The sequence below is a fragment of the Opisthocomus hoazin genome, chromosome 4 (genome assembly GCF_030867145.1).
Source record: "Opisthocomus hoazin isolate bOpiHoa1 chromosome 4, bOpiHoa1.hap1, whole genome shotgun sequence".
NCBI classification, from domain to species: Eukaryota; Metazoa; Chordata; class Aves; order Opisthocomiformes; family Opisthocomidae; genus Opisthocomus; species Opisthocomus hoazin.
In genome coordinates this window covers 77,752,309-78,012,098 of record NC_134417.1, presented here as the reverse complement: position 1 = coordinate 78,012,098, position 259,790 = coordinate 77,752,309, and the positions used below count along the sequence as shown (strand labels likewise).

General features: G+C 42.6%; 1 protein-coding gene across 2 annotated transcripts; it reads right to left on the bottom strand.

The window, feature by feature from the left end:
* Positions 1-71,290: 71,290 nt before the first annotated feature.
* Positions 71,291-196,572, bottom strand: ZEB1 (zinc finger E-box binding homeobox 1). 2 transcript variants are annotated; one of them, XM_075419653.1, is made up of 9 exons: positions 196,461-196,572; positions 96,933-97,133; positions 91,623-91,685; positions 89,808-89,969; positions 86,171-86,373; positions 80,776-80,881; positions 77,440-79,250; positions 75,680-75,860; positions 71,291-73,782 (listed from the first exon to the last, which is right to left on the bottom strand). In XM_075419653.1, exons 1-9 carry the CDS (start codon positions 196,516-196,518, stop codon positions 73,223-73,225), a joined length of 3,345 nt encoding a protein of 1,114 aa, XP_075275768.1. In that variant the 5' UTR covers positions 196,519-196,572; the 3' UTR covers positions 71,291-73,222. The 2 variants fall into 2 exon arrangements, with proteins under 2 accessions (XP_075275768.1, XP_075275769.1); XM_075419654.1 differs by lacking the exon at positions 196,461-196,572 and adding an exon at positions 195,602-195,713.
* Positions 196,573-259,790: the final 63,218 nt, after the last annotated feature.

Genomic DNA, 259,790 nt, shown 5'->3' with positions numbered 1-259,790 from the left:
ACTATTTGTATTAGGTGAAACATAATTATGTTTATATTTTCCTCAGTTTAGGCTTTAAATTGGATTTGTTTCTGGTTTAAAACCAATTTAAAAACTGAATATAAACTTTTGCAGCCCTAACCACTCAAAGATACTGGAGGTCCAATATTATGAATTGGTGCCAGCTGAAATTTTGTTCCAGCAGCAGGGCTGTGTTCTGCTCTATAGTTGAGCTACGCAGCGTTAGTACCAAGCAGCTCTTGGCTGTGCGTGATCTATACTTGTTATGACTTTCTTCAGTTTAGAGTAGGAGAGAGAAGTGGGTAAAAAAAACACCAGACAAATACACACAGTCATTTAATGTAAACAAATTCTTGTAAATTGGAGTTGCGTGTAAATAAAGCTTCCTGCGTGCAAGTGGATAGGTCACGCTTACTGCCCAGGCCCAGACTTTGCTCCCCACCTTCCCAGAAAGCCAGGATAAATTCCCTTTGTCTTGAACCCAGCAAGTGAATCCTCAGCTCGCGGAGTGAGAGAGAAGGGAGTTTGCAGGTAATACCGTATTAGTTTATTTCTACATGGAGCCCTGATGTTTTCCCCTTAAAGGGAACAGCTTTATTTAGCCCTGAAGTAACGATATTTTTGGAATCAATTGGTTAATTCATAAGCCATAACGTAAACCAAGCACAGTGGGGCATTCTGCTGGGCAGAGGGGGAGGTACAGCATGTCTAATGAGGCTGCCTGCGACTGCTGGCGAGAGGAGAGCTCCTCGGAAGAATCTTAATTAGCCTCCACAATTGCGAAGTCTGGTGGGCAAGCAGCTGGTAGGACTGGATCAGACCTTTACAAAAGTAGCCCTATGTGATTGTGGGACTTAAATGAACATTCCCCGCCTCCCACCCCAGCATTCTTGTAAACAGAGCACTTGTAAAACAAGATCACACTGTGTAACAAACCAACATGAAAGGCATTCGGATGCGAGTTGGCCTCTTGGTCCTTTTTATTGCCTTGAGAATTAACGGCAGCTCTAATACTAGAGTTTCCTACCACTTCCCCAAATGGATTCCAGTTTGTTAAGGTACTGGGCTACTGCTTGGTTTCAAAAGAAATCAGCGTTGCGTTCGGCAAACTGGGAACTGTTACAGGTTCATCAGGTTTATTTCTCATAGAACCTTGTCTTGCAGCTTGCTGCACTGGAATGTGGTTGGCTGGGGAAGGGGAGAGCAGGTCCTTGTGGGAATGAAGAGGTGCAAAACACTGAAGGCAACCAGACAAAGCAGATGTGAGGGGCAAGCGAGGTAGCAAAGAAACAGTCACTTAGAAAATCTGCAGGAATCCAGGCCAGAGACGGTTGGGTTTTTTCTTTATTTTCTCTTTTTCTTCTTTTCCCACCTCATGCAGTACAGATGGAAGCCTGGCTATGTTTTGTAAGGGTGAGGTGCTCTGTAAACAGGTGGAGTTCAAGTGGCATTGCAAAATGGCAGTGCCCAGTCCCCACCTTTCTCTGGACTTTTCCAGAGCGACTTCTGTGTGTCAGCTCCCAGTGATGAGCTTGTAGCCAGGTTCACTTGACACAAACACTTGAGTGCTAACGGGAGTCAAGAACTATGTTCCTTCAACGTAATTGTGAGTGCACAACCAGCATCTGTGCGATGCAAAAATGAATTTGTTCTCAGTTTGGCAGCAGTATTCTGGTGGCACCAAGTTCTCCATCCAAGATCTGAGCCTTGTGGTGCCGGATCCTGAAGAGCACGGGTAGCCCTGTCTGTTACAATCTCGGCACACCAGAAAAAAGAAAAGTATGAAGCTGAAAAGTGGGAGTATGCAGAAAAAAATAAAACCCCGAATTAAACTGTCTTCACAACCAGTTTAGATTTGCGTGTATGGTACAAACCTGCTCAGAACAGTGTGTTAATTTGTAGTGTGAAAGACAGCTGTCCTCTAAAGAAATAAATACCATAATTAAAAGCTGTCATTTTGTAGATCAGGCATAGGAAGAGAAATGTTTAACATCGGCCAGCTTGTCTAGTTCCTCGTGTGCTGCAGCCGCAGGGCTGGGCTCAAACCGCTGGCGGTGGTGCCTGCCCGCCGCTGTGGCGGGGCTCTCTGCCTGTTCCGTACCAAGAGGGTGATGCTGAGCTGGTGGTGGCTCGCTGGCTTCCTGCATGCGAGTGCTCTGCCTAGCTGCTCCCTCCAGTAAAAGGAGCTACCTAACCTAGAAACAGAACTGAAACCCGCCTTTTTTCCAAGAAAATCATTCTTCTCATCAGCCTGGGCTGGGCAGTGCCGCTGCCAGGGTCGCCTGACCGCTGCGGGGATGCTCTGCCCCAGAAGACCCAGTGCATCGTCTGTGGGTGCCGGCCTTGGCAAAGCCCTGCCGACACACACGCATGACCTGCTCAGCTTCACAGCTTGCTTCTGTGAAGAAAAACAGATGTGTCTGTGCAAGAGGTAGAGCCTCTCCTCTCGCACTGCCTGATAGCATTATGTACAACAAAGGATGCCACCATATTTCCCGCTGTGAAATGACCGTTTCATAGCTGAAGTGCTGTTCTCGCTGATATGCTAGTCCTGCTCAAAGTTTTCTCTTGAAGTTTTAAAGATAAGATTTCTTTTCCTGTTAATCTCTCCTTGTCCTGCATCCACCCACCTGCTATTCCTGCTGCCCTGAAAGTCAATCCGACTTGGACCGTTTGCTTCCTTATTTGTACAACAGCCCGGAGCCCGGGGGCTGGAATGTGCCGTGCTCTGCCCGGCGCGCTGCTTCGCCTACCGAGGCCGGGGCACGGGCTGCTCTGCCACAGACACGGCATTAAAAAGCAGTCCTTGGTGTTAATGCTAAATGCTCATGTAACTGGAAACTAACAAAAAAACAAGCACAGACTAGAAGAATAATAAATCGGTCCTTTCCAGGTAGTGGTTACAGCAGGCTGTGTGCTGCTCCCCTGTCTCCCAGAGTGCCTGTTCTTCTCCTGGATAGCAGGAATGTACATAAGCTAAGCAATTAGGTATTATATTTGGCGTAAGACTGAGGGAAAGCAATGTGATTCCATGCAGCCAGTGAATCACCATCCCTATCGCCTGTGTAGGCTGAGCTGTGAGCCAGCTGTCAAGAGCACTGCACGATCTTCAGGTTTGCATTGAAACACTGCAGCTGTAGGCCAGGATCATACTTGTCGCCTTATTTTGCCTGAGCTTCCCAGCCTGACCCATTCAAATGCATGAAAATAAATAACTTTCTGTCCATCTTTCCTATTCATGGAGTACAGCAGCTCTGTGCAGCAAGCCAAGTGCTCAGGGTGTCCATGGGTACAGCTTCTTCCCCTGTATATATACAATTTAGTTAAGAGGGGGAGAAGACAGTTTATTGTAAACATTGAACAGTGGGTGGCATCATTAGCTCTTAAAAATCATAACTAACTCCCCAGGTGGTTTTCCTAATGCGTTCTGGGCTTTCTTTGCATCCCTGAGATGAAAAGAAAGCCTGAGCACGTGAGGGCAGGATGCAGCGCAATGAGACGTTGAGTGCTGCTGTTGCTGGAAAGCCAAAATCCATTTTGCCAGCATCAGTCTCAGACGGCAGAAGTGATGCCTGTGCTGTGCGAGGCAGAGGTGGGGACCAGCACCTTTCCTTCCTTCCTGCTGCCTTTCTAATTTGCTAGGTCATGAGCTAAGGCTTGTGGCACATTGCAGGTCTGATAGAACAATTATAATGGTCCTCTCTGATTTTAAAGAATCTATGAATGAAGCTGCCATGTAGACTTCCATTTAGCCACTGGCTTCCTTGTTCCGACTTGGCTATTCATGCCGTGTATCAAATGGAAGGGCTTCTCCTGGCCAAACCTTCGTTCCCATTTCACTCCTAAAGTGATGCAGCTCAACTGAGCAAACTGTCTCATCATTCACGGCAGCACTCGCAGCCACACTGTGCTGGAGCATTCCTGGGGACTGGGGTGGCTCTGGTGGTACCAGGTATTGCCACTGTCCCCCCGAGTGACCACGAGTTCAGTAAAGTCCTGCTAAAGTTACTCTTTCTATACCGCAGCCTGAAATACAAGAGTTGTGGCCACAAAGGCTTCCCTCTTTAAAATGCTCCACACCAGATACCAAGAAATCCTCAAAGCCATGAGCCACTGCCCGGTGGTGTAAATGCTTGGTTACTGCCGCTCTGCCACCGTGCAGCAGAGCCAGGCACAAAGAGGCCCCAGAAGTCCCCCCCGGCACGGCCCTGCTGTGGGATGTGGACCCGGCATCACAGCCTCTCCCCAGCCTGGCTAAGGAGGCTGCTCTGGAAAAAAACAGGCAGAATGAGCTAGCAGGCAGCCTGCCAGAGAGCTGGGAGCTTCTGCCCATCCCTCCTCTTGCCCATCCTTGCTGCCCATCCCTCCTGCCCGTCCCTCCTGCCCATCCCTCCTGCACATCCTTGCTGCCCATCCATCCCTGCCCTGACACGGCCAGCACGCAGCACTCCCCAGCCGTAGGCAGGGGCACCAAAGGCAGCTGCAGGCACGGAAGCCAGGGCTGGGAGCCACAGAGCCGTGTTTCTCCCAGGCCCAGCAGCAGTGTGGGCTGCTCTTAAAGACCTCCAGTGATGGAGAGGGTAGAGTCTCCCAGGCAGTCTTACCTAGTGTATAATTCTCATCCCACTCAGAAACTTTTTGCTCATCTAAGGAGCTCTTGCTGCAGATTACTTTCGTCTTTTTCTTACTTTGTCCTTATCCACTGCTTTTATCCCATTCTGCAATGTGTATGGTGAGCTATTTTTGCTTGCCTCTCTACGCACACAATAGCAGTCCATGAAACTATAAAAGGTTGCAGCGTCTCACCTCCCTTCTCTAGACTAAGCAAACTCAATCCTCTTAATCTTTCCTTGGATGTTACACAGCCGGCTGGTTCGAGCATGGGGCAGGGAAGTGTGAGTTCACATGTGCCTCAAGAAGACGCCTTCAGCTCTCACCTATTAAATAAAAATAAGTTGCAGGATATTCTTCACTTCCCTTTCACCTATTGATACCCACCCTCCAGGCCACCCCCAGCCTTTGCTTTATGGGCTTGTCCAACCCTACTGGTGTGTCCTGGAGACTCCCACTGTTAGCTGACACAGAAGCTCTGGTCCGGGTGTCCCTGAATCCACCCCTGAATCCCTGATTTCCAGCCACTTCTGGGACTAGAGACCTAATCACCCCAAGAGCTATGCAGCAATCAGGGCATGTTCTACTTCCCGAAGCAATTAGCCAGCACTTGCACACCTATGCCCTATTTTAGATATAGCAGAGTGGCTTCAGGGCAAGTGCTGTAGCTACCTTGCCCAAGCACTCCCTGCAGGCTGGAGGTCTGTGCCTGTCCTGGTGGGGCTTTGAAGGAGAATGGGGTACAAATCAGCCTGCTTGACATCTGTACGGAGATGTCCTTGAAAGGAGCAAAAGCTCAGGTTAAGAGCTGATATATCAAAAAATCAAGGCTCTGATCATGAGGAAACAAGATTAAAGAAAAAATAAGGTACTAGTAGATTCAGCCTAGTCTAGCAGATTTGTCTGACAAATTAAAAGGACGTACCTCTGTATTAGTATTTCACCTGAGCTGGTGATCAGCACTACACCTGTGTCACTGGGAAGCACATGGCAAAGCCTGAATTTCCTTTTGTGTCCAGGCACCCATGAAAAGGCTGCACACTACTGAAAATCTGCAATTTCAACCCTGAAAAGGAAAATACTGTAAAGTCATGGAGTGGTAGTTTGGGGGCTAGTAATGATTTCCCCCCAGTGCATTGCTGTGTGGAAGATGTGCCCAAGTCCCCTTCCTGACAGATAGCTCAAGGTCTGCAAAGCAGAGCTTCTGATTCTCTTTTTATTCAAACAAAGTGTTCCACAGTCAAGCCACAAAACTCTGGGTAAAGTTGGAAGAGCTGGAAATTCTAACCCAGGGCAGAGCAGATGGCGGAGTCACGGTGATTGAGTTACTGCTCCTTTGATACTACCATCTGGGTCCCCCTCCCACCTGCCCTGCAAATAAACCCTGGCAAAGTTTTTGTCCCCACTGCAAGCCCTATCCCCCACCAAGCTGGCCGACAGCGTCCTGCAGCATTGCACAGAGTCACTTTTTATAGCTAAAGCACTGAAAACAGAGGGAAGACATAATTAGGAGGACTCCAGTCCTCTTTTTGCAGCCTTAACCCTGCTCCTGTTCAACCTGGCAGAACAGTGTCATGACCTTCTCCTGGGATAACACACTCAGTTCTGTCAGACTCTTTCCTAGGGAGGTGAAATATCTAACAAATTCTGGCCCCAGTTACCCATTAAGCACCAATCGCTTCAGAATTGCCTTGACCTGATCGCATCGGTCATCCTTGGTCCTGGTCATTGTCCTCATTATCTCTCCTCTGCAGAGCACACTCGAGAATGACACCAGGCTGCAGAAATCCCCCCTTCTCACCCCGCTCCGTGAGCTGTGCGTGGGACACAGCTGCACGTGGGCAGGAGGACCCCGGCACCTCGCCGAGCTGGCCATGGCGACCTGTGGCAAGGCTCCCACCTGGGTGACCGCGGCTCGCCCCACCATGGCCTCCCTGCTTGGGACACGAGCAGGAGGCAACAGCCCGGCCTGAGGATCCTCAGGCTGCAGCATGCCTTGGAGAAGACAGGCCATGCTCACCAGCCTGGGGACAGGCAGGTTCTCCAGGGAAATTCTGGCCAAGTCGCCTCAGACCTCACACTCCTTTTCTGTTCACTTGACTGTCTTGCAAGGGCTTGGCTACCAGCAGCATTAAGGTCACAGCTCAGTCTATTAAAAATACCCATCCAATTATCTGCTGGGACGTGTTTATTCTTTACTTTTCCAGCTGCAAGTGGTTCTGGAAGGCACAGGACTGCTCATCTCAATGAAGCCAGACGGTCTGGGCGTAGGGTCTTTTTATTCTCACTTGCTTTCTCCCAAAGAGTGCCGTGCGAGGGCTCTGATCTCCCTTTTAAAGGCGTCTCGTAGTCTTCCCTTTGAGAGTGCTGCGAGGTCTCCACCATGCAGCAATCTGTTCGCACCGTAATTATTCTCCGTGAAGACCTCAGAGACTGCGAGGCTCCTGCCATTTCTCATTGCCTGGAGAGGGGTAATTTTTCATTGCTTTCCGGAGGACTCTCGCACTTTGCAATAGTAATGGAGCATCCAGCTACACCGTGCTGCAGCCTACAGTTTATTTTTGTCTCTTGATGGACGTAAGCTGACGGACTTCCAGCTAAGATCGGGAAAATGGGGAGGTGTGAGCAAAGCTGTTAAGCATATTGTTGTAGAAGCTCATAGCAAACCGCAGAGTCTTTCATGGTGGATGTAACATGGTTTTGAAATTGTACAATAAGAAGATGCGCTTTACCAAATACTAAGTTTTAAGTAAAAAGTAGCAGGAGAGAAGGGATCTCAAGTTACCCTGGAATAAATAAACTCTCCAATACAATCAGCAATATCACATCTGCCTCTCAATTTCTCTGTCTCCAGCCACAGATCTAGAGGCCAGATCCCTGCTGCAGCTGGTATGTGATTGTGTCAGCTGAGCTGCTGATGGAGGAAAGACATCACTTCATCTCTGGGATACACACTAAGAAAAACAGAGCCTAGAAACCATACTTTGGCAGGATCTGCACATCTCCAGCTAGTTATTGCATTTTTTCACGTAGTCTGTTTAAAAGAAAGTAATTGTAACAGAAACTGCTCTTGCAAGCAGCTGGTAAACAAAGCAGAAAGGGTTGAAAATTTAGTTTGGATTTGAAATGCTGTTGCATGAATTAAGTGTTTTAAAATACTTCTAAAATCTAACATCTAATTTAACTTACCAAAAGAGATGAGCAATAACCTACAAGCCCCAAAAATAAAAACATCTGAGTTTTGCAAACCTTCCCAGTGATTTGCCAAAGAAGAAGTATTTCACTTTCAAGCTCTTAAAGGGAATTAGCTCTGAGATGAAAGTGTGAGCAAAACCTAAATTTTCTTTTCATTTTTTTTTCTGGTAGCATTCCCAGCAGTGCTGAAGAAACGCCGGGGGGGCTGGGCTGCCTTCTCCCCCTGACAAAGAGCTCAGGGGGGCTGGGGGGTACGAACAGGGCTTGGGGACACTGCCCTGAGCAGGGCAAATCCCTGCTCCCGCGCTAGCCGAAAGCCTCTCTGTCCTGCAATCACTTCTCCCCAGTCTTAGACAAACTGCACTTCGGTCAGAGCGTAAGTCAGTCGATTTTCTTCAGCACAGTCTAGGGCAAAGATGAGTATGATGCTGCTTTGCTCCAGACAGGGGCTTTTTTCTTCGTTTTAAACCCAACCCTAAAATTCAAATTAGCCTCCAGCTCAAAGCCTTTACCACCAGGGCATGAATGCTAAATAGCCTGCTCCCAGTCCAATCTGTTCACTGCCTGGCTAATGATTATTCTCCATAGAAACCCTACCAGAGTCAGTTATTATTCTCTCCTCATGCACTTGTATCTCTCTTGTATTTATGTAAGATTAAGTAGCCCTGTTAGGTTTTTACCTCTCTGATTGGAGCTTATTTTAACCTCAATTAAGCCATCAGCCCAGCTTTCTGAAGGCATAGCAATAGCAGAGCCATTATCATTCTCTCCACCTTTTGTATGAAAATGATGTTGAGGATTGGTTGCTTTGGGGGTTGCTCTGTGGCAGGTAACCAGCGCCGGGAGTCGGGGAGGATAAATGGTGCCAGACTCCCAGAGGTGCTGTGGCACTGTGTAATTATTGTTCCAGACAGCTGAAAGCAGCAGGGTTTCTGGTTCCCCTGCTTAGTTTCAGTCTGCCATGATTGCTGGCACAGAAAGATGCTGATTATAAGTAAACATTAATTATGCCCTGCTACCCCACTGCTAGCATCGCTGGGCTTGCAAGCAACAGAAGCACAGCGCTGCGCTTGGCTCCCGCTACTGAAAAACCATCTATACAGAATTCAGCGTTCAGATTTTCACCTCGCATGGTCAGAGGGTATTGCTCCTAGACATCATCCTCATGCTTACCTAGAGTTATGGCGCTTATTGTACCACTGCTTATGCGCTGTACTTCAATACTCTTGCTAAAATAATGACTAAAATACTCATTCTTTGAAGAAGATGAGCTCAGGTGATGTGGCAAGCCATTCTGTTGTCTGCTCTGGAGCAGAGGAATCATTTTAGTGTCATTAAAGGAAAGAAAAACAAACAAGGCAAATAAAACTTATCAATCATCCTGTAAGTCAAGGTAATTTTTTTCAGATTATGTGCGTTTTTAAAACGGCAGCCTATACCTTCCTCTTTTTTTATGTGGCTTTGAGATTTCTTTTTTCTTTGTTAAAGGAGGCTTGAAAATGCAGAGCTCACAGCGTGGCAGATGGTAAACACTGCTCCTCGAGCCGCGTGGACAGTTACAAAGCGATTTCCGTGGCACTCGAAATGCAGCCTCCAACGCTGATGGAATTTCACTGCTCCGTGATTGCACCGCACTGCAGTGAAATAGGTTCAATTTGATTATCTGGCTATTCCATTTCGCCTATATTTACAACCTGCCTGACCTCTGGGGGAAGGGGAGGACAGGCAGCCAATCACGCCGGAGACATTTCAAAAGGTCAAAGCAATACAGCGTTTGCCACTATAATTCACAGCCTCTACAGTTTGGAGGCTCTGCTCTCATGACAAAAATTGGCAGAAGAACATCACTAATGTGAAATATTTGTCCCTTTCCAGAGCAAACATGGAAAACAAAGAATGTTTTAAAAATTCGCCCCTTTCTCCTCTTGGCACACAGTGATGTGCACGCACATAAAAGCAACGCACGGACAACACCACCTTTTTTTAGAAGTTGCCCTTGGCTGGTGCCGGAAGGTTTCTGTGGGACTGGCTACCTGGGAGCTGCCCTCCTCGTACGCAGTAGCGGCTCTGATGTTAGCACGTTGACAGCCCCACGGGGATGCTTTTGAGCGCGCTGCTGCTGCCGCCGCTCCCAGATGGGTCTTACGCTCCGCACCTCGACCCTGCCATCCCTGAGGCCACGCTGTCCCTCCTTCCTCGCACCAGCGGCTCGGGGGGTTCAGGGGGAGAAAGTGCTTTGCCAACTTTAATTAAGCTTTACATGCAGTCCTCCTATTCTGAAGTAGAGATTCTTAAAGGTCATAAACAACCACCACCCATTCCAACTGGTTAGCTAATAATATAGTATGAAGATTCCAAAGCATTTCTTTAAAAATCCTGGATACTTAAAAGGCCCCAGGAGTCAGCAAGGAAAAAGAGCAGCTTCAGGCTCCTGCAAGTTAGCGCAGCTACTCAGCTCTGATTTTTCCATCCCTCCCAAGCCTGGCTCCTGCGTGTGGGTAGCCATGCAATCTGGATCCACATTTTGCACTTCTTGTGTGTTTGTATTTAAACACTCTTTAGCCTTAAATCTCCACTGAAATTAGGCTTGCCAGAGCTCCTGGGGCCGCAGGTGCTGTGAGTTATAACAGTTTCATTTTGAAAACTAGACTGGTTTTTGTTTGTTTTGACGTGAACACTTTGTATGACATCTCCTGAGAACTCCCGTCTATCATCTTATGTGTTATTGGATTAATGCAGGAGAGAGCGGAGTCTGAAAGGCAGCTCTAAGACCGACTTCTTAGCATCTTTTATCTTTGCAGGGAAGATCTATTTGAAAGGCAGCCTAACAGAGCAAACCTGCTTGAAATAAGGTACTGCATCAGCTCCACGAGTCAGCATGGATTAGAAATATGAAGTGGTCCTTACAGGGAGGCATTTCATTTAGAAGCTGCATCAAGTTCGGAAAGGACCACTTGAGGCTCGTGCCGCCTCTCACCGCAGCTGCCACCAGCTCCTGGTCCTCTTCTTTGTCCCTGACAGAGGTCTCTGAGGACACCCTGCCACTGCGCAGAGCCAAGTAGATGAGGCTTCTGTCTGGGACAGGGGCGAGCACCGGCTTGACTAGTGCTGCTCAGACTGTTCCAGGCAGAAAATATTTTGTTCCCATAGCTCCCTCCGCTCCAGTCAGCAGCACACCACACCACCACCTCCTGCCCAGTCGTACCAGGGGTATTTGGGGAGAGACAGAAATAACAGCAGTTTTCAGGGAGGGGAAGAAGAGGACGTAAGACCTCTGTGCCATTAAATGTGATAAGCCAAAAGAGCAAGGAATTAAAAAGGAGTGTGCCAGAGAGACAGCCCATGCCGGCGAAGCATGTTCGAGTCTCACACGCAGAGCGTCTGCCCTGCAACCCAGCTCACCCTCACGGAAGGGAGCACCCAGCTGGGGCCAAGGAGCAGCTCTCTGGTTAGAAGGCGGCTGAAAGCACCTTCTGCTTATGCACAGGGCTTGAAATGAGATTGCACCAGAGGAGGTAAATGCTGCTTTAACGTCGCAGTGCCTGGCAGCAGCTGGGTGTGCGGCAGGAGCCAGACACAGTTAGGGGAGGTGCTCAGAGGTGTTTCAGCCAAGCTCAACCGTTGACATGGGTTTGTTTCTTTCATACATGGAAAAGGCTACAATTTGCCTTCACCTTTAGTTCTTTTAAATCATTCTAATTTTTTTCTGTCTCATTTCTTTTCCCTCACTCTTCTTTTGTGTTTCCCATCCTTAGAAAGTATCACTCACCTCCCCTCACCCCTTTCCTAAAGCACTGCAGTGTTTATAACTATAAACAGTTCAGGCGGTCCAAAATTCTTTAGTACAAGGACATTTTCCAGTGTATTATAAAAACCATCAAAAGTGGAAAGGTTTGGCAATGTTTACTAAGTGGTATTTCTGCTGTGGTTCACAACCTTTGAGAGGAGCCGTCACAAGACCTGCCCAGAGAAGCCTCAGCAGGAGCTTAGAGGAAGGCCCTGAGGTGACAGACCCCTTGCTGGGGACCGTTAGCACATCTGCTGTTCGCGGCAGAAATTTAGAAACCTGCTGAGGGGTCACCCTCGTGTTAGTGATGGGCCTTTGCCATCTCTACGCGGCCTGACCAAATTTGGCCAATTTTTGAAAACTCTCAGAACTGCACACAGGCAATAAATGTCGGCTGGAGCATGCCAGCGAAAATATCTCTGTACGGAATGTGCCCCAGCTGAGGGGCAGCGAGCAACCGACCGAGCTTGCCATACCTCCCCTCGGGGGGCACAGGCAGCGTGGGGGAAAGGCTGGGGGTGCCAGCCCAGGGAAGAGGGGGCTGAGGGCAGGGGCAGCAGCAGTGCTCGGCTGGGGAGGAAACTGTATGCTCCAGAGCACCTTCAGTCCTCGGTCGTGCTCGCTGCTGCCTGGGGTGAGTGGGTGATTGTACAGAAGAGACATTATCGTGCAGTCAGCAAGCCTGGACTTGTCAGCAAGGGACCAAATTAAAGTTGATTTAGCAACCTTAATTTTAGAGTTCCTTTTCCTTTAGTGCTTCACAACCCTGTTCGAAGCTGTGTGAATAGACAAGATAAAGATTCCCACTGTAACTGAGCCACCCAAGAAGTTAATAGTCACTGTATCTAGAGGTAAGGTATGCAAAAGTTAAGGCTTCTGTGAGAAACAGGCTCATGGGACCAAAAATGCCAGAGGTGTGTCTTTATTGTTCATCAAAATAATTGTTTAATTATTTATAACCCCACACTGCATTGCCGAGATTTACACACCTGTTCAAATAACAGAGTTGCTTAACGGAGCAGAATGACGTCTTTATAGAAAAAGCTTGTGTAATTGGCATAGCCTCATCTTGCCTGGGCTCTACAATAGATTGTCTAGAATATTAAATTACCGGGACGCGGAGTAAAAAGGAGATAAGCCCAGCAGGCTAAGTGGGTGGGGAATGCCGAGAAGGGTGAGAGAGCATCTGCAGAAGCAAGCTTCTCCCTGCAAGCAGTCTGGAAATCAAGCTCAGCAAAAACCTTTGTAAAAGTGAAGCAAGGGACAAAAATAGCAAGGCAAGAGAAAAAAAAAAAAAGAAACCAAAACAAAAATAACCGCACCAGGAAACGAATGTATCTCCAATGCACGATGAGAGAGTAACTCAGGAAATGTTTCTGCAGATAAGACAGCTCAGTACAGAAAGCCCAACCCTTCCACCCCCCAAGTCGTGCATTGGTCATGGGAGGATTGCATTTACCGTGATGTCAGCCGCAGCTAACCAAAGTGTAGGAAGGGCGCTGTGCTGCTTTTACAGCTTGCAGAGACCATGGCTGCTGCAGAAACTGGCCTGCAAACAAGGGTCAAAATGCACAAAACTCTGCTAAAGCTGTCATCTGAAATGTCAGGGATGTGCGTGTTGAGTGGAGCCGGTGAAAGGCTGCTGCGGAGCGGCTGGCTGAGGGGAGGTGGCAGCTGGGACCCGGCCGGGCCAGGTGAAGAAATGCCCATAAGAAACATAAACAAATGTTAGACAATTAACAGAAGGTTACTTATAGAATGCCTACAAAGGAAAAAAAATATCTTGTTGTGCTTCTTGCTAGCAAGCTTCCTTTCCTAATTTATTTAATTCCAACAGTGAGCAGAAGGAAAATCTTTACGAAGGAGAAGAAACGTCTAACCCAGCACAGAGTCCTCTAGGCCGTTTGCAGCTCTCCAAACAACTACAGCTACACAGCCTTGACATTCCTGATCTTTTACAACAAACTGGGCATTGAAACAAGATTTTCAATGTTTGCTTTCTTCATGTTACAAAAATTAGATAGGAACAAAATATTGGAGGCCGTGCTGAAACACACAGACCCAGAGGGCCCTGCGTCTAACCCCGGACTGGCATGTTTAACTCGAGCTGCTCTGGAAATGCCAGCCACACCATTGACGGCCATCATGAAGCTTTCCTGCCACAGCTGTAACTCTGGCAGCAGGTCAGGGAAGAGCCACAGAAGCGTTACAGAAGCCCTGTGGTCCAAACGGGTAGTCAGTGCCACCAGCCCTCGAAGGCACCGGCATGTGTGGCTTCGGAGTCCCTGGAGCTTTGCCCTGCTGCAAGCAGAGTCAGAATCACACAGAATCACTGAAGGGCTGAGATTGGAAGGGACATCTGGAGTCATCTGGTCCACCCCCCCACTCAAGCAGGGACACCTAGAGCAGGCTGTCCAGGACCATGTCCAGGCGGTTTTTGAATATCTCCAAGGATGGAGACTCCACCACCTCCCTGGGCAACCTGTACCGGTACTTGGTCACTCTCACAGTGAAAAAGTGTTTCCTGATGTTCAGAGGGAACCTCCTGTGTTTCTCAGAGGGAATCTCCTGTGTTTCAGTTTGTGCCCATTGCCTCTGGTCCTGTCACTGGGCACCACTGAAAAATACTTGTCCCTGTCTTCTTTGCACTCTCCCTTCAGGTATTTATGTACATTGATAAGATCCTCTCTGCGTCTTCTCCAGGCTGAACAGTCCCAGCTCCCTCAGCCTTTCATCATGGGAGAGATGCTTCAGTCCCTTAATCATCTTTGTGGCCCTTTGCTGGACTCTCTCCAGCATGTCCATGTCTGTCTGGTGCTAAGGAACCCAGAACTGGACACGGAACTCCAGGCGTGGCCTCACCAGTGCTGAGGAGAGGGGAAGGATCACCTCCCTCGACCTGCTGGCAATGCTTTGTCTTATGCAGCCGAGGACACTATTCTCCTTTGCCACAAGAGCATGTTGCTGGCTCATGTTCAACTTGGAGAGCACCAGAACCCCCAGGTCTTTCTATGGCACACTGCTTTCCAGCGGGATGGCCCCCAGAATTTACTGATGCATGAGGTTGTTCCTCCCCAGATGCAGGGTTTTACACTTCTCCTCGTTGAACTTCATGACACCCCAGGATGGCCTGAACTAAACCCATAGACTTGGATAACCTGACCTGAAGACCCAAATCTGGCATGTCGTCTCTCTACCTGCTACTCCTCAGAAATGCAATCTAGGAGGGTTGCTCTGTACTCAGGTCAGACCCTACATAAAACACAGCAGTGTTTGAATGTCCCCTTTCCCGCCAGAGAAGCACTTCATGGCAGTATCAGTACTGCTTGTACCTCCCTCCCCTTCCCTTCAGCTTCACCATCAGAGCACTCATGCAGTGCGGCTGAGCCCAGTGTTCAACTCCTTGCCTGTCTCAGAAGGTACCAGAGGGCCCCATACTGTGGATGCTCTCCACTCGCTGATTGTGGCATGGCCACAGCCGCAGGGACTGCATTCATCCTCTGTCATGCGCCACATAGCCCAGCATCTCTGCTTGCTCCTCATCTCTCCTCTAGATAACCATGGAGCTCTTCCTCTGGGATTGGGGCACCCTGATAAGACAGCACAGCCACACTGCTGGGCTGGGACAGACCAGAGCTGAGGAGAGCAACAGTGGCCAGCCAAGATGCGGTGAATTATCCTTCAAGCCCCACTTCTTCAGCTGGTGCTACTCCTAGCAGGAGCACAGCTCTGAAGCCATCCTGTCTTTCTCTGGCCAGGTCTGGAAAGAAAAGCCTTTTCTCTCAGCCCATCCTCGGTGACCACTTCAGGAAAAAGTCTGGGCAATGAACCCCGTAAAAGGCAAGACCCGTGGCCCTAAGCAATACATCTCCCGGGTGCCAGGTCATGCAATCCCCCCCCCTTGGATTATCCTTTTCTGTGGAGACCACACGCCCATCATAGGGAAAGCAGAGCTTAAAAAGGGCTTTAACACTACAGATGGCTAATGGCTGGGTGCTACAGAAAACCTTTTTCAGCACTCAGGCTTTAGGTTGTTGCAAAGAAGCAGAAGCAGAGGGGAGTAAAACCCAACTTGCCAGGGCTTCCTTGGTGGCTGGCAGGCAGTGAGTCTCCAGCCTCCCCCCTTCCCATCACAGGTTTACTGACTACTGGAACCATGGCTGTATCCATTGCCAAAACAAAACGAACATTTGTGCCCAAATTGTTAACAGATGTTGGGAACATCTCAGAAAATACATAAAGCCCTAAACTGGTCTTTCACTGAGAGATTAATATTACAATGTCATCCCGGCACAGCGCCACTCACAGTAATCTGCCAAGCCAAAGAAAGTAATTAACAAAGCTAAGACTGTGCTGTAAGTCCAAATAAGGGAAGAGGAAAATGGGAGTTTATCTTAAGCTGTCCTTAGCTCACCTTGCTGTGTCTAGACGTGGCAGATTGTCAGAGAACTGTCTAAGCACCTTGGGAGAGTGGGTATGCAGCAGACCAAGTTCTTCAGCTCCCAGCTGAGCAAGACGTGACTGACGCTTGCAGACTGGAGCTCACTGGAAACCTCAGCAAAGCACAGTTGGATTTTAAGCCTGCATTTTTCAGTCTCCTAATGTATAGGGGCACAGGGCGACTTTGAAAACAAAACCAACCTAACAAGTCTTATGCAGCAAGGTGTGAGGCTTTTGCGACTGTCACTGCCACTTCTGGGCATTTTGGAAGGGTCTGAAGAAGGTCTTGGTAGAGAGATATCCACAGAGATCTTCCTTTTAGCTGATTTATGAAAGGAAGACAGTTACGTGTCAGCATAAGGGCAATACAAAACCCAAGAAATTTTTCATTGGCTGTGATCTAACACTGCAAATCCCCCACATGTGCACAAAACCTGCCCTCGAGGAGAGATCACGTTGTGCAAGAGGAGGAAGACAGGTTGTGGATTCAACAGTTTTGATAGGAAATGGCTGCTAAGAGTGAGTTACTCACTCACTCTACTGCTTAGCTAAGACAAGTTTAGTCTCCTCCTATATTCTGGTGCTCATTGAAACTACGTTGGTACAAAAGCATTCACTGGAGACACAGGGCTTTAAAGAAAGGCTTTGACAGGCTTTGCCTTAGAAATTAGTACCTAAAATGCAGCAATAGGAGATCGAGGTGAACAAGGGTTGGCTACAAAGAAGGAAAAAGGCAAAAGCCAAATGAAGTGGGGAAGGGTCAATAAGTGTGAGCAGTGAGCGAAGCAGACTATAGCAATTACATCGTCAGTTTGCTCTAATGCCAGTACTGTATTTTGAAAACACAGTGTTTTCTGTTCCCTGCGGCATAACCCACAAAGTTGCAGGCTTGCTGTGCCGTAAGCCTTCAAGTGAACATGCTGTATGTTTATATCATTAAAGAAATGAGGCCACTTCATTCATGGTATTTAAGGCTATATATTTCAAGATCTAAACAGGTTTTGAGTGACAAGGCTTAGTAAGGTTATTCCATAATTATTTACTGTGAAATACCTCTAAAGCTTCTGACTGACTGACTGCTGCTGCAGACACATACTGGCATAGCCAGACCACTCACTACAGCAAATTCACCCTCCTGCAAGTCTCTGTGTTCGCACACATCCTTACACTCACCCCATCCCTATCTGAGATCAGAGATGCCGCCATGTCCTGGTTCACAGCACAGCAGGAGCTGAAACTGGAAGTGACATGTTTAGAGAGTGGTCATGTAGCACTAGCGCAGGCTTCATGAGTTTCCACTCACCTTGATATTAAGCAGGTGTTAAACAGTAGGCAACTTTATAAGTTTCTTTTAACTGGAAACTGTCTTGAAAGCAATGAAAACCTCACAGAGGAGGTTTTATGAAATGTCAGAGGGAAACATCTGTTATATGAAAACCTAATAGGAGGAAAGCACTCCAGTTAGAAATTTCTCTTTTGCACGTTTTTCCCGTGCTGGGAAGTGCTCCTCCGGGAATCTCACTCTCGGCTGCCTCCAGCTTTGCTGGTTGAAGGCTTGCTTGCAAGCGCAGTAGGATCTGGAGCTGCTAGAGGTTCAGGCAGTACCCAAGCCACCAGAGGCCAGACGGGGAGAGCCAGCTCAGCATCACACACTCTTTCCAGGCACACGAGGCCATGCAACAGCTTAGCACCCTTTTGCCTCTTCAATTTGCAGCACTTCCAGCAAAGCCTGACTTAGGAAGCACCACCGGTGTTCATCAAATTGTGTTGCTTAGTACAAAAAAAGTTCATTTCAGGGCCTGTCCTTTAACTGAATTTTACTGAGGGCATCAAGGAGGACTTTAAATACAGGGAATAACAAGTAGGAATGAATGATGAGCGCTTACAATATAGACAGATTTATCGTATTTCTCCTCAGCATCTACTATTGATGGTCAGCCATAGGCAACTGGGCAACTCACACAGGGATTCTCCTAAGGGATAAATTTGAGATGATAGCTCCTGTAAAGCCGTCATTTCAGTTGTAGGTGCAGCCCTGGCTGCTCTGCTGGGGCTTAGTGAGGGAAAATGACACTTTTCAGAGCATTCTGCAACTGGTGTTTCAACCTCTCCTGACATCCTCTCCTTTGCTGCCCCAACCTCAGGCACAAGGATGCTGTGGGTCCTCGCTTTCTCACAACCTCAGCAACTCTTGACAAGGGCAGTTCAGTGGTGATGCAGTGGGTCCTAGGAGAGAGCAAAGGGGTTGCTTTTCTGTCTAGACCTGGGGCTCAGAGTATGACCTGGGTCTGATGACACCTCGATATTATTCACAAGCAAAACCAGGAGATCTGAAGTAGATCAGCAAGACAAGACATATTCAGATCCTTGTTTCTACAGTCATTTCTTTGTTCTTCAGCTTAGCCTGAGAGCTGAGTGGCTGGTGTGCTCCCACATAAGGGGAGAGAGGTTAGCAAGAGGAACAGCAAAGTTTTTCCTCTCTATCCCGTGAGAAGGTAATGACCAAAGCAGAAAACAAACCCGGTCCTGGGGCAGTTCTGTTAGCTCTGTTCCGCTTAGGGCAAACTCTCAGACCCAATGACACAGGTTGTTTACTGTTGCACTGTCAGCTTTAAACTGCTCAGTGTGACTGTGTTGGGTAGAATAAATAGCTTTTGTTTCACTGCTCTGCTGTCTTTTGCTTCAGCATGTACTGGTTTATTGGATTAAAACACACAGATTAAGTGGATAAGCTAATCAACAAACAGTCATCGAACTCCACAAGGCTGGAGCAGATGGCGGTGCGGTGCATACTGCCAGCTCAGCATCCACACCTGGGAGCATCAGTCCTCTCAGTGCATGCCACTGTTGGTGTGGAGATGGGTTTGCCCTCGCCGGCACCACACTCCTGGGTGGGCACCACTGCACATGCCCAGATGAGAAGCCACATCCTGTTCACCTGGACTCATCTTCTTCTAGGTTTGTGTGGTTCCCCTTGGTCTGTGTTTGCACCTGCATTGAGATCTCCTGGTATAATTTTAGACTCCAATCAAATACTTGCAATGTCTGTCCTGGCAAAAGCCTCAGGTGAACTCAGCCCAGGGCTTGTGACACAAAACTCTATAAATAGGACATGCAGGCATTCGTTAGTCGCACATTTTCATGGGGCCCTATTTAGCCAACAACAGACGATTGGCACAGGACGGCGCTTGCGTATGAGGCAAACCTTTACCAGGCATCCCTGCACCGATTTACTTGCACACAAAGGCCATGTGGTAGCGTGCGGGCTGCTGGCAGGATCAGGGGTGCTGGGTGGCACTCGTTTTTAGAAGTCCCCAACCTTTAAACAAAAAAAACAGAAAAGAAACACTGCAGTTTTTTGGGGGGAATGGAAAGAGTGACACATGGACACACATAGGCAGTTTCTTGCCCAGGCGTGGGCTCAGCCAGATATGGCCTTTTTGCTCTGAGCAATCTCCAGAGACACCACGCTTGAATTGTTCCAGCTCTTTGCACAGGCTGTTTGTTGCTGTGTTACATCCCCATGGTATTTGCTATAAGCTGGGCTCCTAAAAGGCTTAGCGTGAAGTCCCTTTTAAGAAAGTTATTTGACATTCAGCTGCTGCTCCGTTCCAGGGAAGGTTACCTTGGATAGGCTGTAAAGTTATGATGTAAACGCATGTATCTTTACATTACAGAGCTAACTCAGCCCTGCCTGGGGACCCATCACTGACCCTGCTGGGAAAACCCAGCAAATACCTCTGCAACCCTCCTACAAAGTTCTCTGTTCTCCCTGGCAAAAAAAGACTGCTGTTTTGGCAGACCATCGAACCCCATGCCTCAGGCTTCACAGCCAGTGCAGTGCCACAGCCACCTCCTTGCTGCAAGATGCGGGATCACAGCCATCCTAACCACTTTTTCACACGGCCATCGCAGTCACTCCCTCCTCCCCTCCACCTGCTCCCTCGCAGTCCTATTTCCCATGTCCTCCCCTGAACCGCTGTGGTTAGTGATACCGTTGCGTGTCCACCCATAAGCAGTCTGCGTGCTGGTTGTAAAAGAAGCAATTCTGATGCACAGCCACCAGCTCACAAGGCAGGCAGGGGCCTTGAGCACAGTGGATTAGCTTCATGCGTTACAAAACAAGAATAACCATGCCATTTTCTTTACTCTTCTAAAAATTCAGAGTGGAGCAGGAAACCTGACCTCCATAATTACCATAATTCTCCAAGGCAGAAATCATGATATAAAAAGTAGACAGCTTCTCACCCAAAGGCACACTTCTAACCTCCTATGAACACATGAAGGTGATGCAAATTGCCCACATTTTATCTGCAAAGGATCTATTGGGCTGAGAAGGTACAGGTTGATCCAGCTGGGCACGGGTTCTAAAAGCAAATAATGCATCCTGAAACACTATTTCAACATGTATTCCTATTAGAAATCTGGCCAAACAAAAATTCTAGGTACACCAATGGACAACAGCTTCACCTCTAAGGGAATCCAAGACTGCACTTTCCAGAGCTACAGCCGCTGCTGCACAGACTTGAAAGCCCCAACCCATTCCTACCTGTGCTGTAAAGCCACTTTCCCCAGCCTCCGGCCCCTTTGTCTCCTTTCAATTGCCTTGATTTGGCGGACTGAAACATATGGGCACTTACTGCAGGAGCCTTTTCCTTTCCAAAAACCCCAGGTCTTGAGTGAAGTCAGGAGCTTTGTGTGAATGGCCTAACTAATTAAGAACCTTTTTTTTAAGGACATATTTTTTAGGCTATACTGACATCTGCAGGTGCACCATAATCAATTTTGGAAATTAGACATGCTATGGTTGAAAAATCAGCCTCCAGAGCTGCAAAGAAAATGATGATTGAGCTACTCTGAAGGGAGTAGAGGAGCAGCACCAGTTCCCACGAGAGGGTGCTACGCAGTTCAGCGGCTAAGCTCTGCTACCAAACCCGATGCTGTAAGCGCAGACTTAACTGCTCCTTGCTCACGAAACTGTTCTCAGGCCTGTAAATCACATCAGGCCAACATAGTAAAGCACCTGCAAGCTACAGCTCCTCAGGATTAGAAGAAAGTTGTATTTAGGTATATTTTTGCTGGTATTCAAACCTGGGTTGGCCACTCTCAGCCTTAATTTATTTGTAAACTAAAGCCAGAGAAATCTATATTGGGAAAAAATGCAGAAGACTGTAGGGGAGAATGACGGTCAAATGAACTTGGGTAATTGTTGCTTGAACTTAGAAACATCCACTGAAATTATATTCAGCCAGAATATAATGTGCTTTGTTCCCAATTTTCTACAGTTCCGCTCTTACAGTGAAGAAGTATTACATTTCTGCTTGCTTGCAAAACTGCAGCAAGATGTCATGTGTTCTTCCAAATCAATGATTCAGAGTCTCTTGCCTTTAATGAAGCTGTACACACAATACCCACGAGAGATGCAACTTAAAGCAGTTGAAGGACAGAGTGCAGCCCAGGCACCAAGACAGGTGGGCATTTCTACGGCCTGACGCATGCCTGGAAGTTACAGAACTGAAAGAAACTGGCTGAAGTATGGCAGGAGTACAGTATAACCGTTTTGCAAAGGTGAGTTTTTCTTAGATAATTTCTTCATAATGTAAAAACACACACTAAATTATCCTCATTTTCCTTCCGAAGATTTTTCTGACTTCTAAAACTATTCTATTTCCAAAATAAGGCTTTCTGCTTTATCTCATCCTCAGAGTATTTCAAGACATGAGGACCTGGACAGCCACTGAGTTATTTCTAGGTATTCTTGAAGTGTTAAAGAAGAACAAACCCATGAAAACAACACACAGTCCTTTTAGTTTAAACAGAGAGACTTCCAGTATCCAAGCTGTGATTCATTTGTCTCACAGCAGATTAAAATTCAGGCTCTTTGCCCACTGCCTAATGGGCCTCAGCAGACGCGCAGGCACACCTGAGCGCAGGAGCCCCAAAGGAGGGTGCTGCAGGGAGACGATCTGCACATTCTCCCCCACAAAGCACCCTTGTGCACTCTGTGCTCAGCACCTCTGCCGCTGACCCCACTGGACACCTTGCAGCTCATCTCAGAGGCAGCGAGGACTGATCCTGGAAGCTGTTACTTTTTAACATGAGATTCACATGGTTTACTACCCAGTTACAAGAGGAATTACGTGCCGTGAAAATGAACCCCGTCAGTCGACACACACAACAGCAGGAGAAAGCCGGGGATTAAGACACCCCTCTCTCTTACCTCAAAGGCCAGACTCGGCTCACTTTGTCTTTCCAGATATTCCCACTGAAGTTGAAGAAGCTACTGTAGCAAGTACAGAGAAGGGAGTTGGACCGTGGGTGTGCCAGCGTTAGAAGGTCTTTCCCCCTCCTCAACCAAGATACTATATCTGAGCATTGTCTCAGTGACCGTGCTGGTGCAGAGCTGCCTTTGACTGCATCGTTTCTGAGACCTGATCAATCGGTGGGTGCATGGAGCAGAAAAGGTACTGTCTCTCCTGTGAGCAGAGTGGGGAAGGACTCCGGCAGCCCCTTCTTGTGCTGAGGACAAAGTGCCCCAACCACAGTGCACAAGAGGAGGTAAGTCAGCTAATACAGCTGTCCTCTGCACCGTGCCTGGAAAGGGCACCCCAGAGTCAGATTCATGTCTTGGAACAGCTCTCAAAAAAGTTGCAACAGAGCTTGAAAATGACCCCAGTGTGTGTTGGTGCAGAGTGCTGGCCAGCAACAGATCAGGAGCGTATGAGCACGAGCAATGAACTCCTACCAACACTATGCACTCCATACACGTCTCTCAGGGCTAGATTCACAAAAAAGGGTCTCGAAGACCTCAGCTGTCAACTAGTACCCATCTCCCTGAGTTATGTGCCTAAGCTCTCTGCACACTGTATGACTGCGGGGAGTCAAGCACCTATGACTACGGAGTGATGAAAAACAAACTGCAGGGTGAGGAGTTGCTCTTGCACAGCGATTTGGAAACAGGACGGGTCTGTATTGTGCACCTCCTGGAGTATCCAGAATAAGATACAGAAGTCCTGCAGTAAAAACAGTGGCTTTTCTCCAGCTGAGATTCACAGCCTTGGAGCTACAGAATCTATATCCCTCCAAGCACAGATGTCTGCACCCTTTTGTAAATCCTGTAACAGCTGATTCTCTGATAAGGCAGGAGGCAGACATACAGCTCTCCTCTGCCCCAGTGGCTTCGGACACGCTGCTCCCAGCCCCCGGTGTTCTTGCAGTGAGGGTCCAAGGTGGAGGCAATGTGGCTTTTCCAGCCCCGCCAGCAGGAGTCGCTCCTTTTGCAGCACAAGAACAGGATAAGTCTAGAGAGCTGGAGGCAAAGCGGATCAAAGAAACATTGACTCACCTGTGCTGGCAGAGAGGCTTCCAAACATCCTGTAGAGAAGATGGAGGCTGAAACGCCTTGAATATCAACAGATCTTCATTGCCTTCTCTCAGTTTATATTGGGCATCCAGGTGGACAGAGATCTTGCCCTAAGTGTGAGCTGTGAGCAGGTCAGCAGCCCCACAGGATGTCCCAGAAGTCCTCAGCAGCACAGTATCTCCCAGGAGTTCATTACATGCCATAGCTTTGCCGCGTGGGTGCTTGTATGCTTGAGGTCAAATTCAACAATACAACAAGCACACCCCCAAACCAAGAAAACTAGCCATGAACCCAACATTTCCATTACAGCTTTATACATCTAGGGAGCAAACAAATCTCCCCATCTCTTCGTTTTCACAAGAGAGGCCCTGGGGCAGGTAAGCTCTGCATTACACCTGCCATACATGTTGTGCAGCACAGCTGACAGCTGCAAACATGAAAGAGCCATGAAACGGATGAGGAGGAGAGGATGGGTGCAGTTCTTGTACTGCCCAGCAATAGCAAAGACCTTGGAAAGCGGTCTACAGGAGAAGGACACAAGGGCCAACTACTCACTTCTCTTTATCAAGAGGGTTGTAGTACAAATCACCTAACAGATGGAAGCAAGGTCATAAAAGTCATGGCCATAAAACCCACGGTGAGCCTTCCTCTTCTTCTGTTATGAAGACCGGGCATTTAATAAAACAGGGAAAATTCACTGTGTGCAAGACCCGCTGAACTCTCTGTGCTGAGGACCTTGCTCATTTGCTGATATAACACAGCTTTGGTTCTGCAAAGAGCAACATGAGAGCAGGTAAAAACCTCATCCAAGCCCTACTTGCTGAAAGTGATGAGGATATGAGAAAGGAAAACAAGCCTGAGTCAGGACCCAGAATATATGTCTTGGTTTGTTTTCTGTGATGGTCTAAATCTGAAGTCTAATCTGAGAGCTTCTGAAATGCATGGAATTCAAATTCAGGTCAAGGCTTCACATGTGAATCTATTCCAAGTAAAACAAAAAAGGATGAAGTCCTCTGCTGTCTGAAGATTAGTCACCTTTATCTGCCAAAGTGTCTGTTACCAAGCCTGAGTTTAGCACAATGAAAAAAAAATAAGAAGAGGCAGTGGATTGCATTTATCTGATTTTTAAGCAATGATTAAATAGTCTAGAACTGAAAATAGCACCTATGAGGAAACAAGACACTAGCCCAGCTCTGAAATTGAGAGTTTTCCAAACTATTAAAAAAACCCCATGTAACACATTGTCAAAACATGCTACAGGTAAACAAGCATACAACAGGTGAAAAAATGTGGCTGCAAGCGGTGTGATGACAGTTCTGTTTGCACAATACATTAATTTCAAGGTACTTGAGCATCTGTTATATATTTAGTTCCTTTCTGCTAAAGACAATAAAGCAAGTGAGCATCACTTACACCTAAAAGACCATATGTTTGTGAGATGCTGGGAGGTGCACTCAGCAGAGAGAGAGAGAGAGATGCTTTCACTTCAGGGGAAAGCAAAGCAGACAGAAATTCTTCTTTGCACAAACTGCTCTTTATTATCATAAAATTACTAATGCAAATGATTTAAATTCATGTACACAGAATACAGCACCTGGGCTAAATGTCTCCTCGTCCTTCCTCCCAAGACATTAAAGAAGAGTCTTGCTTTGGCTTCTGTGGACAAATTGAGTATAAAAAAGAAAGTTAAAAGGGGCTGCTTTCTTCTATCCTTTTTACTACATCCTCTCCTAAATTGTCAGGAGGGGAAACTGAAAATGAAAAGGTGGCTCCTAGGCAGGTTTCTGCTACTAAGGAGAATGTCCCAGGTGCTTCGCTTAAAGCCTCTGCTGGAGACAGGAAAGGAATAGGCAACTTTGTTTAACACATTGCTGTTTTATGACGTTCCCATTCCCAGAAACACGATGATGGCTGCTTTTTCTCCCACTGTTTGAGGCACATTCTCATGCTTTGAGGAAATAACATACTGAGGAAAGTGGTGACTCCACTTCTTTCAGCATGCGTGAGGCCATAACGGCAGCACTGTACCCAGTTTCATACCTTCAAGTACAAGACAGACATTGATATACTGGCTCATGCCCAACCAAGATGTTTGGTGGCTGGTGCACATGATGCACCAGAAGAGGCTGAGAGGGCTGGGCTTGCCCAGCCTGGTGAGGGTCGGCTGTCAGGGCTCCTACAACTACCTAGTGGGAGGGAATAGGGAAGATGGAGCCAGACTCTTCTTGGTGGTGCACAGCAAGAGGCAATGAACACAAGCTGGAACACTAGAAATTCCAGTTAGCTTGTAAGTTGGAAGTTCTCTGCTGTGAGTGGGGTTTGGGTGAGATCTTGTCCCGAAGTCCCTTCCAATTTATATAATTCTGTGATTCTACAATAGGGAGGAACAACCACCATGTTCTGGTGGTTCCATGGAGGAACAACCCACCTTCTTCATACTTCAGATTTGGGTGGAAAGGCAAATAATGGGAGAGAAACCATATGAAAGAGAAGACACATTTTTATTTGACTACTTGGTTTCCAGGACAATTCAGCTAGAAGGGCCCAAGTAAAGAAATTTCCCTGTTTGTAACTGCAGCAATGTGAAGTTCACCCTGCTCAAATGGTGAATGTGTCCACTCTTTACTGACCACTGCACTGCTAAGCCAGTCAGACCTCAGCCAGGAGAGAGGTTATAAATGTAGAAATTAAATCTAGCTGTGTGCGCTAACTGGACAAACTATATGGTATTAGTGTAGGTGCAAAAGTAGAGGTTCGGAGGAGTTTCACTGCAGCTGAGGAAGTTGGTCAAGTCGTAACAGCAAAATATTGCTAGCGGTGAAGATCCCCAGGCTGCTTGCTGAAAGGGTTTTGAAGTGTTTAGAAAACAAGTAAGATGACACTTTTCTTCTCCAGGTCTTAGGAATTCAAGTGCTAAGCTACAAATTATGGTTGTGCTACAAAGACAAAAAAATTATCTCTGAAAGACATTGAGAGGGGACTATGTTTATATGTGTGTACTGAAGTACAGAAGTGCAAGTGTTATGGTGTAACCTTGCATGATAAGTATGTGTAATGGTAACAAAGGTGAAATTCTGTATGAAAAAAAGGCAATGGATTTACTCCTTGAACAGGTTTTGTTTAAAAATAAAGCACTGGTATTCCAAATAGTACTTAAAGTGTATTTTTGATCTATTAAACATGTGTTTATTAAGGAAACAGACGGTATTCTTTCATTGAGGTTAGTGGGGACCATTGACACCTTCAGTCAATAACTGATCCAGGTAAAGTTTTCTGGAAGGACAGAACCAAAGCCTGCATTTCAGCAAAGGGTTAGACAGAGATCTCCAGTAAAGGAGAGCTGGATGGCAACACATTAAGCAAACCTGCCAGCATTTTAAGGCTGGCAATTTGAGGGTGCCCTTTTAGCATCCACAGGCTTCTGGGGACAAGAAGTGGTCAGGCCTGGGAGCTGTTTCTCTGGGCCAAAGGGCTAGTCCCTGCCTGGGGCTCTTTGCTTCCCCCTGTACCAGTGCTCCCAGCAAGGCAGCACTGGCGTCAGGGCGAGCAGCCCTGGGGGGACGCACAGGGAATGGAAGATCTGGCAGGAGATGCACAGGCTCCTCAGCCCGGGGCTCCCCGCGCCGCCTTTGGAGAGCCTGCCCAGGAGGGGACGACACCGACATCAGCAAACATGTCAGTGCTGCCATCATTCATCCATATGCTTTTTAAAATAAAGGATATGAACCCAAATAAAACCAGGGAAAGTATATATAAATAGCAGGAAACACTGGAGACTTGGAGTAGCATCTTTCCTGTGCTGGGGGGTTTCCTTCTGCATAAACACAACAATAAATAACAAGTGCTTTAACTAACAGCTATAAATAGCATCTTGTGTGCACACTCAAATGATTTATATGCTTGCCATGGAGTGATTGGGCTGGAATGAGTTGCAGCCTGTTCCTCTTCCTACATGGCAGGAGTTCTCCCATTACCTAAGCTTCTTTGTTTTTACACTTTTTATTCCAGGGCTTCACACATGGCTTGTTTGCTGCTCAGTTCCTTCCCGTGTCCAGCTTCCCTCCCTGCCAGCGTTTCCAGTGACGGAGATGACACCTGATGGTGAGCTGATCAATGGCTGGTTTCCTTCCTCTGAACTCACCCTGTCCCACACACACTACAGCCCATCGGCTTCCCAGATGTTCCCACTTGTTTTGTTTTCGTTGGATATTTGAAAACATTTCAAATCCACCAGCAGCTGGATGAAAATAATTCAGGCCTCAAGCAACTGTGCTGACTTTAATCGTACGCATCCTGTTGAAGAGGGGACACACACGCATAGACACTGTATACACTCTTTTCACACATGTGCATGTATATATATTTTGTCATGCAAATAACATGTTTCTTCTATTGGTTACTCTTGGTATAAAACAGTATCTTTTGAGACAGAAAATATCGCATAGCACTGACAAGAAGATTGTATTATTTGTATTGTTATGGCAAAGGCACTGATGGACATTTCCCTTTGGAAAACGCGTAGCACCTGAGATTTCTCCTTACGTTCATGAACATACAAAAGTGAGCCTTGATTGCATGAATTGCTAATTGAGAAGATTCAGTATAACTCCCCTTGCAATCCTGACTTCATAGCTGTAGAACTGCATTTGCCTTCTTTAAAGATTTCCTGCCACCTCAACCAAACAGAGGCCAGAAAAAGGGAACTACCTTCATAAAATACACCATTGTCCCAGAACGGGGATTCACAGGCTTTTTTAATCTGATGTGCCAGCTCTCAGCCTTTTGAACTACAGCTCCACAGACGAATGCCATCTCCTCTGCAGCCCACATGTTGCTGGAAGTGGTCCAATGACATATAGGGACTGAGAGCCTGTTACAAGGAGAAATCAGCATTGCTTCTGCCGAAGACAGGAAATGAGCCAAATGAGAGCTTGTGATGTACAGACGAAGTCAAGCCTGTGCTTGCTTAGCCCACTGCTCCGTCAGCCTTAGCAACTCCCACAGGCAACCGCAGAGTCGCAACAATTGACTGAGAACTGTTGGCCTAGGAGAAGTCATCTGCTGCTTTGATGTTTCTTGCGAGGAGATATGGAGGCAGACCTCCTAGTTTATCCCAGACCTGTGAAGATTCACATTTCTCAAGCAGCATTAACAGTTGCAGAGAGGATGTGCCTGTGCTGAGGCTCCCCAGAGCTGCGGGGTGCTGCAGAAGGGCTGCAGGCACTCCCCGATTGTTTGCTGCATCTGGATTATGCACATGGTTGCTTCCAGTGCCCACAAAATTTTGAAGAATGCAGAGAAAACATCTCAGACAATTGTTTATTTCTATTAAAAAAGGAAAAGAAAGAGACTCTCACAGTGGAGAGCATCAATTCATGGCCAAGCACGTGTCTTTGGGACTGGAAGAAGTGGTGCCTCCACCAAAGGAGATGAAAGCTGGTATGTCCTGCCAGGCTGGGCCATGACACCACGTCCTGCTTCTGCCTTACCACAAATGACAGGACAGCCTCTCCCGGAGTCGAGTTCAGCAGAATTAGGGTCTCAACCTCTTTGTGCAGCTGTCAGTAGAGGGCAATGTAATTACAAACAACTGACCTGCTCCAGGTCCCCACCCAGCAGAAGGCACAGACCTTACCTAGTATTTTATATTGCCATGTGTGACCTAACAGTGTATCCTGCTGTTATGTGCCGTGTTTAACATACCAGTAACACTATGTCATGCAGCTGATACTAGAATTAAGGTCTAAGGTATTTGTTTATGAAGGCAGGTTCCCTTGCGATCACTGCTGTTTGTAGCAGGGGGAAAGGAGGGGACACAGCACTGGAATGGATTTCCAGTGGGCGTTTGTTTACTGTACTTTCGATGTACTGGTTTATCAGCCCAGGGAATAAGTTATAGCTTCCCAGCCTGCCTGTCTGGTTACAAATTCCAGTCTGTTCCTCCAAGATGAATATAGAGAGCAGCTGGCTGAAGCTAAATGAATAATACTGCCTCACGAAACAATAGTGCTGGGCTCAACATGTTGCACAGACATCTATTTTGAGTTTGGATATTTAAAGACTAAGGAGGCATGACAGGCACATTTATGGGGCAGCAATTACCATCCTGCAGACTGTGCCTTGGATGTGAACAGATTAACACCTTCCTCCCTGCGTGTGTCAAATACTCTAGTAAAGAGTTCACCTCTACAGAGAAGGTGTCTGTGAAGAGTTGACAAGTCCTTCCACTTCTTGCACACCAAGCATTTGCACGTTGGATAACCTAAGGTAGAAAGTTTCTATGCTACAATCAATCCTGTCTAGAATAAAGTGATGAAATGTAATGCTGCTATTTTACTCCATCCTGTAACTTTTGTCGGTGTGAAAAGCTAGAAAAGTCTAGCAGGCCTGTATGGCTTATAATTTTCTGATTTCAGGGCAAACTCTTATCTCTGGAAGAATGAAAGCTCTGCTGAGAACATGCTTAGCACATAAGGTGCCTCAGTACTTAGCAGTGATTATTGCTCTTCGAAAGCTAGTGGACAATGGAGATTCTTTTCTGTTTTTCAAAGCAATCAGAGGTAGGATGTAAACAGATATAAAGGTTGCTTCTGTAGCTAGTTCATCTCTTTCTGTTTCACCATCTGAATACAACTATGAATTCCTGCATATACCTGTATTCCAGAAGGAGACTGGATTCCTATTTTAGGCAGAACCTGCGAGCCTCTCTCCATTTCAGACAAAGCTGAACATGTGCAGAAGAGTGATTCGTGCAACTTTGTGGCCTGAGCCTGCAAGTATGTACTGAAAAGCATGGCTTTCAGGACGCTGTCGCAACAGCTTGAACCGGTCTCATGCAGAGCAGTGCTAGGATGAGGCCTTAAAATTTACTTGTTTTAGAACTCAGTGCCATAGAACTGGATACAAGCAGTCATAGGAACTTTCCAGAGGTATAAGCCCATGGTAGCTTCAAGTACTTGGAAGCTCCAAACTTTGACTTTCTTTCAGCAGGAAGGAAAAATACTCTCCTTTAAATTGTGCTTAAGGGAAAAATTCAAGCTTTCTTAACAAGCTTGCTGGCCACTGACCCTGGGGTTAGAGAAAGCTCCCAATCATAGAAGGAAGTGACACTATAACCCAGGTTTAGGGACTGAGATATAAATGAACACAGGATAAGAAAGGTCCTGGTCCAGGTTTCAGCTAATTAGTAATGTGGACTAGCCTGCAGATGCCATGTGCACTGATGCATTAGTAGTTTCACGACAAGCAACTCAAAATACCTAGTAATAGACATTGAGATGGGTTAAAAAAGAATGGTAGGAAGTATTTTCTGTCTTTTTCTGCAATTTTGAAACCAGCACAATTCTCACATTTCGTCATGTAGTTCTGCATGCAGCAAACAACTACAACAGTGAAAACAAGCAGTGGACAGAAAATCCCAGTGAAAAATATAATATGGCACACATGACTTTTGTCTGAAGAAGGGACATGATAAAAATGCTTTGATTTCACCAATAATGTCCATATTAACGAAGATGAGCATGTGATTAAATGCTTTGCAATACTAACAGTATTTAGCTGAGGCTTTTGGAAAGCTTAAAACATAAGTTTATAATCATTTTGTAAGAAACAAAAAGATTCAGATTCAGGTTGCAATTTCCAGAAACAGTAAAACTAACATTGCAGCTGTATTAAACATTCACAACTATATTTGTGTCATAAGTCTTACAGCAGATAACTGAGGATCGTATTCCCACAATCCAATGCTGCACACCTCTTTACCTGGTTCATCCCTCTAAGGTCTCAGTAAAGACTGAAAGGCTTCTTTAGTGGGCAAATTAAAGAACTTCACTGGAGCACAGGCTTGAGGACACCAACTGGCCAGTTTAGCCTGGACAGTGCTTCAAGGCCGTAGACTAATTTAGGTCAGAAGGGACCTCTGGACGTCATCTTGCCAACCTGATGCTCAGAAGAGGGCCAACTACAGCAAGTTGCTCAGGGTTTTGACCAGATGAGTTTTGAATATCTACAAGGATGGTGACTCTACAACCTCTCTAGGAAACCTGCTTCAGTGTCAGGACCTTTCCATGCCCCACTGATGAAAAAGGTTTTCCAACTATCTAGTTGGAATTTCCCATGTTCCAGCTGGTGTCTCTTGCCTATCCCTCTGCACCACTGAAGAATCTGGCTCCATCTGCCCTTCTGGGGAGCATCCTCCTGAAGCCTTCCCTTCTCCGTGCTGAACAAACACAGCTCTCAGCCTCTCCTCATGCATCAGCTGCTCCAACTCCCTTGCCATCTCTGTGGCCTCGTCTGGACTCATTCCAGTTTGTTGATGTACTGTAGAGTCCAAAAGTGGACACAGTGCTCCAGATGCAGTCTCATATCCCTCTGCCTACTGCCTCCGCTTAAGCTCATACAGCTCAGCGTGCAGCCAGCTGCCTTTGCTGCAAGGGCACACTGCTGTCTCAAGTCCCACATGTGGTCCACCGGGACTTCCACCGCCTCTTCTGCCAAACTGCTGTCTGTCTACCTGGCCCCTGCCTGTTCTGCTGCATGAGGTTGTTCCATCCCAGGTACAGGACTCTGTGTTTGCCTTTGTTGAGTTTCATGAGGTTTTTCTAAGTCAACTTCCCCAGCTTAAGCTACCCCTGTACAGTGGCAGCTCTCCCTCCAGTGTATCAATTATCCCCTCCATGTTGGACTGCAGCCTATAGATATAGGAAATAATTAGTACAACGAAGTGCATCCAAACCCCCTGAACAAGCCATGCTTGAGGTCTTCTCTGCACAAGAGGCTGTGGCAGCAGTCATGGACAGCCCTCCTGGGAGCCAGCTGTGGGGACAGATGTTCAGCACATGGCAGTGCCGAGTCCACTGGTGTGAACCCTCCTGCCGCTCGCAGACAATCTTTCTTGGTGCCTGGCGTGTTTCAGATAATCAGAAGCCTAGGACTGCAGTGACTGAATGTCTAGGGCATGTGTCCTGCTCTGTCCGAAGGATTTATTGTTGCAACAATGTAATATTAGGACAGTAAGCAGGAGACAAAATGTCATCATGTTTGTTATCAATCCTTTTGCCATCATCCTGCACTGCTAGATTTTTAACAGCCAAGAGCATGGGAAGTGACTGAGAATCTCTACTTGAGCCAACAGTTTCTCCAGATTTCAGCAGTATCCCACTTTTCATCTTGATTTTAGGGTGCTTTTGCTGGGACCAGCTCTGTCCTCTGCTGACAAGGTTGCAGCTGATCCAAATCCGACAGGCTAAATGCTGTGTTCTTATCTGTGACGATGTTTTACTGCTCTGGAAACTTTGCCAGAGTCATGTCTCCAATTTGAATCTGATCTAATAAAAGTCACAGTGTCTAGACAGTGAAGCAAACTGCGTGGGGAACGCGCCGAGTCCAAGCTCCGCTCGCGGTGTCGCACAGCTCCTGGCCGTGGCCTCCTGCCCGGGCGGTTGGAGATGGCTCTTTGTGTCCGGTGGAAGGTACCAAGCCCTATTCTGTGCCAGGGAGAGCCCTCAAGCAAGAACAAACCATTTCTCCTTACCTCATGCAAGTGTTATTCAGCACAAAAGGTTACGCCGTTTCCCAGGGACGCGATTACAAAGCTGAGGAGACATGCTCGCGCTGCCTATTAATAAACTCTCAGTTAGTTAGACAACTCTCCTCTCTGCATGCTGAGCTTTGGCGGTGCTGGCCACGCAGGGCTCCCAGCTTTGCCCTGCAGTGTGCACAGTGGTCCCTGACTCCAGGCTAAATAGGCTCCCACCTGCTGCAAGACCCCAGGAAGCACTTGGCGTTGCTCTACTTATAAATAGCATACACCTAATCCAACTGCTAAATTAAATTAGACTTAAAACATTCACGTAGTCTACACCTGGCTCCCTGCTAATGGCAGCTAACAGCTACATTAGCCAATGCTCTTTTTCCCTACCAAAGCTCTCCTCTCCAAGGCAGCTCTGGCACAGCTGCTCATCCGGAGCGAGAGGTGCCAAGGGGGCCACCCCTGAAGCCTGTTGCCCTTTCTTTCCACTTCAGAGAGTTCCTAAGTTTGCTATTTTTACATCATGCATGGCGTACCAGCTCCTCTTGTTTTTAAGGATTAAAAAAAAGAGAAAAAAAGGACAAGTCTTGCATTTCCAGAGATGCTGAGAGAGCATGTACTGGGCATCTCTAAAAACACAAACCAGTATTTATTCAAGGTGTCTAATAGGTCTTTACCTAAAATCTTTCATTTTCTCAGTGACACACTGAGCACAGAGACTGATGATGTGGCCTTGCTGTTTAAGGATTGCTGCATAATTGTTTCCATATAATAGTACTATAAAAGGTGTTGTATTTTTAGCACCTAGCTTTGACCTAGAAGGCAACTTGCCCTGCTAGACTTCTGAGGAACTGCTGCAGGAGGAAACAGCTACTGCTGCACATGCAGTTCAAGAAGCAGAGCCTGTATCTGAGCAAGTTATGCCTAGCCCAGGCTGCTGTGGCTGCTTTTACCAAGCTGGATAGCCCAGAAATTTGCAGGGCAATCAAACCTGTTAGCAGGTGTGAACACTGAACTGCCTGGGCCAAAGCCTAACAAAACCATCTCCTCAAAACAGGAAGAAAACTCTGAAACTTCTGGATAATTCATTTTGCGTTTAAAAAAGGAAACATTTTTCATTTTTGTTTTAACTTACGCTTATCAGAATGGTAAGGACAGGTAATTCAGAAAAAAAAGCCTTGATGTCTGGCCTGAGGAAAGTATTTGGGGGTTCACTGTTTTGTAACAGTTTTGGATGCCAGATAAAAAAAATCCACTATTCATACAGGTCTTTTCAGAGTCTCTCAGCCTGCATGTCCCATATAGCAGGGTTTAGGCTTTGAGAAGTACCAAATATAAAATATTTGATGCAATTTTGAGGTGGGGGGGAGGAGAAAAAGACTAAAGTAAATATTTATAATTCAGGTTCTGTTTAACCCATGTTAAAAAAAAAGTCTTTGAAAGCCACTGTGGAGGCAGCATTTAATGTGTTTAACTCAGAACTGTATCTCCTGGCAAGCTGGAACTGAGCGAGAGTCATTAAAACCAGCCTTCACAAGCTCTATAAAGCCCTTGTACAGTTCCTTTCTGCTAGTAGTTATGAGCCTTGTTCTCAGTGGTGTGGAAGCTGTGCCAAAAACTGTACCCCTGTAAACAGGACTTTTAACTGGATCACCCTGGAAATGATAAAGTAGCAGTAAAACTCAGGGCACCCGAGGAAACAACAGGCAGAGTTATGAATAACAGGTATAAAATATTAATCATTTGCAAATTGCCTATTATTTGCTGAGTATTGCATAAAAACAGAGACGCTGCCTGTTCTGATGAGCATACGGACCTCGGCTTTTTAGCCAGTAGCATGTAGCCAGACTGCTGTGGCTGAAGGGCAAACCACTGCTTTCGTGGGCAATTCTCACCAGCAGACCTACTCATTAAAAGCTGCTGCCTAAACAGCAGAGCCACCCAGTAGGAAGGATGAAAGGGAAACTAGGATTTTGAAAACGGTGTTTCTATTCCTTGCTTTACCACAGAGACTGCCGGCAAGCCGAAGGGTCATGTTCCCCATCTTTAAAAGACTGGTGACAGCACTTTTCTGCCCTGCAAGGATGGTGAAGATTTGTACATTTAAGACTGTGAGAGTCTCTGACACTAAAAAGAGAGAAGCATCGTAGACAGATACAGAGTAGACAGGATGCCCTGGAAAGCCCCGAGTGAGGAATGTGGCTCAGTATTTGCAAATTACAGTTGACACTCTTTTTAGGACTTAATATTTTCTGGCAATGATAACGCTCTCAAAAGAACAGACCTACAAATCTTGCACTAGAGGAGATGTCATATTTCTGATGCTTTGGTCCGTTACACATATTTTTGGAACTCAAAAAACCTCTAAATCCTCCAAATCTAGATTGAACGCCCTATCTGTGTTGTAACATAAATATGCATAGCTGAAACCCTGGTTATGACTGTCAATACTAACTAGAGAACCCTAATGTGCTTAAAATTAAGCCCACTTAATTTGCAGAAAGTTATTCAGGTACTGTCAATCAGGCTGGGAAGTTGAAGACTATTTAAGTTTGTTGATTAAGTACTTAACATTACAGGTTAATGAAAAATTGTCTGTCCTACTTTTCTTGCAGTTATATGATGACCTGTATAAATATTGGAGTTCTGTCTCATTCCTTCCACTGCAATCAGATCCACATCACCCCAAATAAGCGTGGACTAGAGGAGGTGCCAATGTACTTTCCCATGCCAGGCTACCCATAAGCAACTCCCTTGTGCTGCTCATTTGCTCCCACCGATGCGATGTTCACTTGTTGTGCGTGTGAGACCCAAATAAGACAGGAGGAAGAGGCAGAAAGTCCACTAAGCTGTTCCTCTTTCCAGACCTGTAGTGAGGTCTTCTTGCTTGAGAAGGGAGAAGGACGGTGCCAGCAAAGGCATGGATGGGAACAGGCTCACTCTTCCAAGAGCCTGGGTTTTATCACAGCTCCAAAGTGCTATGAGTCAAGGTGAAACTGGCACCCCTAGGTCCCTCTCTGCCCAAAACAGCTTCCACCTGAGAAAACCCTGACTCTGTCATCATTTTGCACAAGAAAGCGGGAAGGTGAAACTCTCTCCCCTCTAGAAGCTGTGGATTTGTGTGCTGGACAGCGGGTCAACATCACAGAGCAGAACAGCGTTTGCACTGCCAGTGCCACAGCTTTCACGGTGAGGCTTTGATTTCTTTTTTCCTGAAGTCATAGACTCTGGAACAAGGGTTTACAGGATGCTTTCAGCATAAAACAGACAAAAATACACGCAAAACCTCCCCACCAACTTCCTAACCCATCTTCTCACAGAGAAATGCCAGAAAAGATGACTAAATGCAGTGTAAAAGACTTAAAATTGAGAAGGTGTCCCGTTCTTGTGGGCTATTGTAAAATCTTGTGATTTTAGGCAGATGGACCCGTTGAATATTGTGGCTGCCAGCACTGCTTTGTTGACCCCCCATGTAGGCCAGGGTGATTCTGTACTTCTAGACTTAGAGGTGGAAGTGGCCCAGACAACAAAGCAGAACTAAAATAGACCCCATACCATGAATAATGCATGGCCCCTGGTACTCCAGGAGTCCAAATCTGTCCCTCCAGCCACTGTGTTAGCCATGCTGTGCTACAAAGCTCCTATGCAGGTGTGTGTCTGTCTTGTAAACCTCTTTTAGGGAAGAGGAAGCTGAAGACCTTGGATGCCCTCTGTCCTCACAGGTCTCACTTGATGTGTTTGAGGCCAAGCACAGTTCACATTTACCTCCCCTTGTTGTTGTTTAAAGAGATTTAAAAATCCAGTGAGGGGGTTAAAACTCATTAACTGTTTGGAGCAGAGATCACCCAGTGACAGTGTCCTCCACCTCCACATATGGTTGCAGAACCCACCTCATCTCCTTCAGCTACTGACACGCCATCCCCATAGCTGATGCAATTACCTACTTTTGTGTGTGACACCAGGGAAGAGTATCATTGATTTCTTGCTTCTTTTAATGGAGTTTAGCAGCCAGAAAGGAGGTAGAACAAATGCTGCATCATCAGCTAGCTCCTACAAATAAGCACCAAGTGGTCCTCAAACCGTAACTGGGAAAGCAGCTGATAAAGATGACATATACTGACATGTATGTAGACTCAATGTGATGGAGGAGTTCCTGGTACTGGTCAAGGATTGGGATTTTTGGGGTTAGCTATGCAAACCTGTATATTTACCGAGTCAGTTTCTCTACAGTTAAGGAAATCAGGTTACCACATGTCTATTTGACTACTGGACTGTAAGGATGCAGCGGGTCATTAAAATTATATATTCTTACAACACGATACTCACATTTATAAAAGGTCTAAAAATCTAAGTCTTGTAACAATGGCACATGCAGTATGTGCCTTTGGGTTGGTTTAGCCCTAAATGTACACGTGAACAGAACCAATAGGTTGTTTAGTTTAGCCTTAAAGAAAAATGCTTGTGACTTATTTCTAAGTGTTTATTCTAGTATGTGTTCACTTCCCTGGGAGATGGTTTTTAAACTGTATTCCTGGGGTAGCTGGGATATTGGTAAATATTCATTGGCAAAAACATCCCCACATGACTGGAGTTCACTCCCAGCAGGCATTAAATTGGAACAGAGGAACAAAGGAGATGCCAGACTTGATCAGACCACTGGTCTGTCAAGCTTGGTACCCTGCCTCTGGCAGTGGCCCATTATTTATGCTTCAGACAAAAGCAAAAAAATGAAATAATAATAATGCACCTGTCTGGAAGTGCATCCCAGATACTTAGCTCAGATGTACTACTTCCTCTTAAGTAGCTAGAACTGGAGTAACAGAGAATAAAATAACTTTATATGGTATTGCAGGGAATGATTGTATTCACTTAACTTTTGCTGCACTTTATTGATCATCTAATTATGAGAGACCTCACTTTAATATTTATGCAGCTTCTGAGTTTCCCTGACACTGTTGAAAAGGAGCTCTGGCTTCTCAGGCGTAATTCTGGTGGGTAAGTGTCTCAGAAATCAATCAGATTTGACTCTGGCAGTTTGACACACAAAAACTGCCTTTCACTTACAGCTCGACCGCCCAAGTCCAGGAGAGCTGGGCAGTGTCCTGAAGTCAGCGCCTCGGGTGGCCTTTGCAGAAATTGTTTGATTCCAACAACTGGGTTACGCTTTTATTATTGTAGTTTATCCTGTATTAAGGCTTCTCCATGCTATCCTGCTCAGGACCAACTGCAGTGGCCCATGTACAAGCCTATCTGTGATCTGACACTCCCTGCCCTCAGAGACTTTATGGTCCAGAAGAGAAATTGTGGCAAGTGAATGAAACTGGCAAGCCAGGAGGGAAGATGGACGGTGGAGTAATATATTCATCAGGAGAAAATTAACAGGTTTCTCCCACACTGGTACAATGACAGATCCGATCTGTTCATTGAGAATGCGGCTTTATTGGCAATGTCAGCAGAAAAGCTGAGTTTTCGGTGACATGGGAACTGAATGATGCTCTCAGCCGAGACGTGTTGCCCTCTGGGGCAAGTCTGGGGCACGTTGATGAAGAAGGTGCTCAGCACCAAGGCTTGGGTGGCAAATAAAGGCTCTTAGAGAACCTTAGAGGCCTCCAATGCTGTGTTCTTCATGGGCAACACACGAATAATACAATTATGACGTGTCTTTGTGTGCTCTTGTGCAGGTCAAGTCTTTTCAGGTCTGTGAGCAAGCAGAGCACCTATGTTTCCGGGTGAGGTAAAAGGATTTTTAGACAAGTTTTCTTTGAATTTTGAATCCCCCTGCCTCAGGCCAGTCTCAAGCACTGCAGCTAAGAAACCTTTCATCCCCACTGCCCTATATTACACAAGGGATATGTGTCATGAGGTCCCTGCTTTTGACCCTGCTAAATTGTAACCACGTACGTTGTGTGCCAGTGGTGTGTGAAAAGTGATGCTCATAGAAGACGGGTGCAGCGAACGCCACTGGCAATAAATGACTGACTGCTGAGGAGGGTGGGCATGGTAAAAGGGACCGGTGCTTTGATCTTAAAAGCTGTTCTGAGCACGTCCAGTCTGTATGGAAAACTCAGTCAAGAATGGACATCTGTGTTTTCGGTCTGTTGACTTGTATTTGACAGCTTGGGTTCTGGCAGCCTGAAAAGATTAAAAAAAAAAAATGCAGCCCAGACGGGGCTAACCTTGCGCTAACACAGATAGCAGCGAGGGGATTAGCGATGGAAGGGCGGCTGAGATGCCAGGCACAGCGGTAGCAGTGGACCCAAAGCTCTGCAAACAGCCCAGTGCTCACTTTTCCTCAGCTGGTAGCCATTTCTTTGAGGATTTGAGCCTGCTGGCCACTGAGTGAGGGTTTGCAAAGAGCCTGTGCAGAAAACATTTCCATCTGTGTTTCTGCATGCAGCTGCTGGAGGAGAGGAGCATGGCCTGGGAGTCCAGCAATGCTCTGCACCCCCCATCTTCCTTGAGCATGCCCTGGGCTGAGGGGCTTCACTGCCTGCTTCAAGCTCTTCCCAGTGCTTTTAGAGCTGATAGAACTCTTCCCTTGCCTCTAGGGAGAGTTCACTTGCTGAAGGTAATTAAAAAGAGGAGCTCACATATCTGACCACCATGGGGTATAAAACTGGATGAGAAGAAAAAATATTGAGCCTCCAATGAGCAACATAAATGTCCATGTCTGTACCTGTGGTCTTATTTCCTAGTAAATTTTTTTGTTTCTTTGCCTTAAGAAAGAAATTAAGAATTTTGTCTGATGGAGTCTATAACAGGACAGCAGATTTAGAGGAAGGCTTGTCAACGTTTTGCTGCTAGCGGGCTGAATGCCAAGAGAGATAGATGCAGGCAACATTCACGCCAAGACATTTATTAACCCTTGCTGCTGTTAGGACTGTGTCAAACCAAAATACCCTTCATCACACTGAAACATCTAATGGTGATATGCTGATGATAATGATATGCTAATGACAAAAGATTTTGCAGGCATTCTCCTTCCCCCAGCAGCAAGAACCAAGAAGGTGAGACCTCTGTGTTGGTTGTGGAAATGCGCATATCCTGGTAAAGAGGTACTTCTGTGCTCTGAGATAGGAGCTCAGAGTACTGCCGAATGTCATTCTGAAATATGATGATTTGGTGGAAGGGGCACATGTTGTAACACTCAGCAGTGTCGTCTTCTGCAATGACGGCGGGAGCCAGCTGGAAGGCAAGGGTCTGCAGGCTGTTCTGCTCCAGAAACTCACCCTGTAGCTGATCGGCAGCGCTAGCTGAACCTTCCAGACCTCTGAGAGCCTGTGACCATTCCAACTCAGGGTCATTTAGCAATAACACATGACAGAGAGGGCATTTCTTACAAGCTAACGTGTGACTGCAGATGTTTTGGGGCTGAAAAATAATCCAGTCAGTAAAGAGCAGTAAGAAATGCCAGCCTGACTGTTCATGAGAAGCAAACTGTTTGTTTAAAGTTGTGACTGGTGGAAGAGTAGGATTACACTCCCAACATCTGTAATGCTTATAATGAAGTAAGGAATAGAAAAGCACCATAAAAGCCCAGTTCTAGTCTCCGGCAAGGACAGAAACACTGAATATTCGGAGTTGCTTTTTGTTACTCCCCTAGAACAGCATGTGCAGGCCTTATGGAGTGTCCAAGCTGCCATGAGGCTTGTTCGAGGGAGTCGTGCGTGTCTGAGCAGACATATGGTGAGGTGAAGAACCAGGCAGTGCAGGTTGGCGCAGACGTTGCCAGCTCGCTTTCTGCTGCTGCTGGGCAATTAGGCACATCAGGAACTCGGTGATTTTTTTTTTCTCTCTCCATGTTTGTAAGTGAAAAGACATAAAATGTCTGCAGGGCTCACACACACGTTCCCAGCCATTGTCTTCCTCTGTGTCCCCCGACTCAGCAGTCACCAGAAAGCAAGACAAAAATAACACTGTTTGAGCTGAATGTATCTCTGTGCAGAGGGATCGTGTAATGCCCTCCGCAGTATTCAAGCCTTGCCTTGGGACTGCATATGGCTCATGGGTGCAGCCGCCGCACAAAGAGGGCTGTTGTATTGAACAAGTTCCTCCAGCACAATAAAAGTCTCTGCCATAAGAATAAAGCTCCTTTGTGCCCGGAGCAGAGCATTTCCAGCCTGCGGCAGTGGAAGGAACACCCCTAGAAACCGCGCAGCATCAGGCCTTCGCCATCGTGCTTTCCCAGCGCAAGGCGCCGTTCTCTGACGCTGCCTGCTCGCAGGGGAACACATGGAGCCATTGATCTCAGAGAAACAAGAGGCCTTCTCCTGCCTCTCCCCCCGGGCCACGGACGAGCTGAGCGAGGCCCTTCGTAGCCACGCTGCTGCGGGAGGGAACTTGGAGGGTGCAGAGCTGAGACCTCGCTGCTGCAAGACTGTCTCTGAAAGAGAAAGGGTGAAGGGGCTGGGAACCGCTGCCGTTGCATATCCAGGACACCCTGGGACCTGCTGGCAAGGATGCCAGGCATGGCCGGGACACCAGGAGCTTGTAACCCCCTCTCCTGAGCCCTGCAGCGCCAGGGTTGCAATGCACATGATGGCCAGAGAGTCAGAAAGCCCCAAATGGGCGTCTCTACCCTCTGCAGAGATGCCTGTGCTCCAACGCTCTGCTGAAGGGTCCAGACCCAGCCGGTGAGTGGAGGTAGCCCCTGCTGCCGCTCCTTCCCAAATGAAAAGCACTCTGTAAAGGCACGAGCGCTTGTGAGGCCTGTGCTCGAAACCACATCTAAAACCAGACTGTGTCAACAGAATATCTAACCAGACATCGACTACCTCTAAAACCACATGCAAGGCCTGACTTTAAGCTGAATCTGCCAAATGTGGATGGCAAAATGGCTGGTGCGACCACATTTCCTGCTGTCCCCTGGCCCGGGGTGCTGCGGTGTCGTGAAGCAGAGCATTCATCCCCGGCAGCACCGGCCAGGGAACGGAGCAGCCTCCTTGGTTTGGGGAAGGGTGCTGGAGATGGGAAAGCCAGGCTGAAGAGAGCTCTTGGCCTGCTGCGATCGCTCCTGTTGGCGCAGCGTGAGACTCAGCCCAGCCTCCTCTCCCGGGCTGAGGAACGGGCTGCCGGCTCCCGGGCTCCTCCGATGGCGACTGCCAGGGCTTGGTCCGTGAGCGGCGGCGGCTCCACACCGCTGGAACGCCTGGGGAATACACAACCCACCTTAAAACCCACCCTGGCTCCAGAGCAACCGAGTGCCGGGACAAGGGGGACCGATTAGAGGGACTCGTGGAGAGCGGGAGAGGCTGCAATACTATTCACTCGCTGTCACTTCAAAAAGGTTTTCTTTTCTGCGTGTTTAATATGCAAATATTTAATAGGGTGTATTAGAGCATAACAGCCATAACTTGAAACCTTTCAGTCAAGATTAAACAGGTGCGGAGTCTTTCTTTTCAGGGCCCGGCACATCTGCGAGCCTGCGCTCCCCGGTACGTGATAACAGGATGCTGCTGGGGCCTTTTCCGCATCCCTCCCCCACGACGCCTCGCCCGCTCCTGCAAAGACCCTTTTCTTGTCTTTCTGCAAGAGACTGTCCTCACTGTTCAAAAGGAGCAGGAAAAAAGAATCTTGATTTATTAGCTCTGGCGTAGAGGGCAAGGTTTTGACCTCAGGTGTGAATCGGAGAAAAATATTATTTTCCTGACAGCCAGCCCTCTCGGACTGAATTAAAACTGCTGTTGTGAGGAAATGGATTAAAGCCATTTTGGCTTTTATGACAATATCAAGGCTATTACTTTACAGAGCATCTAGGATGTATACTTGCCCCAAGGTGCTTTATAATCATCGGTTTAAAGGGAGAGAATTTGCCTGCGGAGATGAATCAATGGGTGTATTTTATGAAACATTGATGACTGCTTTTGTAGATGTAAATTTGGGGGTACGTGCCTGCATCTCTCCGTGCTGTCCTGCAGCTGCAACTTAAGCTCTTCTGCTGTTAGTGAGGATCATAATCCAGCAGCACAGTTTTGCTGGAGGAGCTTTACATCATCTTCTAATGTAAACAATATTGTAAGAGAGCCCGACAGCCCCACAGGATTTTCATTGAGCGATGATTGATGTGGAAAGGGATGGAACTGCAGTGATTCTGCATCAGTCACAGCTCTCGCTTGGCTCTAAAACTGACCCTGTTAGCACAGTCTGACTTGGATCATTTGTCTCAGAAGTACCAAGGGATTTTAAAACAGCTGTGGATTCAACCATTTCAAATGGGAACATATTTTCGGTTTGTGGTAAGAACAACATAAACCGTATGTGTTTCAGAACTCGGGCCTCAGCATTCCTGGCTTGTTTTGTCAGCGTGTCTTTGCTCCCCTCGGCAGCACATGCGGCTCCACGATGGCGTTTTTTTTATTTATTTTGTTTTTCTGCTTCAGGTCTTCCCCCCTTCTTCTTTCCTCCTGCCCCCAAAGAAAGACAGACAGAAAGAAAATGTATGATCTTTGCTTTTTACAGCGAGGCAAGGTTTCAGCTGCGGGAATGCTTAAGCAAAGGAAGTGTTTGTTTTTCAGCCTTTGAAGTGTCCCCCCTCTGGTGTGTTTTCTCCTAAATGCTGTTGATTGTAAAAATGTCCACTGGTACATGCAAGTACCAGACGTCATGGCAGAGCCCTGTGCAGCAACTGCGCACTGCCAGCACTCTCTCTGTGTCCAGATGGGTATCCCATTTCACTAATGCAAAATTACGCTGATTTTCTGCTCCTCTCCCCAGCCCTTTCCATCACTCCTCCCCTTCTCCGTCGGCAGGTTCCTTCCCCACTGACATCTGTTCCAAGGAATGATGAACTGAGCCTTAGAGCAATTACCACAGTTTGCATTTCCACCAGCTTGCAGCATGTGTATTGAAAACACCAGCACTGAAAGTCAACAGGGTGTAAAAGGTAACAGAGTCTTCCACCTCAAAGCTAATGACGTTTTGCCATGTGAACAAGAGCTGTGGATCTTCATTTGCTGGCTCCTTTCTCATTTGTACAATTTTCAGCCATTGCTTAATGAAGCCCGCCTGGTTCCCATGATGTGATATTATATTATCTCAATGCTCATGTTAAAGGTCTTCTATTTCACCCCAAGCACCTGTGGCTGCTCAGCAAGGAGCAAAGCCCTAATGTGCCAACTTGGATTCAGATTTTGCAGCAGGAAAAGTCTGATTTTGGAAACGTTGCTCCGCGTTCCTTGCAGCCGAGCGCAGCAGGGGTTGGGGAGCCGGCAGGCTGCTCAGGGTGCCTGCTGTCCGAGGCACGCTCTGTGCTACAGCCAGCGGCTGGGGATTAATATCACAGAGAGACTGAGAGCCGAGTTATTTCCTCAATCCATTCACATAATGGATGTGAATGTCAAGATGCCGCCATCTGAAGTATGAGCACCTTGGAACAAACCAAAAAATTACTGGCAGTGTCAGCTTTCAGGAATGCTTTTCAGAGGTGGTGGAAAGCTGCACACACAGCACTGACTTTCTTCAGCATCTTCCCTTCTGAATAAAGGGTGACCTCAGGCCCTCTCCTCTTGCTCTGCAGGCAGTCACGCACAGATCTCTTACAAATGAAGCCCTGCGCACACTTACTACAACGTGAACAGCTTTTCGGCAGGCAGTTTCTTGGGCACGCGCCCTGCTCAGAGTGGATTTGTGGCTCCAGTGCGTGCAGACTCTGCCAAAGGATTGTGAACAGACCAGAGCATCTACAAACCCTCTTGGAGGTTTTATCCCCCTCTTTGCTGCAGACTGCCCGGAGCTTGTGTCGGACATGAGACACGGGCTGGTTTGGCAGTGTCCCCTGTACCAGCACCACATCCAGGACAAACCTGAAGCTGGAGCAGGGTTTAGTACTAACCAGGAGATGGCTGTAAGCACCCTGCTGTGTAGCTGTGCTCATGAGCTGCCTCGCTGGAGGTTTAAGTACTGACCATATCATCACCATCACCGCGGCTGGTCAGAATAACTCACTCTGACAGTGAGCTCTGATTACACTGGAGAGCCGTTTACTCTCTGTTAAAATACTTCTCTCTGATCTGGGGACACAGGTAGAGAAAGCTGCATTGCTCACATCTCGGCCTTGGATGTCCAGCAAGCCTCAGCCCCCAGGGCTGTATAACTGCTATATGGCATTTCTAGGAATTTTCCATTTGTATTTTCCCTAGAAAAAAGCTACTGACTTTGCAGTGGGTCAGTGTGTAGGAGACGGCTGTTCCCTGTTTGGAAGGATCCCAGCCCAGACCCTGTAAGAGCTTTGTAATAGGGCCGTGGAGGACAGAAAGGGACTTTTCCCAAGAGTTCCTGTATTTGGTGCCTAAACTGCACAGTGACAGATGTCTTGGAAATGAAATAGCCTGGCTCTTGCATCAAAAGAGCTGTGAAAAGAATTATTTTCTCCAAAATAGGCACTCCTGCCCAAAAGTGCAGCCCCAAAATTTTGTTGGTAGAGAACCCTCAAAGCCTGGAGATCACTCTTTCCCTGCCCCAAGTCAGGTGCAAGATCACCAATACCAAAAATAGTAGATGCAAAATAAGTATTAGATCCTTGGATCAGACTCTGCCATGGCCTGTCAGGGTATCTCAAGGGCTGAACGGTATTTCTAGCCTCCCGCCCCATGTCACCAACTTTCCCATCATGTAATGAAGTTACATTTCTAGGAGGAGTGCCCTGGCATTCAGACCTGATTGCCTGAGTTCAATTTAGATTATTCCATCAAGGTAATAACGAGATCTGGGATCACAATCTGCTGGAATAATTTAGTAAGCCATGCAAGGTCACTATTGCTTCTTACAAATATGGCTTACACATAATTTACCTGACGGTAACTTGACCTGGAAGAGAGAGGTTTATCTTCTTGGCATGCTGTGTCTGGGTAGCTTGACAATCTCTACATAAATTTGAGATCTTTCATTCTCCAGCTGGTTGTTATTACTTATAATCTCTTAATGCAAGAAGTATTTCTTCCAGAGGTCCCTTTCCTTGCCTTTCTTACTTTTTTTTTTTAAAAAAAAAGGATTTATTGCATGTTATTTTGTCTTAGGATCTCAGGCCCACACCCTTGCAGCCATGACATTTGATCAAAAGCCTTTGTTCTGGTTTAGGTCCCTCTTCACTTCTAAATGTTCCACTGTATTGTAACATACTATTTTCAGGAAACATTGATTAAAGGACCTATGTTGAAATGATTTCCTTGTGGATGTATCCTGCCGCATTGCCTAGCATCCCTTTTGTGGGCAGATTACAAGCAGAACGGGGGAATTACAGGATTACAGTAGAAATGGGGAAAAATTGCAGCAGGGGTTCCTGAGGGAGGCCTGATGCTGGCGTCTCTTGGGGTAGTTACTGTGCAGCTCTTACACATCCCGCTCCTTCCTTCTCTGGGTGTCTGAGACCGGCAGTGGGTTGCTCTTTGCCCATACCGTTCAAGTACATGGCCCTTCTCCATGTCTTGGGGCACCTTCCCTATCTGTTGTCCCCTTCCTCGGTGCCAGCAGGGATGAAGCGGCTCCTCGTCACCATCTCAGCCGCCTGCCAGCTGTTTCCTTCTGCTTGTCTGAGGTGCTGTCCCTTCTCCCACACCTACTGCTGCTGTTAGCGGAAGCACCGGGGGATTTCTGCTGCCCTTTGAACCTCTCTGGCTGCTGGAGCATGAAACACCCCCTCAGCATTTCCATGTTCTAGAAAGGGCAGTTTCACTTCTCTTTCGGGTTTTCGGGTTTTTTGAGCCCAGGAGGGCAGCCCACCGCAGGCTCTGCTTCCTGCTCCCTTACCAGCAAGAGCCAGCGCTGAAGAGCTGCCCCGTCCTCATGACCAAGCGCTGTGGGAAGCCCTGCGCTGCCTTCACCACTGTAAGGGGAGCAAGGAGAGACAAAGCCCAGCTAGAAGTGAGTTGTGCCTCTGGTGTCTGCCCATCGCTGGCACGACCCAGGGTGAACTGGCTGACGAGTCCCACTGTCTTGGTCACCGACGGTCCCACGAGCCGGTGATGGCCACCGGAGGCGCGGCCCATGGCAGGGCACACGCAGGGTGAGTCCCCAGGAACCGGGATGCTGGGGAGCACTGTGGGGTCAGCCTGCCCTGCTGCACAGGCGCAGCCCCAGAGAGCTGCAAGGCGGCAGACCCTTTGTGTCCGGGCTCTGCTTCGCTTCCAGAATAGAAGGCTGGTGCCCTGACATAGCCAGCATCAGCACTGGGCTTAGAGGATGGGCACCAAAACACAGACACTGTAGAAGGCAAGAAGAAACTCTCTGGAAATGGTGCTGCTCATTTGGCAGAAAATATCAGCCTTCAATAAAATATTTTGCAATGCAAACCCCCTTTACAGTTTGATACAGCCATTATAGTTGTTGTCAGGGTCTATGCAATTTCTCTCAACAATCTTTTATCTTTCATGTTATGGTTATCTGGACGCCAATCATTACCAGTATCTCCTTCCCATTATCATTGTACCTCATTTCAGCAACGTGACAAGTAGCAGCAGCATCAGAAATGCCAATTTTAAAGAGTGACTAAATGCTCACCCACACTTTTAAATTGGGACAGCTGAGAAAGGGCTTTATGTAAGATGATGCAGAGCATTAGAGCCATCCCCATCAGGTTGGTCTTTTTTTTTTCTCCTCCCTCTCCTCAAGATGTTGCAATTTTAGCTTGTATTTGCTTTTCTTCCAGCTCATGACTCCACTTCTGACTGGAAGGCACAGCCTCGGAGCAGGGCTCGGCTGATGTCTGTAGCATTAGCGCAAGGCTGTCAGGGAGCAGACAGCATGTGATCAGGGGAGGCTAAACCAGCACGCTGTCATTCAGATAATCGGTTTCCCTATTTTTGGCTTTGCTTCGAGTTCCAGGTTCTGCAGCTCCTCGTCTTGGAGGTGCGGGTGCAGGGCCACAACATCCTGCCGCAGCAGGCAGCTGGTTCCCGGGACCACACAGAAACAGCACGTGCATGAGGCAGGGCGTCAGCTCTGGAAGCAGAACCAGCAAGGGGACTGGGCTGGAAATACCCCAAAGAACAAGCATTTTGACTAGTCCTATTGCAGAAACTGAAGGATTTCCTGCTTTTCCAGCAGTGAGGAGCGCTCGGCACTGTGCGAGGGAGCTGCTCCATCCCCGCTGGCTCCTCTCACACTGCTTTTTCTTTTACTGTGCATTTCTTAGCAACTCTCCCAACTGGCTGTCATCTCTAGCTCGTCCTCCTACCACTTAGTCAAGTGCCTGTGGTGGATAGGAGGTGGAGGTGGGTGCTCCTGGGGAATCTATCCAGCAACCTTCGAACTATGCAGAACTGTACACCTTCAGCAAAATTTTAATCTGCCCTTGGAAATTGTAGGTTATTTTTTATTGAAAGAGAGATTTAATTGAAAATTCAAGGCTATGTCTCCTGTTGGGCTATTACTTATGATAAGTGTAATCACTTAAAGTGAATTTTACTTTTAAATTACAGGGCAGTGTCATAAGAAAGGAGCATAATTTCATTCCTGTAAGAGAGTTGCCCACACACATCTGAGAGCGATGCTCTTCCTGCACAGCCTGCCAGAGGCTGGTGTCTGAAATGCGTAAACCTACAAGAGGCAGAAAGCAGAAATGAAACTGCTGCTTGCCAACCTGCACTGCACAAAGTGCTAAGAAAAAAGGGTTGCTTTATCCAAAATGCCCATTTAAGCTTCATCTCTCCTGGCAAATATTACCAAAACACCTATTTCAGGCTATTCTGCCATTGCAGATAATATAGCTGATGACAAAAAGGAGTGGGAATAAAGCTGCTCTCGTTTGATGTTCCGTAGGTGGCTCTAGAAGAAGCAGCTGCTGCTCCATTCCCACAGGTCCATCGTAAAAGCTTTAACAAGGCAACAAACGGTGGGAGCCCTGCGCCACAAAGTCGGTTGCAGGTGGCCTCTCCCTGCTGCAGCCAGAGAGCCCGCAGTGCCAGCAGACAGTCAGGACACAACATCTGCCTAAAGTTCACAGCTTCTTTGGCTCAAACCCTCAGCCTAAAGCCCTTGCTCAAAGATCTCCCCAACCCATCTCCCTTCCTCATCCCCTCTCCCTGCTGGCCTCAGCCTGCTTCTGGCACAGGCCTAGTTCCCTTTTTCTTCATCTTTCCTTCACAATTTCTGTAATTTCCTTTCTGTCTCCTGTGCATCTTTCTTGCTATATGTGCCCTGCCAGAGTTTTTCCCCACAGCATCCCTTCCCTATTCCTCTATCCCGTCTCCAAATTTCTCTGCCGCAGGGAAATGGCACTTGCTGCAGCTGGGCTGCTTCATGCCCTCCCTGTTGGCTCTGCCCAACTTCTGCTGGGTCTTCCCTCTCACATTGCTCTGTGACATCCCGCATCAAAGTCCAGCCCCATCACTGCCCCCCTGTATCTGCCTTTCCTTCAGGGAATCCTCCTGCTTCCTGGAGGCAATACTAGACGCAAGAGGACCCAAGACAAAGTGGAGGTTTGGGTGTCCCTCCTCTATCAGCAGATGGGAAGCAACTTCTTAGCTTTACCTGTAAGGAACCAGCTATCGTCTTCACGCATGGACAATGGCCCAGGCTGAAATGTAGCAGAAATGGCTTTCTCTCCTGACTGCTTCTCCCTCCTGCTCTCTTCAGCTGTGCTCTCTGCCTGTGGCTTCTCATAGTCTTCCCCACCAGCCCTTTCCCAGCTGTATGGTTTGCCGGTAACAGCACCAATTGCACCTCCATCTCTCAGTCACAGTCATGCTGTGCCATGTGTCCTCTGCACCTGCCCGGCATCACCCCATGCCTGATATGCACACGTTTGCCTCCTGTTGTGGCTCTTTGGCTCAGAGCAGCCACCCATCCAGGTGGTAGGATACTGGCAGGAAAACGGGGGGAAGGAGCTGACCCTCCATCCCCACCTGGCCCTCTCTCTGCCGGGCTTTCCATTCCTTTTTCCCCACCTTCCCTCACTCCACCACAGATTTTGTGTGTTAACGTGCCCTCGTTTGATTTTGCAGCCCGCGTTGAGAGGTTCAGTCCTCTTCTTGATCTGGACTGACTTTATTTTCCCAGGAATTTTTGCTACCTTTCTAGAAACCTTTCCAGGTCTCTGCAGCTTGTGCTTTTCTGTCTGCCTCTGCCTCCCAAAGGACTCCCCCCATATTCCCTGCCCCCCCCCCATCCCTTTTGTGTCTTATGCTCAAAAGCATATTTAGATTAGAAGAACTGTGGAAGCTTGTGCTTTTTAAGTTTCAGCAGTGCTCTGGTCTTGGCAGATTTCAGTGATGTTGTAACAGATTAATCTATTGCCCGGGAAACTAAAGCACCCCACCTGCCCTGCCCTTGGCGGTGACACACACTTGGACTCGGCCACATCTGATGTAATTATTCCTGCAATATGTCTCTGTGGGCTTATCATTTATCCCATGTAAGATCTACTCTTACCTTTTTATTTCTGACACTGACTATGTCTCTCCTGCCATGCCCTGTCCCTTACCCTTGTGTCAGCAGATCATTCCAGTTCATTTCTTCACAAAAAATATAGTTCTTCATAAGTCTCTGCCATCATGCCTATTTTTCCAGTCAAAAGAAAACAGAAATGAAATGAAACTGAATTACTTTGGGTGTTTTCCTCTGCATACTTTTAATGTCCTCCTGAAGAGCACTTCAAAAAAGTTACAGAAGCGATGACTAACACAATGCAGTCATGCAATTAGTACCATGCTCATTTAATAATCGTCTTACGAAACAAATTGCCGTTATGTCAAGAAAATTTCTCAAAACCCCAAAACACTAACTGTCCTGACATCAAGATATCAGTTCATCTTTCCTCTTCTGTCATTCGTTGCCATATCACCTGGGCTATATGCAGCAAGTCTGCGTGCAAGCCCTTTGCTTCTTCAGAAGTTATGGTTTGCCATAACATTCATGAAGAACAAGCCAGTCCAGGGGCTTTTCTCCAGTGATATTTGGTGTTGAAGTTTTCAGAGGCATGTCTGAGCTTCACTTGCATGAAATAAGACAAATCTTTCCTATCTCTACTTGGCAATGAAGTTATATGCTTAAGGAGAAGGATTGCCTCTTGTGTGGTTTTCCAGTCCCTAGCATAACTACAGGTACAAATCTTATTGATACCGGTACATAGACTCTGTGCTTTTGGTTTGACTGTTGAAAAAAACACTAAAGCCTTATCTGAGTGGAAAGATTACTCTTGACCCCGTGGTTTCGGGTGCTGTCTGTCCTTTCATCTTACTCCATTTCCCCGCACAGCGCAAGCTGGAGGGGAGACGGGCATGCTCTGCTGTGCCTGCAGCACAGTAAAAATATTTTTAATTCACCTTTCACCAGCACGGTTGTGAGGAGTCAGCTGAAGCTGTGTCAGGAATCACAATGATTTTGTATGCCATGACTCTGGAGGAGAAACACATGCTGCAGCAAGTATAGGGTCTGAAATAATAGACACTAGGGGGAAATAAAAGCATGTCAGTGGGCGGACTCTTAACCCTACACAGCCAAATCCTGAGAGGTCCTAAGCTCTCACAAGAAACTCCTGTTGGCTTCAAGAGAACTTCAGGTGCTCACGTCCCTCAGGATTTGGTTGCAGGGCTTTTGCTTAATGAAAAGGTTTCCACTGACTGGGTGGAGAGCAAAAAGTTTTAGAGGACAACAAAATTATTTCCCTGGATTTGTGGAGCAGGCAGCATGGATCAGGGTTAAAAACAGCAATACCTGCTCCCCTGGAAATGGTGGTCATGCCTTCTGGTGCTGAGAATACCTTGCTGACGCTCTGCAGCAAAACACTGCATGAAATGGGGAACAAAAAGAGCTGCTGTCAGAAGGGCTCGTAGGTAGCAGATGCCTGCATGGCTCTCTGGAGGGAGGAAAAAAAAATCTCTTAATTCAGATGGTTTTGGATGCCTGACTCTTCAACAAACCTCATCTTGTACAAAACAAAACTTATATTTGAACAAAAGAGACTTCTTTGTTTCCACGTGGTGTGGAGGGGGTCCCATACGACTCTTCCCAGGGATGCAAAACCATTGCTAACAAAGCAGCATTTCAGAGCTCATGCATCCAACAAAGGGCTAATCTTTACCATAAGACTGTCTTAATATTATTGTTATTATTTAAAGACACTGAACAGAAGTGCACTATCTCGGAGTATTATTTTCAGTAGTTCCAACAATGTCTGCAGCACACCTGCTCTCCGTGGTCATTTCAAGCCAGCTCCTGCTCTGTTGTTATTGGCTCCACACCAAGAGCCAGCAAAGCAAGAAGTTTTTCACTTAAGACCAAACTTACTGTTCTCCTGTCAGCTTCGCTGTAATGTATTACTTCACCATGTCCTTTGACCTCTTGTATTTCTTTGTAGAGAAATATAATTAATCGTGAGCCACAGTTTAGCTCTTGGGGTTCAAAACAGTTTCACGTGTTTACTCAAAACATTAACTTTCTTCCTTCTTTTTTAATTTCCAGGCGGAAAAGGTGATGAGGGTTAAACAAAGCATCACTCCTTCCAAGAGCTCCAAACTCCAGCAGGGCTGGAAGAAGCTGATGGGAGGGAGGAGGGCAGGAGGGGTGGACAAGGGGGTTTCTCAGCCCAACCCCAGCAGCCAGAGCTGTGCCTGGGAGCTCTGGTGCAGGAAGGAGCCAGGGACACCTCTACTGCACAAATAGCGCCAGCCTCCGAGCAATCAAAACAAAAAGATGATGTTCTAGAAAAAACACAAACCAAATTACGGTCATCTAGTACATAAGTGCCTAGGCTCTTAAGGGGGTATGGGTACAACGCTGCAGCCCTGCAAGAAGCTCTCACCATGCAGGATGGACAGCGTGGTCCGAGATCCCACTGAGAGAGCCATGGGGGACCAGCCATGGTGTGCAGCACCAGGCAGCCCCGGGGAGCTCATGGTTCGGGTGCACAATGGCAGCAAACCTGCTGCCTGGGGTTCAGTGCACAGCCTTTGCCTTCTGGCTCCAGAGGGTTGCGAGACCAAGCTTGCAATGCAATAACCTTAACTTTATACCATGCAATTAGTCTGTAAACGGTCATCATGGGTTTCTGTGCTGGCCTGGGGAGCTGGCAGCCAGCAGCTGGGGCAGTCGAGGGCTGCTGCATCCGAGCTGCTGACTTTCCTTCTCTTAGCACCATAGGGGTGTAGATGATGGGGGATTTCGGTGGATCTTTCTGTGTTTTCAGGGACTGTAATAAACTACTTCTGCCAACAGCAACGTCATGAGTTGCCCTTCTCATGTGGGCTCCCTCGTGGGGAGAGCTCAGCTAACACAGTGACATGTCCCAGGGAGCCAGGCCAACACCAGTATCTTTGCTTCTCACTGAGAAATCAGGACTCAGAGGAGGTGTTAATATGACCTGCAACTTTCCGTATTTACACATGAATTCATGAGGATTTGTCACACAAATGATGACAAACCTCAATGCTGGAAGGTCTTTACTCGTCACACTGATAGCACCTCTGCAGCAAACTTACGATACTGTATGAAATCCTGCTTCATTTGTGGATTATTGTCAGAAGACCCAAGGTGTTTCTAGAAACCCTGAAGGACCCAGTTAAGCCACTTTTCCCATCCTCTTTCTGCTGCAGGACATGCTTACAGCCCATCTGAGGGCAGCTGCTGCAAATCCAACATGTGGGTGTTGTTAATCCCACAGGAATTTTCTTAGGAAATGGAGGGGGAAGGAAAGCTGCATATAGATACCAGAATAAACAAAAAAACCCTCATAAAGCTTCAGCACATTTCTATTATTCAGGGACCCAGAGCCATCCAGCACCATAAGCAACCACTAACTGGAGAGAGAGATATTCAGTAATAATGAGAGATGCACGTGGGGTTATACTTTCAAGGGACTGTGAAGTTTCCAGTCCTTATGAACTTAACAGTAGTGTCCTAGCTGACACTCCACAGAAAGCCCTGATACCCCTTTGCGGGCCCAGTCAGCACCTTTGAAGTCAATGACTACGTTGCCATGGTAAGAGCTCTGAAGAGCCATGTTGGCCCCTATATTGCTGAAAGACCATCTATTTTGTACCATTCAGGTTCTTTGAAATACCACCACTCCCCAGGCTTACAGCACCCAACACATCTGCCATCAGGCCGCTTTGCTTTTTGCTTACTGCTTTTCTCAAGCAAGTTCTCCTTTAAGTTCATTTATTTATTGCTTTTAATAGAAAAAAATCTGGCTCCATAATAAACTCCATGATTAACTTTGCAGGAATGTTATACAAACAGCCCTGCTGGGATTGAAGCAGCAACCAGCCACTGCAGATCTGTGTTTCTGCATCCTCTTACTTTAATTCCTTTTCCTCAATGCAGTGCTGAAAACACTTTTGCATGGAAACTAGTGGGATTCCTAGATCTAGATCAAGAAAGGTGCAAAACTAGTTGGAAAACAGGCTGTGGGTTGTTTTTTTTAAAATCAACATTTCATTGTCATATTGGGAGTGGTGTCCCAACAAGGTTTGTCACAAATCTGGCACAGAGTAGTCAAAGGCAGCAGCCAAAAGCTACTATAAAATCCAAAGCTGGCATGTAACGTCACGCACCAGCTAAGAAAACATGAATCTCACAGCACAAATCTGATCTAATTTTGATATATTTGACAGCTGGATGCCAGAAAGTTCTTTGCAGCTTACTTAATGGAATGATGGAGTACCAAAATGGTAGGGCGATGCCTTGCCCAGGCCTGGCATAGTGACCTCAGCCTAAAGTCTATGGCGCAAACCAGATGTTCAATGTTAATGCATGGCGCTTCCCACAAGGAGGATGTAGTAACCTGTACGAGATTGCAAGCCCAAGGATGGTCTTGCCCTTGATCATGTTCTACGCACATAATGAGGAGAAGAGTGCTCAGTCCTGGGCACTAGGTTAGATCCCACTGCACCATGGCTGCTGCTCACCACCTACCTCACCGCCCCAGTAATCTGAATGGCAAACCCAGTACTGAACCGAGCTTTGAGGCCACCTCACGCCTGGCCCTTAGCAGGAGTGAAATAAAAACCAGTTCTGGAGTAACTCGTTGTAGCCAGGGCCCAGGAGGAGCAGCTCAGGAGGCAGCAAACAATCTGTGCAACATTTTTATCTGAAAATTGTCTGCTAAGCGTCCAAATCATTATGATCTCTAATAAGGAAGGGAAACTAATAGTAATTTTTCTGAAGCGTTATGGTCTTTTGGGTAGACTAATTTTCCTTGCCTCTCAAGCACAAGTCCATACAGACAATGCAGATTGGCTACTCTGTTAGTACCCAGACTAAGATAAATGATCATCTTGTCCATGAGTCATCTGTACCATTTCCCATAGGAAGACAAGGTTTGAATTCAAATTGACCCTGAAAAGCACAAAGGAACAGACAAAAACCAAATGGAAGACAGCAAATACACTTGAGGGAAATGCCTAATCCAAAAGCCCCCAACAAACAAGCTCAGCCTGTGGCACCTCCCAGGCAGCAGTGTGCAGAGAGGGACCCACAGCCTTTGGAGATCCAGAAACTGAGGGAGACCTTGGTCTTGTCTGTGCACAACATAAGAAAAAATCAAATGTCATCCTGGGACACACCTGTAAGAGTGTTTTATGGAAGACACAGAAGAAATTATCGTGCTCTGCTTGGCACTGGTGCAATCTCAGCTGCAGATTGGTGTCCAGTTCTCGGCACCATGCTTTCAGGAAAATGGAAGTTGGACAAGGTCCAAATAAGCTCATATGAAAGAGGAAAGGTTTAGAAAATGTAGCCCAAGGAAAAAGGCTGATGAAGTGGCCATCTTCTGTGTGGAAATGGGAAGATGTGGGAAACCTAACAACACTTCACTGTCAGACAGAAACCTGATTTCTTTCTGCCAGTTATAAACTGATGATGTGAAGTGTGATGTCTTCCGCTCTCTGCTTTCATTTGATGGGCTTGGTACAGCAGGACTGCTTTTGCACCTCTTAGAGCATTTTCTGGCCTTCAATATGTCCTTAGAGGAACCAGAACTTCCTCAGACCAAAGTCCCTCAAGATTCCCCTCAGGGTCCAGTTTTGTGGCTGGCATTCATCACGACTAACTGCTTTTGAACACGTCCGGCTGTCTGGGAGATGGTACTGCTCAGTCCTGTCTTAGTCCTACAATTAGGCTGAGACAAGGTCTGGGATATGATGGTTCTTACTGCACAGCATCTGTCTGCCTAGTGACTTCTCACGGCAGAAGCAAGGGATGCCATCCAGAGGAACCTGGACAAGCTTGAGAAGTGGGCCTGTGTGAACCTCATGAGGTTCAACAAGGCCAAGTGCAAGGTCCTGCACCTGGGTTGGGGCAACCCCCGGTATCAATACAGGCTGGGGGATGAAGGGATTGAGAGCAGCCCTGTGGAGAAGGACTTGGGGGTACTGGGGGATGAAAAGCTGGACATGAGCCACCAATGTGCGCTCACAGCCCATAAGGCCAGTTGCATCCTGGGCTGCATCAAAAGCAACGTGGCCAGCAGGTCGAGGGAGGGGATTCTGCCCCTCTGCTCTGCTCTGGTGAGACCTCACCTGGAGTCCTGAGTCCAGCGCTGAAGCCCCCAGCACAAGAAGGACATGGAGCTGTTGAAGCAGGTCCAGAGGAGGCCAGAGAAATGATCAGAGGGCTGGAGCACCTCTCCTGTGAGGAAAGGCTGAGAGAGTTGGGGCTGTTCAGCCTGGAGAAGAGAAGGCTGCGGGGAGACCTTATTGCAGCCTTTCAGTACCTAAAGGGGCCTGCAGGAAAGAAAGGGAAAATCTTTTTAGCAAGGCCTGTTGTGACAGGACAAGGGATAATGGCTTTAAACAAATGGAGGGTAGATTTAGACTAGATATAAGGAAGAAATTTTTTACAATGAGTGTAGTGAAACACTGGCACAGGTTGCTGAGGGAGGTAGTGGAGGCCCCATCCCTAGAAGCATTCAAGGCCAGGGTAGACAGGGCTCTGGAGCAACCTGGTGTAGTTGAAGGTGTCCCTGCTCACTGCAGGAGGGTTGGGCTAGATGACCTCTAAAGGTCCCTTCCAACCCAAAGCATTCTATGATTCTATGATTCTCACTCCAGGAAACAGAACCTGGACACACAGGGCTTGAGTTATGTCCAACACGGGCATCTCCAGTGGTGCACCTGCCAGGGCTGGCAGGTACAACAGAGGATCTACAGAATACCTGCATGTTTCAGGACCAGCAGTTGGACTCAGGTGGCAATTCCTAGCGGAAAATTGCATCTAGCCTGTGTTCAAGCAGGTGAATTGTGCCTGCTGCCCAAGCAGAGGAAGAAGCATCGGAACAGCAGTCTGTTTATTAAATCACACATAACAGGGGCACCCAGGGCATGGATAAAGAATTACACCGTGCTGCAGTGACTCTACTGGGCAGGAGATGGGCTTTCTGTCCACCCTACAACAGAGGCTCCCAAACTGAAGCATGAGACATCCACAAGCACAACTTGTCCAAGGACCAAGTGCAATGCAGTGCCCGGCAGGGCTGGCAGCGGGGTGCACATGTGAAAGCCAAGGAAGGCAGCAGGACAAGGGGCACGGCTAGGATAGGGGCTGTTTCCCCAGCATGATACTCCAGCCACCCATCCGTGCAGGCACTGCCTCCCCTTCCGTTGCTGGAGCCGTTACTCCCAGAACCTCCCTCCTCTTACCCAGGGTGTGGAGCTGGCACAGACCGACATCGACCCCAGATCCTGTTTCTGGGCCACACTGACCAAGAGTGCAATCATGCACACTTCCTTCCACATTTATGCAAAAAGCATCCACCCCACATGTATTTCCACTGTATTTGAGGCCTTGTGTAGTCTTGGCAGAAGTGGATGGATTTTGCCCAGAATACACAATTTAGTGCTAATTATCTCTTCCTGCTGGGCTTTAAAGCACAGAGCTTTCAGATCAAGAACAACAGCTACAAGAGCTAATGGATTGCTATGTTACCAGGAAGCAAAGCCTTTGCAGAGCACGGAGGATCCTGCCCTGCTGCAGGTCCTGGGGAAACTCCGCAACAACTGGAGGATGGAATTCGTGAACTCTTCAGAGAAGGAGAGAGCCAGCATCATAATTACCTTCTGCTGGTGCTGCTGGGGGGAACTCCCCCACACAAAAGAGCATCTTACCCCTCCCAAGGCATAGCAAATTGTGTTGTAAAAGTAAGAGAAGAAAACTCCCCTCGTTGGATCAGTGAGAGGCTGTAGGACAGAAAAGGAAGGAAAACTATAGCTGAGATTCATCCCTTTCCATGTCACATACAGTAAAAGCCCACACTTTCTGCTCTCCTTTGGGGTTAGTGTATATTGGACATGGATTAAACTGCTGCTTTCCAAACCTCACTTCTCACGTGCGTTTGTACCACATCTAGGATGGCCTATGGGCCTCTCTGCTAAGGCTTCACTGACAAACCACTTCTTTTTTGGTGATACTCCCTGAGGTGAGAAAGAGCTTTGCACCACTCTGCTGGCAATTCAGCTGCAGGTAATGAATTAACAGCATGTGGGAGTCACACTTGGAGCCAATAATAATTTAATTCACCTGCACTGGCACTTAACAATCCAGCAATAACCATTGCAGAGCTGCTCTCTGCACAGCTAATTAGGGATCTTTACAGACATACACGTGGTGATCATTTGATTCTAACACAGACGTGTTACCTGAAGCAGAGTCCAAAGAACCTCCTTATACAGTGAGTAACTTGGCTGGTGGTGGCCACATCTTAGCTTCTCTTTCAAATGCAGTCTTTTAGGTGTAGATGCTCACCTACTTGAATATCCTTAGAAGTGTAAGAAATACAATATTGAAATATAGAGCAGATGCTTCAGTACCTTGGACTAGATCCGTTATTAACACAGGACTAACTTTACACCCTTCTGAAAGACACTTTCTCACTTGCTCATACGGTGCACAGATGTAGGCTGCTGACAGCAATCTCCAAGGCAATGTGGGCAACTTCCAGATTTTCAGCTACCCTGTGCCTCCGTCTCTTGTGAAAGCTTCTGGACAAGTTATTCTCCTTTGGGTGTCTGTACTTCTCACGCTGAAATATAGAATCATTGAATCACAGGTTGGAAAAGACCTCTAAGATCACCGAGTCCAACCACCCACCCAACACCACCACGCCTACTGAACCATATCCTGAAGTGCCACATCTACACCTTTTTTTAAACACCTCCAGGGATGGGGACTCAATCACCTCCCTGGGCAGCCTATCTCAATGCCTGACCACTATATCCTCATTATTGCTGTATTTTGGCTCCCTCTTGAAACACTGCTAGATGAATGGAACACAGAGCACTGGAGGTGAGGGATGGTGTTCATCCCCGGCAGCATTACTGCAGGCCACTGAGATAATCCTGTGACCTGCCAGCCAGTGTGCAGAGGCTCTAGTAGCAGCTTGTCTACACAGCTTGTTATTACCAGTGGCAAAGTTCTTCATGGTGTGGAATCACAACTACCAGCACCAAAAAGTAAAAGGCTGTAAGGAGTGAGGATCCTTCTTCCTGAGGCAGTTGAGGAAACAGCTGTACAAAGCCTGATGCCCCTTTGCCGAGAGAGCTGCAAGCATCCTCCATCACGTTCAGATACAGTTTCCTCTCTCTAGAACAAGTTGTCCAGCAGCAGTTTTCTGGAAAACACAAGAAGAAAAAAAGAGAAATACCAGGTTGATTCTATGCAAGATTTCCTTCTGTGAAATGCAGGTAAATAATTCTGCTGCTTTATGACTGGTGATTTTAATGTGAGGCATTGCACAACAGGCTTAAATTACGCTGCAGTATGACTGCCTCCAGTTTTCTCAGCTGTAATGTTTCTTCTTAGCTCATTGCACATCAGAGAAGGTTCACTATGAAGAACAAAAGCTTTTCAGGGCTGCAATCTCTTTCCACATGAGCCCTTCTCTCCCAACCGCAGTAATACGCGTGTGAAGTGCACATTGAAGTGATTCTTCATAATGTTTTGTCTCATAACATTTGAAAATGAAGTAAGCTTTTCACTTTTACATAAATATTGAGCTAATTGCATTAATAAACATAAATCAAAATTGTACATTTTGGCAAACAAAAGGCAGAATGTATTCTTCCTATCCTGCATGTGGACAGCCCTGGTTTCCAGCATGAGCGGGTCTGTGAGGGACCAGTATGGACAGCCAGTGCAAGGGACATCAAAGCATCTGGACACCCTGTCCCCAAGTCCCCAGGAGCCCTAGCCTGGGGCCTGGAGAGGCCCATCTCTCCCGTCTGCCTGCCCAGTTAGCCTGGCCCTACTTCTTGCACATTATCAGCAGAGTTTGCCACGCTCCTTTTCTGTCCAGATGGTCTCTAGTTTAGTACTGTCCCAAGAGACAGGAGAGACTTGACCTCAGCAAACCTGCTGCCCACCTTGTCCAGTGGAAAAAGGAGCTGTGGCAACCCTCACCTTGGAAAGAAAAGCATTGATTTGCCGCTTCTTACATAATACTGAGAACATTCCACCAACACCTTCCCCACCCATCACCTCCAAGGGCAAGACATGTCTTCTCTCCCTTACTACTTTTTTTTTTTTTTTAAAAAAAAATAACTCAGTTGAAAAACTGAGAGGCAAGTCCCTACAAGGAAAACCGAGCTTTTGCAAAAAGTGATAAGCAGCTTGAAACAGATCTTGCTTGGGGAGTCAAGCAGGGTTGTTAGACAGTAAACTGAGCAGGTCCAGAGACATACGTATGCTTTTGTGCTGTGTCTTCAAGCCCTATGCCCTGGGTGCACTGCAACCACGGGAGAGTTGCATCACGCGTGTGGGATTTGACATGCTGCAGCAAAAGTGCAGGAAAGCCATGGCCTGTCTTCCCTTCAGATAAGGCTTGGGATTTGAGCAGTAAGTACAGGACAGCCCATATTGCACAGAGCATCTGGTGACAATGCCAGGTGACCTCCATACTGCAGGTGATGTTCCAACCCATCTGCACAGCTACAGCTTCGCTCTCCTACAGCTCCTACGCTTCGCTGGCTAGGCATTACTGAAATTAGATTCCACAGCATGCCTGTGGATAATGATTTATACTCATCTTTCCTCTAAAGATAGGGAAACTGGAGCAGAGACTAGATTTTTTTCCTGCTGTAAAGACATTTCAATTGTCTGCATCCCTGAATGTGATGTTTGTGATCCAGCACTTCTGCCTCCCACCCTGCTTATTGCTGCACTGGCACCTGGCTGTCCCCCCAGGCAGCTCTGCCACCTGGCTGTGACAGAAAGGGACAACGTAAGGTAAGAAGACCCACTTGGACTCCCACAAAAATGTTGTTTGTTGTTTTTTTAGGTAAGGCAGCACACCGCTCGCCTAGGGGCAGGGGGAACGAGGCCGATCTTTGGGAATTTTTTGGAAGCTTTGCTGACCATCAGCCAGATAGCTATAAAAAAACTTATGTGGGGTCAGGTCTGAAAACACTGCAGGACGATCCTCTTCACTGGAGAGATATCTTGTGGAGACTGGGTGAAAATCAGCGAGGCAATGGACATCGATGCATTTCTTTTTTGTTTTCATGGCTGATAGAAACAGCTGGTTCATGTATTTGCTGACATGATGTAGATAGCAAAAGCTAGATCTAAGTGCCTGTAGCAGCCCTTGGCCCCTCCGGCAGGCTCCCAGAGGTCCCTGCTGTCCAGGCCCAACCTTCCCACCCAAGGCAAGAAGGTGTAGGACACCTAGTTTTTGGGAGATCCCAAATTCTCCCGAGGAGCCTGACCTGCTGGCGGTGCCCAGAGCCCAGCTCATGCGTACTGATGATTTCTGCCCCTTGTGAAACACAGGTGCAGTCGATGTTTTCTTCTGCAGCTTGTGTGGAAGAGACACCTGTCCCTTATGTAGCGGCTTGGAGCGAGAGCACTCACCAAGGATGTTGTCCTGTGCTCAGGTTGGGGCTTGTCATCTTCTACTCCATCACAGTGGCTGAACATGCATGGACCAGTCCTTGGGACACAGCAATCAGCACAGGGGCATCTTCTCCACCAAGGGACTGCTCTTCCCATGGGATCAGAGACAGGTTCCCTCTGGTGCCTCTGCTTGTTTGTATGACTCTTACCTCCTTTCTCCATCTTGTCCTTTCAACAAGTCCTGAAATACTAAAGAGGAAAAGAGGAAAACATCCTCCGTAAAAGGAAAAGGAGTGCCCCAGCCTCGCCCTGAAATAGCCTGTGTCCACTTGGTTACAGTTTTCAGTCACAGAGGTGATGAAGGGTGGATTAAATAGGATGTTTGGTTCCTCCTCCTGACATGAATACTTTTACCTTTTGGATGCAGGCAGGGTGAGGTCTGCAGCAGCACAGCGAGCCCTGCCCAGTGCAGGTCCAGGAAAATGCAAATTCTGAGGGAGAAACCTGTGTTTTGGAGCGTGCGTGGACAGAGAGACCTGAGTGCATCCCCGAGCCAAGGCAGTGCCAGCTGATTTGCTCCCCATTTTGGTGCACCTGATTTTCCATTCACACTGTGCAGCTTCCCAACAGAGATCCCTGGTCTTTCTTCCAGGGTCAGCCCTCAAGTCCTTCCTTCTGTCTAGCCTGTAGTCTCAGCGTGATGACATCCTGCTGCCAGCAGCTCATTTGTAAGCAACAGAAAAACCAACCCATTCTAATTTTGAATATGTTAAATGACTAATAGAGCTAATTGTGCCCTCTGCTCTTGTAACAGCTTGAAAGTGAAAAAGAGATGTTGACTCAATAGGGCAAAGGACATTTTCTAGCTCTTACAATAACTCAGCAGCCCTGACCAAAGCAGCCCTGTGCCTTTGCAGAGACGGTGCCGCGCTACCAGTAGCCCACTCTTGCTGGGGTCGTGCTCACCTTTATAATTCACTTCAGTTTTTGGCCACCAGTACATCATTCTTGGCTTCACTCTGGTACCTACCAGAACATGCAGAAACCCTGTGATGGATAAAGCAAACCCAGAATAGCAGAATACCTGTGATCCAGCCCCCACTTCTTTTTTTTACCAGAAGCGGCAGCACACAGAGCGCAGGCAGAAGAGCAGGAGAGTGGATAAGCGCTATTTTAAGTCAACCAGCACAGGAGGTGGTTCTTAGCTCAAAACCAAAATGACCTGCTTGTATCATACAATAAATGAAGTTTTTAGCAACGGCTGGAAGTCAATGCAGCCACATACACAGGCAACAAAGAAATTTGTTTACATGACACTGGTTACACTGCATTTCAGGGTAACAAATGTCAGCGCAGTACTAAGAGCAGAACAAAGCCAGAAGTTTGGGTTGCTCTTTGGCAAACCAGATTTAAATTAAAGTGGAGAACATTTCAGAAGGGCAAAATCAAAGGCAAAGAGAAGCTGATGAATCTTCTCAGTAAGGATAAAACACCTTTAAAAAGCATTTCAGCTAGATCCGCTACCAGGACCAAACTGCTCCACCTGAACTAGCTCGCTCTCTCAGCAGCTCCATCCCGAAGCACGGCCCTCAGAAGCACGGGCCAGGCGCTGCGTCCTCGGGAGGCAGGGATGCCCGGGGCAGCTGAGGCTGTAGCGCAGCACGTGCTCGGTGCCTGCTTTACACCAGCGCAAAAGGAGCAACCCCGCGCCCCAGCCTTCCTTTCTCTTGCTCTGGCAAAAGCTTTGGTGTTACTCAGTGAACTGATCCAGCTGAAAAATAACCCAGGAAAACTGGCTGGTTTCTTGTTAACTGGGTCTGTCCTGATAGGGCTGCACCAGCCTGGGAGAGGGCAGGGGACGAGAGGAGGCCGGATTCTCCCTTCCAGCAGCAGCACTTGTTAATACTGACTGCAATGGTTGTTGAATTGCAGGATCGGTGTTTGGAAATACAGTTCTCAGGAGGTTTAAACATCTGCTTCTGGCATTCCCAGGATTCCACCAGCATCAACGTGCTGACTAATCCAGGAGAGCCCACAGACTGGGTCTTCCCTCACCTGTATCGCTTGGGGACCGTGGTGAAACAGGCTTAAACCGTTTGCACTGAGCTGTGCACTGGTGTGGGAGTAACAGGATAATCCATGATTATGTCCATGTTACAGCACTCATGAGGGACATGTGAAACTTGCGCTCAGCTTTTCCATCGAAATGAGGAGGTTCAAAGGCAGCATGCTCCATTCTGACCCTCCTGGAAGACAAAGATTCTATTACTGGGTTAGTTCTACTTTGCATGAAAGAATTTTGTATTTGTTTGGCTGGAGAGTGAACATATAAACATGACTCTTAGCCTGTGATGGAGATGAGGGTGTCAGTCCTGTTGGCAGTGTCCCATGTGAATAACAGCCAGACACTGTAGTTACGACCATAATTCAAGTCTCCTTTTTAAAGGGAGTGCAATAGTAAACTACTAATTAGAAATTCATACTTGCTTTTGTGTATTTTTTCTGTTCTCTTTTGTTTACTTAAATGGGAATGGTATTTTCAAGGGTACTTAGTTTATTGTTGCCATTTTTTAACTGAGAAATACATCATTATCCAAAACTCAGAGTGCCCCAGATATTATACAGCAGCATTCTCCCACCCTTTGCCACTGCCAGGCATTCAGCAGAGCATCTCTGTGTGCTGCAGGACACTGATAGTAATGTCCACTTTTTTGGAGAGCAAAGGCTCCGCTTTCTACAAGAAGAGCTGGGCCCTGCACGCCCTCAGCAAACTCCACATCAGGTAACACCACATGTCTAAACACCTGAGTAGAAAGGTGGGCAAAACGCTCTTCAGCAGCTACGGAAGACAGCTCGTTTCGTAGAATTACAGGAAAGTTCGTTTGTGAAATACAAAGGTATTAACCATGAGAAATCCCACAGAAATTTTTGTTTCGAAGGAAGTATATGACTAGGCTATGGTGAATTAGGGGCAATGGTCTGGCTGATTGCATGAGGCAGTTTTGCCATGACAATGAAGCTAGGCTGCCTCCTGTTCTGGCGTTCTCAAGTGCTTGCGTTTCCAGTCACCGGAGCATGGCCACAACACGAGGAGAACCTTATTTACCTGCAGCTGTCACAAGGGGTGCACACGTGTCCAGGTGGAATGAACCTACAGAGCAAAACTGAGAGCCGCTGGGTAGAAACTAGGTAGCAGGAAGAGCAGAGGGTGGACTTGGACAACACTTTTCAACACACAGTTTAAAAAATGAGGAACATAAATTGTCTTTGACCTATACTTGGTTCTGGTCATGAAATATTTGCATTTTTTTGGCATCAGATTCTCCAGCTATTTTCAATTAGTTTTAGATACAGTGAGCTGAACAGATTCAGATTTCACTGAACCAAATACATTTCCATTATTAGAGAGCAAGCAATGCAGTAGTGCCCTTCTTAAACAGAGATGGCGGGGCCACAGTTAGGAACAAGAAATGCTCTAATAAACTACAGTAAAGCAAGAGTTAATTTTTTGTTTTCCTTAACATTAAAAACCATCTAACTTCTAACTGCAAGGGCGAAAAGGCAGATCCCACAATGGTTTTACTTATATAAGGTGAGCAATTTCTGTAAAGCAGGATTATTCATACATGGAACAATTTGCAGCATTGAGGTGGTTTTTCCCCTCCCCTTCTCTCCCCCAGGGGTTACAGCTGGAGTCCCCACTGGGGAGCCATCAGGACCCAGACAACGTGTCCCTGACAGGTGGCCTTCACAAAAAAACCTACGAGGAGCAAGATGACATATTGGGCCAGCAGGAAATGTAGGCAATCAGCAAAGCTTTCATTTTTTCCCCTCGTTAAGGCTGAATTTGAACTCCCCCCAGACTGACAGCACACTCACCACTTCGCTTGTAGCAGCAATCCCTCCATCAGCCCATGCAGGGAGTAACGGGGCACAAAGATTATGGGTTTCTGAAAACAGCTCTGGAAGTAAATTGCTAGTGGCAATCAACCATTTAGCCAAGTGTCCCACCAGCCCTTTTTTGGCATCTGCTGGTCCTGAATAAGATGCTTTTATTGCATTCAAAGTCTGAGACTTCTCCGCCTGAGCTGAAGAACTGGCCTCTTGACTGCAGTGTAACAGGATAAGCTTGTCAAGTGTTGTAGCTGCTCAAGGGTGAGCTCCACTGTGCTGCTGAAAATCACAGAAATGCTCCATTTGCCACATTCCTTCAGAACAAACTGCATGCTAAAGTAAAAGGCAGATGGCTTGGTCACGGTGGAGACCCCTCAGCTCTGTTCCCAACTCTACCTGAATAGCCCTGTGCAAGCTATATTATCATTCCTCAGTTAATATTTTATGTCCCCCCCCCCCCCCCCCAAGCCAGGGAAACTGCTCTCATAATCAGGATTGGGAAAGATGCAGAAATTGTGATAAGATCACAAGAGCAAAAGCTAGAATTCCTTGTTCCTTGGTTTACAGAGTGACTCTCACTAAGCTTCAGGATGTTTTAAGAGCACTAGACACAACAAATTGTCTTGGAGACCAGAATGTCAGTACGAAGAACCCTAATTAAAAGAGATTCTAAAGACAACGTCATGTTTTGAGGAACATGAGGCACTGCTCTCAAGACTTTATAATTTATAGGCTGAGGGGTGGCTGTTCCCCTGCCTTGGGTGATGCAGGCTAGCAGCTCCTCCACAAATAGTTGCTGGCTCCTGCCAGAGGAATTCTTCAGAACTATCTAAATGGGGAAAAAAGCTGTCAAAAAAAGGTCAGCTTAGTCAACTTGTCTTGATTGAAGCCCCTGTTATCTCTGCAACCACAGATGAGATCATTTGACCTGGCCCGGCAGCAGCAGCAGCTTGCGGCAGGGCGCTGTGGGCAGCAAACCCAGCTCCGCTGTCAGGAGGGTGAAACCTGCCTGGCTCCGCCACTCACGGCTTGCAAGGACTCACGAGGAGGCATGGACAGGGGAGACAGCTGCTCTGGTCCTGGTTTGGAGGAGACCAGTGACAGCATCACGTCCAGCCTGCGCAAGAAAAATCGAGGACTGCTACCCACATAAACGTTTTCCCATTATTGGGTGTATTTGATTGTGTGTGGCAGGGAATTCCAAGCACCCATTTTGTGTCTAGTGACATGGCCTTTCAAAGCTGTTGGAAGTCTTTGTTATTTTCAGAATTTTGCATGATTTGCTAATGAACTTCTTTCTTGAACGATTTGGTCCAACGGATTTTATTCTTGCACACTAAGAGAGCAAAATGCTCCCTCTAGATCTTTGCAGTAGCTTACCTGCCAGTACAAATGTAGACAGTTTCACAGAATTCCAGGGTTCCACTGATATTCATCAACAGTCACGCAGGATTTGGCCTGAAGTGAGAGCTCCTGAACAGTAAGGGAAAGAAACAGGACCCAGTCATACAAAGAGCTGTCAGACCCGTGGTCTGTCTTTGGGACCAGGTTATGCTAAAAGCGAGGAGACTTTCCAGGTAAAAGAGCAACAGAAACTCATGAGGAATAACACAAAGTTAGTGTAGGCATCTTTCTGATTTTTCAGGGTTTAACTCATTTATCCCCTTAATTCCCGAGTGAACACACAACGCAAATCTTGTGATTATTACACAAACTCTAGTCTACACAAGGATGAGCAAAACCCAGGGACAGTCCCCGGTACAGAAAGGTTAAAATCTCACAGCAGCATCAGAGAACTTGAGACTCACCAGAAAACCAAAGGAAAGACTAAAATGGAATTCTCAATATATTTATTTTAAAGATTACATCCCATTGTCCTCATAATTTTTAAAGATCTTTTGGCAGATCTGCTAGTGTAGAGGTTTGGCTTTTGAGAACTTTACCTACTTGCAGATTAATACTAGGTGACTTTCACATGTGGCATACTACTAGGACAAACTTTGCCAAGAAAGCGCTCCTGACACCAGCACATTTCATGTTTATTCCCAACTATCAGCTTATTTTCCAATTACAGTTAAAAAGAACAGCAGATTTTTTTTTTTGTGAAACAATGAAATATATGGTAATATATTGTTTCCCCTAGAGACAACCTACGTACAATGTGTATGATAGGCATAATACACACAACTAAGAAGACTGTGTGACAGATTAGTGACCAGAGGTCATGAAAGAGCAGAGGAATAAAGCAAAAATTGTAAATATTTGATCACTTTTAAGAGTTAATTTGATCACCATAACCCTTTTGTATTATTTTTTCCTGAAAATCAGATGTGCAGATATCATTAGAACTGCCCAAGCAAAACATTAACAATAAATGATAAAATACAGACTTGACAGATATTCTAATATTGAATTTCCATTACGAAATTTAGAGATTGGGGCACAATCAATTATGACAATCAAACAAGCTATTCTGCCAAGGAAATAGAAAAAAAAACCTCTTTTGTGTTTATGTACCAGAATGTAAAGTGCAAAACATACAACAAAACCTCCATCCAAGAAAAGAATTCTCTGCAGACTTACACCCTGGTAGTAAATAAATTCACAAGAACACCCTTTCAGGAGGTGCTCAGGACAGCACATATTAAGCTCTTTCCTGTCTCCTCCTCCTCTGCTCAGAAGCCATCCTCTATCTTCACCACAGCCTCCATAAGCAAAATGGACTTTTCTCATCCTCAGATCACTGCCTTCACCTATAATGGTCTTCCGCACACTTGGAAGTATTTTAATTTCTCGGCTATAGACTTCTATGTTGGTTTGAAGTGCATATGCCTGATCTTTCATCATTTTGATCATGAAAGCCCCAATGTAGCATTTTGCTGTGGCAAAACTTGTGCCTTTAGGAACATCATATTTTCTGTCTTGTAAATGGCTTTGCTTTCAAATCGCCACTCAGGCTGCCGGCCACCACCATCCCAGGCACACTTTGCCAGCACAAACATCAGTCAAGTGCTGCTTCTACAGACACTGACTATGGATTTACCAGCAATAATTGCCTTAGAAAAATTTTACTCAAGAGTCTGAACACAACACCTGTTGCCAGCTTGAGAAACTTTTTCTCAATCTGTCTGAAGAACAGTGCCTTTTAGGGTAAATATATTGCTTATATTGGTTGATATGCCATGGTGCATTCTTCTTCTATTCTAAGATCTAAGGAAGCTATTGAAACACACTGGCACTCTGAGGTTAGCTAAACTAACAAAACCTCCTGATTTCTTTTTTTAGTATCCATTAATTTATCTGATTATTTGTAATTCAGTACAGTTAAAAACTTTCAAGCTCACACATACAGCATTGCTGGGCATTGCTGTTACCAATTACACATATGGGTAGGCTGCTCCAGAAGACCAGCAAGCAGACAGTGAGACGGTTGAGAATGCCACCAGAATCACCACTGGGATGCCATACAAATACTACTAAAAGAGGAGAAAGCAGTTACTTCTCTTCAACTTATCTTCTACATTTCTCTGTAGCCTTAAGACCTTCTTTCTCCTCCTGTCTCCTCAGGATCTCAGAAGGGTATTCCCCATCCCAGGGCATGAAAGTTACTATTTACTACTTCTGTAACATTCTTCCTACAATTATTCTGTATAATATTTCTCCTAGTCTCAAATTACTTGATAGAAGAGGACATACCACTGCCATAATCTTGCAGCTGGAACGGATTTTGAAACATAGCATTTCACTATATTCTGGAGTCATGAAATGGGTCATTAGCAGAACCAAAACCAGACATCAGGCTCAGGTCAGCGCTCTGTCCCATGCTGCCTTCAAAGGACACTTTTCTTTTTGTCATTCTGGACTGGTGACCGCCCACCATCCCTGGATTGCTCAGCTAAGACAAGCTCTGCACAGTGAGCACAAGAAGCAGGCACAGACAACAGCCTGGGCACGCAGGGCAACTGATGTGCTTTTCATCTTCTGACCAAAGAAGAGGTCACAGAACAGTGAAATTTTAATAAAACTACATTCCATTTTTACTGCTCTTTTCCAATGGTATTGATTTTTAGAAGACAGAACGTGAAGTCTTTACAGTTTTGCTTTCACTTTTATTCACGTGTGAAACTTATTCTCCTTGAAACTGCTTTGCTATTACCTTAGACAGAAGGTCCACGTGGCTGCAGCTGGACTGTTCCTGGTACCGCGATAGAGGGACTCTGTCACAGCTGCCTGGGCTTCTCGACACCGCACAGCTGTCTGCTCTGCAGGCATCCCACTAACACGGCTGCAACACAGCCTGCGGCTCCTCAGCAGCTCTTGGTTCCAGCTGATTTTACGCCGCTAAATGAAGATGCATCACAGTTTTCGCGTTTTTCAAATGGGTAATAAACGACGTTATAAGACCACAAACATCAGAGGCATCTCTGAGCTTACCAGATGCAACATTCAATACACCAATCAATTCTGAAGGTAAAATGTTAGTAACGGTTTCATAGTCCAAGTAATGAATATAAATTTTATCTCCCAAACTGATGACATTTCCCGAATCCAAATTGCTTGGACTTTGCTCTCTATCCAAGCATAGTTTTCTCTTGCTTCATTTAAGGTTCTGCAAATGGAAGTTACTGGCCTTTCATGTGCAGCTGTCGCATCAGTAACCTTGAATTTATTTAAACTCTTTGTTCTGTCACTAAAGGCAGCAACATTTTCCCATTTCAACAAATATCTCACTGGTTTTATTACTATAGGCAAGTACCTGGAATATAAAAAATGTGAAAAATCTTAAAATAGTTTCAAAAAAGGTGTGTTTCATTACCTAGAACAGAGCAGAGACAGTTTTACCTGCAAGAAATCTTGAACTACCTGATCAATCCTGTTATGATAATAATTACAAGGCAACACTACTGATGCAATATAAATGGCTATTTTTTTCAAACCCACTTTCTCATGTTTACCTCAGTCATACTACTGAGTTAGGAGCTTACTCCACTTAAAAGTGCAATATTTGATGTACTGTACAGCAAAATACAGACAAAGTAAAACAATTACTACATGGGATAAATATTTTGTATTAATGTTGAGTTAATAAGATTGAGAATTATTCAAAACTTGGATACGTGAATATAAAAACCTTACATGACGTTTGTGTAAAAAACCAAAAATTAACAACTGAAATCCCCTTTTAGGGATCATTAAAGAACAGAACTTTGCTTAAAGAATAGTCTCTAAACTTTGCTTAAACTGCAAAACATTGTAAACATGCATATGTTATACAACTTTCAAGCCTTCATACTTACATTACTGAAAGAATACATATCTGTAATGTTGGTGCCATATCTTTGGAAAGTTCAACAGCAACATATACATCAACCTTTTGACTAGCTCAGTGCTAAATCAAGAAAACAGCTATAGACTTACTTCCCTTTTCTTACTGAAAGAGAGCATTAAACTTATATTAAGTAGATACAAGAGAAAAAAAAATCACAAAACCACATGGTTCGTTTTGAAAACTCAGTTGTTCTGCTAACGCTGGTAAATCAATTAACTCCTGTAGCAATCCTGTTGCCTGCACACAGTCAACCCTTCCTCTCACTTATGTGCTCCTTACATACAACTGAAACCGAGAATGAATGCCGAAGGAGGAACCATGTCCGAACAACATCTCATAGAAATAATTCAAAACCATTTTCTAAATTACCAGAATAATGACAGCAAATCAGACTTGTTGACGCATTTTATTGTGAGATGGGGAGTCTGGTAAAAAACTAGAAAATGACCATGATGTAACAAGGAACTTAAAAATGAAGTTTCAGATTTGTAACATACATACATGAATACAGGAACAAATTGGCACAAAAATGTTAAACATTGTTCCCAACACTGTTTATAAGATTATTCTAATTTGGCTTACTAAGGAAATGAGAGTTTATGGTTAGACTAATCTCTTAATAAAACTGCAGAGCATCATGCTATTAGTCACACGGTGAATTTCAAAATTTAAGAGCTTTATATTAAAAACTGGGTAAAGGTAAAATGAATTGATTGCAATTGTAAAATTAATACATTCCCATTTTAATTCTTCTGTTCTACAGTCCAAGGCAAGTATAAATGTTAACATAACACTGTTAAATCAAATCTCAATGCAAGAGAACCGATTGCATCTCTACTTTAAATCTTATCAACTTTCCAAATTTTCATACTAAAATATATTATTGTATTAATACAAACTACAGTATTATACACTACACTGTGTAATAAATAAAGAAATATAAAAATAAGACACATAAATATAAAAGTTTTCTAAAACTAAAAAGGTACATATGTCAGTAAGAAGGGTATTAATACTGCCAGGTTTGAAGACATACAGTACAAAATGTTGCACAGATCTATAAACTAAAAGAAATAAAATAATACTGATAGGTAAAAATCAGCTAACATTGTTAATAAATGGGGTCCATAATAACTAACATTTGAAAATACTTATGAGCCAGATAACATGTCATGTATGTGTCTGAAATTAAAGTAAACCAATAAAGCAATAAAGCAGATTAGAAAATTTCCCTTGTAATTATTGTAGAGAAATTCTGCAAGTCAGGTATTAACCCAAAACACCACCAAATAATTAAATAATGAAATATACCAGTGTTCTTCCTTCTCTGATGGCTGAGTGTTTTTTTCCCCATGATTAGTTTCGAAGTTTGATACAAATCAACAAATGCTAGTTATTGTAGGCCACACATTGGATAAAGGCTGCTCAGAGCCTTTATAATACTGATAAATGGCACTTACAGCACACAGGTCTTGCATAAGGCCAAAGGAGATACAAAGCTTCATATCATATCCTTCATATTGTTACTACATACTCCAAACACAATTACAAACACTGATATTGACGACTTTGCTGTCCTTACCAGTATTAACACTGTTAGTCCCTGCAATCAGAACTCAACGACAATCTTCTCAACTACATTTTTAATCACATGAGTAAGAAACTTCAGTTCTTCTATCATCTGCTTTCTTAAGGCTAACAATACACTTTAAATGATAGTATGCTCTACTACAACATCTAATGTCATAAACTGCTACCTTCTAGGTTGAATTTACAAAGGTAGCCAAGCGCTGTTTGCAACTGCATTACAGGTTTCTGCAAAAGGGAATTTTGTAGTGCAGAAGTTCTCACATTTTAAAACAAAAGAAAATACTGAAGTGGATTTAGGAAATGTTTTACCATTAAAAAAAAATAATCATATAAATCTCTCCCAATTGTACAGCTTGAAAATTAATCAACTTAAGAATGAAAATTAATACTGATAAAACAAACAATGCCAGATGCTTGTCTAATAAATCAGGTTTCCTATAACCTGTTAAATCTTTGCTTCCAGAGTCACTGTATTTTTCTAATCTGCTTCATGTTATAAACTTGTTCCTAGCTTTGAAAACTGTGTGAAAAATTACTAAGTTTGAGGTTCAGGCACACCTGGATTTCTTTTTTTTTTCTTTTACTTTTTTTATATATATATTTTTTACACAGTAGTGAACAGAAATCACAGTATGCAGGCTACTGCGTTTCCATGAAAAGCATGTATAATATAGAACGAACTTCATTACCAATCTTTTTTTCCTTATAGAAAAAACTATCATTTAAGCTTTATTCGTTTCTTTCTTCCGACACCTGCCCATTATTCTGTATAACTTCTGGTTCTGCACTGCTTGCTTGACTTACAGCTTCATTGTTCTTGTTACCTTCAGTTTTCCCTTCTTCTTCTTCTTCTTCTTCTTCTTCATCATCATCATCATCCTCTACTTCTTGTAGTTTCCTACATTCTTTTTCTTCCTGAAGTCCTTCTATCTCTTTTTCTTCCTCCTCCTCTTCCTCTTTTTCACTGTCTTCCTCTTCTTCCCTGGTTAGACTCTCTCTCTCATCCGAGTCGATCTGTGACGGAGATGCCCTGGCACCAGCATGCTCGTTACTGAGGACCTCCTGGCCTGCCTCCTCCTGCTCCGTGCTGTCACGCTCTTCTGCCTCTCTTTTGCAGTAGGAGTAGCGATGATTCATGTGTTGGGAGTAAGACCCTGAGTGTGAAAACCGCTTTCCACACTTGTCACATTGGTAGGGTTTTTCCCCAGAATGCAGTCGCATGTGTTCAATCAAATGGTGTTTGTGTTTAAACGCTTTTTTACAGATTCCACACTCGTGAGGTCTTTTACCTACAAAATAAAGCACAAACAGTTGGACATCTTGTAGCTGAAGTTTTAAAAGTGTATACTGTTGTCTTCATCGTAAAATACTGCGGTTACCAACAGTTGATAATTTTATTTGACAAGACATTCTACTTCATATATTCTCAGCCTGAGTTTCTCACCTGAACCCAAAGGGTGCAACACTACTCTGTCACAATTACAAGGGCAATTTCTAAGTTCCTTAGGAAAACTGAACGTAGAAGGACAAACAGATTCTCAGACCTAACTTTCAGCACAAAAAAAGTGCAAATTTAAGTAAATTAGCAAAGGAGACATTTTTCTCGTAGTAAACATTATTTCAACTCAAAACCATTTTAATTTTTCTGTATTGGTGGAAATTCTAAATCTACTAAACTTTTATGTTGTTTTTGTGTACCAAGTTCTTCTTCCATGACATAGGTAAAAGGAAAATCAATCTAAAATTTAGGTTGGCACAGGTAAGTGCCTCACGTACAGAACTTGCTGACTAAACATATATTAACAAGAAATATCTGCTTTGTTTCACTTGTTTCTCTTTCTGCCCTGTTTTCAGCTTTCTACTTTGTTGCCTTGTTTTTAGAGTCTCTCATAAACACAGCATGAGCCTAGCAAAGTTATTTTGATTTCAGTACTCCAAGCTGTTACACAAAACAACTTTGCACGGTCTCAGCCCAGACATAAAAAATACAGGCAATAAGACAGCAGTTTTCTGGTCACGCTACGCAGATGATCAGCACCTCCGTGTCAACTTCTGTCAAACAAGCAGCGAGGTGGGTGTCAGTCTCTTTTCCCAGGTAACAAGTGATAGGACGAGAGGAAACAGCCTTAAGTTGCGCCAGGGAAGGTTTAGATGGGATATCAAGAAACATTTTTTCATTGAAAGGGTTATCAAGCATTGGAACAGGCTGCCCAGGGAGGTGGTTGAGTCACCATCCCTGGAGCTATTTAATAGACCTGGAGATACAGTGCTCAGGGACGTGGTTTAGTGGTGGGCCTTTTTGCAACCTAAATGATTCCGTGATTCTGAACACTGCATATAATTTAAAAGTAGAATGGAAAGAACAACTGTGTTACAAAAAGGAGCAGTTAAAAGAGTCTCAGGACAGGAAAAACATGAAAATAGATGTCTTAACAAACACAATTTGAGAAACTTGATCAAGTGGCAATGACAGAAGGGAATTTTTCATCTTTTTAATTCTGTGAGATGAAATCAAAACATTAATATGCAGAAATATAATATAGGCAGCTAACCAATAAAAAAAAAATTTTAAGCCATCACAGAAGAAATAAGAGAGCAATAATTACTAAAAAAAAGACTAAAGATACCAGAACTGGAGCCAAGAGGAACAACTATGAGAAATCAGAAACAAAAATCAAAGCCAATAAGATGCTCTTTTGGGGTTATATTATGTGTAATGAATGGCTGTTAACTTCAGATAATTACAAATGTGGCTCAATTTGAAAATCCTTCATGCTAGATAGTTTACACTAAAGGCAGTGTATCTATCATACACATACACGATCCTACTTTCTTAATTTATCATTTTAATTTTGAAATTTTCTTAATTTATAACCAGGGAAGGTAAATTAGAATACATCCTTCATTACAGGCTGTGGCTTGCAGATGATTGTCTCTGAGCCACACAGAAGACACCCCCCCCCCTTTTTCTATTCAGGGTTTAGGTTTTACAGATTTAAAGAAACATAGAATTGTAGCTCTGTCAAACAAATATACAAAACATAGGTTTCTAAAGAGACTGAGCACAGACAATAAGAAGGACTATTACACTTCCTTACACTTTCTGAGAACTGGATTCCAGTTGAGATTACCAGTTACATACTGCCAATGAAATCATGATCTGAAACTGCTTTTCCTAGTACATACCTGTGTGTTCATACTTGTGTCTCAATAACGAGCTGCTCTTCTGGAATATTTTGTCACATAAATCACATGCATACATCCCATTTTCTGTCTTTCTCATCTTTTTCTTTGGAGGTGTTGAATCAGAATCATTTTGATCTTCTACATTCGATACGCCTTCTGAGCTAGTGTCTTGCCTTTCATCCTTAAGAAAAATTACAAAAAAGGCTGAGTTCAATAAAAAAATGCACCGATGCAGCACATCATTTCTAAAGTGTAAGCTGAAGCTGCACTGTTATTTTCATTCAATTCCATAAACAGTCAAATAAAATTGTTGAGACTTAAGAGAGCCAAAAAAATCTTTCACTGCATCGCTCTGCTTTGCAGTCCCTGCCACCACACAGCTGCACGGTCCTCACCGGGACTGACTTTATAATCACATCCCAGTTGCACTGTTGGCCAAGTCTAAGATACACTGGCACATCATGTTTTAGGGCCCGTAAAATAAACGCAATGTTAGGAAGGAAAAGAAAATAACAGACCTACAAAGTACCTCAGTAAGTTGGAAAGGCAAATTTGACACCTTAACTGCTTTTTTTCAACTAATGTCTGTCACGCACATTTTGCTACCTCATGGATTTTATGGAAGTTAACACCGTATTTTCTGATGAAATTTTCACAAAAAACTATTTAAGTTAGCATCTGAATTTGCATATCTGACTACCCTCTTCCTCCTAAAACAACCACAAATACTACCTAACCCAAAACTGGGGGGATTTCAAATGTTTTATTCGTAAAAAGTTTTTTAAAGTCATAACTGTAGTCTATTTCTAAGCATTCCAAGCCCTGAAGCTCACCTGTAAGAAGCACAGTATCTTCTACCGATACCGGCAGTATCACTACATGCAGAATTACTTTTATCGTATATCATCAAATCAGAATATAAAAACGTATGTATTAGCTACCTCAAATGCTGTCTGTCTCATGAACTTTAACTCATAAGCAACCTTGTAACTCCTCAAGGCTCCTCAGTCTCTGGCTACACAGAAGCCTGCATAACAAGCTGAGCAGCCAGTTTCTAAGATTTAAATAGAAACACTCGGTCTTTATGCAAGCCACTTGTCTGCCGTGCTCTGCCCCTACCTCAGCGTGCACAGGTGTTTTCTCAGCAGGATGGACTCTGATTAGATCTCATCTGTATGTACCCAGGGAGCAACAGGGCAGGATACAGGAATGGCAGATGAAGATAAATACCTGCCCGAATTTCAACTGAGAATACATCTGCATTTTGTTTCAAGTGCCATTACGGCATAGGATGAATTCAGCTACTCCCCAAGCCAAGAAAGCAGAGCAGCATGAAGGGGGTAGCCAAAATTCCAAACAGTTTATTTTCTGGATGTGGGGAAAGAGGAGGTACAGAGCCAGCAAGAAACACAAGCCATGGCCTTATTCTGTTTTCTGATCAGGAGAATTAAACTGTATTTAAAATACTGAGCACTAACGTCCTAGAAGACACTTCTGAATGACCGAACATAGTGAAGAACTGACTTGTCCACACACAGAACTATATAATTTCTGTCAGTCTGGACTCGGGCTGCCTGAGCTAGCTAGCTTTGCAGAGGAGTTAACATAACATCTAGTACCCATTAACAATCAAGCCAAATAAATCCGATAATTTATATTTACATTTTATTTAATTTATCTTGACATTTTTCTGCTAGTTCAGCATGGATACAGAATGAGTATGTCGTACACAACATACAGGAATACAGGGACCGAAGTACCTGATTTCCGTTGGCCTGCGTCTGTTTCGGTGGTGTTTCTTGTACTGCAGGACTAACTGTAGCAGAGTATGTATAAGCCACCTGTGGAATCAAAATGGTTTGCTTATTGGCAGCGAGAGCTCTCAAGCATGGAACACTGTTCTGGTCAGCAATGGCAACAATTGTAGGTAACTGGGCAGTGACTGTAGGTATAGCAATATTTATGGGATTGGCACTTGGTGGGATTACATTTACAATAGGATCAGAGTCTGTAATACTGTTGTCCTTCTGCGGTTCTTTTTTTGCACAAGTTAAGTTCAAAGGTTCTTCTTGGACAGAATAAACACTATTCTGGTAAACACTAGTTATGGTAGATCTTTCCAATAGTTCTCCATGTTGCTTTGGTAGTGAAAGGTCAAGAGGTTCAATCTGTGGCTCTTCTTGTACACCCTCTACTGTGTACGTGTAACCCTGTGAATTTCTTGATGAAGAAAGGTTTAGTGGCGAAGGGGATGGCGTGCTACTGCGTGAACCATTCAGAGTTGATCCCCCTGGTAAAGTCTGAGATTTTGTTGTATTGACAGGATTTTGTGAACTATCTGTGCTGTTCTGGCGTTCGTTCACATTCGTAGTTGCTGCTTGATCATCATTATCTGTGGGACTGCTTAATTTAACTTGCTCAGGAGAAGATGGCCCAGAAGACTGCACAGATATCTGTCCAGCTTGCATTTTTTCAAACCACTTTTTTACCACATCCAGGGGTAGGTTTACTGAATCAGCTATTTTTGAAAGCTCTTCTGCGCTCGGTTGTGCATTTAATGCGTAATACGCTTTTAGGAGCGATAAAAGGTTCTTTAAAGGTGGCTGACCAGGAGATAAGTTGTTGTCCCCACTTTCTGATGGGACAGGGGAGTTGGGCTTCTCAGCTTCTGTTCCACTGGGCTGAGGAAGCTGAGGAGGATTTTTCGTTTCATAGTGCTTTAATTCTTGAAGTGCATTAAGATCCCCTGGACAATCATCACAAAGAAGACAAGTGCTATCGTTGGTCTCTCCTTCAAAGTTCTTATCTTTCTCAGACTTCACTGTAAGATCTTCTGGTAATTTTTCATTTTTGCAACTATTTGTAGGAACAGAGTTTTCTTTTTTTAGATTTTGTGGAACAACCTGAAGTTGACTTGGCTGCTCCAAGCTGTAGTTGATGATAATTTTGGTTGTCCCATCTTGGTCAACCAAAGGAAGACTGATAGCTGAAATGAGGGAATGGCCAGCTTGTTGTATAGATGCATTGCTGATTGTTTCTTGTTCTTTGGATGCAAGATTAGCATGATTGTTTTCCAATACTTGCCTTATTACATTACCATCCACTGCCACTTTAAGTACATTTTGAATGTCACTTAAGTTGATGCTTATGGGAGACACCAGACCTACTGTTGGTAGAACAACAGCTTGCACCACACCCTGAGGAGAACTGGTTGCCTGCAATGGGCTACCACCACTAAAAACCCCATTCTGCAAAGGGGCTGAACAATTAATTCCTGAAGCAACCACTATGGGCTTGAATTCATAATCCACAGGTTCAGTTTTAATTTGGTTAACAGGAAGTTGCTCTTGCAAGGGTTTATTTTCTATCTTTTGTCGTATCTGTGGCCTTGCTGGGCTACCTGGTGATGCAGAAAGGGAAGGGGAGGAGCACTGAGACGTCTTGAGCCCTGACCGAGCTCGACCATTCACGGGCATCAAACCAATACACTTCTTACTGCTTATGTGTGAACTGTAAGAACCAGAATGGGAAAAACGTTTCTTGCAGTTTGGGCACTCATATGGCTTCTCTCCTAATGATAAAAAAAAAAAAAAAAAGAAAAAAGGCATATGCAGCAGTTTACTAGATTACAGAGTAAATTCATCAGGAAATAGTAACTAGAGAAGAATATATCAAAATAACCTGTCAAAGAGTCCTAGGGAGAAAAAATAAACCTTATTTGAATAGTAAGAGTAATGACGTCATCTATAGCTCTGATCCTAGGCTCCTTTAATAAGTTTGTGATCCACTAGTAGACATAGGATGGAGTCCACATGATCATGATACATTCCAGTATTTCCCAGTAACTGTCTACATATCATATAAATGAGTCTATACAATACTTGCAGATTTCATTAAACTCCATTCAAGTAGTACCACTATGAACTTCAGAAGCTGCATAAACTACTTCAGAATGGAAAAAAATTAGAATATGATTAACCAAAGAAAAAATAGAAATGCTATAAATGCAAGTCATAATTATTTAAGGAGTCATGCACATTTTATTGTGGCAAACTCAAATACTATACATATATATATATATATATGTTCCTACAAGACCCATCAGCTGGATAAAACCAGGAAAAATTTAAGTAAAGGGAAATAAGATACATGCAGAAGACTGATGTATGTTTGCCTTCAGAGACGAATGTCAGGTTAAATTGCCAGGAAGATGCACACCACTATGCAATCATTACACCCATCGCTAGAGCTGGATTTTCAGGGGATCTGTGCTACAGAGGAAAAGGAAAGAGCCGAAATAGCTGGCTTGCTTCAGACTGAAAAGCACTTTGACTGAGGCCTTCTCACTCACTGGCACAGTGCCTCTGAAAATAAAAATATGTTTGCTGAAGAAGGACTTCTAAGTGAGATGCTCTTAATTGCTGTTATCGTGGCTGAGCAACTAGTAAGAAAGGAAAAGATGGCCTAAACCCTTGTTTTCAGACTTTATGTCAATGGGTAAATTTGAGCTGAAGAGAGAAACTGAGAATTTCTTTTGAGTGACCACATTTTAGTTATAATTATATACTAACATATAACATTATATATTAAATTTCTTACAGATTGGAACTTTTCCTATAAATTTAAACTTTGTGACAATATATCATAATTCCAGACCCACGTCCTGAGTCTATGCTAATATTTTAACATGATATTTTAACAAAATCACAGCCACCGACAGTAGGAAGCACAGTTAATATGTCCCGATTATTATAAATTAAGATTTTCTAGCAAGGCTCCTAACATGCTGAGTGGTCTGCAAACATTGAGGAAAAATAGACAAATGAAAAAGGACCAGAAGGATGCCCCATTTCTTCTGCCACAAGTGAAGTTTTCCTTAACTGTCAGAACTTAAGCTGCAACTGTAAACCCTCGAGTTATCCTACGCATTTTCTGCACACTGCTGAAGGCTGCAGTCAGTGCTTACAGAGTCCCAGAGGAAGAAAAAGGAAAACCCTAGTATTCGAAACTTAGACTTACAAGACTGATATCACATCAAAGTTATAAAGAGTAGAAATGGCAACATTAATACGTAATTCAGTGCTTGGTTCATTTACCACTGTGAATTCGTAGGTGCTCCTTTAGGTGATGTTTATATTTAAAAGCTTTTCCACACTCGGTGCACTTGAATTTTCGATTACCACTGGACTGCGTCACATGTCTCTGTAAGAAAGAATTCATAATTATTGCATACGACAGCATGTTGGAAAAACACCTTGTATTTTCACATTGTAACAGAGAAAATGTAATACAAAACTGAAAAGAATCAATCATAATTTTAAGAGACTGAAGGTGGTATGCGTTATGCATGAAAAAGAAACAAATTAGAAGTCAGGATAAAACTGAGTCATGTGTATCTTCTGAATAAATCTGGTACAGTATAAAAAAAAAGGAAAAAAAACCAAAACAAACCAAAACCAAACCCCAAATATATTTGCCCCTTCTCCTAACTTCAGGTGAAGCTCGCACTGACATGTTATGTGAGTAAGAAGTTCCAGGATGCAGGCTAATTCTACTTGTGAAAGCAAAAAAACCAAGAAAAACCCCAAGCCCGCCACGCACAGAGTATGTCACGCAGGACAGAGCAACATTCAAGCACATAAAAGCCTGTTTAAAGTTTAATCAGTTGACTTGATTTTTCCATTTACATGCTTCCAGCGCTTACTGTTGGCCTTGGATTCCTCTATGTAATGATGCCACAGGATTGCTCAAGAGAAGATGGCTCAGTGACAACAAAGGCTCTCTCAGTCACAATTAATTCTCAAAATAAATGCAAAAAACTAAATTAAAATAAATAACAATATTGAGGGATTTCCCAAGTACACAACATCAAACCTCTTCACTATTTGCATTGCAGCTCTGTGGTTATTTTTGTTCTATTTTGCCTTGTGAGAGCACTTATTGTTAAGCTCCAAATTATTTTTAATTTACCTTTATTGTTATACTAGTTTAAGAAAAGCAAAAGCTAAGAAAGGCATGCAAACACATGTAGTATATTTGTGATATGTATATGCAAAATATGTGATTTTATTACATATAAATCTCTCCATGTGTATTTTTAAAGTCAAAAATTGCATGCATCTTAGAAGTTGGAGCAGCTTAATTACCAACATGAAATGGAGGAATTAGAAATTTTTCCAGTCAAACAAATCATTCATTTAAAAAACCAGCATCTCCTTTTTAAGCAGAGCTCATTTTGCAAAAAAGATAGTCTACCACCATTTGGATGCAGCTGCAGTTTTTCTGGTCACCGGGGCAAGTATTTTCATAAACTCATTAATAGAGCTATTCACAGACTCCGGGGAAACAGCCTGCCTCCGGGCAGCTACCACCAACTGGCTGGCGCGCGGTAACTTCCTCCAGTGCGGAGTGGTGGCGGGGAGCTCCCACACCTGATGCTGGTCCTGCGCGGCCGGCAGTGCTGGGAGCAGGCTGAGGCTGCTCCCCGCGCTCAGACATGGCAGCGGGGACCTGAGGGCTGTGCTGGAGAAGTGGCGATGGATAAAAAGGCAGGATGACGTTCCCCTTCCGATTCGTGCCCTTAGAGTGGAAGAACCCGCAGCCGTGCAGTCTGCTGGATGGAAGTCTGAGCGCTCTGCTATGAGAGATACTGTCCAAATTACCAACCTTCCCTGTTCTGCACCCTGCCCTCCTTTATAGTACACAGATGCTAACAGGAGACAAGCTTAAACAAGATAATCTAAATTGCTTCCAAGCACCCCAATTCTACAGTTCCCCTGGGACAAGCGTTCGGTTAAGGTGCAGTTTTCACCTCTCAGCAGATACTGCTGCCGTGCTCCTCGGGATGGGCTCCTTGCCGCCTCCTCCCAGGCTCTGCAGTCAGGTCTCCACTCTGACTTGTCCTCATTAGCACTTGACCCTTATTCCCTGGTTTGTCAGCTGTCTTTTGCTAGCCCACATGGCTTCTCAGCTCTGTTTAACTGATGCCCTTGAAGATGATGCTCTAGATGATTGTGCCTGATTCACCGCATTTCACTTTCATGATCCAACTTCCCTGAGTCTAGAGGACCATGTCAGGATTTACTTAAGCCTGCAGAGAATCAGTTACTACTGTTTGACTTGAGATTATACAAGTTAAAGGATCTTAGCATGTATACAGCTACTGCAAATGCTGGACTACATCAATACTGAATATTAGTGCATGTATTCAATCTGTCAGAAATGTTTCTGCACCAGTCTTTAAAATTCAATGCTTTGCTTCCAAGGCATGGAAGCCCACATTTCTCTTATCAAATTTTTAATGAGTTTTCCTGTTTTCTTGGTCATAGTTATAAGCTGATTAGAACTTTCTGCTAAGCAGTGTTTCCATCTGTTTTGCCTTACCTTCTTATATTCGCAGTTCTTTATTCAGCTTTCTTGCTGTCTGTCCTATAGTTTTTTTTTTCATAATCTGAGACATCCTCAGAGTCACTCTCCAGGTTCTTCTTTAAAACTAATTGAGAAACCATAACCGCTCTCTAAAATACCACCTTTGATACCCTTTCACCTTCATTTTCTCAGATTCAAATTGTTTTCCCCCTTTCAGTACTGTTAAATCCTCTTTTTTGTGCCTCTGATGTGTGTTCTATTTTTTAATGCACTGTACATAACTGCTGGTTTTTGCCCATTGAAGAATTAACCGCAGCATTCAAAGAATACTCCTTTGCATTCCTTTCAGGACTGAAAGAAGAAACATCAGCATCAAGGTCTGTAACCAGCCACTAACGCATCCCCGCATCAAATATTCCCTGTGCTTAGGACTAAAGACCACTCTTTTCATAACAGAGAACTGAAACTAATTAATGGGAATTAAACAGGAACTACAGGTACATCAGTGTTTTTTCACAGGCGGTTTGACCGTGGTCTTCAAGAACTTCCACTTGTCAGCAGTGTCCATGGCAATATGAATTTTAACAGACTACCTAAGGGCGCGCTGTAAATTGTTGACAAGAAAAATAAAACAAACATGTTGAAGTACGGTTAAGGGCTTCTTATCTTTTGTGGTGCTTCACAGGTCCCTGGAGGCGTTCAAAAAACATGTAGACGTGGCACTTCAGGATATGGTTTAGCAGGCATGGTGGTGTTGGGTTGATGGTTGGACTTGATGATCTTAGAGGTGTTTTCCAGCCTTAATGATTCTACGCAGCATTGCCTCCTACGCGCCATTAAGCAGCGTAGGAGCAGCCAGGGGAGCCGTGCAGGATGCCATGGTCGGGGAGCAGGGACGGACGAAGCAGGAGGTGTGGGATGGCCCGCAGCTCTCTGCTCACCGCCGGAGCAGAAGGAGCCGCAGTCTGGCATATTGCCCCATCCTCAGAGGGAGGCACAGTGTGCGCACACCTCTTCCACTGCCTTCACCACACTAGAAATTATCTTTGCTTATAGCTTCCTTGTACAGAACGATTATAAAATTGTCACATGCTGGATATTAACCAGCTAACAAAGTTCTCCAAGTAATTTACTTCCAGGTGAAGTCTTTTAAGAATAAGACATTAAGTTTTGAAGATGCAGCTGTTTAAGATCTACACCCAGGAGGTCTATACTTTACTATGGAAAAAAATTAACTTTCCACTACACAAATGATGTAATCATTTACACGCACATGAAGCCAATTTTGAAGACATGACAACACTGTGACATTAACATAGGCAAATATATTTTTCAAATTTACCAGATATCTAAAGTATTGCAGTTTTGATTTTGGCTATGGCTCTAGAGAAAAACCACACTTGAACGGGTGTAATATTGAGTTCCAGATACTTCACAGAAACAACATTTATCAAATACCATTGTGCCTTCAAAAGTATAAGCCCATTAAAATATATCAGCAGGAATAAAACTTAAGTTTTTCTTGGTAGTAATTCTTCTGGGGCTGTTTACTCGCTTGATATTTTTTCTCTTTTCATTCAAACTTCATGCAAATATAGGCAAGGCTTCTAGCCCTTCCAACTACTTTATTCTTCTGCTTTTAAGTTTCTAGTTGGGAAAACTGAAAATAAATGTGGTAGCTCACAAAAAAGCATTATACAAAAAGCATTCATAGATTTTATAGTTAGAAATACATGACATATATAAGATGATAGTAACTTTTAAGTGGAATCCAAGCCAATAACAGAGCAAGACAGAAATTAATTGTTCATGGGAAATACATTTGAATAAACACGGACTGCTGTGTCAGAATATGCTGGCGAGGTTATTCCAAACCCTGTGACACAGTAAAATCCCTGCAGCAGGATAGCCAATACTTGCAACAATTTTTCCTATTTAATTTAGCAACAAATGTAAACACTTGGGTTTAAAAATATATAATAAATTTTTAAGCCTATTAAATACTTGGACTTGGCGATACTTTGCACAATGGATGTTAACAGGCAATGTGTGAAAAAGCATCTCCTTTACTCTATGTTACAGCCTTTCAGCTTAATGAAAATTCCGTTGGCTTGGAGCTGCAAGAAATAATGAAGTACCTTTCCCTTTACGTTCCTTTCACTGTTCAACATTTTGCATCTTTCTTTGATGTTCTTGCTTTCTTTCTGGAGAGGATCAATCTTTTTAGTCTTTCCTCAGAAGGAAACATCTCCATGCCCCTCTCTCTCTAACCTGGCAGTGGCAAATCTGTATCTTCTTTTCTTGGATAATTCCTGACTGTTTCACTGAGTTTCAGTTGGTTCCTAAGCCTCAGAGTGCCTCTGATAAGCTATGGAAGCATGTAATTGGGGATGGATGACAGGAAATCACAGGGATAAAAGCAGAAAATAAAAAGAGGGAGAGGGGAACGGAATCTCAGCACTTTCCATAGTGACGAGATGGCTAACTCATGGAAGGCATTTCAAGGAACTGTGCCCTCAAGTCAGCCCACGAACCACTGAAAACAAACTGAGAATATATTTAACTCTTTTTGTTCCTTTATTTAGTATTGAAACTTTTTAATTTCCGAACAAATTCATTGTATAGTGTTTGATAGCATGGTTTGCATTTAAAAACTGCATCTCACAGTTCAAGCAAATGAATGAACACAATGGTTTATTTCTTAAGGGCAAAAATGGGTACAAGACATTTTGAATTAGCCAAACAAGATTTCTGAAAGGAAAATTTAAGTGTTTCACTAAAGATTTGAGACTAGATTTGAGTCACAATTTTTATGTAATGCTAGCCAACAAACAGAGAAAAATTAATTACCTATAAATACAGTAAAGCACTTGTAAAAACTAAAATTTAAACCCAACCACACTGCCTAGATAAATGAAAGCACAGGAATTCTGATGTCATCCTTTGACAGCTATGGAAAAAGTCTGAATTCAGCAGCAAGTTTAGGTGCATGTTCCAGGACGGGGACTTCAGCATGTAGATAATCTGGTGTGGACAGCTTACTTGCTCTGTACATTTTTGCTCACGTAACAAATCACAGCTTGTTACATAGGACGGTAACACCTTAATTTAAACACCACTTACTTGATCTCTTCCTGATTTGTGAGATGTCATGTGGCGGTCGAGCTGTGTTCTGTATGCAAACGTGTAACTGCACAAGGAGCAACTAAAGTTATCTTCATTTTTTTCATGGCGATATTTAATGTGTTCCTTCAGAGAGGTAAAACGCTTGTACCCTCGATCACAATATGGGCAAGTAAGCAGCTGGGAAAATGCATCGGGCGTTCCTACACAGGAAAGACAATACACCATATTTAAACAAATGCAAGCTCCAAACTTGTTAATATCAACAAACAGATGTAGATCTGGTTAGCTCAATCACAGACAAGCCTCAAATCCTGTTTACAAATGTAAGTCTATCACTGAAACATTTTTAATGGTCATCCTGTTTTCAGCTCCTAAGGAATAAACAATATTTGCAAACTGTAGAAAGTATTTTTTTCTTTCTCTTTACCTAACAAGTAAGTGAAAAAAGAACTGAAAAAAAAATTATTAGAAACGTGGTTTATAATTCTTATACCTGGACCTGTTGAAGCGGGTCCAGAGGAGGCCACAAAATGATCAGAAGGCTGGAACACCTCTCCTGTGAGGAAAGGCTGAGAGCATTGGGGCTGTTCAGCCTGGAGAAGAGAAGGCTCCGGGGAGACCTTATTGTGGCCTTTCAGTACTTAAAGGGGGCCTACAGGAAAGACTGGGACAACCTTCTTAGCAGGGCCAGTTGTGATAGGACAAGGAGTAATGGCTTTAACTAAGGGAGGGTAGATTCAGAGTGGATACAAGGAAGAAATTTTTTACCATAACGGTGGTGAAACACTGGCACAGGTTGCCCAGAGAGGTGGTGGATGCCCCATCCCTGGAAATGTTCAAGGCCAGATTGGACAGGGCTCTGAGCAACCTGGTCTGGTTGAAGCTGTCCCTGCTCACTGCAGGAGGGTTGGGCTAGATGACCTTGAAAGGTCCCTTCCAACCCAAAGCATTCTATGATTCTATGACACACAGACATGTACCTGTCAGCAGGACATACTGCCTGCAGGACAGAAAGGAGAGAAAACATACTCTCTGAGTGACAGAAAAGAGAGAGATCAAATGTGAGGCCATAAATATGATTCTAATGTGATCTATGGAATTCTGCTGTCTTTCACAAAGTTACTTGTGTATCAGTACAGGACAAAGTGAAATCAAACTGCAGCTGAATATTAATTTCACAAGTCTATTCCTGAGAATTTACCACTTACGAAGTTTTAACTCCCTCTCTTCTTATCAGCATATATTTATCCCCTGTGTACAGTAACTTATTCTATCCTAAAAAAAAAAAAATTTTAAAGGATTTGGAATAAATTTTTCTTTATAGATTGATAAAAGTGTGTTTAAATGAACGTAGGATTTGTTGTATTTGATCAAACTATGAATTTATAAGGTGTGACCCTCCAATGACCACGCTACTCTTCCATGCTTCAAGGGAAATGGGAAGCATATTTTGCAAGGATGCACCTATCCACTGTGCCGAGTGAGAGCAGGAGAGGAAGGTGGATGGTCTTTACTGATTATCATTTTATGCTCTGAAGCACAAAGGGCAAGTTTCTACGCACTGTCATTTTAAGTTGCAGAACTATAAGCATTATTAATACTCATAAAATTAATCAGTACTTTAGAAAGTACTTCTGAATTCTTTACCTTCATGACCTCTTCCAGCAGTTATCACCATAGATTGATTATATGGTCTATAAAAGTAGCAACTTGTTCTGTTTGTGTGGAATTCACTGACTTCATTTTCACTGAACATGCCATTGTTCTTGCAACAGTGGAAAAGGAAGGCTCAGACCAGTTTTCACTATTACTAAAAACACCACCTTCTCTGTCACATAGGTTCTTTTACACTTGTTATCGTAACAGGCAAGGTAACCCCCGTATTGCACCAGCTTTTAAGTTGTTCTACCCCATTCTGCTTTTCCTGGATTAGCCGGGCTGTCCAAAAATGAACCAGTCCCCACATGTGCAGTCACACTCTGCTTCCCTTCAATTCTCTTTCTTCCACCTACAATTCAATTCACCTGACATAAGGAATACTCCATTTCAGCACAAATGCAACGTTGGAAGCACATTACATTAATTCTGTTTCCATTGGAGCAAATGGCAAAACAGCAACGGTTTCCCAAATGCCACTAAAGGCTCTCAGTCTCTGTCACTCCTCTTGTCCAGTCCCCCAGTTTGGAAGCATGGATCTTCAGCAAATATCACTATAACTTTTGCATTTTCTGTTCCAAATGATTAAAACACTAAACATTAATGTTCAGCATTGTGGTTTTCATCATAATCCCTTGTGAACTTACTGGGCTATGTCCAATTTAAATTATTAAAACAAATGTGTATTTTTAATGATTACATGGAAATCACATTGCAAGCCTATAAAACTAACCTGACAATCTGCAGCACTGCAACCACCGATTAACATCTTTAATTAAACTGTAATTTTTAAGACTTTACTGTTGAGCATACATCTTGACTTTGCAAAACTTGTAAACCACAAAATACTAGTAATTCAGGTCCTATTTCTGTATATAATTAGGTATGCACACAGTTTACATTTCTCAAATATTTTAATTTACTTGTTTTTTTGCTAAAATCTCTAATAACATGAAATCTCTGAAAGAGCAGAACAAAATTGTGAGTATTGCCCCTTTCATTGATCTTCCTTAGACACCAGCACAGTAATACAGCTACCAGGACATTTTTTGTTCAATTATGTACATTTTTTTAAATGACTGGAATACAACAACTCCTGGTACTTTCTGTAGTGTTACTTTCTTTTGGGAATCTTAAATACTCTAATAAAGGAACACAATCTGGTTGAAACTGCAGTTTTCACAGGTTATGAAAGCAGAACACTTCAGAAAGCAGCGCAGAATGCAAAAACAATCTGAACAGGTTTTTCCTTCAAACATTTCAGGATGCAGATGCCTTCAGTGTTTCATGATAAAGAAATGAACAAAGTATGACTTGTCATCTCACTCAGAAGAATCTTTCTGCTTTCGTTATGAAATAATATTTTCAAAGTCTATTGCAAAGTCCATATTTCTTAATGGGCTTCCATGAAGAAAAATAACAATGGGTCATTATTTTATCCCACATAAACATTTTTGTATAAACAATGTTTCTTTTTTCTACACTGCTGTCTTTTCAGGAAAAAATCCTAAACCTGTCAGACTTGCTACTTGATAAAAGAACTTCTAGCTAATAGATTATTTTGGGGGTTTTGTTTAGAAATACATTTTAAAAAAACGTTGTAACTCATCCTGCATTATTTTTACATGAAACTACACTCTCTTGCTTCAGTCCCATTATAATTAATACATGTGTGTTCTGTTCTTTCATACAATGTTACTGAATAGCTTTATGAGAGCTTGAATTTTTGTTTCTAGTTATTGGAGGTTATCATTTAGGTACCCACAAAACCAAACCCCAGTGCACGTCTTGTTTCACAAAATCTAGCAGTAATGTTTTTTGCATGATGATTCCATCCTCTTGTAATTATTTAACTAGGATTTTTTTTTTCCTAAAGCTACATGTGTATGCATTGTTGTCTTCTGCAATACAACAGAACTTTTAGGCCAAGTAGTTTGTACAATTTATTTTGTAGGAACTGAACTGGTGGCATATTTACCATTTTCATCCTGACCACTAGCTTCTGGCGTGCCTTGTCTCTGGTCCTCCTCAGGTGCTTCAGGGTAAATGACAGCTGTATCTTCTTGTTGAAGAAATTCTTCAACATTAGGGTCATGGTTTTGCTCATTTTCTGCATCAGAATCACATTCATCTTCTTTTACTGTGAGTGAAAAACAAGATACGAAATGACAAGTTTAAAAAGAACATAAATGAGATTCAGTAATTCAAATCGCCAAATCTCTCTCTATCCAAGGATTTCAAAACTCTTTACAAATACTAGTACAGGTCAACCTCTTGATGATGCAGGCATATGCCAAGTTTTAAAACAGAGAAACAGTGGCATAATTACATTTCAAAAAACCACTAAAATCGCAGTTTGCCTCTTCAACGCAGTGCATTTTGTATCATTTTAGATTTAGCTGTTCCCCTCAACTTCCCCCAAAATCTTAAATGCAACATTAATTATGATTTAACCTTTGTAGTTTGAAGGCCAGCTTAATATATTGACTCGTATGTTTGCAAAAGTAAATTCATTAACTTCAAGACATAATTCTTAATGTTATTTAAAACCTGTTCATTAGCGCAAGCCAGAAGGTATTGAAACTCTGAATAACAAACTGGCTAGCTAAAATGCAGCAAACTTGAACTTTGAGGGGCTTCTTCTCCAGTGCTGGAAATGTCTTGTCAAAAAGGGTTCAGATCCAGTTAACATCCTTTAACACTTAAGAAAATAATCAATGATCAACTGTACTTCAAAGTTCACAAATAATAAATTAAATATTTTACTTAATGTTTGTACGATAAGTATTTGCTATCAAGTGTTTACCTAAATACATTGTTCATAAAGTTTACTGCTACGATGGTGGAACATTCTGTGAGAGCTCTGCCTGTGGCACAGAAAACCATGACAGATCTCCTCCCCTATAAATAATATGAGCTATATTTTTAATAGGAAGGAGAAGTTTTACAATTCATCTCTCAGTGTGAAGTCACATACTCAATTTATGATTTGACACAAACTTTTTATGACATGAGACAGTCTTTCTCACATATAGGCTGTAATGTAATAACAATAATAACATAGTTCCTCGTACTTGTTCGGGAACGCCTGACTTCATAGCAGCTAAAAAGAATGTGTGACTCTACAGTTTTAAACATATCAATATTTAGGGTTGGTTTTTCTTTTTTAAATAAGGCTTACCCTGATAATATCTAACCATTCAGTGTTAAGGGTATTAAAAAAAAATGTGCAAAAAACTCTTAAAAAGCTGGTTATATGTTAAATTTTTTGTGAACCAGAGAAATAACAAAGCACCTCTTTCTGTTTGATTCTGAAACTGAAGGACACATTTTATTTTGCCTTCTGTGTAATCAGTACAGAGGAGCTGATAAGAAGGTACAGTATTAGCTGCAGTTTATTTTTGTATATTCATTATTAGTTTAAAATACTATCTATTGACCTGTAGTTGTATTCTATACAACTACACATAAGCTCAGCGCTACTCCTTGTTTCGCTCTCGCTCCCAGGGTCGTTAGCAGACGTGGCGCTGTGTGGTGTGGCGGCCAGCCCTCGTGAGAGAGGACCGCTCTGCGCCATGGGGCACCTCCACCGCTGGGCCCGGGACACCCCAAGGGAGCCCGGGCTGGTCTTCCTCAGCTAAAGCACTCTTTACAAGTTAAGACTTCTAGTGCGGAAGAGCAAAGCAGTTTATAAAGAGAGGCTGGAGAACGTCAAAGATTTCAGAAGGATGCTCACCTAGCCAAAATTCAACAGCACTTTATGAATAAGGGACTCAGATTAACAAAGAACTACCTGTACATCCAACTTCATCTGTCTGAGCTTCAGGCCCCAGGATTTCCTTTGTTTCTTTTCCAGCTGAAATAGTACGTCACAAAAAGAAGAATGAATATTTAAAAAAAAACCCAGAGCAACAAAAAAAAAGCCACACACCATTTCCATATTGTTTAGAAGAATTGCATTTCAACACAATGTTCTTTCAAAAATATAGATTGCACCTCATTTCAGCAGTGTGTAATCAGTTGAATGACAAAGATATTCATGGTTAAAGAAAAAATCTTAAAAGGAAGCAATACTAAAGACTAACCATTATTTGAAGGAAGGTAAAGACAGGGAGGGTGTGTGTCTCCAGCAAATACAGTGTCAGCTATTTAAGTAGCCCTATCTACAAATGCAGCTATCAGATACACTGGAATATTATTACTGGAAATCAGAGTATCACAAAACAAACACATTTACATTATTTTCTCTGATTAGCAGTTTTCAGAAATGATTGATAATTTGCTGGTAATGTCTGCAAACAGCTCCCTAATGTGTTCTCTTTCTTGTAAATTGTCTGGAAACCACTTACAGGCTGCGATCGCTTAAACAAGCAAGGATTTCAAACACATGCTCTCCCCTTCAGGTGAAATCCCTCATGTATCAATTCCAGCATCCAGTAGAAAGGAGCCTGCAGGAACCAGATGTCCGCAGAACTAACCCTGTGGATCCCACCTGCCTCTGAAGCTCCACCAGCTCCTGCCGAGCTGCAGCATTCAAGGATGTGACATGGAAGTTTTACCTCACTACAGGCTGGTGGTTCAAATCAATAAATGGTCCAATCCACTCCTAATTTATGTTCCTTGGGTAGCCTGGACCGGGAAGTTCCTACTGGAAAGGCCACTGCTGCCATTTCTGTCAGTAACTGGCTTACAGCAGGAGCGCGTAGGAAAGCTATGTTGGTTGTCTTGCTCCTGTATCAGTAGCATGCTAGGATAATATATGTAAAATTAAAGCGTTATTTCATAGTTCTGTTATGGAAACCTTAGCTGCTTCAGAGCTACACTGCAACAAAAGACTCTTACATGGTACTGGAGGTCAGACTACACAACTGCTACGATCTGAAATGACAACTGTCATACGTTGGTTTACCTCACTTCATTCTACTTCGGTGCAGGGCAAAATCCTTTGATCTGGCTAGTCAAAACCCCAGAACATTCCGTCTTTTTAATTACAGGAGAAACCAATTTCTCCTTTATATGGAAGATGATAAATTCTAGGACAACTTTAAGTTTTCAGATAAATGGCTTCCTCAAAGGAAAAGACTGTTAATTCTGTCTACCTTGATAAAATCCCACAAACCCAAAATATGTGTAAGCTATATCTGCAGATAGTCACAAACAAGAAATTCGGTTAAAAGGAAACTGCAACACTTAAATCTTACTTTAATTGCCATCTAAAAACCCCTCCAAAACAGCCCATATTTTATTGGTCAATACTGGATTGTGAACTAATTATATTTTTGGCTCATGACACCAAAGACTTGGTTCAGAATTTGTAAGATGGATGACTGTATGCAATGCAAATTTAAATCCAAAATCTAATTTCTGAAAAACAGTCATGATGCAAACCCACTATTTTCCTTTAAAAAGGGTTTGTGATTTTTTTCCATTAGGAAATAGGCTTTGTGGAAGAGGAGGAATATCACTAAGTTATTACTCATAGAGATTTAAATTATAGTGTAGCAAATTCCACTGGCGTCAGTACAAATAAAAGCTATGCTTCCCAAGGGAATGTCAAGGAACTTATGGCATTATAGATTAATCTCAGTGAAGTTAAAAACCCTCTCAATTCTAATAATCATACCCTCTGTTTGGTACTGTCTCTTCCCAATATCTGAAAGTGGTGTATAAGACAGGGAGGAGTCCTTTCCCACAGGGGGTGATCTTCCTTAATGCTGTAGGAATAATTATTTGAAAAAATTTAAGTAGAGCTCCATCTTTATAGCTATGTACGGTCCACAGAGGAAGGCAACTTTGCAGTTGTGCCCTCAGAAGCCCATTTACTGTGCTGCAAACACAGCTGCTGAGAAGCCATGGAAAGGGATGTGACGATGGGGAACAGAGCTTAAGACACTGTTCCACCAAGTAGAAGTCACAGCTCTGAATTCTAGAAGAAATCTGAGCTACCTGCTGAATGACTGCTTAAACACAGGTCTCCAGAAATAGCATCTGGGGCATGAATATCCATCTTGGCATTACATCTGGACATACTATGTAATTGTAAGACATCTTCTTGGACTTCTGCATCCCATCATTGCTTATGAGAAGCTGCTTGGAGATATTGTGGGACTTCCTAGGGTTAAATGCTAATGATTTTCAGATCAGAGGCAACAGTGTGTACTAGCAGTGAACATGTATGACACAATCACTGTGTCACAGGCTCACTGCAAAGATCTCTGCATGGGTAAGATAACTGATCAAATTTAAACCACTAGCGGAATGGAAATTTTGGTTGTAGGCAGAAAGACAAACTTCACTAAAATTTCCACCACAGTCTTATCTTGAGAAGGGAATAAATTCCAAAGCTCATCAAAAGAGTTTCTAATTTAAATTCTTTAGAGCTAGCTTTCTGATATGCATGTAGCAAGTGCTATTTACAGCTTACAGTATTGCCTGGTTGTTTGCTTCTATGAGAAAAAACTTGATCAAAAAGATGCCACACTTTTTTAGGCTTCCTCCCAAATGAAATTAAGACAAAATAGCACAGCAACCTTCCTCAGCAACCCACCACACTGAAAGAACACAATCCATCTTACAGCTCCTAGGCTCAACCTAAAATTTTATGGGTTAAAGGAATTTTTGAGTTGCAGGAAGAGCTTAAACATAAACCATAACTTCACTAATTTTTAAAGGTTATTTCAAGGTCTGGACAATTTTTTAAGATTTCCAATTTTTCAAAGATATCTGAATTCCAGGTCTGAGACATCCGGATTTGCTAAATACTTCTAATATATCATAATGCTTTTTAAGTGTGTTAATATAAGAAGTCAGTAAGTTCAACCTTTGCTTTTATAAAAAAAAAATGGTACTATAGGTTTTACTTCATACTAAAGCAAAAAAAAGATCATATTACAGAATCATTGCACACATGAACTCTGGCACACTGCCGACAACTTGTGCAGGATACACGTGGTTCACTTTTTCAAACCCGTATGACTGTTTCAGTTAAACCTCTTGAGATACACACCTTATATTTAAAACACCTGTTGTGAAGGTCTTTTAGAAATTCAGTTAGAATGACTGGAAACGGAAGGAAACTAATCTGATAAAGAAATGTTACGTGTGTTGTTTCTATTCTTGGGCATTCGTGAACAGAATAAATATGTAAAAAACTCATTCTGTTAAGTCCAGCTAAATCCTGGAAATTTCAATACTACTTTACTGATGAAATACAATTTACTAAAACTGCTGTAGTGTATGTTTTCTAAAAATAATCACCAGTCCTGAAGATAGTATTAGTGCTGCACGGACACCTATCCCCATACTTCTCCCTGTACGAAAGAGATCATGTATTCAGTACCCCACTCTTCAGAGTTCTAATGTTCAACCAAGACTGATAATATGATTTTCAGCTCACACCTTTCCTTCTAGGAAAGCTATAAAAAAATAAATAATACTTTGCCATCACAAAAAAAAACTCCATAAAACCTAATGTAGCCTTCATTCTTCTCATGTAGTCATTGCCAGAAATACAAACAATTTATTTAAAAAAAACCCCTTACTATCCAATAAAAACCCCTCCAGACTGCTATAAAAGAGGCTTCATAATACATAATTTTTATAGAAGAAATTTATGGTAGTTTGAGCAAGCCTGTATAGCAATTGTTTAATCTTTTGTCTGTCTAAACACTGATGAAAACCTGTCTTCGTCAGCAACGACCAAGGCAGAGAAAACATTGCCCACATTGTGATTCTACAGTCACAGCAGAATTGGTTCAAATGCTTCATTCTAACAAACAGATTATAAAATGTTAAAAATGGTACAAGTCAAAAAAGTTGCCATCACATGTCTAGAGCTCTGGAAAGCCCCAGAAGGTTGTCTGAGGCAAGACGCTGTGTCATGACTACCTGTAGGTCCATCTCCAGGCCACGGCCAGTCCAAGGGGTCTCGACCCAGCACCTCTGTGAGCCAGTGCTCTTCTTCACTCCCTGTTCTGGGCTTCCTACACCTATACTTGAAGGGTTCAAGAAACAGTCTACATACAGCCCTTTTTTATGTAACTGCAATTCCGGATAAATACAGCCTGCAGCAGAGCAAAGATATTATAGGAGAACTAAGAAAACTACTTACCTAATAATTTAGCTCCAAAATACTCATTTCCCTGCACAGCATACCTTGGCAATAGCAGCTACGTAAAAACAGGCTGAGCTGATGCTATTCTTTGAACTCTCAGCTGCTCTCAGCTGGATTGCAGTGAGGAACCATATGACTGCTTTCTGTTTGTTTAGATGTAAGGTCATGCAATTTGTGTTAAACCACCAATTTTAACAAGGCGGATGGTAAAGAATTGCGGCTGGACTTCAGACACAAAGAGGGATATGCTGGAAAAAAATTCTGTATCTTTCAGGGGATTAAGGCCAAACTCCGCAATAAATTCTACTAATTTATGTATTTATCCCAATCTGGCTCAAACGTAAGCATGCTGTGTGGTGTTATGAAACTCAGCATCTGATTCCACAGTAAAAAAGGCCCATTCCCCAATTGCTTCAAATTTTCAGCTTCTAAAGCTGCTGCATAATATGTACAATATTTACCTCCTTCTAGTGTTTTCAAAATACAGATTCATTCCGAGTAAGATAGCCAATTCTAAAACTGATAATCTAAAAATTATTTTTTCTGGCTATATTCTGCAAAGGAAAAGGTGTAAGCAGCTCACAGGCAGAAATTTACATCTGAATATTATTTTGTTTCATGTTGTTGGCTTACTGCTTACTCCCCAAGCTGCACAAACCCTGAACCTTACTGGGAGCTAAGGTAGAGCCTCGCCATGCAAAAAGACTTGGAAAAACTAAAAGCAAGTAACTAGTCTCTGATCACCCTTGAGAATGCTGTGTCCACAGATTTGAAGCTCCTGTTTAACAATGCAAGTGGAATGAATGCACCTCCGAATCTACCTCAAATATTAAATAAAGAACATAAAACATATCACAATAAATATGTTAGAAAACCTCTTTTTGACTGTGATTATTACATTACTTCAGTAACAAATCGACCAAAAAACATTCTACGAAATCTTTTTAGAAACCTCTCTCTGCACAGCATCATCAGGGAAAAAGAACATACCTTCATCTTCCCAGCAACTGTTCGTACTCCCTTCTCTTTCACTGTTTTCTGGTAATACTGCATGGTCTGTTGGCAAGTCATCTTCGGGCACACTAGCATCACAGTCTGCGGCATCAGTTACACTTTCTTCTTCCACTATGTGCAATTTATCTTCATCATCTGAATCTGAGTTTGCTTCTACCACGTTATTATAGTTGGTGACTGTGAACAGACAAAAAGCAAAACTCTGGTCAATATACTCTTAATTTAAAGCATGGAGGTCCAAAGCTTTCAGTACTGTTCCAGATGCTATATCTGAGGCACCTCTGTGGAGTCACGTCATTATTTCTTCTTTTCATATGGGGATGGCAGTGGCTTGTGAGCAACCTGGACACAATGGAAGCACACAAGGAGACATCTGACAGCTTCTGGGCTTCCACCACTGCTAGGAACCATGGTACCTCTCACTTCTGCACACCCAGAGTAAGGCTGCACAATAAAAGGCAGCGGACAACTCCAGAGTTGTCTTCTGGGGCACAATGAAGCATTAGACTTCCAACTGGATCACTCCATATTGGATACCTGTATTACTGTATGTTTCCTTTAAGAATATTATGGCCTGGTCAACAGTCTGTGAAACACTAAATACTGATCAGCAACATTTTGTTACAGACAGAGGTGTGTGATGAGGAGAGGCTGTATGTATATAGCAATCAGTGGGGTACAGCAGGAAGAAAACTGCAGGGAAGCAACTGGCACCGAAGATCAAGTGATCTTCGCTCTGGAGAAGGCAGCTCCATCGCTCTTGCCCGGTCCCATGGAGCAAGCCCTTGTCGGCAGCTATGCACAGCAGCTCTGCTCACCCAGCCCATCTTTTCGCCGGCTCTTCCTGCAACTGATGCCACCCCCATGCTCCGGGTATCCAAATCAAGGAGCAGGAAATGGGAACAATAAGGAGATTTGATTCAGAAGGGCTAAAGTACTCCTGATCCAAGTGAAAACGCTCTTGCATTTACACTCAAAGATCACACTAAAGACTCCACAGCATGAATATGAAAGGAAAAGTCTCAGAGGTAGCTTAGAGAAGAAATCTTGCATCGTATTTTCCCCAGCTGCCACGCAAAGGTAATAACTCTACTTTTTCAGCCTGGAGAACATATTGGGAGAGTCTTGTGGACAAAGCACTACATGATGATATATACGTTTCTGTCCTATGGGAGCAGATTATTATTATTATAGTCTTCATTTGTAAGCACAAAAGATCAGTTATGGCCATTTCAATTTAAACTGTATGGATTACGCATTAAGAAAAAAATTACTTTCACAATCTGTTGAAATGTCTTGTTACTCACACTGAAGTTAAACTATTAAACATTTATATCTATATGTGTATTACTTCTTCACTGCCAAGTTTAAAGTTCTTACTGAAATGCTTCAAAACACAGTTTAAGAAAGAAAATAAATTTATCGATGAATAAACTAACAAGACATGTCTTGGCTGCAGTACTCCTTCAGTGGTTATCCGAATTATACCTGGGAGGCACATAATCACACTACTTGACGATACCTGCATCCCATCACTGTTAGCACATGAGAAGCCAGACTGATTCTTTCATGTGAAATCCTGCCTACTAAGTTAGACAAATAGCAAACTAGACTCCTGCTCTTCTGAAGTTAGCTTACTTTTTTTTTAAAGTAGATATTCTAGCCATTTAAAAATGTGTTTAATCAGGGAAATGAGTAACATTATGAACCGATCAGGCTACTATCTCATTTCCTTCCAATTCAGGAGAAAAATGTCTCATCCAGAACACGCATAAGCATGACAAAAGAGCCTTTTGAATTTAAAACAAACATTTCATATTTCCATGTTTCACACACAGTGTTATTTGAAAAATGTAGTAATACCCCACTATTCATGGTATTGACCTCCTCTAAGGCAACAAATCTAGGCATATTGCCTAAATACTAGTATCTGGTGCACTTCAATTGATAAATTGATATTCACTTTATATTCAGTAACTGATTTTGCAAAGTAAAATAGCTACTGTAAGGGATGCTAATGTTGTGTGAAAGAGAAGACACACATGTATTCCCTCACCAAAGCAGAAGAGAGTTATGTATTTATTTGCCTGAGAAATGGTAAATGCAGCTTTAAAAAAAGTGTAAGAACAGACACAAACCCAAAGGAAGTGGAAAAATTATTTTAGCCTGTTGTCTTAACTGAGTTTTACGATGATGCTTAGATGTAGAGGGTTATTAATATAAAACATCAACACATTTACCTTTGCCACACAGAAGGGAGATCAATAAGATTAAAAAATTTATAGGCATAAGTTCAGATATCAGTAATGTAGATAATGAATACTCAATTTTTTAAAAGTATCCTGTTTAGTTTGGGAAGTTAATTGGAATCTCTTACATTAAATTTAGAGCGGTTTTTATGGAAAACAAAAATATACGCAGAAAATTTGTCCTGAAGAATTACACTTCTGGAGAAAAAATGTCTTTTCCTCATTGTATATTTTTTGATTTTAAATATAAACTATTCATTATGGCTCTATTTACCTTGAAACATTTTCATACATTCTCACTGCACTCAGTCCTGTGCTCCCTCCACAAAACTTAAGAACACCTCCATAAAAAGCGAGAAACAAATGGTCTTTGGGATTTCAGTTCTTTCCGCCAAAGATCAGTTGTCAACAAGGCAACAGCGTAAAATCATGAAGAAATCTGGCTCTAACATTCTTGTTTTCCTCTTACAAAGAGCTGTAGGGGAAACAGACTGCCAAACCTGCACCTAAAAGGGCCCGGCACGTTTGGGATGGCCAGGCAACCTGCACCCCAAACGCAGCAGAAAGTCGAGCGCTTCAAACGACGGAAACATCCATACGACAGTACGCAACTCTAGCAAAATGATTACATGCTGTTTTCCCTCTGTAGGATCCTTACCTCACCTACTGCAGTGACAGAAAATACGCAGTGAACACTCAGTCTTACGGAGTGAACTGAGTGTTCATTGGGTTCTGCCTCATTTCTTCAGACTGCAAAGTGACTGCTCATTCTTTTCATCCCCATCAGACAGCAGCATTCCCAAAGCCTCACTTACAGGTGTTAGCCAAAATAGCATTCCTCATTATACATCCTATATCATATATTACATATTATACATATTTAGATACATTATAACTATATATTATACAATTATATTATTAAATATTATATGTATTTCGCTACACGGTATTCAGCAGGAATGCTTCAAAATATATAATTAACAGAACTGTAGTAGGGTGATGGCATCTCCATCTTACAGAGAAGAAACCAACTACTTACAAACCAGAGGATTCTTTCGACAATCATGGCATTGCCATGTCAGTGCAAGGCATTTTGGGCCTTACTTCTCAGAGGACTTTGCATTTTTACAGCATTTTATATATTCAAAGCACACTTGTGTTCATTCCAAATGCAGCTGTGCTCCGATCCCAGGTACCTTGGCTTGAGTGCCACAGCAACTAGAAACACAGAGTTCACCTCCAAAATAAGTGACCTTCCAGATCCACATAAAAACTCCTTGAAAGAGAGAGAATAAAACCAAGTCTTTCAGCGGAGCCTTCAAATGCCTTAGAGAGAGCGCTTTTGATTCCTGCAGCCCTCTACTTAAATTACCACGGTTTTCAGCAATTAAGGCAAAGGTTCTGGAGACAACAGCTTCCTTTAACAAACACCCCTGACTCATTCTCCGGGCACCATTCCTCCTGTGAAAAAATTATGTGATCACATAATTAAAGATCTTATCGTTATGCATACATGCAAGGGACAAATTAAAACAGTTTGAGCAATCTTCATTCTGACATTTTCCAACTTATTTTGAATGCTCGACTTCGAAATCAAACACTTGACTTTGAAAGAAGGTATTAATATTCTTTAATAGAACAATGGTTGAAAAACAATCAAACCTTATAATTTACTGTATTTTTAGCTAATTAAAATTAAAATCCCATTACATGGTGCCATAATGATGCCTGCATTGGGTGCAAAGCTTAGCTTTAGCAATGCAGATCTGTTCCTGGTGCCCTACGAGACTAAGGGATGGCAGTAGCAGCCTGCTGTCTCCATTTGCTTCAGACATGTTTTGGCAACATCTTTCACAGCTCTCTGAAGACATTAAAACCCCCTAGAACTACAGCACCCAGCATCCAACTCCAGGGGTAACCGTCCTCCCCCTCTCCCTTCTCCAGTTCTCTCCTAGAGCCAAATTTAGACCCTCCCTATCTGCACATCATTTTGGGTGTTTTCTCCTCTCGTCCTTGATGTTTCCTGAGAATAGCCACCACTGAAAGAAGAGGACAACAAGCTCACGAGCCTCGCTTGATGCCTGGCATCACAGTAACTGATGAAGTTGGGAGGAATTTAATTATATCTTTTTGGATAGAGATGGAAATATACTCAATACAAAAGCAATATGTAAAGACTACCGCTTACAACCTCTGAAAGAAATTCAATTGAATATACACAAATGATGACTTCAAGGGGCTTCTAATTTGGCCAAACATTCCATGCAGAAACCAAAAACCACATGTAAAACCTCACTTAGAGGAACAGTTCGAGCTCTCCAATGAAGTAACTACAAATATTTCAAACTTCAGTAATATTTACTTTTAGTTAATGTCATTTAAAAGTAGTGACTACCCTAAACAAAATAATTCAGCCTGGATCACAGAGAACTGGCACAAACAGCAATCACTGTCTGCAGGATGAGACACCGTGCCGTGAGAAGCGAGGATGGCTGGCGAGGTGACATCGCCCTCGGCCACCATGGCCCCAGGGACAGCCATCGGCAGCAGGGGATAAGCAGCAGGCCACTGCAGGGAATCTTGCCTTCAATTATAAAAGCTCAGTTTGACTCAGACCATGAACCATGGCTGTAAGCCTCCAAAAAACAGGTCACCAGACAAGCACATACCAGGTATAACAGACATACGGGCCTATTCTGTCCACCGTATAGTATGTAACCTTAGCATAAAAAGTACATTATTATATTAAACAGTTTCATTACTAATTTCAGCTTTACTTTCACAGATCAATGGAAAAGAAGGCCCCTTTTTCAACATCTGTATTACAAATGACACTGAAGACTAAATATTTATTCAATAAATATACTTTTTATATCATTACTATATATCTTCTGAATTAAAGATGAAATATTCATTGAAAAACAATACATGAAAAATACATCTTATGAACCATAATTACTTCTTTTCTTGTTGATCACTTTCTTGCCACAGTATCTTGATTCTTAAAGAATAAATGAGTATCTCTAGTTGGAAGCTTTCATTGCTCTGAGGGTAGATGACTGTAAAATGAATTGCAGAAAATAAGCTTTGCTTTCTGGATTTTTACAGTCCTAAAGGCAGAGAAGATGTATGATATTGCACAATTCTAATTAAAAAAGAAATATGCTCAAATGGAATTAGCGATTAAAGAGCTAAAACAGAGAAATACATTATTTTGCTGGTTGAATACAGCTAGGAAACCATGATACACGTCTAGTCATATTCAAACATGCTATTTAAAAGGAAAAGAATCTTGAGTTCTCTGATTTAAAACCAATGAACCCAGGAAATTCAAGGTGAACACTAATACTGCGGTGATGAAAGACTATAGGACTCTCTGTTTCCATAACATATACTATAATCGGAGAGTCCCCAAAGAGGGGAGTGACCCGGGCAGCAACAGAAGGAAAGCTTCTCACAAAGCTGGCAGCAGGTACCCGCTCACCGCTCCCCCACCCAGATCTGCCCTCAGAATCGTCAGATGACATGAAAGATGACATTCCCAACAGGAAGAATGACCCAATCAAGTTCATATCACTCAAATTCTGATAGGAATTTACTCATTTCAACAACAAAGAGAAAGTATGCGGTGGAGTATGTATTGGAATAATTTGAGTTCAGCTGGCAACACCCCAGAACTGCACTAAAAAGAGGACAGGCTTCAACCAAACTAATCCATAATCTCTAATATGTATTACCAAGATTTGGAAGCGTACAGAGGGAAGGATGCTTTGAACCTGACCTGTTACAACCTTTTCTTCAATACTTGCCAGTGGTCACTGTCTTTTACGTAGAGTCTGGTCCAACATTCTTACTACCTGTCTCTTTGATACTGTTCCATACTTTAGCCAAAATTCTACCTACTCCCACTGGAAAAAAAACAAAACAACCACCCTTTTAGGAATTTGTGAGTTAACACAAACACCTTTGAATTTTTTAATATATTGGACACATGTAACCAACACATTTGAGCTGTGTGGGTTCAGTATCTCAACACTGAAAAGGCTGGCAATCTAGAACAGGTGTGACAGATTCTGATCTTTTAGAAATCCTACTCCTAAAAGCTCTTCCAAGTTCTAATAAAAAAAATTTGAAAGCTTATTCATGAATACTGTTAGAAAAGAAACCTCTGATTCTACAAAATTGGAACAACTCCTGTGTTCTATGAAGTGCATTCCTGGTTCCTGCATTTCTGCTCTGACAGTCTGCAATCAGCTCTTGGAAACCATTTACTTTCTGTCAGCCCAACTGAAAATCTGCACCTATACATTATTCTGCTCTAGTCTTAATATTTAAGCAAAATATATTGCAAAGGCAGAAACCTGATAATTTAGCATGCAGTATTTTGTGTTTAGATTTTGGGATATTCTATTAATTTTATTACTACTCCTGAATGAAATGTCATACTTGTGCTTCTCCAGTGATTAGCTGCCCAGTATCTTTAGTAGAAGTTAGACCTTTATGTTCTTTTCACATTTTTCCTCTCAATTTAATACATACATTTGAAATTAATAAGTAACTTCCACACAATAATACATACAGAACCATGTTACCATCTGAAGTAGAAACATAGGGAAGAGCTTAAGAAAAGAGAGGGCATGTGTTGATGCTTCTCCTGAAATTCTCCGCCTGTTCCTAGCTCCTGGAATTCCTAAATGAGACGTGTGGTCATCATACCAATAGTCTCATTTTCTGTGAATTTGTCTGGTTACTTTTCGAATTCACGAAAAAGTGTCCCCTACATCCTCCCCACCTGTGACCTCTCGGCTGTGCATGATTTCATACGCTTCACTGCGCAGCCCTCCCTTCCAACATGAGAAGTCCTCATCCACTTGTTACTCACGCAGAAGTTGTTCCATTGATCATTTTTGCTGCACCTCTATGGACCACCTCCTGCTCTGCTGCATCACTGTGTTTACTGGGGGAGAGATGCCAAACCAGAACTACACAGAGTATTCAGAATGCACAACACATCACGGATCAGAACAGCAGCATAACCACGTGCTGTTTTCTTCTCTATCCCTTTTCTAATAAAGCAAATCATATTCTAAGACTTATCTTGACCACTACAAGTAATTAAACTGACACCACTACAGGTTTATTTTCTGTAACCTAGAAGTGCTGTTCCTGAATGGTAACAATCAGCTCAGAACCCATCATGGGACCCTGCTCCTCCCTCCACATGTTGCTTTATTTTTATCTACCTAGAGTTTTATCTGCCTTACTACTGCTTAGCTATTTGGAAACACCGTCATTGTTTCCCGAACAAGTACAAGCAACCCTTAGTGAAAATATTTGCTGCTTCCCAGCCATGTCACGGCCTCCATCAGGCAGCAGGATGACTTCCCGTAGTACGACAGCCAGCAGCTCTGCATAGCACAGTGGAGGCAGCAGAACACATTACGTTAGGCAGCATGTTGAACTCCGTAAAAATACACTACAATGAGATCTTGTTATATGGAAAGTGTGAGGAAACTGTATTACAGTCTTAATTAAATCATTCAAGAAAAAAAAAAGAGAACAAAACCCTGCCAGAGATTAGTTTCTGAAATAATCCATTATAAATTTAATTTAAAAACTTACTTGTAGTTTTCAGAAAAGTAATTCTGCTTTTAAGAACAGTATACATGCTATAACTGTGGAGAATAGAACTATATTTTACATATAAAAGGTTGACTCACTGTTTATTTAGATATATATACATGGCTGTGTCATACAGGAAAAGGGGAACTGGATTCAGTCCTTCCTCTGCCTGAAGGGATCAGACTTACATCTCCCACGTGTTTATATAAATATATGAATAGCTGTAAAAATGTTAGTCTAAATATTTACATGTATCAAGCACATTTCTGATAATTTTTTTAACTAATAAAAATCTCTTTCAAAATATTTTTACACCTCTTAACTGAATACTAATGTCCAGTCAAATGCAGCCTGACACACATATTGATTGACTATTCCAACACAATAAAAACCATAAAATTCAAGAATCTTAGTACTTAAAATAAGTGCTTTGCAAGTGGACTGCATACTAAAATGTGCTCTCAACACTGTACCAAAAGTGAGACTGAATGTTTAGCTTGCCTTACACAACACACATTGAAATCAATGGTGTAAATACGATTTTTCTGCTCGTCAATTTTAAATCATGGTATTAAAATTAAGCAGTACTTGACATTAAAAACAAACTGACCCTCAGTGTTGAATTTCTCTATTGGTAAGACAAAGTCTGGAACAAAGCCTGATGATCTAAGTCAGGACCAGTTCCCCAGCATTAGGGTAATGGCTACAGCTCTGGCACTAGACTCTGAGATGACATAAGTGATACCTGCAGCAAATCTGGCAAATATTCCAGCCTCAGTGATTAGATACTTTGCTGCTTGCTTTTGTTCATCTGATCATTAGTTTGCTTTAGGGTTAACTTAGTCCCATATGCATAATTATATTGGAACAGGACGGTGCGGTAGTGTACTATTTAGAAACCCAGAAGCAGAAGCAGCTCCAGGTTTCCCAGTGGGGCAGACAAAGGTGAACAAAGGCAGACAGCAGAGAGCAGCTGGGGAATCTGCTGCTTTGGCTGCTCCCAGCAGGCAGCTGCTTTAGCCAGCTACCTGCTTTGCCTATGACTGAGTTCTGGGCAGAAGAATGTATGTATTCCTTTCATCCCTCTCAAACTACTCAAACTACGTACCTGAGACATTAGATTTTACTTCTGTACCATTTCTGGGATGCTGAGCCCAACACCATGTCAGGAGAGGGATCCAAAAAGAAGTCCCACTGATTGTAAAGGATTTGTAAGAGCCATGGGTTCTGACAGCAAGGACAGTGAGCTCGTACCCACACCAGCAGGCAGCGTGGTGGAAGACAAACAGAAATATATGGTGAAACTGATTGCATTGAGGACCTAATGCTCACATGCTGTCTTTCAGAGCAATCTCTTAATAAAACTCTCTCTAGCCTGGTCTTCTGGAGTACATTTTCATTAATGGCTGCAACACGCTTAAGAGTGCTACCAGAGCCTATCTTCTCAGTTCATATGAAGAAAAGCCATGTTCCCTAGTCAAAGCACAGTGAATGAAGATAATCAGGAAGCTCACTTCAAAAACACCATCCTGATCCGAATTAAGGCACTGAAGTATGCACACCTGTAGCCAAACACCTGTGATAGGGACATGCACTTCTGGCATGCAGAGCGTGTCTGCAGTATGCAGTACGTATAGCCCAGTAAAAGAGAGACCACCACTACCTCCTCCCTTTGGGTTGTTTCTTGAATGAAAACCTTCCACACTTTGGAAATATCTTAAGATCATAGGCATGGTTGTGCCCATCCGCAGTTCCGATAGCCAAGTATCGCCTAGTAAGATGACCTGACCACAGCAACCATCTGTGTTTAGGTAACTCCTGAGACTGCAGATGACAAGCTCAAATGAGGACATTGGTTTCACACTTACTAGAAAGGATCACCAAAACTGCACAGGCAGACCCCTCAACAACAGGCCTTAGTACAGATGACCTTTGTCTCACCAAGTGGGAGCTCTTAAGGTAGCCCACATACTTTATAGCTTTAATCATCCATCACCAGAGCAACACAATCACAGTAGTTGTACACTGGGATACTATATAAGCCTTTCCTACAAACACTAGTCTCCAAATGCGTGCCCTTTTGAATAGCTTTCTAGATGCCCTAACGCAGCCTTAATGCTACATGTTAAACATTTACAGAACTTCTAAGGGTGGGAAACAACTTCAAACTCAACTCCAGCGCTCTATGAGAATGTATTTGCATGTAGAATTGACACAAGTCCAGAGACAAGAAGCAGAGAGTACACAGAAAAGTATTTCAAGTATTTAGTCTTGGTACAATAAAAATTTTAAAATACAGGAAAATATATGTTTATGCATATATACATACATATACATACTTACATATACATTTTCAGGTTTGATAACCTAAGATTAGATTTGGAAATGTATACCTGTACCATCATATAAAAATAATATAATTTTGAAGCATTTGTCTTATTGGGGTTACTTCAGAAAAGTAACTTCAATGTCATTTTCAGCACGCCACTTTGAGAGTCTTCATTACTTTGCAACTCTTCTGTGCTAAAAGTGGAATCTGTGCAGTTTTGCAAAATGAACACTGTCAGTCTTTCAGTGAGACAAAGGGACTTGCAATAGTAATTTCTCTATTGGATTTGCAAATGATGGTCCTTTTTCTAACGAAAAAGCTAACCATTCTCTGAATATTCTCTCCTCCCAGTCTCTGGATTGATGTAAATTCTACATGCAAATATAAAAATTCTCACTGGCAGCATGAAAAATGGTATTATTACAAGGTGCTTATAGGTTCGGAAATACTAAAAATGGTCCCAAAAGAAAAAAAATTAACATTCAGAAACAAGACAGCCGAAGGTATATGAGAAAATTAACTGTACCCTATGCCTGTTATCACTTTTGTACAAGCCAAGGCTGGAGAGCTTTCTACAAGTGAGAACTTCACTCCATCTGTGTAATTCCACGTCAACTGCTGCTGACAGGAAGCTTTACAAAAACTTCAAGTAAGTTTAATACTTTAAGGAAGTATTTACAAAAACTTAAGAGTAGTGAACAGAAAGAACCATATCCCATCCCAGCATTTTTTTTTTTAAATCCAGTGGAAAAAAATAATTTCAGTATTTCATTGCAGCTTTAAACTTCTGTCAGGGGAGAGGCCATACCTTGGCTCATTTTTCTTTCTTGCAGCTCCCCCATTTTATATGCTGTCCCTCAGGCAGCTTGCTAAAATGCAGAAAAGTGTTCACTCATTATAGGTGACAAAACCTCTCCTATGCACCATGGAAGTTTTTACAAGTATTTATATTTGTGAATGCATGTCGACAAAATAATGCACAGGCAGGAACTTCTGACTAAATCTCCTGCTCTCAGCCCATTTTTCTCTTTCTAAATAACACACAATTTTCCCATAAAATTATACTGACATAAATATCCAATAGATAAAATCCCAATGTTTATGATCTTTTAAAAAATCTGAATTGTCAGAGAACATACTGCGGGGACCAGTTCTGGGTAGGCAGCAATGACCTATTCATACTCTGCTCCAAATTAAGGAGGCAAAAAGTAGAAACCTTTCCCTCATGCCCTGTTTAATCCCAGGTAAGTCTGCGTTTCTGTCACCAGTATTAGTTTTACAGTCTATCATTTTACTCAGAAGACTGGAAAAACTAATCTACACATCCGACTGGTGTCCCTCAGAGCCGAGTGCAGTCTGACGGCCACAGCAGTTTACTGCCTCTGAGACAACGGAGCGTGGTGACCGCCAAAATTAAGCATGAGTTGTATAAATATCTGAGAAGCCTTCATCTTTTAGTACCTCCAATTACTGAACCACTGGAAACAGCACACTAAACTGAGGAGAGGCTGAGAGGAAGAAGTATTTCCATGGGTTACATAGTCTGTTTTACTCTTCAAAAATTATCTATTATCTGGTGACTGTACCACTCTGTTGTACGTTCAAAATGCTCTACTTGCATGACAACCACATTGTTTCTACACAGTTCCTGCTCCAGATGCTTGACATTTTTATCCATTATAAAACTTCTCACATGTAAAAAAAAAAGCTACAAGAAGTACTTAAAAGGCAAGATCACTAACTACTTTCTCAGAGACAGATTTCTAAAAATAGATAATTTATTACTACAGCAAAATTTAACACTTGCAACACAGACAATGTCATCAAGTTTAAGATGAGCCACAGAAAACTGTCTCATCATTAATTGGTACTAGGTACCGATGGGTACCAATCATTTGGGAGAATGTGGTCAGTAAGAGGAATCTATTTGATTGCAGCAAGATGGAAGTACTCACTGGAAGATATATACAGGCATAAAGCACACACACCACAGCAGCATGCTTCGGAATTAAATACAAGCTCCCTCATACTGACCAACTTGCTAAAAAATTGCAATAACTGTAGCATAAATTGAATACAACTGTAACAAAGTTACTTTAGATTTATCCTCATTAAAGGCTTAATCTGATTTACAATTTGATAATTACCTTAATCCGTACTCAAAAACTTGACAGACACATTTTAGTGTAGGACACAAACTCAGGCTAGTATGAATTATCAATTGTAACCAAAATCACTCCATGATGCTAACTCAATCACTGTGTGAAATAATTCCACTCCTGTGGCACTCTTGCATGGATATCAGTTACAGAGCATCCACTCGTGCCTGAATTGGCCTGAATCTTTTGTCATTAATTCAGGTATCATTAGGCCAGCTTAATTCTTCAGGAAGATACAGCTGACATGTTTATAGGAAGGTATATTACATACTTCACAATACTGGTGATTTTATATAACATCATCACCTAGGTTTACATACAGCAAATATTTATTTCACGGATAATAAAGACTGTAATACTGGAGTATCAGCTTGACTTACAAAGTTTTGAGATCCTCTTAGATAAAAGGCAGAGGAATGATACTCTTAAGTGCCACATTTTATACACAAGAATAGCCAATTACAGCAAATTTTTCTTGCCCCCAAAGTTTTATGACTATCATAACGTGCCATTAGAGAATTCTTCAGCATTAAGAAAATTATGTACACGGTAGAGATATCACTGTAATGAATCACATACCTTATGAAGCCCTGACATTTATCTTTACTCATTCCTAAATTAACAGAACAATAAATTATGCAATTTTGAACAGATGTTGCATACTCTAAATTAATAAACTATCCAAATTGTTTAGAAAGCATAATTTTATTTTAATTTCATTATTTCACAACATTTTTTTCTTAACCTCTAAATAATTTCTTAAATATACCTCTTGAAATAGAGCTAGTGTCTCAAACGCATAATGGTCAGCTATTTAGTATGACTATAGGCTTCAATACTCCAGTATTCATATTCACAGAATCACAGAATCACAGAATGGTAGGGGTTGGAAGGGACCTCTGTGGGTCATCTAGTCCAACCCTCCTGCCGAAGCAGGGTCACCCACAGCAGGCTGCACAGGACCTTGTCCAGGTGGATCTTGAATACCTCCAGAGAAGGAGACTCCACAACCTCCCTTGGCAGCCTGTTCCAGTGCTCTGTCACCCTCAGCTGTCCCTTCTTATGACACAGGAGAAGGGACTTTTTTTTTTTTTTTTAATTTGGTTTAAGTTGACCAGCTACATTTTGGCTTCACTCTGATTTCACGTAATAACAGAAGAGCATTTTTAATGATGTTCTAGGTTTCAGTTTTCAAAGTATGGGTCCTGACTCTTGGACTCAGGGAAACTTATTTGTAGAAATTATATGTTACTATCACAACACACTGTTATTTCAAACATTCCTAATTCACTTTTCCTGAAAACACAGATTACAAAGAGATGCTACAATACCAAAATGTAGACAAACAGTTTTAGTATGTAATTTGGATGATCTGGTTTGCTTCACGTAGCTTTGGATCTTGAATAACACGAGTTTACTACACACACTCCTATATGACTTGTGCATCATTTTTTGCACTTATATTCACAGCTAATCAACCAAAACACTGGCAGTAGAAAACTACTGTCTGGGAGTGGTACCAAGTCTCTCCAATTTTTAATTATGTCCTATATTTTTACAATATTCATTTTTACATTACAGATTTTTCACACTACTGATTTTCAATTCTTTTAAAATATTAAATCACTGACCATTTATATAATTTATTTGTGTGAAGTGGGAAATAAAGCTCTACCTGAATTCTAAGTGTGGCTTGTTCATTTTGCAAGATAATGAACAGCTATCATTCTCAGAAACCTACTGCAGTGTAACAGCACGAATAAAGAGACAGTAAAAAAATATGCAATGGATTTACAGTGTTTTACTGGATTTTAAGGGTAGACATTCCCTGCTGCTCAGTTTAAACAGGTGGACACATGAGATTATGAAAGGTCTCACTTCTCCTGTCTAAATGGAAATACAAAGTTTAAGCAATAGTTGAATTTTCAAAAGATGCCTTCGATAAGGATAACGTACTTTGTTAAAATGACAGTGGGAATTTATATGCAAGTGAGTTTTTACACATTTAAATAAAGCTTTGTATATTTATACAAATCACTATGAAACCTAATAGATATTTCTGACATTATATTAAGGAAATAAACATGTTTTGTCACACTAACCTCTCTGCTTCAAAAGGCTGTGAATGTGGTCCACAGCACATTTCAGCAAGATCTTATTTTTCTCTGAAGATCAAGTCATTTATGATAGATGCTTCCAAAGGCAAGGTTGTTAACTTCTTCAAAACTGCAATCTGGATTTGCACTGTTCCATTCCTGAACACAGGTTGTTCACATACAGCTACTGAATCTCCCTGCAAAGGCCATTATACCCAGATTTTTGGACTGAGAACTGGACAAACCAGCTCTTCAGCCTCCCCCCCCCATTGAAGCATAACCTTCATCTAGCCATTACGGTATTCCACAGACATAGTTAGCACGTGCTTCACAAGAAGTCAGGTTCACGAAGAAGGTATGAGAAGAGAATGCTCCCAGCTCCCAGGACTGCACAGCCGTGCTGTGACACTAGAGCTGCTCCCACCAGAGAGAGATGAGATTCAAACCAGCATTGAGAAAGTGATGCAAGAATGGAGAGGAAAACATACAAGAGCCTCTTGTTGAAATACAGACACACAAATACATGCTAACAAAAGAAATACTAAATTTAGGAACCAGTCTAAATGAAAAAAAAAATCTTATTCACTTCTCAATATAAACTATTTAGAAGAATTAGCAAACTACTAGATGTCCTAGCAAACTATTTCAGACTGTTTTCCCTAAAAAGTGAAGTAACACCTTGAGAAACCACCACTGCTAGCCTTGAAGATTTACAGCTATCTATCAAAACAGTCTAACGGATAAGAAAGTACCTTGCAAAGATGGGAACTTCAGAGCAGATATAACATGATGAGATGATATTATCGATCTTACAATCTTAAAACTAATTGACTACTGAAAATAATGAGTGTATGCACGATCCCTAGTAAAGCATTTTTTTTGACTCGTCTAATTCAAGACGTAGATACTGACAAAAACACGCGGCAGGAGAGCACGCAGCTCTGCTTAAACACTGCAGTCACTCGAGCACCTGCCTGGACTCCTCATCACCGCTTCCTGCGGCCACATCAGGTGTACCCCTCCCCAGCTCCTAACAGCTATATGCACCTACAGAGGGCATAAAACACATCTGCACATAGACTTTCACGATCCGTCAATGAATATGAGCGTGAAATGTGACAAGTTCAATTCTTTGAGCCGAAGCCCAACAGAAGTGAAGATGAGGAGAGCCGACCCTGGTGGCGGCACGCACCCCGTACGGCTCCCACCCTTCCTTGCTTCCCTGCCCCAGCATTCAGTCACTTCCCGAACAGATCCCTTGCCTTCAAGCCTTCTATTACACTCGCTCCAGTTCACTCTCACATTTCTGAACCCTACCAGCAACTGAAATGCCTATCAATGACTGAAAATTTGTCTATTAATCAATGATTTAGGGACAAAGTCTCAGTCTCCCTCAAGAGAGGCGTGGACTTCACAAACCAACTCAGCGAAGGAAGAAGGGGTTATAATGGTCACAAGGGCAAGGATTTCCAATGTTTTTATCTAATTTTACCTAATTTAAAGAACTTATCTAGTTTAAAGAAGCAACTGCCAAGAAAGCATTTTTCCAGTCAGAAGAGAAATAGGTTTCCTTACTGACCAAAACTACAGAAATTGGTTCTGTAATGTGACTGAGTTTCAGAAGGAGCCGTTCTGTCCATTGTCCTCTGCTGGGCCTCTGGTGAAGCTCCCCCAGCTGCTTTGCTTCAATTCAGCCTCACATTTGTTTCTTTAAAAACTCCAAAGTGAATTACTCCTTAAGCTATTTCAGATTTTCCTGACACACACAAAAAAATCTCAAACCCAGCAAAAATATTTCTAATTTTTCATTAGTTTGTTGATGCCCTTTTTTTAATATAAAAGGGAGACCGAAGATTATCTATAATTAATATTTGGAGGGGCAAATGAAGTGTTGGCACAAAACAGCAGATGTGAGAAACAAGAGCTTTTTGACATTCTTCAATTAATGTAACATTCCTGTAATACCAGCTGAATGAATAGTAGCTAATCAGCTAATGCTAAAACCTTTCTCAAATATTCGTAATTACTTTTTATAGTATGCAGACACATGATACACTGAATTTCCAAGAAAGCGGGCACTCACGTTTGTACAAGATGAACACATGGCACAGTAAAGTTTTGTAAAAGGTTCTCAATAAAAAAATACTTTTTAAAAAAGAGTCCAGCAAATGAGGATGATTTAAAATATCAGTCTATAAAAGACAACTGTGAGATTTTTAACTATGATACTAGAATTTACCGTACAGCAGTTATGTTCCAAGACTTATTAATGGTGATGAATAACTGTATTCAATTTAGTCAAACACCTCCAAATTCTCACTGTCTACACAGGGATGAAGTTAAACATTTTGAGACTTTAATTTAAAAGAGATTATCTGTTCCATTTGACATTGGAATTCATATGTAAGGTGAATGAACAGTGATAAAGAAGAATCTAACAAAGGATCAGCTACAGGGTAGCTTAAATAAAGAGACCAGTTTCCAAAAAAAGAGGAGAAAATATCCAATCCTGTATTTATTCATGTAAATGACCTGACATGCATTACAAACATTCTGAAATTTAATTTTGCCAGCCTTCTGTAAATGAATGGAAAAGATAGTAAGAAGGTAACAGAGACATGCCTGATCTCCGATGAGTACTGAGGAGGACAGTAAGAAACATCTGTCAGTCACTTCAAGACAGAGACTTTCTCTTTGTCAAAGCTACTATAAAACCAGCTGAGCACTTAGAAACCACAATGGGAGTGTCTGGCTTAAAAATAAAAAAGTTTTGTTTAGGAGGCAAACGAGTTTCAACCTCATTGTATCTGGTCTCTTATGAAGAGACAGAACTTCTAAAAAGGGAGAAAAAACTTTCAAATGTCTTGTGAATTGTTTTTTACTGCTTCACAGCCAGTCTCTTCGAAATCTTCCAAGAGCTAACTGGTTAAACTCACAAGCCAGAAAGATACTGAAGATAGCAAAGGCACAGTGTTACCTGTAGCTATTTCTATTGCAGTTTTCAGTTTTTAAGAATCTTATTTGCTCTGTCAGATCAGTCCATCTGCAATTCACTGACATGCTACAAAAATGAATAACAGCAATAACAATAACGCTAACAAACACAGAACATTGTAACCTAGTTACTCCATTTGTGAATCTTAATAATGGAGAGTTGGCTGTGAATCTCAGATATTAAACATCTCTAGGCTTACAACCCTTTATTTCCTAAGGGAAAAAGAACAAGGAAGCACGGAATTTGAAGAAGAATAAAGCATTAAAGTGTGATCAGACCTGACTTTTGCATCTTCTGAAATGAGAAATATGTTTTCCAATCTCTGATATTTTTTCTAAAATACCCACACCCATTTTTAAGATCTATCTAATCTTTTGTTCCTCCTAGAAATAGCTGAGATGTCTTTACAGTTACAAGTGTAACTAAAATGATCATGATGTCTTAAAATGATCAGGATCAGGGAAGTGGCTAAGTCAAGCCCTTATTACTTCTAGAGGGCAACTCAGTTTTTTGAAGATCATGATGCCACGAGAGAAAGGGAGGCGTAGGGCAGTGTACTGAGGATTACGACACAAGCACAGTCAGTGAGCAGAAGGCTGCCAAGAAGTCATCACTGAATAGGAAACTAATATGCTCATGAGAGACAAACAGCCAAAATGAGGGTGGAAGGATGAGATGAGCAATGTTTAAAAGGAAAACACCCACAATTCTGCATGGTAGCCTGACCGAAATAGCACTTCTGGGAAAGGCAGGAGCACAGGGAAAAAGATCTGTTTCCAGCGAGCTGAGCATTGTATGGAAAGACCCTGCATCTAACAGTCGTCCTAACCTTCCTTCCCAGAAGAGAGTACAACACCCAAAGGTGTTACAGCCAGTATGAAGTGCTGCCTGGTAAAAATTCTAATGAAATAGTTTAAAATATTATCGTATATACCAGTAATAACCAAATACATCCATACTGCTCTTGGGATCCAAAGTCAAATCGCCAACTTTCCTCAACTCCTAGACTGATAAGAAAGAGAAATACTAGGATGAACCTTTGTGGTTAAAGACACGGTGTAGCTGGAGATATCTGTTGTGGACTTGTGAAAACTGAGACACACCTATGAAATCTCTTCCCACAATTTTGTGTTTTGTTGTTTGGTTTTGGTGGGTTTTTTTTGCGGGGGGGTTGATATTTTTTTTTTAAGCCTAGCATGAGACATATGAGGTGAAATAAATATTCCTGCACGAAAACATAAGTCAGTAAATTCACCCCTGCCTTCAGAACACCCAACTTTTTGCAAGCTGATATAAATGACATTTTGGTTGTTTTTGGAGGACAAGGAAACTAGAGATAAAGAGCAAAAAATTAAGAACAGACTCACAAGGCTTCATGTTACAGTTTAAATACTACATGACTTAAAAAACTCTTCAGTGTAAAAGTGAAAATCAACTTTGTTTTATTAGCTAAATTTAGATCAATTAGTAATCACTGTACTCTAATAGGAAGCAACTAGTTTTGGCCACTGCAGGTAATCACTGTGCTCCGGAAACCAGCAGCTGTAAAAGGCACTGGAACAATACATCATCTGGCTCACTTATGAGGCCTGTTGATTAAAAAACTCAAGGCCACACAAGTATTCAGTAAGGAAGGGAAAAAGAGGGAGTGGAGTGGGTAATTAAACTTTTCCAACCTCAACGTTACTACACAGTGCAGAGAAACACATGTGAACATTCCCCACATTGTGTTCAGGCCAGGTTGCTTCTCTGGCTTATTACGGTGTTGTATCACCACTCGTATCAATGACTTTAAGCCATTAAAAACTGTAAAAGGAACCAAGCCTCCTTTAACACAGAAATGATTTAAACTCTCTGTGACTAGAAGTTTTGAACAATGACACGTGACTTTTGAGACACAAAACTTTCAGGCTGGCCAGGATGAAAAATTTAAGATAATTCCAGTCAACAGTTAGTCAAACCGTAATGTGCCTGCTGATCGCCAATAAATAGTGTACTGAAAGGACAGCAGTACTGCATTCCCACGTAACACAGAAGTGATGTTAAACATACAAGAGGAGGTCAGAAAAGTTTGGAACTTTGAAGAAACGAAAAAAATAAGACATGAGAGTATACATTAAAGCCTATCCTATGATGTTCAGCTCAACAGCAAGTTCACGTAGTATTTTTTTAGATGAAAAAGTACAATCTTACAGCATTTTTATGAGAATAAGCCATAAACAAACAATGTAGATGCAATATAAAGCATTTTAAATACTTAGAAAAACTTATGTAGTTCTAGAATTTTGTTTGGTTGTTTGTTTTTAAATGAAATTCTGTTTTGCAAAGCCACATATTCTTTTCTTCAAGCCGTATGATGTTCAGATTCCTTTCTTCAGGAGAATTCTGAGGCATTTTGACAGACCTACAATGGAAACAACACTACAAACCAGCCATCTCCTGAGTGGAATGTCACGTTCATTTTGGGCCAGCTAAAGCAGAGCAGTGTTTTGAGGAAGCCAAGTGAAGAGTGTTGTTATCAGCTAGAATGGCTGAAAGAATATATCGTCATAATTTGAACACACCTAGGAAATAGCATCCCTGCTCTGTAAAAAGCACGATCTAGTTTTTAAGAAGGCAGATTAATTTTACAATATATTTATTTAAATAATATCTAGATCTTATAGTAGTCCACTAACTCAGTGCACTTGGAACACTAATTCTGCACTCTCTCATTTTAGTGCCTTATGGGGTAAAACCTGTGAAATTACGAGCTAACAGATATAGAGAGTTATGCTGTATGAGAGGATTTTCTTAGTAGCCACTCCTTAAGAATTATTACAGGATCTAGGAAAATGATAAATTATTTTTATAACTCTATTGTGATTTGTACCATTAAGCACCAAAGTGCAGAAATATCAGTAAAATGTTCTCAGTAATAAGACAATGTGAAAATATGCAAGGATGAACTTCTGCACCACATATTAAACACTTTGAATAAACAGTTCTGATGTGCACAGTAAGATTTAAAGTATCTTCAGGTCACCGCTAAAAGAAAACTCTGTAATGAAGAAAAATGACTACCAGTTTTTGGTTGCAAGAAACTCAAGACGCATATGCAAGTCCTTGCAAAGTTCCGACATACCCTCTCCAAAGTAATTTCAAATGTCTTGCATTTTACACTGTCACCATGGGGTGTACAGACCTACAAGGAACTACTCATCCCGACAAGCCAAGACACAAAAGTGAACGGGGGTGTTAATTACTGTTCACCTTTAAAATGGGTCCACTAGGTCAAATGAGATACTAGTGACAACAGAGCATAAACTGTAAAGTTATTTGTGCTTACCAGCTGTATGGATGAACGCTGATTATTATCTGATTATCAATCTTATCTACAAGCTCACTGATATAAATGTATGTTGTTACAAAAACCTGCATTATTTCAACGTGATTTGCAACTAAGTCACCGTCCTTTTTTCCTTGATTCTTATTTTTGAATAGCAACAAAAAAAGCACCTGATCACCTTCCTGGAGTTAGAAATATTTTGAATCCTAATCTAACATCAAAAAAACATCAGAGACCACTCTAGAAAGTATTACTCTCATTAGAAAGACAGATGTCCGACTGCTGGACCAAATTTGTTTGGAGCTACTATTTCTATTCAGGAAGAACAACATCTGATTTTTCCAAGTAAAAATGTATTTGTTCACTCTTATTTTAACAATACACTATAGACAGATCATTAGACACAGGGTAAGCAATTAATTAACCGTATGCAGTTGAAGAAATAATTTTTTTTTTAAATGATAAAAATGTCGGCCACATATACCTGTTCTGTATACTTGTCAAAATGCAGCTTTCCCTCAGAAAAATGAGGTACAACTGAGCAGCATAAACGTTCTAACAGCGGTTTAGCAAACAAGGAGCTGTCAACTTCCAATAAGCTATTATTCACACCTCTTTAATCACTGCCACAGAGTCGATTATAAATAGCCTCATACATTTTTAAATAAGGTCATTCTGAAATGAAACAACAAAGAGGGTAGTAAATATTCCTGTACATAAGCAATTTAAATTCTACAGCACAACAGAACTGTGCATTCTCAAATATTCAGTTTAAAGAAAGCCAACAAAACCGTTTATTAACTGGTGCAAACAGTGTCAGATGTGTAATCTCTGTGAGATCAATAAAGCAGCCCAATTATGTGATAGTCTACAAACAGATCTGAAAGAAATGAAACTATTAGGACCTGCTCATAAAATCCAGCTCTACCAGCATTATTTACAAATATACAGTAATACAAATTAAGTTAATACAATACATGCTTTGCATGAGTAAATCTACTACGCAAGGATTTTACACGAATATGAAACAGCTCCTCTGTGCTCTCCTGGAAACAGAACACAAATAAATAACTTACGTAGAATCCTGATTCGTACGAGACCCCGTTTTCTACTTTTCTTGACATTTTAAATAATTAAAATGATTACATAAACACAAACCAGAAAAGAACTGCACAAGTAGGAACAAGTTCTTATTTTTTTCCCCTCTACCCCAATTTTTCTCAGGTTCCAGAATATTTGATAAAAAGATATGACAAAATAATGCTAATATCAAATCTTTACAAATTAGCTTAAGGAAAAAAGACAGAACTTAGAAATATTTACAACTGTGCAGAATTTTTCTCAGAAACATTACAATAATTGCAGATGTTCACTTGACAGCAATTTAAAGAACTTAATTTAGCATTACCAGAAAAAGAAATGATGAGAAGAAAAAAGTAACCAAATAGTTCCCATCTCACTGACCCCCCTACTGAGTTGTTACTGGGATAAGTACTGGAACGCTCCTTCCTATTACTGGTTTTGTTCTTCTAACTTGGTACTCCTCTTTATCTACATAGATAGACACTTACCCGCGGTTTTTCAAAATCACAAAAGAAATGCCTACTGATACCTTGTGCTGTATCCACCCAAGTAGCAACAGTCCTTGCTCCATTGTGGACTCTTCATTCCAGAAAACGGGTTCCATGATTAGCGGACCCCAGTACCTGCCCCCTTCCCCCCCCCCCCCCCAAGGTATTTAACCCTGTTACAATTTAAGTCTCTCTTATTTCTTAGATTTAGCTCAAAGACATTTCGAGCGTGAGGTGAAGTTTATTTAGTTTGAAGGCTGCTGGGCATCTGATTCTCAAAAAACTAACATTTCACATGAGCAGCAAACACACCTCAATCTTCCTGGCTAGAATTATACCTTAGTATTACAAAGTCATGTTTCAGTATTCGTGCCTCTGGACAGAAACAGGAGACACGAGTTCAACCCGCCTATGCTCCGAGCTGGCCATGCCCAGGAGCTGTATCCCCATGGCACCGTGCCCTTGCTGTGCCTTCGCTCCTTTTCATGTTCTCACCATAAAGTGAGAGTGACCTCCCAGGTAAACGGCTTTCAGATAAACTAAGAACTGCCTAATTATCCAAACCTTTACCTAAACCCACAGAAATAAGTGTAAAGGATCCACTGACGTTTGTTCTCAGTCTTTTCCCACATTCAGGCAGTACTGCTGCTCTACACAGCTATACCTTCTGACTGGATTCCCATGTCCTAAATAAAGCATATTACAGCAGCTTATGCAGTGAAGGGATAAAATTGCAGCTGACCACAGCAAGATCTACATAAAAGCAAGGTGTGACTTCAAGGAGCAAACTTTGCTATTTCAGTTCCCAGATAACACAGAAGAAAAGGTTCGGATGCCAAGAGGCATCTCAGAACACGCTCATATCCGCATTAGGCATGTTACTTTTTCCTCTATCTCAGTGTCATCTCCCTCACAACAGCCCCTACTGAATACTTGGAAAAGGAAAGACACCAAGAAGCAGCTGGGAAATAGCTTACACGACAGAACACCCCTCAGCCTTCACACCACTAAAATCTGGTTCATGCCCCAAGGCTTGAAAACTTTGTTTTCTTAGGCATACGACCTCCATCTACCTTAAGTTCCATGATTTGTTTCTAATACCTAGGAAAGTATTCCAAACAGCTATAAGTTTTATTAACTGCCTTTTTTATTTTACCTCGGTCAAGGAAATAGACAAATGACTGAACAGAAACTCATTTTCTTCCCCCCAAAATATGCACTATCTTATATGCTTTAAGTGCATCATCTTCTGTTCTATATTTATTGATAAAGCACCCCTGACTTTTCCATTTGTCCTGCAGAAGGCAGTTTTCTATACTCCCATCCTAACAACTTTTGGTAATGACAAAGCCTCTTACACGCTGTTTACAATATGTTCACAGCCAAGGTTTTCTTGAAGAAACACAGAGTCAACTATACATGATTTCTTACTTGTATTTTGGGAGAGGGTGTTTCAAGCTCTTCTTAATCTTGGAAGGACATCTTCACTGAACTATCTGCAGCGAAACAGAAACCTTTCTTCTCATTCGATACAGAACTAGGTTTATAACCTGGTAATTGTGAGAAGCCTAGTGTGCAGCAGTTTCTGTGGTTGCTGTGAGTCTCACAGTAGTTTGCCTTCAGCTGCTTCACAACCTTGAAGAAGCTATGGAGGAATATTAAGTTCTGATAAACAAAAGAAAGAACTGCGACTCATTTCCCGCCACAGTGAGAAGAACATAGCTCAGATCCACAAAGTACAACCAAGTGGAGAGGTGACAAGTCTGAACTGTGAAGATGTTTCAGGACAAAGCTACTCAGCACTATTGTCAGAGATCAAGAAAGCTGCAGTCCCATTAGTGACACTCCACCAGAAAGTATGAAAGGATCATGCAAGTGAAACTGGTCAAATCCCATGACCTTTGGGTACCAATATCAATGCTCCAATATCAAAGAAAGCAAGTGCACCCCAAAGTAGAAAAGGGCCTAGAGCAAGATGAGTCCCAAAACCAATGAAAAGCAGTAAAGACATAAAACATAATAAAATTATACCTGTTATTTGTATTCATTAATATCTGAGGTGACGTCTATGAAGAATAAAAAAGAAAATTACAGTATGAGTTTTATAAATTATATATCTACATGCACACACAGATACACATATATAAATAACCACAATTATTTATGAAGTGCCTAACATCCTTGAAAAGCATTGCAACCTAGTTGACAGTCAGGTAACCTACAGGGGACACAATATTTTTGTAAATCCTGCTAGGAGGATGACACCCCCCCCCGCTGTGTTTGTACTTTAACCATCTGAGCTGAGAACAGAAGCAGGAGTGGAAGAGGGAGCTATGAAACAGAAAAGATACAACTCAGCTAAGAACCAAGTGTGAAAAAGAAACCCAACTCTTACTTGATAGAAGTATATTACTCAATATGTTAGGAACACAGTAAGTGGAGAAGAATGTGATTCCTGTGCACAGGAGCACAATGCGTATGAATTGTAAATGAGAATGAAAACCAATACTTACACAGTAAAAACTTCAAGAACAAGAAGGTGGGCAGCCCACACGGGATAAAATCTCACCTAACACAATTCAAGTTTTGAGAAAACATTCCAAAGATGATCTTGGGGCTCACGCAAACAGGAATCTGCACATGAACATGAGTTCACTGCAATAGGAACACTGCCCAAAAGCACTGTCCTCCTTTTATCATACTCTAATAGAACTATTTCAACTATGTAAACCAACGCTACTAAATTACCCTAACCTATTCAAGACAAACTTAAAACCCAAACAAGCTGGTCTGCCGACCTGCTTATGAAAAGCCCTGCTCCATTTCTCACTTCTTATCCTCCTTGCTTCAAACACTTCCCAGTCATCTTACCTGCTGACAGCACAGTTCAAGCCAAGCTGTTGTTATCATCAGTAACACACTCCTATGCCTTTCTAATACTTACCTACATTATTATAACTCATTTGGTACAGTTTAATAGATATACTAATGCAAATTACATGGAATTACATAGTTTAAGGACAGGTATATGTCCCCCAGTCATGATGCAATGCCTGGATCGAGATGCAGTATGTCATCAATTACACCTTAACATGCTCTATTGGATATGGCATGTGAGGAATCAGTAGCAAACAACATCTACAATTATGTTTTGTTATTTTATTTTCCTCTTCAGTAGCTATGCAAATGAAGAATTTCACACTTCTTTTTTTTTTTTTTTATAGAATGTATTTGCTGCTTTCAATGGATGTCTTGTGTATTCTGACAGCCGTCCACTTCAGGAGAGGTGGGCTGCCCCACGGAAGTGCTTATTTCTCTCCAAGACTAAGTGGAATGAATGTAGCATGACTAGCTCAGATTTCAGCAATACTAAATGCTGACAACTAATTAGCCCAGGTGACTCTTGCCCAGTATGACAAGGCACCTCAGGAAGAACCCACCTGGGAGAAGATATCTGGCAATCACCTGAAAGGAAACAGACACTGCTAGGGTTAAGGTGTACTTGAATCTCCACCCAGGAGTTAGCAGGGAAACTGTGTATCAGCAAACTGAGATAACCTCCCTTGCACAAGATCCATTCAGCTTTCAGTTTTACCCCTGGTTTTCTCTAATATTCTAATTTAAATATACTTGGGAAGAGATGTCCGAACTTCCCTAATAGTGCAGAAATTGTGAGTGCCACCTGCAGAAAGTATGAGGGGGGGACAGCATCACAGGAGAGCAATCCTGGCCAAGTTTAACTCATTAGGAGCTACTACGTAAGGCTGACAGCATTGCCATCACTGAACGAGCCTCGCAGACAACGAAGGCATGCTGTATACCGCACAGAAGCGCCTACCTTTGTATGCAGACTCTTCTGCGAGCAGAAGCCAAATCCATCTGCCCCTGTTCCAGCTTGACCTGACAGAAGCCAACGTCAACCCAAAACCCTCGCAGGTGTCGCAGCACTGTGCCAAGCCCAAGCAAATCCGTCCCGCTATTTAGCCTGGCTTATTGGTGCAGGCGTGCTACCACAGACATATAGATTACCTATTTCAAACTAATTCAGAGCAGTAGTGCAGACAAATTGGAATCCAAAATAATAATATGTGACTGAGAATAAGCTTAAGGGGAAAAAAGAAAAAGGCAGAAAGATCAGCTAGGAGCTCCTAAAGCTTGCAAACAGCAGCCTCTCTCTTGCCGCAGGTGCCACGCTCTGGGCAGAGAACTCTCTCGGTAAGCCAAGCTTCGCCACTGCAAACCCTTTTCAGACAAATGTACAGCCTGAAAGAGATGAAACCACTGTCAAGGGAGTGTTCAGTCCTATTTCTTTCAAAAAACTATTGCCAGTGGAGGAGGAAGCTGAATTTTGTCCAGTGTTTCTGCCCCCATCATTGCTCATGAGCATATTAATACTTGGGTTGTCCCTAACCCAGTCACCAACGGCTAGAAAAAAAAACAGTGGGTAAAGCAACCAAAGGTCTAAAACATATTTAAATTTGTAAGAAGGTTTGAGCATCCTAACAGGAGTGTAATACAGGACATCACCTTTCTCATGTTTCTTCACTGTTGTTGCAGAACTAGGAATGAAGACTTTTTTAAAATTATTTAGAAATTATGACACTGATCAGAAATAACATTTTATAAAGCCATTTTCCTCAATTTGATGAGATCACACAGATACAAGTTTTACAATCCTATTACACCTACTCAAATTGTAAAAGTGCTCTTCAGAAACACAGGCCTTGTTTTTAATTTCTAGCTAGAGTAAAAGCAGAAAATAGATGTGTGGAAGTTTTAATTTAGGTGAGCCTTTAGTCCACATATGATCTGCGAGATCTCTGTTAAACAGACTTGCATGGACCTGTGACTGTAATTTAGTTTTCCCCACGTGTGTAGAATGTTTTTTTCATCAGTGGTCGTTGCTGTGCAACATTTCTCTTCAGGCAGCCTGTAGTGCTTTCTTGCTGCATTTTGCATCAGTGATTCCAGGAGTACGTGCACATAGCGACAGCTGCCGATGTGCCCAAACAGAAACACACGGTGTGGTACAGCTGCAGAAATAACTAGTGCAGCACCAAAGGAAAGGGACCACCTTAGTCACAATTTCTTGTTTTCTAAAGTTTAACTTGCTTGCTTTCAGTGTTCCCTACCACAAGTAACCAAGTAGTGCTCAAACTCCTTCCGGATTTGGAGTATGCTGCTTTCGTTGCTTTCGCGTCTACGTCTACACTGCTGATGTCAGATGGTGTACCAGGTACAACGGATGCTTTATGAAATCCCTGGAGAAACGAATCAGGATAACCAAATGATACCTTTATTGTACGGTAACTTTAACTTTCTGCTAGGTACAACAAAACAAGAAGGTGGCACCTAATCTTCAGTTCTGAATTTTGCTCTTCTGCCCTGAGCCCTGGCTCATCCGGGCTACTCGGGAGCCATCCCGCATAGCCGGCCGTGCTGAGGACACAGCCCATGCTCAGCTGCCCTGTCACACAGAGTACGTCTTCTCTCAGCTTACCAGCAGAGAATTTCCAAGCGAATTTATAGTTCACCCTGCTGAACAAAGGAATTAAAACGAAGATAAAAGGATCAGTGACAGAACGGCGTAATGTGGTTCTTGCCAATAATCTGAAAAGATGAGCCAATTGTCAGGAAGTGTCTGTGGGAAGGTCCATTTTGCTTTCTAAAGTAATGCTGAATTAGCTACACATTGGTGCAGCTGGTAGCTCTGTTGAAAAGGAATATGCCAGAACAGTTTTTCCTACTCTGTATCTTAGAAGTTATGTATACCCAGGTCCATATTTCAATCATCCTCAATGCCCAAGATGAAAATACATTAAAAGGGTGATTTCTATACCTGTATTAATTTTTTAAACTCATTATTAACCTAATATACTGAAGACAGACTACAAAAAGATTACTAGTAGGAAGTATCAGTGAATTAATACAATAATCTTGAATTTAATGTACAGCTTCTGCGAGAAAAAACTGAACAATGTCAGCAAGTGTTTTAAGATCCATACAACCTGATTGCATGAGCAACACAAAACATTCCACTGTTAAGAATAAAAAAAGAACTACAATATTGAAAGTAGTTCCTTTAGAAGAAGGCTCACCTCTACACCTACGCCAGAGCTTCAACTAACCTATCAAAAAAATATTTCTGTTCACTGAACCTCATAAAATATTTCACACAGTAAACCTGATCACAACTCTTAAATAACCCACTACAGTTGGAATTACTTCATATGAGCAGAATTTCACAGGTTCCCTCTGTGTTAGGCTTGCAAGGCATAATGATAAACCGCCTTTATTTTCAGAACATAGAAAAGCATGTTTCAGAGAAAGAAAACTTTTTTCATCTTTGGTTCTTTTTTACAATTATTCTAAAATACAAAGGGGGTCTCTCTTGACTAGCAGCAAAGAAAAACATACATTTACAAGATAAGCGGTCATGAGTCTCTAAAGACTCTTCCCAGCTGGTAAGGGAGAACTTCACACAAGGGAGGTGAGGGGTGCTGAGACAGCACACGCAGTTCCCCGGCCCTCTGCCAGCTTTACGATGGGTCAGAGCCCGGGGCTCTGGCTTACCTGGGCTCCTGGCCGCTGGCTGACCACACCAGGACAAGAAGTGTGAGGGGGAAGGAGACAGTTTCCCAGTTAAGTGAAGGGCTCGAGAAATCCCAGGACAGGTGGAGGTGGCAGTGTCAGGACGGGCTTAGATGAAAAAAAATGTCTGGAATCCACATCTGTGTGCGTATTTATGTTTACTTTATTAATTAGCAGCTTAGAGTTTGTTTCGTACACATTTGGTGGCCTTGTCTACTTAGCCTAAAAATTGTTCTGAAGACTATCCTTTTATTTCCTCTAGTGGAATGTTTTTGGGAAGTACTTACATGGCAACTCCTCCTCCTCCACGTTAGTTAACCAAAATCTATGTACAGAAAAACCTCATTTAAAATGTTCTCTAAAAGCAAATTTGAAATAGTCATATTTAAGCAAACGACAAACAGACAGGTTTGAAGGTGAGAAAAAAAATTCTCATAACACAAAGTCAACTTTAAACTTGAAACTAAAAATTGACCTTAGAGATTAGAAAAGAGGAAGTGGAAAGGTAAAGGGAAAGTTATTTTTCCATGGTACCATGTGAAATTAAAGGTTTTATTTAAGAAATATTATACATTATCTTCAGCTCTTAAAAAACAATTATTTTCTAATTTAACCTCAGAAAGTTTCTAAAAACAGATTAATGATAAGTAATGCCACCAAATAAATTCTTCCTCCAGAATCCATGACAAGCAGTTACCAGATCAGCAGCCAGAAACGTGCCATCTGCAAGCTGTGCAATTAGATTATTTCCAGTAATGTATTATCCTCTATACCCCAACCATTAGATCTTTCTTGTTTCATCGAACTCTGAATAGTATCTCAATAACACATTACAGTCACAATTCAGCATCAGCTCCATGATTCAGCGCATCTCGGCAGGAGCAGCTGAACGTTGCGCACTGCACGCCCTCTCCTTGCTGGGCAACCCACCTACTGAATACACAACACGTGTGCACGCACGCGCCTGTAAATTTAGAAAACAAATCATGATAGCACTTACAACTTTGACATCACAAGTAAGAGACCATAAGAAATATGTGAATTTTCAATAGGAGGGAAAAGAAAACTCTCCACACTACTTCTCTTTAGGTGTGATAGCAATTTCAAAGCAAAAAGGAAATCACGACTGTCAGTCTTTACGGCTCTTGCTAGGAGCAACTGTGCATTTGGTAATACAGAAGTCATTTCAACACTGAAAAAAGTTTTCTGCAATGAGTAAAGGAGAAACAGAAATGGTAAAGTATTAGCATGTGCATGACTAAAATAAGAAAATGGAACATTTTGTCAAGGACATCTTTATGCTTCAAGCAGAACAGGAGAGCAACCAGGTATTCCTACTTGTGCATATCTTCAAAAATGCAGTATTTATATGAATGTCTTCTAATGCTCACCATTTTTAGTTACATTAGAAGACACAATCACGAGCTTCAAAGAAATTAATGTTACAGAAATCTTACACCTTCTGTTTAATTGTTAAATCATGAGAGACATTTTGTTAATGTATAGACTAATTTCAGTTGTCCTACCACATTTGAATGCAATATCCTTAAGATTACTTCATGATATAATCTGACATCAGATGGGAGGATAAAACAAGTAAACACTTGCATATTGAAACAGTGGGACTTAGCCCACTGAAATGTTTGGTTCAAGTACACTGAAATAGCGTGTGGCTCTTGACATGACAGTACAACCTCACATCAGCATATGTGGGAAAAATTAAGGTTTCAACCATATCATTTGATTCCAACAAAAAGATCTAAGTGACAGGCGTAAAAGCTAGAGTGGTCACCAGTTAAGGATTTCGCTGATAAGAGAAGCAAGTTGGCTCTAATGAAGTCAAACAGTAAAAAACCAAAATGCTGGCTGACTGCAGGTCGTACCCCTCTATATGCACACCACCGTTACGACAGCAAACCATAACAGACTCGAGAAACCCTCCTAAAGCAATAGTTTCTTCTACCATTTATGGTTAACAACTTAAAGCTAACCTATAAAGCATTACAAAACAGGCTTAAAAAATAATGTTGCATCAGATACTTGAGAGGGAAATTGTTTGATCATCCAACCAACCATACTGTGAAGCACCAGATGATGGAGTTCATTGGAGCGGTGGGTGGACATTCACCGGACGGCAAGAACAGAAGGGTTTTCTTGTGGCACTGTTCTGGCACTTCCCTCACCCTCTTCCATGGGTCTGCCAGCCTCCCACAGATAACGGAGTAGGCAGTATGCTGGGATGAAGAAAGTAAAATGCTCTTTACTTCTGCTTCTTCCAGGCCTCTGGCTGAGTATCTTTTCCAAGACATTAAGTGGCTCTCAGCAGCAAGATGGGTATCACCTTCAAGTGCAAGCAGCTGATGATCCTTAAGGTCCCTTCCAACCCTTACCATTCTATGATTCAATGAAATCTATGCTGTCCTGTCCACTGATCCTCTGTCCAATTTTTTAATTATGTTAAGAATCTATTACATTCAAAAAACCCTGTTTAACAGCCTTTGCTGAGCCAACAAAATTGCTACAAATACATGAGTCCTCATCTTTGGAACGAAGAGAGAGCTCCACCTCAGAACAGAGAAGAAACTGCACGCCAGCTCCAAGGAGCAGCTGAGAGAAGTGCTCCTGGACTTTTCAGCTTTACTAATATTCTGTTTTCAAAACAGCAAGACATAATTCTTACATTGTTCCTTTTCACGTACAAAGCTATTTTAACACTTTCTGGTTTATTATAGCACTGCATTAATGTCCTAGATATTTATTAAAAGCAAAATCCTGTAAGCAGTTGCTGTGTCGTGGCTGTCAGGTACGCAAGCTGTACCTCAGAAAGACATGAAGAGGTCTGAAATTTCAGAAGCTAAAAGTAGTTGGCAGCTTAAAGCAAAATGAAAATTAATGGTACTAAACAATTTTTAGTGAAGAAAACCGTCATATCTGGAGACATGTATTCTAATTTTGATACTGTACTAAAGTCCCAATTTTAAAAGACACATGACCAGGCATAACTGCTAGCTGTGAGATGAAAAGCAGAAAATCATGCATGTGAAAGGAAAAGAAAGCTGAAGCAGCTCTAAGTTTTGCTTCCTTAAATAATTTTTCTTTGGGTCAGTGCTTCATTTCCCTGCTTAAGATGTCTTTAGAAGTTAATTTTTTGAGCTTTTTTGCAGGACAGATTAAACTACTGATTTCAATAAAAGAAAACTATGTTGCTACAAGTGTACAGTTTCTGGGGTGTATAGGATGGAAACAGGACGCTTAGAAGGAGTAAAGCCATTAGTTTTTATTTTACAGATCAAAAACATATTTTTAAGAATTCTGCTAGCAGTATCTAGGAAAATGTAGTGATGAGCTTGAATTCATAATGAAGGCATCCGCATTGTCCTCAAAAGTTTAGGATCTACAAATTGAACGTTGAAAGCCACTGGCAGATACCCTCTGCATGGCATGTGATACATCAGTGTTCCTCACTAATATGCAGTTGAAGAGATTAATCTGAAAAGCATCGAGACTTGCAGCAGAGATAAGAGCAGACTCAGTATATAAAATAACTCAGCATAGATTACATAAAAAACATAATCTGGAGTTAAATAAAGACGACTGCACAGCTGAGGGAAAAATAATGGCTCCTTCGGCAATGCCAGGCTGAGTCCCTAAGACGTTTTATTACGGAGTTTTCACTTATGTGACCACCTGCTATTTTTCCAGGACTTCTGTCTCATTCAGCATACAAGACAGGCAATGCTCTCTCACTAGCCAGGCAGGCAGATTTAAGTTGCACAGGTATCACTCAGTGATCACACACTCAATCCAAAATTTCTTGCATTCCTTTTTTGTATCCATGTACTTAAATATCTTCACAACAACACTGACAATAGGAAGACTTGGCCCCACATGACAGAGAAAGTAAGATCAGATTTAAAAAAAATTTAAAAAAACCCACAAAACAAAGCGCTCAATACTTTGGAAGTTCAGTCTGAAGTACTTAAGTCCAAGTTTTTAAAAGTATTTATCATTTTGACAGCCATGTATACGCGGAGATGAGAATCTCAAGAGTGTAGCCGCTCCAGTGAACACCAAGTGCTTCTGCTGAAGTGACCCGAGCAGCAGCTATGCAGCCAGAGCAACCTCTGCTTGCGGACCACTGAACGAGCAACAGACGTGACGGAAAATACACAGCTATAATTACAGACCATCGTAACCACTACTGTTCCAAGTACGGAGTGGCCGTGCTTCACGTTTTACATATGCTGTCCTCCTTCAGCTGGTGACTGGGCTGACCTCTTGGATCTTGCCTGCTCTGCGCAATGACAGCCATAACTCCACGCTCAGACAGGATCTCCCACTTGCACCTTTCCTTTCTCCTCAACACTGCGCACAACATTAGCAAATTTATTTTGGCTCTCGAGTTTCCAGTCAGAGACCTGAAATAACCTTGCACTGACATCTTCAAAGGATACTATTAATTAAATTCTCAAGAGAGATGTGAATGAAAGCAGAAGTTTGAAAGACAAAGGTCTACCTGTACAGGATTTTCTGGTAGCTTAAAAGCCTCTGCAAACATTTCTGCTCCTCCTGTCCACCCAAGCTCAGCCGATACCAGCCCTGGCAAGGAGCCACAGCCTGCTCCTTGATTGTGTCCTCCATGCCTTCCTTCCCCTCCACTTAGTTTCCTCTTTACAGTTCCTTTTCATTCTAACCCACAGAATTCAAACAGGTTAACGCAATATCAAAGTAATGTCAGAGCCATGCAGAACCTAATGCTCAATTGAAAAAATACTATGCCAAGCCTTTTCTCAAGTGCATGCATCATCAGGCTGAAACAAGATTTTGCAGGCAGTTTTCTGGCCATTTTTAAAACATTTTTTATTTTTTTTCGTTGTAGACGATATCATAAGATTATAAAGAGTTAAAGAAACCACGTTAAATGGAACCACATTCATCTCTGAGGGTCAGCAGCAAAATCTTGCTGAGTAGAGTGGTTTTTCAGGTATAGATTTGATTTGAGAGATACTAATAACACCTAAAAATGATCATTTTGGGGGCTCCTGTAATTATAAGAATTATCATGATTAGTAGCATAAAATTTCTATCATTTAACTATTTAAGACGGAACATATCTTATTTAACTACTCTCTGATGATCAGTAAATCTCAACAACAATACACATTCATAAACTGCACTCAAGGACCCTGAATTTCAAATACGGCATCATCAAGGGTACATCACTAGCCATATTAGAACCTTCTTTCCTGACCCTGAATCTGCCATCCTTTTGCAACATAGATACCTTTTTTCAGTTAAAAAGCAAATGAAAATTCTTAATCAAACCTTACAGAACATTGCTTTCAGAGCTTAAAGACAAATAATTTGCTCAAATTTCACTTCATCGAACTTTGTGAAGTCATTCCACAGCAAAAAGGAATTTTTTATGCCCAGTAAGGTGGAAATGTAGCACAAACCCCACTGTGAATACTGAAGTTTTTGCAAAGCAAAAAGCAAACAAAAAAATAAAATTTTTGCTTTTATAAGGTAAAGTGTCACCCAGGTGCTGCATGTATTTAACACATATTTTAAACTATTAGTCAGATGCTCTATGATTAAATCTCAGAGTCTGGAACTGCTGTCATGAGGCAGATGTTTAAGAATTGAAAGGAAAAGAACAGATGAGGGCAGTATAGATTTTTGTCAATTAATACTTTAGAAGATAAGGAAATATTTATAGCTATTTTTAGCCACTGCTTCCTGCTGTTTTCCAGACTTGTAATGTTTAAATCAAAGTGCCACTTGCAGGGTAAAGCTGCAACTATGACAACTTGCACAACCTGAAGCTGTTCCAAGGAAAGGGGAAAAAAAAAGCCCAAACAGGATCCTTTCAGCTCCTCTTGCCTATGTGCTCTGTGCCATATCAGCTTATTTTAGTCAGGAAGGATCTCAAAGGGTCACGCTTTTAGTGCTGTAATGTAAAACTAAACTCTGAAGAACAGGGGAAAGAGAGCATAGATTTCTACAGGTTAAAGAGGAGCAAACAGAAAGGAAGAAATAAGCAGTGTTAAGAAAAAAATAAATTAGCAAAATTTCCTAGCAGAACAGATGAAGTTGACTAGTCACCACACTACTTAGCTAAAAATGCTCTATATTTTGTCTAAGCAAGTGCATTAAAATATATTCCATTTCAGTTTTACAGGTGCACCTGATACAAAACAGCATGAAACTGATAAACAGGCAAAATCAAATAATCGATTTCCTCATGACTGTTTGTTACTCCAGTTGTCGCATCCAATTCCAGCTCATGTGTCATGCTAGGAAATCCTATGTTACTACCATCAGGACAAGTTTATTCCCCCCCCGATTCACTGAAACCAGAAAGACAGAAAATACATTGGGTTTTGTACAGCCTTAACAGAGAGGCAGAAAAATGCAGAAAAGGAACAATTCTTAAATATCAAAGACACAAGATAGGAAATTTTGCCAAAGTATTTTCTATGTAATGGCACGCTACTAGTTTTTTTTATGTGTCACAGAAGGAGGGTTTTACTTGTCGAAATCAAGTATTTAAAGCACCATAATTATAAAAAAATTACATACACACATACAAATATCTGTGTGTTTTTATGGGATAAAACTAAAAATCAGTGCACTGAAATGCTAAACTAGTTTTACACATAGTGAAACCTGAGTAAAAGCAAGTGTAATTCCAGTAAAGGGATATAGAAACAACCACATCAAATGCCTTTCGAGTATTTGTATGGGCTGTTGGTAAAAAGCAAAACTATGTTAATGACGTTTCTAAAACAAAAGGTTAAACATGGAAATCACCTTTCATACTCCCACATTAACAAAGAAAATTAAAATCTTTGCAAGCATCCACATATTCAGTGCTTAATTTGTTGAGAATGTTTTCAGTGCATTTCATAATAGCTGTTTCACGTTTACAGAGCTCTAACTCAAAACAGATGTAAAAATCACTGCTTATTTTAACACACTAAACAAAACAATTACGAAATGTGTGACAGTTCAGGTAGAAATATCACTTGTTATCCATTAAAAACAAAGTAAGTGGCATTTCAGATAATTTACTACTACACAAAATGGTTGTTATTACTGTTGGTTTGCCACTACAAAATCTCTCCCTATGAGCAAAACCCAACAATTTAGAAAAAGCAGAGTGAAATGTAGAGAAAACCAGAAGATCTAAATAGAAAGGCAACACCTTTACACAGTGGTGATGAGAAAACTTTGTAGAGTGACATAATACACCATACTAGATCACACAGAAGATATTCCATAGAACAGAGATGTATAAATCCTTCTAGCTTGACTTTTAAAGTTTGCATAGATTTTGATTCTCCAGGAATTTACTGGAGCCACACACTGCCGAATTTGCATGGCTTGCTGTTCTTTTCTCATGCTGTTCCCTTAGCATCTGCTATCAGTCCCTGTCTTTCACATTTTTCTCCATTTATCGTTGGGTATTAGCCTCATCCTAGCAAAACCAGACAGCTCAACTGTTGTAGAGGAACAATAAATTAAATAATTTACAGGGTTTGGAGGCTGAAAGATGAACTGGAAGGAGATGCCAAGTAGAGCAGCCCTGCGTACACTCACTGATCCTTGAAGATGTCCAAGGAGATGGTAGATGACGCCCAGTTGTGCTCTACCCAGAAATGCGAGTCCAGGAGGACCTGCCTGAGACAGAAGATTCCAAGACGTAAGGCAGCCCTCAACTTCTGCAGCAGAGGGAGATGCCATGGGTGGGCTAGACAAGCAGCATGGGGAACCACCACTAAATACAGTCCACAAGTTCTGTAGCCCTGGTGCTACCTGCCAGAACCAGCAAATGGCATGGTATGGGGGCCTTCAGGCCTGCAGGCAGAGATGGGGATTGAGCAGCAGGTTCTCACCAAGGTTTCCCCCCATTCTCTCAATGAGCAAGGAGGATCCAATCATTCTGAGAAGCTTTCAAGGTCTGAAGTGGTTTTGGTGGAAGACTGGCAGCTCAGAATAGTCTTGGAAAAGATCTTTGGATATGAGGGTTAAGAGCTGCTGGTCGTATTGGAGCCCTCACACATGAGAGAGGACAGCCCACGCCAGAATGTTCCAAGCAGGAAAGCCTCCACCACACAGGAATTTCTGTGAAGCCTGGAAGTAGAAGGTATGAACCTGAATGCAGAAGCAGACCAGGTCCTGTTCCCACCCTCTGGACCTCAAAACCCATACACAGAACCAGTGCAGGATACTCACTAGCTAGATCCTTAGTCTGACTCAGTGCAGACAGACCTTATTAATCAGATTTGATGACTGAGCTACAGAAAGAGGCAACTGCTTTGATGAGTAATCTTTATCTTAGAAGACACTAAAAATCTGAGTCCTAGACCAGACTTCACTAGTTTGGCTCTGGCTGAATTGCACCTGGCTGAATTGCACTCTCACCAATAGGAGTGCAAGAGCAAAGGGACAGCTGAGGTCAAGTGGCAGGAGAGAGGCTTTAATTATCTTCTTGTCATGGCTGAGGGACAGCTCCCTCTTCTAACAGACCAGTGGGGGACCAAGGCCTTCGTTGTTATTCCAAGAGAGCTGTTTAAAGTTCTGCAGGATAGAATGAAATTTAAAGATTGATCAATACTCAAGTTGCTATTAGAACACTGTATTTTCACTTGCTTATAAAAGTAACATCAGCCAACTTTGTCAGAGTTTTGAAACATAATCTAGTTTGAGGCAAATACTCAACATGGAGCTTACTTGTCATAAACCAGTTCCAACCATTTCAAGGAACTTGGATACAGGAGAAATTTTTAAACCTGAGCAAAATGCACGTGCACACACACAGAAACCTCATCTCTGAGCATGGTGGCACCTCTACATTTAGTAGAAGGAACCTGATATGTTTAACAATGTGTAATTTATAGGTTAGGAATTTGCCTTTTACTGTTTTTGTCCGCCAGAGTTGGCATAAAATATGTCTTCAAGGCACTGTGGGAATAGGAAATTTGTACATCCTAATGACATAAAAAAAGCTGAGATCCACAATGCTACATAGCAAGTCTCAGTGGTTTTTTTCAACTTTATCAGCTAAGATTTCTAAAAACTGTGGACACCCCTCAATGTTGTCAGGGGTCTCCATGGTCTATTTTCCCCACTGTAAAAGTTTCCAAATTACAGCACCCACACAGTTTTCTATAGCACACAGACACAGCCCCGACAACTGAGTATCTTTTGTGTGTCAACATTATCTGGAAAAGCACTGCCACAGTGGCACTAGAAAAAGTTTTGGAACTTTACCAAGAAAAAATTTTTACAATCCACCCTTAAGAAACAGGACTTCAAGGACACAGCTGGGTTTTTTTAGAAAGGGATTTTCCCCACAATTTTAGCCCTTTGGTTAGGTAAGCACCGAAAATGCAGTCCAGAAGCCAGAAAGTTTCTCCTGTGCTTTCATCTACTCTGTGCTGACATCTAGGCAACACAGAAAGGAAAATGTGACTAGAATGCAAAGGGCATGAATGAAGTGAGGAAAAGGAAAAAAGTAGATTGTAACAGATCTGGTGAGTGGGAAGCTGCAGGAAGCTGGCAAGGGAGGGTCTGAACCTACTTGGCAAGGCCAGTGGGAACTGGAGGGAGGATCAGTGGAAAGCCAAATCATTTGGGCAAAGAGGATGGAAGACAGAAGAGGCAATTGACTGAAAGTCAGTAAGAAAAATGGTAGAGAAAGAACTAACAAGCAGTCGGCTGAAGAGTGAGAACGGGGATGCTAAGAAAGTGGGAAAATCCTGGAAACAGAAGGAAAGGCACAAGACATGGACAAATCACCAGAGCTGGGAAACTCTGAGAATGCAGGGGAAGGGACATGGAGACACTATCCACTGGTGCTGGAAGGCAGCAGGAAGAAGACAGATTCATGTAGCTCTTTTCCAGTTCTCCTGACAGACATAGGTGAGGTGGGGGCACAAGAAGAAGGAACAGATCAAAAGGGGGAGAAAAAATTTTGAAAAGTCATAATAAAAAAAAGAGGTCCAATGAAGGAAATAAAGAATGGTAGTCAGAAAATGGGAAACGAGAGAAGGACACCAGGTAAGCTTCCATGAAGTTACTCGTATAGGCTGAACAAAGAGAGTGCGACCGATACAGGAACCCTGAAAAATGCAGCTGGGTTATCGTGAAGAAGACTAAGGCAAGCACCCAAAGATGGAGCAGGAGTAAGGGGGGTGAAAGTAAGAGAGAAAGGAGAAATTTTCATTCTCAGAGCTGCAGGAAAAGAAGCAGAAGTGTCTATACTTTCTAGAAAGACTGCTCCAAAGCTGCTACTGGAATGCCTAACTCCTAAGCGTTATCTTTCTTCTCTGTTAGCAAACACTATAGAGTTTGCTAGCAAAACATTCCTCCTCCTGTTCTAGGGGGGCCAACGTAACTAGTAGCAAGAGCCTAAGCGGTATCATTTCTCGCAGAATTTCAGGGTTCACAACCTGCTGATGAACTGCACACAGGCAGGCAGAACAAAAGTGAAAAGGTGCCAGCTGAGGCTCCACTTCTCCCACCCCACGTGAAAATAAAGTAATATAAAACTATCATTTACGTGGTCCTTCCCACCAAAACTGTATTACTGTTCAGCGTAGAGGATGTACCTCCTTTGGGAAAGAACGAGGATCTGTACGTGACTTGAGCATCTTCAGCTCATTTACTGCAGAATTTGCAACGTTGTGAATGACACAAGGGTTGCAGTAAGACAGTCTCTTCGCTGATGTAACCGCATGCTATTCCTGTCTTTGTCATGGAGTCTCTGTTAACACCAAGCAGGCCATTCAGATCAAATTTCTTAGGTCTTATTAATTATGCTACTTTCTCTGTTTTTCAGATATCCAACTTAATTTGATTCTGAAGCGAACAGCTACTAAATAATCAGCTGCCACTACAGTCAGTGGGAACTGTTCTTGGTCTTACACAGCACTTCTGTGTGTAAATCACAAGTTCAGCAGGTTTCACAGAATCACAGAATAGTACGGGTTGGAAGGGACCTCTGTGGGTCATCTAGTCCAACCCCCCCGCCAAAGCAGGGTCACCTACAGCAGGCTGCACAGGACCGCGTCCAGGCGGGTCTTGAATATCTCCAGAGAAGGAGACTCCACAACCTCCCTGGGCAGCCTGTTCCAGGGCTCCGTCACCCTCAGAGGGAAGAAGTTCTTCCTCGTGTTCAGACGGAACTTCCTGTGCTTCAGTTTGTGCCCATTGCCCCTTGTCCTGTCACTGGGCACCAGTGAAAAGAGCTTGGCCCCATCCTCCTGACACCCACCCTTCAGATATTTGTAAGCATATATTAGGTCCCCTCGCAGCCTTCTCTTCTTCAGGCTGAACAAGCCCAGCTCCCTCAGCCTTTCCTCAGAGGAGAGATGCTCCAGTCCCCTCACCATCCTTGTAGCCCTCCGCTGGACTCTCTCCAGTAGCTCTTCATCTTTCTTGAACTGGGGAGCCCAGAACTGGACACAGTACTCTAGATGAGGCCTCACTAGGGCAGAGTAGAGGGGAAGGAGAACCTCCCTCGACCTGCTGGCCACACTCTTCTTGATGCACCCCAGGATCCCATTGGCCTTCTTGGCAGCCAGGGCACACTGCTGGCTCATGGTTAACCTGTCGTTCACTAGGACACCCAGGTCTCTCTCTGCAGAGCTGCTCTCCAGCAGGTCCACCCCAAGCCTGTACTGGTGCATGAGGTTGTTCCTCCCCAGGTGCAGGACCCTGCATTTGCCTTCGTTGAACTTCATCAGGTTCCTCTCTGCCCAACTTTCCAGCCTGTCCAGGTCATGCTGAATGGCAGCACAGCCTTCTGGTGTGTCTACCACACCTCCCAGTTTGGTGTCATCAGCAAACTTGCTGAGGGTACATTCTAACTCTTCATCCAGGTCGTTGATGAAGAAGTTGAACAAGGCTGGGCCCAGTACTGGCCCCTGGGGGACACCACTTGTTACCAGCCTCCAATTAGACTCAGCGCTGCTGATGACAGCCCTCTGAGTTCTGCCATTCAGCCAGTTCTCAATCCACCTCACTGACCACTCATCCAGCCCACACTTCCTGAGCTTCCCTAGGAGGATGTTATGGGAGACTGTGTCGAAAGCCTTGCTGACATCTAGGTAGACGTCTATCCACGGCTATCCCTTCATCTACCCAGCCAAGTTTACGCACTGAAGTATTTCAGAATGCAAAAAGTCACCCAAAATTGATGGAAAACCTTTTCTCTACAATCCCACCTCAAAGGAGTACTGTGAAAAGAGACAATTGTGAAGTCTTATGAACACCCATTTAGTAATCATTTTTATTTCAGAGTATCATTGAACATTATACTGTAAGACACAAACACATGGAACAATAAGGCAGAAAATCATTGTGACTAGCCTTGTGTTAAATATCTACCATATGTAGACATTGAAACTAGAGTTCTGTGGAAAAAATGCGACTGATCAGGAAATTAATGGCAATTATCCATACACATTCACGCACACACATTCACTGAAGAATACACGCATCTGTGTTTGGAGGAGAAAGACAGAACAGAGGGGGAAAGTAGTGACATACAAATTAATTGTGTAGTTTGTCATTTTTTTTACCTCTGAATGCTCACTTGAAGCCAAAAAAAATGTTTAAGACGTAAGGGCATGTAGATCAAGAAGGACAGGAATTCAGAGGGGTCTCGCTTTAAGAGATCTCATTTCTCTTTAACAGAACGTGGGTCTCAAGTCCTAGAATACAATCTCCAGGTAGTCCATTTGGTGTCGTGCTTCTTTCAAAGCAAATCACATTTGACAAGATTTGGATATCATCAATTAACTAAACCCAAAGTGGTAAACTATGTTCACAGCCCACTTAAAACATTAAAAGCTTCTTTTGCTGTTAAAGTTTAATAAGTAAAATTACCAGGAAAGAGCCACCGATTTTTAAAAGCAATCCATTTCTGGTCGGATGCGTTTGTTTCTTGGTTAGAATACCCACAGATCTGTCAGTGGCCAAGAAGAAACTAATGCTACACAGGGAACAGGTCATCTTGTCTACCTCTGTACCGTGAATAAAGAACGGGTGGTGGTGACTCACTTTGAGTCATGACTAAGGATGAATCTCCCCGCAAAATATAGCAACCCTTTGTCCAAAATAAACTTCAACACCTGTCAATCATTTATAGAGAATAAATATAAACTAACAGAATTGCTGACACATTCTCTCCTTCGCTACATGCATTCTCTTGAGCTGTATTGGAAAAGCTTGGTCTTAAAGGTTTGAACTAGGATAAAAAAGAAACCCAGAGAAAAACTGGAATCCAACATGTAGTGCATATTTAGAGTGGGTGTGCTGCATTTGCAACAAAAATTTCCATTCCTGCAGTTGAAGACTGAACAGAGAATATATTTTAAACTATATTTTAAAAGAAGTCTTTTCATATAAGAGGTAACGGAAAACAGAACCCTGATTAACAGAATGCTTCATATTGGTCTTGAAAAAGAAAGAATTTACAGCAACTAGATGGGCTCTCTGGAGTCTGCAGCACTCTGGTTCAGACGAAGAGTTGCTAAAAATCCACTGTTCCCATTTTTAATGTTACGTGTAGTCTCAAAGGGAAAACTGATTTGACAGTGAATTAATCTGTTCTTTTCGTTCTTCTTACAAGAGAAGTAATTCTGTGGTAGCAGCAACCGTGTAAAGCAACTATATTGCAGGATTTTCCTCCCCTCTTGCATTACACTTGCCTCTTAGATTCTAAGTTTTCCTTTTATTGTTCTTTCCTGTTCTGCACTGTTTATTTATCACACTCATTTTAAATTAGATTATGCTTGCTACAGAGTTGATAAAATGTTGTTGGTATTTTCCCTTTATGTAATTTGGTAAATATGATACTAATATATAATGAACTACAAAAACCTTTGCAGTGTGCCAGAATCAAAATTTTGGTTTAGTTTCACGGTGTGTTATGGTTTCCATATCCTTGGAGATGGAGACTAGTCACAACTGCAGTAATCAGAACCATTTGACCCAAATAAATGCTTAAAACAAATCAAGACTCTAAGAGAAGTCAGGAGTTCTCCTATCAGAATTTCTACCACGTTTCACTCCAGTTCCCTCTCTCCAATTCTCACTTTCTGTGCTTATGAAATTTTTCTTAACACTGGCAACAGCTATACAGTTTATGTCATCTGATTTTGTACTTTTGAAAAATGGATCTTACATATTTGAACTCAGAATCAGCTGTTAGAATGCAGTAGTATTTAGTTCCAAAACTGAGAGCAAAACCAACTTCATTGAAATGGCAATTTTGCTCGGGTTTTGGTCCAACTGTTTTCCAATTCTACTTTCTACTTTTGTCTATATCTATACTCTATTCACCATTTCGAATTTTTAGATTGTCATTCCACCTCTTTTGAACTGTGATTCTACTCATACGCTTCTTGCTTAAAACAGTGCCTAATTTGTAAGAAGCAAACAATCACACCATTTTAATAGTACTATATTTAATATTTATATTCTTGATGTAGTTGCTACAGCACTTAACTCTTATGGCATGAACATCTGCTAAGAAATATGTTATTTATCATGTTAGATTTTAGTCTCTCTGAAAGATGCGACAACTACCTGTTCCTTTGATGCATGCATTTGGAATCACAGATCAGCTACTTGTCCTTCACAGTAGGACAAATACTCTGCTTCAGTATTAGAGTTTTTAAATACACTGAATTTCCTTTGTCCTTTTCACCTTTCTAGCATAAAAGCTCTCTGCAACTCCATTTCACCCTCGCTTCTACGAGTACCTTCTATGAAGTTACTCTTTTTACCATCCACTCGCTTTTTCAGACCATTTATAACACTCGCAGTGTATTGAAAGTCACAGATCCCAGAAGGAACACTCGCACAAATGCAGAACACTGTTTTATCACCACTCCCTTTTTTCTGGTACCCTCAATTTCCAACGAATTTCTCTATCCAAAGACCTTCCTCATCTTACTGCAGACTAGGATTTAAGAGCCTGTAACAAGGGTTTGGGTTAACCACGTCACCTGCATCCCCCTTGTCCACCTGCTCTGTGACTCCTTTGGAGAAGGCAGGACATGCCACCAAGCCTGCTAGTCTGGAGCTCTCCGGACGCGCCTGGAGCCGTACCTGCCTTGCCAACTGTCCCACACCAAAGCAGTCCCGGGCACTGTGTTATATGCCGCAGACAGCTCAGCCATTTCATTCTCATGTCATTCGTGAGGAAGACTACATTTGATCTGAGGGTTTGTTACTCATTCTGCTCACCACCACCACCCCTCCCCCCCCAAACTCTTCACCACCTGTTTCAAGGCAGTTTCCTTTTGCAAAGGAGCAGAGCTGGACTGAAGTGAACTTGCCCAACCTCCTACGTTGTGAATACAGTTACCCAAAAGCATCGCTTTTTTGTTCTGTGACCTTCTTTTCTTCAAGTGCCACTTCTATACATCAACCAGTTTCTAGTATTACAGCAAGCTTCTTGTTTCTGATGCCTGAAAACCAGGCTTTAGTAGTTTTCAGGCACCTTGTAAATTGTTCCCCAAACTCTTGTTTTGGCCTTCTCTTTTGTGTTTTTAGATTAAGCCTGCCAGAACCTAACATACTTCCTATTCCCTATGCTGGGCACCATTTCAACTTTGTGAGAGAAGGTGATCTTCCTCCTGTAGTTCCATTTATTGCACCATCTAATCATACGAACTCTCTTGATCTTTCACAAAAGTCAACCAGTTGCAGGTTATGTGGTGATTTCAAGGCTTGAAGAAAAAATCACACCACTTGCAGCTGCCTCTTTTGCTTTCTTTTTAAGGTTAAGGAATACTCTTAAAGATCTCCCAGTTGGGGGGGATTCAACACAACTACAAAGAACTTGTTTCAGACAGTTACAACATCCCTGCAGGAATGAAGTAGTCTCATCGCTGTTAGAACAATCCCTCAATAGCAGCATTTCCAGTACCTGAACTTGGGTTCAGCACATAGTTTAGGACAAGTCAAAAGCAGTTTTCCTTGCAAGCTCCCCAACAATCTGGTCCATGGTATTTTTGCTGTCTGATGAGAGAGTCAAATTGTGTATGGGGACACTGACAACTTCTTGCACAAACCTTTCACCTTCTCCAAACAGAGGACCAAGCATGTCTGTGGTCTTTCTGGAATCTGACAGTCTTACATTGTAATTTAAAGGCAACTCCAGATCCTTCAAATTATATTATCTACAAATAAAATCACCATGCGCAGTGATTTTATTGTGACCTAGAGGGGACAACAGAGTTCAACTGGGGACGATGTTATTGTATGTGCATATATTTACATATTAATACCAGTGCATGACAGCAGCCTGAGCTGAAAGCTCTATCACCCCCCTTCAGCAACCACAGCTTTTTTTTTTGCACTTCTGCAGCTCACTTGTGTGCTGCATTCCCCACTGTAAGTACCCAATTAAATACATAATAATTTTTCCCCACTGTAAACTGTGCTAAAAGATTTTTCAGTTTGTGAGAACTCAGGAATGTGTGCATCAAACATTCTTCCTGAAAACAAATTGTTTTGGTTTAAGTTTGGGCATTAATAAAATTAATTTATTCTTTTATTTAGTAAGAGCACAGAAAATGTATGGATAACATGACTTGGACGTTAAATCATGTCTCCTATTGAGATACACAACTGGAATCAGCTTTCATATTAGAAATAACTATGGGAAGGTCCATCTACATTCAATGTTATCCAGGTACAGTACTGACTGATGCAAAGTCACGATGACTGAAACAGAGTTTTTGGAAGTGATAAGCTCCTTATACCAACACTTGCATTATCATATATACAGTTAAGTGATTTCAAGATCAATACTTTGCAAACACGTTTAACTGGAATCCTGTTAAGTGTCAGGTTGCATTGTCAAAAGAAGTATAAGGTCATGTCACATAGCAGAGATGATACACAAGTCTCCATGTACAGATGAAAAAAAAAATCCTTAGGGACAGCTGTATAGAACAAAAATTGTTACCAATAGCCATAGTCATAAAACAAGAATTATTTTTACTAATATAGCCTGCCAGCTATTCTTAAAAAAAGTTTAATGAGTAAGTGAAAAAATTTGTCATCTACTATAATTTTTGCAGAACTTAATTTTCAGACTTTGTTATTCATATGTATTTAATCATTTCCTTTGGTTTCTTCAAGTCATGAGTCAAAAATTTGGTAAAATTTGAAGGGATTATTTGCATCCAAAAAACAAAACCAAAAAACGCCACCCAAATCAAAGCAATTTCAAGGCAAATCGACACTGCAATCACAGAATCACAGAATGTTCGGGGTTGGAAGGGACCTCTGTGGGTCATCTAGTCCAACCCCCCTGCCAAAGCAGGGTCACCTACAGCAGGCTGCACAGGACCGCGTCCAGGCGGGTCTTGAATATCTCCAGAGAAGGAGACTCCACAACCTCCCTGGGCAGCCTGTTCCAGTGCTCCGTCACCCTCAGAGGGAAGAAGTTCTTCCTCATGTTCAGCTGGAACTTCCTGTGCTTCAGTTTGTGCCCATTGCCCCTTGTCCTGTCACTGGGCACCACTGAAAAGAGCTTGGCCCCATCCTCCTGACACCCACCCTTGAGATATTTGTAAGCATATATTAGGTCCCCTCACAGCCTTCTAGGAAACAAGTTAGGAGAACATTATTCTCTTAGATTTTTCAAGTTGCCTTGATACTCCCAAGTTGCATTGCTTTTTTCCTCCCACTTCTGAACTGCGTATTCTCATTTAGGGCATTTCCAAATTTCATATTGATTAAAAGAAAATTCCATTAGACTTACAGTTCAGTCACTAAATAATGAAGCTGATTCTGCTTGATGATAAACACTGGTAATTAGACCAGCTTCAACTGAAATCATAGATGCTCTCCAGTCATGAAAATGAAAGAATAGCTTTAGAGACAAAAAAAGGTTAAAGAAAAGTTTGAAAGTTGACCAAAGTTCATCTGTTCTGTTGTATGTCTTTATTTGCTTTTACAGGATCTTGCCATTAACATAGCTTTTTCTCTTCCTATCAGGATACAGAATTTTTTGTTTTGTTCTAGAGTAATGTTTTAATCTGAATTTACTATGCATTCTTCAAACATGATATGGAAGAGTTCACCAACCACTGCAGTGAGGAAACAGACAGACTGCCAAAGGCTGGCTCACTGGAAATTACTAAGCCTCAGGCAGAGGGGTGGGAGTGGGAAGGACAAGATCCATCTGTGATGGGGGAAAATCTCAGTGGTGAGTTAGCAGGGTGCACCATTCTGACACAGCAAAGCAGTATCAGCACAAGCAGACAACAGAGAACGTTTGGCCAGATCCACGGTCTTGCCACAAGTCCTGTACTAAACTATCTTCTGGTCTTTCTGCACAAGTAATCATACGATAACAGCTCTGAGGTTTTGAATGTAGGCCATGGGACATTTGATCTGGTACTAAGAACACGCGAAGTCACTTATTACACACATCCTCTCAAAAACGAAACCACAAAAAACCCCAAACCCCCAAAACTACAAGACTGGATCCGATTCATGCATGCAAGAGGGTTACTTAGAGCTTGCAGTTCGGGACAGAAGACTGAAAGCCTATTGTTAATTTCTGATAGGCTTAAGGATAGAATTTAGCACTACTGAAAAATAGACAAGAATATGAACTGAAATTTAGCATACAGGAATAAGTGTTACAGGCAGCTTATGTTTACTGCACTGTGTTTCAGGGGTGAAGTAACCAGGAGACAGCTGAGTTATAGGACAAAAATTGACATCTTCTGTCTACAAAAAGTCAGAAGAACTCCTCTTACTCACAAATAGGCAATAAATATGTATTTTAAAATAATTCCATCTGATTAACATAGTATGATCATACTCTATTATCTTGCTTTTTATAAATATAAAATATCCTAAATAGTTTGGCACTGAATCTTTGCTCATGCAGAGGTTCTTATTCACAGATGTTTCAAACCTTCCTTGAAACTTTCGTCTCCAGTTCAGAGTAATAGGTCAGTTCTTTGTAATTTAATCTTTTTTTAAAGTTGATTTTGACACTTACATTTCAATTTCATTTACTAGCCATATACTTGCATACAGTCATATCAGAAAATTCATACAATATATGCTTCAGCTGTATCGTACTACTCTGTACTGTTCATTACAGTGCATGTTTTGATACCTATATCTAACTACTTAAATATCTAGAGAGACGTATTTAGTAATACTTCTTTACCTACTGCCATGAACACCTAGCCTCTTTGATAATGGTTTATTGAATGCTGTTGGTTCCTACCAAAACACCTGGAAGCCATCAATATGCCACAGCTGTGCAAAATTAATTTTCATCTTTAATCTGCAAGCAAGAAGGAAATAAGAAAACGGGCTTAAAATCAAAACTGTTAGTTCTCAGGATTTGATCTGGATTAATTCGAAGGAGGAGGAGTGATCCTTTTTGAGGCGCTGGGGTTTTTCCCTTTCAACTTGCAAGGAAGGAATACCAAGATCTTTTGCTTTCGCAGTATTGAAAGTAGTAACTGGAAATTTTATAAAACCATTTTATGAAGATTTAAAAACAAGGTAATTAAAGAAAAGTATTTTACAACCAGAGGTTAGGAACAGTTTCATAAAGGGCACAGGAAGGGAAAGGGTAGGAAATAAAGTAAGAAGTGCTTCAAAAAAATTATTTGGCCAAGGCGATGAAAAAAACCATCTAGATGCTGCAGTGGCATCTGCATCTTCATAAGTGCGTAACAGGATTTCTACCGGGCTACCATACTTTACAGGTAAAGAATGGTAAGTCCCTTCTTCTGCCTGACCTTTCTGATTTCCTTTCAATTGCCATGTTTAACTTTCTAGAGCCTCTGCACAAATGTGTGTGTGGAGGAAGTATGTAGGTCACAGAAACACACTGATGTGTAACTTCAGTACTCAAATACTTTGAAGTACTAAACTTTTTTTACTTGCCTTTATTAACAAAAATGTAGGACTAATTTAATTAGAATAAATTTTTTTCATGTTCATATTACACACAGGTATCAACACTTAAAATATGAGTACTATGCATATACAAGCTTTTCTCAAAGGACTATTTATTTGGTATCTGTAACACAAACCAAGCAAGTATTTGTAGAAAAAACAGAATACACAAAGTATTTTAAAGCAAACTGTGTCTACAGAGTTCTATGTGCAGAATCCAAAACTGCAATATTCATAAGTTCTATAGAAATTCAGAGAAAGCATATAGACACCACCCGTGACTTCTCAGTTATAACATGGCAATTACTACTCATGGCAGCAGAACGTCTGCATACCACCTCCATAAGGTATCAACCTCAACAGCTTAGCTCTTGAAACTGTATAATACAAATAATGTCATGCGCATTACCAGGAGGCTGAACTCTTAGAAAAAAAAAAAAAAGAAGGCTTTTTACTTTTAACATTTTAATATTAAAGCTCAGCCAGGGCCTGATCAGCTTGAATGCTTTTCCGATGTGACTATTACAGGTTGCTTAATTACCTAGGATAAACAACATCTGCTTAAAGAATTGCCTTACTTAATAAATACCACTGCTGCTTAAGTTTATAATTCCCAGTTCTTCACCATTTCACACTGCTCACATACTCAAAACCATAAAACAGTCCCATCACTGAAGTTCTCAAATACCCAGTGTAAAAGATCCAGGCTGCTAGTTTAAAGTAACAGATGAGACAAGCATTTACTTTTAAATCACATTTTAGTATTAGGCAGAAAACTAGCAAATCTTAAAAAAAAAAAAAGCAAAGAATTTGCTCAGCATGCAATTAGAAAGGCCAACATAAGAAAGAGACTTTCTCAAGGGTGGCATCAGAGTCCCAGAAAGCAGTGCCCCAACACAGATACAAGCACATGCAACAGGAAAGTTCACTATCTCCCTGCATAGGCTGCGGAAAGACTTGCATAAATATTTCCATACAATTCTCTAAGCAGGTCAAGACAGTTATGTACAATTACTCTTTGAAACAGCTTGAAACTTCCTGAAGAATCAGAATTGAATTTTTTAAGCACCTTAAAACAATGAACACAACTTGCACCCAAACCAAACTAAAAACTACAAATCTGAAAGTAAGCTACAAAATGTTTAAGGTAGTTACATACAAGTAAGCTGCTGACTGACAAATTCCCAAAAGCCACACAAGCACCAGAACTTCTTCAGTGGAAGATCAGCACATAAACAACTCTACAGCTCTGAATCTGATCAAAAGAGGAAAGTTATCTCTCCCCCTGCACTGTAACCTGTACTTTACTAATGACTTACTATAGTGATAAGTGGAAAGACTATAGCATTTGAAGGTTAAAAATACTGTTTACCTAAAAAACCCCTCCACCTGAGAACTGATGTAGGAGATCTTCCTGCAATGCTTTCCATGCTGAAGCTTTCGTCCTTGCAGAGATGGCTTAGGCATCTAGCAGCATAAATTTTGTCTTTAAAAACCAGTTTTCTAACACCTCCCCCCCCCGCCCCCAAAAAGCACAATCCATGTCAAGACGTAAAAATGAAGAGCTACCAGGTTTGTCTGTGAGAGTGTGTGTGTTTGGAGCAAGGGGGACTGAGGAGGAGAGGAGCATGAGAGATGTTATTTTAACATCAATCTGGAGAATACCACGTCAAACTTGAATTGGACAAAAAGATCTAAACATCAGTAAAAAGAAGAACAGTCTTCCCTTAAAATGGATGAAGTAGAGAACCAGTGTCATGCTTCAGAAGTTCTTCGGTTGCAAGGGACATTGCTTGGTGTTTATTGCAGTTTCAGTTATTCTTCCCAAGCCCTGCATAAGGGGTTATTGCCTGGATCAAGTTTGTTGCCACCAATTAACACATGTAAGAAAATGGATTATTGAACTGTGAAGACCTGTATCTATTGAGTAAAATAAAAACAAACTGGGATTTTCTCACAGATAAAAAGATTTTGAACACTAGATACCACAGCAAGTAATAGGGGGAGTGGCAGACATGCAGTAACAAACTACTTCTGAGTACAGGATGGATTCTTGTCGCAGAATGTTCCTGTTATTTGAAAATGAAGATGCTCATCATACAAAGTTAAGACTGGCAAAGAACCATTCAAATTACATCCCAAAACGTTGTTCCTTCACGTCAGTTTATCCTTCAGTGATTTTCCTGTCTCAGAGAGTACAGAGAACAAGAACTATGCTCTCGCTATAGCTCCAGGAGAAACTCTGGTTCACAATCACCAACAGCTTAGCTTTGCACTGAATGCCAGTGCCCTCAGCTTCTTACACCACCTACTCACTGCAGAAGCTTAGTACATATGCAAGACATCCTAAAATGACAAGTTTTCTGAGTTTTATTTTACTTACTCAAGGTTAGACATGTCTTTTACTAAAAAAGAAAAAAAGAGCAGCAAAAAGACTTATTTTGGGGGTAAATGTATGCATATGGAGGATTAAATAAATAAATAAATCTGTGTAGTGCAACCTGCATCCGTACAAAAGGCAAATCACAGGCTCCGTATCTCCTAGCCCACCCCCCACAAAACGTGCCTTCGGTAGTCTTCTTCCTGAAAGACTGATGGCAGGGAGGAGGCTTCCAAAAAAGGGATTCTGCCTGTACTCGTTCATTTAAACACTGCTGAAAGCTTCCCTGCATACTTCTTCTATAAAATGCCAAGTGAGATTGTATTGATTTATCATACTTCTGTCTAGAAATCACAAGACCATTAACTAATTGTGTATAACAGATAATTTTGAGAAGTTGTATCCAGAAAGAGAGGGCAAAAAGCTATCGCTTTACGGCTTCTTTTCAGGCAGCTGTGTATTATGAAATAGTATTTAGAGAAAATTCATATCCATTATAAGACATTACAGATGAAGTGAACAAAAGGGAGAAACAAGAGGTAATTAAAAAAAATTTGCATTGACAGTTTGGAGCAGAAAGACCTCCCCTGACTCTCTGACAAGTGCATGATCTCCGAGCAGACAATCCAGGCAAAACCAGAATTCTCTTCATCAGAAAATCAGTAAAGAATCTGATTTACACTGGTTGCTCACAGTCCTGTGCCATCTTGTGTCCGTCCCGTTGCCCCCCTCTGCTCCCATTTTCTAGCTTAATTGACACATACGGCCTTCTGGCAATTCTGTTTATTACATTTGTACATGAACTTTATAAATTTTAAATCTTCACATGTTCAGTAATATCACTCTATCCGTGCATTCGCTTACTTTGTTTTCACTCCTACGGAGGATAAGCCTATCTCCCAAACCCTGAATCCATGAAAGATAGGTAAGAAACTTTTTTAAGCAACAGTTTCATTTGAAGTTTTGTTACAAATACATTAGCCTTTATAAGAGCATATGTATATATACATATATATATATGTATGTACACATATACATGTACATATTTTTAAACCGGCAAGCATATGGAGCTCGTTTAGGCTGCAAGTTACTCTGTGAGGAAAGGTCAAATGACTTGTTGCACATACTTTGCTATGATCCAAAACTGCAGACTTAACAGAACGTTCATCCGGGTTTTTTGTACTTCTTCAGTGTAGCACTAGAAAGCTAGGAGACGACAGAGAAAGTGCAAGCTCATCGTTCAGAAGTTACACATGTTCTCCAAAACAGAACCTGTGGTGAAGCAGGTATATCACTCCTCCTCACATGTTTATAGAGTAACTATTTCTGGCTGCACAGTCAGAACCCACTGAATGTTTAATGTCCTTAAGGCAAGCTGCATGGCGTAATGGCAGTAACACAAGAGAAGGTCCATCCACACTGACTAGGGCACTGCTGCCACTGACACACTGTCCCTAGCCCAGAAATACTTATTTGGAGTTGGAAGATGTAGCTAGAACACCACAAATAGAAGGAAGAAAGAGAAAGTTCAGGACCTGTATCATCTAACAATGATCCTGGTCTTTTTTCTGACTGTTGTCTCTAGCCAAATTATCCAGAATTTTAATCTGAAATTATCCTGGTTCCAAGCCTTCTATAAACCCCAAAAATTACCAAGTAAAGATGATGGGGGCAGGGAGGAAAGAAAAGCCCTCAACAACAATCTTAACACGAAAAACACTCATGAAATTATGGTTCTAAATGTAGCCTGTTTGGTTTACTGCTTGGCTTAAAGTGTTCAATATGCAATATGGAAAGCCATCAGGATCACAAAACATGGAAGTTACCTTTCTGACCCACTTCTGTGTAACTTTGCATTACATAATGGCACAAGGGCAACAAAAGGAGTCAAGCCTTCTCTTTCACAAGGACTCTGGCTCATTTCGTATTTGTCAGCAGGCTCAATAAATATCCGAAACAGGATTGGAAAGCTATGCTAACAGTTTGACATTCTTACCCACCCTTTTGTCCCTCCCAAACAGAGGAGATTGGCAGGGTTTATTGTTGCTCTGCACAGTAGAGTAACAGGAATTAATGGCATCATTGCGCTGGACTTGGAACAACTTTATTTCAACACACTTTTTAACATCAGTATGACAACAGCATTGCAGAGTCTCTTTACTTAGCATACAAAACTTTAGCCAAATATTCTCATTTATTACCATTACTTATTTTCCACTATGAACCATTAAAGCCACAGATATACAATATAAACTTTTGCCTCTCAACTAACAGTGAATTTAGAACATACTTTACAAGATTATGCATTTTAAATACTTCCACGTGCCAAACATGAATGCAGTAACTTCATCCAAGCCTGTTCCACAGAAGGATGAATGGTTTGCTACAAGTGTTCACAAGTTCAACTCAAAATATGTAGGTTTTGAAAACTCACTGTCTTGGTGGCAGTCTGAATTTCAGATCATCTAGAGCAACGTATGTTCAAGGTGTACATTTGATCCATTTTCAGACAATGACAACCAGTTATAAACAAATAAAATCCCACAAGCAGAAATGCATCAGCCTTCTCCTATGCAAGTCCTTGCAGCAACAGGCAGATTACAAGGCAAAACCTACGAGCTGCTGTGCCAGGTTGTGCAGGGCAGAAGGCATGATGCAGCAGTTTCCATTAGCACCAACACTTGCACACCTCTTGCAAGAGCAGAGCCTCTTTAAATAGTTTCAAAAGCCATTCTGCAGCTTGTTCAGCAACTGAGGTACGTCCAGCTTCCTCTCCTCCTTCCTCTTGCTGCTGTTCTACACGCTGACAAGGGAGATGCAAGCAAAAAAATGGAAGCTAGTACATGGGATGGTAGTTTACACTGAGAAACACAGTTCATAGTTTGAAAAGAAAATTTGAAATCCCTCATAGTACTAAACAGGCTGTGAATATACATAGCGCAGACTTACATCACTAATTCAGAGCATTATTCAGCTGTGGTCTTCAACTGTGTTCCATAAGGAGGGAGAAAGTTTACGGAAGTCAGAGAACGACGTTTTCATTTGGCCCAGTAGCTTTACATGTTACACACTATGCATTTGTACTAGTAACACACTGAAGAGAAAAAGCAGTCAACATATAAACCCACATTAGACTGCTATATTGGATTAACTGCTTGTGCCCCTTAAAATGAAGCATGGGAACTTACAGACACACAGAACAAGAGCCATTTCTTCAGTTTTCTTTCAATCTCTTGTTCATTCTTAACCAAATCCCCCCCCCCTTTTTTTTTAAAGCTATTTAATTGTAAGCACTTTTTCTTCTTTAAACTTACCTTTCACACGTTCTTCTAAAAATCTGTTTTGTTTAGTGCAGCTGCTAATTAGTAACTAGGCAGTATCTGGAAATGTTACCAGTGAGCAGTAACTTAGTTGAGAGAAACACAAACATGGGCGAGGAAGGATTACAACAGAGACAGTTGAAGGGTAAAGAGCAAGAACGACTTAAAATTCATAAGAACAAAGAACTCCCACCAAAACCAAACCCCATGGAATTTAACACAGGAGTACCTTCATAAGGTGTGAGACTGCAAACTATTATACTAATATGAAATGCTCGTAAAGCTTAAGTATCTACTTCGCGCTGTTCTTTATCATAAATCAATCTGCCTCACAGAACATAAAACATGCAAAACTTGAGATTTAGTCAAACTTCAACTGTTTATGCTTTTCTGCTATGGTGGGAGCTAGTCATGTTTTTTTACAAACTGTTTTGAATAATTTCAATTTGTTATCCATTCAAGTAAGAGAAGTGCAACGGCCCTTGCTTGTATAGCGAGTACAAGGGCTCAAGAAGGATACTGAAATGTCTCTTCTGCATGGCACTTTAACTTTTGCCCTGAAATACAAAAACTTTTTGTAGCTCGTGATACGTTATTCAGGAATGTAATTTGCAACTGCTATCTGAGATGAATATGTAGTTCTACAGTTCTGTCTGCAAGGACAACTGTCTTTTTAAGAGATAAAATTCCTACAACAGGCTGCAGGAGACACACTGTTCTCATCATGATGCTCTTCATTTTAAATGACTGCAAAAAGACCTTAAAAGTAGCACTTTTCAAGAGGATAAGTGGAGAAAGCTAAATAGTTAGGGGTACAGGTGTAGGCTACCTAAACCAAGAAGATGCCCAGGTAAATGAGGAAAGGCAACAAACGTTACATATGCAAGCCTGTAATAAAACACTGCCCCCTCCCCCTTCAAAAAATATGAGCAGGCTCCCAAATAGAATGTATATTTAGCTTTAGTCAACAAATTTAGAAATATAGACACCAACCACCAATAAATACCACCACTTGAAGTTCAAAATCCCATTCTGAATTGATTAGATGTTGCAAGGATCATCTTTTATCCTGTTAATTCCCAACATCCCCATGAACAATGCAACTTAGTTAAATACGTGGGTGACCATACCAGGTTAAATACTAATGCCCCTGCATACTAACAGCAGTATCACAGACAGTGTTTGACAAATATTAACTGGTATGAGGAGATTTTTACAGGGAATTCAGCATTGTTTTACGGAAACGCTCTCCCTTTCGATCTTAAAAAAACCAAATGCCCCAACCCCCCAAAACACCACTACAAAATACACATTAAAATTGAAATTAATGTATTTAAACTTAGAAGAGAGACTTATAGAAGGCTGCTGTTTAAATAAAGAAAACATAAAGGTCAAATATCCGTCTGAATTTCAGTATCTAAATTTAAGTATTAACCTTCATTCTACTCTCTCATTCCTGCATCTCATCTAAATTAGGAGCCACAGATCATCACTATTTAAAATGGAGCTACCAAGTCCAAAACCAGTTAATTCAGACTGCAAAACACATGCTCTTCTGTGCTAACTAAATACCACAGGAACTCTTCTGCTGGCATTTACACACAACCCTACCAGTTGCCAGACCTCTCAGTTGAGCACCCAGGACAAAGCAGTCACAGATCAAGGCCATCTCCACACGTAACCACAACTGTGGTCCAACACCATCACACTTCTACAACTCACAACTGAAACTTGTCTCACTTTCAGTGTGGTGTAAACACACACCACTCTGCCAACAAGGGTCTAGGGTCATTATCAACAAAATATTTTCAGAAAAAGGGGCCGTTATTGATGCCCTTGGACCACTGGAAGGGTGAGCCAGGCTAACAGGAGGCAGTATTAGCCTTGCTGGGAGGCTTTTTTGTCAACAGAACCCCTGCAACACAATGACAGTCTTGTCAATATTGCTTAAAGTCAGGCCTTCCTCTCTCCAAATTTTCCTTAAGGTACATCACAAGATATAGGGGAATGCTATTTCAACTTTAATGGGGAGCCTATCTTCCTAGAACACAATGATCCCCTAATACATTATGACACAGACTAGTGTAATTAGTCCAGCAACCTCCTTGCCCTCTCAGAAGAGGGGACATGCCTCATTTGTCCTGCTTCCCAGCTCCGCTCCCATCCTAGATGGGTAATCACTTACATGCTCTCTCTGCCTCTTCAGTTCATAAAATGACCCCTTACACTGTAGAAACTACTACTTTGGCTGCTTTTCACCCACAAGTTCAAAAGCAGGCTACCAAGCACAACTGCAGCTTCAGTGAACAGAAGACCAGCTGGTAGAAAAAACAAGAATTAGTTTCAAATGTTCCTTGAGCACTGTTAATATTAACTTCATTCACGAGCTGGAGTCTTAAGGCCAAGCAGAAACTGGTGGACACGATGGCCCGGGGAATCTCCATGGACACACGTGCTAGGAGCACGTAAAGTGAGCACAGTTCTGCTGTGAGACTACATCGCCTCCTGCAGAAGCATTTTTCTCTCACATATTGAAGTGCCTTAGGATGGTGCTCGACAACTTGACAAACACACACTATTACAGCCTGAAGAACTTGGATAAGCTAAGTATTTCTTTTAACTTTCTGAACAACTACACTGCCTAGCTTTCAGTGACCTTTACATGTACTTAAAGCTTTATAGCTGACAGACTTGATAGCACAAGTATCTAAAATTACTTGCCATTATTATTTCAATAGTTTGTCTATTTGGGTATGCTGTCATTATTTGTCATCCTGAGACAGAGGTTATTAATACAGACACAAAAATGTTCATACATTTCTGCATGTGCCTATTTTCATATTGCTCAAGCCAGAGCATTTCTGCACGTGGTCTCGCTATGAAGGTCTAGACTTAAAATCTTGGCAGGTGTTATTTAGATGTATTGATACCATAAAAGCCTTAATTATATGGACAAAAGCTGCCTTTCAAATTTACTTTGTTCAGAAAATACTGTAACATGTAGCACCATAAATTATTATTTTGCTAATATAAACTGAAGTCGATTTAGAAGCATCTGCAGTTATTAACACTGCTTCTAGTTATGCTCCCAGTGCACAGTTCTCCATCAAGAGTATTGTCCATGTTACACAATACTTCACAAAACGTCTGCAAAACAAAGGAACTCACTCGAGCTCAGTATTTACTCAAACCATGAACATAAGTTGTTTTGACTTCTCTTCTGAAACTGCGTTCACGGAGTTAGTCGATTTGTGTTCTGATAACTTGTGTCCTTGTTATATCAGGCATCTCTAGAGTGTCACAGCTGGATTTAGTACTAGTAAAAACTATCATTCAAATTCTTACTTTGTGTTTCATTTGGTAAATAACATGGTTCAAGGGCTTCAACTTTCATTTTTTAAGTAAACAAAATAAACTAAGAACAGTTTTGGCAAAAAGCTTAAAATAATTATAATCAATTTTCAAATTGGCTCTGCTTGAGGGATTGCTCTCAACAGCTCCAATCCATCACCACCCTTAAATAAACAGCAAAGTTTAATTTCCCCACCACTTTATGGCAGCTGGAGTTGAACTTAACAGCACATTTATTGTCGGCAGTTAGCATTTTCTCTACAGCCTGAGAAGATTTTACCATCTCTTGCATATGCTTCCTTGAGTAGATTAAAGTTATAACACATCCTACAGCTTTTCTCTGAACTTTCAACTAGGACATCCATACACTGAGAAGGAATCAAGGTAGCCTAGAAAGCGTAGTTCACCAAAACCAAGTTCTGACTTCTGATTCTGTATTTACCAAAAAGGAACCTAAACCGAGGTCAGAAATTCAAAAAATCATCAGGAGCTAAATACTGCTAAGAAGATTCTAACAATTTCCAGGACTCTTGATAGGAAGTCATCTGGTCCATACTACCTCTTAAAACAGCAATTACAACATTTGTTACGATAATAACCCATGGAACAAGCAGTACAGCAAAAGCAGTGAGCTACTTCTGAGGATACTAACCGAAATGCAAATCAATGTGAAGAGACTAACGATAAATGAAACATCTTTGGATCAAGTCTTTTAAGAGCTCTCCATACAATTCTGGGGAAAGTCTTTAAATTTGGCCTTAAACAGACACATGGAACTTTCTCAATCATCTACTCTACTGCAAGGAGCTGGTGACTATCCTTGTTTACCAACGAAACCAGTGATTCCACATTAGCCTATGGAGTACTTTTAAAGATTATATAAAATGGCAGACAAAAGCAGCAAGTATTGTCCTTGGATGTTGCTGACAATACTCAGAGGCTGCAAATTACCTAAACAGCTCTAAGTTACAGAGTTATATCCAAAGGCACAGTAAGTGGGAGATGCTCTACAAAAAGTGTTGGTCAAATTAAAAAAAAAAACAACAAAAAAACAACAAACCCAAACAAACAAAAAATCCCCAAACCAAACACATACTCTCCATTCACCATTAAGCAACCTTAAAGTCAGTGTCTACCATTATCCTGGAAAATTATTCATTCAGAAGATGATTACCAGAGCTAGATAGCACCAAAAACTGAACACATCTAATCCATCTGAATCTGATGACAGAACAGGAGTCAAAGACACCAGGGAAAAATGAAGATGAGATTTATTCTTTTCCTCCATAGGAATAGATTCTTCCTCACAGCTGTTCTTTGTGGGTAGGAAGGAAGAGCAAGTGTGTAATTTGTGAGGAAAGAGTGAGGGTTTATTACAAGGAGGACACACACCAAACCTCCAAATCCTTCAAACTAGACAGCTCCAGCAAGGTTAAAAGAAGTCACCTGTTTCACTTTGTCAGCAAGTTCTTTACCGACACTCACACATTGGCGGAGAAAGAAGAAAAAAAAAAAAAGGTGGAAAAAATACTAGCAGAAACAGTAGCGAGATTCAGTGTGGAAATATTGAAGCGGTTCTCTAGAGAACGTCAGGCTTCCTTTGAGCTAGCTAAGTTGAGCTCAACTTCTGCACCTGGTGAAATCTCTTGAAGAAAACTGTCATATGAGATAGGCATTCATTTCTTCAACCAGGCTGATCAAGGTTATTAAAGAAAGATAGGTTGGTTACGATTACTTTAAAAGAACGTTTATCCTTCAATAGCCTGATGCAGGATTATATGAGAAAAGAAAAAACTCCTCATGATTTGACCATGCATTACATTTGATGCTTTCACAAAACTCCGGTCGTGGTATGCTTCGTCCTTTAACTTACCAGTTTTCATTGTTCAGTGTCAAGTAAGCCACTAACTATCCTTTTTCAACATAAAAAAAATGGAACTATCTTATTTTTTTCAACTTAGGAACAAAGGTAACGTAAACGAAGATTTTCTGAGACATGGTCATTTCTTTCATATATCCTCAAGATGCAAAGGCTGCTCTGCTTAACACATTTGAAACAGCCTCTGTAAAATTAAACTCGTTTAAGTAAGCCACTGTAAATGTAAACTCGGGTGTAAATGGTTGTCTAGCTGAACTGAGATAGGCTTCTAACCAAGGCAGAGGCTAACAAGCAATAGAAGTGTTATCCTCCACCCTCAGCAGCTGCTGAGGAGCAGCAATAACCTCACCAACTCAAATGATTACAGGTAGCTCAGGGAAGCACAGAGATTAAAGCAATACCACCCCTTCCTAAACATACATACACACACGCAAAAACATTCACATATAACCCCACCAGTTGCAGGCCCATACATCAAGGCAGATAACACAAATCCCCCTCAGGCTAGCATCGTTCAGTCCCAGAACCACCTGATGGACACAGTAGCATGTGAGGAACACCACTAAGAACTCCAGGAAGAGAACTACTAAGTCTCATTTTAGTCTGCCACAGAAGACTGGGTTCTTCAGTGCACCTGGAACCAACCTTTCTAAACAGGCTGAAAGCTGCTTTAACAAGTATTGGAGCACTGCACACTCTACAGATCTTACATCTTGTGCAATGAAAGTGATTAACATAATGCGTATTTCCATTACTTACTGAAAACATTTGTATAATCCAATTACGCAGTTCAACCATGCTGCATGAGCAGTATGCTGATCACTTTAAATGTTTTACACATAGAATCATAGAAAGTTTTGGGTTGGAAGGGACCCCTAGAGGTCATCTAGTCCAACCCCCCTGCAGCGAGCAGGGACACCACTAACTAGATCAGGTTGCTCAGAGCCCTGTCCAACCTGGTCTGGAATGTTTCCAGGGATGGGGCCTCCACTACCTCTCTGGGCAACCCATTCCAGTGTTTCACAACCCTCCTTGTAAAGAATTTCTTCCTTATATCTAGCCTAAACCTACCCTGTTGTAGTTTAAAACCATTACCCCTCGTCCTGTCACTGTTGTCTCTACTGAAACACCTTCCATAGCTATGTGGAAGTTCTGGACAGATGGGAGCAATGCACCTGTGCCCCTTTAATTCCACAAAGACCATTCAACATATATACACACACTGCACAGAGAACTCCCATTCTCAGCATACATTAGTGTATCCGCACAATTTGTGGGCACATGCTACCTTATGTTGTACAGAAAACAGATGAAGGACAAAACTCTGTTCTATTTTTCTAAATTGAATCCTAAAACTTACAGATCCAGAACCCTAAGTTCAATATTTAAGAGAAAAATGACTATCAGTTTAAATTCTGTAGTTGGTGCACGAAGAGGTGTCTAGACAAAACACTGTGTATCTTATATTGAAATACACACCTTATGATTAAATATCGATGAGTTTTTAGATTCAGAAAATAATATCAGCTTTCTTCTGCTGAGAAAATCAAGTAGAAACAAAACCAAATTAAGAACACTTAACTCCTTGTCTCAAGATGCTGGTCTCTGTCCACCAGACAGAAGTTCCTAAGCTAAATTTCTTCCTCTAATAAGTTCATTTAGATAAATTCCATGAGATGAAGATGTAGTCAACATGCAAAAAGACAGAAGCTTAATTGTTTCTGGATTCCCTATTCATGACTTCCTGTGAAACTTTAAACAAGGCCATTTCTTCAGGAAATGGTGCAACAACTCAACACGTGCAAAAGCGGTTCTGGACACATCCCATCCCCGTCAGAGGCATCGCTGTTCTAAAGTAAAAAGCTTTCAGCAAGGTGTGAGAAGTCAACGATACCACTAAAGGTTTCTAACAGAAAATGGATACAACAGTGGCAGGCAAAAAAAGCCTAACAAATAGCCTCACAAATCCCATTTTATATAAAAGTCAGAAATACTTTGGGACTTCACTACACACACACCCCCACCCCTTTTTTTTTTTTTCCCCTCTGTCGTAGTCAGACAACACTCTCCACTTCTCGTAAGCCTGTGTCATAGTTTCTAGATCTCGGATGATAAAAACATGTACTAAAGACCATGAATTAAAGGAGCAAATCTCAACTTCCTCAAGGTGTGATGCTACCTTAAATTTACCTTTATAACCTGAGGACATTAAACTTCAGAGTTTATCACACAGTGAAGACAGGGAAAAAACACTGTTTTAAAAAGCTTCCTACTACTCTCTTGGGGTAACCCAAATAACAGGCTAATGTCTAACAGAAATCATCTCCCTGTAACAATATTCAAACAGTCTCATATATAGTTTCCTCCAGCACGCCTTGCTCCCATATTCTTAGATGCTTTGCATGGTTTTGCTCATAGGGATATAAAGAGGACATTATTCCCCAGCACACGTGAAGAAGCACATTTTTCTTGAGTCTGGACCTCTAGGCTTCTAGATCTCGTGTGATTTACTCCAAGATGCAAGGCCTTGTTCTCTCCTAGGGAATAGTGCAAAGGCATCAACATGAAGTCTATCACAAGCTGAACAGAAGGATTACAATAGTGAAGAGTCACAAGGGGTATAAATATCCCATATACTTAATTTTCCCATCATGATTTGTTTTGCTATACAAGGATCCTCAGTGCAACGGAAAATACAAAAGCCCTTTGTGCAGAGGGCAAGTGTAGCTGAAATGGTGCCAAAAAGACTGACATGCTTTTTGCTCCATCTGCCTGCTAAAGACCACGTGAGCAATCAGCCAGCTGTCTCTACTGTTGATCTCTAATATACAGAAGTTCCTGAAAGACACACAGAAGTCCCCAAACCCCTACATACACGCAAAAACACAGCCAAGAAAACGTAGTGCTGTTCTCCAGAAGAGACTGGGAGACAGCAGAATCAACAGGAAGATTGCAAGGAACTCCAAGCAACTATTTTTTTTGCGTAGCGAGGACAAGAGGGAGCCTTACATCATGCTACAGCAGCAAGTAGCGGTCACAGCAGTAACTCAGGGTTTGACTGGTGGCAGTACTCTTACAATCAAGAAGATTCAGCATAACTCTAGCATGACATTAGGAAAACAATACATGCAAGCCACTGTCTTAAAAAGCAATTATCTCACAGGCTTTTGGTAAATGCTGCCACTTTATCAGCAAACCCTAAAACAAACAAAAAAAAAAAAATACAGGAGTTGGGAGGAGGGGAGATGCCCAGAACAAAACCGCTGCTGCCCCCTTTTCCTTTTGCAATACAACAGGGCATTAAATAGGATAAAGCCTAAACAGACATAAACGCAAAGGAAATCTTACAAACGCATTTAGTCCTAGCTCTGTAAAACCATATTAGTCCACACTGTTTTCATCTGCATATATGAAAGATATACTTAGCCACTGGAGGGCTCTTAAATCTGAAGGTGTACATATCTGTGCCCTACTCCGAGTATTTTTACTTATCTTTTCAGACTTGAGAAGCACAAATTGTGACCCTTCAGCATTTACTTAACGCTACTCTTACACTTTGATATCAAACTTCTATACATGCTTTACTTCAGTATTATCCCCTACCCCTCAAAAAATTTCATTAGTTCTATATTGTGGTATTAGGATTTGTTGGTTTTTTTAAATAAGATAGGAGTAGAAGATCCAGAGTGCTGAATGATAAGGAAGCTGGAACTATGTCTCAAGACTTGGGGGGGGAGGTGGGGGGGAAGCTTTTATTTTTTCCAAACTTACATTCAGTTCTTGGCAGAGGAACATTTAAAAGGGAACACCAAGATATAACCCAGTCTGTTTTCTTCATCCCCTCAGGTCCTTATTTTTCAGCTGTAGTGGCTTCAGACTCTTTCTTTGCCACCCAGTTACTGGAAATCAGATTTCTTCTTGGCAGTGTGCGCCACAATTGCATGTTCCAACACACAAGGCAGTGCCAGATTGCCCTCTATACTAGCGATTAGAACTGCCTCTCCAATATTTAATATAGACAGATAGCTTGGGAAAGCTTTACAAGAAGTTCTATTACAAATTGCATGTTCTAAACAGACATTGAGAGAGGGAAAAGATGACTTAAGACCTCCTCGATGTTGACACCAAAACTAATTTTCAGGCATTCATTAGACAAAGGATTGCCCAAAAGGAAAGAATTACATTTTTAGATACAGAAACTGAAAATATCTATTTTGATACTGCTCCTGAAATGTTATGCATGACTTGTAAAACTGATCAGTATAATAAATAAGAAGCCAACATACAAGTTTAAAAAAAACCCAACAAAACAAACCACCAAATCAAACTAACAAAAAACCAGAATCCCATTAACTGTGACTTCAAGTTTGGTAGTAATACATCATTTACTTTTTGCTACAAGTTAAATTTCTTTATACCACCAAATGTGATGAAAATCTTCTCTCAACTGAAGAACAGCATACCCTAACTAGCAGCCTGATTTAAAGTACTTCATACTTTTTTCCTCCTCCTTTTTTTTTTTTTTTTTTTTTAAGTTCTCAGCTTAACAGCAGGGGTTTTTTTGGGGGGAGGGACACTCAGTTAGGATCCACCTATCAAATAATTTAGAAGTAAATAAAAAACTTCAGAAGACTTAACTTCCATAGGAGAGTTGTTAAATAGTTAAAGAGGTGAATTCTAATCACGTGTTTAAATCCGTCAACTGCAACTTTCTCAGATTCATGACTTTGGAACAAGTACGGGTAACTAACCTCTTTTCATAGGAATCATGTTATTAATGCAGAAGTATGGAAAGTCTATATAACATTGAGTTGTTCACAGTTTAAGCCTTCCAACTTTGGAGTACGGATGAGAATTTTATTTGTACATGAATTGCAAAGCAGCACTGTATATGCCTCTGCCCCAAAACTTAGAATCATAGCACAGTTTGGGCTGGAAAGGACCTTTAAAGGTCAGACTTCCACATATGCTGCTATTGCCATCCCTCCCATGACAGAACATAATAAAGTATTTTACTGTGATTGGCTGCAACTGAGAAAAAAACACGAATAAAGTAAGTGAAAAAAGTAGAGGGTGTTGGTTTCATACTTCTAACGCAGAGGAATTTTTTCTGAAGTGGACTAAAGTCTAACTAAAGGAGTTTAGTTCTTGCTGAAGGGTTGTTGGTTTTTTTTTGTTCAAAGTCAAAACTCACAAGTTGCTTCCAGTAAGCATGGCGTGTTAATTAGTTTTAAACAGGTCATAAAGGAGTCATAGTTCACATACAAAGCAATTTAACCATTCACTAAAATCCTATTCAATAGGCAATGAAGCTTAACAAACTGCTTCTTCCAGAGGTCTTGCAAAGACAAGTACTAAACACTCCTGAAGTGAAAATGTACTCATTGACCTCTGTTAGCAAAACACATCCAACATGGAACTTGCAGCCAAAGTGATTTCCCCCCTTTGGCCGCCTCCCCAGCAAATGGAGCATTAAAAATCACTGTCAGAAAACTTGAGTGAATTTTTCCACAAGTTGCCCAACCATAAAAATGTATTTTCAGGAGGAGGAGGAAGCCATTATTAACAGTTAACGTTTACAAAATGTTACTGTAAGTCTATGTGTATTAGGCCAGTCTCAAATCGGTACAAGTCGCATAATGTCTCCCTCCCACAAATGACAGGAAGCAAATGGATGGAAGATGAAAAGATGGAAGTACAGAAGACACACATGGAGAGACTCCCTTGAACGTAATAGCCAGTTCTTAAATTTTTGAATCATACAAATCCAGTTGCTTTAGTACAGCTGACTATAAGCGTTAGTTGTGTTAAATCTCAAATTTGTCCGCTTGCTGAAAATCTGATGTTTTATTCTGTTACATAACGCTTCCTTCACACAAAGCTAAGTTCCAGAATCTTATATGTTTATGTAATACAGAGCTTACAATCCTCCTCCACAACCGTCCCCCACATTTCACATTAAATTAAGATGAAACCAGTGCACCTCACCCCTCATCCCAAAGGACAGTCTGCTATGCCTCCTTGCACGCCTGCTTCCCTGGGCACCCCTCTCACTGCAGCCCACCCCCCCAGAATGGGTGCAGCAGCTCCAAAACACCACCCGAGGCCACTCCTGGCCGAGTCTACCCCAAACACTGGAAAATATTCCTATTTTTCTTATTCACCCATGCTATGAGCAGCTGATGAGAAGGCCCACTATGGATGGTAGTGGATGAACTCACAACAAACCAACAGCTACACAGAAACACCTTCAGCCCAGGTAAGTGCAAGGCAAATGGTTGCAAAATGCACATAATAAATGTTTTTCAGAACATGGCTCCTTCTTGCAGTGCTTTTCTGGTTACACCCTAATAAAGTCACCCCCCTTCGCTGCTCTTTGACTAACACTATGGCAAACAAGGCTGTCAGCAGAACACTGATACTTCAGTGAAGCCTACAGCCTGTCAAGACAGTGTTTATTGACAGTTACATACACATTTTCCTTTAGGGTTTTTACGTTCCAAAAATGCCTGGGATCATTTCTTCCACACATCATGGAAGCAGGACGTCTTTACAAGAGACTTAAGAGCATGAATTTGCTTGGCTGGAGTTCATCTTACTATTAGCTGAAAATGAATGACAGTATTCATGTATTAAACTGTGAGGTTTACTAGGGAAAAATACGAAACCAAGTCGGACCAAGAAGCAGAAAACATCTTCCAACGCTTTCAGTTCTTGCTCAGGGTTGCTCTTCCACATTCAGGCTTTATAGTGTGTGTTCAAACACGTCATGAGCCCCTTCAGTTGTATGGGAGTGTTTTCATTCTGCTTTTATCAGGTACTATTCCCTCAGAAAAAGCACCACATCAACCACCTGCACTTAAAGTACCATTTCTGATAATTCTTCCTGTTTTTCTCAAGCTCCTCTAAAAAAAAAAAAAAAAAATACTTAGAACTGATTTTCTCCCCTTGAGCTAAAGCACAGCCTTAAGTCACGTCAGCTCTCCTGTGACTACACCAGTTCCCAGAAGCCCGAAGCTTCAGGCCTGGGACATCTCAACTCCACAAACTCCCTTATATTGCTGTGTCTGCCAGCTGCTCTTCTCTTTTCATATACAAAATAATCTTTAAGCAGCATATGGCCTTGGCTATGTGTCTATGTTCTGGCAGGTTCAGGCTAAAAGGGTTACAGGCCATTTGTCAAGCCGTATCACATTTCCTCCACGCCCTTCCTCTCGTGAGTAACCCAACGCCACTCACAGCTAAAGCGAGGTGCAGAAGTGCGGCCATGATCGAGCGAAGGCTATTATTTGAACCTAGCAAACTAGGCTGGCGCGCATATAGTGAATCATGGCTATCGAAATAAAGCCCATGACACAGCAGAAGTTAAACTGGTGAGAAATTAATGGTTAATCAGGCTTGAGGAGAAAAGCTTGGTTCTTCAAACCACGCTTTTACTGGTGTACAGCCCTCAGTCCTTGCGCTCGGCTGGTGGGTTAGACAGCCGCCGTACACCAGCACGAAAGCGATGTCGTGCTGTGCCATCCTTCAGGCTCATGGGCAAGGAGGCCCTCGCTCTGCACACTCAACAATCTTGTTTCACTCTGTGCAGCGCAGGATTTGTAACTGAAAGGCTTTGACACTATAATACAACCAGCAAAGTGAGGACCCACACAGTCCACTTCAGAAAAGGACAGTTCTAATAACTTATTGGCTTATCTTAGTGTCTCCAAACGCATTACAGGAAAATCAGAGTTTTGTCAATATGAACTCCTGTGTGATTTAGGGAACTTTTACTGCCATTGCTGTATCAGTCACCCGTCACGCTGCCACACCTCCTACCAACACCGCCGAAAGCACGGTAACCAGGACGAATTTTCAGTCCAGTACTCTCTTGGCCTTGGTGTCCTACTTTCTCTGAAGTACAGCAGTGCTTTGGGACAAGGTATCCATGGATGGCTGGAAAGTCAACTTCATTACCCCCACCCACAGCTTCACAGACAAGATTTCTGTACTTCACAATTAAATCCATCTACTAAGCCAAACTTTTCCCCCTCTAAAGAGTGTATTTAAAGTGAGTTAATTGCACATAACAGCAGAAGTCTCTTTTCTTATTCAAACCAAACACAACAAATCTTTGTATTAATAAAACAGGGATGACAATCGTGAGAGATCACACCAAAAGCTTTACCAAGTGAATCTTTCTGTTTCACGCAGGTCCGCGAACAGGTACTTTCCAATAAGTACTTCAGTATGAGGATTAGGACTTTTTCCACCTCTACGCCAGGCACCTTTGTAGAAAACCAATAAATTACTTCTTAGTATATTTAATTATGGTTGAGGAAAGTCTGTGGATGCTTCCATACTCGGGAAAAGGCCAATAAGTTTAAGATCTTGAAATGTACAGGTATTGCAACACTACAGGAATGAGGAAATCCATCTTGTTTACTTAATGCCTCTGAATGTGATCATTCCTAGATGACCTACAGGAACACTGACTGAACGATTAGTTACAACACACAGTGCAAGAATACACTGTATAAATCTGCTTAGCTGTCTACACAGGTAAATATGAAATAACTGTTTTCATAAAGCAACTTGTGAACTGGTGGCTGTGTTTCAAAGCTTTTTGTCCAAGTACAGTGGTGGCCTAATGCTTGACAAACAGCAAACACACTTTTGTTTTTAAAACCTTCAGAACACACACCTGTCTGAGAACATACAGCATACAGCAATATACCTGCTGAATAATGACACATATCAGCATGCAGCAATTGATTCTAGTTTTACAACCTATTCTACCTGCTGGGTCCTTATTTCTTACATCAAGTGACTATGTAACACTACTCTCACAACAAGAAGATATCACAGTGTCTACCTTCCTCATCTTGCTGAAAGTTAGTTTTGAGATGCCCTACAAGAGGGGGTTCCTCTCCTGGCAGAAGACGAAGCGGTTACCTGTAGAAAATACTCTCACCTTGGGACATGCTACTCTTGGAATTGCTTACCCTATTTCTAGTGGAAAGGTTTGAGCCTAAACAACCGAAGCAAATTACAAAGCTTGGCTTCTGAAGATATTTCTGTGCAGAAAGTTTGTCGCAAATTAAGTATGCCATTAAAAGCATTCAGAGCACAATAAAATAACCACAGGAATGCCCACTTGAGATAAGGCTAAGTATCATTCTTACACCTCAAGAAGTTAAGAGTTCAACAGCTAAAGCAGACATAACTTCACTTCCTTGCAGTTCTCTCTCTCCCCCCTCCACTAACAATCATAACAGTAGAGTAAGTTGGGGGAACAGCAAAAAACATCTAAGAGGCCACCCATGTCCAGATTAGTATTGTCTGGAAAATATAGTCCTTCGGTGGTTTTTGTGTACGTCGAAGATGCATCCATACAAACACTACAGAAGTGCCAAAACGTAACCAGATCAGCTGCTCAGGATTGCAACCAGCACTGCAGCAGCCCTCTCTACTGAGACTATTGATAGCACAGTATCATAGAAGACAATTACTGATTTTGCCTGTCTCACTCCAGGGCTAGACTGGAAGGGATGAAGACAGCACAACATGATTATATAGTGCAATAACACAGGAGCATCACAATATTGCAAGAAGTTTGTGCATTTTAAACATAATTTATCACCAAGCTGCACTACAATCCCCAAAAAGCTGCTAACTCAACAAGGTAATAGCTTTTAGGTTTGGATCACTGAAAGTACAGCAGCAAAGTCATGGTCTCCAGTTCAAAACACAACCAAGTTCTTCATTTACAGCTCATCTCCATGGATTACAGTGGAAACCTTTAATAGTGCCTCTTGCCATACCTAATATATTTTGTTGGCTGTGCTATTTATTAATATAACAATAGCATGTGGCAACCTGGAATCAGAAATAGCAAAACTAGTATCAGTGACATTTATTTCTAAATGTGAATACCTAGATTCTGAAACCCTGAGTTACTGAATTGGAGTCTGAACAGCTTCTTACCACCAGCTAAATGGCACACATTTTGCCTGGAAATGAGCTGCAAAACAGATTGTCAGGCATCTTTGCATTAGGTTGCTTCGGGGTTTGTCTCAACTATCCCAACCACATTTTAAACTGGGGTGGCTTTTTTTGGAGCTCAAAGCTATAGAAATACTCTTTACGGGACTTTTCCCAAACTCCTACACATTGTAAGCTTGGGGCAAAACCTGCATTTGTTCCATGCTTTTCATACTGGTTACACAGGGGTCTGGATCTATGGGAGCACCAGCAGTTTTAGGATAAGAAATTCTGATCTGAATAGAACTTATTCCTCCTTTTTTCTCTCCCTTAACATTCACTAACTTTCCAAACCATGCCTGAGAATTACCTGCTTTCTACACTGAAAAACTGTTACAGCTCAGGGTATCAAAAACATTGCTAAGCATTTAAAAGAAATTCTTTATGGGTTGTTTTCAGAAGTTACTCCTCAGGAAATGCTTTGAACCTGCCCCAAAACTGTTCGACTCATTTAAAGCTGCTTTACTTGATTAAACAGCTCTGCTAAAGTAAGTGCAGACCATATAGGTTTTAAATGGTCCTTTACCACATAACTGCTGTTTAGTGGTTCAGAATAGCCACTGGAAAACAGCAACCAGCTGTCCAAGACTCCAGTAGGCACCACAGCAGGGTCTTTCTTCACCAAAAATTGCTTGACATACCTCGTAGGAAATCACTGACAGATACGATGAAGTCGTTAGCAATTAACCCAGTCACAGGACAAGAGATGCCTATCAGTTACCAAGACTGTCGTTATTTATTTTTTATCTTGATTCTATGGCAGCAGTAACTTGCTGCTGTTACTTGGCAGCAAGGAAACTACTAAAATACTGAAGTTGTAAGCAACAGGTTTGCTTTTTACTTCAAAAACAACATACATTTTCCTGACCTGTTCAAAGTAATGAGAAGATACTTAACTAGTTCAAAGAAACTCCCACTGTATTTAATACAGATATGCCTGCCCCTAGCCCTCCACACACAAATAAAATATAATTCTACATGATTATTACAGGACTGTTCCAGTTGACTACTGACCTTACCAAAAACACTACAGCTTCTGATCGCCTTCCTAAACCAAAACCAAGACTGAATTTCATATTTGGGTATTTGGTGTATTTATCACATTGAGCAATTTGTACAGCTCTTCTGCACTTGCATAGATGGCCAAAGCTTTTTCCTGCTTCACCAGAAATTAGGTTTAGACCACTGCTAGAGCTCAACACCCCAGTTAGGTTGCAGAGGGAGGGTGGAAGCCTGGGGAAAAGAGGAAAGAATGGGAAAAAACCTCACACAGTTCAGAACCGGTAAGGTCCACTAAAGCCCCAAATCCGAAAAGCATCCACCTTTCATTATCTTTGCAATATAAATGGAAAACACTAAAAGAACATAGCAAGAATGCAAGAACTGGGAAGGGAAATGGAAAAAAAAAAGACACAATAAATTATTTAGTTACCTCAAGAGAACATTTGGGATGAAATGGACGCTGTCTGATCTAAACTTGAGTTCTTCTAGCATAGATCTGGGATTGTTTTTTTACCTGCACCTGATCAGCATCTCAGTGCTGAAGTTCTACCAACAAAGACTGCTAGCATTGATTCAGTTCAACTACTATTACACACTACTGCAGCAAGAATACACCAGAACAATCACATCCTCTAAAGAAAGCAATAAGTCTAACCAATTTACAAAAACCAAAACATTTTCCTGTCACGTATATCCCTACACTTGGGACAGAATAAATATATTAAAATCCCAACAACATTCAGAACTTGAAGATATTTTTGGTTTATACTATTGAAAGCACAAATTTTTATCTGAGAAGGTAAAAGAACACCCTCCGCAAACCACAAAAAAAAAAAAAAAAAATCAAGTAAGATACACTTACAAAGATTCCAACTTTAAACAAGATGCAGTCGTGGAAATCCTACAGCACATATTGTGTGCGCTAGACTAGACCTTAAGAAAATCTGTTTGTTTCAAGAGTTTAACAAGTTAAGAAAGAACCAGATTTCCCAAACCAAAGTAACTATAACTCTGCTGCTTGCGGCAAAGTAATTTGTGGAGGTGCAATCAACAACTGAGATTGTAACTCTTCACTGACTTCTGCAAAGCGCTCCATTCTGCGCTGAACAGAATTGCATTGCGTGTGGATACTCCTCATCAGGTAACTCTTCCTCCTGTTCTGTTTCATTTATAAGAGGTTGTTATTAAGTGAAGTTATGAAATATTACTTGTTCATATCCAGTAAAGCAGATGTTGGTTGATCCGTGGGGAGTAATCTCATCTGGTATTACCGTCACCAAGTCGAGTCCCCCAGACAACTCCTGCTCAATACAGAGAGCAGACAGGCTCCTGGGGCTGGCAGCCTTTCAGAGCTGATCCCGGCCAATGCCAGCACCATGTGTCAGCTATGCAGCCAAGGGTCAGGCTGGGCTTCCAGAAGGCCAAGCACCTTAGGTACGCTGAAGCACAGGGTACATAACCAAAGAGCACACACACTCAGCAGGAAACCACCTCAGAGGAAAAGCAAACACGCTGCGTCTGCTGTGCTGCAGGTTATGTCCATTATACACCGGCTACCAACTGCACTAGCAAGAGCTTACAGAAGAGTGCACTGAAGAGAGGAACAAGAAAAAGATGACTATTTCACATCTTCATCATCACTTTGCAAAACATTTGGCAACCACCAAGCTGCAGGGATGCTGGCTACCAGCATAGTTCCTTTCTCCTTACTGATCTATGTGAAGCACAGCAGCTGCTTTTCTTCCCTTCTGGAAGATGCAATATCTAACGGATAGGGGGAGGGGCATGGTGGTATTTGCTTTAAAATCAAAAGTACTAGACCTGCACAGTGCTATAAAAAGTGAGATTGCAGCCTCTCTTGGTAATGGCAGAGGTTTAAGGTGCATTGGCACATGAGCAAGGATCAAACAATCACTTTCATCACTTATTCCACTCAATAAACAGCAGAAAAGATGATCTGCAGCATCAGCAGCACATGCTTTCCCCTTCCCTCCAGCCAAAAGCATGTCATGTTTAAATCTGGCTTTAAAAAAATACTCAGACCGGGGGGGGGGGAATATCTTCCAATAGATGTTAGCAGCCGACAGCAACTAATACATTGCACAGTGGGACTATCTATTTTTCTTCCCAATACAACAATCTGGTTGAAAGAAATCTGGGATACCAGGTGTAAACCAAGAGCACTTCCAGCTTACTGTGGGCAGTCCTCTGTACATGTGACTGAGTGAATCTGGCAGCATCCAGCCCCCACAGAAAGTATCGCCAGCTGCATTATTCAAAAACTCAGAGGTCTGATAACTGAAGAGATAAATAATGCAAATAATCTACAGTTCCACCTGAGTAGAAATTTTACTTGCTGTTCTCCTGATACAACCCAAGGAATCCAGACATCCTCCTACAAACCTTTAGACATCACACCCAACTCAACAGTGGGAGTGGTACAAGAATCAGCTACTAATTCACTTCAAGTTGCCTGTTGGTACAAATAACAGGCTCTTAATATCTTCCAGATTTCCCCAGCACTATCTGTGAAAAGCCATCACAGATACCAATGCTATTCACCAACTCTTTCACAGCAATGTATTTTTGCCACAGGAGAGGGATGCAGGCATACTTGTTATAAGCAAAGACATAGCGTAGAAGATACACAGTCAAGTTACCATCTAAAAGACTATTTAAGAAAAAGGCTGCATATATTCTCTGTACTCCGAGATGCATTGCCTGCATGTTATCTTAACTAAACTGCATCTGAGTAAGTTTTTCTTTTCTTAAGCAACTAGTATTTGGAAAAGTTTCTCAGAACACAAATACTGGTAATTTTGTATCCAGACTGTAATTCATTCACAGATGTGTAAAGAATTGTGTTCCCCCCACCCCTGGTTAAAAAACAGATACCAGGATGATGATCTACTGCGATATTTTGATCACATCACAGAAGTCTCACCCACCAATGCAAGAAGTCTACAGTTTCTGGTTAGTCTGGAACCTACTATTTACAAAGGCTGCTTAAGTCCACTTAAGAAATGCACTTACAGATACCACAAGCCAACTTACAGTAAATTCCCCAATTTTGACTGTCTTAAGATCTGGCACATAGAAGTAAAAGCTATGCTAAAAGTAACTACTGAAAAGCAATATGTGTATCTACCTTTGTCTGCTAGAACTACCCAACTTCAGCTTTCACATCTTCCTTCTTTTGAGCTACTAGACTTACCACAACACTTCCTACCCCTCTTCAAGGTCAACTCAAACTATGCTTCTTTATTCTCAGCACTAATAGTTTTACTGCAATTTTGTAATGTACATTGTTTTTGGTGGTGGTTTTGTTGTTTGTTTTGTTTTTTTCATGAACACAGACACCATCTTTCCTGTATATTAACAGCAGTGAGCAACTACAATCTGAAGAATTTCCTAGTGTTTTCTGTAATTACCCTCTAACTGAAGCTAGCTATTCAAGACTGAAATCCCCAAAAGGTCAATATGAAAAGTTAGCGAGTGAAGATTGCTTCCGAGTTCATAATCTCACTAACTTACTGCTGTATATTAGACAAATTATTTTCAGGCCACTAATTTCTTTTATATTATATTCCACAAGTTTAGCTACCAAGCATATTGATTTGAATTCTTCAAAAGGGTATTTGGAACAGCTACAAATATGTTTTTGACAAAAAAAAAACCCCAAACAAACAACAACAAAAAAACCCACTTTTCCTAAACACTTCTTTAAATTTATGCTAACATAAAAAGATTGAAAGAGGACATCACATAGACCATTTTCACTCAAGTATCACATTATCTGACTACTGAAGGAATGTGGTGCCTTTTAGTAAATCTTCTTGTATAGCTAAGATGTTGTTTTCTACAGAAATAGATTAATATAATGCTTATTCCATGAAATCCAACCAGTTCTTTTCAGTGGCAATTTGGAGAAATTAATATAAAACTTCTAATGTAGTTATGCACATAGACTTCGGTCGTCTGTAATTTTAAATTACCTAACAATTCTCAAGTGAAAGCCATGCCACAAGAAACAGATACAAATTGCTTTTTCAAAGTAGCCAGATACTACTCTGATACAGTTATGGGAAGGAAGAGAAGGAAGCACAAAGATACTTGTCAGGCTGCATACGTTTGTATCTGCTGAACAAAAACACTGGGAAAAAAAAACACCACAGTGTGAAGTTTGAGAGAGAGGGGAGTTACATTCCCCTCAGTCTCATCCTGAGATGCTTCACACAATCCCATCACTTGACCTCAGAATCCGAGATTTTACAAGACATGGTTATAAGCTGAATTCCTAGAGGATACCTACTGTGTGTTTCACCAGTTCACTAATTGATTGCAATGGTGCAAACCTACTCCTGTTGTAACATAAGTCTTCACAAATAAAGCCAAAAAGACTGTAAAAAGACACTGTGCAGTATGAACATTGAAAGAAGGAATAATTTCAGCTGAAGCTTTGCACAATGTGTGAGACTTAACTAAAGCCACCTATTTGTTTAAGCACCATTCTTCAGTTTTGTGTCTGTGTCCCCCCTCCCAGTCACCTCACTAATGAAGTACGGAATGTATCCTGTGGTTAGTGACCACTCTCAGTATTGAGAACATAGCAAAATCCAAGCTGTCTGTATATGCAGAGACACACTCACTGGCTATGAAGAAACCTTTAAAATGGAAGTATTAATATAATAATACAAGGAAAGAACAAGGGAGTAAGAAAAGACACTTCTGTGTCTAAGTTGCTCAGCTACACAATTGACTCTTCTCCTTCATCTGAAACAACTACCAACTACTCTAACCACATTGAACTCAATGGCATTGCACCGAAAAAATTGCTGCTATTAAAATACATATAGATAATCTTAGTTCTTCATAGTGACATCTCACACTTCAAAGCCGCTTTTCCCATTACCAAATCCTCCTGCTCCAACATCCCACACATCAGTTTCACTTCTGATCATCAATTCAGTAAAAAAGCACTATTTAAGTAGTCAACAGCAATCAACATGTTAACAGCTGGTGGTGACCAACTCTGATAGCACATGCAATTGAATAAGAGAAAACAGAACAATTTCATTGCTGTTCCCTAACAAGACTTCAAGATAGCATTCTGAGTGCAAGCAGCTCACTCGTTTCCTGCTGTGAGATAGCAGAAACCTCACTTGAGTCAGATGGGTCCAGCCACAGCTCAACACCAAGATGTTCCGACGGCAGGTGCGTGGGGCAGGAGGAAGGCAGGAGGCCTGCTTCCCAGCTGAACTGAAATACCAGTCTACGAGTCCCAGAGAACCAAAAGATAGTTAAGACCAGAGAATGCTTTAGAGAAAGCATTGAGACAGGTATCATATTCAAGGTGCAGCTTTAAGCACTCAGAATGTCAACTATGATTATCATTTTCAAAAGAAAGTAACACAGAAGAGAACTCACAATCGGAATTTTAATAGCAAAAAAACCCCCACCGACCTGGTTTTCAACTGTCAGAAATTAAAACAACCTCAGGGTGAGATACAGCTCATGGATAACAAAACCTAGATTTAGGAATTTATACATCAACTAGCTGCCTAAGGTCGTGCTATAATCACCGGCAGCTAAAGAACTATTCTGCTCATCCTAAAGCGGATACTTATGTTCAGGCAGCTCAACAGCTCTTCAGATCCACAGACTAGGTCTCTGCAGACTGTAGTGACAGCACAGGCAATGAGCTCACACCCTGGCATCTAAATTTAGGTGCTCTGGTCTGTGAGCCAACCCTACAGTGCACACAGCCAAAGTACGCAGGAATGCCGATAGGCCAAACATACACATAAGCAACTGCTGGGAGAGTAGTCCTTAAAGAAACCCTTTTCCAAACAACCACCCTCCTGAGAAAATGCGAGTCACTATAACAAAAAAGCCTGCTAATAGTGCACAAGTGGAATTCCTGAACTACGTTCCATACAAGTTTTAGTCTGCATGAAAAGCAAATGGTTTCTAGATATACACAAGGAGAGAGAGATTCTGCCCTACAAAAGTCGTCTTCAAAAATAGCAACACATGAATGATTTCCAGCACACAGCTGGTCAGGGAAAATATCCCTCATTCATGCACTGTATGAGCAGGGAAGGGCTGACAAGGATTTCCCTTTTTAATAAGCAAGCATTGTAGTTGTGCCACATTTTTCACCAGCTGCTATATATATGTATGTAGTGCTGGACTTACAAACTAGAAAACTAAATAAATAAAACTTGAGCAAAAGAAAATAACCTATTATTTAAAAAAAAAAAAACCTCTACACCACAGAAGCCAAGAGAATTTGAGTTAGGGCATGCTCAGACACTACAATATGACAACAAAGTACCACTTCCCTGAATTGCTGTAAATTGACCACTTGTTCTTAATCTGTCTCAATTATGAGATAAAATAAATACAGAGGATAATCTCTGCATCCTACGCCTTCCATAGATCCACTTGTTGGCAGAACCAAGGACCACATCAATTGCTTGCCCAGAGAATAACACTGGAACCACGCGTTCGACAATTATGCAAGCTAACATCCCTCTCTCTCTCTCAGTCCCTCAATATCACACAGTCGCAGAAAAGCACAGAAGAGCAAAAGCACCGGCTACTTCCTTGACCGTTGAGATGCTAACAGTTGGCCTACCGAGGTGTTCATCTGCACCCAGCTAGAGGATGATTGACACCTCTTTCTACAACTCATTCGTTCTTTCTCCTTTGGATGGCCTTCCAGCTTGACCAGGAATGATTTTCAGCCAAGGACCAAGATGTAAAAGCACAGATTCAAGCCAGAGTTACAGGGAGATTTGAATGAAATATTGCTGTAAATAACATGACATCGATTCTGCATTATTCTGTCTTCTTGAAGTCTCACAAAAGCTGTCATTTCCACACTTAGTAACTAAGATGTCATCATGACCACCAGAGCTAACACTTTCCCTAAACCTTTGCTTAACAGAATTTTATTTCCTTCATCTAATACCTTGTCAAGTCATTCCCAGTAGTAACCTTTCTGCTATTTCACCTGAGCACATGAATTTGTAATTATTTTGATCACCCTGTATTCCCTCTTAGCTACTGGGACAGGATTGGCTCCAAGAAAAAAAAAACAACCTGACCAACAAATAAAAACCCCAGAAAATAATTCCACAATACTAGCAGTGCAGAGCTGCCAGCTTGCTTAAGTCTTTAGTGGTTACTACTTAAATAGGATCAAAGTCAGTTTTATATGACCAGGTAAGGTAACTTTAAGTTTTCCTTTTAGAATGAAGTATTCTACAACATAATTAAATTACAGTATCTAATTAATGCTCAAAGGACAAAAAACCTTGGGACTGTCAGTAGTCAGATATGCAACACCACTGTCCCCAGACAGAGGGAAACCACTTCTTTCGCATTTTAAGGTAAGGCCATTCACATGTTCAATACACATTCTTTAAGAGCTCAGAACTACAGCGGGGCATGGTGGCTTACTCCAAACGTAGATTTCAGTACAGTTGGAAGGAACACTTTACACCAGTGGGCTCCAGGCCTCAGAAGGCAGGCTTCCCAAATCAGCAAGGAGATTCTGCAGTGTGGCAAGTGGCAGGGACAGATGAGCCGCAGGACTCCCACATGGCAGGCTTCTGGTCAGCTATTCCACCTGGAACCATCCTTTGAATACACTTCTGCCCGTGCCTTTACCGTCTAAACTATTCCAAGTGAGACAGGCTTTAAGGCACATTAGAGTTCATTCATTCCCCCAGACACTTGTGTTTAGGACAGTAAGAGCATGTAAGATCAGACATGTTAAGTTTACATTCCTGAATTGTCAGCTGTTGGCGTTACTGGAGTATATAGCTGCCTCTTTAAACTAAGCTGCATTTGTGATCAGCTGTGAAGTTAGATCAGCAGCACACAGATAGATTGTTCTGCTGTTTCCGTGATGGATTTTTAGCATTGTGTAAGTTCTAAAAACAAGACCGCTGTGACCTCCCTAATATTCCTATCACTTAGGAGAAATGCTGCTTAATAGCAGGTTTGACTGGCTGTTCCCTGCTCTGCCACTAATTTACTCCCCTGCTTCATCTCTCTATTGCATGTCTTCCCACCTGAAGCTGGCAGAAGGAGAACAGTTATTTGCACCTTCTTGGAAGACCCTAAGAGCAGCTAGGCATGTACTGCTTTGCAACTAGGAACAAAACAGCAGGTTTGCTTCCTTCAGCTGTGCCCCTCCAGTTCAGCCTTTTCACTCCACAGCTGGTAGAGCTGCTTCTCCAAATCCCACCTTCACACCACTAGAAGTTAAAAAAAACCCAAGAGAACACAGTAGGTTTGGCAGCCAACAGAGTAGCCATGGGAGCATTAGCTACTAGAAAACCTCCCTTAACATCTCAAGACTGAAACAGCCTTTAAAACGAGAACATAAAGAAAAAAGAAACTCTTACATAGCATGTAGTTTCATAGCCTGACAGAAGTGGAGGGAGGCAGAAATAAGAGAAGAAAAGCTGCCATTATACGACAGTATAAGTGGCATTTTAAGAAATAGAGGTTTGATTTACCAAATAAAAACAACTTGATACTGCAAAAGTGAACATTTGACTGCTGCCTTTTAGTTCTGATTAATACAAGCAAAGGATTTTCTGGTATTATTTACAGGTACCCAAGATTAGCAGATGAGAGCTCAAACAGCTCTGAAAAACATCTATCAGTTTCACTCAACCACGGTGGAATTGTTCAGAGTTTTGCTATACTGTGAAACAGTAAACACTGTGGCATGTATTTGTAGGTGGATATTCTAGATAAAACTTACTAGTTTACAGCCTGCAAGACTAAGAGTTTCAAGATGCAAGTTCTTGCTGTCGTTAATGTTATGCAATTAAACTGAGCATGCAACAAAGACACTGCAGGCGGATATGTAGGCTTCTGGATGCAGGTTGGTGACACTCAGGTATGTAAGTGCAATATCCAGAGAAGCAGAGTATGGCAGGTTGCAATGGGAAGCGGGAGGGGGAACCCACCCAAAAAAACCCCACCTTGCTGCTCAGCCTGTCTGAGATTCTGAGCAAAATTATCTTGGCAGTGCTGAACAAAGGCAATAAGCTTATTCTTTCAAGCAGCAAGAGATGATGAGGACACTAGGTACCCCAGAATTGCTCTCCTTGAGCAGTTTTGGTACCATTATGCAGACTGGAGGCTGAAAGCGTCCCTCTCCAACACACGCAAAACTTGAAAGGATGCAGCTAACAAGGAATGAAAGCCACTACTGAAACCCTATCAGACTGCTTCCTAACCCCAAATACCTCTCCTGCCCTCCTGCCAGTGGCTACCGCCACCATAGCACAGGCAGCTAATGCGGGCATAGGTCCAGGCCTCTGCTACCTCATTTTAAAATTACTCCTCTGGGCTGCAGCCCGTTAGTTCCAGCCCGTGTGCTGGGCTGTGACCTGGAAGGCAGAGAACTCCCTCAGTTCCTTCTACAACAGAAGCAGGAACCTGCTCGGAGTGTTCATGTCCAGCCGCTCCTCCTCAGCCACCCCAGCTCACCTGGGTCAGCACGAGAAGCAGAGCCCTGCTCTCCCCATAGCACACATTCTCCTCTCCCCCGAGGTTCACTGAAATAACTCAATTCTCCTTTAAAAAAACCAACCCCCCAAACCATCCAGCTCACCAGCAAGTCTTCATGTGAAAGTGTCTTAAATCTGAAAACTGGGTGCCGAGTGAAGTGTATTTGTTCTCAAGCAGAATGAACAGGTTTTTAAGCACTTACCCACTAATCTATGAAAAGCGAAAGTAAACAGCGAAACACGTGGAAGAAGCTGAAGGGAACTGCAGATTTAGCACAGAGAACATCAAGTTTCAAAGTTTAGTTTAAAAAATAAAAAAGTACGTTCATGCTTTCAGAATGACTCTCAGTAGGTTTAATTAAAAGAAAAAAAAAGATTCATCTCCTTGTTGCTTAGTGTTGCTTTTAATCTCTGAAGTCAATGGCAGCAAATGACTTGTTTCTTAGTTTGGAAGCCCTTAAAAACCAGCAAGACGCCCTCTTTACTTAAAAATAAACTTTTTAAAGTTTGATTAAAAAGTAAACAGAAAAACCCCAAAGAAGTGCACACGTAAGGTGGAAAATACCGGCTGAAGCACCGGGCCCGCGAGGTGCGGGGGGCTCAGGCAGACGTGTTAAGCTGCTTCGGGCAAAGCCTCAGAAGGTGCAGGGTAAACCTACACAAGCTGAAAACCCACAAGTCGGAGAGAAATTTCCCACAAGCCTCGTGTGAAAGTCTGCCTCCTTCTACTCAAGTCTTTGAATAGTGCTTTTCTTCTGAAACAAAGTGTATGAGGTACAGCGAACAAACTGTAAAGGTAACTAGGCCTTTTGTCATATCGTTCCTCCACCCACTTGTACTTTACCGCACAATAGCTCGTTTACAGATTCAGACCACTCCAGCTCCACACAGAAACAATCCTGTATTGTGAAGTGAATCTACCACAGGAGTAAAATCTAAAAATACTGCAAAAAGTCTGTAACAATTTTTTAGTAGAACTCTGCGGTTCTTCCCTTAGAGACAAAGGCTTTCCCAATTTGAATGGGTAATAACAGACTTAGTCACTCCTTACTTGAGTATGACTAATAGCCTGCAAAAGCAAAAAATACATATGTATCATACAGTATATGAAGCTGTTCCTCTCTTAAGATGAAAAGCTGACTTGCTGTGAAGCAAAAGTAGTTGTAGTATGAAAATCCATGTTATCTCCCCTCCCATCTCCACTGGGGAGGACAAAGCCCTAGGTAACACCGACCCACTTCTGCCTGCACTACCCAAGACAAGCTATACGTGTTTGTTTACATCAGCGGATAGGTGCAGCAGCTACAAAATAGAGACGGGTAGAACAAACAGCAGCTCACATGGATCAACCAGCCAACTGCCTAGTCAGCCGTACATTAACGCAAGTAAATCACAGGAGACGAGTTAGGCTGTTGGGAAAGTCTGGAAGAAAAGACGGATAGCCTACCTACACTCTACTTGCACTTTCACCTCGTAGAGAATAGTTACTCCATCCCCCACAAGCCACTATAATAGAATAAAGATAAACGCAGGGATTATGCCAAGTTGACCCCAAGCTTTGTTCTTTCCCTCCAAGCACATTCAGTGAAAAGGTCTAAACACACATCTGATTTGACAAGCATTCAGATTCACAAAGAACATGGTGAAAGTGAAATCATACTTGGGGCATTCATGGGTCCCTATGTCAAAGGTCATTCAGCAGTGTTTCAGCTGCTGCTTGCTAGGATTTAAAATGAGCTAGTTTAAACTCCCATCGCCACAGACACCAACATATAGTTTGTGCCAGCCAAGCACATTTCATAGCATGTTTTAGCAAAATTTAGCTCAGACATACTATAATTTCTGGACAAACATTTAATCCTCACAACTGGCACTGTCTCATCCAGAAAAGATGAATAATTTTTCATTTTAGTCAGATTCTTGATGTCAGCCCACACACTTCATCTGCAGAATATTGAATTATTATTAGAGAGAAGGTCCGAACAAAGCATATATATGCCTTCCCCCTTTAAAAAAAAACACAGTTTTTTCCACCCAACTAAAGGTTGATCAGTTGATTCAAACAGAAAAAAAGAGTCATGTTTAAATCACTCAGCTAAACCAGAGAGCTCAAAAAAGCTTTATTAAGTAACTTTTCATTGATTTTCTCAGTTTATCAAATATTAGTCAAGTCCTCCAACCTTTATTAAGGATGTTTAAAGAAAGCGCATAAGAAACTAACTTGAAACAGTAGCAGGCTGGGCCGCTTCAGGGCTACGAAAAGTGGGGGAGCAGCAACTGAAAATGTGCTGAGAAATAACAACAATACGGGAAAACAAATGTATTCGTCCACAGCCTTTGTGAAGCTCGCTCTCAGCTATGGGCAGCGCAGTGGTAAGCCCAGCTGTCAATTCAGCAAGCTGCAAGACTGTCACTCCAAAACAGGTCACAGTTCAGCAAACAAGTTGTTATTTTTTTTTCTGCAAATGAAGAGGTCTGCTGACTAAAAGCAGCATTTTTGAGGCAATGTTTTCCTAGGAACAACTATACGCCTTTTTGTACTACATATAATATAGCGTGTTGCCACCAATAGACTACTTCACTGGAGAAAATCTCAAACCTCACTTTATTACAGGAGATGGTTTCACATAAGGATGCTGGCTTGCCACAGCTGGGCAAGCAGACATGTTTCTGTCACTTTGTTAGCAGCCCAGACTTCCCCAAAGTTGAACTGCACGGCATCAACATCTCTTACTGCTACCCCTAGCTCCTACGCAGAGGCATTCTGAGTGCATCCCCCAAAAAGCAGCCTCTGTTCCTTGAGGTTTCCACCAAAGGCATGCCATTTGGTAATGACAGACACAGGACCCCCAAATGGCTGCTTCTCAAGAAGTAGCAAGACGGCCCATGTTCAGTGGGACCATGCGCCATTAGCTGACAAATTAGCTGCATTACATGCTCTCATCTCATACACTCAGACATCAGTTTAAATAACCTCTGGGCAGAAGATAGCCTTAATACTTTTGACAAATGGGAAAAAACCTCTCAAGAAAGCACAAACTGTGCTTGTTCTTTTTGACTAAGGAAAAGGCCCTCTCCGACCTCCAGATGCCCAATATGACTTCTTCATCTGTACCCTTCCCCCATGAGTAACTAAGAATCCAATAGAAGATCGAGATCATCTCAAAGACTGAATATTTTGTTCCAGAGCCTTTGTGCCTAAATGGAAACCCACATGAGCGTCCTGCTTGCAGAAATGGAGAAAAACATCAGAAATAAGGACGTGCTTTTAAAGGGCTTGGGACAGGAGAGCTGACTAAAAAACCCTTGTTCTTCCTCACATGATACTACAAGGATGACACCACAGACATCACAAGGCCAGGCATGCCCCGCTTCTCTCCAGAGCCTTTCTGTGCCCAGCAGGAACAAAGCACATTGCTTTCCTAATGACTGGCAGGTCGTGTTCAGCATAGTATGGAAATCCCTCCTATTCTATCATGCTGCGTAAGCAAACAGATTTGTCATGCTGGTGCAGTTGCTTACTAGTTTTAGAACATTCTGAGTTTTGTAGATGGCTGTGATAGCTAACAGTTTAGAAATCTGTGAGGTACAAAGGAACAAGATTCAATTGAAAAAAAAAAAAGAAAAAAAAAAGACATCAGAGGTATTGATTAGATATCACCAATAGCATCCAAGGCAGTAACATCAACATGCTTTTGGTTGTGTGGTTTTCCAGAATACCCTTATAAATCAAAAGGAAATCTAAGGGCAACACACGTGAATGAATCTGAAAGATTTTGAACACATGCTTCCTCCAAAACAGAGCTTGACACTCCTTGTTCTCACACACTACAGGCTGATCTGCTGAGAATTACATTTCAGTCTTTGCAAGTTACCCAAATTAAAGAGTTCCTGGGTGTAACAGACAGTGCCCACTGAAGTGCTCTTCAACAGCCACATAGGTTTTGCAGAACTGCATGAATTGCCCCAAGAAATCTAAATCACCTATTATTACAGCAGAGATAATCATAAGCCTTATTTAAGGCAAAAAACACCATCATAGCTTTTTTAGTAGTGGTTTTTCCCCTTCTCTAAAATAGTCTTGCTTGGAAGAGAAGGAGGGTGAAGAATGGTGATGAAAATACACTGTAGCTCCGCGTATCTTAAAGTCTTAAAGTTCTTTGACACCTAGATGAGCAGAATTCACTACCTCATCCAGGAGGGAAAGCAACATTGTACTGATGCCTTTAACTTCTCACAAAAGCTACTCGATTCTAGGATAAAGAAAAAACATCAGGCTTTTTAACATATGTCTCTGAAGCACATCTCAGAGACTCTTCTTTCTATCCACAGGAAAGAAATCCCACAACAGTGGAGTCACCAGGATTCACACAGGGCCTACACCACACAGAAAAGATGGCAACAAACAGTATCTCCGTCAGATAACACAACTACATACTCTTAATTCTTCTACTGCAGAAACACACCTCTGTTCTACCTATGGAAAACAGCAGACAAATAAAACTGAGGTAACTATAATGTTCTGGGCTGAACTAGCGAGCAACAGCAAATTACTGTAAAATCTATGAGCTTCCACATGTTAACATGACTGCATTTGTCAAAGCTTAAGGCAAGGGTTGGCCATCAGGATTCACTAAAGCAAAACCAGGTGAAGGATACAAGAAGGCATCTTACTTTGTGTCAAGCACTGCACCTTCGTTTGTACAAGCCCTTCTGTAATTTCATAGTTTATACATTAAATACTCTACAGAGGAGACATTAAGATCTTGCCTCCTCCTCCTCACTACAATCAGTAAACAAAAGGCATCTGGCCCACAGTAAGTTTTAAAATACTTTGTACTTCAAGTTAAATCTAATAATAAATATTCTGAACTGGTTACCTTTTTAAACCTGAAAATATGGATATCCAAGTTAGAGATTTCTCCCTCATGCGACCTCAGGCACTCCACAGCTCTGTGGCTAGTGGCCATAATAATTGTGTCCTAAACTCAGGATTCCAACTCGGCTACACCAGTACTTGCCAACAAGAAACGACAAAGTGATCTTAAGTATCAACCCAAAAGCTGTTAAAATTGAAACAATCCCGTTTATTAGCACTAGGACTATATTTTACTAGTGTATTTTTAAACTGAATGTCAGTGACACTAGTTAACCAAATGTTTATTTTCCAACTAACAGGTACAAGACCCAGTTAAAGTTCTCAAGAATTCCTGGTTACAGTGAATTTGTCCAAGGGGGCTTTCGGAAATGGTGTACAGCTTGGTCAGACAGACTGACATGCCATATCACTAGCCCCTGATTAAGAGCAATCATGCAACTTTAGGAAGCAAGAACAGGAAGTTTTTCCCCAACCCCCACCATCATATACACCATCACAAGACTTCTTTAATGAATGTCTGGAATAATTCAGCACACATCCTTTCATACCTGCAAACTTTCCTCATGCATGGTATTTGAACCAGCTATTCCACCGCTGTACCCTAAATACCACAGAAAACAGCAAAAAAACATACCTGCCAAAAGAATAATTTTTCTCTATTACCTAAATACCTTTAAGATAACAAAAACCATATTTCCTACATTTGCTTCTGGTTAAGTGGAGTTGAGCTTTCAATTGTTTTACCACTCTGCCTTTGGTATTCTGCAACTTCCCAAATCTGTCCTGAAAACCAGCCATGGCACAACACTGTAGCCACGTCAGACCAGTTTGCTCTTAGGCAGCAGTAATTTTCTCAGTATGAGATGTCCTTATAACAAATTCAAAATCACATAACAGTTAAGTTCTAGATTTTTTATTCATATTAATAAATGCAAGTTCCCTAAGCTGCATTTATGTGCAACATACTGCTTTCAGTACTGCCAATTAAGTCACAGATGTTGAAAGATTTGTAAAATACATAGCTAACTCCTTCCCCCATAAGAGAGTTCACTTTCTTATTTTTACTCAACTGTCTTTACATTACCTGTCAGCGACTACCTCTCTTTCCACCTGCGACTGCAGAAACTAGGGGCTTCCTACTGTAAGCCACAGCAGTCACACGGGGCACGGAAAGAGGAAAGGAGAAAAACCCCACACATCCTCTCCTAATAAACTAGCCTGGAACGTATTTTAGTTGTCACCATCTACAGACTACCCACTGTTTGAGATAGTTAACTAAGCTTTTGTTTTATCACCATCTTCCTTCATAACTGGCTATGGTCTTCAGCACCATAAAAAGCTCATATGATCATAGAAATAATTCTGAACTGCAAAATAAAAATGCATGTGAAGTGAGTTAATACTGCTGTCAAGGGAGCAGCATCTGTGGAGCTCTGTGGCATAATCAGTCACAAAATCACTGCCAGTTGTTTCCTTTTTCTTTGGGGGGGAGGAAGGGAGAGAAAGAAGCACACATGAAGTACTCATTTTGAGGAAGGGTTTTCCCTTAAGAAAAATCAATTCAAGAGACCGTGGAAGAGTTGGTGTGTAAAGCGCAGCTAACAGATCTTCAAGGGACACAGTCCATGTAACAGATGGAATACATGTCCAGAACAGCCACAGTGAGACCTGCCAGCAGCTGACAGAATGAGAAAAATAACACAAACATTACTCAAACCGTATTCCCATTTTATTTATTATAAGTTCTAATTCGTACATTTTGCTGCTAAAGCAGAGATATCCAGAGCCCACTTAGGTTGTATCCACAGCGACATGTTGAACAGACTCCAGCAAGAGGAACAGACTAAAACAAGTCTCCGTCAAGACATTTCTTTAAAATTAAGCATTTTAGGACAAGTTTTGCATGCTTTAACAATTCCTCCATATTCTATACAGCAAATTGTTTTTATGCTGACTTGCCAGTTATTTTGGAAGCCCACATTTATCAGAAGCTGTCTTCATTTCCCAAGCAGATGCAATCCAGGAAGATCCTCCATTTAGCATGAATGAAAGCAGCACACCTTTTTTGGAAGGGGAGAAGGAGGAACACCTTTTAGAGCTTGCATGCCATAAAACAAACAAAATTCTTCTTGAAAGCTGTAATTGGAAGTTTGGAGGGCAAGAACAACCACTACTGCTTACAGACACAGTAAACTGTATTCCTTTTTTTTTTTTAAACACCAGATTCTTATAGTGCGTAAGTATAGCTGTCAAAAACCTTGATGGGAATCCCTTAGTTATTTTTCCTGCTACTGTGCCTCTGCTTGATCCAACTCACTAAAACTTTATACTTTATATCCTCCTCCAACATCTGGATTCCCCCTGTCTCAGTCAGCCATGTTTCTGGCCCAATTTCTTCCAAATCTGTATTAGTGCATCTTCCGAAAGACTTAATAAACCAAAAACACTTCTGCAGCACAGATTACATAATCCTGTAACTAACCAAAACACTAGAAACAGAAAATGTAAAAGAAAAAAAAAAAAATACACTTGCATGGTGAAAATGAAACTGAGCCATCATGCTATTACTCCCTTCCTTCCCCTTCACATATACAGCAATCAGGAACAGCAACTACTACATCATCCATTTAGCTCATCGGTATTTTCCCGCGAGAAAGACCTTCAACACTATGCCATAAAGCACCTAGAAATACTTTTGACAGTTGAAAAAATTAAGTTTATTTTACACCCATTAACATGATCATAAACCAAAGGCTACTCTCTCCATTTCCCCAATACAGATATCCTCCATGGCAGGCTTGTCATTTTTTGCTTTATAATGGAGTCATTTTATTGTATGCAAGAAGCCTCAGGCATTCTGTGCAGCCCATTACTCTTTGCTGCCCACATTCAGATGGCTAATCTGCTATCAGCCAGAAGCTTGACAGACAAAAGCAAAAGGCAGGGAAACAGCACACATGGTTGCACACGCGCACACACACTTCAGCTAAAGTGTTCAACAGTAGACCCAAGAACCAACAAGGCACACATTTGATTGCAGTCCTACTTAATGCTTCTGTGGTTGAAGGAAAGCATACGAGTTCTTTAAAGTTAGAAAGGCTGGGGACACATTTAAAAAAAAAAAAAAAGCTTAATTAGGATGCTTATTAAGATACATTGAGGCACAAACCTGGAAGGCTTTACTCAGTAAGCGAGCATCCTGGAACTTGAAAAGTCAAACATCTTTCTGTTCTGAGGATTTGCTATATGGGACCTTCAGACTGCTTTAAAAATACTGGCAAAAGTTTGAAAGATGAAATAAGGGCTAAATATAAGCAATTGTAAACTATTAGAACAAGACATTTGGCAAGTTTTCAATTTCAGCACTTCTGTTTTCTTACCTGGTCAGAAAAGAACTCTGTTTTTCTTAAAAATTGTGTATGCTTTCCTTGATATCCCAAACTATTGTGACAATGCATACGCAAAAATAAATGCAGTGCAATAATTTGTATATCATACTGCATAACAAGGAGGTTTTTATTTTTCTTTTTTTAATGAGGTTGGGGTAATAAAATGGAGAAGGCTTGCCACTTCATATTAAAATAAAGAAAATGTCTGTATTTGCTGGAGTTCTTAACTACCTCACTTTGTTTCTGAAGGAAAGCATCTCAGCAGAGTCACAGCCAATACTAGCAAAAGTACTTTTTGAGCATCAGATCTACAGGCAACAGTTTGCATGAAATACCTTGTAAGAATTTTCTGTCAGGATTATAAACCTCTGTTGTGTGTCATGATTTTCATTCAACTAAGTCTATTTGTATCCTTTGCAGCTGTAAAGCTAAAATTGTCCTTCTTGTGTGAACTGGCTTAGCTCACAGAAACAAAGTCTGCCACTGGTTTTAGACGCTCTTGTCCTGAGGTACAAACCTGGCTCATCCTTTCAAGAAGTCCCTCTCCATCATGTAACTACCACGTCAGCTATGCAGGTTGATCCCTGCAGGCATGATTAATCACGTGGCGAAATACAGAGAATTACAGCATGTTACACTGCATTATGTGTCACTGGAACTATTTCCCTTTTCCTACGCTACAACTACCAATTCAATTTTGCTTCTCATTCCTGTTGAAGTTACTATTCCACCTTCGTGCAGAAAAAGTCTCCCAGCATTTTGATTGCAATATAGAACTGATTCTTACTTTCACTATTTGTTGTCAGACAACAGGTTAGGGTTTCAGCAATACAGTTTCACAGTCAATTTAAAATCTAGAAAAAGTACAAGGTAAGCATTACCATGAAGAGCAGAAGTTGTCAGAATAGTCTTTTCCATAGAATCAGTCTCTGGTTTTAGTATCATCACAGCAGCGTTACAAACAGAGGTTTACCTTGTGCTACTACAGGGAGCATTCAAGCCAGTCTAATAGATTAAATTCTTGGATGCAATAACTGTACATACGTATATTTACAAAAAAAATTCCTATTGTAAATGCAAATTCACTCTCAGCACTCAGTAGCTACAACGTATCAAAATGCATTATTATAACAAGTCCTCCAACAATTGGCTCCTATCTAAAGTTTAAAGTTGGGAAGAACAGTATTTTCTTGTTGTCTTTGAGTCACAGAAGTTCTGAACTCCTCCGTGAGTCTTGTCCTGCCAGACGAGTCCTCTGCGGCCACCTGCAACACCTCCTCAGCAGCAGCAGCACCATCGCTGGTGGTACTCTGCAACCTTATCTTTCTCTCCCACATGTACAAGGTAAGAGGGGGAAAAAAACACTACATTTGCATATGCAATTATGGTGTAGCTCAGCAGTGAGCAAAAAATTACTGGAAGTTGAGAACAGATATGCCCAATGACCACACCTTAGTTTTTCAAATGAAAACACTTTGCAAGGAAGGGGAAGGAAGCCAGTCATTACAGCTCCAAATCTGCTTCAAAGTCCTTATTCACCATCTCATGCTCTTTCCGGGGCCAACTGTACCTAGGTCCTTCCTGTGAACAGTAAAATAAGAGTGAATCCAGTAGTACACACAACTAGTTTTATTTTGCTTCAATTTACCAAACAGCTGTACCAGGAATACCAGGAGGGAAATGTTACGAAAATACATGAGCAAAACAAGACAGAATTAAAAACAGGTTACAGATTCTGAATAGTACCTCATTTTCCAGCCTAGAACTTCAAGTGACTTACAGTAGATAGCATACAGGAACTTAACAGAAAGAATAAAATGGACTAGAAGGTAGGAAGAAGAAAAATCTGATGCATATCTGAAAGGATACAAGGCAGAAATTCTTCAAAGCATTGAGAAAACCTGTTCAAAAACAAGTGTATTTAGGAAAAAAGGGACAACTCATCTCCCTTATGTTTTTGGGCATTAAGAAAAAAATACATTAGACTGCAGGAGAAGGAAGGTATTAGGAAAACAAACAAAAACCCCAACCTGCTTCTTTAGGTCAAGTCTACCAGTTTAGCAAAAAGCAACATTATCCCTGTACTTAAGGTCTGATTTTTCTGTTCTTTAGTTTGTACTTTTTCAGATGGAATAGATTTCCCCAGGCCTTTTTCAATCATGCCACATTTGTGATGTTTTGCAATTTCATTTTGCTTTCTCCCATATACACTCTGTGGACAGATGTCTCTACAAAATGGAACAGAAAACTGCCCTCAGTGTCTGTCAGGCAGAATTTGAAAAGGGATGTTTGCTGCAGTAATGAAAACATTTCATATCACAGTAACTGAAGGTGCTCCCTAGCGTCACTGGCCCAAGCAGTATTTGATCCTAATGAGGACAGGCACACTAGTTCATAGGTAAAAATACTCTCTCTCTCTACCACATCAGACTCTTAACCCCTTTATTCCAAGTGTTGTCCATGAAAGTCACTCTCAGGATCACGGTGAAAGGCCAGGTTTATAATCCATTTATCTGCAGCACTCTGCCAGCTCCTCCAATGTTCCTGATCTAATGCTCGACTTGTGAGAAGCTAAAAAACAGAAGAGCTTGCAGAAAGACAGAGGATATCTGCATCAAATCCAAAAACATGGTTAAAAGAAGTACCTAAGACATAGCTTAGGAAGAGCTGTTTCTTTTCCTTCTGATAGACTCCAATATCATATAGGGTTTTTAGTGTTTAAACTAGTAATTTTACATGTCCTTTCACTCAAGAAGGACTGCTACTCATACTTACAGATTCTAACTGGATAGGATGGAATGTGATCACAGCACAGGACAGAATTTATCTTTTTTACTCTCTCCCCAGTCATAATTGAGACCCCTAACATATCCAGAAGAATACAGTCATCATTAGACATGCTCACTTGCTTTATGTAGTTCTCCAAAAATAGGAAAGATGGAACACTACTGAAGGCGGAGCAAGGAGTGAGATGCCACCAAACAGAAAATCAACAAACGTAATGGAAGCAACAAAGGATGCCAGTTTTCAGGTTTTAACCTTTGGGTGACAGCATTTGTTAACCAAACTGCTTTGCAACAACAGGGGTAAAGTCCTCACATCAAGGAGATTGTGACAGCTGGAAATGACAGCTGAAAAGGAGAGAACTGAAACAGGCTGCTTTCACACAGTACTGACTGCTCAAAGACAAGAAAACATATTTTTAGTTAACTTCTATCACTCTGAAAAATGTATGTGAAAATAAAAGATACAGTTACGTTACAGTAATGGCATCAGAAACAAGCACAGAGCAAGGCAAAGTAAAAAAGCCTCCTTCCTTCCCTATTTGGGGTTCCTTCGGGGACATATGTGCAAGTTTGAAGAACCCTGGTTAGTATGTTCAGCACTAACCAAATGCAACTTCTGAATCACTGCCCGGCTGCTCCACACGTAAAGGTACAAACTTAAATTCCTTCCTTCTGCTCTACCACCACCTATCCTCCTAACGTGAATGTAAGCTGTCGGGTACTTGCACAAGCATTAAGATGTACAGGCCCAGATCAGGAAGAGGAGACTCAGTACACATATTTTTACTGTCTGAAAGGTGCTTACATACTGTGGTGACTGGAGTAGTATTTTTCTCAGGAGTAGTGAAACATATTTATAAAGCTATGCTGCATTTAACTGTAGTCAGCATTTTATCCGTCAAGTCTCACTCTTCTTGACTGGGCTTCCCATTTTCCCTGACTGCCATACAGGAATTCTACTTATCCATCCAAGAAAGGGTCAAACAGATGATTATATAAACAAACTGAGGCTCAACACAAAAGGAAACCTGAAAATAACCCTAGCCCTTCTTTAAAAGGGGAGGGCAAGCAAAGATTCAAAAGCTACAGTTTTTAAAAATATCAAACTTCTGTTACTCTTTACAACCACTTAAAAATAAGACACTAGGAATTAGACAGCCAGAAAAGCAAACAAAGACTGTGAGAAACACCCGTGTACTTCATAATTAGCCAGAGAAACTGACTCAATCAGAATATCAGGGGCAATGGTTTAGCAAGAAGTTTAAAAAACTTGCCATCACAGCATGGAAGCAGAAAGCATTACAGAAAGCTACACACACAAAACTCCCTGTAGAATCCCCCAACAACTCCAGTGTTTCAAGGCACCATCTGGTCAGCTGAGGTCGAGGCTATTTCCCACTGTGACCTTCTCACGCAGCCAGCCAGGGACCAGATTCATCTCTCCCTGGAAGGCCACCAAGGTGCATCAGAACTCAGGTATCAGAGCTCCAGCGAGGAGCAATCTACTCCCTCCCCGGTTCCATCCTCCCTCCTTCCCACACACACTCACTGCCTCACCCATGCACCCCTGCCCACTCGTACATACGTGCCTCTGCTCTCCGCAGTGTGCTTGGGTTTCTTGTTGATTTAGTCATTAAACATTTCCCACAGTGTTTCCCTCTACAAAAAAGAGTCCCTACCTCAACCGATCTATCGCACTGTCTGCTGACTAGAGCTAGCCACACATCTTCACTAGCGAAGACACCGGACTGCTCTCCATGCCGCCATGCCTTGCGCCGCCCAGGCCCCCGGCTGGAGCAGCATCCCCTGCACCCACAGCCCCTTCCCACACGGCTCCGCCTCCACTGCTGCAGCCCCCTGTGACAAACGGCAGCGGTGGCAAAACCTAGACTCGGCATGTGTTTCTCCCAGTCAAGTCGACTTTCCAGACCTGATGTTCAGTTACACGCTTCTGGGGAATTTTTGTTTTAAGCAGGACTTAAGCTTTTTCATCTACCTAGTAATCATTTTCAAATATTAGAAATACCAGTCACATGCTGAGACTCTTCTTTAGTCATTACTGTCCCAACAAAACCAGTATCTGATTAAATCGTTTCTGTCCAGATGTAAGTCTCTAAGAAAACAGTCTTCTAAACACCCCACACATCGGAGTAGGGATGTTCATGTTGACTGTGTAGGTCTTAGGCCAAATCTCTCCCGCTGTGTTTTACTTCTGTTTACCTACACATTGCTGAACTTCAGATTTGGGAGTACAGAAAATACCAGCAAACAAAATTCTACTTCTCCAGCACATCATTACATCAACATTGACTAGGCAGACAGAAAACATCACCAGTGAAGATATTACCTTCATACCATCTAAACAACAACTAAAGAGAAAATTGAGTTTTGCACACTTATTTGCTGAAAGAACAAGTATTTCAAGACAATAAATATGAAAGAGTTTAAATACTTAAACTGAAAGGAATAGTAACTGGTAAATGATAAATCTGTTCTTTCTCTTTAAGGCTCTAGATCAAGCCAAATGCAAGGTTAGTCCCAAGGATTAAAAATGGATTGAGACTCAGTCTTGCTACAGACTTCCTGTGTGACCTTGGGTAAGTCACTTGAGAATTTAGTTCTCAAAAATAACAGGCCTATTATAGCTGCCAGAATGAAGCACCAAAGTTTCTGAGACCACAGATGCAAGCAGGTCCTCCTTATTTGCCCATAATGGAGAAAATCCTACACCTGGTGAGCCTTTTCAAAAAATGTAGAGAAGTATGACCAGAACTTCAGGAATATTAACAGTAATTAAGAACTTGAAAGTTCCTCTGGAACTGTACTTTGAAAATTGGTATGAAAACCCACGTAAGCCCAGAATTACTTCCGTTTTTCAAGCTCTTGTTTTGTGTATTTGTGTGCAACCTATCATGAGTAGAATCTTTCTGATCTCCAGAGACGCACCATGTACTGTTACACACTGGATTTACAGTCAACGAAGCGCACCATATTCTAATCAGCTTGCAATATCAATTAGTTAGAGTTTTTGAAATGACTACAAACAGCTAATGAGTTGAAAGCAATGAGCTTATATTTTCGGTAAACAATAATGACTGAATTGAGGAGTAGGGATTCTTAAGCACTGTTTGGCTAGATACTGTAGCTCCAGCAGTTTCGCTGCAATAGAGAGCAGTTGCTCAAAAATCAGTTAAAAAACAAACAAGCAAGCAAAAAACCCACAACCCAAGCTTCACAGAAGTTGGTTTTACTTCTTTAACATAGTAATAGAGTCCCATGCATGTTAAAAATGTCTGCCATCCCTCGCTGGCATTTTAAACCCTATTAAAACACATGTTTCAACATGAAGCAAGGCACTGCACTGATATTTTTACTTCAGTTCACTCCCGCCTCGCCCCTCCCACCGTAAAACTTCTGTAAGAAGAAAGGCCAGGTGAGCCCCACCACCTGCGTCCCAGCGGGGAAGGAGGCAGCAGGCGGCTGGAGAACCCCTTCCTCCGGCACTGCCGACGGAGCAGCTCGCTTCCCGAGAGCAAGGGCCCAACGCAAGTCAGCAACGCTGCTGCCAATGGGACCTGTAATCAAGCCCAAAGTCGACAGAGAGACTCAGTGGGGAGGGATATCTGATGTAACAGAAAACATTCGACAGAAAAATTGGGTCGAGTCCACAGCAGTCAAACCCTCCAACTTTTAACTAAAAGATGTAATCTGAGTGACTTCTGTGTTAGGGAAGCCCATGTCAGAAGGAAAGTTTCACCTACTTGCTACTTTCATCAACTGTTTCAGCAGCATGTTTACCAGAGTCCCATAAGCAAGGGCAAATTGTTTGAGGCAACTAACCAGCTCAGAAAACTCTGCCTCAGGTAGCTAACTACCTTAAAACACCCTGCTTTACAACTGTTAAATAACAAGCACTGATCACTGAGAGAAAAAAGAAGAGATAACAACATTTTTAAGTGTATTCCCATTATATTTCAGCAGTTAACATGAAAACAGAAGTATTACTTGTTTATACGAGAGAAGATTTCCCTGGACTCAAACAGTTAATTCAGTTGTCCATGTAAGACCTGTTCACTGTGCTTGGAATTTTAACTCAGGCAACATTCCTCAATTCCCAAATTGCAAATTTAAATTAATGCTGGAGTGAAAACATGATACCTAGTGAAAAAGAAAAGGGGGGGGGGGGGGGGGGGGGGAGAAGAAAGGCACAACAAGGAATGCTGTATCCCAAGCGTCACTAACACCTGACATCCTGCCAGTAGCTAACACCTTGGAGCTAACAGAAATACGCCACGCTTTCGCCTTATTCAAAGGCACTTATGATCTTCTTATAGTCCTTAGCTTTGTAACAAAACTTTTTATTTTTATTAATTTCATATAAAGAGAGGAAATTCAACTGTAAAGCAACTGAAACAGCACCTAACAAGTCAATCTACATAACCTTTTAGTAATGAACTCACTGTTACCAGGAGCTAAAAAAAGAAAAAACAAAAAAAAAAAACACCCTGCCTCATACCCTCTCCTCATATCCACCTGACAGCATGCAGAATTTACTCAGTTCCATACACCCTTCTTTTTACCATTAAATCTGCATCTGAAGAACAGAAGGCATACTTATGTTATCTTCAGAACATCAATACAAAAGGGTGATATCTTTTTAACCCTCTAGTAAGGGAAGTCTTAAACATTTTGCTTGTTTTACTTGTCTCAGCATTGCTGAAAAACAACATGTGTTACTTTTAGTTTTGCTGTTTAACAAGAATTAACACAAACCTATAACACATATGAGAGATGCTAAGAAAGCAACTAATCGTGATCCTGCAAGCCAACGCAAAATTAGAAAATCTTTGCTGATACTGAATCTATTTAAAGTCCACATCGTACTGGCAGAGTGTGGCAAGGCAGATGACTGGCAAAATCACATCCCTCCCTCCTCCTCCCCATTACTCTGCCAAAAGAGGGGGAGCAGGGGAAAAGGTAGATACGAAGAGAGAGAGCACTGTGTTCTGGCTTTATTAGAACAGCACTATTGTCCCAACGCTTCGCTAACTCCTTTGCTGTGGTGGACGTTTTTGTGCACTGGCCAGAAGTAAGGACAATGACACAGGACAGTTTTCTTCAGGCATGAAGTGCCAGATTTTCTGTAAGTTGAGGCTTTACTGGCAGCGCCAATCAGCTCTTTTGCTGATCTCCTGTAGGGGCCAAGAAACAAGGTAGAAAAGGAACCAGCTCTAGAGGTAAGAAGGTAAGACTGTCTTCCCAGGTACAGTTACTGCATCAGGATGGCAGACGTAAGTTCTGGCTCCCAAACACAGGGAGAGGGGCAAAAAAAAAAAAAAAAGAAACAAAAGTTTACAGTAAAAGAATAGCTGTGTGAAGTTTATCAACAGATAAACAGAAGGAAAGTTTACAGCATAGTAGCTAAATGCCATAACCCAGTACTACTAACTGGTATACTGCATGTCATGTGCAATCTCTCCCTAATAAACTCCCATTCTGTGGCAAAGGGAAGGGGGAGGCAACTAGGAGAGCATAAAATTGGTTCAGCGTATACTATGAACAAGCCAGCTGCTGAAGCATCTCCTGCACGCTGATCTCTCATTCACAGAAGATACTCCCCTGTACAAGCAAAGTACACTTAGAGATCTAGCAGAAAAATAAGTCTCCTACCTATTTATTGTAAAGGTTAAAGGGCTAAAATTTTTCTAGCTATTTTCTTTAGTAAACATTTGCAAGTCAAACATAAACCCACTGCTGAGAAATCTCTATTATCCAGAATCTATTATCTAACCGATCCTGATGCTTCAATGTACAATGACTTAAGTTGGTTTTAATTCCTAAAAAAAAAACGAATCAAAACCAGCCTAAAACAAGACATACTACAATTCTACCTTGTAAAACTAGCTAATAAAGACTCAGAGGCTTTTTAGAATAAAACAGGTGCAGCGACGAGGTCTAGAAGTGATGAAGATGAAAGATACCTGGAACGATACGATGTCTTCTACACCTTTTGTTTTCTGCGAGTGATACATGCTGCAGACAAAACGTTTTGTGCTGAACAGCCTCAAACCTGGTTTTCTAATATTAAGCACAAAGGAAAAACACTGACAGCAAGCGTGGTAAATAAATCCCTCCCTTGGGAACGAAAGCAGCAGACAGGAGGGGGCTGACATGCATGCAGGAGAAAACTAAACACCATCTTTTTTTTCTACCTGCACAAGTTGCCATTTGCTGCAGTGATCGAGAATCTCTTTTCCCCGTTGATTTCAAAAGCTAGGTTTTCAGAAAATTTCTCTCTCAAGTCATCTGTTGATATGCTCTAAGAGTATGATATTCCCGTCCCTGGATCTTCAAGAGAAAAATCCATTTTCTTTCCTGTTCAGGTAAACATGTTTACAGCTCCTGCACAGACGCTGGGTGGTTCAGACTCACATGTCACACACATGTCGTCAGCAACAAGAAAAGCCCCTTTCTCGGATCAACATTTTTAATAAGGTAGAGAGAAAAGCACTTTCCAAACTTACCTTTAGCACAGCCAAATCATCAGCTAAATACAAATATTTACAGTAGGAGAAGGAATTAATAACGTGAGCATGCAAACAAAAACACTGGCTAGAAAACGCACCCGGTAAACCCTCCCAAGTTCAAAGCAATCCAGGCAAGTCGTTAGCCCCTGGAAAGGCCGTTATTTATCACCACGTTCCGCCCGAAACAGCGGGGATCGGAGAGGAGCAGCACCGATCACCGTGACTGATCTATTTCGGAGACCGTTCACCGCGCACGAAAACATCTCGGGTCGCAGGCGAGAGCCTTCCTATCTGTGACCCCGCACAGGAAATGCCACACGAAACCTAAAATTGCCAAGGAAGGTTACAAAATCTCCTGCTTTGCACCCTATTGCGAAGAGTCGCCACGAGAACCGAACTACTTCTCCATTTTTCCAGAAAATAAGCACAGAGTGGGTGTCACGAGCGTTTATTCACCCCACCGTGTACCTTCCAAACGCATCTTAAAGTCACACACATATCAAAGCGGGGGAAACCACCCACCCCGAGCCCAGAGCAGCCCTCAAGTCTGAAACGTAAATGTAATTCCTTATATAGACTGCAGCGGCTGGCCGCACAGGCACGGGGAGCGGCGCGGGGGCCCCGGCCAAGCCGTTACCGCCCGTGATTATACAAACAGGTACCTCCGCAGCCGAGGCGAAGGGAAGAGAAGAAACTTCGCCGCCCGCCCCCGCCGCAGCCCTCCCTTCCCCGCCGGCCCGGAGGGACCCGGGGCGGGGAGGCAGCGCGGCCGCGGGCCGCCGCCGGGGACCAACTCTCGGCGGTGAGGAGGCGGCGGCGAACGCGGGCGCCGGCTCCCTCCCTCCCGCCGGCCCGGGGCGGCCGCACTCCGCGGACGTGCCCCCCCCCCCGCCGACGGCCCCCGTCCCCCACCACCCCCACCCCCCCCCCCCCCCCAAAGGCGAACGCCAGCCCGCCGCGGCGAGGGGAACTCCGGCGGGCGGCGGAGAGGCGCTCCCGAGCGGGCGGCGGGGCGATCCCGCCCGCGGGGCCGGGGCGGGGAGGCGGGCAGGGAGGCCCCGCTCCGCCGGGGAGCGCAGGTAACAAGTTTCGGAGTTGCGGCCGGCGAGGCCGGGCGGGCGGCGGAGGCTCCCCCGCCGCTCCCCGCGGGGCTCGGCGTCCCCGCCCGGGCCGGAGGTGGGGGGGCCCGAGCCCGCACCCCGCAGCGGCGGCGGCGGGGCGGTCGCGGGGCGTGTGGGGGAAGGCAGCGTGTAACGGTCCCGGACAGGCGGCGGAGTGCGGAGGCACCGCTAGGCGGAGGCGGGAGGCAGGCGGCGAGGGAGGCAGGGAGGCACCAGGTAGCGGATATAACGGTGCGGAGGGAGCCGGGCTCCCGGCGAGCAGCGGCCGGGGGAATTACTTTCGCGCCCGCCCGACCTCCCTCTCCCCCTCCTCCGCGCTCGGGACGGCTCTGCCCGGCCCCCGCCCTGGCCCCGCCGCCGCCCCGGCGCGCCCGGGCCGCTGCCCCGCGGGCTGACTGACCGTTATTGCGCCTCGGGTTCGCCTGCTTCCTGCGCTTACACCTGGGGCCATCCGCCATGATCCTCTCGCTTGTGTCTAAATGCTCCAGTCACCTCCTCCCCCGCCTCCCCCCTCCCTCCCCTCCCCTCCCCTCCCCCCCGGACCTGGTTTACGACACTGGGTGGTTTTACTTTTACATCACCTTCCTACACCTAGTGCTGGGCCGGAACCTTGTTGCCAGGGGAGACGGGCGCTTTACGGCAGGACGTTTGAACGGCGGCGGGGGAAAAGTTGCGGCCGCAGGTACCGGGAGCGGCGGCCGCGGCCGCGGGAGGCTGGCGGGGCGGCTGCGGCGCCGCCGGGGCCCCCCGACCCGCTGTGGGGGCTGTGGGGGGGTGTGTGTGCACCCCCCTCCCCAGACCGTCCCCGGCGGCGGCGACGGGGGGGGTGGGGATCCCCGCGGGGCGGGCCGGGCCGGGCCGGGCCGGGGCGGGGCGGGGCGGGCCGAGGGGGCGGGAGCCGGGCGGTGGGCGCCGGCCCCCGGGGCGGTGGCGAAGGGGGATCCCCGCTGTCGGCGCGGCCCCGCCGGGGTGCTCCTCCCGCCCCGCGTCGCCGCGTTGAGGAGCGTCCAGCTGCCTTCCGCCCCGCTGCCCCGCGGCCTGCTCGGCGCCAGCCGCCGGCAGCCGCCCTCAGGTGCCTCAGGGCTGGGCCTGCGCCGGCCCCGCTTCCCCGCACCGGGCACCTGCCTCCGGCCCCGCCGCGGGCCCTCGCCTCCCCCGCCCCTGCCGCCGGGGCCCTCACCGCGGCCCGGCCGGGGCAGGGAGGGCCGCGCGGCGACGGTGGCACCGGCGGGCTGGCGTCGTGGCGGTGCCCCCGCGTCACGGGCCTGAGCGGGAGACAAACGGCGGGCGGGAGCGGGGCTGCTCCCGCCGTCTGCGGCGTCTGTCACGGTCGAGCTTCCCGCTTGTACGGAGAGGAGAAGAGGTGTAAAGTTCTGTGCCCTGAAGAATAGAAAGGGAAGGGAGACATTTTTCACGGATCATTAATAAACAGCCTCGTTTCGGCTTAGTAAACGTATTTTGTGTGTTAAAACGTTACCATCAAACGCTCGCACTATTTATTTACTCTTGCTTTTGACTTCAGGCAATAAAATAATTTCATAAGCTTCCATTTGTTTCTAGACTTTCTTATTTCCTTTTTTTTTTTTTCTTCACCTGGGATGATTCTGTAGAATTTATAGTTCTATGCTTCTGGGGAATTATTTTATCCAAACAAATTAAATTTCAGTGAAAGCATTTCTGTTAACGGGATACTTTTAATAAGTAATCGATATGCTGCTGAATTTGAGGCCTGTAGCTATTCTGCGTTGTCACCGCCAGCTGTATGTTCTCACGCTGTGACATATCACCTCATCTCATGGAAACAGCGTAACGTGTCTCTAGAAAATGAACTACTGAACGCTGGCAGTTTGTGGAAGTACCTCGCATCTGAAGCTTGCCTGTCAGTACAGTCAGAAATGCTTAGGAAAGAGGTATAGGGCTAAAATGGATGCAGAGTTAGGTAAAGATCTAGAGGGATTTTTTTCAAAATTAATTGTACTCTCAGAAATGTGCATGAACCGTGGATTTGGGTACTCACGTGAAAACAGTTCTATACAGGTACAAATGATTTGGCTAATATTTTTCAAAAAAAGGGTAAATTTAGGTGTGGTGTTTTTACACATATATGTTTAGCCAGTGTGAATTGGCTGCTGACTTCAACAATTTAATGAGGATCTACCTGAGAGTCGTTAAAGAAGGGTAACAAACCAAACAGTACGAATTGTTTGATGGACTAATAGAGGTCATTTCAAAGCATTTTGACTTGGCATTAGCTGCGAGTACTGAACCCCAAATACAAGGGTATCTAAGAACCACAACATGAAACTAACTACAAGGTAAAAATAAAACTTGTCAGCAAAGTTTTGAGTGAGGGAATTGCAAAGTTTAAGGTAGAATCTCGTTTTTGTCCTGCTTTAATAGTTCGACATTCTTGCTTGTCAAGTTTTTGTACAGAAGATACCTGTGGCTGTGAAACTGCTTGCCAACAAGATTAAGGTGTTTCAGAGTTCTTGGATGTTTTTATCATTCTGTGGATGAATTTAACCAAAATATCATGTACAGGTTTTCACACTAAGTTTTCAGTTCCTTAAAATATGTCATGTTTTAGAAGTTAGTTGCAAAATACAAAAATAATAGCGTATCTGTAAATATACTTGTCAATTTGTAACAATATTCCCCTGCATGTCCGCACAAAATTCCAGACCCCTCTTTGAGCGACTTTCAAGTAGCTTGTTTTCATTGAGTTTTGTCGCTTTTCACATCTGGATAAGAATTCTTGTCTCTTCACTTTGAGCAATTTATGTTTCCCAGCAGAATGAGGAGAGAAACAGTCTCCTGGTGTTTGTTATTGCTCTTTTTCAGATAGCCATGGTGTCTCTTTGAGCATTAGTCTCCTGAGATTTCCAAGCAGCTGGGAGAAACCGGTGACAACTCTTGCTGCCCATTAGTTTCTGAAGAGCAGAACTGAAACTGGCAGGCGCATTGCTAGCCCTACACTGGTATGGTTTTGATAAATGAGAAGAGAAAACCAAAGCAATCTTTGTGTATGTTATCTGTGATACCAAGGAGGTCTAGAAACTGAAAAAGCAGAGGATAGTGTTTTTCATCAAGTTATTGATTACCCCAATCACTAGTCGTTGTGGAGAGAGTCTCATTCACAACTTGTAAATAGATATGTGGATGGGTTAGGTTTTTGTTTTTTTAAGCTCCAATATATTTAATCCAAGCACATCTTTGTATACAAAGTTCCCATTATTTACTGTACTAAAAAGCATCACAACTAAGGATGCAGCCACTGTCAAAGCGTTTTGACCTAATACATTCTTCTAATCCTGGATGCAAACCCACTATTTAAAATTCCTGGTATCTTTGTAGTGTTCTGCAGTATATGAGCACATTGTATATGTAATTTAAGATGGTCTGTGCTGCCTTAATGAAAAATCCTGGTTTTCTTTATGGTGCACAGCTTTCAGTCTGACTTTGCAGTCAAGGATGCAGGAATTAATTAATGTACTAATTTGCAAAATCTCAGCAAAGCAGTAGTATATTTTCCTACATCCTCCTAAATGTGGCAGGCTTGAGAATATGTTTCTTTAAAGGAGGAATTCTGAGACAGTGGCCATCCATAACTATTACTTTGTCTCTAGTGACATAATTTGTGGGGGAATTTAGGCAACCTCAATAGGCATAATGTAGTTCAAATGTCAGATTGCATAGCTGCTGTACTACACCTTTTTTTGAAATTTATTTCCATTGTCTGAAGATGGGAATTAAAATACTTCAATAGTCACACTGGAATAAGGATACTGAAAAACCAGCTAATGATTATTACAGACATTTTTTGCCATTTTATAAATAGCCATGTATGTTATATTACGGTTTATGATGTCTTGAGTGTGTATTATTAAATAAAATCAATCAGGGCTGTGTTTGTATGCCTATTCCTTATTCATGTTTACGAAATGAAGTTTCACATCTTATCTTGAGTATTGTAGATTTAATGGTGTTCATTTAGTTGAATGAATTTAGAATTACAGTGGAAAATGACTCTGAATTGTTTTTGGTTTCATTTCTGGATTGTGGAGATTTTTCTTTACTGATTTTTGTTAGTAGAACTTTATTTTCACTTCCCTGTATTTTCTTGGAATGTCAGTTCCTAAATTTTACTTTTCAGTTGATGTTTTTTTTCTTTTTTGGAAATACGCTTTTCCTTCACTATTGAATTTGTAGTTGAAGGTAGGATAATAACGACCCAGAAATATGCAGCTTGACAGCAGCTAGCTGAGGAGCTAATCTTGAATAAAATGTGGATTTTAGAGATATCAACATACGGTTTTAGTGCCCTTCCAGATGGTCTTTCAATTTCTAGTTTTGCTTCCAAGTGAATGTAATAAGTATTGAAGATGTACCCTGGGATGCTGTACAGTCTCAAAAAATGGTAAAGCCACTTGAAATTTGCACATTCACTTAGAGTGGGATTTGTAAATATTTATCAAGAGAAATTACCATTTTTTCAGTTTCCACAGCTTATAGTTTTTTTTCTGTTGCTGTACTTTACCATGAATTTATTCGTTCATTTAAAGCTTGAAGCTATGATTCCTAATAAACTGTTGTGTCTTGCACGACTTGAGAATGCTGTACCTGCTTGAAAGATTTAAGCATAAGGATGTAAACTGCCACAAAGCATCAACGTGTACCTAGCTATATATAGCTATAATGACCTGCATATATGCAATTGACTTTTCAAATACCTTCCTTGTTAAGAAAAAGTGTTTGTGAAGATCACAAAGACCTTCAAATCCATTTTTTTTCTCTTGCTCTCCTTTTGCTGTACTTGTTGCATATTGTCTTTCTCCTGAAAGCAATTAACCTGTGCTGATACCTGTGTCAGGTTGATATGCTGTGTAAAATAAACGTACCAAAACACAACCAGGACCTACAATTGCATTCTTATGCCAGTGTTAACTTTAGATGTGATCTCTGTTTCAGAGCCTTCACACAAGCAACAAATGATTTTAGAAAACGAAAAAAATTGAAAAGATCATTCCACATTCTTCATCCAAAAGACAAATCTTGCGTGTTCAAAACGGAATTGAAATGCAAATGTGGGTACAAGCGCTGGATTATGAACAGTTGTGATTTTTTTGTTTGTTTTTAAAGTAACTGGACCTGCAGTTGAGAATGTCTACTTCAATATTTTATTTTCTACTACTAGATGCGGTAGCAAAATACTCTATGAAAATATTGTTTTTTGTTTTAAATTACATCTGAACTTGTGACTGATCAAATTACAGTTGTAGTGCAGTTAGATTACCCGGTTTTATTAGTAGCACATTTTCCATTCATCTTTGTTTATGATGACTCTGAATAAGTGTCCTTATCCATTATATTATCTAATTAAACACTAATGTATTGTGAATATTTTCCCATATGGTTCATGTTTGTTTCCTTCTGTAACTTACACTCTGTTTCTGATTTAGTTCTACTCCCCAGCCCTCTTGCTGTTTGCTGTTTCACAGTTTTGTATGATTGCTCATTTGGCTCTCGTTTGGAGTTATTCTCTTTGTTATGATATCTGTACAGCTGGCTCACTTAGCTCTTTAAATCACAACTTAAAACTGATTTCTTAATTATTTCATTGCATATTCTTATTTGGGTTTTTTAATTGCTGGAACACATCTTAATGTTAGATGTTACTCGTTTCTTGTATCTCATTTGTCTTTTTTTTTTTCTCAGTGCAAAGCACATAGTACTTCTGCAGGATATGTTTGTTAATACATAAAGGAAAGCTGTTGTTTTGGAGCTGCTATATTTTTGGAGCTTGCAGTTTATATTCTGAATATACAGAATTACCATAAAGAAAACCAGGAAAAAAGAATATGAGGGTCTATGAAAACAAACAAATAAATAAAATTGAAAGCCAAATTTTGCTGAAGAGACCTCAACAAATCATCAGTCACTGCCATAAGGAGAAACACAGATACTGTAATGGTTGTTTTCAGAGATGTGAACTGCATCTTTGGTGTACTCAGTGTAGTTGGTCTGGTACTCCTATTTGGCAAGGTGAGGGTGTGTCTGGTAGATACAAACATACGGTATTAAAATGATCAATTGTGTGTTTGAAATGCAGATGCACAGAACAGATCTGTTGGCACTGTTAGAGCTGTGTAAAATCTAGTGTAAGTGTACCTGAGTGTAGCTTACTGGAGCAGGGAACAGCAGTTCAGTGCAAGAATGATCATGCGTTGATAAAGAGTTGGAAAGGGATTATGATTCTCATGCAAGGCTATGCATATCAGGAATTTTTAGTTGCAAGATCAAACAAGGAAAGCCTAGTTTGGATCCATTCAAACAATAAACTTTTTTTGCTTTGGAAATAAAAGCCTAAAAATATTTTATGTGGGATCAAATAGAAAATGTCTTTTTTACTCAAGTATTAAAAGCTTAGATTAGAGCAATTGTTACAAGCAAAGCAGGTGGTCCAGGGTTTTCCATGAACCAAATGATTTGAAAATTCTCTTTATCAGGTCCCTGCTTCTTACTGGGGAGGTTTGAACAGAGATGTCTGTGGTGGGCTGTACCCTAAATCACTGGGCTTTAGATATTCTGAAGAACTGTCGCTTTCTCTTACTGATGCTGACTGACTGTGTAAGGACTGGAGGAAGGACAAGAGCTCCTGTGTCATCTGAAGAGAAGTACTTCGAAATACTCTCCACTTCTCTCACCACTTACTTACATAAATGTTCTGGCTGTTCGGTTATAATCTTTCTCTAGTTCAATGACTATTTTAAGTATTGTATTGAAACAAAAAACATTGATCAGTACACATAAAGACCGCGGAACTGTTGTCTTTAGAAAGGTGAATTGGCATCATTGGTGAATGATGATGATTCAGAATTCTCGGAGGAGGGGATAGAATAGAACCTTGGTTTTTAATATCCTGGAGGAAATCAGTGACTACCGGGCTTTCATATGAAAGATGGATTACACCAAACATTTCATGAACGCAGGGTGTGTTCTAAATGGCCCAAATCAGTTTCTGCAGAGCAGCCAGGTACAGAAAAGCCAAGCCTGAAGATCTGCAGGTGGTTAGGTAGAGTGAAGAGCTGGGCAGCTGTAGGGATGACCAGAAGGAGATCTTCACATGCATGGAGAATTTAACTGAAAAATCCTGAGTAATTAGGGTTAGCCAGAAGCTGAAGGCAGTAATGGAGAGCTTTGTTTGGATGTAGATGCCTGCAGGTCTTCTCTGACCACTGTTTTGCAAATACAAAAGTTATCTATCTGGAGTAATAACATTAAAATTTGGTGTGTTTTTAGGTAATTTTATTTCTATTTAGAAGATTCATTACCTATTTCAGTAGCTGTTGGTAGGCACTCATGGAAGCAGTTGACTTCTGGCAGGCAATGACTAATTCATGTTTAGTAACCGTAGTAGGTGATCACATGTGGAACTTCGCTGCCTTATGTAGAGTTTCACCTCCAGGCTAGTCCCTCCTGGCTGCCTTTGTAGTTAGAGGGGATCTAGTCAGTAGAGCCTGGTATATCTCACAGGCATCCAAAGTTAAGCGAGGTGAATCCCACCCCATCTCTTACGCTTGACATCAGTCCAGTCAGTGAGATACATTTTCCTGTCATGAAGTGTTTGGGGTTTATGGAGATGACTTAATCTCTCTGCTCTAGTTTTTACTCCCAGTTTTGTAGGGTGAAAAGTCCTACAGTTTGTTGCCTCACCTGCAGCTGGTGTCTTTTTTCCAGGTATCTTTAGACACCATTCCTTGATAAGGCCATACCAGCTTTGTGGATTTTCACATAATGTACCATATATCACACAACACCAAAGGCAACAAAAGCATTTGTTAAGGCATGAAAAAAATTGCCTTTTTTTTAAAAAAACATTTTTTATAAAACATTTGGGCAGTCTTAGCATAGAGATTAACTGTGAAAAACTTATTCTGCAAAGATATATAATTCAAAAGCTCAAAGCTTGTTCCTGCAGCCGGGTGTGTTTGTATTTGGATTCATCATTGCAACATCTTGAAGACGAGAACAGAAGAAAATTGCTTAATTGTTATTAATAGCAGTACTTTGGTGCCATTTATTCTAAATAGCATCAAGAACTTCATGGGATTAATTTCTAATTTTAAGTGTAAAATTGATTTGTAAAATGGATAAGCTCCTCACTACAATAGCGTTCTTCACCTTGAATCCAGGACTATACTTACTTGCATGCTTCACCTTAGACTGCTTTATATTCAGTTGATAATTGCTTCGTAAAGACTACTCTGCTCCTAAATAGTATTTATAGGTGCTGTGATGTTTTTATCTTAACATTGTTGCTTGCTTAAATGTTTATTCCAGAAGGTCTGAAAAGTTATGTTTGCAACTACTGTTAATTTCCCCTATGAAAGGTAGCTTATGCACAGCTATTTTTCAGAGTCTATTTCAAGACATTTTAACTGCAGTGTAGTCTTACTCTGAGTCAGACTAAATCAGTCACATTTTCTCTTGAATAGTAATGCACTACTTTTGTTTTACAGCATCTGAAACTGCATTTTATGGACATATGCATTGCTTGGGTCTCCATTCTCCTCAAGCTGATGCATACTGATATGAATCCTAAGCAAATGGTTTTGGTGCTGTTTTCCCAGCCTGTTTTTCCTGTGGTACAGTGATGGATAACCCTTTCTGTTGACTTGGGCAAGACTGAAGAAAAAAAAGCAGACAGACCTGTCCGTTGCTGTGAGTACCTGGGCTGAAATGCCAAACTCAGCAAACAGGCCATTCTTCATGCATACAAGAAAACGCTAGACAGAGTAGCCAGCCAGCCAGGGATCACCAAATGTACGAGAGCAAAACCCATGGCTGAACTGAAACAGAAATATTTAATGTAAATTCATCTGTGTGTTCTTTTTCTTGCTTGCTACTCGATGCTATCTCTCATGTCCTATTGCACCAGAGCTCAGGGTGCCTTTCTTCACTAGCTTTTCTTACCTTTCAGAATACTAAAAATTAAGCAAAACAATTTTAGATAACTTTTGTGTTGTATATCTGTTACTGTGTTGGATCTGTTTGTGTACACACACACACATGCATACAGCTATTTGTAAAGATTAGAAAGGTCACAAAGTCACGGGCTTGGCCTAGATTCGTGATCCCTTGGTTATACCGGCATCTGCCTGCCCCATCCCTCCCCAGGAGATTACTGCCACCACAGCCGAGGCTGCCACTCAAATCCCCGTGTATTAGCAAACTGAAAACAGCGGTAGTTCAGATTAAAAGTACTACGCTGGACCAGCAGCTGCAGACTCAGCCTTTCTCCCATTTGTTTGAAGTGGCTGAAAAGGTTACCATTTCCAGTTGTGTGGTCAGTGTTGTTTTCAGCTGCTCCAGCTATATCCAGCCTGTATGGCAACATTGCAGAATGGAAATATTAATGCTTCCCTTCTCAGTCATAGAGTTTTAATTTTTATCCCATATTATGTTAGTTACATTACCCCATCTGTTCCTGCACCTTGAGAAGATATGTCACTCAGCAATGTATTAATATATCTTTCCTCTGTGTTCAAAATAGTTCCCAGATCCTAATCATGCAGGTTATGCAAACCCCACTCTGAAGACAATCTTCAAATGTCCATGGAAGACAGTTGTAGGCAGATGCTTCTGTTTGATTTTGACTTCAATGACATGCAATGTATGGAAGGTCATGTATCATGTCAGACATGTTTCATTCATTAGACCTGGCTTCCCAAATGCTTTGAGAAACTAGCCAAATTCACAACATGGGAAATTCCTTACCCAAGAAGAATGTTTGAGGATTCATTTGGGCTTTCTTGTTCCAACAGCATCTACTGTAATGATAACTATTAGCTAGGGGTATACATCATCTCTGCATCTCTGCGGGGGAGTAGCATGGGGGAGCAGGTAACGGAAAAGCTCCAAATACTTTTTATTCCACCTTCCTGGTGGGAAAAGATTCAGATTTCTCCAAGCCTTTTGCTCTTCCCCATCAGAATCTCAACAAACCCATCAGGAAGCTCTTTCTTCCTCAATTAAAAGAATGTCAAAACTACTTAATTTCCCTTTTGCAGTCCTACTCGGATCTAAATCTGCATCTGACATTTCATAGTACACCCAGTTCCAACAGATGTAGGCTCTGGGGCCTTACAATTAGGTACTATGTTAAGTGATAACTAATTTTAGGAGATGCCATATGGCATTCCCTGTATTTTCCTAGCTAGTTTATGAAAGGTAAGCATGCTGTTTCATTACAAAGATCCAGCACTTCCTGATGTCATGGGAAGGCTCGTGCTTTCTCGAGAGGATCCAGTGCTCCTTGGACCACAATCCATCACTAGACTATATAGAACCCTTCCTACCTCCTAGTTACAGATACGATGTCAAAAAGAAAACAGTGATTAATTAATATCAGGAAATTTATCTGGAGCCTGAGAATATAATTTTCAGGATGATGATGTAGCAGTCATTTTCTATCTTTCCCATTAGGAAATGCTACGTGATTTTAGGGACTAGTAATCGCTAGTTTTTAAGTTACTATTCATTTCAGTGTAAGAGACCTCTCTTCTGTTATCTGGCCATCTGGGATCCTTTTATAAGAAAAACATCATTCCAGTATTAGAAAGAATATTTCAGCTTGCCATATTTAATCAGAACATGTTGAAGCAAGATGCAAAGCAGTACCAGATGAAAGCTAAACTCCTCCGTTAGATGCTAAGTGAGTATAACCTTCCTGCCTAAAGAGAGTCAAAGAGTTTAAGAAATTACTGGTTTAGTGTTATGCAGAAAATAATGAGTAGTCATTTAATAACAATAATGACATGGTTAAATAGAATGATAATAATAAAACACACAAAGATTAAGATATTTTGAATATGATATGTGTGAAGACATCTTAGGGGTTAAGATATACATTGAAGAGAGTGTCGGGTTTGTCTCCGTGCCTCTCCCATTAGGGCTTAGATCACATTCCACAAGGCTAAAGGTAATCTCCTTGTTATCATTTTCCATTATGAAATTTTCGGTGCTGCTCTGTCAAACTCTAACCACGTGTTTCCTAAGCGGAGTCCATCTGACCAGTCGTCAGCCAGTCTGCTTGCTGGCAGTGCATCCATCTTCCCTCCTCACCTGACAGTGCTGCTTGTCCAGCTGTTCACGGTGTGGGAACCTACAGAAGGCACTTAAAGAAGAGACAGAGGAGGCTGTTCCCCAAAAAGCAGTGCTCTTTAAGATGAACACAAGAAGGTTTTTGGCTGACACCTCACCACTTTCTGCTGAATCAAGTCAGCATAAAGTGAATACAAATTCCCCTTTGGGAGTCCTAATCGCAGCCGAGGATCTGAGGAAATTATGGAAGGAAACGGGAGGGCTGGAGTGCTTTCATAGACTCTTCCTTTGAATATCAAGGAAAAATACAAGGAGAGACCCATGACCCACGGCACCTGAGAAATGCAACTGCAGGCCCATACTCAGCTTCACCCCTGTTGATTTCATCTGCAGGACTCCTACTGGAGAAGGAATTTGGGGGTGACCGATTGATCAGTAGCAAGTCTCTACAGATCTGTCTGTAGTGGGCATTGCTATAAGATTTGCCAGCATCAGCGCTGGATCTTTTGTACACACAGCTGCTGTAGTGTCCATTTCTCCTTGCTTAAATTGATGTACATGGCATTGGATTATTTTTTCCTGTGTATTTAGTATTTCATAACAGTTTGTATCTTATGAGAGTGCTTCAATGCAGCTTGTTCAGAGTAATCTCCCTGTAGTTGCCCTTCATTCATCTAAGGCCAGTAAAAAGTAAAAAGCAGCTACGGTCCTTTCTTGCAGTGACACAGCCGAAACAGATCCATCGCCCAATACATAACGGTAGGCAGTAATGTCTGGGGTCGGCTGTGCAGCTGGAAGGAGGGATGGGTGCAAGTGGGTTAGAGGAGCCATAAACCAGAGGTTTCTGAAAACTCACCTGATCTGCATTTGGCAGCCAGCAGCTTCAGGAGCGGCTCAGGGCACGGAGGGGCTTGGGTCAGCCCCTGCCCCATGCATCGTGCCCAGGACACCCCTCTGCCACCCCTCTTGCTGCCTGGGGAAGGCACCCCTTAGCACCCCATTCAGCAGAACAAAGACGATGCAAGATCAGGTTGGAAGATCTCCTAAAGCACTAGCCGGTAATTAAGGATCCTCAATTAGGAAGAGCCTTGAGGCAGGATAATGACCTATGTCTGGGAAGAAAAGGCTGGGCTTTAAGTCAATGTCTGTAGCTTGAGAACTCTTCGGTTGGGTTTTCTTTGGGTTTGGGTTTTTGGTTTGTGGTTTTTTTTGTATTTTGTTTTCTCTCTCATGTTAAATATCCTTACTTTATATTCCTAAGTGGTTTAGAATGAAGTGTTCCAAAATAGTGGAGCACAGATAAAGAACAGAAGAATTTCCAAATGTTTGTACTAGTAATCACTCCCAGAATTTTGAGTATGAATTTTTGATACGCAATGTTCCCAAAAAAATAACAGAGCTACCTGTAGTGGGACATCAGGGGGGCCTCCCAGAAAATTCTCTGAAAATGAGCAGTGTCTTGAATCTGTTGAAGTGAAGGTGCAGTGGAGTATGATCTTAATTTTCTGGCACAAACTGCCTTGCTTTCAGCTGTTTTTTACACTTTGCTTTTGTCCTTCCACTTTCAAATGTAACACATCTCCCCTGGGTGGTGATTCCAGCATTGCTGCAGAAACCGTCCCACTGCACATTCCGTAATAAAAAATACGCCACAACAGGTTATATTTAACAAGTAAAAGAGGAATAGAAAGTGGTACATCTGCACAATGAATATAATATAGCATTGACTTGGAATTTCCTGACTTCAGCAGTCCCTCCAAAACAGTAATGCATTAATAGAATTACACTTAGCTTTCTGCTTTTAAAAGGCAAATATTTGAAAGCAAAAGTCTTTTAATCTTCCAAGTTCTTCTGGCTCTGTGTGTGAGATAGTGGAAATAACACAGGACTCTGTAACCACAGCAGACAAGTGGGGTGGGAATTCTGTAGCTGCTCGGCTGGCCCGACGCAGAGCTGTAGTGAAGGAGCAGCCTGGATTTTGGATTTAATAGGTGGATTTTTCTTCTCCCCCCCTAAACTCCATTCATTTCTACGGATGAAACTAAAATTACTCTGTTGTAGGCAGGACCGATGGTGACCTGTAATTAAGCATGTCTGACATTTCCATTATAAGAGGCAGGTTTTAGTTGGCTATCATTTCAGCTGTTGGTTGGTTTAAGTTTTAACTGATTAGGCAGGAGTTTCCTTTTCTGCATATCTCCTGCAATCTGACTTTTTTTGAGAGGGATGCAGTAGAGAAAGAGCGCCAAGTTCAACAAATTGTTCATTAGTATCTATAAAGCAATTAAGCAAAAATACATTATTTTGGCTGTATAGAGAAGCTCAAAACATCTTGCTTAAAATTTGGCAAAGATGTCGCCCTCTTGTTGGGATGTTTTTTCTGCTTTCTGTGGAAAATCTCAGCAAATTTAGCACATGGATGTGCAAAATAAAAATATAAAATAATCCATCTACTCCAAGCATGCTCCAAAGCAAGGACAGAATTAGCTCACTGAGGAACTCTTGATTGATCCACCAGTAAAAATGCTGAAAGGCAGCAAAAATATGTACATATTTAACCTGCCAGCAATTTTAAGTTTATTGGGATTTAGCTGGTGGAACGTGTAAAGTTATTTTGCTTCCCTGTTTTACCAGTAAAATTCCCTAATACAGACAAAACTTCAGATGTGTAGACTTTATTCTCTCTCTTGTAAATGAACTTTGTCTTTGACATCGCTGTAAAACCAAAAACATGACCCTCTGACTCACTGACTTCTTCCTGGGTATTTTCCTAGAAGGCATTACCAAAGGCTCGTTTGGTACTGATTTTTTAACCATATCAATGAAAATATCTGTGATGTGTAAAAATGACATAATTTTGGAATCTTGGTCAGTGGGGATCAATTGACATTATCTGTATATACCTCTATGTCTTACCTCCGTTCTCTGTTAAATCCGGTTTTAATGTCCAGCCCGTTGCTACCAAACAGGGATATTATTGATGTGCCATAGTCAGAGGCTCTGGTTCTGAAGCTTGCTCAGTGCTCTGCTGAAGTAAAAATCACGTCTGCTCTTCATCGTCCACGTATCCTCCTGCTATTAGATTTTTTCTGTCATTACTAAAATTTTCCAAGAAATAAAAAGGCACAGAACCTGCATTACTACTGGTTAAAAAAAGGCCTTAGTATTGTTTACAGAAGCAGTGCCAATCTTCTGTTTTCATGAGAAGAGAGCAAATGTGTTTGTTTTCCTTCACAGGTTACTCCATATGTCAATAATTTCAGATATTGGGTTTTGACACTTCACTGTTTTCCTGTGGGAGTGTTTGGAGATAAGTCCACAAACCAAAAGGCTTTAAGTGAGACATACTGCTCCTGGTTTGGAAACAGCTCTCAGAGCTGGGTGCACTGTACACCGAATGCCAAGGGGCCTGACTGACGGGCCAGTGCCACCATTTCCAAGACTCCTGAGACACTGGTGGAGATCGGGTCAGGCCCTAGAGGTTATCGGTCTTCTGCCATTTAGCTTAGAGCAAGCCCGAGCAGCTTCTGCTGCCGTGAGCTTAAGTGTGGGATCAGTGCAAACACATATGTTCTTGTGGCTTCGCTGGACCTAGAAAATCTGGTGGGAGTATGTAGGCAAGTTAGTCATGACTGCTGCAAGCTGTGAGCATGACCAGGGACACTGCAGAGCTTCAAAACCTTGTTGAAGACTATGTTAAGGTAAATGACATTGGATATGCAATTAATGTACAGTGTGCTGAAAACATCCCTCCTATATGGGATATAGAAGAATAAACAATGTGAACTGGGACTTTTTTTGCAAGTTTAACACATTGCTGCATCCTGAAATCATCTAGGAAGTTTTTCTTGGGGTTTTTTTCCAGACTAAAGATAGAATACTGATTTTCAGTATTTAAAAATCGCAATGTGTATAGTGCTTACAAGTTCTAGAAGCTAAATCAAGGTTTTGTCTACCACTTAGGGGGTATCTTCCTACTGCATGTCCTATTACGTAGCTTAAGGAGAAAAAATGTGCTGGCATTATTTTTTTCCATCTGTTCCGTAACCTCTGATATTGAGCTTCTAAAAAGCTCAAAGCAGACTAAACAGGTCACAGTCAAAACAGTAAGGTTTCATGCATTCTTTAAATCAGATGTTTTAATTATAGTTTTTAGTTTGTTTTCTAATTACAAAACAGGTCCACAATGTGGTATCTATCGTCTTCCATTTGAATCAATAAACAGAGAAGTCATGAGAAAGGGACCTCTTCCCTTCAGGGAGTCTTTTCTAGTTAATGTTGACTCAAGTTGCTAGTGCTTATTCTTGTCTCCTTTCCTCTGCTGCCTACTTCCCAGTCTTTTCTCTTTCAGTTCCCCCTCTTGTTTCCCAGTGTGAGAACTGTTGCCTTACACATTGCAGGTATGCATTTGTCCTTCATATTTACCCGCTGTGTCAAGAGTGCGCTGTATTTGTCAGTCTGCATTGTGAAAGTAAGGTCTTTAACCAGGCTGAATGATGCTTTTTAAGCCTATAAAAATTTTAAACATGAATTTCATTGAAAGTGAAGCAAGAGAAATACTTCAGCTATAAATAATGGATATGCACTTTTAAATAACTTGAGACCGGCTTGGAGTTATTCCGAAGGTTTGCCTCCCACCTGAAAATCACAGTGCTGCCTGAGAAATAAGTACTTCGTGTGCTTGCAACTTGATTAAACTGAGATAAGTTACTAAATGGTCTCACTGTTTTGGTTTGCTCTGTGCTTTGTATGGCATAGTCAGATTTTATAACTTCTCTTTTATGGTTAGCGGAGTCCGATTCCTGCAAAGACTTAACAAGTATATTTATTTTGGTTAACTGTCTGTGTAAAGACTTTTTAGATTTAAGACTCTGATTAGTTTCTTCCTTGCTAAAAAGACTGCTGTAAATTTCAATAGGGAAACAGAAAAGTCCCTTAAGAATTTTTAAGGAAGCTTTTAAAACAATAATTTGAGGATGTACTATTTAAAGTGAATTGCATCAGATGCTGGGTTATTTTGAAATAAAAAATGTCTGAATAACCATGACCTGTTTTTTGTGTGTTCAGGCTTGCTCCTGCACACAAGGAAATTCAGAAACTATTTGTAAGGGAGCAAGTCATCAGAAATTCAAGTCTAACCAAATGCTGTGGGGTCCGAGGCCTGCAATTGCCACTCGTTTAACCACGAGGGCAGGATATATTGGGTCCTGGCAGAGTCCAGACACATCTTGCTTGTACTCCGTATTGCTCCTGTGTGTCAGGTCTGAAGGGCTTCTCCCTGGGATCTGGAAATAAATAAAGGTCAGTTAAAACAAATACCATAAAAGGACGTGGTATCATTTTTCAAATTTTAGAGACATTATCTATCTTCAAATCCCCTCACTAGATCTGCATTAAAGTAATGATCACAACCCAAATATAGAACATTTGAACTGTCCTTTTCCAGGCCAGATGTGCTATGTTATGTAATGCCATTTTAGGGTGATTGCTGGAGCTTGGAGTAAAAGGAAAATGAACGTACTGTAGATATTGTTCCAAAGAGAAAATGTCATTAAAAATGTTATAAAACTCAAGGCCTTGAGCAAAAAACTGTAGAAAACACAAGTTCTATGTAAAGCCTTGCCTAGATACAGGCTGAACTCTCCAGCAAGGTGCAATCCAGCCACAGGCCCCAGAGGTTACGATACGAGAGCCCGAATACTCATCCCTGCACCAGCATGCTTTACCAAGATACAAAAGCATTGTAACTCCTAAGAGCTTATTCCTCCAGGCACGGCACATTTCTAAGTTAAATGCACCACAGCAGAAATTTTCTCCATATGCTTTTACCCTATTAAATAAAAACCATCCAAGCAAGTAGTTGTTGATACGTATGTGCAACAGGCTTCCCAGAAATTCTTTGTAAATAGAGCATCAATGTTTTCCACTGTTCACAGAGAGGAAATCTGCTGAGTTCAGACTGCTGTAATCAAATCCACATTGCAAAGTCACAAATAGAGAAACAAAGGACAATCACTGTCCATTTTTTGCACTGCGGATGCATTAATCAGACTACATTTTCTTCACTGCTTCAGACTGCGTTCTCATGATGATGTGCCAACCTCCTGCCTCCGTCGGTTACGTAGCTGTCCCCTCTGTCACTGCAGCCAGCGCTGAGGACAGCACGCTTGCCACTGGAAGCATTTCATGGTTGTGATCCCAAGCATAAGACCAACATCTTCACAGAGCACTGGAGTGGCAGATATACCAGGAGGAAGGCATGGAGCATCTACGTTAAGTGTCTAAACACGTATAGGGAGCACAACATGAGAGTCACCAAGCCCAGTCGACTTGGGGAGCATTTATTCTCTTCCAAATCTCTTTTCACTGTGAAGAAAGTTTTCTTCCTTTTCAGGAATTCTGTAGCAAGAGCAAAAATAGGCACACAATTAGGCCTGGCCTCTCTGCAGGGAGGCAAGAGCGGCGAGGAGAGAGGGTGCGGCGCTGCGGCTACGCCTGGGGCACAGCCTGTGCAGGAGCTCCCTGTCCCCCAGGGAGAACCGAGACCTTCAGGGACCCCCTTGGCCTCGGTGGGGATGGCAGAGCAGCTACATGCTGCGAGAGCAGCAGGGCAGGCCGGACCTGAGCTCTGATCCCCAAAGGGCTAAGCCTTATCATGTATATATTTTAGGCACACTTTACCTCCTCCTCGTAGACTCAAGGTGCAAGAGAGGATAAATAGTCTCTCCCGGGGCTGTTTAAGAGAAAGCTGCTTCCCCCCTCGGAGGGGGACTCCGCAGTAAATGGGCAGCATTTGTAGACTATTAAAGCACCCCCCTGACCTCAGACTCTTTGTAAGGCTGACTAAGGGGTAGGACTAGGCAGGAACAGGTAGGTAGTTTGGGCACAGCGGACACTGGTAACGTGCCAGCTCTTTTTGCCATACGCTTTGTGTCTGCACCCAGCTAACCTGGCCTGCCTGTGCCCAGTCCGAGATCTCTGACTTGGCTCTGGGAAGGCTGATGTGCCTGCACAGCTCTCAAGCACCGTTCAGAAAAGCCAGCGTGAGTTTTCAAACCCATTTAGTTTTGCAAATGTGTTTCATTGCTACAGTATTTCTAGGTATGTGCCCTTTTTTTCCTTTAGCATCAATAACACCAGTATGAGAAATTCAAAGAGAGCAATTTTATCTCCTCTCTGGCTTTATTTAGCAGGTTTTAAAGTCCCATAAGGTAGTTTACTCATAAAATAAAATACTTAACCTTGTAGCCTTCCTCTGCACCTATCCCTATTTGACTTTGTTTCTTCTACATGTGAACAACCTAGTTATCAGTTATCAACAAGATTTCAGGAGAGGAATCACCAATGCCTTGGACAAGAGCCTGAACTTGCCCTATGCTCTACCAACACTTTTTTGTATTCTATGATCATATTTTGCATCTCATGATCATGTTTGTCATTTCTCAGGACCGTACTGACTGGTAGGCTGCGGTAATCCTGTCACCAACCAGCACGTTCATGTTTATCTCCCTCCTCTGTTGTTTCTGTTTCTTTCTTGTTGTTAGTTGAAGCTCTTGATCTCACACTTTCTGCTCTTAAGTTCCAGCTCATTTCTACTTGTAACGAGGTGGGTGCCGGTCTCTTTTCCCGAGTAGCAAGTGGTAGGACAAGAGGAAACGGCCTCAAGTTGCCAGGTGAGGTTTAGATGGGCTATTAGGAAAAATTTCTTCACCGAAAGGCTTATCAAGCATTGGAGCAGGCTGCCCAGGGAGGCAGTTGAGTCACCATCCTGGGAGCTATTTAAAAGATGTCTAGATGTGGCACTTAGAGACGTGGTTTAGTGGTGGACTTGGCAGCGTTAGGTTTACAGTTGTACTTGACAATCTTAAAGGTCTTTTCCAAGCTAAATGATTCTATGATTCTATTCTATGATTCTATACTACCTCCCTCCCCCTTTCTGATTCTTCCTGAAAAAAAATATGCTGTATTGATGATGCCCCCTTATCTTCACTATTATCTGTTCATTTTCTTCAAGGCACTGGTATTTTATGCAAAATAATAACATAAAATTCTAAGTAGGAGAATCAGGAGGCCTTGCTCTTTTCTGAGTTGCATCAGTTCAGCTAATCATAGACAGCATGTGCCTGACCACTGCAGCGGGGCTGGTAGTTGTGGAAAGTGAGTGTTGCAGTAGCTGGCAACACACACAGAATCTGCAGCTCACGGGGAATCACCGCAGTGGTTCTGTGCAATTGATTAAATGATCTTGTGCACAGTCATCAGAAATGGAGCTTCACAATATACATAATGATGTGCTTTGTTCTAATCTTTGCCTGCATAATATCAGAGGAACATCTATTTCTAGATAAAACAAATGTAAATAGATATAACCGAGCCTGAGAAAGTTATCAGACTTTCAAGTTGCTGGAGGTAAGCTGAGAGAACATAATTTCCCCATCCTGTTCCCAGTAAAATATTTTAAAAACTCACAGGTGGAGGATTTGCTGCTTTAGGGGGCCGGGATAGCAGGTCTCTGAGTGGTCATGCAGCAGAAACAGCAGCGGTCCGCGTGTCCTGCAAGGGTGGGTTTAACAGAGTAGTAGAGGTTTTATAGGAGCTGAAATATAAATAAAGGAGAAAGGCAAATGTCTGAGGATGAGTCAGCCAAGAGGTGACTTATTTCCTCATAAGTGGGCTGTTTTGTAGATCACACTGAGACTTAGAAACCAAGATAGGGCTGCAGAGTCTGTGTTTGTGCTTGAACTTTTTAGAAATCTTTGATTAATTGCTAGAGGGTGACATCTAAAATGTCCGTGCTGCTTTCCTTCTTTCTTATATTCCGCTCCCCTTTCTTTAGCTTTCTGTTCTCTCGCCTTTTCTTTTTTCTCTTTAATTTTTTCTCTGATTAAATATAAATAAAAAGGACCGCATGTTCTGTGCTGTCACAATATATAACTTCTCACCAGCAATCCCACGTTCAGCAGTGATTTTAAGTGACACTTTGTAATTAACTAAAGGTAGAAGGTTTATAGGTTTCAGCTGCGTACCTGCGTTTCTTGCCTAGCGGGTGGTTTTTGCAAACATAACAATGTGTAAATCAGGACTTTTTTTACATGTGTACAGGTATAAATATTTCTGCTTTTATATCTGATCAGATTAGTATTATTTAGGTCACCTGTAGTCAAGAAAGCTGTGCTGGTACAGCAGTATCAGCTAGGGGAGTGACTGGGGCTTGGTTGTTTTTTTTACTCCTTTCCGACTGGGGAAAATCTGAGTTTAATGTGCAGTGAAACCAGAAGGATCCCCACGAGGACGTAACAAAAGTTCATGCTTTTTCTGACAAAGCTTATTTTCTTTCGGGTAACGCCCTACAGGTAGGATTACCCCCCCACCCCCCCTCCCGACCCTTTCTCATCGCCTGTAGCCCGCCCCCGAGCTGAGGCAGCGCTGCCGGCGAACCTCCCGCCGCGGCCTTCCCCGCCTCCCGCACCGCCGCTGCCAGCCGCGGCCTTCCCCCGCCCAGGCCGGGCGGAGCCGGTCAGCCGCGGGTGGGAGCGGCAGCGCCGGGAGCCGGTCCCCGTGCCCGGGGAGGCTCGGCGGGCCCCGGCAGCAGCCCAGGCGCCCCGGCCGGAGCCGGCGCGTTGCCCCGCGTCCTGGCAGCCGCCGGCGGACAGACCGGCTGCGGGGGCCGCTGCTCCCCCCGACCCCGCAGCGGATTCCCGGCCGGCCCGGGCGCGCAGGCCGCGCACAGCCCTCCCGCACCACGCTGCTGTGCTGGGCGGCGGGGCGGGGCGCGGCGCTGGGCGCGTTCACCCGCACTCCAACAGGCGCAGAACCGCTGGGCACCCCGCGCCGCTTCGAAAGATCTAATTCTGTAATTTTCACAGTACAAAATGTGGTGGTCTGAAGGTGAAACGATTTTCTTCTTTAGCCCTGCAGCGAGCTGGCTTTCGGAGGAGAGGCCTGGCCTTCTATTGCCGTTCTGCGGGCAGAGAGCTGGGGTTTCCCCACGGAGGCGATCTGCCTGGCCTCCCTGGAGACCCGCAGCGGCCCCCCGAGTCCTGCGTGGGCAGCCGCCGCGCCGCAGGGCGAGCCCCGCTCCGGGCGCGCTTGCCGTAGAAAAGGGTGCTGTGAAATGGGAGAATCCACTCCGTCCCGGGGCCTGTCCACATCTGACTTGGCAACCCCGCTTCTCCGTGTTGGCTGGAGCGCTAAAGGCTGGGAAGGCTTGGTTTGTGCTGTCCTGCTGCAGAGCTGGCTGCAGCTGCCCGTTTTGTCTGTGTTTACTCCCTTTTAGCATCAGCACTGCTCACTGGGAATTTGTTATGAAGCAAAAGCCTTAAATGCAAACTACTTCCCAGGCCAGTAAGAAATATTTAAACGCTTCAGGCATTCAGTCTGTGATTCAGAGATTTATTTATAAAACTGTTGATTTTGGGACACCAAACCAGTGCATTTAAACTGCAGAAGTGAGTCACATTTGTGGGAGGTAATTACTACCAGAAAGTACAACTAACTTTTGTAGGTTTCTCTGTAAAATGTCCACTTATGATCTGCAACTACTAAAAATAACATGCTTTGTTGAATTTCAGCACAAGTTATCTTTACAGAGTTGTGTGACTTTATACATATGTTCTGTTTTCCTGACATATGATAAAATAAAAGACTCGCATGCCTGAGAATTTATTTGGGTGTTTTACCGGGGCTGTCCTGACCAGGTAACTTGTTCACCTTATATACTTTTAATGAAAACCAAAGACTTGACTTTAGAACTACTAGAGAAAAACCATTTAACATGGGAACAATGATTGTAGCTAGCACTTACCAACAGCATTTGTTCATCAGAAAGGTCTCTGGATTTCTTGTATCATCCAAACCCACAATAATCTACTCAATCTGTTCTCTTCTCTGTGGTTAATAGGTCTTGGGAGCTGAGGAAGTTCCAGGTGGCCAACACCTGCAGAAGCTACTTGTAGAGCAGGAGGGAACTTTCCTCATTATCCCTTGGTCATGTCTAAGGAATTCAAGTTTATTTAACTTGTGGTCACTTAGAAGCACTCCCTACCAGCAGATGAGTCAGATGCTATGCCACCTATCCCAAGAGAATACCCTGCAAGTTGGTTCAGAGAAATAATGTCGTCCATCCCAGCATACTGGGCTTTGATCAGTTTTTCCCATGTCACTCAGGGACAACTTAAGGTGCACAACAAAGCCAAGCAGCCTTTCATTGCTAGCAGACCAGGAATCATGGCTAGCAGGCCAAAAGCGGAGTTTCTATCTAGAATTTAAACAACAGTCCTCTGAATATGTTATTCTGTTTCAAAATGTGCAGTTATAGAAGAGGCCTTCGTTTAAAAACCGCAGTTACCTGTGCCTGTGATTTCCCAGGGACCAGATAGTCTCTGCTACTATTCCCAGGAATCTCATGACGAGATCATGGTCAGGAAGTCTTTCCCTGTTCTCCCTGCTCCTCCAAAGTCAATCCACCTCCCACAGACTGCAGAGCCTCCATGAGGCGGTGGGGGTCAGAGATGGGGAAGATGGGACTTGCACTTGCCTTTCCATGGCTTTCTAAGGAAGAGAACTGAATATTATCATCCTCAACTATGCCGCTTTGAGCACCTCCACCCTATTCTACCCACAGTTCTTGGACAAAAAAGCACTTAGTTTCTTTTTCTTGACTTTTTTTTTTCCCCTCTTTCCTAGGATCAGGTTTTAATTACCATCTGGCTCTGGGCAAATGTGCTGCACCATCCTTCAGCAGGGTTGGCTGACAAGAGGGTTTGTCCACATGAAGGGAGCTCCCCACACTGCTGGGATGCTACTCTGACATGCCCACTCAGGAGGAGGGCTTGGTGAGGGCCAGCCTACGCTTTGAGACACCACGCACAGCAGGATGTCAGCTGGTGGTCAGGGAAGGGCAGTACTCTCGTCAGCATTGCAGTGGACTTGGGTACACTTTACATAAAGTTACAAGTTGTATCTTTGAGGTATGAGATCAGTACTACTTGCTACAGCAAAGTAGGTTTGGAAGGCAGATGGCCTTTTCCCTTGAATTCGCTCTACAGGAAAGTCGAATTATGATTTCAGCCTGAATAATGGCCTGCTCAGTCTAGTGTCTTCAGCCAAGGAGCAAGAGTACCCAAAGCTTCCGAGAAAGAGAGAAAATCTGGTAACAAATATTTATATAATAAGTTGCTTTTTAGGCAAAATTCTTCCTAATAACAATGTTATTTTTGCATGAGAGGTTCATGAAAGATGAGCACAAATGTCTTCTTCTGATGGCTTCTTTTGTGGCTTCAAAAAAGGAGTCAGTTGCATCCAAACAAAATGCAGTGCTGGCCTTGAAATCAGCAAAATATTTCACAAGATAGTGATATGTTATGGCTATTATTTCACAGGATAGTCACTATAAAAGTGGACTAAAGACAGAGCTAAGCACAGGTTTTTCTGTTTCCACAGGAAGAGTTTTCAGTGGCCATGTTGGATGGAGCACGAGATAGTCCTTACCATACAATTGGCAAAGCAGTTCCATGGCTGTGAGCCTTTAGCAATCAGTGTGTTGGGAATTCAGTGGTCATGGGCAATAAAGTTAAACACACTTGCACCGAGATTGTTTTTTCTATGTAACTTCATTTTGTGATCTCAAATCAGCTAATTTTTGTCAGTATTTTTTAAACTTCTTGAAAGTTCTCAGAAGTTAGGCATGACTGTACATTTTGCACATGTTGAGGAGGGGTCTCTGTTAATCCCTCAGCACACCCACAAGCCTTTCAGAAACCCTCCAAAGGGCCGTGGGCTTTTAGGAAAGCTGCTGATAGCCACTGAGGCTGTACTGTGAGCTGCGTGCTTTGAGGTAGGCTCTGTGTTTGTTAAAGTGGGTCTACTGTCACGACTCGTAATTTTTCCTGCAGCAGGCAGAGCAGCATATTCTGCTTCACTTTTGCGTTTAGGTCTGCCCAGCAATTACGTACAGCTGAGTTCCCGTATTTGCAAAGTACTGTTCTCCTTGCACTGGGTCCCAGCAGGTGTTTGCCTGCGTCCTACTGGCATCTCTTTTAATGCTCCTCTACCATATTGTCAGTTTTTTTGCTGTTATTTCGCAGGAGGGAAGAGAATCATATTTAAATTGTACTTCTTGAGCCTGATGCAAATACCATTAAAATAGTTACTCAGTCTTCATTATATCACTGTCAGAACAAATAAGCCAGGGGCCGAAAGGCTGTTCCGGCTGTGTTGCCCTCGATCACGAGCAGCGGTTTCTGGGGGTGTTTGCTAAAACACCAGATTCAGCTCCCGTCTCGAACACGGGGATGTTAAGCCAGCTCAGCAGAGCTCCTGCTGCCTCTGTTTCTCCAGACAGAACAGGCAAAACAAAAGTGCAGTGCTTCTGGGAGGACTTGACTAGCAGCAGCGAGGGCTTGGCTAGAGGGTTCAAAGGGATCGCCCATAAAACGGTGCCCCAGCCCCGGCACACACAGCAGGCAGGGCAGGGGGCTGGCGCTGCCGAGCCCAGTGGCCTCTCCCACCGACAGCCCCTGCGCTACACACAGGCAGTGGGAAAGAGTTTTCCCCACTTCCCAGCTAGCCCGGTCCTACAACACGGCCTCTTTCTCTTGTTCCTTCCTCTGGCTGGAAGCTATAGCCATTGCTCTGGGTTAGGGTGGGCACCCTCCTGGGCTTTGCTTCTGCGGTGCTCGCTCTGGGCTTCCCCTTGCCATGGTCCCGCTATTTTTAGGCATAGTTAGTCAGTGCAGCCTCCTGTAAACTACTGCAAGTAGAAACTCCTTTCTGGTATGTCTTCTTTTCTAACAAGGAGTACCTTGCCAGAGCACTGAAGTGGCCAAGCCCAGACCTTGTACCAGGAGAGATTTACTATGTGTCTTGTTTCTCTGCCCTTCTGACTTTGCTAAGGAGTCTCTGCCTTGCAGCTTCTTCTGAGAGACTTCTGCCTGATGTGGAGAAGGGTAAGAAAGGCTGCCTGCAGACAGACAGGTAGACAGACAGAATGATAACTGCATTTTGGTACAGAGCTTGCGCTCTGCAGCCTCTGGTTTAAATGTTTGCAAGGGGAGTCAGCAGCGTTTTCAAGCCAGTCAATTCCAGGTGAGCTAGAAGTGTAGTGGGGATTGCAGGGATAAAGACTTGTCATCGATTACTCATAAAAAGAACAAAATTTTACTAGAACAATTTAAATGCTGGCTGACAATTTGTTTGCCAAGTTTTAGTTCAGTAGAGTTGAAATGGCCAAGTTTTTAATGCCAACAATTGAGGTTTGTAAAGGAAATACCAGACCAACCTTGGCGGAAAAAGAGGCGGACATTAAATTACAGAGCAAAGACTGCATTTGCTTTGTAGACAGAGAAATAAACAAGTTACAAAAAAAGTAAATCAGTTGGAGTTTTTCAGTTTGCGTCCTGTGCCTAAGCAAAAAGGGGCTGAAGCAGAAAAATACAAGATGTACCAGTAGCGTTTGAGCTGAAGCAGACGCTCAGCAAGCTGCACAGAATTGTTGGCGAGGGGAGCAGGGAAGGGGACCGATACAGGGAAGTGCTGCAAAAATGCTCAGAAACTGTTGCTTGGTCTCATCATGTAAAGATTTAAAAAGAGCCCAGACCACAAATTCTTGACTGTTCTTATTTCAACAAGTGCCAAAAAGACACATTCTTTAATGTATACAATGGTTTTTCTTGGACACAATGTCAACAATATATGCTCGTTATTGGACATTTGTGTAATTTTTCCTGTATAATGTGTAAGAGCGTGCCCCTGAGTTCCTGCAGCAGCAGCAGGCCAGCTAAATTCACTGTGAGCCCTATCTTTCGTCCAAGAGGCATTCCACTGAAGTTGGAGAAACTATTCACAGTGTGGGGACTGCCAAGGCATACTGGAGCAAGGACAGCAAAATCTTCTCCTGAAGTATTATTTCAATCGTTTCAGTTTTATAAAGGGCAAAAGAAAACATTATACATTGCACGGGTAGACTTCTTTGTCCACTCTACAAGGTTGAATTTATTTCATCCAGAAGTGACAGCAATGCCTGAAAAACCACTGCTCAATATTAGTAGGTTTATTTTGTAGTGCAGCTTGCCAAGCCCAGGTTTCCAGACCCAGTAATGGACATCAAAGAGGTTACAGGACAGAAATACCAAAGCATACACGCTGGTTCTTGTACAGGACCAACCTAGAGAGAACTTGATCGAGCAAATTCTGCACCATGTAGATCCCTAATGCACATGTTGTGTATTAGTGGCAGAGACTGGTAGTCAGTGGCCATAATTTCCAGACTGCGTTCTTCAGATTACCTATCAATGACTGTCCTCCTGTTTTTAACTTGCAAGCTCAATACAATGCGTTCCTGTTCAATTAAGCAGATGTCATGCTTCAGCAGAGTGTTTCTGAAGTTTCTGCTGTAAATTATTCATACCTGGCAAAAAAGCAGCAACAGCTAATATTTGGGTACTCAATCACATACAGCAGTCACCTATACGTCCCTTTTGTAATGGCTGTAGTCATTTGCAATAAGCTGCTGCAGTTTTGCTTACTCTGTGCTACGCTTTTCTGTTCTTTCTGAATTGTCCTTTTCTGTAAAATAGTGCTTAATAGATTTTAAGTAAGTGTGGGAGTGCTTTATCGTGCAAATCTGTAAACCTTGCGATGCATAGGAATGTACAGACTATTGCTGGTCTTCCTTAATCAATGCACAGACTTTGTAGTTCTAATCTACCAAATAAAACCAGAGACCAGTTTTACTGATTAAATTATCTGTAGCAGCACGAATTCATTATTTAGTTTTCCTTACATGCTCCTTGCTAGAGGTAAATAAGATATCAATACCATTCAGTCTGTTATAGCTTTGGCTGTGTCAGCATTTACATTATAAACCTCTTCTTCCAGTGGTTTATAACTCAGCCATAAAACGCACTCCAGTCTGAAAGCTGGCACATGAGGTCTCAGTCTGGCAATGGATTTATTTTGCAAAAAGTGAGAACAATGCACGATCTGTTTGGCTGTATCCAAGATAATATTGTTTAGGATCTTAGTGACAGAGTGGGCCTACATAGAGAAGCCCGCAAAGTCTCCGCCTGCCCGACGCATCGCTCCAGCCTCGCCTTTTTGAAGTTACCAAGTGTGTCAAAGCCTAAAACGTTTCCTGAAGTTTTGCACACTGCAGTGAGTTTAATTCAAAAGGTGATGTTTCGGAAACGTCGGGCATCGCGCTTGCTGCGAGCAGACCTCAGCCGAGCTCCAGGGCAGTTTTCCACGGGTCATAGCCAAACCCCGGACCTACCCTGACTCTGGGGACTGACGCCTGTGTCACTTCACGCGTACCTTCGCTTCCCAGAGTGTGAACGTTGCTTCTCACGGCCCCTGCCAGGGCCTGACCCTTCCCTCCCCGTCGCTTCCCGCCGGCGGCAGAGCCCGGGCACCGCTGCGGCCATGGCTCCCTGCAGCCCGGCGCCATGCAGAGACCCGGGCTGCCTCCCGCTCAGGGGCCCTGCCGCCACGGCCGGCCTTTGGTTTCCTATCAGTCACATAGCAAAACGTCCCATAAACAGCGGAGCTGTTGAAGTCATTGGGTTTCGCGTTCCGAGGCTGAATTCCCCGTGCCCTCCCCGTGGGCCTGCTGAGAGTTCACGGCGTTGCAGTCCCCAGGACAGGTGCCATCCCTCGGCCGCAGCCCCCAGGAAGCCGTGCCTGCGCCGGGCAGCCACAGGCCTCCTCTCTGCCACCATCACCTGCCCCATGTCCCCAGCCTAAGCTTCCAAGAGACCTCCTGGCGTTATCACAAGGCTTTCTTCTCCAACGAGTACTGCAACATAACTTGGATAAGTTCCTGTCCTTGGCTCTGCCACAAAATCACCGTTTCCAAAGACATTAGTGTGTTAGAAGGTGAAAACTGTTAGAAGAGCAGGCAAAGCACCTTTTTATGAAGCACATCTGCTCCCTGCTCTTGCTCCACGCCACACCTCAGGCTTTCTCCTCCGGTTTCAAGAACGTGTTTTGGCTCACTTTTTAGCCCCAGTCGAACTGAGGAACTGAGTTAACACTGGCCAAGTTTGCCAGGTTTGATATACACTCACCAACCAGCAATTATAAAAACCATTTAGAGCATATAACATATAATAATATATAGATTCTGAGTGATACTGTTATTAACCATTAAAGAACATGCTTTATTTAAATAAATACAGAAAGGCTGATGAAATTTTGTCTAGAAACCATCTGAAGGCAAAGATATGAGATGTAGTTTCCAAAGATTAATTCACTCTCATCTTATGATATTTCCTTTTGGAATTAAAAAGCCTCGACCCTCCAGGTTCTCTCTGTTTCTGCACTGCAGATGGTGGAAGACTGTGATACTGATTGCATGTGTTTAAAAATGAGCTGTTTGCTCCTGTATCTTTTATCCAAGTAATATAAGACTTCGCTTAGGAAAAAAAAAATCATGAGTGTGGTTTTGAGGATATACATGCAAAAGTGTATTATTAATTATGCCATCATCTTAAAGTATAACTCAAATAGGCACCTAGTATTCTATAAAAATCAATTTAAAGAAAAACAGACGTGGTGTTCTGACTTGTTTAAGCCAAAGTTTGTGTTGGATGTACATTCAGGGCACATTTCGCCTGTATTGTTCAACTATTTATGTGATTTGGAAGGAGATTATTTCCAGTCTTCAGCAATGTAACTGATCTTCCAAACTCACTGACACTGTATCACAGAAATAGAACCCCAGTAATTAGGTGATTGACTCACTGACACAACCAATTCAATTAAATATTTGGACTCCATTTTAAAATTTATGTTAACTGATAGTCAGGCTGTTTTGCTGTCTCTGGGGAACACTAAGAAATGGAAAGGAAATAAATCTTAATAATAAAATATGCAAGCTGTCATAACAAGGATTTAGGGAGAAAAATAGGCAAATAAAAAAATGTGATTCAAATTTTTAAAAAATCGAGCCCAAAGTGTACATCGCACACCTATAGAACTTGGCAGAGTTACAGTGATGCACAAACTCCCTCCTGAGTGCTGGATGAGACTTTGTTTCGTTATTCTTTTTTCTGGCCAGGGAAGGCATACGCATTTTGGGAGAATAGTAAAGGCATACAGTAAGCAAGTATGTTCACCCTGATATTGGAAAAGCAGGACAGATATTTCTGAAGTGGTCCCTTTTAAAAAAAAGCACAGACAGCTAAACTGCCTATTGTCACCAACTTCCACTCCTGAGTGAAAAACATAGCAGAAGCATCCACCGAGCAGAGAGTGTCTGAAATGCAACATTAGCAGAAATGTTGAACTTGTGAATCTAAATAAGAAAATGCTTTCATGGCAGCAAACCCAAATCATTTAGAGAGCTTATAAAAGATTTGCTCTGATAACTTGTTAGACTGAGTCTGAAATTGGAAGAGGTATCTCCTTTGTTGTGATGCTATTTGTTTGTGGTTATGGCGACAAGATGTTTTTTCTCAGCGCTGAAACCCTTGAAATGACTGGCAAAATTCAAAGAATGAAAATATAGGTCTCAAGTGACAAATTATACAAAAAAATTTCATCAGCTTTCTTGGAAATTTTTCTTTGAACACATGAGTTCAGCAGATAGTCTGACATTGTGAAGAAAACAGACCGGACAATGTTTCTTTCTCTCCTTAAGGCTTTCCCTGCGCCGGACTCAGCGGTCATGTAAAGCTGCTGGAACAAGCCTTTTCCTCCCTCTCCCACAAGCAGTGCATCAGCTCCAGCCCAAAGAACCAGGGTCATCAGGATAAAGTCTTGTGGCTTTTGTGGCTTAATAAATCCTTGGTTTTATCCGGAGACCCAAAGGAAAGCCATCTGGGCTATGCTGGTTGCAATTTGCACACTTGTGTTTGCATATGCCATCGAATGAGCACAGCCGTCAGCTGAGAATAGCTTTGATTGCTACCAGTCCTCAATCCGTGAAAGGTTTTCTCTTTCTGTAACAATTCTCTGAGTCATTCAAGTCTTCTGCTTTAATAAACCAGACTAAGTTGTCTTGCAGAGGTTGGCTCTCTCCAAAACATCTGCAGTCTCAGCTAAAGATTGCCTTGTGGCAACGTTTGGTGAAACAAACTTAAAGAGACGTTTTGTGGTTTGAGTCATGCAAATCATTGGCACGCTCTTGGAAAAAGTTTGGATCATTAGCTAGGTGAAGGTAATGAGTATCTACCAGAAAGACGTCATCATCACAGTTCACTCATATTTAGACAAGAGTGAGTTAAGCTGAGTTTGAACGCAAATTCGCTGGAAGGGTGGTGTTCACAACCGCAGCAATCAAGTCTGGTGGTGTGTGGGGACCTGTTGTGGGGATAGGCCAGTCCTCCTCTCCCTCCAAGCTTCTGCAACTCTAAGCTCACAATGACTGCAATCTGTATGTTCACAATTTGACCATGAAGACATTCACATGGTTGCATACTGAGTGGCCACGTGCCTATAGCTCCCTTAAGAATATGAAAACCAGCAAATTGGATCAGATCCAGTCCCTTCAGCCCCCGGTCCTGTTCCTAATGTGTTTACAAGCCATATTAGAGCCCCATGTAGAAAGGGGCAACTACAAAATGAGCCTCCTTGGTACCCTCCCCGTTTGTAAGGGTAGTATTTTAAAAGAATTTTACAGTAGGAAGTTCTGTCTGGAGCACTGGGATCATCACCCATGGATCGACATGTCCTCTACGACAGCATTTAATTACAAACCACAAATCACATTGTTGTTCTAAGATGTACTTTCAGCTATCCCATGACAATAAATTTCAGAGATTAATCATGAATTACAGGAAAAATAATTTATTTTTGATTGTTTTAAACTTACTGTTGGACAAACACATTGGCAGCCCCCAATCCTATTGCGACAGAAAGCGTCCAGTTGTCCCCTTTTCTTTTTTTCTACAAACCATTCATAATTTCACAGATTTCCATTACAACCCTCTACAAGAGGAGTCATCTAATTTCTGAACTTGAAAGCCCTAGCCACTGCAGGTTCCCTGTAGAAGCACTGTTCTGTACTCCTGATCCTCACCATACATCCCTTATTCTTTGCAATTCCACTGTGTACTGTCTGAAATGAGGTAACCGGACCTGCATGCAGCGTTTAAGAAGCAGGAGCACCAAGGGCTGACACAGCGGCACACTGTTTTCTGGTCAGCTGGCTGCTTCTCTCCTGCTAACTCTTACAGGCTGCTTGTCTTTTTGGCTGTTGCAGAGCATTACGCTGGTGTGTTCAGACTCGGCTGTCTCAGAAACATCCCTGGGTTTGAGAGACACGGGCCTGATTTTTCTAGACGGTGGAGAGCTTTCTGCTTGTAGATCTGCACTTAAACTTACTGTGATTGATAATTTCAACCAAAAAGGTATGAGGCCAATATATGGCTGCAGATACAGCTCTCCTTTGTCATATTGGGACTAGCGCAGGCTTCTTGCTAATATAGTCGCAGATGACGTACACAGCTGTCACAGTTAATCCCTGTGCACCAGCGGGTAGCTCTGACCTCCTGGCTGGGAAGGGAAGGTGCACGGGAGAGAAGGATGCCAAAGGAAAAGTCCATTTAAAACTTATAATTTCAGCTTGCACTGTAAAGCAAGTGTGTTCTAGTTCTTACTTGCTTTAACAAGTAAATGTGTTTTCTGGGAGAAATGGCTTCAGATTACAATGAGAATCTGATACTATGAAAACATTTTGCTAATTTTATTTGTTCAGAGAGCTTTGGAAAGGTGATGGAGCCCATATTCTTGACCAAATCAGCCTATCATTAACCAAATTTAACCCTTCACCCCACTAAAAAAAGAAAGAGTAATGTAAATATTGCTTAGTCTCATTTTCCATATTCCCAGTGTTATTATTTCAGTGTCACATGGGCCCTCCATATATATTTAAAGCACATATGCTGAGAGGAGCCCTTTGACTCTGCCCTTTTTGTTATTTCAATGTCCAGGAATGAAATACGCTGTTTATGTGACTCCAGGCTTTGCACTTGTTCATATGCTGTGTATACTGTTCATAAGCTGGGTTTATAAAATGAAATGACCTCAGCCACCTAGTTTTCAAGCCCCACGTCCAGATGTTGACACAAATCCCTCAGTCTGAAGCTCCTTTCTTTCTTTATGTTATTGATAGTTTTTATTTTAATTTTATATTTTTTCTTGCTGCTTAGAACAATACATAATTAAAATTAAAGACTCTCAGCATCCAGCCTTCTCCTTCACTGAAATTTTAAAACTTCCTTAGAGGCCACAGTTTCTTCTTTCCTTATTTATTTACTTTTCCAATATATACTTCTAAGAAGTTGTGTTTTCTACTCATTGCAGAAGACAGACAGAACTCTGTTAGTTCAAGATACCAGCCAGATTCTGCCCTAATACAAGACATGCAATAGGTTTGGAGTGTGACCTGCAAGCTCCTGTACTGCCTAGATGGAGCAAACGGAAGAGCCTAATGGAACTAACTTGTACTCTATAAAATGCTTTATATTTACAAAGTCCAAATTTCATGATGTCCCACAATTCCCTTCCTACCCCCCGCCCCCCCAGTAATGAAACATTATTATCTTTGTTTTATATTGAAACAATACTATGACACTTGCTTTTAGCTTGGGATGAATTAGAAATCAGAAATGTCTGACTTTCTAATCTGCCATTGCACCAGACCATCTAAAGCTTTCTCTTCTCTGCTCTTATATCATTGTATAGGAATAAAATATTCCTCATCTTTTTCTTATCGCTTGCTTTTGTTCAGATAAACCTCTTCCTTTTTCTTTTTTTTTTTCCTTCTGAGAAAAGAGTTGAACTTCTGGAATTTTTGCTTTGCCATGTGTGAAATAGACCCAGACTACTTTGGAGGAATGTTTTAATAAAATGAGTGATTTCAAGGTAGGAGGTCATGCTGGTAGGAGGTCTCGAGCTAGACTCTGGATATATGAACCTGCACAGAAGCTGGGGGAGGAAAACAGCCTGCAAGGCAGAATATTTTGAAGAAGGCAGTAAAAGGTCAATCCTTGTGCACATGGCTCGGTGTTTGCCACAGGGGCAACATCTTTGTATATCATCACCTTTATTTTCCCAGCTTTGGCCCCAACACTTGATACGTGCTGTTAGCAGGTTGTGGGATTAACAGGCAGACTGCAGGAGTAGATGAAGCAGTGTAAGTTGGCAGAATGAGAATCAGGATGTATCAGTGCTGGATTTCCAGGCAAAAGGCACTTTGAGTAGGGGGCCAATGGGAACAAAACCTGACTGCTTGTACAGAGCCATGGCCGTAGTAAAGAAAAGAAGATATCAAAGGTAAGGCTTTTTAATTTATTTCCTTTCTCTTGCTCTTACTTTCAACACGCATGTGAAATCACAAGGAGTGAGACTTCAGCAAAGAGTAATGGCCAAAACACCGAAAGAGTGGCTGACAGTGTTGGATGAATAGCCTATTCCAAGGCTGCCCAAGAGGAAAATAGACATTTATACTATGCAGATGAGAAATCTGACATCCTTTATGAATCTGGTGACATTAAAGATTCCTCAGTTAATGACAGAGTCATTTGTGAGGCGTGCTTCCAGCTTGCAGGAGTGAATGGTGAAAGATGCAGGTCTAAACCATAGATAAATGCCTCAAAATAGTGAGGGCCACTAAACTATCCTGGGAAAAAAATGAGACACGACAGGCAGGACAGATGTGGAACACCAGAGAAAGCTGTCTGTCCTCTCCTGCAGTGTCAGAAAAAACATCAGTTCTGGCTGTGGGTGCAGCTGAGTGAACGAGGTACTGCTGAGCAGCAGGGTTAGGTGGAGAAAAGCCACCAAGAGCTGGGTCATACCACAGACCCATTCTGTGGCCAGTAAGGAGATGCAGGAGGCTCTTGACACCTCTAAAGGTCGAGCTGTTGTCACCAGGATCACCCACTGCTTCAGCTGGAGGAGAGGCTGGTTGGATCGCAGGGCAATATTGAAACGATCCTCCTGGGAGGAAGTCCCTGGGAGACCGCAGCCTCTGAGAGCCCAAGGTGTGGCTGAAGCTAGGAACAGTGTCCCCTGCCCTGCTCCTCAGGGTGCACCCATGACTGCCAAGCTGCAGACCATTTGTTTTGGGGAGACAGTGATAAAGGACAGGCAGACCTGCAAAACCGGGCATCATTCATCCTCTAATCCCAATGCAGAGTGGGTCTGCCTGTGGCTGGCAGAAGACTGTCAGGTAACCAAAGCATCTGACGATAGCCGACAGCAGTTAAACTGAATATTGAGAAGAATTATCAATGGCTGAGGAAATGCTGTCTCACAGTGTGTGGAATAGTGTGCACCACTTGCAGCACAGTGATGGGTCTTGGCTTTCCGAGATGGATGAGACATTCAGCCACCTACCAATGCTGGGCGCAGCTCCCGACAAGCGAAGCTCGGCCGAATGGCCCGGGGCTTGAGGCCAGGTGGAGCGGAGCTGGACCACTGGCTGCCCTACATCAGCGACTCCTGGGCATCACCGGGCTGCTGCAGACTGAGCCGCCTGCCAGGGGAAGCAGGCAGCAAGGCCTCGCTGCACTCTGCAACCTCAGCACAAAGGTCAGGAGGAGAATACTGGGGCAAAATTAGCCCAATGCTAATCCTCTACATCCGACGTCTGTTGATTTCTGAAGAACGTTGATTGACAAGCCCCAACTGAAAGGAGAAATCTGGCTATTTGTGCAGACAGGCAGCTGTGTTTTCTCACTCTGGAAAGCCCAGGAACATGCACGGGGAGATCTTGGGGGCCTCCTCATGAACCACCAGCCTCAGTCCCTATGGGACAACCAGAGTTCCAGCCTGCTGCCTCAGGAGGCCAGCTGTGAATAAGGCAGAGCAAAATCCACCAGCCCTGGGCATTTGCTAGCAGAGTCGCAGCATATCCAACAAGGAAGCAAGACCAAGAGAAGAGTTTCTCTCCTCTGTTTTCTTTGGGTCCATTAGTTCAGCTTTGTGTTTTTGAGCATCACTGGTATCCCAGAGAGGTGCTGATGACAGATGTAATTACATCAAGCAATTACATGAAATTTTTTTTAGTATTACACTGGAAAATAAGGTACTGCCCTTACAACAACATCCAAACTACATTTCTCTGGGAAAAATAAATAGTATTTAACACATGGTGACACTGTGTTTGGAATGTCTAGACATCTAACAAAGCACTGAAGAACTCCAGGTTCTATAGAGAGTTAAGCAGCTCATGGCTACTTGTAATGGGACAGAGCCAAAGAAACTACCCCTGCTGCTTGGTTAGAGACCATCCATCGTCAGGGCAATAGGCAGAGCAGTAGTCCCAGCAGACTGTCACCAGGAGATGGACTTGCAGGCAAGCCAGTGAGTATCTCTGCCAGCCAGACTGGAATGCTCAGCTGATCAAACAGTGTGAGCTGTGTGAGCATTGAATGATCGGGCCAGGAAAATACCAGCCCTAAAACAGAGTCAGAACTGACTTGTGCCATTTTAAAGACAGGAACTACATGGTCATATTAAATTGTTACTTCTTTTTTTGAAAAATGGGCTATGTGGAGGGCATTCAAGCAAGAACTGAGATCATGAAATGCAAGGTAGATTTTCTCAGACAGTAGGCTGTAATGCACTGCAGCAAAATTCAAATGATTCAGTACCATGGGAATCTGAGCACAAGACCTCTTCCCCTGGGTCCCTACAGAACAAGTGAAAGGCAGGAATGACAGCAAAGAGCCAGGAGCAAAAACTACACAGACAAGAAGAGATGTCTACTTGGAAATGCTGTGCTCCTGCAGCAACCCTCCCAGGGACCAAACACCAGCTCAGCAAGAGACCAACGAGAAGGAAAATCAAGACCCCAGGGCAAGCTGGCAGACAGGCAGGCTGTCAGCAGCCACAGGCACGATGGTGCTGGGATAGACCAGCGGCTCGCAGCAATGAAGGGAGCCGAGGGTAAAGCCACTATGGGACAGTGACTGAGCGGAAGACCAGCCATCAGGCAAAATGCAACAGTGTTGATCTGCAGCAAGACACAGGGCAAAGCGGATGCTTGGGGCAGCAGTGGAGATAAAACTGAAGACAGATCAGCAGAAGGCAGCTGGCAAACACACGGGAGAACAAGGAAGAGATAGAAAGATCTCCAGAATTAACTGATTTCACACAGGAGTGCTGGGGAAATGAGTGTCCCAGGAAGCCAGAGGAGCAGCCAGCAGGACTCAAGCAGCCAAAGAGGCTTGTCAGGCCCCATCAGTAGCAATAATGGAAACAAGATGTGGAAGGCTGGACTCAAGTGGAGCACGCTTGAAAGACAAGAAGGCTCAAGGTACTGCTGGGCAGTAGCAGTAAAAGTCAGAGCCCCGTTCAGGCTATGCAGAGGTAACTACACGCTCAGCAATAGCTGCCAACATGGCGACAATAAACAGCTAAGAGGAGAGATTAACGACCTTCACAGGTCTTGGAAGGAGCATGCGTGGCCACGGCGAGGGGCTTGGAGGGGGCACCAGGAACTTCATCTGTGTTTGCTTGGCTTGAATGGCTGTGGCGTTTCAGGTTTTACAAGTGTGGAGTCCTTTCATGTTGTTGTCCAGCGCCCAGAACATGAAACACTCGAGGTGAAATCCTGCCCCCACTGAAGTTAATGGGAATTTTGCCTTGAGTCTGGTTTCTCTCTGCTCACACTGTCTGCTATAAGGAAAGACAGATCCCACCTCAAGAGAGAGGGAGGGGGAAAAAAAGGAGGCAATGAAAATCATTACTGCAGATTTGCTGTTGAGTGCGTGCCGGGGGACAGGGCTGGTGTCCCTTACCGCTGGGGACTGACGCGGGCCCAGGACTTGCAGAGCTGAACAGAGACAGGGAGCAGGGCTGAGAGGGCAGGAAAACCCTCAGCACAGAGGGGAGGAGATGAAGGGAGGAGCTGGCAGGAGAACAAAAGAGCAAATTCAATTAAAAGCTGCAGCAAGGAGCCCCCGACAACAAGGGGGGACCATCCCCACAGGGCAGGAGGGCGGGCAGGAGCAGGCCACCCAAAAGGCTCCTCAGCAGCACCAGCAAAGACACAACAGAGCTGGGAAAAGCACAGGGACAGGTTTCCCGCAATGCCTCACTGGTGTCTTAGTTTTGCTGCTGCACTGACAAGGCGAAACACCCTCCTGCTGTACTGCTGGGGTGGGTAACTTCAGGGCTTTGCAAAATGAGAAATGAGTAAGTTTATATCTTCATGGTCATCATGGGAGGAAGGCAACAACATTACCATCAGGTTTCTGAGTATTTCAGCAGGAGACCTGAATCTTTGGGTTGTTAAAAAGCAAGTGGCAGAAGCGAGGAGAGGAAGATCACATGCAAAAGATCATTCAGTATCTGGAAGTTGTGTAAGATGCTGCTAGAGGAAAAGTAGCAGCTGCATGCATCTGAGCTGTGCCAATTCCTTTGACTCAAGCGAGTAGTTTTCATTATATCTTTGGAAGAGAGACTACGGAAGACACAATGAAAGACCTTGCAGAAGAGATCCTTTCCTTCAGCTGAAAGCTACAATTGTGATACATACAATTCTTGATTGTCACAGTGCTGAAAGTGCTACAAAAAAAATCAGAGAGAAAGGAAATTCCCACAGTAGAGCTGCCAGTGACAGATGACAGCAGTGCTGAGAAAGGTAGAAAAAGAGCTAGAGCAAGAGTAGTCTGCGGGCAGACCTGCTTAGGGCTTTTTTTTTCCCTTTGGCTGGAACATTTTCTGGTGGGAAACGCCCACTTGACTATATTGACATTTCCTTTTTTCATTTCCTTCAAGAATGCATGTCTGAAGCTGGTTGCTTGCCTAGAAACCTCTTGTCCGTCTCTGGACAAAATGGACATGAATTTCCCAGGAGGCTGTGATGACTGAGCCCAGTGTCTGCCTCGCAGGACCTGGTAGCAGTGCCAGGGTCCCCATCCCACCGCCCACAGCACCAGCGCTGGGGCAAGGGGCTGGGCTGGGCCACCATGAGGTCTTGGCAGAGGGAGTGGGCAGGCACTGAGGAAGCAGAAAATTTTCAGTTTTCACTCTCGCTCATGGGGAAAGTAATTTCTAGGAGAAAGACTGTGGTGTCTGTGCCTTTTCTTCCTGGACATGAAGGAGATCATCTTCGGTGCAGACCCAGCTCCCAGCACCTCATGGCTGCTGGGCTGTTGCACGTCCCGCCAGTAGGCTGAACCCTGCCTGTCTCCACGCAGCCTCAGCTCATCCCTCTGCACCACCGCAAAGAGCTGTTCCCAGATCGTCGGGCTGTTGTGAGTCCTAATTACCAAGTGTTTATGAAGAACCTCATTCATTAGAGGAGCTTGAGCTATATAAGTGCATATTATCATTTAGGATACTCCAAGATGAAAGGCACTTAAGTGCTTGACAAACTGAGAAAGCAAACGTATATAGGAATCACGCCATTCACCTCTGAAACGAAGCATCTGGGCTGAGACGTAACAACTGTGTCAGGTGGCGGTGCAAGGCGAGAACGGCAGACCCCCGAGGTTCAGCTGCCAGTCCCGAAGCAGCACCAGTGCCGCTGCTCTGGGGGCTGGCTGGGGCGAGGGGCTGCCGGAGGGACCCTGGCGCTGGGGACAGGGTCTCTGCACGGAGAGTCTGAGCCGAGGAGTGGGACGGCTCCGGACAGGCGCTGCTGGGCCACTGGGCTCCCACCAGAGGCTTGCACGTCTCAAAGGGTACGGCCAGCGGGGTTGCAGCGAAAGCTTCCCGTGGTGGCTCTTTCCCTTGGAGAAGAGGAGAGAGGAGGAGAAGGGCAGGGATGGGAGAGGTTGTGCGCCACATGTTTGCACCGGAGCAGGTCACCTAGGAGGGGCACGGAAAAAATCTGCAGTGCAAGTTCAGGGCAGGAAAGATTCATCCAACTACCCTTTTTATGGCTGTTTTGCATGCATAACTTTGAGCTGAAATAAATACCAGCAGATGATTTAAGTCCCCTCCAACAGGCCCTGTAGCCTTTCAGCAGTATTAGCAGTGTGCCTCCAATGAGGAGTGTTCTGTTTTTCCATGATAAATCTGTGCTACACCATGCCTCCCACATACACAAGTACTCGATTTCTGCAGCAAGTGGAGATAGCAATGAAGAGGCCTGGAAGGAAACCACAAAGTAGATTACTGAGTACTATAGACCATTTAAAACACACGCTGTAGCGAGCATTAAGCTTTTTAGAGCGTCTTCATGAGCTGCATCCTTGGTTTTGCTTTGCCCAAGCTAGGAGTCTTGAAAAACATATATTCAATAGCATTTTTGCCAAGGTCCTAAACAGCATAAGGTCATTATGTACGACCAAATTTCTTTTCTTTTGTTCAGTTTCTTAAAGTGTGTACAAAACCCTGATATCAAAGCACTGAGTGAAAAATATAGTGGACTATATTCTGAAGACTCATTAAGGACAAAAAAAACCTGAAGGAAGACTTCTAGACTTCTTAGGTACCTTCTAAGTTGCTGAGCCCTAAAGTATGCGTGGCAATACACAAAGGCTCAATGAAAGGACTCCACTCAGCTGACTTGTATGTTGTTTCTTAAGATATGGGACAAACTGTTCCATATTTACCACTTAATAATCATGGAGGTCCTTATTTCTCAAATGTCAGTGCTCGACTTTATGTTTTAATTCTGAGGTCATCCATTTTCTGTCACTAATTGCACTCTCAGAGGAGATTGTATTGTTTACACTGTCCACCTGTGTGCGATATTGCTCATTTTTTGCATCCTCTGCTCTGCTCTCCTCTCCCCTCCTGTCGACCTCTTGGCCTGAATCCCATTATTACCATAACTTCTAAGAACATGTATGGTCAAATCCAAAAACCTTCATTGGCCATTTTAGCCAGGCTACAATGTATTTTGGGCTGCATCTCTATTTTTTCACTAAATCTTTTATCCCACAACAGGAGCAGATGTAAGTCATTCAAAACATTTGGTAGAGTCTAGACCAGTTCTTTTTGGTTTGGGAATTATAAGTAATCAAATCCTGCTGGCAACACTTTGTAAGTCAGTAGAGTTTCATAGCCTTGGAAAGGATCAAGAGGGCTTTCCTCTTTTAACAAAACCCGAGGTGTGTGAGTGCCCCACAGCATAACCCATGCTGAGCTGAGTCTAAGGCTGAGGAGGACAGAGCGTAGGGATCACACCCCACCATGCAGGACAGCCGGGGGTCTCCTCCTAGCTCCTGCCATGCACCAAAGGGCTTTGGCCTTTGGCTGTTGTGTCCCCTACTTTTATCACCCTGTGGCATCCTCTGCTGCCTCTGACGTGCTCTCACCAGCAATTGCTGTTATCTTCCTCTGTAGATGTAGCACAGAGGGGCTGTTTCTGCTTTGTGCACGCAGGGACCATGGCCGTTAGTTATCTACAGGACCATACGTGAGCAAGACAGCAGTTATCGGCAGGTTGCCTTGCAGCTCACCCGCCAAACAGAACTTAAACCTAAAGCAACAGTTAACATTTGCTGGCATCTGTAGTCTACTTACATCCAGCTGTCTTGAAAGACACCCTCAACCAGGAGTCTGGAGAGTCTTAAAACTTCCTGAGTCCTTGTACTGCGGGACGTCTCCACTCCAGTTGACTCCCAGGAGAGGCATTTTGCTTTCTGCACCTCTAAAATGGCAACTTTTTTTGCTCATGTTTCTGTATTTAGGACCAAAAGTGTTGGCCCATGCTGATAAAGACACATTGAGCTGTTCTGATACTGACATGACAGTATATATAACAGTAAGAAATCAATATTGCTGAATGCCACTTTTATGTGAATTTAAGGTTGCAGAAAAAAAGTAAATCAACCTTATGCTGTGCTGTATAAAACCATACTGTTATTTTATGACGAAACAGTGTAGCACAACACAAGGAGGCAGAGTATTGTCTAACTTGTGCAAGCACATGGATGTATCTTTTCTATTTTATTCATCTTTTATTATGAAAATATCAGTGATTTAGAGGATTTATAATAGAAAGGATCTTGTGATGCAATCGGTACCTTCAGCTCCATGGGGCAGAAATGCAGCACCTCTCCCAGCAATGCCCTACACAGGCAGGGTCTTGTTCTGAAGAAGACTGAGCTCCTTCCATCATCATTGACATCAAGCTTAATTCAGCAAGATTCTCAGATAAAGGTAAATTTCAGCAATGTAGGATTTCTTGCAGCCCAAGGTTGAGGCTTCTGAGAACTTCAGCATCATGCAGAACAGTTCCTGAATACATACAAGGTGGACATAGAGGAAATATGACGCCCCCTCAGATATGTAGACATTAGCAAGAAGGTGTCTGTGAACAAGGAAGAAAGTGGAAAAAGAGAATATGGGAGGAAAAATCAGACAAAAGGCAAAACCCAGGTAAGATAATAGGGCCAAGGCAAATTTACAATTAGTGTATGATGTAGTACCAGACCCCCTAAAACTCTAGAAAGTCCTGAAAGTCTGAAAGTATACAGCTGAAGGCACAGGCTGAGTGGACTCTTGTTAGCACTGCTGAAGCTGGAAGATATCTAACTCAGCCTGTGAATGTTGACTGTTCTGAATGCAGATATGAGAGACACAGTTTATCTAACACAGAGCTTGATCTGGTGTGCCAGCTTCAAAAGAGCAGCTGCTGCAAGCGCATCTCCCAAGGGCTGATTAAACATTGCAAGGAAATTTCCAGAGTCAGAATTTACATTGTGGAGAAGCATCTTTAAAAGTAAAACACAGCCTAAGTTTAACAGAATGTTTCTGTACCAGCTGCTTCTGGAAGCAGTCACTCCAGTGCAGAAATTATTTCTTAATAATATGCTGTGCTGTTGCATGAGAACAGGAGAGGGATATTAAGTAGGCAGAAAGTCAGAATGAAGTAGTCTGTCTTTCTTCACCCAGCTCCACAGATTCACAGGATGGGAACAAGCGCCAAAAATTGCCAATGAGTGAATGGAATGTTAGAAGTTCTTCTTCAGTGGTAATAAAAGAAATGTTATTCTGTGCTTGTCATAGAGGTAGGAGCAAGGAAGGATAAAGAAGAGAGGTGGTGAATATAAAAACCACTCCCCATCCCTCGGGGAAACCAAAAAAAACCCAGAAGTGGCAATGGGGATAGGTCTGCTAGAGAGGGCAGGGAGGTGTCACGTCATGGGGAGGGGAGGGATGGAGAAGGGCCTTCATCCTGCTGTGCCCTCCTTACAGGACTTCCCCCTTTTTCCAGGACCGAGACCAGTAGGACAAATGCACGCACAAATTGGTGAAAGTTGTATTCGTTTTGTGTTTCCTTCAGTCCACCTTCATTTACTTTATTTTACACGGATTTAAGTGTGTATATGTCTTACACGTCAAGAGATGGTACAAGCCAAAGCAGCATGTAAATCACAGAAATTAATTTTCTTTTTGTCAGGTGAACCCAAGAATTAAAGAGGAATGTAATCTAATTTAATGGGGAGTCTAATATAATTTAATGGGGTCTAAGCTACGCTGCTATCATACAGACACAGTCTAATCCCGCCCAATGTTTCTCCAACCAGTGCTGGTACAAGCGCTCCTTGGACACCCTCTCCTCAGCATGACCAAAGCCAATAGATCTGAAAAGTAACAGAAAGGGACACTTTTCCTAAAAAAAAAGGATTTTTAACCTTTATTGAAAAATCTGCTCCAGTGCATGGCATTAGAAAATCTGTGAAAATATTCAGTGAAAACAGGAGCTAGAAACCAGCCTCCCTTTAACCTGAAGAAGACCCTTTTCTAATAGATGGACAGAGGAGTTTGCCTTTCCACCACAGGGTCAGAGCTTGTCAACTCATTTATAGAGCGACTCCAGGAAAGACCTTCCTGCCTTACACACACACAGATTTTTTAAGAAAAAGTCAAGAAGGGAAAAAAAACCACAACAGAGAACACAGAAGGCTGTGCTAAAGGGCAGGCCATTTTCTGTGCCGCAGCTTCCTCCTGTGCTGCGAGCACGCGGAGGGTTTGGTCAGGGCAGAGCAGAGTCCAAGGCTCCTGATGGCAGGAGAGGGATGGCAGGGCTCGCTCTTCCCTGCCGGGGAGAAACAGAGACTTTTCCAGGGCCGTGCCTGCTCGCTGGGAAGCAGTCCACGCTGTGTTTCCATCCGAGGGGAATGGAAGGATGGAAATGGCTCCTGCCGTTCCATCTGAGGGGAATGGCAGGAGCCCAACACTGTGGGCAGCCAGCGTGGGCCATGCATGGGAGGTGGCAGGCAGCAAATTTTAATTGTCCAGAGGCCATCAGCAGAACCCCTTCCACGCTATGTAGGAAAGAGCTGACAAGGAAAGGGTTTGCAAAGCTCAGTTTGCAGATTAGTGGGTTCATCCTTCGTTTGTGCGGCTGAGAAAACGCATGGGATTTTCTGCACAGTCGTAAAAGGTGGAAAAACACTGGGAATTTTCCTGTGTATTTGTGGGAAGAATTTTAGGGCCTGTGCTGAGGCCCTCGTGTATCAAGTCTATCCCTTCGGTTTTATGATGAAATGAAAAATCTCTTGGAGTCTATACCTGCAGTCAAAGGGCACTAGAAATATTTACCACGCGGAAGATGCCCTTTGCATTGTGGGTGGTTAGGTTCAAATACTGCAAATCTTTCAAAGATTACTAAAAAGAACTGCAGTCTATTCTTTTCATACTTACTTTCAGTGTGAATAAAAAGTAACTTCATTAAAGTCAGTGAATGACACCCATAACAATTACCAGAATCGGAGGAGAATGGACTCACTGGATAGACTCCAAGGTTTCATCATACCGGTTTGCAGTCTGTTTTCTCACTGTGATCCCCTTTTCTGTTATTTAGTCAAGTCAGGACAAAAGAGATGAAATCCCAGCTCCAATAACTGTTCAATAGTTTAAGGTGTATAAAATATTTATGCACTCAGCAGTTTGCTTCTGCATAATAAATTTCAAAGATTGATACTGTTCCATCTCTGAGGTTTTCGACTGATGGCGTTAACTTTTAACATGCACTTATTCATTGCCCCAAATGCTTTCCTTCTCTGTGGCTACCTCCAGCCCAGAAGAGCCCGTGCCACCGGCGCGCTGCAAGGCGAGGTGCAAAGTGTGATGAGGAAGGGGCTCAGGAAGGTTGTGCAGCCGAAGGGAGCCTTTCCCGCTGCTGTCATCTGGGTCACTTGTAAGCCGCAATCCCGGGTCCAGACTAACCCAAAACACCGTGGAAGTGGGGTCTGGTCCTAGGAGGGCAGCCATCCACCTGCCACCACTCCGGCGAGGCTGGGAAAGCCAGCGTGAGATTTTCCTTTTGCTTGACAAGCCTCCTGCCCCCGCAGTCTCAGAGCTCCCCCCAGTCTCCTCTCACATTTGGAAACAAATCAGCATCAAGTAAGGGTACAAAACATCGTCAGGAAAAGAAGAGAACCCCTATTTTGAGGGAAATGAAACAACAATGGGCTCAGCAAGTCATTTGTGGTCTGCTTGGCAGGGCCCGGATTGCTTTTCTTCCCCGGCTCGGCGCAGTGATAGAAGCAGGGCTGCAGCACTTAAGGCCTTGGCACCGTCACCTCGGTTGGGATTTGGAGTTACTCCAGGAGGCCCAAGAAACCCACACCTCAGGCCAAAAACCGGGGGCTGGGAGTACACGGGGCTGTTCTGGAGGCTGGATGATTTAAGGTAGATAGCAGCAATTTGAAAACGCCTATTGCCTGGCTGCTACTTCAGTCTGGGAAAATGTTTGTGGATGGCTGCAAGGTTTCAGCTGCTGCAACAATACGGTTACTTCTCTTTAGGAGCCTTGTTTTTCCCAGGAAATATTTCCATCTGCAAAAAGCTCAAAGGAAAAAATCAGCAATTTCAAAGGAAAATCTACAGAGGCATCAGTTAAGAAGGAGCATGAAAGGTACTCACTCAGATCACTTATTCTGAGAAATTCATTCTGTTGGTTATTTCCCGTTTTCATGTTGGGATAATCACAAGAAGGACAGGAATATCTTTGACCCATTTCCAGGAACAAGCGTGTAAAGCTCAGCTATGTCCTTGGACTCACACAGTATCATCTCTCGTTTGTCACGGTGGTTTCATGGTCAGGACAGGGTTGTCTGGATGAGGTTTGAGGAAAGTATTTAACCTCAGGTGGCTACTAGAAAAACTGCTGTGCTTAAAGTATTTGGCCATGCTGATTACTCAGTCTTGGGTTGCTTATTCCCAGAAAATTACGAATCATTATGGGTCACTTTGCATTCTGCACATTCACTTTTAGATTAGCCTATCATTTTTTTAAGAGTGGGGGGCGTAGAGCAGCATCCTCCGGCTAGGTTCTATGGGAAAATAACCACACTAACAGATGTATTCCTCAAGCAGCAAGTAAATTCACCTATTTGAACATTTTCCCATAGAAAATTCCCACTGCTGCTGTAATTTCCAAATAATCACCAGCCTTTGAAGGACTACGGGAAAATCTTCATGATTAAGGGAGTTGTTACTTTGAACATGAAACTGAAACTCTGAACAAACTACAGAGTTCTGCTTGCAAATCACAGAGTCAAAGTGTCTTGAATCCACAACTTTCCCGTATATATGGGAAAAGCAATGCAGGTATCCCAAGATATTCCTTGCCTTATTCTGATATATTCTGCTGATGCTGATTCTGAAAAGCTCAGATCTGATGTCTGCCATATGAATAGGTTGGTCTTAAATGAAATTCCTAAGAAAATATGTGATGAAGAAATGCATTGGTATTCCCCTGATGGAGAACTGAGGAATTACAAGGACAATTTAAAACTACCCCACGCCCTTGCAATGTTGATGTTTGAAGATGGAAACAGAGAGGTAATGAAAGCAAGACATGGTGCAAAGGGAAGATGCACGACATGGTGGGAGCTATGGCTTCAAGGCTGCGGTGCTGTCATGCTTACAGTAAAGACCTTGATGTCTGGATCTGCCTGCTTAGTCCACAGCATCCACCATGGTCTCTTCTGCCTGCAATCACGGATTCCAGGTAAATCCTGGATTGCCAGTTCTTTGAAAACACTACACTGGGTGCTTTAGCTGTGAGATATGTGATCTTCTTCAGATAGAAAATACGGCATTATACTAATGGAGTTTCCTAGAAGGGAAAGAGTTAAGCATGATGGCTGGTAGCACTAACCCTGACACTGTCAATCTGCAGAAATCCAGCTCTGGTACTAGGAGGAGGAGATCAATGTAGCAGCCCAAATGGCTTTGGGGATATGTGTTATCTGGGATATTTTCAGTTACAGTGAGTGAGAATTCACTAAAGAGACTGCCACTCTCTTACTGCAAGCTCCATGTCGGTCTTCTTCCACTGTGGCACTCATGGTCAGTGCTCAGCTAATCAGAACCTCTCCCTGCCTGTTTTCAGTCCAACATTTTTATAGTTCTGAGCAATTTCTAAACTCTCAGTTATGGCACTGTAATTTTCTTGGCATTTACTATAAATGTGTGTGCATGAGAGAGAAATGGAAAGAGAAGAGGGAATGTTTCTCTTCTGGCAATACTGCTGTGCCACTCCCCATCAAAAAAGGGAAAATCCATGACGTTTGTAAGTCATGGCTGTTGTAAATGTCCGATTTTATGTACCATGTAAAAAAAGGATAATCTTATTTTATATTATTTCAGTAATAACATTCCTACTAAATTCAAAGGTGCAGACTCATGCCCTAAATAGGAAAATATCTTGCAGGTTTTCTGGATAAATGAAAAGAAAAACGGTGTTCAGGATAACACTTCAACACGTATTGGAAAAATAATAGTCTTTAGAGAATTGCTTCAATAATTTCAGGATTAGCATTTGGACAAGCTGCTGATGTTCAGAAAATCCCTCTTTAGAACAAGAAGACTGTCGGTGGGGAATGTGCTCCACTCCTACAGGGACAAGGCAAACATATGTTCATCCAGAGCAATGCTTTCACCCACTTCAAAGAGGTTTGCTTCAAGTGACTCTCATGACTCTCAGTGAATTGTGCTTTTCAAATCCTACCAGACTCTTCTATGAGCTTGAATTTCAGCCAGAGCTTCTATAAGGATTTCATAAAATATTTGAAGATACAGCAAACTTCATCAGACAGTAGTTCTCAGGAGATCTGTACAGTAGCAACACTGCTGAACTCTAGAAAGTCTCCAGGAAGGATGGTTACTGTGAAGAGTATCATCATCTCTGTATGGGGCCCTCATGGTCAAAGAGAGCATTACCTGAAGCCCAGGGAAGGCATACAAACTCTTCCACAAAAGCTAATTATTTTGAACACAAACCAGACACTTAGTGCATTGAGCGATGGCTGTAGCTACAACTGAAAAGCATAGCTCTGGTTCAAATAGTCCTTAAAAGTAGGTAGAGGAGCTGAGTTCAGTTATTCACTCTATTCAGCACTTGTCAGGCCACACCTGGAATACTGCATTCAGTTTTGGTCCCCACTATGCAAAAAAGATGTGGACAGGCTGGACAGGGTCCAGAAAAGGGCCACAAAGATGATCAAAGGACTGGGAAGCTTGACATACGAGGAAAGGCTGAGAGAACTGGGTTTGTTCAGCCTTGAGAAAGAAGGTTTAGGGGACACATTATCACCGTGTTCCAGTATTTAAAGGGTGGCTACAAAGAAGATGGAAACTCTTTTTTTACAAGGAGTCACATGGAAAAGATGAGGGGTAATGGGTAGAAGTTACTCCTGGGGAGATTCCAATTGGGCACAAGAATAAAATTTTTCACAATGAGAAAAATCAGCCATTGGAATAATCTCCCCAGGGAAGTGGTGGATTCCCCAACATTGGACACTTTTAAGATTCAGCTGGACAGGGTGCTGGGACATCTTGTCTAGACCACACTTTTGCCAAGAAAGGTTGGACCAGATGATTCTTGAGGTCCCTTCCAACCTGGTATCTACGATTCTATGATTGTTGTAAGGCAGATGAAATTTGGGTAGATGCAAGAGGCTACGGGGCTCAGTGATGCATTATGGTGCCACCCAAAAAAGCCATTTTAGCTGGCTCCAATTCAGTATTCATGCAATCCTTTAAAATAAGATGTTTATGACTAGGATGCGGAAGTGAGTTAGATCTAGCCTGCTTACACATATAGAGTGTGTGGGAGGTCTAGGTCCTCAGAAAACCCTGTGGGAGCTAGCTAGACCAAGGTGATAGAATATAGCTGAGATGCCACTGCTCTCTAGGAGTTAGAGCTAACTCAGAGCTCAGTGACACAGGTCACAGTGTCTGCACAGCATGGCCCAGAGGCAGAAGTCTTCTCCTGAGACTCAGCACCCAGCTGGGCAGGGCTTGAGAACCAAGTGGCTGTGTTGCCCCATGACATTTGGTTTTACCTGGTGTTTTAGTGGTGGGAGGACCTTCCAGGAAGGAGAAATCTGATTTCAGATGCTGTCAGTTCCTGAAGGGGTTCTGGCCATCATCTCCTCTTTGGAAGTGTACCCAGTTGACTAACTTAGGGTGACGGGTTACGGGGAAGATCAGGGAGGCTGCAGAGTGGAAGTGGGGTGCAGAGCATTCCAGTGGCCATACTCCACTGTGCATTTACCCCTCAATCACAAGGGATCAGAGACTTGGTTTGGGAAAGGTTGCTGAAAATGTTTTTTCTCTCAAACCTATCAGCAGAATTATTCCTGTAGTTGTATGGGTTTGGACAACATGGGAATCTGGCCTTGTGGCAGTGAGAGATTGTTCCCTGCAGGATACATTCTGGAACTAATGCAATTTTCCTACATGTTTGAATGAGACTCTATTAATATGTATTGACTGCTCACTTAGCAGTAATTGTATCTACTTCATTACTAACGACAGTAATGTTACCATTTAGAAATTTTATTAAAAATTTGCAGCTAAGAGGGGATCCTGGTTTAAATACTGTATTCCCGTTAACAGAGCTTAGATTAGAGACAACCTCTTTAATAGTCCCTGAACGCAATGGAGGAAGTTGGATGCTCGCAAATCATTAACATTCAAAAATCCCATCTGAGCTGCTTTGATGATTGATCCATCCAACAATGAAAAGAGCTAGAGTAAAGGTGAAACTCTTTTAGTAATCCTGTGCATTGCCTTTGCTGCTCCACAGAGCTCCATCTAAGTTTCAGGATCAAGGGCACTTCCTACCTCTCACGTCTAGCTACACAGCCTGTTGAAAGCCTAAGCCCATAAAGGGGTGAGACCTGGATGCAGTCCGTGTCTGCTGTGGTTTCCAAACAAAGCAAAAGGTAAAAGAAAACTAGATCTCATTGCTCTGGATGGTAGGTCATGAGCACACCAAGCAGTATGCCTGCCTAGTCTAGATGTAGTTGGCCAAGCCTGCAGCTGCTGAGCTCTTCAGGTGTGGGTCCAACCTTAGAAGTGAGAGATCAAACGAGTAGCCTGCTACTCCTTGTTCTTCTCCAGAGCTACATGATCAAGTGTGTCTTGCAGGTGTGATCACAAGAAGTAAAACACCCCAAACCCTGCCAGAATAGTCTTTGGAAATTAAAGTGTCTTCTCTTATCTGGTTCTTTTTCTGATGGGTTTTGTTACAGAGTTCATTGCCCTAAGCAGCAGGAAGGCGGTGCCCACTGTCTGCGTGGCCCTTCGCACAAAAAGTGGCCAGTCCCACCTCAATTTTTGTGGCCCTCCACAGTCGTAATAGTATCTGTGCTCCTGCTAATTATAGCCTTTCTCTAGCTGACAGAGCCTCACAATGTGCTCTGAAATTTTAACTAACATCTCACATGCCTATTAATCTCTTGACAAATCAAATAAATTAATTGTGAAGTGAAATCTTGTGCCATAAGTAGATGGGCCTTGTAAGGCTTAACTCAGCAAAAATACATTGAGATGTCACTCCAGCAGGCATTGCCAGGTTAAGAGGCGACTTTCTAATAGGATTTCTCTCCCTCTTCAGAGTCTCCTCCAACACTGGAGTAAGCATTTTATTGGTCTTGCTGACTCACACCTTTAATTAGGAAAAAGCAATGTTTTTTGTTCTCTGAATAATATGCTTAAATAAAATGTTACAAGTACTCAAATGTATTAAAATATTTAACAAAATATTCCATAATTTAATGTCATATATATTTCTTGGCAGCGGTGAACTCCAAGAGCCTGAAGCTGTAATTGAACAATAAATTTAAACCATGATTTCAGCCCATGTATTATAGATGTGTTTGGGGTCTTTACCAAGCTTCTTGCTGATACCCTGTCATCAGAGTTCTTGTTCTTCAGACAAACTCAAGTCCTGGTACTGCAGCAGTATTTTGACTGTAATTTTAAGGTCTTAATATATGGAAATTGGATAAAGCTATGACACCCTTTCCTTCAAAGCTGAAAAATAGCCACTAAATTTCTTTTTCTGACCTGAGAGATTTTTGGGCAGGTTATTTTCTGGCTTTTTACACATACTTTAATAGTTCGTTCACATACACAATTCGCCCTCTGCACACCTTGCTAGAACTTGATATTTAGAATATTTACCTTTTCAGTCCTTCAGAGATCTTTATCCACTGCTTACAGAATCAGTTTTAATCATTACAGATGCTCTGTAAAGATTACTGAAAATACTATTCAGTAGCTAGCTATTCAGCAAGCTAACAGAAGGCTCCTTTTCCTCTAGCCTACTGTGTGTGAAGACCCAAATTCTGGCTCTGTGCTGGATCTAAACCAAGTTAATCCAAACTACCTCCATTCAGTTTATGCAAAGTATTTCTAGCTCTGGGAAATGCATTTGTTATTTTGCAAACACGTATGCTTAGATCTGGATTCAACTGCCTGCCTCTGTGGTGGCAGAGCAATATGGCAATGGAACAAGTTCAGAGTCCGTTTCTGCTTATGTTTTGGCCAGTGCTTCTCCTTGAGGCTTTGCAGGGCCTCAAGAGAAACTGCTCTGCGAAATGCCATCTGTACCCGTGCCATCCATGGCACATGACAACTGACAAAAAAGAAGTGCCAAGCAATGAAGGCTGCCATGTCCACATTAGGGGGAAAAAAATAGCTACTGCTATTTCTTACTGAGGGATTTGGGAGAGTTCTGCTCCAAAACCTGTCCCTTGAGGCTGACCATCTGTTGCTACTGAACCTGCTCCAAACCCCCTGTTCCTGAGCATGACTGTCGAGAAACTTGTGGTAAGACGGTCCTTGCAGTCCCCCGTGACCCCATGCCGCCTGATGCCCAGCCAGCAAGTGGTGACAGACTGTCCCGTTTGGGCAGCCAGGAGTTGGTGGCAAGGTACCTGCCAGCACAGGGAGCTCCAGTGGCCATACCGGTCCTCTGTTTGAGGCTGTGACTCACAGAGCTTTTTATGAAGGTGCTGCTCCTGGGGCCCCTGTTCATGCCAGAGCAGAGTGTCAAATGTTACCTCTTCTTGCTTTGCCCTTGCAATGTGAATTTTGCTTGGGAAAAGGATTGATATTTGATGTCTATATCTGCTTTATGTTCCATAATTTAAGGGTGTTTTGGAGACGCCTTCCATTCCATCAATGAGAATTAGGTAACTCTTCTGTTGGGCTGGCATGACTGAGCAAATTCCTTAGTTTGAAGCTAGCACTGAGTCTGTATGGAGACCTTTTGTTCCCAAGTGCATGAGCTCATTTTTGGTACTATAGGATTTCATCCCTTTCCTTTACTTTAACCCCGACGGCCATTTACTTCTTTTTATACGGTATTCTGCTAGTCCTCTGTATTCATAATGTTCCTTAACATTAGGTCACCAGCTAATTTATCAGCACAGTTCTAATGGTTTTGACAAAGTCATTATCAAAATATTAAGACTTTGGAGTCTTGCCTAGTAACCTCCCTCCAGCCACATACTTCTTGCAGGATTACTCATTGCCTCCTTTTCCTTCCACACTCCTATCTCTAAGCCAGCTTCTTACTCACCTTTCACTTTCTCAATTCACCCCAGCTTTTCCAGTTTGAAGAAAGGATTTCCATACTAAAGTCCAAAGAGTTTGACTGGAACATATTCTTTATTAGATAAATTTAATTTATCAAAGGCAATCTGGCAGAAGCTACCTTAAAATCACTCCTGTTGTGCTTTATCACATTTTCCCTTCACATTCTTGTCTTTAATTACGATTTTCTTCAGAATCTGTTTTAAACCCTGAATACTGCTGAGACAGACTAATGAGTCTAGACTTGATCTGAACACTTTGTTTTCTTCCTGAAGCACCCGTCTTGCCATTTTTTGTGTCAGTTTTTTTTCAGAACACAGGGATGAGATCATCCAGTTTCTCTGAACTCAAGTGCATTGAACTCCTTGAATTTTGTTTCCACTGTGATTTCCAGCTCTTGTTCCCATCATCTGTCTTCAGCTCTCATGATTGAGCTCACCATCCTTGTGGGAAACTGAGGCAAAGTCTGGACCCATAAAGCCTCACTTCAATTTTCCTTGTGTTTTGTGTTGCTGAAGAACTTCTGCTCTTTCATCTCAAGCTTTCTGAGATCGATCTCTGTTTTCCTTTGGCAGTACTAAGATTACCTCTATTCCTTTCATTTTGCATATCAGTCCTCTTTCCAATCTTTGTACAGATTTATTCTCTTTCTTATGGCTCTCCCTCCAGTCTAGTCTGGTGTGGAAATCTGTCTTCACACATTTTACCCTGTTTGGGATATACATTTCTGATCTAATTTTTGACATGTTTGTCCTGAAAGTATTTCTTTCACCTGCATGTTCAGGACTAAGCCTTAAAGACCATCCCACCAGACTGCTGGAGGATGTGGGATGCAGCTGCAGCAGACGGTGGTATGTGTTTCAGCTCTGCTGAGCACCTGAATTTCTCTGTTGGGGTTGCAAGGCTGGAGGATCATGGGCAATAGCTGGAGAACAAGGCAATTGCTGCAGGTGCCTGCTGGCGGATCAGCCCTGGCTGTGATCCTGCTGTGCTCCCAGGTTCATACGCACTATCCCGATCAGTCCTTCACTTTGAAATGAAGGCAGGAGCCCTGCCAGAGTATTTTCTCAGCCATCGGTGCTCTGTGTTTGGATATGACAAGAACTGGGCAGAGAACACAAGGTTCACCTAGCTGTGGGGTGAGCTTGAGACACGTAGTCATGAACCAGGATTTTAACCCATACTGTCTGCAAGGAGTATTGCAGATCATCTCAAGATTCCCGACAGGGAAAACAGCAGGAGTTCATGCTGAACCAGCACTCCACAGGCTGCAGGCCAAAGCCGAGCAGTGGCCAAGGGGCACCAAGTGTAGCTCAGGATGAGGAGGAAAACAATGGACTGAGACAGTCTTACTGCTGCTTGGAATGTCCCAAGGCCTGTGGCAGGGGAGGACATTGGAGGGATTATAAATACATTCTCAAGACCTCTTTTCCTTAATCATTGTCCCTTTTTTTGGGACTGGGAGTGGAGATGGTAAAGCAGCAGCTTTTAATACTAAATAACTCCTCTGCTGAAGGGTGTCCTGGGGAGATTAAAGAAAGGTTTCCACCAGTAAAGCAGCCCAAAGTATCCCAGCAGTGTGATGGATCTGATCCTTTCCTGGATTTTTGTTCCAGCATTTGAGTCATTTATGCCACAGCTGAGGGCTGGGATGACTTTAATTCTGGGGTTTTGGTCTGTCTGGGTGTCTAGCAGTGTATGGTGAAGGAAGAAGGCGGGAGGCCGGCTCTGCTGCAGCGGTGGCAAGCACCCGGTGCTGCGCCAGGCTCAGACACTCTGCAGTCAGCACCTGCCATTCCCTCAATGCAGCCCTTGTTAGTTTAGAAATGAAGAATATTTTCCCACAGAAGGAGTGAAACTTGAACACTCAGGAGCTTCTGCAGAATCGCCGGCTGTGTCACTTGGTGTATGCACAGCTTTACTGTGTCTCACACGTGTTGTCGGGTCATCCTGGTGCTGCAGATTGGGGTGCTGTAGGTGTGGGTCTGCGTGCCATGGCCCTGCACTGTGGGTCCCAGCTGGTGGGCCCTGGTCCTGCATACCCACGAGAGCTACACCTGAGCGAGCACGCAGAAAATGCACATGTAGGGAGAGAGGCAGGCAAAGCCCAGGGCCCGAGCGTGAGGCTTAGATACTCTCACGTAAGCGAGCCTCGAGAAAGCAAAACTGTGTCCATGCAGCCCTGCAGTGGTCTTTCTGTCAGTGGTCACCACAGTGGCCAAACAAGGGGAAACATCTGTTCTGTAGACAACACACTCGTGTTTCAACATCAGGTACTTGAGATACATTCATGTACTCAATAAAGCTAAAAGTATTTCTAGTCTGTAACCCACTGTACAGTACAGAGACTTCATTACTGTCACGAAAGCTGAAGTCCCAGCTGAATATGAAGCGGCACTGAAGCCAGCGGGGCCATGCTGACCTACCCCAGGTCAGAGTCTGACCCAAAAGCCTTTAAAACATATGATAGCGTCAATATCTGGGAGCTGTGCAGCACTGGGCACCTCTTTCTTTGTACCTGTTTTTTGGGGAAAAGGCATCTTTCTACAAAGCCAGTATTGCCAAAAGGAATAAAAAAGTACAGCATGCCATTCTTCACCAGGAAAATCTTACACTGAGCCCTTAAAATGTTTCTGCAGCTTCTGTGATGTTTGGATGCATATTTACTGATACGGTGATTTCCAGACTGTTGCTGCTCTGTCGGAAAGTGTTTTTTTTTTTATTAAGGCATCTGTAATTTTATTTCAGCAAATGAAACTTTATGTGTGTCATTGGTATGTTCTGATCATAGGATCATTTTTGTAACACAGTGGAAAGTCAGAGATTTTTTAATGTGAAAAAAATCTCAAAGAAGAATGGATGATAAAAAGATTTTTAAAAGTACTTTATATAAGAGAGAAAACATAAACCCAACAGCAGTGTCTTACATAAAGCAGCAGCAGGAAATTCCACGACGGTTTCCCTGCGAGGGAAAAGTGAAAAAAATCCAGTTGCATAAACCTGTTTTGCTGTTTATTGGGTTATTATTTCTTTGTCTAGTGCAATACCAGGCCCTGTTTGATAACTAACATAGACTGAGGGCTGTGAAGATGACAAGAGTTTAAATTCTCTGAAATAAAAACCAAATAAAATTCTTTAGTTATTCAGAACCATTGGACTAGAACATCATAGTACAGAATATTACATTCTATCACAATTTATCTACCTTTTAAGCAAATTTATTGTTGTGTTTATAAAAAAACCCAAGTCCTCTGCTTGTCATATTTGATCATACACTGTATTCTTTAACGCCAAGTGCATCGCTGTGAGTGCCTGTAATTTGCCATCATCCCTGAAGATGTTCTTGAAAATGAGATGTTTCATCTCGGTGGTCATACCCTGCTGACATTTTTAAAATAAATAAATTATCAGTTCTGTAGCACTGTTGTCAAGGTTTAAGAGGAATTTACATAGAATGCTGTGCTTCTGTGGGAATTGTCAAATCTTAATCTTCCAGTAAGCTACAAAACCATTATTAACATCTCTCTAGGTAATGTTGTTTAGTGTTAATACTCAGTGGAATATACTTTTCATTAAAATATGAAAGCAGTCCAAATATGTTTTACCCTCAGGCATAATACTAGCTATGCTGTTTCTTGGAATGACTGCAATGTAGAAATTAATTTAGTCTTACTTCAAATGACTTTTGTGTCACTGTACAAACTCTGTATTCTTTTCTGGGTGGCAAGATGAGTCAAGACAGGAGAAAAAAAAGCTCTGGCAAGCGAAGCCAATAAAAATGTGTGTTAAAGCCAGAAGTTTCAAAGCAATGAGGTCTTCCCAGTGATGTGCAATGCAGGTCCTCTGCTCTGTGTGGCACATTTCATCTATCTAGAGTTGCTCTCTAACACATCCTGTTTGGCGAGTGTTTATCTCAGCCTCATCACATGAATGAGCTACGAGAGTATAAATATGAAGCTCAAGTTGGCCGTGGGACATGGCAGGGTGATTCTCAGTGTGAGAAGAGCAGGCACTGTATCTGGCAGAGTATGAAGACACGGTCCAGGGCTGGGTCTCTGCAGCTCCCTCTGCCAGATGGCTAAGCAGAATGACTGAACAGGTTCTTGGAGCCATCCAGGTATCCTTTAAAAAATGGAAATCCCTCCTTCATGTATCCACAAGAAGAAACATCAACAGTCTCAGATTAAAAACCACAGCAGATTTGAAATGATTGCAGGGTATGTTTGAAGCAAAGGTAGCCCTAGAAATAATAATGATTAAAAAAAACATAGAAAAAGAAGAGAAAAGGGTTTTTTCAGTGTGTTGGCAACAGGATGCCTTCAAGGGATTCAGTGAATTCATTGGGAAGCCAACAGGATAGCTTAGTACCATGTGGATAGGGAAGGGATAAATTATAGTATAATGCTACTTTAAGTTAGGAAAAGTTTATTCCTAGCTGACAGTTTTATCAGTACAAAACTGATGTGTGAATTCAGCCCAATAAAAAATAACAAATGGGACTAAATGGTTAATTTTCACCTGGGCAAAAATTTAACTGTTGGGTTAAATCAAAATAGTGTTCTAGAAAAAAGGATGATTAAAATGTGCATTAATGACTTGATTGGAGAGATGGCAAAAAGCAAAAGGCAAGCAGTGTGCAAATGAGATTACAAGAAGCTTGAAATATCTCAAGACAGTTCATGGGCAGCTCTACAGAGGGGGAAAGTTGTTCCCAATAAACCCGAGGCTGAGCAGTGTTAACAATGGACTCATTGCGGGGCTCTAAAAGCACTATAAGCAGTCAGAAAATAAAACCAAGAGTGAGGGAGAAACTGGTGAAATCTTTGTAGGAAGAGTAAATTTACACGGAAATGTGGTTTTGAATGTCCTGAAACTATTTGTGAGTTCAGCTTGAGGCACTCAAATAGTTCCACTTTGTTTTTTTCTTTTTTTTGGAAAGAAGGTAGGGAGAAGGAAGGAAGGAAGGAAGGAGCCAGAAAGGGAGGTGTCATTTCATCCTCCTTTGTCTTCTACCTCACCTTGGCCTTCATTTGGGACATGGGACACCCAGCTCCAAATCCTTTCTCCCTTCTCTTCTGAAAGGACCAGATCTCGCAGAAACACCCAAAGAGGTGGCCACACAGTACTCAAGGGGACTCTCAGCTTCTTGCATTGAAAGATCAGTGGGACTGAGGCCTCAGGAAGGTGTCTGACCACAGGGCTAGTGGGTCCTCCTCACACTGTCTCCATGATGATTTAAAACTTTTGCATAAAGCAGAACTGTTTCAGCAGCAGAGGAGAACTGGAGAAGGTTACAGCCCATGAGGTAGGAGACCTCCTTCACATTCCTCTTGTACATCGGGCTGTGAGCTACGCTGATGCAGATCTTCCTCCTCTCCTGTGAGCCTCTGCTCTCAGGCGATGGCTAGGGCAGGATGCTCACACTCCCTGGGTTCGTACTTTCTCTCTGAACAAAACACATAAACCACCATGTCTCCTGGTGGGAGGACACACCAGAGTCCATCACCTTCCAATGAGAGCTTATTTATGCATGCTGGGAAACAGTGCAAATTACATTGCTCCTTTTTGTAAATGGCACATGGAGGAGTTTATGGGACTAAGTAATAAACACAGCCTTTGGGCAGCTCCAGGAAGAGAACCAGGATGGCCAGGGTGATCACTCTGAGGAACGTGCAACCAGAAGAGACTGGGAATGGCCTGGAGGGAGTACCTGAGGCTTGGGATCAAAATAACTCTGGGTCCTTTGTACCAGTTTCTCTCCCCAGAGTCATCCGAGGCACTGCGGTGCTGTTGGGCATCCTTCTAGGCAGCGGGAACTCAGACCCTGGGTGGGGGTCAGGACTGCACAGCAATTGCGTTGGCACTGCCCGACTGTGGCATTCCTGGAGGGTTGATAAAAAATTCATCCTTGGACAGAAAACTAATTGATTTGAGACAGCCAACAAGGCTAGTCAGGCAGGACTTGTCCTTGGTGAGGCCACGCTGGCTGTCTCAAATCAATTAGTTTTGTGTTCGAGGACTAATTTTTATTCCAGCCTCTCAGAGGTGTAGTTTTTCACGTGGACTAATTTACATCATAGTCTTTGGGAAGAAGATCACTGTCCTCAGATGTTGATAAATACCTTTCCAAAACTAACCTAATAGACAAATATTTGACAAAAGAAAATGCCAGACTTCCTTTTTCCTCATTTTTCCTCCACTGATCTGAGTGAACACTTTCAGCTTTTCTTTTTTAATCTCAGAGCCTACAGCATGCAGTAATAGCTCATTCATTATTCAAGTAACTGTTTCTGTAACTGGGTTAATAATAGTCCTCATAGCTAAGTACAGTAGTCTAGCTGGTAAAGTTAAAGTTCCCACAGAGCTTTTGTTTTCCTCAGTTTGTAATAATATTCCCAATAAAGCCGTTCACAAAAACAACTGTGCCACAGCAGCTTGTGCATAACACCCAGTGAATTATTATAACAAGATTTGTTAAAACTGTGGAGGGCATTTGTTGTAAGATAGTTACCTGTAAATGATCTTCAAAAAAAAAAAATGTTGAAAGCTGTCTTTTCAAGCTATGTTGCTTTCTCTGCTGCAGTCAATTGCAAGAGCTGACCAGGTTACTGTAATGTCTGAAGGCAGTTCATGATTAAAAAGCTTAGAGAATTTTCCCTCACACGAAGCAGAAACTAAAGCACAAATACAAGTAGAAGCACTCCATATGGAGCCCACATTTAAAAGAGGAGCTAAGGATAATTTTTGAATCAAATACTTCAGTGCATAGAAAATTGAGAAAATCATTAATCAAGCAAAAGAATCTTTATAATTTGATGACATGTTGGCATGACATACACAGAAGTAAATTACGCTTCTCCTAAACTCCTTGTATTCTCTGAGTTAAAAAAATAGTACATTAAGGCAAGATGATGGACATAATTTATTTAGAATGTTGAAAAGCTTTCAATAGGATTCTGCCCATGAGACTATGAAAGAAGTCCAGTAACAAGAAGGTGAGGTAAAATCTTGTCCCGGGTTGCTGAAGAGACAAGCTGGCTGTGGGAATAAATGTCTGAAGCCTAAGGATGAAAAATGTTAAGAGTGAAGTGCCCTAAGGATGTCTATAAGGACTATTTTTTTATTTATCTGTGTGCAGGTGAATATGTTCTACATATATTACACTGGTTTCCTTCAGTTCCTGTAAGGATCTGTTAACAACAGAAGGGAGACAAATATAGACTTTCAGATAAGGAATGTACTGATTAATTTTTTTAGAGATTTTTACAATTATTTTCTGTGTCTTAAGACTGTGATCATACTTTCAGTGGATTCACTAAGTACTGCATTTCCTAACAACACTAAGAATTAGATGAACAATGAAATGTCAAAATATGCTGCTGATAAAACTTGATCAGAAAGGAAAAGCTGCAAAGGATTGTTTGAAACACCAGACAACTCTAATACCACCGGTGGTTGTCCTAACATGATGGCAGATGAACTTGAACTAAAAGGTAATGCATTTGAAAGAAATAATTTAAACTACTCTGACACACTGATGGCTTCTGAATTAACTGTAATCTCTGAGGAAAAGAACTGAGCATTATGGTGAACAGCTCAGTGAAGATACTAAGCAGCAGAAGCAAAAGAAGCGTCTGAGATGCTGAAGTGGGGGGATGCATTAAGAAGAGAATAAGAACATACCTACCCTGGTGCACAGATGTGGCTGCACGTGTAGCCACATGTGCACACAGAGGGGTGGCTCATCAGCCTCATTACTGCGTGCAACCTTACATACCACACGTAAAATGTGAACTTGATGAAAGAATATTTGAATAATTCACATTCCCTCAGTGAGCAGACAGGCTGAGGATGATGAAGTTGGTCACTTACATCTAGGAGCTGGCCAGTTCCTCTGGCAATGCGCCAAAACTTGGGAGCCTGGAAAGATTTGGGTTGGCATAAGGGGTGTCTGAGCGCTCCGACTCCTCATTACCTTGGCCCTGCTGCTCCTTTTCAGGATATTTTCAACAGCTTCTGTCAAAGTTTCCTCCTCTGTCATTTTCCAACCAGGATTATGGCCTCTCTTGCCTCTCATATTTATTAATTATTGTCATACTTATGGTCTGGGTTCATAAATCCATATAGAAAAGTGAAATTGTGTCAGTCAGGACTCATGAAGGAACCATGCACAGAAGGGCTGAGGGATGGAGTTGGAGGAAAGTGATGCCAGTGAGCAACAAGGAGTAGAGGGGAGGCAGGAGATGGCAGAACCACACGGGAACCCCCATCCAGGCTGAATCAATCTCTCATATGGCCCCTTTTCAGCAAATTTTTTCTCTGTCTCCAGACCTGTGGCGCACCACCATCCCTGATGCATCGTTTTACACTTAGCTCCCTTTTAAGATAGAGGAAGCTCGTAACTCCATGGTTTAGTTGCAGTTTCTCTGGCTTTCACGCAACAAGATAACCTCTGCAAAATGCAAACTGAAGCATGGTTATCTTCACAACCAGAAGGGCTAAACACTTCATTAGCTTTTTAAATGAAAGCTTAGGTTCTGGAGCACGCAGTCAAATCTGCAGGAAGGACCTAATTCCTCCCACATTCTCATGAGCACAGAGGATCAACATCTTTGCCAGTCAGACGCTCTTGTTCTGCCTGTCCCAGAAAACAAGTATAAGGGGACGCTTGCATTTACAAGGCGACACGTTTAAAGCAGATAAAGAGAACCACGAAATAAGTAGGGCAGAGCAAACCTGTGGAATTCACTGATGAAAGTTTTTACTGGATTCTGCAGGATTAGAAAAGCATCAGCCTTTTACACAAGTAATGTTTGCAGCTGCACTAGTTACAGGGGCTGCAAACGATGTGAAGAGCAAAAATGTTTTCTCTTGGAGGCGGCACGGGCCTGGCCCGGCGTAGCGGCTTGGGTTAAATTCAAGCTGGGGGGCACTAGGAGGTGGGTGTACTCCACTGTGCGACCCTCCTCATTTATTGTGAACCTCATCCCAGTGTTTGTTGTGGCCTTTCCCAGTGGTGGCAAGACTGTGTGAAAATCAAAGTTTTCATTAAAAGAAGGAAGTGAATTGTTTGCTTTCATACCTGTAGAAACAAACCTGAAAATCTGACTCCTGAAGTTTCAAAAAAAGCAAAAAGCAAAAAGGTAATGAAATCTGCATGTGTTTGGTTTGATAGGTCTTGATATGTGAGTGGTTGGCATCAGCAATACTGAGAATAGCTCCTGGAGCTGACAGGAGTTGCAAGGAGTGTTTCCTCGCACGCATAAGGAGGTATGAATAACCATTCACTCCAAGGAGAGACTAAGAAAATGGAGGGAAGCACTAGGAAAGAGATGATAGTAGCTCAAATGACCCTGAAAACAACAGGGGAGGCTGGATCTCAAAGGGTTGCTGAGAATGAAGATCGATAACCCCAAGAAGGAGGACTAGGTCCTGCAGAAGAGCCAGGGAAGGCTTCTCCATGCTGGCTTATTTCATGTTTGGAATGTGTGTTCACTTGGAGGGTATGGAGTTTCTGATTTAGGGGGACAGCGAAAATATGTTAGTAGGTATGGCGGTGAGGGGTTGACGGTTCGACTTGATGATCTTAGAGGTCTTTTCCAAGCTTAATGATTCTATGATTCTATCCAAATAGTGAAAAGAAAGTAGTCATTGGCCAAGTTACCATGATAAGAACATTCTCGTGTAAAGGTTATGAGCTCTTCTTTTCCAGAATCGCCCCATAGGAACTTGTTTTTTCATTACTGGTGTGATAGGAGAATGCTGGAGACAGTGTGTTAGATTAGGGGGACCCATGTCCCCATGGATCATCAACAAGGATATCCAAGACCTCTGAAATCTATCTGAAACATCATAACTCAGGAGCTGGATGTGTTGTTCCTATTAAAGCAAGTGAGGACCAAGGGGAAAACACTTGCTTTCTCCTGTAAGTTCTTCAGCAAAAAGTTAATGAGGAATTGACACAGGGCCCCATTTTGAAGCATAACTCAGACAAAACCCTGTAATTGAAGCTGAGTCAATGGGGAATGTCATGCTGGCTCTCATAATGCAAACCATGCAGCTGTCTCTATAATGCCGTACCCCATCAGAAGATACAGCGGTGGAGTCTGATAATGAACCAACATCACACAGCCACATTGCTGCTGGATGTGCTGCACAAGGTGTCAGCATCCTGCCAGACTTATTCCCTGAATAGGCATGGCTGATGTTTCCAGGAGTTGTAAGACATCTAGGAGAAGCGCCAACGGGGAGCAAAACCAATGCTGCCAGTAGCAGGATGGGATAGTGCCAAATTAGTACAGAAGTTCCAGTGTGTGCCAAATAGCTTTCTAATTACATTGAGATCAGCAAGACAAAACTGTGTCTTTTTAAAAACATGTGTCTGCATTCACAGCAGGTCTTCAATGCAGAAGGGAAATTTAGAGGCAAAATGGCAGATAAGAAAGGCTTGTTTGTTTTCACATGTGTCTGGGCTTCCAGGATCCCAGTCCATAGGACTGGCCCCCTTCACTCCAGGGAGAGGAAACGAGAGGACAAAGAGGAGGTGGGATCTGGCAGATTAGAAAGTGGCAGGGCTAATTCAGTGTATAGGCACACATTAAAACATACACAACTCTGGCAGGTATCTTCTCACTTAACATCAAACAAAAACATTCAGGGTTCTGTTTGGCTGCTTTTAGGTTGAATAGCATCTTGTTCCAAATGAAAAGCGGATCATGTTGCTGGAGAAATAATTATTCAAATACGTGGTAAGTGAAATTTCATCTGGATCCTTTGTACTCTCTCAGACCTTCCTTGAGCTCCTCTATCTGGTAATGTAGCCACCATGTAACAGAGTGATGATGGGGTTGACAGACACATGGGCTTAAGCATCTGCCTCTTCTCCAGCCTGTTACACTCGGGGGCCAAGAACATTTTGTATCTAGCACAAAAATATTAAAAGAGGAGAACATGTGAAAATACTGACTGCTCTGTTGATCTGAGGAGTGGCCATGCTGCTTTTGACTCGGGGAGGTTAAGGCACAATGAGCTATAGTGTAGATCTATGCTACAGTAGCTGCACTAGCTCGCGTTCCAGATTCCTGGAAGTCACACTAAGGCAGAACAGCTTTGTCCACTTCAGTGCCGATAAATTCATATAGGATAGGCCTAACTAGAACTGTGACATAGTCAGGGATGCACAGCTGGGTAGCTGCTCTTGCCCCACATACTTCTGTGGGTTTTTGGGCAGTAATTGCCAGCTGGGTTACAGCACATGGGCACCCCCCTGAGATGATCAGGCAGCTTCCCTCTGTGAATGTGAGTCTTTCGAGAATCAGCAGTACCTAACTGTGCTGGAGCTCCAGCCTTTTCCTGCTTCTCCCCGTGTCCTGGGTTGAAGTGGCCTGTCCCCCCTTCGCATGTGAAATGACTACACTACTGCCTCCCCAAAACCTCACTCAGAAAAGGGCTGTGTTTGCCCTGAAATGTAGAGACACAGTCCTTATGAGGTATCAGAGGTATCAGACACCCAGGCAGGGAACGCACACAGTGAGTTTTGTTAAGATAAAACAATTACTGTGCATTCAGAAATAACACCAGTAAATGTATTCAGTACAGCTGTTGCTGTCTCTGGGCACATCAGGTTCGTGCAGGATTGCTTGGACGTAGGTGTCATTTACCATACCCAAAGCAACAGTTTTCTGGTTCCCAGAGTGCTCTTTATTCTGCAAGGCCTCTATACAGATCCAGCACCTTGCAGCAGAGCCATGCATACAAAAAAGCAGACAGTTTATTTGACTTTATTTACTTTTTGTGGGTTTTGATAAATTTATCACCAACAGTTAGTATGAACCTGCAGTACAACGTTCTGGGTCCTCTATAATTAGGGAGG

Coding starts and splice junctions, on each gene's coding strand:
- ZEB1 (XM_075419653.1), bottom strand. CDS start 196,518: ATGGCGGATGGCCCCAGGTGTAAGCGCAGGAAGCAGGCGAACCCGAGG. Junction 80,882..86,170: donor ACAAATCAGGAAGAGATCAA/GTAAGTGGTGTT, acceptor TCTTTCTTACAG/AGACATGTGACGCAGTCCAG. Junction 79,251..80,775: donor GCACCTACGAATTCACAGTG/GTAAATGAACCA, acceptor TTTTATCATTAG/GAGAGAAGCCATATGAGTGC.